At 36.1% G+C, this 270,135-nt stretch overlaps 9 protein-coding genes, 1 non-coding gene and 1 pseudogene across 15 annotated transcripts; 5 read left to right on the top strand and 6 right to left on the bottom strand.

The window, feature by feature from the left end:
- Positions 1–14,774: 14,774 nt before the first annotated feature.
- Positions 14,775–24,111, bottom strand: LOC128227162 (synaptotagmin-1-like). Its single transcript, XM_052937420.1, has 5 exons — positions 24,011–24,111; positions 20,451–20,582; positions 18,227–19,071; positions 17,817–17,958; positions 14,775–16,389 (listed from the first exon to the last, which is right to left on the bottom strand). Exons 2-5 carry the CDS (start codon positions 20,554–20,556, stop codon positions 16,034–16,036), a joined length of 1,449 nt encoding a protein of 482 aa, XP_052793380.1. The 5' UTR covers positions 20,557–20,582; positions 24,011–24,111; the 3' UTR covers positions 14,775–16,033.
- Positions 24,112–24,747: 636 nt separating this feature from the next.
- Positions 24,748–31,931, top strand: LOC128226260 (uncharacterized; annotated as a pseudogene).
- A 6-nt stretch (positions 31,932–31,937) lies between these two features.
- On the top strand, positions 31,938–32,912 carry LOC128226261 (uncharacterized protein K02A2.6-like). Its single transcript, XM_052936144.1, has one exon. It carries the CDS (start codon positions 31,938–31,940, stop codon positions 32,910–32,912), a length of 975 nt encoding a protein of 324 aa, XP_052792104.1.
- A 12,115-nt stretch (positions 32,913–45,027) lies between these two features.
- On the bottom strand, positions 45,028–46,812 carry LOC128226262 (mucin-6-like). The gene has a single exon (XM_052936145.1). It carries the CDS (start codon positions 46,810–46,812, stop codon positions 45,028–45,030), a length of 1,785 nt encoding a protein of 594 aa, XP_052792105.1.
- A 1,209-nt stretch (positions 46,813–48,021) lies between these two features.
- On the bottom strand, positions 48,022–50,433 carry LOC128226263 (homeobox protein 2-like). The gene has a single exon (XM_052936146.1). The coding sequence runs from the start codon at positions 50,431–50,433 to the stop codon at positions 48,022–48,024; it is 2,412 nt and encodes an 803-aa protein (XP_052792106.1).
- Positions 50,434–59,840: 9,407 nt separating this feature from the next.
- LOC128227163 (F-box only protein 22-like) lies at positions 59,841–66,629 on the top strand. Its single transcript, XM_052937421.1, has 5 exons — positions 59,841–59,974; positions 61,008–61,122; positions 61,324–61,531; positions 61,755–62,040; positions 62,398–66,629. The coding sequence occupies exons 1-5, from the start codon at positions 59,850–59,852 to the stop codon at positions 62,807–62,809; spliced, it is 1,146 nt and encodes a 381-aa protein (XP_052793381.1). The 5' UTR covers positions 59,841–59,849; the 3' UTR covers positions 62,810–66,629.
- A 12,988-nt stretch (positions 66,630–79,617) lies between these two features.
- Positions 79,618–85,538, top strand: LOC128227164 (transcriptional regulator ATRX-like). Its single transcript, XM_052937422.1, has 4 exons — positions 79,618–79,743; positions 82,307–82,461; positions 84,098–84,257; positions 84,421–85,538. The coding sequence occupies exons 1-4, from the start codon at positions 79,636–79,638 to the stop codon at positions 85,063–85,065; spliced, it is 1,068 nt and encodes a 355-aa protein (XP_052793382.1). The 5' UTR covers positions 79,618–79,635; the 3' UTR covers positions 85,066–85,538.
- Positions 85,539–96,212: 10,674 nt separating this feature from the next.
- On the top strand, positions 96,213–214,355 carry LOC128227159 (ADAMTS-like protein 1). Of its 5 annotated transcripts, none has more exons than XM_052937413.1 (16): positions 96,213–96,340; positions 204,303–204,464; positions 204,736–204,969; positions 205,177–205,359; positions 205,809–205,948; positions 206,235–206,436; positions 206,579–206,738; positions 207,196–207,262; positions 209,704–209,816; positions 210,071–210,193; positions 210,716–210,845; positions 211,092–211,296; positions 211,491–212,345; positions 212,569–212,760; positions 213,249–213,396; positions 213,622–214,355. In XM_052937413.1, exons 1-16 carry the CDS (start codon positions 96,284–96,286, stop codon positions 213,741–213,743), a joined length of 3,093 nt encoding a protein of 1,030 aa, XP_052793373.1. In that variant the 5' UTR covers positions 96,213–96,283; the 3' UTR covers positions 213,744–214,355. The 5 variants fall into 5 exon arrangements, with proteins under 5 accessions (XP_052793373.1, XP_052793374.1, XP_052793372.1 ...); XM_052937414.1 differs by lacking the exon at positions 96,213–96,340 and adding an exon at positions 139,901–140,106; XM_052937412.1 differs by lacking the exon at positions 96,213–96,340 and adding an exon at positions 165,780–166,011.
- Trnag-ucc (transfer RNA glycine (anticodon UCC)) lies at positions 208,719–208,790 on the bottom strand. The gene has a single exon. It is a non-coding gene; the product is annotated as a tRNA-Gly (tRNA).
- Positions 214,356–215,636: 1,281 nt separating the features above from the next.
- LOC128227161 (sodium/glucose cotransporter 4-like) lies at positions 215,637–225,836 on the bottom strand. Of its 2 annotated transcripts, none has more exons than XM_052937417.1 (16): positions 225,497–225,836; positions 225,048–225,198; positions 224,415–224,486; positions 224,051–224,155; positions 223,560–223,619; positions 223,330–223,434; positions 222,910–223,015; positions 222,490–222,570; positions 222,146–222,351; positions 221,775–221,910; positions 221,404–221,511; positions 217,325–217,475; positions 216,922–217,090; positions 216,520–216,735; positions 216,158–216,290; positions 215,637–215,932 (listed from the first exon to the last, which is right to left on the bottom strand). In XM_052937417.1, the coding sequence occupies exons 2-16, from the start codon at positions 225,159–225,161 to the stop codon at positions 215,724–215,726; spliced, it is 1,971 nt and encodes a 656-aa protein (XP_052793377.1). In that variant the 5' UTR covers positions 225,162–225,198; positions 225,497–225,836; the 3' UTR covers positions 215,637–215,723. The 2 variants fall into 2 exon arrangements, with proteins under 2 accessions (XP_052793377.1, XP_052793378.1); XM_052937418.1 differs by having other exon boundaries at positions 225,048–225,209.
- A 6,257-nt stretch (positions 225,837–232,093) lies between these two features.
- On the bottom strand, positions 232,094–263,744 carry LOC128228817 (cysteine sulfinic acid decarboxylase-like). Its single transcript, XM_052940316.1, has 9 exons — positions 263,419–263,744; positions 261,253–261,602; positions 260,976–261,109; positions 253,120–253,210; positions 234,918–235,143; positions 234,598–234,732; positions 234,260–234,441; positions 233,022–233,300; positions 232,094–232,889 (listed from the first exon to the last, which is right to left on the bottom strand). The coding sequence occupies exons 2-9, from the start codon at positions 261,567–261,569 to the stop codon at positions 232,574–232,576; spliced, it is 1,680 nt and encodes a 559-aa protein (XP_052796276.1). The 5' UTR covers positions 261,570–261,602; positions 263,419–263,744; the 3' UTR covers positions 232,094–232,573.
- Between the last annotated feature and the right edge of the window lie 6,391 nt (positions 263,745–270,135).

Raw genomic sequence — 270,135 nt, forward strand, 5'->3', positions numbered from 1 at the left:
GAGGACTGGTCTGTGAATTTTGAAAACTATCATAGTGATATGCAATAACAATCGGTGATAAACAGATGGATGAGTACATGACGTTGGATTGATTACATGGTTGCATGTTTATACGAGTGGAATTTGTATTGCGTAATTTTAAGTCAACGGATGATGCAACAGCCTCTTCCATATTGTAGTATTGCTTTAATAGTATGCATCATTCAAAGCTAACTACTAGCACCTTTTTCAATGTTTCGCGTCATTAAAATCAGTCTCGGCACGCACTGTACCTTTCTCTGAGCACTTTCAATGTTTGAATGTTCTTACAGCACATGAGCGAGCTTGAAAAAACGATTTCAAAGATATAAATACCGCCCTTTTGACCCCAAAACACACTACGAGCAATCTGGAACTCAAACGACGAAATATCAGATGCTGTAAACGCTATTATAAACACAGTGATATTATAAGTTACAATCACTGACGTTTGTGAAGCGGAAGCAATAACCTATAATTTGAATCGACACGACCTGGAAATATTCTTGAAATCCTGCTTTAATTTGTTTTACCAATATCCACATACATGTATAGACTGTTCGATATTAAACGCCCACAGTTACAGATGACATCGGTGATAACATTTAAAAAAATCTCAGCAAAAATGATCGTTCCATGTTATCATTGTCCCACATTTTCTAAACTCTAAATGTACGAATGATATTCCATAATTGCAAAAAGTTATCGTTTCAAGAAATCATTGCCCAACATTCTCTAAACTTATATTAATGCACGAATAATATTATGACCGTGTAAAAGTGTTTATATGTCTCAAGTTATTTGTCTGGCTTGGACAGACTGGAAAAAAGTATTTTAAAGCTAAATCCAGTTTATTATGATGGCATTAATAAGAAGAATGTGTCTGCATTCTGCAATTCAGGGTGCTCATAAAAAGAAAACACATTAAGTCGATTGAAATTGCATCACAAGAAACAAATGTATTTAGCAGTTCAACACAACTCATTGAATGATTAAAAAAAGAAACTTACATGATTTATATATAGTTCATCAAATCACCAAACATATTCATGAAATGAATGTCATTTATGATTGAAAACTATTCGTAAGGAGACAATTTATTGACATCAGTATTGTATAGGTTTCAATGTTGGATCATGGAGGGTTTCGTGATCAAAATGGACCAGCGAACAATATTTTTGTAAAATAAAACTATAAAATATCTTTGATAAAAACAACTTTATAAACAAACATTTGTATAAACTAATTAAAGAAAAGAGAGACATCAATATAGATTATGTCTAAAAGCGTTATTACAAATCTTGGAATATTTAATGGGTATTCAATAACTTGTCCGAAAACTAGCACATGTAGTCTCTTAACTCATAACTCACCACATCAAACCTTAAGTTTATAATTGTTAATTTTACTGCACGTACGATCTGTATGCCACAAAGAGTGGCATATAGCCATCTGATCGTCTGTCCGTCCTTCGGCTCGGGGTTCTTAAACTTTGTAAGCAGGTTGGTCATGACCAGAAGATAAAGCCTTTCGAATTTAAGGTCAGTCGATGTAGAGGTGACCTTAAGAAAAACCTTCAGGTGTAAATAGGTTTCCGATCAATATATGAAGAACGCTAAGGCCCATGGTCCTTAAACTTTCTTGGTAGTTTGGAAATGACCATGTTATGATCTTTATTGATTTTGGGTGGGTCAAAGGTCAAGACCATGGTGACCTTTAATTGAAAACCGGCGTACATCTAATATCTGAAGAACGCTTTGGCTCAGGAATCGCACACTTGGTAGTGTGATTTGTCACCCCAGCAGATAAACCATATTCAGTCAGTGGATCAAAGGTCAACTTGGTGGTGACCTTAAGCTGAAAATCGGTTTCCGATCAATATTTGAAGAACGCTATGGCCCAGGGACGTCGAACTTGTAAGCAGGTTGGTCATGACCAGCAGATGAGGTTTGTGTGTCAAAGGTCAAGGTCGTTGTTACCGTAAGTTGAAAACGCATTTACCTATTAATTATCCAAAAATGCTTCTCTAGAACTTGGTAAAGGTCCCTCAGAAACATGAACAGCACCCTAACGTTTTTGACATCAGTTGGTCAAAGGTCAAAGTCGTGGTGACCTTGAGCTGAAAATCCGAATTCGTTCAATTACAGGAGAATACTTCTATCCATGTAACTCAAATTTGGTATGCTGGTGACCTGCAACTGCTTCATTTGTGTCATGTTCCAAAAACATTCGCGGTGTCTTTGCCGCTTTGAATCAAAATTAGTGTGGTATAAATTTTGAATAAATGTGAAGGATTTTACATGAGTTCCCATTTAAAGCTGCACTCTCACAGATTTACCGTTTTGACAAAAAAAATTTGTGTGTTGGAATGAGCAAATTTTTGCGTAAATATCTGCAAACTACTGATATAAAACTGCTGACAACAGACCATGCAGATCGCAGATTTTCATATTTCTGCTCGAAAATTAATGTTTAATGGCTTAAACCGTTACTAAGGCCACACCAAATTAATGTTTAGTTCCTCGGATTTTTGCAAAAAAAATTTGGAGCGAGCGAGCGAAAAAAATAAATATTTTTTTTTTTGCCAATTTACATAAAAACCGAAGCGAGCGAAGAGCGAAAAATATATTTTTCCTTAGGCCACTCCTTTTTTATTTTTTGGTTTACAAGAATTTTTGGAAAAAATGTCCACCGGGTGGTCGAAAAAAAAAGGAAAAAAATCACAAAACATACTCTTAAAGGGTGAAAATCAGAGAACAACATAAAAACGTTGAAAATTTATATCATTTACTTGACATTTAAAAATTTTAAACTGCTATTAATGCATGTTTTAATACACTCAAAGATTCAAAGTTCTAATTAAACAGTTTAAATCTTACATACTGTGTTATGTTACTATAAAACATCTATGAAATTGACTATAAAACATGTTTGCATGTATTAACTACACTTTTTATCAAAGATACATTGAATATCACTCAGCAAGACATTTGTTTAGCTTTAAGGGTATGCTAAAGCAAAAGTGAATGCAAAACACTTAAAAACTGAAACATATTAAATTGAAAAAAAGGGAAGGCGAACTTTACGCAAAAAAATACAAAAAATGCACTGTTATAAAACAATCTATTACATTTTCTAAACATTGTTTCAGTTATTTCAATATTGGAAAATGTCAATAAAGTGAAATAATTACCAATTTTGAAAATAAGGAAGTAACATTTTATGAAGACATTTGAGCTTTAATATTGTGAAAACAATTCCTGAAAAACTAAAAACCAAACTAGACCTAGAATTGAGTTTTAATAACCTTTACCATGCGGGGTTCTAGTTGTGTGTAACCAGATCCATGCTAAGTCCGAATATATACCATGGGATGTTCACCAAATCCATTTCAAATTCAAATCTTGCAGCAAATTACCACATCAGTACATAAAAATCACATAGCAAATTAATAAATCTAGCATGTGACTTAACTTTATGTACCAATGATAGTAACAGAGAAATCCATGATTATGTATCGGATATTTTCATCTTTTCCCAACTCCGCCATTTTGTGTATACATGCGTTCACAGGGATCTATACTTCATGCTTGTTTATTTTTCATTTTAAAGAGAATTCCTTGGTCACAACAACAAATCTCATTTATAGTGAAATATCAAGTTCATTACAAATTGAAATGGACTTATTCAAAATAGTTTCCGTGTTGTTTTATGTAAATGTTTTGCACACAACTCCTGGCATTAGTAAATGTCATTGACACTTGTGTTCAACTCTTTCATTGTTTTGACTCTACTATAAACCCAAACATGAATAAACACAAGCTTTACATTGACTCAATGACAAGTATTTCCAAACCTTTTTGTGATTTAAAATCCATAAACACCACCGACCGAACTTGTGAAACTAGGTCACCGGTGTCAACTTAGATATTTTACTTTCGATTTCACCACTCACACTTAGTGCACTGTTATTTGAAATTTAACCATGAAATGTTATAAAATGTTCTTATCACACATAATTTACAGATATTTGTGTCTACTAATTCGATGGTAGCCGCTGACACTTATTTTTTATCTATAAACAACAATATTTTCATGGCCTAATTTGGCGGGGAAAAACAACAATCACGTGACGGTGATTGTTTGTGTCGGCTGTTCAATTTACCAATGTTTATTGCTATTGTTATTTTAAAAACTCCTGCATATTTTAATTAATTATTTCATACAAAGAATGACTGCTGGAGTAAATTAATGTGTTATAATATAAATGGAAAAATGTTAACTATTATAAAAAGTATGTATAGTGGTAACAAATCTTGTATTTCTGTTCATAATAAGATGTCAAACTTTTTTCCCTGTGCTAGAGGTGTACGCCAAGTCGAAAATCTTTCACCGATACTTTGTTCTCTGTTTTTAAATGATTTAGAGAATTACTTATTGACAAAAAAATGATATAAGTCTAGTCTTAGCTGATGTCAATTTCGACATATATATAAAACTGATTGTTATATTATATGCTGATGATACAGTACTTTTTGCAAACACAGAGGAGGATCTGACTTCAGTGCTTAATTCTTTTAACGAATATTGCACACAATGGAAATTAGATATAAATTTTGACAAAACTAAGATAATGGTATTTGGAGATCGTTTCCGTAGAAAAAGAAACTTTATCATAAATAACCACCAAATCGAGGTGGTGGATACATTTAAATATTTTGGAATTATTTTCTCTAAAAACAGACAGTTTACATCTGCTAAAAAACATATAGCTGAACAGGCAAGGAAAGGCTTATTTAGTCTATACAGAAAAATAAGAAATCTAGATTTATCTATGGATTGCCAACTTAAACTGTTCGACTCAACTATTCTCCCAATTCTTACTTATGGATGCGAACTTTGGGGGTATTCAGACGTTAACCTGTTAGAAAAATGCATACAGATTTTATGAAAAATATATTACATGTTAAACGTAGTACTCCTCATATTATGCTATATGGAGACCTTGGGAGATATCCCATTTCTATTGTTATCAAGAAACGAATTATTGGCTTTTGGTATAATATGATATCAAATACTGATAAACATTCTTCGTTGTTTTATAAATTCATGTACTCAGACTATGTTCATAATTCTAAAATTTATAATTGGTTAACATGTGTGAAGTCTATTCTAGATGAATGTGGTTTAAGCTATGTATGGATAAACCAAATTTTTGATGGTGCTAGACATATGTTGTTAAAGAAAATAGAATCAAGTCTTCAAAATCAGTACTCACAAATATGGCATAGCAAGGTCTTTGATTCCAGTAAATGCCTTAATTACCGTTTGTACAAACACGAACATAAATATGAACAGTATTTTGATAAATTGTCACCCTACCTTGTACAACAACTAGTTAATTTTAGAATGTGTAACAACCATCTTCCTATTGAAAAACTTAGATGGGCAAATGTCCAACGTAACGATAGGATTTGCAATGTTTGTAATTCTGGAGAGGTCGGAGACGAATTTCATTACTTATTCAAATGTAGTTTTTTTAATCAATTACGAAAAAAACAAATTCCAGAGCGATTCCAAAGAAACACAAATTGTCTTAATTTTGAATCTCTTATGAATGAAAACAATGAACAAACACTTCGTCAATTAGGCAATTTTTTGGCTATTATATTAAATCATTTTAAAAACCCACCAGGCATTCCAAACACACAAAACGTAAGATAATCATAGAAGCATGTTTTTCCCTTTTTTCATAAATGTGTAGCCACTTTTCCGCATTATTTCTTCCTTCTGATAGTAACAACCCACAGCCTGGTTATTGTAGTTATTAATATACTGTTGTATAACCTTTTATCACATGTATGTATGTGCTAAGTGTATCAATAAACTTGTAAAACTTGTAAACTTGCTATCGTCAATTCCGCCTTTGCCACCGGCGCTGCCATAACAGTTGACTGGCTCAGATGCTATAACTATAAATTGGCGAATACGGCTACAGAACAACAAACCAGTCGAGATCTACTGCATTCGTACTCTTATATGTTCGTTTTTCTTTCGTTTCGCACCAAAATCAATACGGTCGGGAAAATAATTTTGAAATAAAAAGTGAAATTCATTTTTATTTTTTTTGTACTTTTCGGAAAATTAGACCCGCCGGTTTTGTAAACCAATTTATATAAAAGTAGTGGCCTTATATTAATTATAAATAAGAAAGATTGTTCAAAATAATTGCCCTTAAACCCATTTTAATGCCATCTTGAACAAAACCTCTAATGGACATTGGGAACATGTCGGAATACATACTATTTATTCATCAGTGTTTAGTACAAACATTATATGGATAAATCTAATTTCTTATATAATTAAAACGTACTTTAATATGACGATCATTCATAATAATAAATAACCTTGCTTTTAGTAAAAAATTTGAAACGATTTATATAAATCTACCTGAATCAGTTAAAAATCATATGCAACTGTATTTAGACATAACTTAGGATTGATTTGGGATTTGTAAAAAATGATCACTTACACAGGCATCATCAAACATCAGACTCCATATAACATAGACTAAATTTTGTTTTTATTATCACAGGAAATGCAATGACATGTGTTTATTAAAACAAAAAGAACAAGGGCATTTTTCAGAGTAATTTTTTTATTATTTAGATGTTTTTTATGCACCAGCCAATTGTATATGCCCCCCCCACCCCAAGTGCGGAATAGCCGGGACTTCCGGTCTCTCAAAACCCGGGTAAAATATCCAACCTGCAGGGACACACTGCTGGTAAAATCCCTGTCAAATGACCCCGCAACCCCGAATACCTATGTGGGGCCCATTCCCGACTATTTTCAAAATGAAGACAAAACCACATTCACTAGGCACTGCGGGACCACCTGAAAGGTAAAAACACAGCCCATTGCCTCTGCTGTCCCCGGTATACCCCTGGAACAAGGGCGAGGGGTGGGCGGGGCATTGGTTACAATTGACAAGTGCATTACAATCCCGGATTATGCTGCAAATAAAAACAAAATACAAGGTGATAAACTTAGGCTTACTTATGTTGAGGTATATCCAGACCAGTGTTTTTATCGCTATTTGTGAAAAGACATTTGTTCAAAAATGTTGTTTTGTCAGAATTTGATCAAAAATGAGCTTGATACATCAATTTGGACCAAACAATGACTCATGTTCCAGTTAAGTTGACCTGTCCGATTTCCATTCAAAACGAGTCACTAATTACGCAATATAATTGCTACCAGTCTTAGATTCACATGCTTTATTACATAATGATTGCTTTAAATAATGATCCTATAGTGCATGAGACGATCAACAATGACTTCAAGCATGCTCAAAACATATTTATTGTCAAAAATAAGATTTAATTTCCAAACTTCGAGCCACATTGTTTATACCGGAAGCCACCATTTTGATTGAATTTATTGAAACCCATGCGTTTAGCGATATACAGTATAAATAAACTACGCATCGGTAACTTCCCTTTACAAAAACACGAAAACTAGCGTAGGAAAATTACACTTGATTATTTTTAGCCTTTTAATAAATTATTACCTGAAAAAAACAAATGGAGGTGCGGGCGCACAAAAAAAATAAATATTTTTTTTACATTTTCAAAAAAATAGGAGCGGTAAATCCGCGGAACGAAATATCAATTTGGTGTGGCCTAACGGTTTAAGAAAAATGCATTAAACATCATTGTTTTAACTTAAATATAAAAATCTGCGATCTTATGTTTAGTCAGCAGTCTTATATAACTCGTTTCCATGGAGTTTCGCAAAAATTGGCTCGTTCCAAGACAAAAAATAAAAAAGTTGTCAAAACGTTCCATCTGTGAGAGTGCAGCTTTAATACATAAAAATACGAAACGAGTAGATATATACATATAAACGAGATTTAAACTTTTCCATAACTAGTTTCATGAACATAATTTTCACAACCATAACGTCGTTTCGCCGTTCTTATTTCAAACGTTTTTACTATTTTTGAGACGAATGTACTAATCCATGTTGACATGTGATGAATATAAACTTACATAAATTGCCATGTTATCATACAACATGGTATGAAAATCGTGACAGAAAAATTGTTAAGCCCGCCAAAGGCTCGTTTTATGTAAAAAAATAAACCTGCCTCATATTTCGTTAGTATACAATAGCTCCTCATGTGAGATTATACTATTTCACATGACAACTAATGTAAGATTAGTGTGTTTTTTTACACATTTCGTAGAAATGTAGTATCCGGAAGAATTTAAAACAAAATATATTTCAGATCGTTTATTATTCCGTTTACATGTAAAAAAATAGATACAGAGTTGATATTCACAGACCAGTAATAAATTATAAATCCAGTGATTTTTTTCACTTTTTTGTGAAACAGCCCATGCCTTTTCTTTTGTGAAATTTTAGCGCGTTAAAGTTCAAAATTGTGAAAAATTAACAAAACATTAAAATCCTAATTCTGAAATACAATAGTGTTATACTCGTACATACAGCCTGATTTAGTGTCTGTACAGTATAGACATTAAAATGAAAATAGACAACAATGAAACTGAGATCATTGCATATCTATTAAATGCAAAGAGTTACAGATAAATCTGTTTAAAGGCGGAAAATATTGTTGGTGTACCGGCAGCGTGGATCTGTTATATTTTTTTTCTAATAATACTTGCCATTTCTTGACATTTTGCCGATAAATCTCAAATTGTTTACAAATTTTGCTGTGTCATTTTGCTCCGCATGACCGAGCGCTTTACGGCCAGCGCTTTACTTAGGAGCGTGCGTCTTCTTGATCGGGTATCGATAAAAGCCGTCATTCGGTATTCTATGTGTAAATATTTCCACTAAAATCTTCAAAGTTTTACACAACTTTTACGAGTTTTTACGCCGATTTAATAGAAAAACACTTTGTTCACAAGTAGCTCTTGGGAATTGTGAATTTTTCTTCATATTTTTGTGAATTTAGCGTTTTTTGGCGATTGTGAAAAGGCCGATATTCGGCGTCAAATTGTTAGTAAAAAAATCACTGAAATCACAATCACTTGACTATATAGGCCGATACTTTTAACGAAATTTTATATCTGTTAAATGTCATTATGTTGACGTCACACCCTATAAGTACTATGACGTCAACATTTTGTTATACATGTCCGGGATGGGTTTTTGTTTTCAGTTTAAAACCCTTTTCAGGGTTTTTTCCAATGAATTCAAGAGGAAATATCACGTTTTCATCTTGTGATTTCCTTAATCATGAAAAACAGAAATAAACATTCGTCTTGCTGGAATATTAGCAATAAAATTAAGCAATTTAATTGTTTACAATCATGCGGATTGGTATTGTTATATTACATTCATAATGTATGTTACATATGAAATACGGATATGTACATATACATATTATATTTAACTGGAGATAAGGTTTATGATGTGCAAATAAAACAACATCACGTGATACAATTCTATCTTTGATTTGACATTCTACATAGAATAGACACACAAAAACATACAATTCCATCTTTGATTTGACATTATACATAAAATAGACACACAAAAACATACAATTCCATCTTTGATTTGACATTATACATAAAATAGACACACAAAAAACGCCACGTGATACAATTCTATCTTTGATTTGACATACTACATAGAATAGACACACAAAAACGTCACCTGATACAATTCCATCTTTGATTTGACATCCTACATAAAATAGAGACACACAAACGTCCCTGAGATACAATTCCATCTTCGATTTGACATTCTACATAACATAGACACACACAAAACGTCACGTGATACAATTGCATCTTAGATTTGACATTCTACATAAAATAGACACACAAAAAAACGTCATGACATTCTACATAACATAAAATAGACACACAAAAAAGTCACGTGATACAATTCCATCCTCGATTTGACGTTCTTTTTAAAGTACTTAGACACTTTTATTACATTCTTTTCCGTGGTTTATGGGGATTAATATGTGAAAATAAAATTTCACGTCGCTGTTTCAAACAGTGAAAATATGTATTTGATATTTTTCAATAATTTCGAAATATAGCCCGTCCAGAACAATGAATGGTCTGTTCGATTACAAACATCAGTGCGCACAGGGCTGGGACACACTATCGACGATTTCATTTCCGAAAAGACGCTACATGTACATGCGCATTCAGTTTTGCGCGTACTTAAAAATATAAAGCAATTAAATGTCTTTTGATACTAAATTATGTAATAATAATGAAACTAAGAATGTGTCTATATGAGACAGATACCCGCATATGTCGCTTTTGTCACAAAAGCAAGGGCAATGATTGTGTCCATTCTTCATAAATGTGCATCAGAATTACACAATTTGCACAACCTAATAACATCAAATGCCTCCCTGAATATATGAATAACACTTTTGTTATGAGAGACACAAGTTCAAGAAGTCCAAAAAGTCAAATGTTTACTTATTCAAGGGCCATAACTCTGGATATACCATATGTAGTGGCAAACAACACCCAAGGTGCACAACTTTATCACCAGAACAACATTCCCCCATGTTACATGACTCTATGTGAAATAGTTTTGGAGTTTTGAATGGCACAAGTCCAGAAATACTTTTTTGCTACTTCAAGGGCCCTAACTCTGGTTTTACTAAGTGCAGCGGGAAACAAAACCCCTTGTGTACAACTTCACCACACCAACACAACAATATTTCCCTAAGATGTAATTACTCTTGGTCATATGGCTTTGGAGTTTTGAGTGAAACAGGTCCAGAAATGCTGATTCGAGGGCCATAACTCTGGTTTTACTAAGTGCAGCAAGAAACGAAATCACTGGTGTAATTTAAACGTTATCACCTGAATAATATTCCACCAAGGTTGACAATAGGTGAAATAGATCGGAGGTTTTGAGCAACACAGTGTCGTATCATACCCATTACTCCCATCATAAATATGCGGACTAAGTAATGCCCTACTTATCCTTACAAACAAGTAGGGCTGTAACGATTCATCGGTGCATCGTGAAATCGCGATTCGGTACCCGACGATATACTGTATCGTATCGCATTGTAAAAAATCGTGTGTATCGCGTATCGTTAGATTCGATATCTCGACTTAAGGTTTGTATGCTTAAAACACTTTCCAAACATCTTTGCACGATCCGGTCAATTTGTTAACTTCCATTTTTAACTGTCAAAAAAGTGAAAGCCACTTCAGCCGCATTTTCGTAAACATCAGGTAGAGCTAGCAAAATACGTGTCAACTAGTTATATTACTTATCTACACCGTGTTTATTTTTTCAAACTAAAATGAAAAATGAAAATAAAATTATTAAAAAAAATGCAATTTTATTTTATTTTTTAAATTTGATTTACAGAAGATAAGAAAAAAACGGGAATCTGCGAGCTATCTGTATGCGAAAATGCGACTGAAGTGGCTTTCGCTGTTTTGACAGTTTTCAGTCGTCTGCAAAGTCAAGAATGGCGGAAGGAAATACTACCGGTAGTAAAGAGTAACCCTATAGAAAAGCGCAGGCAAAATATAAGTCCAAAGCTTGGGAGAACTTTGGTTTTGCAAAGTCAGACAAAAAACTAGTTATTTGTAAATTAGGTCTGGCCGAATTAAATTATAATGGAAACACAACCACGCATCTTCGCCGATGCAAAATAATAAAAACATTAAAAGTATAGTTTTGGTACAAAATAGGCAAACATTAAAGTCCTACATAAAAATATATATAAGCGTATCGTGATATATCGTGAATCGCGTACTCCGTATCGTGATACGTATCGTATCGTGAGTTGAGTGGCGATACACAGCCCTACCAACAAGTGCTACCTTACAAATTATCTTCTATAAGGAATGAAGGAATTAGTACCTAATATATACCCATTCGTGTGTGCGTCCGCACGCACGGACGGACTAACGCATGCACTGACGGACAAGAGCAAATCTATACCCCCACCCACAAAGTGGGAGCATTTGATAAGTGTTTATTTCAGTGTAAGATCGCAATATACTACACCTGGTGAAAACCGGCCGCTTAATTATACAACAATCTGACGTCTACAGCGCCATGCCAAAGGTGAGTGGTCTTTTTAATGGCTGCTATGTGCCGTTGAACGAAGCGCTATTTCAACCGCTGATCTCTTCAGTAATGTTACGTAGTATCTAACCTATAATCAAGCGAAATAATTATAGTAACCAAAATAATTTCAGAATGAAGTCCACTTCTACTGTTTGTTTACATTCAAATTGTACATGTCGTAAACATTGATATGTATGAAAAATAACTGACAAAGCGCAAAAAGCAACTTATTATTTAACTGATCTAATCTTGCTGCAGGGTGGCTGAGGTTTCTAAAGTTATTTGAAGAAATTAATTGATATTTTCCCTGTTTCTGAAAATATTCTTTAACATGACACTATCGAAAACCACAGTGATTTGGTGGGAATGAGCTCCTGCTTTGGTGTCATTTGACCTGTTCAAAATTTAGTGACATTTAACCTAATTTTTTTTAATTTTTTTCTTCAGATTCATCAAAGTGTTCACTCCTACCAACTATCAAGCATAAAATAACTATGAATTGCTGCACTTTAACAAAGTCAGAAAATCTCGAAATGCCTAAATAGAGGAAATTGAAACAACTTCAGTTTCATCGAAATGTGATGAGTACGAAAAACATGCCCCAAAAAGCACCCAAACGAAAAGTTACAACAAAAACATGCAGCCAACATGCAGATAAACCTTCAATCTTTCAATTGCAACCAGTATTCTCACCTGATTATGCATCTAGTTGACGAAATTTTGTTCAAGTTTCTGAAAGTATCCCAAAAAATCGCAACACAAGGTCCACAACTTTAAAAAAAAAAGTCTATTTTTTATAATATTGTATTTAATAATACAATCAACCTTATTCCTATTTCATTCATAACCTTTCAATTATACACGAACACAAAAGCCTTTACTTGTGAAATGTTTTTAAATTAAAAAAATATAAAATACATTACTTTATTTCTTCTTCATAGCCGAATTTGGGGAAGAAGTAATAGTGTAATGTAGTCACAACATGTATGCTATTTTTTTTTAAATTGAGATAAGAAAAGATTTGAAAGATTGAAGGTTTATCTGCATGTTAGCTGCATGTTTTTGTTGCAACTTTTCGTTTGGGTGCTTTTCTTGGCATATTTTTCGTACCCATCACATTTCGATGAAATTGAAGTTGTTTCACTTTCCTCTATTTAGGCATTTCGAGATTTTCTGACTTTGTTAAAGTGCAGCAATTCATAGTTATTTTATGCTTGATAGTTGGTAGGAGTGAACACTTTGATGAATCTAAAGAAAAAAAATACATTTTAGGTTAAATGTCACTAAATTTTGAACAGGTCAAATGACACCAAAGCAGGAGCTCATTCCCACTAAATCACTGTGTCGAAAACAAGTCGGAAGGCTTAAATTTGTCAAGATTTCCCAGAAGCCAAATCAGTCACCAATATCAAACTCCTGGTCTTGGGATGCATTTGTAACTAAAGTTTTGGCATAATTGAATTGGTTGGTGGAAATATAAAAGGTATTAACGATATCCAGCCGCATTAATAGTATATTTGGCATATTATGATAGCCTAACCGTAACATATTAATTCATATTACTTGGACAATATGTGGATCTTCCAAGTATATAAAAAATCCTTCCGAAAGTCACGAGAATCGAACACCAATAACTTTTAAACGTTGCTCACGTGCTATTCTGGTTAGCAAAATTCCAATTAGTATTTGGTTGCTTGTAAAACATAAGTATAATTTATTTTTTTACCTTATTGATCAGTGCCACCACAGACTTGAAAACCCATGGGCAGCATGGTTTAAAATACATATGAACTACAATGTGTATGCAAACAGTTTATTTTACTATTTATTGTTGTATTCGACATCTGTTAATCAAGATCCAGACAGCATGACTAACATTTTAGAAGTTTTTCAGTTATTTTAATGACAGTAAGAACTTCCATTACGTTCCACTTGTTGTTTGTTTTATTAACGAGCTGCCATTAAAAACGTTCACCCTCTTGACGCGGCTGTAGAATCTGCACATGTGGTGCACGCACTAATAATTACATCAGATGGGAAAGTGTCATTCCGAATACTGCATGTATTTGTCTAAAACATTATCGGCACATTGTAATATTTCTTTACTTTTATTAATATAACAATTTATACATTTCAAAAGTAACAATATATAAACAAACTGTATAAAACATCAGCAAAATTTCAAAAATAATGTCAGTAGACAACAACATATATATAATTCAATAATACAATTTTGATAATGAATTAATATAACTGAAACTGGTTATATTAAAGTGTTAGTGTAATAGACTATAGAACCAGAGGCCCGTTTCAGAAAGGAGCTTAGTCTTATCTTTAACAATCTTAAATTTGTATAAATGGCACATATGGAACATCACATATGGCAACACATTGATTTTAAATCCTTTACGTTGTGTTCATTTTTTAACACTGGCTGAATTCACTCAGATATGTAGCAGAAACTATGACACTAAGATAATTTCAACCTACGATTGAATTCGACTAAAATCTTTTTGAAAAGGCCCCAGAAGTGGAGGGAAGTGCACAATTTCGAGTACACTGTAGATTTTTTTTTATTACGAATCATATTTCTTTATCAAAATAGAATAATTAATTTTATTATATTGATAGAAAAACGATGTTTCCCAATTTAGAGCATATAGGAATAAACCAGTCACAGCATACCAAGAATAACGAAGAATCAGTCTTTAATTATACGTAATTTGAACTCGACTTTGTCTTTGTTCTTGATATGCTAAGCTCTTAGAAAGTAAATGGGTAAAGTTATATGAGCCGCGTCGCGCGATTTTGGGCCTTCGGACATATATTTGCTATTACAATGTTTTAAGGTATTTGAATGAAATTATATTTCAGGAAGATATTCTGAAAATGTCATGATGATATCACTTAAATTGCGTAAGATACGTGCTTATAAGTAAGACCATGTATTGCACATTTTGAATACTAAATTTGACGTCATTCAAATGACGTCGTTACGAAAGCACATTATTCAAATGACGTTCAAAATTAACGTATCAATATCACATTTAGCTTATAATTTAAATTCTTTTCTTATCATAGAATCTTCAATGACCATAAATTAAGATAAAAATAATGAATCAGTTTTGTATTTTTAGTACATTTGGCAGTTTTAAACACAGCTATTAATGCAGGCAAAATATGTTGGGATGAAATCCATGGTTGCTGTGGAAACATGAGTAAACCAATGGTCATAAATTGTGGAGAAAATGACGCACCAATGACAAACCTTAAAAAGAAAGAAGTTTGGAAGAAATTGATTAACATAGAAAAATCATTATATTTGGCATTTTATTAATGATTATTTCATTTATAATATTTATGTACGAAAGCCCAAAATCGCGCGATGCGGCTCATATTGCATCGACTATTGCTTAAAGATAAGGAAGGGTGATGTATGTCTGTTGGCGACAGAAGAAAACATAACTAATAGGTATGCTTATTTATACATATGTTGGTTCTGGAATACAATGTGGCATCATTATGTTGGTTATAAAAATAATATAATATGTCAGCACATTGCGGGATTGCGGTTACGACATCTCTTATCCAACTAAGTACCCCGGGTAAGTATCGATACCCAAGGTATATTTCCGACCTATTTCTTTGGAAAATACTCCATTCTCGCTTGAACACTAAAGCTTCTCTACATCACATGATCAGTATGCCATAAATAATCAATCGTAATTCATAATAAGAGACACCAAACAAATAACTGGTATAATAATGTACAAGTATCTCAATATTTACACAAAAGTCTTAAAATAATAAATACAAATATACCATATGTACGACGATAGAGCTTTTTTAGCACATTTTGAAACGTCAGCATTCATTGCTCTTTACGTGTCCATGAAACACACAAGTGGTTTCACCACTCTGGACTTGGACTGTCAAATGAACACTGAGCAGTAGTTTTCCCCAGGACGGGGGCTATGGAATGCCACTTGGCAGTCTCCAGGGGCCGGGGAGACATTATCTCCTTCCAGTGACTTCGCCCACTCCGGCAGCCATTTTCTCCAATAGCTACGTGACCAATCACAGCGTCTTTCGTATGTAATTTCTTGCGCATGATAACAAAGTCTAAACTGTAAACTGTTTCCGGCGAATCGCTTAAGTCAAATAAAAAAGGCTGATTCCAAATCGGGTTGTACCCATTTGAAGTTTTTGTTTCTTTCGTTTTTACCACTTGGTCGTTCTTTTGTAGATTGATAATGACATAATGCCCTGGAAAAAGTATAATCATATAAAACATTATGCATTAGAAAAGACGAAATTGCAACTTATATGACAAATCGGCCACACGTGTAAGTCAGGTTGAAATAATTCTGAGAAGTTATTGCTATTTATTTTCATATATTGTAAAAGAGAATAAGCAAATATTTTGTCACCATGTTCTACCAATTACAACAGATATGGCTGCAAATCTTATATCAGTAACGAGGAGATAATATGTGACCTGTGGAATTAGATACGTGTTGTTGCGAGCGTAAGTCTGATTATTGCTAACCACAATCATAAGCAGATATATACGAAGGTGTTAGCTTCTTGTTTCTTATAACGATGAAATAATGATTCAGGTATAGCGCTCATTGTCTGCCAATTTGTTTCAAATTATATTAATAATGCAAAATATATGGGCTCAAACATGATTGGGACATTTATTGATTTTTTTTCTTTATATCAAGATTTTCTGCACAATCAATGGCATTTTTATGGTGGCATAAAACTGCCGTAAGTTTACCTGTAAACGTCCGCGAATTGTTTCGTGTTAACCACTTAATTTTCGATAATTATCCAGATATCTAGTTAATATTCGCGAAACCTTTTCGGTAAGTTAATATCGTAAGACTAAAAATTGGCTTGAAAGTGCCCAGAACTGCCACCTGTTACCTTTTTTAGCTGTAAAACATTAACAGGTTAACTAGTTATGGTTTGCGAATTCCACTTAATAAGTAATATAATAATTGGTTCTGGGCACTTTCAAGCCCTTTGTATTCTTATGATATTCATCTTACCAAAAACGTTTCGCCAATATTAACTAGATAGAATTCGCGAACGCTATCAATAACGGCAGTAATATGTCACCAAACATTTTGAACAGGACCATCCTTATATTCCTGAATCCTAGTTATTCTCGTAGCTTGGTGTTAAAACGGCCTCAACATCAATGTGGTACAATAGATTGCTATTATAGAGCATCATTAATCTAAATTTGGTAATAGACTCGAGTGTCCGTATTCGGACTACACCAGGAACGATTACATCAGTACTTGATGGAGTTTAGCGATCCTAAATGAAATGCCATGTTGGAGATGGCGGCATAAGGAGTGCAATATGAATTACCATTTGTTATTTTTCAATGCTAAACCATACTGTTTGTTTTGAATATGGATGGTAATAAACAGCATTTGCATTGTCGTATGTGATTCAAATAATATCCCAAATATTGATAGCGTGTGCTTAAGTCAGATTGAGACGTGTAAGCTGCCATATGCCAAATAATGCATTGAAATAATCTAGTGTTTTATAACTATTTATGTCAAAACATGTTTGAACAAATAAATTTGTATACATATTCTAGTAATGCCCCCCCCCCCTTTTAGTTTGTAAAAACTATGTAATTACTTTTAAGACAAAATTGCTTGTCTTACCCGGGTCTCCTATGAGTTTGTCCGACTTGGGTAGGTTTGTTGCCTTCCTCACCATAACCTTGATGCGCGTGGCGCCCGCTTTGTACTCAAGACACACGAATAAAGAGCCCAGCTCCTCCAGTAGGTATTTGTCCGGGGTGCCCTGGAAGGGGGTAGGGCATGGAGGTTAGCAGTGACAAGTGATACCGGCGTTGTACAAGTAATGTCTAGTTTGCGATTTACATTTAATTTACCTCATTTGTACTTAGAATTCGATTTCCCACATGGAAGCATCATTTACAAATGAAAACTTGTAGTTGAACATTATTAGATTTAGGATATATACGAACCTCTGTTAGCCTCGAAAAAACTTTTTAGCTCCCGTGGTAAACTATAAGCACTTATAGACATATGCTAGTCACGTGACTTACCTTTCTTTGTTTGGAGCCGAGCGGCATTGCCGTGAAGTTGAGCGTTTCGCTGGTTGCCCAGTCATAGTCGCAGCATTTCATGTTCATCTCGCCAAGGAAATCCTCCTTGCTTGAGCGCGATTTCTTGCGGTACTGGAGCAGAAATCGCATAGTGGATTTCTCTACTTCCGCCACGGTCAGGTCGTCAATCAGGAAGTTCTCGTTAAACGTTACCTCCCTGGCGCCGGTCACCGTCCTGCTGTGCATTCCGTCCACGTTCCGCGGGAACAGGTAAACGACCACAGACACCTCGTAGCCGTAACACTTCTGAGGCAGGTCGGCGATTGACAGCAGTTTCATTCTCAACTGGCGGGATTTGGAATCGTACTTCAGTGTGAATGAGATTGATGGGCCTTTCTCTGGCTCACTTTCGCACTTAGAAGTGAGTACCGGATTTGACATAGATTTTTTCAGGACTTTTTTCTTTATTCCCATCGACGTCGATCCCATGTCAACGCTATGGACTTTGGTCAGTTTCTCGCCTCCAATGTCACTTGATTTTCTAGAGGTCCGACTGTCCCTTCCGGTTTCAAGGTAACGTCCACTTCCCCCGAGTTCCTGTTGGTACTCCGTTACGATATCGAACGTATTGTACGTCGAATGATACGCAGACGGTTCGCTGAGCTGTCGGCGGGTGTCGACAATGGCGACGGGGGACGGTCGTCGAAGGGTGGTAAATATGTTGTCGTAGCGTGCCGCTAGGCTAGTGCGTTTTCGTCGCCGGTGTCGCAATTTGCGCAGACAAAGCAGAAGGACGACCGTAACGATAACGAGCACTACCGCCACAACACCAACGATAATGAGCACTGAAAATTATAGAGGAGGCGAAATGATGAGATGCAGCAAGACAGTGATATTGACAAAAACAAGCGATTACATACGTTATATATAGAGAAGTTTAATGAAACGAGTGTTCCCGTGAAAGGACTCTTATTTTATTGTATACGCATATATGCATAGTAAAAGCTAAATATGTTCAATGATACATTTTGCCTTGATGTTGTCTATAGACTATAATGTTCTTAAATGCACTTAAACAGACATCCAAAGAATGGGCGACTCTGTGTTGTCATGAGCAAAAACAGTATCTTGCTTCCAGAAAAATAACTTGTATTCAAATGACAATGAAAACAATATAAATTTCCAGTAGGAAAATAATTAGATTTTTTCCATCAATGAATTTTATAACAGGCTTCGCTAGTGTCTCAAAAACACTTGATTTTCATTCTGATTAGAATTTATCTACTTCTTTATGACATAAGTAGGCGTTTTTCTGATTTATCGCCATGGCGGAGCTTTATTTAATTCTTACACCGCACCTGCAAAACCTTTGATTAAAATAATATTTGTATTAAACGTATTGGTGCTTTAGGTGTAGCATCAGATAATTGTCCAATCATGTGGCTATATTTCCAAACAAATATATTCGCTATTCAACGGTAATATCAAAAACAGAAGCTGAACTAAAAAATGCCACTCCTCTGCCTATGTAAAATTAATTATCTTGATCAGGCATAAAAACAAAATTGTTTGGTTAGGGTGTCATTTTCATCGTTTGGGAATGGTGTTAAAGTTATCTTCTGTATAAGCATTTAAGGTTTTAAACAACATATTGAAAAGCAATTTAAAAAAAAAGATTTTTTTTTTTTCATTTTTTTTTCAAACTGACTATAAAAATGGTAGGGTCGGCGCATTTTCCGTAGGTTGGGTCGGGTAACCCGAACCAAATGTATTTTTTTAGGCCTCAACATCAAAATCGGGTAGAACCCACATCGTTCTACTGCAACTACTACAACCATCGGTCATGTTTCTGAGAACAGCATGACTACAACATGACAGGTTACGTCATGAACCCGCATCAACGTGTGGCCCATGCATTTGTACCGTTTCTGTATGCGTAATCACAACCTACTGAATCTGTTTTACAACATATATATATATATGAGTTTTATTGATACGAAAAAAGAGAGTTTTTCATAACACTTTCATTATTACACATAAGTTTAAGTTTTCTCCCTCATTAATAAAGTGCTAAAGCACAACGAGCGAATGGAGGTCAAACACTAACATAAATAAGTTGTTAGATGTTCAAGCACAAACTTAATAATAAATTCATGTTTCACTGAAGTCGATCTATTCAACGTTAAAATACAAGTATTGCGTATGAAACGGTTATATAACCTACCAGATGTCAGTTCATCGGAGGTGTCCGCGGCCTCAACCGGAGACTCTGCCGTAGGCGCGGCCGATGCATCCGCTTCTGGTCGTGTTAGGATCATGTTCTCCGGCATGGGGGATTTAATCAACACGTTGTAAGCTGCAGAGAAAATACACTTCTAGATTAATAAATAAAACTGGAATCCCGCGACCTGTCTGGAGCGTCCATCATAGATGTAGGTCGCTAAGACAATGTAATCCATAGGCTATGTGACTGCCATGATTCGCACAGCTGGCATAATGCTTTTAAGATATATTGGTAAATTGAAACAATTGTTTTATAATGTAAGTCTTTAAAGGAAAGCAGCTAGCTATTCGATTTTATTGATCCCGCATCAGCAGTTTGTAAACTTGCTAAACATACTTATTAACTAAACCGATATTTCCTCCTGCAGTGCTTATTATTCTTATACTGCAAATACAGCAAACTCAAAAATTCGCGATCTGTCATCAAATCTGGCTAATGCATAACCTCGAGGCAAATAAAGCTTTCAATGCTGTCAGAGAGACACGCAGCAGACTGTTCTGAGAATGCGGGGGAGGGGAAATTAAGGTTGCGACTCTTTCCGTCGGAAGAGCTTAGGCCAGAACAACCATTACGCGCGATGTAATTTGAAACATCACATAGAGGTTACGATTACATTGGTTCAAATATGGAAACTTATTACGTTTTTCGGAGAAGAATGTTGTTTAGTCTGATACAGTATAATGATCGACACTCCAGGATCTGCGTTTGGGTTTGGATTTGGTGATGCAGCCCGGTTACAGAGCGCCTGATATTTAAGTAGTGCGATGCCTTGGCCCCCGGCATCTGTGCCAGTTCAAGGTGACCCGGGCCACCTTCCCCCGTGTTGCCACAAATCAACAATGTCAAGATCTATTGCGCCATTCATTTTTATTTCAGATCGGAGAACTCTGTAATAGCTTAAAAATAACCTTCGCCCACTGCTTCTACATGATATATGACACGATTGTTATTCCCAAGATAGCAAACGTGATTAACTACGCTTTTATTATATGGGTAATCAGGTTCAAGAAGGGAAGTATTTTAACCAGAAAAAAACAACACATTTTATTTACCATCTTTAGACATACGACTATGTTTACAACAAATTACATTTTTGCTCTTGATTAGAATCTGGTGAACAGACAACGAGATGTAAACAGACAGGTATACAAATGCATTCCTGTTTACATATACAAAGGTCTATAGACATTTATGTTCAGTCGGGAAATGCACATGCTCCCGTGTTTTTAACGAGTCCACTAACACGTATATCTTGTCATTGTATTGCAGTAATAGACTGCCTATCACCGACGATCAGTAAAGATAAAAACCCCTTTGGACAAAATCTTCAACACAATATCTGCATCTAGGCAGAATGAAGATGATTATAGTGACTTGATTTTTGGAAATAAAATGTTATGTTGGTGGAATGATGGACAATGACTTCGAGCATGGTCGCAACACATTTATTGTCAATAATAACATTTAATTTCCAAAATGCAAGTCACTGTGGTGATGCTAACGTTATTATTTCAACTTCTTCACATATATTGTATATATACAGTACACGATGAAATGATAATGACGCAGATGGTGGAAATACATTTAAACGTCGACGCTAATTCATGTCTCCATTACCATGTTGCAAATTACTAATGGTGCTTATGATGCTAGCACCGTATTATATTGCGTATATTAACATTAGACCTACTCTTTTCACATTTTGCAATCACAGTTCGGCAGTATGACGTTAAGCACCCTGATATTGGACATTGACTGATGGTAATCGATGTTTCGAATAACCGCTGTACCTTTTCACATACGTTAAACAGATTTCACACCCTTATTTTTACCTGAACTGCTTTATAAATCATACTAAGAACAACAAAATCAAACAAGCAGAGACAAATGTAAATGTAAGGATTGGTTTGAATTCTTTGTGCATTCAAAAAATATAAACACTTTGCAAATTTCCCAAGAAGCGCGCTTTATGGATTTGCAAGATCGCGCCAGGCGTTATACTCCATACACGCACAAAATAGGAATCAATCTTTAAATTTATTTTGCAAATAGTACATCCTAAGATGGTTTGGTCATTAGACTATCAAATGTTAAGTATAGACTAGGGATTAGATAATACAGAGAATATCGATACTGTATCGGTATTTGCCGTTACCGATACGTATCGATTCACGAGCCCGGCTTATCGTTACGAGTTGGTCAAATGTCGTAACGAACTGGCCCGATACAGGCCCGCTTTCCGGTAAGAAATTTATACTTATCCGCTATTGTTTATAAAACGATTGGTTTATTCACCGATTTCTTTCTAGTTACTAAAAGTATATAATTTCCCAGTGACGTCATCCGAAGACACACAGGCGACAATTTTGCCCTACATTTGCACGACCAGCGAACCGTTACCCTTTTCAACCGTTTCATAGTAATGTCGAAAAAGATGAACTTTTCGTCACCATGAGAACTTTAAGAATGAAATACGTCTTATATAATTATTTAAGATGAAAATATATTACGGTAAGAATTTTTTCTCTGACTGGTAACATTATTTTCACAATATTGCCAGAAAATATATTTGGGCATACGAGTATATATTATATTTATTATATACTCTGGTTTCTCTAGTAATGTTTTTATTATACTTGAATGCTAAACTCTGTATCGTATCGGCATGTAGTTGTATCGCTACGTATCGTATCGGCATGTAGTTGTATCGCTACGTATCGTATCGGCATGTAGTTGTATCGCTACGTATCGTATCGGCATGTAGTTGTATCGCTAAGTATCGTATCGGCATGTAGTTGTATCGCTACGTATCGTATCGGCATGTAGTTGTATCGCTACGTATCGTATCGCATCGCGTCTTATCCCTAGTTTCAACATGACATGTCAACATAGATTTCCACTCGTTTAAAAAGGACAAACGTTTATATGTAAAGAGACAATCATTTGTATAAGATTGGTTCGAATGAAAAGTTATTTGCGTTTCTTTGAAAACAGTGGCATGTGCGCAGACACGCATTATAGTTACAGTAGGAGAACTATATTCACAATATGGGGGAGGGGAGCTGTTGAAACTGTTTGTATATGCCAAAAACAAAATTAACAAAAGTATAAGCGATATTATTATGGCGCCTTTTTAACAGCGTGGTTTATGGCCAAAACATTTTTTATAAAGGATAATAAAAAATAAAGTCGAATGAATTAAACATGATTTTGATTAAATCAAAAAACAAACATCACCCTATATTGTGCGCCTTTAAATAATTGCTGTACTTTGTAAATTCAAAATAGGAAATAAATATTATTTGAGCTACAGTAAATGTGTATGTGATATCTTCGCGTCAACTTGAAATACTGTCAACTTTGTAGCACGATAAATTAAAACGATATTTTACAATATCATTTAAATATTTTGTTTCAACAATTTAACATACTACATATTTTATGTATCGCGTTCAAATACAACACCTTAATGTTTCAAAGTATTAAAAGCGTCAACTTACGAATGTCGGCATCTGTTATGTTACGTTTTATATAGGAAGTTGTCGAGTGTTCTGCTATGTGTCCATGGATAGTTTTGGACACCGGGGTACTGGCGTGTCCTGAATAGGCAACGCCCTGAAGTCGGTTCAACAAGCCAATCATGGTGTGTAAATCCAAGAAATCACAGAGTCGCAAAACTCAAAAGTCCGAGTCAAAAGCAGTCAAGAAACTTTATGAATATTAATCATTGTTTTGACTTCTGTAGGTTCTGTTCCAATAGTTTCGGTTTTCAAGCATTCATTCAACTGCCATGCTGTCGTCTGCCGCGAGACTTATATAGATAGTTACCCATAATACATCGCTTTCACAGAGCACTTATTTAAACACAATGTTGTGTTCCAATAAAACGCTCGCTCGTCTACGATTAACCAATATCTATCTGGAAGTGACAAATACCTATAATGATCCATGTAATGCCTGTTATATGACTGCAATGTGCGATAAGCATATACATACAATTGTTCATAAGGATACGACTGACCATTATTTTTGCCGATGAGACGAAAACCCGAAACACTATTTCGCCGAATAAAGGGTCAAATGACAGATCAAGGTCACATTTGAACATATCAAAACAGAACGTACTATAAATAATGAGTAATGTGGACTTGCAAAACAGATATGGAACCATACAATAGCGTTACATAACACAAACATACATGTACAAGTGTAGTTTCGTGATCAAAAGACATGAGACATGAAGAAAAAACACCTTGTCGATTATCACATGATCTACGACACTAAAGGAGTGAAACAAGAGGAGTGTTCGTTAAAGCTGCACTCTCACAGATTGAACGTTTTGACAACTATTTTCATTTTTTGTCTTAGAACGAGCCAACTTTTGCGAAAATCCATGGAAACTTGTTACATATGACTGCTGACAAAAACTTAGATCGCAGATTTTTATATTTATGTTCAAAAATTGATGTTTATGCATTTTTCTTAAACCGTTAGTAACGGTTATTTAAGTCATAAAACATTAATTTTCGAACGGAAATATGAAAAACTACGATCTGTTTTTGTCAGCAATCTTAAATCGTTGGTTTGCAGATATTTACGCAAAAATTTGCTCTTTCAAAGAAAAAAAATAAAAAAAGTTGTAAATAAGTATATCTGTGAGAATGTAGCTTTAAGCTTTATCTCATATATATATATATATATATATATATATATATATATATATATATATATATATATATATATATATATATATATATATATATATATATACACGTTAGACAAGAGGGCACAAATGTGCCATGAACGAAGCCAACAATATAAGGGCTTTTTCGAAGAGACTCGGCCTAGTGAACTTTTACACAGCATGTGGAAGGCCTAATTATATACGCCTTTTAGTTTCTGACAAGCCTTTTTCATTTTCTAGCATATAAAGTAATGCCAGTTCACGATATCATTAACTTGGTAGAAGTTCAGGAAATATGCTACATACCTCGATGTTGTGCCGTTCTGATCAAGAATATTTTAAAAGTATGCAAATACTTCACATTTCGACATTTAAGAGAAGACTCCACAAGGACTACAATTAGTTTGAATTGAGGGGTGAACTCATCGATGGGAGGCGACGAATGATCGGACGACGCACTGGCTATCGAGACGAACCGGACTGGCAATGCGCACAATACGTTTGCTTTAGAATAAAAAAACGTTGAGCTCCAAGTCAGGTGACATTATAATTTCATTCAAACACAGCGGATTGATTGACATAGAGGGATTAACAGTCGTCGTGCCGTCAGTGTTGGGATCGGCATTCGCATCTCCGTTTAATTAAATTAATCATCCAGGTTTGTCTGAGACAATTTGGTTAACTTGTGAAATCTATTGACGGAGTGGTGCGAAAAGAACGGTATGATGTCTTGTTTAATTCACAGGCAAGTCATAAATGCTGGTGTGGTCACTGATAATTACGCCTACAGTGATTTATATTCTTTAATTCGTTATGACCGTAATAGCCATAACATATTTTATGTACAATACTCCTACAGACATCATGCAGTTATGCCGACAAAGCAGGCTTTGTCACGTATTATAAATCGTAAATAGTTAATTAAAATAAGTGCATGGCCACTAAACGTCAATGTCACTTAACAGTGGTGCAAAGAAAATGAGCTGTCGACACGTACGTGGTGCAGCAGTGCCCTGTGTTTACTTCTACAAACGGGAATGTGATTTATATTTTATTTGATAATTTTATACAACGGACATATTTCGAAAATCGGAGAATGTTGTACCGTGTAAGAACATTTTTACTGCAGGCTGACTACAATTAAGTCTCAACATTGTGCGAATTGGTGTTCCATGAGCTTTTCTCCTGAGTAGGATCTGTGCATATTTTGAGATCTGCTAGCATTTCAAGTACACATCGTTGCTTACACACACTGTTACAGCAATGTAGCGTATGCAAATATAACTGTTATGTTGAGTACTTACACTGGAACACAAAAAACAACAACAAAATCTACTTCTTAAAAAGGAAATACATGTATGCACGTATAATCATAACAGTGGTGGTGTTGTTGCTCTAGTGTTTGCGCTGTCGAGTAGTGGTAGCGCAGTTGAGTATGTTTTGCGCCCGACATAAAGATTTTGAATTATAACATATATCTTAATTTGCGAGAATAGTGTTCATTGGAGCTGTATGTCTTGGAGAAAGTCATGCACCGATTTATGCCCGTATCTAGTTATGATTTGCGCTTTCCACTTAATTAGTACCATAATAAATGGTGAACTAGATAGGATTCGTGTTACCTCTTATCTATAAATGCACTTTTTGGCTTCTTGCAGGAACTGGTTATCTAGTTATGGTATCCAAAACCTGTTTACTTCTTGAAATTCATTATTTTTTGTATATTTTTGTTTCGTTACATATCAAAATAATCGGCAATGTCTGTAAACGGAAGTGATGGTCTAATTTCCAACGCTTGGTGTGAGATGGCGTCCATAAAGGCCACGATAAAATTTCAGTTCAGTAAATTGTTATGTTTAAATATGGCATTGAAGATGAATATCCCCATAGGTATTACTTCTGAAAAACTTAAGATATACCTATAACATTGACTACTTCAAGGTACCTGTCATGGTCATTTCAAGATCAGGGTATGAAAACTACCTCTTTTTCAATATCCTTTTTTTTTAAGTTGACTGATCTATTTGGACTTTCTTTCAGACTCATATGATACCAAAATGGTATGCTAAAATTTCAAATACAACAAATTATAAAAGCTACTACACTCCTATTTCAGCTAATACGTTGGAAGTTATCAACTTTAAACACGTTCTTGATTCTTATTTTTTAAAGAATAAAAACAAACGTTAATACGTGCAGTTTAAATGTTTTCTGACAGGATGACATTTTTTATTTCTCTTAAATTACTGCAACATAATATCGCTTAGTGAAAAAGAGTTGTATTAAATACAGATATTGATATCTTACGTGAATAATATAAGCTTCATCATTATGTCTAAAGTTCTTTTCAACACAAACTATTTTATTTTAAATAAAGATCAGTGTTATCAATTATCATATAAACGCGTACTTTAACCAGCCCAACTGCGTTAATATCCCCGATAATGACATTTATCATGCAATTCAGTACTTATATTCAAAGCAAGAGTTCATTTTTTTACATTCAATAATTGTTAAAAAAATACATTTTATTTAAGAAAAGCTTACAATGATTCTTCTACTTACACTTTCTAACATGTTACGCATTTCAAAAATCTAAAAGTCCAAATCATTTGAATATCAAAATGCAAATATTTTTATGACCAATATCGTCATTACTAATGGCTTCGTTTTATGTGAAAAATTCATGATACTTATTAACATCACAAATAAGTGTTAATTATATTTCATCTTCATCATATATTAAAATCAAAATCTTCTTGGGCACATCCAATGGTAAACAAGCTACGTATGAAATATTTTTCAGGGGTTTAATGTAAGCCCATTCAGCCGGAAGTATCAACTTTTAAGGCCATCTTGTGTTTTTACAACATATTGTGTTAATTTTCCAAACAAATTTACCAAACAACCCAATAAATATCTTTCCCCAGGTCGAAACAGTTATTAAAAAGTCAAAACGAGTTTCTATAAGTCCACTGAATTCGTCAAACCAAATAAGGGCGCGATTTCAAATTGTCTCTTGAAGACACAATATGTCTCCAGCAGCCCTCTGTATCCTAATTGTTGTAACAAGCCGACTCATTATCAAACAAGCCCAAGACGGAATGTTTTAAAGTTCACTGTGTGTTAAAAAACCGTTAATAAAGGGAGCTCTATCAAACGTTTTGTAATACTTGAGACCATTTAGTGTAAAGAAATACATGTAAAGTCAATTCAGTGTACTGTAAATCCAAATTCTGCTGCAATGAAGTTTATCTAGTGTTAAACACACCACAGTAGGGTTCTTCTACATTTAACTCAATTCAAAATAATCTCAAATGCAGCTTCATTAAAGTCCATCATAAGTCAAGTAAACACAAAAGCAGTATAACAATGGGCATTCTTAACAACAGAAGGTTTCTACACAAGCCCTTCCAGGGCAGACCAGTCCTTTTGTGGCTACAGTAAAGCATATGCATAGATAAACAAACTTTAAAGGGTCTAAACCTAAGTCAGTCCAGTTCTCTATCATTTTCATTATGACTGCAATAAAGCGCATTCAGAGCCAAACAAACGCATGTGTAGCTCTAATTTAGCCTACTCAGTGCTTAACTGACCACATTTGGCAACCATACTGCCCGTTTAAAAGCAAACAAGCTTATTTGCAGCTGTCATATTTAACGTTTTCAGTGCCTAATACACCACATGTTGGCAACCCAACACAGCCCATTCACAGCCCCCAAAAAACATGTGCTTCTCACATGAGGACTTTTCAGTGCCAAATACTACACATTTGGGTAACCATGAAGCCCATTCAAAGCCAACCTGACCCATGTGCAGCTCTATCATTAAAACTAGTACTTAATGCCATGTGGTGGTCATATTCGATTTGGCGGACATATTGTATATATTCTGAGAGGGTCCTTACGCTAACCATAACAGGATAGTTTACTTTATCATGTTAAAGATTTCATAAAAAAAGTAGGCTGATGTAAAGGAATATATTTAATTTACATTTATTTCATTCCAAATTAGATACTAATTGGTATTAGCATAATAAAGAAAATTATACAGGAATTCACAAATTTGGTTGGCGTTTTCGTACTTTGACCTTTAAATGGCCTTGACCTTGAGGTAGTTAATGCAACATGTTAACTTAATGTACATTGGAAACATGAGCACTATTCACTGAAATACACTTCTCTATTTATTTAAATGTGTGGCATTTTTAGAGATAGAAAATAGGTTACGCAAAATTAAGATCAAAACTTTTGCAATACTGCAACACCTAAAATGTTTTGTAATAAGCATCAATGAAAATATAGGGTTCTTGGTTTTTAAAATCGATATATTAATCTTTTTCAGGGAAATTATAGTTGCCAGGGCAAAGATGTTTATGACATTTTTACAACACTTCCAGACGTCGAGGAAACGTTTGACGCTGCCAAGCAAGCACTAACCCAGTATTTTGCACCCAAGAAAAGTATTGAGTTCGAAGTGTACAAGTTTCGACAGGCAAAGAAAGAACCTCACGAAAACTTGGACAGTTTCCACACACGACTCAGAAAGCTTGGAGAACACTGCGAGTTTGCAAATACAGACAAGGAAATTAAGTCACAAATCATACAAGGCTGTACGTCAACAAGACTAAGGCGCAAAGCGCTCAGATCAGAAATATCTTTAGACGAAATAATCAAAGAAGCGCGATCTCTAGAACTATCTGACAAAAACGCAAGCGAGATAGAACAATCAGCCAACCACAACAACAGTTACAACACCTGTGCAATCAGGCAAAAGCGAAAACCAAACCATCGTCAACAACGACAGTCTACCAACACTTACCTTCAGTCACAACAGAAAACACGAAGCTGCAGAAACTGTGGTAAGGAGTATCCGCACATGAATGGCCAATGTCCCGCTGCCGGCAAAATATGTAATTTTTGCAAGAACATGAATCATTTTGAGATTGTTTGTTGTTCAAAGCACAAACAGTCAAAGCCAGTGCATACATTGGGTACCGATAATTGTTCAGACAGTGAAATTTCGGACAATGGTAAAAGCAGTAACGAATTTGCATTTGGACTTGTAATAAATTCAAACAAGCCAGACATATCCTACAAGCGACCTACAATCAAAGTCAAAGTCGAAGGTCATGCCCTAAAAATGCTCGTAGACACAGGGTCATCGATAAATGTCATTGATGAAAAAGCATACAACGCCATGAAACCGAAGCCAAAATTAAACAAAACGGATACGAAAGTATACGCATACGGTTCAATTGAAGCTGTCAAAATTATGGGCCAGTTTCAAGCAATGATAGAAACCAAAGACAAGTTTACGACAGCCATGATATACGTAACGAAAGGAAACAGTGGAAATCTGTTATCATACTCTACATCAGTGTCACTGCAAGTCGTTCCAGAAATATATTCAATGACATGAAAAAGTGAAATATGCGATAAATTCCCGAAGGTATTCACAGGAATTGGGAAATTGAAAGACACACAAATTGAGTTATTTGTAGACAATACAGTTCAACCCGTTGTGCAACCACATAGAAGAATACCATTTCACCTTCGAAAACAGGTGGAAATTGAACTCAAAAGGCTCGAAGACATGGATATAAACGAAAAGGTAGATGGACCAACAGACTGGGTATCACCGATTGTCGTAGCACCGAAACCGAAGAGCAAAAACAATGAAATACGTATCTGTGTAGACATGCGCCTTCCTAACGAAGCCATTAAAAGGACTCGACACATTATACCGACAATAGACGATCTTATTGTGGACTTCAAAATGGTTCAAAAATATTCTCAAAATTGAATTTAAATCAGGGATACCATCAACTTGAAATCTCAAAGAAAACACGCAACATAACCACATTCACTACACATGTTGGTCTAAGACGTTACAAAAGACTAAACTTTGGATTAACATGTGCATCAGAAGTTTTCCAAAATGCAATACGGACCTCACTTGAAGGACTTGAAGGTATACAAAACATCAACGATGACATAATCGTGTATGGCAATTCGCAGGAGCAACACGACAGTAGACTGGCAGCCGCCCTACGACGTCTACAGGAAAAAGGCCTCACACTGAACAAACAGAAATGTGAATTCAACAAGAAAACGCTTGAATTCTTCGGCTATATTTTCAGTGAAAACGGATTTTCTGCTGACAAAAAAAAGTGTGAAATAATCAAAAACACACCTGCTCCACAAAACGCATCAGAAGTACGAAGCTTCCTCGCAATGACAAACTATGTCTCCAGATTCATACCAAACTACTCCACAACGACAGAACCTTTGCGAATGCTCGTGAAGAAAGATGTCAAATTCGTTTGGGAAGAAAGACAGCAAAATGCTTTTGATAAACTCAAATCGGATCTAAGCAGTGAAACTGTAATGACATATTTCGATCCAAAATTGACAACACAAATTGTTGCAGATGCAAGCCCCGTAGGCATAGCAGCAATCATGCTGCAAGGAGGGAAAGTAGTAAGCTATGCAAGCAAATCATTAACAGATACCGAGAAAAGGTACTCTCAGACCGAGAAAGAAAACTTAGCTATCGTATGGGCAATTGAACACTGGCATATATACCTCTTTAGACACAAATTCACCGTCATAACAGACGCAAAAGCGCTTGAACACATATACAAAAACCCGAAGTCCAAGCCGCCAGCCAGACTGGAACGGTGGCGAATGAAAATGCAAGCCTATGATTTTGATGTCATATACAAGCCAGGTTAATCAAACATGTCAGACTACCTAAGTAGGCACCCTGATGTCACAAAGACGCAAGCAGGCGACGCAGGAAAAATCGCAGAAGAATACCTGTCATTCATTACATACCATGATGTTCCAAAAGCGATGACGTTGCATGACATAATCAATGAGACAAGCAGTGACAACGACCTTCAACAAGTGATGCAAAACGTCAGACAATTCTCGTGGAAATCAAATTACAAAACAAATACGGTACTAGATACCCTTGCACGTGTGAAAAATGAACTGACAGTTGTGACGTTCAAAAACGGCGAAGTTCTCTTGCATAGAAATAGAATCGTGTTACCTAAACAGTTGCAACAGAAGGCTATTTCAATAGCACACGAAGGACACCCAGGAATAGTTAGGACAAAACAACTATTGCGCGAAAAGGTGTACTTTCCAAAAATGGACAAAATGGTTGAGGACTTGTGTAACAGTTGTATTCCCTGTCTCGCAGCAACTGATAAAAACTCCAGGGAACCACTTCAAATGACTGAAATGCCAAAACAGGCATGGGATTCAGTGAGCATGGATTTCTGTGGACCATTTCCTGATGGAAAATATCTTCTTGTTCTGATTGATGACTTTTCAAGATTCCCAATTGTTGAAATAATAACATCTCTTAATGCAAAATCAGTTATTGAGAAGCTTGACAAAATATTCTCAGAATATGGAATACCTGAAATACTGAGAACTGACAATGGACCGCCGATGAATAGTGCAGACTTTCAAAACTTTTCAAAACAATTTGGTTTCAAACACAGAAAAATTACCCCTATCTGGCCTCAAGCAAACGAAGAATGCGAGCGTTTCATGAAAACAATAGGAAAAGTAATTATTGCAGCAAAAACTCAAAAAGCAGATTGGCGCACAGACATGTATGCATTCGTACGCAACTATAGAGCTACAAAACATGCGACTACAAAATACAGTCCAGCAGAAGTCTCTTGGAAGACAGATTAGAATAAAATTACCATTTGCACCATCGAAACCTTCAAAGAAAAATGTGCAAGTCAAAGCTCGTGAAAATGACGCATATCAAAAAGCTAAAATGAAATCGTACGCGGATGCAAAACGGCATGCAAAGCCGGCAACATTTGACGTTGGCGACTCTGTACTTGTCAAACAACACAAAACAAACAAGTGCTCCACACTTTTCGACAGTCAGCCATATAAAATTACAAAGATAAACGGTTCGATGATAACAGCGAAAAGAGGAGACAAGTCAATCACCCGCAATTCGTCCTTTTTCAAGCTGATAAGGCTACAAGACTCCGACAGCGAGGACGACTTCGACGACTTCTACCGTCCTGGCACTGTACGTACGGACGAACAAGAGCCTTCACAACCGAGATGTTCATCGCGAAATCGAAACCCCCCAGAACGTTTCCAAGACTTTGTGCAAAAGTGATTTATTGTGAAAAGGGCACAATAATCCCTTTATGGATTTAGATTAATTTACCAATATGTTTGCGCATTCTTTGTATGTTTAAGAAATGGAATATTTGTTTACTATGTTTATACTTGTGTACATATCATTTTAATTCAGGACATTTCGATGCTATTGCAAATTTCTTTATATGTGACCAGTCTAAATTTATTGAACAGATTCAACTTTCTATCGAAAACTGAGTTACCTAAAATTCTTTGGAATTTACAATCCTCCCAGAGACGTGCTATTAATCTCAGAAAACGACCAGTGTAATAACAAACAGACAATTTGTTTTCAAAAACTTTGTGGTGAATCAAACAATTAGTGCTCGCCGATGCCATAAATCTGACACCGTTGGACATTAGCTCTATCTGCCACAATTCGTAAACTGCCAGAACATTAACTACTCTCCTAATGAATTGACTATCATGTGGTTAAACAAATTTAATGATTGAAATTGTTTTAATATTAAACTAATCTTTGGCAGATGCTGAAAGTTTAAATCTGAGAAAAGATGGGACGTAATGTTGTGAGCATAGAAGTAGCAGTATAAATTGCTGTTTCCAGTCATGAAATTATTAAAAAAAAATGTCACGTCTTTAATGTATTCCTCTGAACTAACAACCAAACTGATATGCTCTCCTTAACATGCGTTCGACATGGATCCCTCTGATAACCAATTAAATATAACCTTTTTGTGACACTGAAGTGATTAGAAAACATATTTGTCAATTTATCGTGTCACAGAACTGGGAGCGGTTCCATTGATAATACGTTCATTCATTATTCTGAGTAATGCTCTAATAATTGTCGGAAAGTGGAGTCTATAGCCATAAATGGATATACTATATTCGTTTAGGCCATTTTTAGAAAATGATTAACTGAATTGATTATCCGATTTAATTTTCGAATAGAAACTAGCAGAGCCATGCGATTTCAGGATAAACGGTTTCCGATTCTCAGACGAATTCCCGGTATGATTTGAGGAAGTGAGTTGTCTTGTAACGTCTATGAATGGCGGAGACACCGAGGACAGTTTCATTATAGAATCCGTGTGCAGCATGTTCTCATCGGATTCTTTTTTGCATGGGTCCGTCATTATTTACTGCAGGATAAAAGCAGCTTGACGATAACTCCAAGCCTGTGATGCATTTTGGAGTTAATAACCATAGAACGAAAAAATAAGATCTTTCGATATTTTTTGAAATAAACTTACGAATGAATTCCAATTCCAAGAATAGCGTCTGGTGCTACTTAGCGAATGACTTAAACATTATATTGATTTCCATCTACGCTCTCCGTCAGATTTGCGGGAAACAACAAAAACAACGTATTTTGTTTCAAGATCTTCTTATTTATATCACACTCGGTACAAATTCAAAGCAGTTTTGGTTTAATGAGAATTGGAATATTCGGATGTCAGTGATTTTAATGATCAAACGTGTTATTTTAAAGTTTGTAAAGGTCTGCACGTACACATTGCTTGCATCATGACTTGGTCATTAATATTTGAAGAGTATTCGAATGCCAAAAGTAACGTGCGTTCATTAACTTGGTAGAAGTTCAGTAAATATGCTACAAACCTCGATGTTGTGCCGTTCTGATCACGACTATATTAATAGTATACAAATACTTATCACATTTCGATATTTTATAGAAGACTCCACAAGGACTATAATTCGTTTAAATTGAGGGGTGAACTCATGGAGGGGAGTTGACAAGCGTCGAATGATCGGACGACGGACTGGCTGTTGAGACGAAACAGACTGACAATGCGCACACTACATTTTCTTTAGAATAAAAAAACAAGACCTGTCACAGAGACAGCGCGCTCGACTATTCCGCCGGTTTTTGGTGTATGGATTGAAAAGTTTTGGCAAAACATGCATGGATCACTGTTAGATTAGATTTCAATGCAATACATGATGTGCTGAGATATTTACATAAATTGAATTGGAAGATATTTGAGATGGTATGCAAACTTTAACGTAAATTCTAAGTCGAAAAAGGGGCATAATTTTGTCAAAATGCTTGATAGAGTTACCTCCTCCTGTGTATAGGTTGGGGGCATGATGGTGAACAAGCGTGCAAAGTTTCAAAGCCATATGTCAATGGACTTTGAAAATATTTGAGGTGGTACGCAAAATTTAACGTAAATTCTAAGTCGAAAAAGGGGCATAATTTTGTCAAAATGCTTGATAGAGTTACCTCCTCCTGTGTATAGGTTAGGGGCATGATGGTGAACAAGTGTGCAAAGTTTCAAAGCCATATGTCCATGGACTTTGAAAATATTTGAGGTGGTACGCAAACTTAAACGTAAGTGGTTACGCCGACGCCGACGCCGACGCTCGGGTGACTAGGATAGCTCTCCTTATTCTTCGAATAGTCGAGCTAAAAACGTTGAGCTCAAAGTCAGCTGACATTATCATTTCATTCAAACACAGCGGATTGACTGACAAAGAGGGAATAACAGTCGTCGTACCGTCAGTGTTGGGATCGGCATTCGCATCTCCGTTTAATTACATGTAAATTAATCATCCAGGTTTGTCTGAGACAATTTGATTAACTTGTGAAAACCATCGACGGTGTGGTGCGAAAAGAACAGTATGATGTCTTGTTTAATTGACAGACAAGTCATAAATGCTGGTGTGGTCACTGATAATTACGCCTACAGTGATTTATATTCTTTAATTCGTTATGACCGTAATAGTCAAAACTTGTGTTATGTACACCACTCCCACAGACATCATGCAATCTTGCCGACAAAGCAGGCTATGCCACATAATATTATTATAAATAGTTAATCAAAACAAATGGACCGTTACCGAATGCTGGTAAACAAATGGACCGTTACCGAATGCTGGTAAACAAATGGACCGTTACCGAATGCTGGTAAACAAATGGACCGTTACCGAATGCTGGTAAACAAATGGACCGTTACCGAATGCTGGTAAACAAATGGACCGTTACCGAATGCTGGTAAACAAATGGACCGTTACCGAATGCTGGTAAACAACTGATGTCAACACAACATTGGCAGTATAAATTGCTGTTTCCAGTCATGAAATTATTAAAAAAAAAATGTCACGTTTTTAAATGTATTTCTCTGAACTAACAACCAAACTGATATGCTCTCCTTAACATGCGTTCGACATAGATCCCTCTGATAACCAATTAAATATAACCTTTTTGTGACACTGAAGTGACTGGAAAACATATTTGTCAATTTATCGTGTCACAGGACTGGGAGCGGTTTCATTGATAATACGTTCATTCATTATTCTGAGTAATGCTCTAATAATTGTCGGAAAGTGGAGTCTATAGCCAGAAATGGATATACTACATTCGTTTAGGCCATTTTTAGAAAATGATTAACTGAATTGATTATCCGATTAATCTGCAAATCAAAACTAGCAGAGCCATGCGATTTCAGGATAAACGGTTTCCGATTCTCAGACGAGTTCCCGGTATGATTTGAGGAAGTGAGTTGTCTTGTAATGTCTATGAATGGCGGAGACACCGAGGACAGTTTCATCAAAGAATCCGTGAGCAGCAAGTTCTCATCGGATTCTTTTTTGCATGGGTCCGTCATTATTTACTGCAGGATCAAAGCAGCTTGACGATAACTCCAAGCCTGTGATGCATTTGGAGATTATAACTCTAGAACGAAAAAATAAGATCTTAAGATATATTTTGAAATAAACTAACGAATGAATACCAATCCCTAGAATAGTGTCTGATGCTACTTAGCGAATGACTTATACATTATATTGATTTACATCTACGCTCTCCGTAAGATTTGCGGGAAACAACAGAAACAACGCATTTTGATTCAGGAACTTCCTATTTAAATCACACTCGGTACACATTCAAAGCAGTTTTGGTTTAATGATGATATTTTAACATGACAGTAGTCAGTATCTGCGCAATATGCGCAGTATATAATTTCAGCAAACCCATCAATACAAGGCAGTGTCATTTCAACATGTTCAGCCAAATTACATGCTCGAAAAGATTAGTTGGAATATTCGGATGTCAGTAAGCGTAATGATCAAACGTGTTGTTTTAAAGTTTGTAAAGGCCAGCACGTACACACAGCTCGCATCATGGCTTTATCCTCAATTATTTGAAGAGTATTTTAACCCCAAAAGTCACGTGCGTTTTAGGTGACTGAAACTTATGCCCAGTCACACTGAGAGTATCCCTTGGGATAATTAATTTAAATGTTAGCTATTGTCTCACTTGAGATTAATTTAAAATATGCAGCACATGGCATGGAACAAGGGAAACAAAACATTATATCTGTTTAACTTTCCGTTTCTATCATCCGTATTTCAGTTAGCAGCTCTAACTTTAGTGCATTGACGGGTACCCAGGTATCCGCCGGCCGGGTACGTTCTAGCCCGTACTCGGGTACGTTCTGGCCTGTACTCGGGTACGTTTTGGCCTGTACTCGGGTACTATTTTAGAACGCAGTACCCGTTCAATACAGCAAGTAAAACAAATAAGGTGTTTCCTATCCACGTTCTTTTTTCATAATTGACGTTCACCATGTTTTGTTACTGAGCTCACGTGAACAGTGATGTCATTTCGTCTATTCATATGACAGGCGATGACAAACCTCATTAACTGTACAAGTGTTTGTTTCAGACGACATGCGTAATATTATAAAATTATGTTGTGTTTATTCTGTGGCATGGTGTGTTTATACGGGCACCCGCGGGTATTTGAACCCGGGTACGTTTTTGTATCTGTCCATGACCTATTGACTTCAAGCAGTTGTAAGTACTGTTAAACGTGATAAGTTGACTGAACTATTGCAGGGCAATTTACAGCGCAAATACATTCCAAAATAATCGGAAAGTGAATGCAGCTTGGTGGTTTTGAGTTTATATATTCTTGCACTCGGACACGGCCCTTTCTAAGAGTGTAAGTCACATTAAGCATTTTGCGAGCATTGTGCACATACAGAATGTAACCATGTTAAGAGCTAGCTTGTACCAGAATATAGCACTGTCACACGGTATCACTATTTAACGCCCCTCCCGAAAGACGATAAATATTTTAAGTGGTGAGCAGGGGAATCAAATCTGCGGCCCCTGGATTTACAGCCAAGTGTGTTACCACTAGACTACGGATCCGCCACATTGCAGATTCGTTATTGCGTCGCTTATATACCCGACAGTCGGTTAGGATTTTAGGAATAAGGCGTATTACCAAATAAATCTAGCTTACGAATTCATAACTTCATAACGTCAAAACAACAACATAAAATGACAATAAAAGCTTGAACTAACATTCATGATTTGAAAACGCAATAATGTATCACGATGCGCTATGCAGCTTCGATGGTAAACAATGTTGCAACGATAATAGTTAATTGGTAACCTTAGGAATAACTGAAATCGGTCAATTATGTTAAAACTTAAAGAGGTATAGTTAATGACTGCTGTTGAAAATGGTTTATAAACTTCATTAACATTTAGTAAATGAATCGTTCTGAAAGCGCTTGAATATTTTGACTATTCCACGTCGATTCCTTACACATAAACCAAGCTCTCAACATGGTGTCAGCGCGTGGAAACAAGAAGAAGACGTAGCTGGCTTCTGTAGTGTATAAGCGGACTCTGGGCACCGATATAACAGTAATATAGCCCATCCAATGCAACATTTTCTCGTACCCTTAACTGTTCAAACCAGATTTAGACCCATAACACCTGTTAATTGGTAACGGTCAAATACTTTACCATAGCTTAATCAATATTTTAAGGTCGGAGCGACAAATTTAAATGTACAAAGTTATACGGGAAAAAAAAAGAAAAGTACAGCAACCCGACACAAAATAAAGTCTTGGAGGCGCATAAATTTTGAAGACGATTCAAGACGAACTTCCTCCATCCGAAAGTTTCTTAACGGAACTATGAAAACGTTAAGATTCCGACAACTTTCAAGATCATTCTGACAGCAAAATAAGGGTCAATATTGTATTTAGTTAAAAAATCAGAAACTGCTCTTGAGGAGAGATAACCCTAATCTAAAGAAATGCATACAAATTTGACGTACTCACGCACAATCCAGCAAACATGATCACGGATAGGAACGCCTAGTGCACGAAATAGAAGATATCAAAGAAATACCACAATGATAAGCCGGCAAGGTCACAAACTAAAGATGTTGGTGCCAGATCAGAATGAAATGTTTTACCACAGAGTAGAAGATGTTGGTGCTAGATCAGAATGAAATGTTTTACCACAGAGTAGAAGATGTTGGTGCCAGATCAGAATGAAATGTTTTACCACAGAGTAGAAGATGTTGGTGCCAGATCAGAATGAAATGTTTTACCACAGAGTAGAAGATGTTGGTGTCAGATCAGAATGAAATGTTTTACCACATAGTAGAAGATGTTGGTGCTAGATCAGAATGAAATGTTTTACCACAGAGTAGAAGATGTTGGTGCCAGATCAGAATGAAATGTTTTACCACAGAGTAGAATATGTTGGTGCCAGATCAGAATGAAATGTTTTACCACAGAGTAGAAGATGTTGGTGCCAGATCAGAATGAAATGTTTTACCACAGAGTAGAATATGTTGGTGCCAGATCAGAATGAAATGTTTTACCACAGAGTAGAAGAACTAACCATACAGACAAGAACATATGCATTTTTTGCCTCATATTGAAAAATATCTTTGGCTGAGGTTTCTTAATCGGAGAGTGAAGATGAATTTTCGCTACAAACATGTCACGGTGGCATGAAAGCACAAGTGAAAGTTAGAATGATTGTGAATGATTTTGAAACCGACTTTTAAATAGACACTAGTGCAGACCTCAACCCAATTAACCGCAAATCTATTCGTAAAAGTCAGAGGAAAAATAAAATGACAAAATGTGCAACAAATCCATAGTAAATTTCTTAGGTCAGACAACACTGAAGGTTAAAATTCATTGCACGGGAGAAAAAAAATGCAGTGAACTGCTGGTCCTGCTGAATTTGAATGGTTGCTAGGATTGCAGACAATTCCAAAACTGAGCTTTGTGAAAATAAATTCTGACAATGTTATTTGAAAGGTTTAAAGGGATCTTGGAGATCTGGGTGAGGATATCCTAACAGTAGACGAATTAGCGATCACTAAGCTGAGCCAGCTACAAACATTCAAATTGCGATGAAGTCAAATGTGAAATTGATCGTTTGGTTGAAAGAGACATATTAGAACAAGTCACATTGGTGAGTCAGATGGCCGTTGCGATATACAATAATTCTTTTATATAGATCAGTAGTCGCGACACGTATACACTACAGATATTTGGTGACATTATGCAGGAACTACACTTCGCAAAGATTCCAATACACTATTTTCCATGATAGTACCGGTTGGAAAGAATATATGGAAAAGGTTTGAATTGAACGTTTCTTGTGAAATAATTCAGAAAACGTTTTGTGAAGCCCCGAATGGACTTGAAGGCGTTTGCATAATACCATATGACATTATCGCTGTCGGATGTGGTGAAAGTGAAACTGAAGTGGTAGAACAATAATTTTCAGAATCTTGACGAAATATGTGCACTATTTGATGAACAGAATATCTTGATAAATGAGGACAATGAAGACATGTAAAAAGAAATAACGTGTTATATTCATAAGATAACTGATAAGAGTATTTTACCTGATGACAAAAGATTAAACCGATAATGAAAATGAAAACCAGAACATGATACACATGTATATGTATATGAAAACATATGTACAGTCTTGTTCAAGACATGGTGAGATTTTTGCCGAATCGTCTAAAACTCTGGGTAACTTAGAAATTACTCAATAAATGAAGTTGATTTCGTTTGGAATGAGCAGTGTGTTGTGGAATTCCAAAGTATCAAAGAATAAGTGACAAAAGCTTCAGTATTAGTTTTCTTTGACTCCAATAAAGATCGTTTTCTCCTACCTGCCTTATATGCACTGATATATTTTATCAGTACACCTACGGCAGAAAACTAAACGTCGAGCATGATCACAACACATACTGATGAAACGCCGGAGCGACTGCAGGATATCATGATGAAACTGTTAAGATAAGATACAGCTATCGTGTTCACATATGTGAAAGGAACTGGTCCTGTATGATGCGAAACAAAATATATTCAAGTGTATGGAAAGCTTAAGAAACAATTCAGGAGATTCGGGATCCTCAGAGAAAAAGTAAATGATGGCAAATACACCACCACCTCGCAAAACAATCAAAATTCAAACGGAAAAGCGGACACCGGCTTAAAAATGAGGATCAAATGTGTCGAAGCAGAAACTGATCCTTATGAAGCACAATTAGAACTTGGTTACACTCCAAAACGTTTCAGCCTTTATGAAATGATGTTATGTCCTCTGTTTCCCAGCAAAGACCAAAACATAGTTACTAGAAACCTGAGGCGAATCGCAATTCTTCGGATAAGAACCCAAAGAATCTTCAAAATCTTAAAAAGGGAGACAATTTGTACATAAGACACAATAACAAATGGATGCCTGGTTTAGAACAGGAATGGGTTACTGAAAGGAACTTCGTAGTTGAGAGCAATGATAACACTGTAATGTGTACAGGAAACCGGGACCACATGTGAGAAATAGAAGAAGACGTCCAAGCTCGAGACATGTCACCACCTCCAAATTGGGACATTCAAAAGGAACTAACCATTCATACTGAAAATACAACAAATCCAGAAATAAGAGAAAGAAAAAAAATACGAAAATGAACCTAAGACCAAGAAGAAAAATCAAACCTCCGGAATATTTGAAAGACTATGTTAGACATTAATTTAGGTTAATGTCGTAAAAATGAAAGTGACTAAAACTGTGATGGATAAAAGTAAAACCATTGATATAAGTATGTATGAAAGACCTTGGCTGTGTATTTATTAGGTCAGAAACTTATATTGTATTGCATTGTTATGAATTGTTTTGTACTTAACTGTACTGTACTGTAGTGTACTGTACTTTACTGTACTGTACTGTACTGTATTATATTGTTTTGTTTTGTACTGTACTGTACTGTACTGTACTGTACCAGCATACAAATGTTAAAAGGTATTTAATCATTTTAAATCATAAGAACACAAAAGCTGCTTTTGATTACAATAAATCTTTAAAAGATCAAGACAATAGTTATCTGCCCCTTTTGACCAAAGATCCGGATTATAATACAGAAAAAGAGCTATCGTGTTCAAGTATAAATAATTTATTAATGTTGAATGAAAGAGGAGAAACAGGTGCTCTTTTTACAAATAACTTAACATTGTTGACACTGTATTGAAAAAAAGGACATTTTCCAGTGTATGTATTGGGAAACAAGCCTATAGAAGTCTGTAAATTGTTTGTTTGTATCCAATGTACGAGGAAGCTTAAATGAAATGTTTTTCTACTGAATTTTGTGATCAGGTTTGATGGTCAACGTTATGTTTTCTTGTGATTAAAGTTTGTGTATTGGATTGATCTACAGCGAACAGCTCCTTGTTTTTCAATTGGGACTGTTTTGAAGTTAAAAGCAATGTGAGTGTCCATATGAAACATATAGTAGAAATAAATGTGGTCTTAGACTAAAAAGGATGTTGGTAATGGTTTATAACCTTGATTACCCTTAGATGTGTGTAACGTTGTATGCGTCTGGTTTTGCCGAGTAAATGAATCCTTCTGAAAACGTCTTGACTATTTTGAGATATATCCCAAATTAACCAAGCTTTTATAGAATAACATGAACTGGTTTTACTGCAATAAAATGCAAGCAAGCCCTGACAAATTTCAAGCAATTGCAGTTAGAAATACAACCATTCAAATTGGAGACAGCGCTATTCCATGTGATGAAACTGTCAACGCGCTCTAAGATTGGAATGAAATGGTTATAAAATATCCTAATGAAGACCTTTTAGAGAGAATTGCCAACATTACGAAGACGAGTCAGAAACATAGCCATGGAAACTTTTGAAATCGTGATCTTGATTACTACAAAAATGTTGATTTCAAACTCATTGTTTTAGTCATAATATAATACTTTATACCGTCGTTATAAGTATGCACGTGTTTGTGATTTATGTTTGGATTATTCATGTCAGCTTTACTATTCATTCTATTTTGTATACGTAGTCATTATACATATGTTTTGTCTGGCCGACTTTAAATAAAACGTATCTATCTTATGTATAAACTTATCATAAAAGGTTTTTATTTTCTTCAACCATGGCTAACATGAGAACACAAATTATTGATTATTATTTTATTTTCATTTAACATGCTTACGTTATCATTTTGTGCAAAATATTTATTACATGGCCATTGTTTCACCTGGCTGACTGAGATAAAGCGTTACACCGGAGATAGAAGAAACGAAAAGGGTATGATACATCGGCGCTCATAATGGGCAGGGGTGGTTTTCAATACAGTTCTTAATTGAATCTAAGAACGATGTAACTAATCGGATTTCTCGATATAAATAACGGACCTTTACAGTGAATGGAGTCAATGATTCTTTACCATAAAATTGACTTAAGTATATATTGAATACCAACCCTGGCCTTGTTTTAACGGCATTGGCGTTAGAGAATAAATATATATTGTTGGCCAGGAGAAACTATTCATATTTCTTAATCTTCTGTTCTTCTCAATACTAAATTGAATAACGTTAAATGTTAAATATTTGCGCGGTAGTTTGAAAGACCGGAAAAGATACAGTGTATATTTTTATATCTACAGGACATGCATTTCCCTGTTATAACTCAATATTTTTTTGCCACTAAAGTGTTATGTGTATTATGTTTATATTTTATTTTTATTGCCTTTGCGGGATAACAAATCATCAAAGATATTGTATATCGATCCCGATTTTCGTTCAGCCCCAGCCGAAAATGTTGATAGCTTTTAGTGTGTATAAAATATAGAATATGGGAGGACGGAGAATAAAGTCTTGTGTAAGTTAGGGAGTTGGGCCAGAACCGGCTTGTTCACGACATCAACTTGCATGTCATGGGAAATTTATCATTGGAAAATAAAGTTGTCTTATCAGACGCAGAGTAAATTTATTTCGTTCTGTTAGTGCACAATTGATGGTGATTTGCATTTAATGGTTCCTATAAATATTATTACAATGCCTATCGTCAAATATAAGATAATACGCTGACCTTTTATATGAAGACTTTAGTGGGAAAGATTGCTTGCACACAGTTGTGAAAATTAAAGACCGTCTGTACGTTTCAGGAAATCTAAGTTATGCGCGTTCTTCTCGTGTCGTTGCGAAAGATATGGCAGTTTTGATTTTGGAAAAAGTAAAATGATGGTGCAGTTAGAAATGCCAACATATTTATGCATAAACTTACAATACTGATGTTACATGGTAAATCATAAGAGTACAATATTCAAGATTTCGTGGACATACATTAAATAAAAAGTCACCAATATTTGGCAAAATAAAAAGGTTAATCATTCTGTGTCGCTAAAATCCCTTATTCAACGCTCTCAAGTGATGGACACGAGACAGGAGCTATGTTTATTTAGGCTCAGGCTGTCAAAAAAAGCTACCGATAAGAGATATAGAATTGTGAAACTGCTGTTAAATCCAATTTAGTCCGTACTTGTGTTGTGTGGAATGTTGGTATACTAGTGTATTGACATGTTATTATGCTGAAGTGTCGACATGTTGGTATGCTGGTGTGTCGACATGTTGGTATGCTGGTGTGTTGACACGTTGTTTTGCAGGTGTGTTGGTGTGCTTGCATGTTGTTGTGCAGGTGTGTTGGTGAGATGGCATGTTGTTTTGCAGGTGTGCTGGTGTGTTGGCATGTTGTTGTACAGGTGTGTTGGTGTGTTGGCATGTTGTTGTGCAGGTGTGTTGCTGTGTCGCCATGTTGTTATGCTGGTTTGTTGGTGTGTTGGCATGTTGTTGTGCAGGTGTGATGGTATGTTGGCATGTTGTTGTACAGGTGTTATGGCATGTTGTTTTGCAGGTATGTTGGTGTATGGGCATGTTGTTGTGCAGGTGTGTTGGCATGTTGTTGTGCAGGTGTGATGGTATGTTGGATGTTGTTGTGCAGGTGTGTTGGTGTGTTGGCATGTTGTTGTGCTGGTGTGTTGGTGTGTTGGCATGTTGTTGTACAGGTGTGTTTGCATGTTGTTTTGCAGGTTTGCTGGTGTGTTGGCATGTTGTTGTACAGGTGTGTTGGCGTGTTGGCATGTTGTTGTTCAGGTGTGTTGACATGTTGTTCTGCAGGTGTGTTGGTGTGTGGGCATGTTGTTGTACAGGCGTGTTGGTGTGTTGGCATGTTGTTGTGCAGGTGTGATGGTGTGTAGGCATGTTGTTGTGCAGGTGTGTTGGTGTGATGGCATGTTGCTGTGCAGGTATGTTGATGTGTTGGCATGTTGTTGTGCAGGTGTGTTGTTGTGCAGTTGTGTTGGTGTGCTGGTGTGTTGTTGTGCTGGTGTGTTGGTGAGATGGCATGTTGTTGTACGGGTGTGTTGGTGTGTTGGCATGTTGTTGTGTTGTTGTGTTGGTGTGTTGGTGAGATGGCATGTTGTTGTGCTGGTGTGATGGCATGTTGTTGTGCTGGTGTGTTGGTGAGATGGCATGTTGTTGTGCTGGTGTGTTGGTGTGTTGGCATGTTGATGTGCTGGTGTGTTGGCATGTTGTTGTTCTGGTGTGTTTGTGTTGACATGTTGTTGTGCTGGTGTGTTGGTGTGTTGACATGTTGTTCTGCAGGTGTACTGGTGTGTTGACAAGTTGTTGTGCGTGTGTGTTGGTGTGTTGGCATGTTGTTGTGCTGGTGTTTCGACAAGTTGTTGTGCTTTGTGTTGGTGTGTTGGCATGTTGTTGTGCTGGTGTGTTGGTGAGATGGCATGTTGTTGTGCTGGTGTGTTGGTGTGTTGGCATGTTGATGTGCTGGTGTGTTGGCATGTTGTTGTTCTGGTGTGTTTGTGTTGACATGTTGTTGTGCTGGTGTGTTGGTGTGTTGACATGTTGTTCTGCAGGTGTACTGGTGTGTTGACAAGTTGTTGTGCGTGTGTGTTGGTGTGTTGGCATGTTGTTGTGCTGGTGTTTCGACAAGTTGTTGTGCTTTGTGTTGGTGTGTTGGCATGTTGTTGTGCTGGTGTGTTGGTGTGTTGGCATGTTGTTGTGCTGGTGTGTTGGTGTGTTGGTGTGTTGGCATGTTGTTGTGCTGGTGTGTTGGTGTGTTGGCATGTTGTTGTGTGCTGGTGTGTTGGTGTGTTGGCATGTTATTGTGTGCTGGTGTGTTGGTGTGTTGGCATGTTGTTGTGCTGGTGTGTTGGTGTGTTGGCATGTTGTTGTGCTGGTTTGTTGGTGTATCGATATGTTGTTATGCTGGTGTGTTGGTGTAATGATATGTTTTTGTGCTTGTGTGTTGGTGAGATGGTATGTTGTTGTGCTGGTGTGTTGGTGTGTTGGCATGTTGTTGTGCTGGTGTGTTGGTGTGTTGGCATGTTGTTGTGCTGGTGTGTTGGTGTGTTGGCATGTTGTTGTGTGCTGGTGTGTTGGTGTGTTGGCATATTGTTGTGCTGGTGTGTTGGTGTGTTGGCATGTTGTTGTGCTGGTTTGTTGGTGTATCGATATTTTGTTGTGCTGGTGTGTTGGTGTAATGATATGTTATTGTGTGTTGGTGAGATGGCATGTTGTTGTGCTGGTGTGCTGATGTTTTTACATGTTGTTGTGTGCTGGTGTGTTCGTGTGTTGGCATGTTGTTGTGCTGGTGTGTTGGCATGTTGTTGTGTTGGTGTGTTTGTGTTTTGGCAAGTTGTTGTGTGCTGGTATGTTGGTGTGTTGGCATGTTGTTGTGCTGGTGTGTTGGTATGTTGGCATGTTATTGTGTTGGTGTGTTGGTGTGTTGACATGTTGTTGTGTGCTGGTGTGTTGGTGTGTTGGCATGTTATTGTGCTGGTGTGTTGGTGTGTTGACAAATTGTTGTGCTGGTGTATTGGTGAGATGGTATGTTGTTGTACTGGTGTGATGGTGTGTTGGCATGTTGGTGTGTTGTTGTGTTGGTGTGTTGGTGAGATGGCATGTTGTTGTGCAGGTGTGTTGGTGTGTTGGCATGTTGTTGTGCCGGTGTGTTGGTGTGTTGGTGAGACGGCATGTTGTTGTGCTGGTGTGTTGGTTTGTTGGCATGTTATTGTGCAGGTCGGTTGGTGTGTTGCCATGTTGTTGTGCTGGTGTGTTGGTGTGTTGGTGAGATGGCATGTTGTTGTGCTGGTGTGTTGGTATGTTGGCAAGTTGTTGAAGAGGTGTGTTGGTGTGTTGACAAGTTGTTCAGTTAGTGTGTTGGCATGTTGTTATGCTGGTGTGTTGGTGAGATGACATGTTGTTATGTTGGTGTGTTGGCAAGTTGTTGTGCAGGTGTGTTGGTGTGTTGGCATGTTGTTGTGTAGTTGTGCTGGTGTGTTGACAAGTTGTTGTGCAGGTTTGTTGGTGTGTTGACAAGTTGTTGTGCAGGTGTGTTGGTGTGTTGACAAGTTGTTGTGCTGGTGTGTTGGTGTGTTGACAAGTTGTTGTGCAGATGTGTTGGTGTGTTGGCATGTTGATGTGCTGGTGTGTTGGTGTGTTGGTGTGTTGAAAAGTTGTTGTGTTGGTGTGTTGGCATGTTGTTGTGCAGGTGTGCTGGTGTTATGGCATGTTGTTGTGCAGGTGTGTTGGTGTGTTGGCATGTTGTTGTTCTGGTGTGTTGGTGTGTTGGCAAGTTGTTGTGTTGTTGTGCTGGTGTGTTGGTGAGATGGCATGTTGTTGTGCAGGTGTGTTGGTGAGATGGCATGTTGTTGTGCCGGTGTGTTGGTGAGATGGCATGTTGTTGTGTTGGTGTGTTTGTGAGATGGCATGTTGTTGTGCTGGTGTGTTGGTGTGTTTGTGAGATGGCATGTTGTTGTGCAGGTGTGTTGGTGTGTTGTAAAGTTGTTGTGTTGTTGTGTTGGTGTAATGGCATGTTGTTGTGCTGGTGTGTTGGTGAGATGGCATGTTTTTGTGCTGGTGTGTTTGGCATGCTGTTTTGCCGGTGTGTTGGTGTATTGGAAAGTTGTTGTGTTGATGTGATGGTGTGATGGCATGTTGTTGTGCTGATGTGTTGGTGTTTCGGCATGTTGTTGTGCTGGTGTGTTGGTGTGTTGGAAAGTTGTTGTGTTGGTGTGTTGGTGTGTTGGTGTGTTGGTGTGATGGCATGTTGTTGTGCTGGTGTGTTGGTGTGATGGCATGTTTTAATGCTGGTGTGTTGGTGTATTGACATGTTGTTGTGCTGGTGTGTTTGGTGTATTGGCATGTTGTTGTGCTGGTGTGTTGATGTGTTGACATGTTGTTTTGCTGGTGTGTTGATGTGTTGATGAGATGGCATGTTGTTGTGCTAGTGTGTTGGTGTATTGGTGTGATGGCATGTTGTTGTGCCTGTGTGATGGTGTGATGGCATGTTGTTGTGCTGGTGTGTTGGTGAGATGGCATGTTGTTCTGCTGGTGTGTTGGTGTGTTGGAAAGTTGTTGTGTTGGTGTGTTGGTGTGATGGCATGTTGTTGTGCTGGTGTGTTGGTGTGATGGCATGTTATTGTGCTGGTGTGTTGGTGTATTGACATGTTGTTGTGCTGGTGTGTTTGGTGTATGGCATGTTGTTGTGCTGGTGTGTTTGGTGTATTGGCATGTTGTTGTGCTGGTGTGTTGGTGTGTTGATGAGATGGCATGTTGTTGTGCTGGTGTGTTGACATGTTGTTGTGCTGGTGTGTTGGTGTGTTGACATGTTGTTGTGTTGGTGTGTTGGTGAGATGGCATGTTGTTTTGCTGGTGTGTTGGTGTGTTGACATGTTGTTGTGCTGGTGTGTTGATGTATTGACAAGTTGTTGTGCTGGTGTGTTGGTGTGTTGGTATGTTGTTGTGCTGGTGAGTTGGTGTATTGGCATGTTGCTGTGCTGGTGTGTTGGTGTGTTGGTGGGATGGCATGTTGTTGTGCTGGTGTGTTGGTGTATTGGTGTATTGGCATGTTGTTGTGCTGGTGTGTTGGTGTGTTGGTGGGATGGCATGTTGTTGTGCTGGTGTGTTGGTGTATTGGTGTATTGGCATGTTGTTGTGCTGGTGTGTTGGTGTATTGGCATGTTGTTGTGCTGGTGTGTTGGTGTGTTGGTGTATTGGCATGTTGTTGTGCTGGTGTGTTGACATGTTGTTGTGCTGTTGTGTTGGTGTATTGACATGTTGTTGTGCTGGTGTATTGGGTGTTGACATGTTGTTGTTCTGGTATGTTGGTGAGATGGCATGTTGTTGTTCTGGTGTGTTGGTGTGTTGGTGAGATGGCATGTTGTTGTGCTGGTATGTTGGTGTGTAGGCATTTTGGCCAGATTTTAGGTTGGCGTGCGTTGGCATTTTGGCATATTTGCTGTGCTGGCGTGTTAGTATGCTGGCATATTGGCGTGCTGGTGTGCATGTTGGCGAGTAGGTGTATTGGCATGCTCGCATATTGGCGTGTTGCTGTTGTGGCATTTGACGTGTTTGTGTATTGGCGTGATGGTCGACTTGCGTTCTCTCGTGTTGCATGCTGGCGTGTTGGCATGTTGGCGTTCTTGTGTGTTGGTGTGCTTGTGTGTTGGCATGTTGGCGTTCTGGTGTGTTGGTGTGCTTGTGTGTTGGCATGTTGGCGTTCTGGTATGTTGGCATGTTGGTGTTCTGGTATGTTGGTGTGCTTGTGTGTTGGCATGATGGTAGCATTACGTTCTCTCGCGTTGCATGTTGGAGTGTTGGCATGTTGGCGTGTTGGCGTGTTGGCGTGTTTGCGTTCTGGTGTGTTGGTGTGCTTGTGTGTTGGCATGTTTGCCTTCCGGTGTGCTGGCATGTTGGCGTTCTGGTGTGCTTGTGTGTTGGCATGTTTGCCTTCCGGTGTACTGGCATGTTGGCGTTCTGGTGTGCTTGTGTGCTGGCATGTTGGCGTTCTGGTGTGTTTTGGTGTGCTTGTGTGTTGGCATGTTTGCTTTTCGGTGTGTTGGCATGTTGGCGTGCTGGGGTGTTGGCGTGCTGGCGCGTTTGCAGAATATTGGTGTGTTGGCATGTTGTCATGTTGACGTGCTGGTGTGTTGGCGTTCTGGTGTTTGGCGTGATTAGGTGTGGGTATGTTGATGTCCTGATATGATGGCATAATCGCATGTTGACGTGCTGGTTTGTTTGCATGTTGACGTGCTGGTTTGTTTGCATGTTGACGTGCTGGTTTGTTTGCATGTTGACGTGCTAGTTTGTTGGCATGTTAGCGTCCAGGCGTGCTGGTGTATAGGTATGTTGGCATGTTTGCGTGTTGGCGCGCTGATGTAATTGTATTGTCGGCATGCTTGTCTGTTGGCGTGCTGGTATGTTAGCATGTTAGTGGGTTGGCGTGTTGGCGTGTTGTTGAATTGGCATATAGACATGTGTGCATGTTGGCGTGCTAGTGTATTGGTATGTTTGCATGTTTGCCTGTTGGCGTGCAGGTAATATGTTGGTGTGTTGGCGTGCTGGTGTGTTCTCATGTTGGCGTGTTGGTGTGTTGGTTTGTTAGCATGTTGGCGTGTTGGCGTGCTGATGTATTGGTATGTTGGCATGTTTGCGTGTTGGCATGCTGGCGTTTTGTTACGTTGGCATGTTTGCGTGTTTGCGTCCAGGCGTGCTGATGTATTGGTATGTTGGCATGTTAGCGTCCAGGCGTGCTGATGTATTGGTATGTTGACATGTTAGTGTCCAGGCGTGCTGGTGTATTGTTACGTTGTCATGTTAGCGTCCAGGCGTGCTGGTGTATTGTTACGTTGACATGTTAGCGTCCAGGCGTGCTGGTGTATTGTTACGTTGGCATGTTAGCGTCCAGGCGTGCTGGTGTATTGGTATGTTGGCATGTAAGCGTCCAGGCGTGCTGGTGTATTGTTACGTTGGCATGTTAGCGTCCAGGCGTGCTGATGTATTGGTATGTTGGCATGTTAGCGTCCAGGCGTGCTGATGTATTGGTATGTTGGCATGTTAGCGTCCAGGCGTGCTGGTGTATTGGTATGTTGGGATGTTAGCGTCCAGGCGTGCTGGTGTATTGGTATGTTGGCATGTTAGCGTCCAGGCGTACTGATGTATTGGTATATTGGCATGTTAGTGTCCATGCGTGCTGGTGTATTGGTATGTTGGCATGTTAGCGTCCAGGCGTGCTGGTGTATTGGTATGTTGGCATGTTAGTGTCCATGCGTGCTGGTGTAGTGTTACGTTGGCATGTTAGCGTCCAGGCGTGCTGGTGTATTGTTACGTTGGCATGTTAGCGTCCAGGCGTGCTGGTGCATTGTTACGTTGGCATGTTAGCGTCCAGGCGTGCTGGTGTATTGGTATGTTGGCATGTTAGCGTCCAGGCGTGCTGATGTATTGGTATGTTGGCATGTTAGTGTCCAGGCGTGCTGATGTATTGGTATGTTGGCATGTTAGCGTCCAGGCGTGCTGATGTATTGGTATGTTGGCATGTTAGTGTCCAGGCGTGCTGGTGTATTGTTACGTTGGCATGTTTGCGTCCAGGCGTGCTGGTGTACTGGTATGTTCGCATGTTGGCGTCTAGACGTGCTGATGTATTGGTATGTTCGTATGTTGGCGTCCAGGCGTGCTGATGTATTGGTATGTTGGCATTTTAGCGTCCAGGCGTGCTGATGTATTGGTATGTTGGCTTGCTAGCGTCCAGGCGTGCTGGTGTATTGTTACGTTGGCATGTTTGCGTCCAGGCGTGCTGGTGTATTGGTATGTTCGCATGTTGGCGTCCAGGCGTGCCGACGTATTGGTATATTGGCATGTTAGCGTCCAGGCGTGCTGATGTATTGGTATGTTGGCATGTTAGCGTCCAGGCGTGCTGGTGTATTGGTATATTGGCATGTTAGCGTCCAGGCGTGCTGGTGTATTGGTATGTTCGCATGTTGGCGTCCAGGCGTGCTGGTGTATTGGTATATTGGCATGTTAGCGTCCAGGCGTGCTGGTGTATTGGTTTGTTGGCATGTTAGTGTCCAGGCGTGCTGGTGTATTGGTATATTGGCATGTTAGCGTCCAGGCGTGCTGATGTATTGGTTTGTTAGCTTGCTTGCGTGTTGGTGTGCTGGTGTGTTGGCATAGTTGGCGTTTGCATGTGTAAGCTCACTGGCGCGTCACCTTTTTGACTCATTACGAGTTTTACTTATATGTTCATATTATTACGTATTGCAAAATTATATTAATTTTAGTGAAGGAGGAAATAACATGTATTAATGAGAATGTAACATGACTTACCTTACGTAGTACAACTTGATTCAGTAGTGTTCGTGTGCAGTCATGGTATGGTTTATTTCTGCATTATTTTTGCACGTTTCAAAATCATCCAACTTTGATAATAAATGTTAACATATTGGTTTTTCGATCTGTCCTACCACCATCATGATCGGTGTTTAGGGATAAACATCTGACCCAAGGCTAACAAGTTAATCAAAAGATTATTTTCACACGTGCTGAAAGTCTTAATGAACAAAGGGCACTACAGTGATTACTATAATTTACCTATTGGTGTGTGACTAAACTTATGTCAGTTCAGAATATTGTTAGTAGTTACTAAGTATTAATCAGCGGCGAGACTCGTTGGAACTGCATTGCGCACGTGTCTGTTAAACAATGGCTTGACGTAAAACATATACAATGTGTTATGATACAAGTATATATTAATGAAGACAAATTAAATAGATTCAATTTGAAACAAAGACGTGATATAATAGGGCTAGTTTTATACGAAACCGGGTGATCCTTATCCCCACATCAATATTGAGACCTTTGTCCTGATACTCACAACAATGCATTAAGATAATATATATGTCCCTTTCCCAACAAAAATGTAGAGTGTCTGTTTTCCATACCCTCACACGAATATAGTGTGACTTTTGTCCCTATCCTTACAACAATGTAGTTTGACCTTTGTCCATATCCTCACACCAATATAGTGTGAACTTTGTCCCTATCCTCACAACAATGTAGTGTGAACTTTGTCCCTATCCTCACAACAATGTAGTGTGAACTTTCTCCCTACCCTCACAACAATGAAGTGTGACCTTTGTCCCTATCCTCATAACGATGTAATTTGACCTTTGTCCCTATCCTCACAACAATATATTGTGACCATTGACCCTATTCTCACAACAATGAAGCGTGAACTTAGCCCCTATCCTCGCAACAATGTAGTGTGACCTTTGTCCCTATCCTCACAACAATGTAGTGTGACCTTTGTCCCTATCCTCACAACAATGAAGTATGACCTTTGCCCCATATCCTCACAACAATGTAGAGTGACCTTTGTCCCTATCCTCACAACAACGAAGTGTGACCTTTGCCCCTATCCTTTCAACAATGTAGTTTAACCTTTCTCCCTTTCCTCATAACAGTGTAGTCTGACATTTGTCCCTATCCTCATAACATTGTAGAATGACCTTTACCCATACCCTCACAACAATGTAATGTGACCTTTTTCTCTATCCTCACAACAATGTAGTGTGACCTTTACCCTTATCCTCATAACAATGTAGTGTGACCTATGTCCCTATCTTTATAATAATGTAGTTTGACCTTTGTCCCTTTCCTCACAACAAAGTAGTTTAACCTTTGTCCATATTCTCACAACAATGAAGAGTGACCTTTGCCCCTATCCTCACAACAAAATAGTTTAACCTTTGTCCCTATCCTCACAACTATGAAGAGTGACCCTAACCCCTATCCTCACAACAAAGTGGTTTAACCTTTGTCCCTATCCTCACAACAATGAAGAGTGTCCTTTTTCACTATCCTCATAACGATGTATTGTGACCTTTACCCCTATCCGCATAACAATGTAGTGTGACCTTTGTCCCTATCCTCCCAACAATGAAGCGCGACCTTTGCCCCATATCCTCACAACAATGGAGCGTGTCTTTGTCCGTATCCTCACATCAATGAAGCGTGCCCTATTGATGATTGTTTCTGTTTTGAAAATACATTTGCATTTTTAACCAGGAAGTAAAGTTATTCTTCTATTTATTCCATCTTTCAATGGTTTCATTGAAAGTCAAAAGTTCTAAATGAACTAAAGTATTTTTTGGCACAAAATCCCATTCATATCGTCAATTGGCGCTTTGTTGCGAGCAGAAATTGAGCGAAACTTATAAAACCTTACTACGAAATACTTGATGAACTCCTTAATCTACTTAAACATGTAGTAAAGTATGTGTGCTTTGCAGTAACAAAATATCGTATATGTGTACTTTTTACGATGTACGGCGACCAGGGTTTTTAATACAGCCTGTAGGAAGAAGCATCATGATTGAATATAATAAGTCATTAATGAATAACGTCAGCATTACTTTACTACTCACGATTGGAAATAAAACTTATTCGGTCGCGTCTGCCCTGCCTCATTAACTCATTAAGTTGTTACTTCTGAACGCATGTAATATTTGATAAGTGTTCAATCAACGCGCATAAATAGCTTCGGTTCGTCACGATTTGATTCCGCGGATGTTCCGTTAATCGATTATACGGTATGAAAATGTAATGAACGGATGCTTTCACAATAAATTATTGTCCTTGTTGTATTTTGATAACATGAGACAAGGTGAACCATATCCGACACGTTGATCAAATATAGCCTCACTAATATTCATGCAGCTGGTTTGCAATTGTTATAGGCAATGCAAACTTGTTTTGTGTTTGAGGTGGGGAGGTTAATGGCATATAGATCGGAAGAAAATCAACAATAATAAAAAATGAGCCAAATTAAATAATAATAATTGCTAGTTCATTAAAACGGCATAAGTCATGCGTGACCGGATGAATGGAACTCTGGTGGTTGCTTTCGTGAGAACCTTTCTAAATGTGTAAATTAGAATCCGCCAGGCGATCCTATGGGCAGAGACATGAAAGTAAACAGTATTTATTGAGTATAGGTTTGATTTTTTTAGTTATTTCTTCGTGGATAGGTAACCGTAGGGAGTTTAGAACATACAATCAAATTGACTTATTTAAAACATATATCAACTCGTACATTGGCCGCTTTGCCGATACTCATACCAAAAGTTCAGAGTGTCGCAAACATTTAGTAGCATAGATAAGATGATATATGCGCCATATTCAGAGCGGAAATGCATTGTTTCCATATTTTAGTTAACATTATTTTGGGCCACGCAATATGTGTATACCACGTGACACATGATGCCAAACGCATCTAGTACCGTAACATCTTATACCATGAACTCCTAGCTAACTTTTGTTGTTCGTTCCTTCACTAATTTTATCAAAGGCTGTCGCAGTCTACGCCGCTCAAAATACCAGTTCTCCGAGAAGTCAAGTGTTGGTCTATCATTTTAAGGACCGCAAACTCCGAAGAAATCACATCTGTTCATGTCCGCTTTAATCCATTTGTGTGTCAATGCATATTCAGCAGAATGATTTGTTAGTGGTTCGGCTATTTCTGCGCTTTAATTTTGCATCCCGGCGTTTTATTTCTAGCAGATTATATCTATATTAAGATAGCTATATATTTATCATATTAGTTCGGGTCAAAATAGATTCTAGACCAAGAATTTCTAGAAATGATTACCGACCGCCAGTGTCCTGTCTTCTAATTGATAGCTCTGCAGAGTATGTTATTCTAGACTGGAGTGATCCTGAATCACCCTTATTTCATATTGTGTAAGTTTGATATTACTATTATGAAATAAGAACCAAACTGATTGTATGAATATAAAACTAGTTGTATCCATCGCGTTGTTAATGCTTCAAATACTATGATTTGCCTGCTATACAACAACAAAGTGTCTATTAATTTTATGAATAAAATATGTATGGCCTTTTTATTTTTCTAATAAGATGAAATTAATGAATTAATGTTATTTATGTTAAATGTAAGTGTTTTTTGTAGAAATAGTGCAGTTATAAATGATTCAAACTCGTGTTGTAGCCGAACAACTTTATTTTACCAAACGTATGCATAACTCACTACCGTGGCTATCAGGGAAGGTGTTCTAAAATAGATCGAAGGCCGAATGTCTAAAACTTTGCCAGGAATACACCAGAACGAAGCTTGTATGCAAATGAATGAAAATAGCTTAAACAGGAAAAAACAATTATATTCTCGTTCTCAGAACATACGACTTCAGATAATCTAAAAATAATTTCTACAGACATTAACTGACCACATGTTTGTCCTCACAGCGGGAAAACGACCATCTGATGTTCTCTGCATTTTGTAATGGGTTATTTTTAATTGTAATTGTTTGTAAAATAAAATGATTTTTTTTTAACAAAACGTGTATTTTCATGGAAGGAAATGATACAAATGATGTATTGTGTTTTCTTGTTGCATGGTACATAATCAAATGATCGAAGAGGCTTGACTTGTAACCTTAACTACACAGGGGGATTGGGGATTACGGTGATATAAGTGACTTTTACATCGACAAAATGACACCAGACGCCATAAAGTAGATATATGTGTTGCCTCTCCTAATGTGGGCACTAGCACTGTTCGGCCTCGGCACAGTTTTCACTTTCATCTCTGTAAACATATGCAAGAATTAATTATTGATAACAGTGAAGGGAAAATGAAAATAACTTGAATTGCTTAATCACACACAAGTCACTTTTTAAATGTATACAGACACTGAAGTTATCCTCCTGTACCCGTCAACCATTCCCATAAAACATTCCCAATAAAGATAGCAACATCCGCAGACAGCCTTTTAGCGCACTCGCGCTTTGATTCAATATTTGTCATTAACTAGCGTTTTTGAAGCAGTTTGACCAATGCATTAAAGCGGTGTGTTTTGTAACGTAGAACTGGATACATTAGAAGAAGGCGTTTATGCTAAGGACGGCAGGTTTCAGTTATACAGTTTGCAGTTGTATTTAAATGTATGTTAACGATACATTATATAACTATTTTAATTGCCTATTTTCAACGACATTGACAACAGGTGTTGGACCAACTGAGTAGTTTTGAGGCCCATATATTTTTACTTACATTTATAGTTTCGGATCAGTTTGTAACAATGACGAGTGGCTATGTTGTTTCTGTCAGTAATCTATCGCGAGAAAGAACTATGCAATTTTGGGAGTGATGATATCTTTCATCGAGAGGCAAAATGGCATTAATTAATTCAGACAATCTAATAATAATGTTGAACATGGTGAAGTAAACGAATATCTTTCAAAGCCCCAATGTCAATATTAACGATAAAAAAATCAAACAACGACGTCGGAAACAGAAACATCGCATACTTTGTTTGAAAACCATGCACGCCAAAAGACAGCATATATAACTGGGTTAACTATTAAATCGTAAAGAAAGTAAATATACGTAAATACATCAATATTTGTGCTTAATTCATTCTTTTATGGGCTCTTTCCCTGAATATTGCTATGCGTGCTCCAAAGCGGTTTTAATAGATTGCCATTACGATCAGTAAACGTTCAGTAAATCTCCCCGCTAGCAGTGTATGTGCTTCGATGTGAACAGGGATTCAAAGCAAAAGAAGTTGCAACTTAAAATCATCAAACGTGAGCATCTGTCAGCATTCATACGGGACTTTGTCGTAAATGTTACAAATTTGCAACACATTCGAACACACATGCTCCGTAAAAAAACGAGATAGGAAGTGTTAAACAATCTTGCCTTTTATTCTGGAGTCGAAACAAGTCAGCAACTGGTCTGTTAGTTTGTTATTGCCACGCGCTTTCATAACGCATATGTCCGCTAAGCATCGTTTCTCGGATTTAGTTTTTCCATAAGCATATATCCATATCAGTATTATATTTAATTAAGTTTACGTGACAAAGATTTAACATTGGTTAATTGGTTTTAAAGTTATTTCACTGATAAATTTAGTTTTTAAACGACTTCATTTTGAAGAACTCTTAAAATTATTTTAGTTAGGTTGCCATTTCCTTTAAAGGTTTATCATGCTCCGCCGACGAACAAATTTCGGACAGCAACATTTAACTGTACATAGAGCAATGCATAAACAATGGTTTCACGTGCACTTCGAAAATGTTTTGCATTATACCGTGTAGATTAAGTGTATTCTCTTATTCTCTTATTGGTATGTTCGGATAAGTGTAAGTATGAGTTCTCGTAAACGGTGAAAGACCATTAAAGTCGGTAACCCCAACAGCTGCAATATATGCCGATAAGCCAAACTTTGAAGCTGATAAACTCTATTTCAAAAAGCGTTTAGTATTGTAACGTGTGAGGCCAAAGACCTTACAGATCCCTTCAGAGAAAAGCATCTTTACATTGTCCATGGATTTTCGCAAAAATTAGCTTGTTCCAAGACAAAAAAAAAAAACCAAAAAAAAAAAAAACCGTCAAAACGTTCAATCTGTGAGAGTGAAGACTTAATTAACATTTCGAGTGTGTTAATATTGGAGCAAAAGCCTGATGAAAAAGTTTAGGCTAGAGGTCAAAAGGTAAATCAAGGTTATCCATTATTTTGTATAGGGTACAAGGCCCTTTCATGTCTGTCTTCCGCTAAGTGCTCCTTAGCTTTGTTAAATTTACTAGTTGGGCTAATACCATGTAAATACTGATATTTGTCGACAATTTCAAGTTCCTCGTAATTTAATGTAATTAATAGTATCTCCAAGACGTCCTTTTTGCACTGAAAACCATTACCTTTATTGTATTTACTTGTAGCTTCCAAGTTTGACAATAGTCACTAAAATCTGTTGAGCATTTCTTTAATTCAGTACGTTGCGGTTCGACTTCGTCAGCGTACAATAAAACTATTTTAAAGTAATTAGTTAAGTTAACCACCGAATACAAAGTAACTCAACAGTTACACCTTTATTTTCCATGTTCAAAAAGTCATACATTGCTATTCATCAGATGTTTGATAATGAGAAATTGTATGTGGTATGCATGGCATCATCGATCTGGTGTACGAAAATGAGTCATATCAATCATTAGAGTAGTTAGAAAAGAGTATCGGTGAGTGAAACGTCTTGATTCTACGGTGTACTGAGACAACCCTCGTACAAGTAGTGAATAGTTATAAGCTTTTAAAAAAGTCATGGTTCATTCATTAATGAGAACAATTAAAAGTAACCTTATGTTTTACAAGTCGCATCCAATATGGTTTACCTGTCTATAGTTATGCGTGTAAAGAGCACGCTTCATTTGGCCTGAGACCCAAAAATTTAAAATGCAAATCAAACGTCATACACTTATTAGTTCTGGCTTCCATAACTTTAATGTTGATATTTATTTTTTTGATGTTTACAACACATTAAACATCCAAAAAGGTAATATATCACGTGTTCGCTGAAGTTCTTTAGTTATACACTCATAAGTAGTAATGTAAAAAAATCAAATTTGCTTTAATGATATTCATCTTTATAACAGCATTTACCCATGATATTTATGATCACTTGGGCTTGCTTGGAAGGGGAAATCACTGCGTATGTTTGAAATTGATCAATCGCAGAGTGGTATGTAACCAAAGAAAATGGCTACCAAAACGAAAGCGGAAGCGTTAAATGAACATTGTTCTCATGTTTTATCGTCAGTATATCCCGTTGTTGAATTGATTCTCAGCTATTTGCCATATAGAGAGTTAGAGTCGTTATCGAGGTAAATACAATCGGCCTGCTGTTGTGCTTATTCACTAATGACTTAGAGATAATTATGTAAATATAGACCTTTTCAACGGTTACATTAAACTATTACTAGTTGGAGAGAAGTAGCCGGCAGTTTTTGCATGTTTTTGAAGATTTTCTCGGTAGATCGAAATGTTACGGAAATAATACTTACATTTTATTAAACAAGGGGTCAGGGTCTACTTACTTTACAATATTAAAATTTGTGTCATCACAAAGCGCGTGCCTAATTGGCCCCACAAAGGGGGTAATCAATTAGTGCCTATTTACGGATTATGAGAAGCAGTACCCGGCAGTTTTATTTCAGTACCGCTCCTTGACTATAAAACCGATATTTATCGGCTTATTTAGTATAATTTCCCCATGGGGCGCCTCTATTGAACAGGGAAGTAATACTGGTAACCAAGCGCTGGGGTAGTCTCGCTATAACAACACGTCTAAAACCACACCATGGATACATAAAATTTTGAATACGTCTCAATATTGTTTGAAAGCGATTGACGGGCAATATGAAAATATCATTTCAACAGGCTTTTTTATAAATACATTTTGCTGTGATTCATCGACGAATAATCGTTCATAACCAACACTTGACTGTCGGTAAATGCTAGTGCTATAATTAGATATGCAAATTTATTCAATTGCGCATGCGCAGTAACATTCACATGAGCATCCCCCACGAGAAAGTTGGCGAACTTCTTGACATTTCCAATACTTTTTGTAAATAAAATGTTTAAACGTATGCTTTGTGTTGGATTCGATGCAAATGGTGTTGCTTGGATACGGTTCTTTTTTACCATTCTCACCTTTTTTAAGAAGATTTAAAAAAAACACAAATAAAAAGCGATTGCTGGCTACTGCTTTCCGCCGGCTACTGCTCTCCAACCAGTATATTGATGGCGTATTGATGAAGCTATAAGATTGTGTCCTTTTTATGTAAGCATCATCTTATACGATTTCAAAATTAATCTACATGAAATCGTTTGATGAATTACTTGATGTTTCAGAGTCTGTCAACTTTGGCATGGCATTGTTCGCAAGCTCAGAGAGAAAAGAAGTACGATGTCATTTGCTGCATTTGATGGTGATGATCTTGTTCAGGGCACCAAGTCCTTTCTTAACGTAAGTTAATTGACATTAGTATACTGTTTCGTTTCTTCTTATAATTAAGTTTCTTCATTGTGAAACAAATTTATTAAATATTTTCAATTCTTGGAAGTCCGAAGGAGTTAAAACTTTAATTTAAATACATACTCTTACATCTAGTATTATATATTTTGGTCATGTATATATATGTAGCTCACTATTTTATGTTATGTGCAGGATATGTATACAGAGCCAGGAACAGTATTTCTGTTTCACTGCAATATTTTGAATGAGCTGCTTGAGACGCTGATACTGAATGCTGAAGATGATGCTGGGGCTGACATTATCTCAGACGAGGAAAAAGATAAAAGTTATGGGGAATTTGTTCGGAGTTTACTACCTTGCAACTGTAACCTTGTTGCTCTTGAAGCTGGAGGAATTGTTGGTTAGTATCAAATCAAACCTTGTGTAAAAAGAAATCCAATAAGAGTTCACAGTTATAAAATCATATTGCGACACAGTCTTTCAACAAAAAATTAGTGAAAATATATACAATTTTGATATGCTTTATTATAAACAAGACCTAAAACTCAACATTGACAACTTGTATTTTGGTACAAATGTCTGAATGTTAGAAAATATCAATGCTATGTGATCGTGATTTTCAGGAACATCTTCAGATCTGAAAGAAATAAACGAAATGGAAGGTGAAGGTGCTGTATCTTTCTTATGTTTGCCCAAATACAACACACAGAGCAAACTTGAAATTGTAACAATAAGTGACTCTGTTGACCTAAATCTAGTTGAAAAATCATATAACAATCATCAGCTGAAAGCGTGCTTGGTGTTTGATGTGGATCCAAAGTTCCTGCCGAAAAGATTTGGCTATACACTTCTAGATGAATATGCAGTGCTGATTGCTGGTGCATATGTAGATAATGTTTGCACCATGACGTAAGAATTTTCTCTGACTTTTAAAGATACATATGTTTAGACAAAATATACATGCAGATATGTCCAGAGTTTCTATTAATTTGCAGATTAAGGAGTGTGTCTTTTGTAAAATAAATCAAACCTATTGATGGAAATGATGCATTCCGATTTTGTACTATTCATATGTTACATTTCGACTTGGAAAATTCAAACTTTGTAATCCTACTTAAAACTCGATACAGTTAAAGGGAAGTAACTTCTTTGAACCAAGTTAACATCATGTCACATAAGTTAATGTTTGTACTCTTTTAATGTTTTGTTTGATGACCTTCTTAAAAGTGAGATAATTCTATTCATATTCTTTCGCTATGTTTTCAGGGATGAATTCTTGAACATGGAGCTTGTTTCCTTCTACGGCAACGATGTGAAGGTTGCTTCAGTTATTTTGCCCCCTCCCAAAAGTGGATGTAACAATTTGAAAGAGAAAACAGAGGCAGCAGTTGTGAAATTGAAAAAATACAACCTACCTGAGAAGAACAGTTTTGCCTTCATGCTGGCATGCATAGGCAGGGGTGAGGGCATGTATGGGGAGAGGAATGTTGAGTCCTCTTTATTCCACAAACATTTTCCCAACACGCCACTGGTAGGACTGTTTGGGAATGGTGAAATCGGCTGCGACTTCTATGATTGTGCTTCAGCTTCAGGATGTGACATGAAAAGACGAAAGAGCGAATTGCCTAAGCTGTTCCATTCATATACTACAATACTGGTGCTTGTAGCCTTGACTTAAACATGTTTTTTCTGTCTGTTATATACATGTACATTTTGACGACATGAACAGCTTTGCTTTCAGATGATATCTTAATAAAAATACTTACTGGAAAGCAATAATCGACACATTTCATATATTATTATTTTTAAATATCTCTATTTAACAGTGCCGATCAGTACCAATGCCAGCCCATCGTTTTGTTCAGTGGTTACGTCCGCCTTTTTGTCATGCTATTTCGGTAGCCGTTTTGTGAATACTGACACAACTGTAAGAGTTTCAATAGTAGACTATTTGCTTTTATAAAAAGCTAAAGCTTGACGGACATATTAAACCACCATGAGAGTGTTTGTTCCACTTATGACCAATTTGTGCTTGCAGCTCAAAGGTTCAGTTACTCCAAAAGCAATACTTGTGTTGATAACTTCACAGCGTTGATGTACACTATGTGAATGTGCTATATATGTATACATCTGTGAAGACAAAAGACAGAGGTCCGTGTAGACCAAGTTACTTTTTCATGGCAATAATTTGTGCTACAACAATTTTTAAGCTCACCTTAGCCATAGGCTGAGGGTGAGCTATTAGGATCGATGATTGTCCGTCGTCCGTCCACACTTAGTTTGTTAACACTCTAGGGGTCACATTTTTGCCTCATTTGTCACGAAACTTGATCAGGATGTTTCCCAGTAATTACTAGGATGAGTTTGAATATGTGTCATCTGGGGTCAAACACTAGGTCACAGAGCCCAAATATGGAAAAACCTTGTTAAAGGCCTAGCTTAAGGAATGTTTGGCATGATAATCCCCTGCTGTGCATATCCTTATAATTCCACTGGTGTTACAGTGGGGGCCAATTTCCTGTGTATTCGTTTATTGGCTCAGGGCCATTTAGGGTCCATTTCTATCTCAAAATATCCCAAACTTCACAGCAGGATACTCAGATCGGTGATTCGATGAGACAAATAGGCTTTAAAATTAAGATCAATTAACAGAGGTTTTTTTTTGTGTTTTTTTGTTGGGGCGTAACTATATTTTGTTGGGGCTATAACTTTCACTTATAGAAGGCTTAAACTAGGCCTTTAACACTCAAGAGATAACATTTTCAGCCCAAATATCCTGGAAATATCTCAGAAAGGTTGTTTTGACGATTTCTAGCTCAAGTTCGAATATTGGTCATCTGGGGTCAAAAACTAGGTCACAGACCCCAAATATGGAAAAGACCTTGTTAACACTCTAGAGGTAACATTTTCAGCCCAAATATCCTGGAAATTTGTCAGAAAGGTTGTTTTGATGATGTCTAGCTCAAGTTTGAATATGTGTAATCTGGGGTAAAAAACTAGGTCACAGAGCCCAAATATGGAAATACCGTGTTAACACTTTAGAGGTAACATTTTCAGCCCAAATATTCTGGAAATTTGTCAGAAAGGTTGTTTTGATAGTTTTTAAGTCAAGTTCGAATATGGGTCATCTGTTTTTTTATTGTTATTAACCAGGTTTTCACATAGTGAAACCTGGTTATTAGAATGGCAAACGTTGTTGTTCGGGCGGGCGGGTTTACGGCTGGGCGGCGTCAAACTCACCTATGAAACTGAATAACTTAAGTAAGGGTTGACATATCTTGACCAAACTTGGTCTATAGAAAGAGTTTGTGGGTACCTTTCATGGGATTGCGTTTGGGGTCCCTAGGGTCAAGGTCACTGTTACTAAAAATAGAAAAACGGTTGAAACTGAATAACTTTAGTAAGGGATGACAAATCTTGACTAAACTTGGTATAGAAAGAGTTTATGGAGAATTTTCATGTGATTGCGTTTGGGGTCCCTAGGGTCAAGGTCAAGGTCACTGTTACTAAAAATAGAAAAACGGTTGAAACTGAATAACTTTAGTTAGGGATGACATATGTTGACTAAACTTGGTCAATAGGAAGAGTTTATGGAGACCTTTCATGGGAATACGTTTTGGGTCCCTAGGGTCAAGGTCACTGTTACTAAAAATAGAAAAACGGTTGAAACTGAATAACTTAAGTAAGGGTTGATATATCTTGACCAAACTTGGTCTATAGAAAGAGTTTATGAGTACCTTTCATGCGATTGCGTTTGGGGTCCCTAGGGTCAAGGTCAAGGTCACTGTTACTAAAAATAGAAAAAGGTTGAAACTGAATAACTTTAGTTAGTGATGACATATCTTGACTAAACTTGGTCTAAAGGAAGAGTTTATGGAGACCTTTCATGGGATTACGTTTAGGGTCCCTAGGGTCAAGGTCACTGTTACTAAAAATAGAAAAAACGGTTGAAACTGAATAACTTTAGTTCGGGATGACATATCTTGACTAAACTTGGTCTATATGAAGAGTTTATGGAGACCTTTCATGGGATTGAGTCTGGGGTCCCTAGGTTCAAGGTCAAGGTGACTGTTTCTAAAAATAGAAAAACAGTTGAAACTGAATAACTTTAGTAAGGGTTGACATATCTTGACCAAACTTGGTCTATAGAAAGAGTTTATGGGTACCTTTCATGGGATAGCATTTGATGTCCCTAGGGTGAAGGTCAAGGTCAATGTTACTAAAAATAGAAAAATGGTTGAAACTGAATAACTTTAGTTAGGGTTGACATATCTTGACCAAACTTGGTCTATAGGAAGAGTTTATGTATACCTTTCATGAAATTACATTTGGGGTTCCCAGGGTCAAGGTCACTGTAACTTAAAATAGAAAAATGGTTCAAACTGAATATCTTTAGTTAGGGTTGACATATCTTGACCAAACTTCTTAGAGTGGAAAAGTGTATGGATAGTTTCATGGGATTGCATTTTGGGGTCCCTAGATTCAAGGTCAAGGTCACTGTTACTAAAAATAGAAAAACAGTTTAGTCAGGGTCTACATATCTTGACCAAACTAGATATAAAGGAAGAGTTTATGGATACCTTTCATGGGATTGCGTTTGGGGTCTCTAGATTCAAGGTCAGGGTCACTGTTACTAAAAATAGAAAAAATGGTTGAAACTGAATAACTTAATTTAGGGTTGACATATCCTGACACAACTTGGTATAAAGGAAGAGTTTATGGATACCTTTCAATGGATTGCATTTGGGGTCCCTAGGGTCAAGGTCAAAAATAGAAAAACAGACACAGGCTGAAGTTCTTCTGTCAATCATTAAAACCTGGTTTCGTCGCATTGCGGCGTTTCTGGTTTATTGTCTTAAAATCGTTGAAGGTACCAACTTCAAACTTCATGAACTTATTCACAGTAAATTGTGATTTTTTTGTGACGAGTTATATAAAATCCAACTAAAATATTGTAAGAGTTATTGCCCTTTGTATCTTTTTAAACAAATACATATTTGTCTTGTGGACATAAAATAGTTCCACCTATGGTGTATGGAAGGGCAGACTGGCACCATCCAGTATGTAGTCTGATCAATTACTTTTTAACCCTTTGTCCAATCATAACCAAATTTGGTCTGAATGTGTATGAACATGTTTGATAATTAAAAAAAATGCTTTAGTTACCCGAGAGTTATTGCGCTTTAATCATAGAAATTACCTTAAATTGTTCTTGTCCAATCAATTACTTTTTAAGCATTTGTCCAATCATCACAAAATTTGTCTAGAATGTGAATGGGCATAATACATCAGGGAAGCCAAATCCCTGTTATTGCCCTTTAATTATCAACAAGTCTATAGCACCAAGTTTTACTGAGGTGAGCGATATAGGACCATCTTGCCCTCTTGTTTACTATTAATATATGTGATTTCAGTCAAACAGTTTAGACTTGTAGAGCATCATAGGAGTGTTTTGATACCTCATTGACATGCCAGCAAATAAACCGTTGTTAGCAATACGTCATGTCTCTACCTTGTTACTATGAACTGTTTTTTAAGGGTTCATAACACATAACTTGACTATGTCATTATAAAATACCTAGCAAATACTCATATGACAGTTCCAAAATAAAGAGAGCATGTTCCCTGGCAATAAACGACATAGCGCTGACGCTATCAAACACAAAGTCGTTTTAATAAGCATCATTTTAAATACTTTCTTGTAAAAAATAAGCTATACAAAAATAAACTCAGAAAATGCGTCTACGATAGTACATGCAAACTCGATGTTTAATGCAATGTTTTTAAGAATTTTAACTTATAGATTAATATAGTGTTGACCATGGCTTTTGGTTGATGATAGCCCTTATGGGAGGAATAATTGCCCGAGGTCATTTATTTTTCACTGGGGCAATTGCAGAAAATAACACTTCTACAAAAGTACATTCAAACTGAATGTTTATTGTATTCTGTTTAGAATGGTTACATATATATAAACCTCACACTCGAACAAAATTATGTTCGGTCAATTTTTCGTGCATACACAACCGTAAGTAAATATGTCGCTTAGCATTGTTAACAATGAGAAACATGTCGTCTTCATGTACATAAGTGGTTATTTTGAGTGCGATTTAGGCTGTAGGACGTGCGGGACACATGGTACGAATTAAAAGATCACTTTATTTATAAAGGCTCATAAGATTTCAACGTAAATGTGAATTTGAAAGCAAGCCGAAGAATCTTAACTTTTTGTAAGGAACCGATGGAAATAGATATTTAAAGATAACTAAGCAGAAAAACGGAAATTTGTTTACGAAAAGTCCCTGTCTTACTTTACGAACTACAAATAGCCATAACCTCCTCAGCCAATATCGGGTTTCATTTACAATGCAATTATTTTTACACTAGCAATACACTTGCGAGATAAAAGCAATGTTCATATACCCTAGTACAGTATATGTTTGTCATTTTCTGTTCTGAAACTGGCGTGTTGTATCAAAAATTCATCAAACTACATTACCCATTGTTAGGTAATGACAGGCACTTATCAGATAGAGTTTTGGGCCACTCAAAATATTGTTTGGATTCGATTTTTATTGCCTATGAAAAGAATTGCGAAAAAGCAAAATATCGCTTGTCGCGCATTCTGCCTCCCGACGCTTTCAGCACTGTCATTTATGTATTGCGTTTTGTAATTGAACTTGAATGTCTTTTTCATAAATACGCATCTTCTGCTAACAGATTGGAAACGTTTTTAAAAATTAAGACCTTCCGTTTTTACCGTACAATATTAAGTTTTGTCTAAAAAGTTGCGTTTCAAAGTTAATTTTTACACACGGGTAAAATAACACAACATTGATAACAAAAAGTGAACATTTGGAAGTCCATTAACGGTATCTGGAACAAGCGCACGAGTTTTTTCTTTCTCCTATCCCACAATTGTAAACCAATGGAACCCCAATTGTTTATACCCGTCTGAGAAGTAAATACGCCAGGCGTATACTTCCATAGAGTTATGTTGTGCAATGTGTTTGCTCTTTAAGCGGCATAGACTGCCTTTTGTTTAATTTAAAACGGTGAAGAATAATTAAGGTCATCTTTGCTTGAATTCTTCAATCGAAGCTAGATGTTGCCTACCAACGTAGCATTTATGGCGTTATTTATCGCGTGGTATACACACACTGTTGAGAGTTTAGCATATTTTCATCAACCATACGCAGAGTCATGTGAACAGGGGTTTGACACTTTTGGCCATAGCGAACTGTTTTCACTGTTTATATGGGATTGGGATACATGTTGCATATCACCATACAGTGTCTATCCAAGGCCTACTCGTAATGAAATTGGCATTAGAATTAATAATGGGCATGGTTCCTGAACATATTAAGCAATGACCTTGTGGCAAATCAGAATTAAGTCCCTTGTAAAAATCATCAATCCTATAGTATTGTTTATATTTTAATGTCCGTATTAATCAGTAAATGCCAAGCTGTTTTAAGCCAGCGAGTGGTAGTTATCTCAGCAGTGATAGCTTTTGTTTTTCTCAAATGATACACGGGAAAAATCAAACACAAACGAAATAAGAAAACAACTTTTGTACAGAGCAGATAGTATATTTAGACTCGTTTCCACATACATTAACACAACATGGTGAATAATTAACACATTATACAAAACATGAAGTAGCAATATATAGTATAAGAAATATAATCAAAGTTTTATAGGTGGAGATGAACATAAACAACGTTAAACTTCCACAATTAATATTGTTCGCATTAAACACAAAAAGACAATGTTAAACTTTCACATTTCATATTGATCGCCTTAAACACAAAAGACAATGTTAAAATTTTGATTTAATATTGTTGGCCTTAAACACAAAAATTGTTAAACTTCCACATTTAATATTGTTCGCCTTAGAACAAAGACAACGTTAAACTACGACATTTAATATTGTTCGCCTTAGAACAAAGACAACGTTAAACTACGACATTTAATATTGTTCGCCTTAAAACAAAGACAACGTTAAACTACGACATTTAATATTGTTCGCCTTAAACACAAAAACAAAGACAATGTTTAACTTCCACATTTGATATATTTTGCCTTAAACAAAGACAACGTTTATCTTCCCTATCTACAAAGTTATATACCTTAAACAAAAAGCTTCTTTTACAAAAAAATAAATAAATAGTTTTTATAGGTTCTTGTCTGTTTAAGTTCAATTGTATACATGCTTAAATGAAAAATGTATATTATGGCGATCATCATACGCAATATAAATAAACGGTTGCCAGTGTCAAAGTAATACTTCATTAATGACAGTGGCGTTGCTACATATAGGCCTTGTAGGCCTAAGTCTACAACATTTTTTTAAAAATGACCAAGTTTAAGTTACCCATTAATGAAATTTAAACTAATAGCTACTCCAACACTTTGAACAAAAGTTTGTGGGTTTTTTTTCAACCGAAGCAATTTTGATGTTTATTTAATCTTCATGCAGGGTTTATTGCTTGATTTTATTGTTATCATTGCAAATATAATGAAGAGTGTGTTATGTGCATATAAAAGTTCCCAAACTCACATATAACCTTTGGGCATACGCGTTTTTTAGGCCTATCTACACCCCTAACTGCTATGCTTTAATGTCAAGGGCAACTCATTATACTTTTTTAAATGTGAAATTTATTATTATCTTTTAATATAACAAAATAGTAACAAGCATTAATCATGTTCTGACGCTTGTCTGAATCATTCAGGGACCATATTAATATTTTACAATTAAGAGTTTTTGCACAACATATTAAACACAACGAAGGGTAGATGGCAAAAAAACATACTGTAGATGTTGCAAGAAATAAAATGGTTACGTTTTTACAGATAGTACTTGAACGATAATCGACCATAATTGATCCGTACAAGGTTATTTTTATCAATTAAAGAATCGTTTACGTTCTGTCCAGAGTATATCAAGGAATAAGTAATGGGATCGTGTTACTACAGTGTTCTTGTACATCAGCACAAAACAATATGGTAACATCATACATGCCAGAACTTCAAACCTTTTCAAAGGCTGAATACTACACACTCAGGTCAGCTACAAGACATGGCCTATAGATATGCAGTTCTAAGTACCCTCACACAAGCCATGATTTTACATATTTATTTGGAACAGTACATGTCACTTGTTGTGAAAAGATTCAGTGTTTGTGTTGAAATAGGTTGCACTATTCAATACATTGAGACAACTCATTATCTTGATATGTTCATTCTATGTCTAAAGATTTGTGCAAACATGTTATATAACTCATAATTCATTTTTAAACTGTATGCGTTTTTTTTAAATGAGTCATTGTATTGATGTGATAACTGTTTATAATTTATTTAAATCGGTTTAAGCGTGGCAGCTATGATGAAAAAAATTCTATATAGTGACTGGAAGTAGTTCTAAGTGTGGAGCACATGTTGCGACATGTTTTGAAGGTCATGGGTTACTCTTAAAATATATATATCTAATGGATTCCAAAGTCTGCCCATTTCGAAATTTGATTTCAAGAACTATGTTGCATTGCAGTTGAATATAGTTGTCATGGTCATTTTATGTCGTCTTCGTAGCATGGAAGGAAGAAAGGGGTCATGCTGTACGGGGTCGTCGTCGTTCGCGTCGTTCTCAGCGATGTCACACTTTCATGTCCGCTCTTTACCATAAACATTTGTTATCCAATCCAACTCTATTAACATTGCGTTTTCGAATATTATATTGACTGAGATTGATCTACAGCCATATCACAGTATCAACTCCATTGGTATGACCATTGAAGTGTCAACAGTCATTACTATCTGGACAAAATCGATCAATGGCTATATCGCATTAATAACTGTGGAGTTTTGGCCCTAAATTGTAAAAAATGACCAATTTACTGCTGTCTTACCTATCATACTGAAACATTTCTATTCCAATCTTACATGTTTTCCTCGAACTATTATTGGAATAGATTTAAACTTTGATTTCAATATTTTTTATCTTATTTTTAGCCCATATTATAAAAAGTATTTAATTCATATGAAATTATCTGCTTTCGCTATGGCGCGTAGTTTATACTCGACAATATTGGCGCACGCGACAGGCGACATAATTACTCTATTCGCGGAATTTTAGTCTTTTAAAAATTGTTTGTTAAACATTTGACTGTTAATAATCTTAAAGGTAAGAGTAAGCAATATTTAGTGTTTATGGTTCTCACACCTTTTTCCACCTCTGAGCAATGGATAGGATCAACCTCAGTTCTAGAAGTGAACATCCTGCTCACTTGATAGTGTCGACATGACAGACTCATTAGTTCCATGATTTCCATTATTAGAACGAATATGAGGTGATGTGGCTTTTCTGTCGCTTTGAGGTTTGTTTGGTACGTGTCTTTTTCGTACAAAAGATAGCATAATATATATTCCTTGGCCAGCATTAAATATAATGAACAAATAAGAAAACAAGTCGACATTCAAAAACTGATAAAGAAATCCAAATATCCAGGTACAACCAGTGATTGTAGATAACTTGACAAATATCTTCATATTATTTCTTTCATTGTTGCTGCTTTTGCTCATATTTGGTAGTCTACAAACTTTGATGACAACATATGAAAACATTGTGAAGTTAGCTAAAACAATAACTCCGACCGGAATACCAACGAAATAGAAAATCATTTGCGCATTTGCAATATAACATGGCTCTCCACCGTATCCAACATCACCGGTTGTGGTATACGATACAACTATGACAGCGCCAACCAGAATACCAGACATACATTCAGCAAATGCAAGGTATCTAAAGAAGGTACCGCTGTTCCTATTTGAAGAAACTGTGAGGATTGATGAAAATACCCGCATCATATGAAATGTGCAAATGAACATCCAAAAGAAACCAGACAAGAGAGAGAAGTGAAGGACTGCGCCTAGGAGAGAACACAACCAGGCTGGGGTGATTGTCACAAAACTAAATAAGAGTGATAACACTGATGAAACAAACAAGCTGGACACAAGGGAGATATTGTTAAAGCCCGGAACATTGTGAAGGTTCGAAGATCTCATATACGTTATGAAAGTTACTAATAGACAAATAATGGATGCCGAAAGAAATATTACACTTAAGTAAACATTAACACGGGTTGTTTTAGAAGCATCCTCATGGTCGGCCTTGTATTGTATAGAATCATTAGTGTAACTTGTGAGCTTTGCCATGCTTTCCTCGTATACATTTCTGCAAATGTAAGCATCTGAGTCATTTTTGGAAAGAATAAAAGAAGAAAATGTTACATTTTCATCATTGAATGAAATCGCCAAAACCTTATGTTCCAAAGCAAATACAAGCTCCGGCTTCGATATCGGCAGCTTCAGGCGAGCGCAGAATGGTGTTGGTGTGATTTCAAGAACTGTCTTACAGTTGTCATTGGTGAGTAAATTCATTGGTAGCTTTCCATTTCCAGTGTAGTCATCAAAACCGTTTGCCAACAAATCAATTATTTCTAAATTATCAACAAATGCCATAAGATCCCCGAAGAGAACTCCGCCTGTATTTGCAAATATTTCTCTGCGTTCATTGAACACTTCTTGGTCTAATTCTCTGTTAAACGAAACAAAATGACCAAAGTTAAGCTTGTCTATAACAAATGCCACATCTTTAACCAACAACGTTACGTCAGAAGTATTTGCCTCCAAACTCAAATCAAGAGCAATATATTCAATTGTGTTCTCGAAAGAAATTCCGGCAAGTATGTCATGAACGGCACTTTCAATTCCTTGCTTTAATCGAATGTAAGACCTTTCCTCGCAAATAGTTACACTGTGGTAAGTTAGCAATACTTGTGTTGATATGTAGAAACGAAACATGTTCATGGTGTGCTCTATTCCCCTCGCTAATATTTGTTTTCCAATCTCCGTCGGATATAACATGAGCGTCATTCCAAGGTTCATCTTAATTTGCTCCTCAGTTTGCGGAATCTGCAGGAGGTTACATTGACCTTCACCCGCCAAAACAAATCCAGACGGACAGTGTAGCTCGCGGCATCTTCTCTGTAACAAAGTAGATTTGAGGTTAGGTTTTTCAAACGTTTCGTTAAAATTTAAATATCCTGTTGCAAATTAACAGGCTTGCACTAACGTCTGTGTAGTTACGGAACATACAACCGGAAGATGTTGAGTTTACACGAGCGCTTTAGTGCAAGTGTATAATTTAATGTTCACCACATCTGCAAGTTGCTTATGTGCAGATATCTTCAAGTTCAATGCCCTTATGTACTATTTAACCAAATGCACAAAGTAAACACTAGCATTTAAAAGTGGTTTACTTTGCAAATACATTTAGTAAGCTCCAGTACATGTACACAGAGACCCCTCACACTTGCAAGTTTGGGGCTGGCTTGGTGTTTAGAAGCACTGGCGGATCCGGGTGTACTTTTTATTTAAATATAGGAGAAAACAGTAATAAAATACACCCAAAAATGCACCATTTTGGACTACATTTCCCGTTAAAACCCCATGACTACACTTTAAATCAAATAAATTCACTTCTCAGGGACGGACGCATGTCTGAAGGTTACGCTTTTAAGTTACGCCCCCTCTAAGGTCAAATCCTGGATCCGCCCATGAGAAGTGCTTTATAATTGTATACATGTGAGAGCTAGGCTTAAGGAACTTTGCAAAAAAAGAAATTCCCGAAACAAGAACAGACATCAAGATGTTGTGTGTTTAGAATAATAAAATGAGTTTAAAAATATCGAACAAATATGCCAGAGGCACCAGTATTACTTTTATTTTGCATAAGTCATTTTAAAGAAATTCACTAGACAAGGTCTACACAACATTTAGGCGTGTTAAGTCTCTATAATTTAGCAGCTCTTTTGCTTTAAAATCTGTAAAAATATTTAAACTATTTTTTTTCCTTTTATCAGTACATAAATTAAAAAAGACCTTTTTCTAAAATGAAGCAAGAGATGGCTGTTTAAGTATCTATGAAGTAAGTGAATAAAATGAAAACATGCAAACACATGATTCAAAGCTTCATTTAATAATATTCTGAGTTGATAATGACACACACACACACACACACACACACACACACACACACACGAAAAAACGCACTTTGTTTGGGCGATCGCTTCCTTTTTTGCCTGTACCTCGACTATTTTAAAAAACAAACAAACTCGTAAATGATTTAAAAGAAATATAATGGCCTTAACATGTGACTTGCATAGCATTGACTATAATTGTAAATTAAAATCACATACCAGGAATTTATCAGCATATTCCGTTCGAAGGCAAATTAAGTCTGCTACCTCATTTTCATGGTTTTCTACTTGCGAGTGTTCCAGGTCGTTGAAGTCCAAGAGGGCAACATAAGAAAACGGTAATTTGAAAAGAGGCGAATTGCAAGTGTAGACCCCATGAATTTCATCGGTTTGGATCCCATTACAAAGCGCACAATGTACGTTTTTATATTGATAATTATACACTGAAGAGTATGACAAACAAGCCTTTTCCAGATCTGTGTCGTATTTGCCCCAGTTTCCAGTGACGTTGCAACGGTTTATAATTTTTGAACATTTTTCTACTTCAAAATATAAAGAAGGTGGATTAAATATAACGTTACAGTATCGTGTTTTAGTCAAAACATGTGGTATTTCCTCATATGCACCGATAAAAGCTGTTCTTCCTTGTGTACATGACACGGTAACATTCCAAGGAACCAACTTGATGTCATCAGCATTGTTACAAATACTGCAATACCTGTTTTTAAACGTGTTACCATCTATGTCAGAATACGGCATGAAATACCTCATGCTTTCTTTAAAATCGAAGTCCGAGTAGTCTCTTTCGCATTTTAACCGGATTTCATCATCGCCTACAAATTGCGCCGGGCATCTAGAAATCATATTGAAAGAATGCAGACTATTGCATGCCGACTCGAGTGGTGATAAATACTGAGGTAACTGGCATTCCCAAACGTCGTGTTTTATTTGCTGGACCTCGTCATCACTCAATGACCTTGGTGGCTTGTCAGGACAACATTCCCGTCCACAGTCGTCGTCACACCGACAATGAGCGCAACAGGGTATATCCTCCGTAGGTGCTAATGCAGGAGAGTAGCACAAGTCTGTATATGGGCAGTAGTTTTGAAACTGGCCAGCCATATCAGTTGGTTGGTTCAGCCCTGTAGTAGTTGGCTGGCTTAGTGAGACCAAATTAAGTGCACTATAACATGCCATACTGATTAATACACTGAATAAGAATGCCATTTTTTAAAAATATTTAATGACATTTTAAAAATATCACAAGTGAGATTTTTCATCCCATCGAATGGCGTGCTGCTTATGTACCCTTTTTATCCGAACTATCTGGCAACGGTCACGTCCGCATTGCAATTCAAAGTTGACGTAATTCCGGCCCTAAAACATTATTTACAGTACACATCACTCCAGAGGGTTATGATACAGCGTGTTTAATGGAGCTGTGTCCCAAGGTGATCGTATCTCGTGTTTCGTGGATGAAAACAGCAGTTCAACGGTGATGAATGCTGATGATTTTTTCTCCTCTTTAAATGGGTGATTATGCCATTGTCAACGGTTTATAAGAGAGCTTAATTGTATTGGAAAATGTAAATGATTGATAGTAGATTATTATGCTGATAATGGAAACGTGTCGTTTTATTATTTTCTATAAACATCACTATTTGCCGATGACCGGTAGTGTGTCTGCCTGTCTATTGTTAATACAGTCGGTTTTATGAAATTACAAAATGTGATAGCGACTATATTAATTTTTTATTGTCAGATTGGAAAGCCCTTGAGAATGATGGAATACCTTTTAATAACGCGTTAAAAATGCTTTACAAAAACATAAAAAATGTTTTAAGGAAGTATTGATAGATTAGACCAACGACAAACATCATTTGTAAAATACCATGACACCAAAGAGAAAGGCATATAGAAAAGGATGATTGATGATAGTTGTCCAGTGATTGATGGCAACATTACTAACGACTTCGGTCCATATTTACTGACGTCAAATGCCCGTATCTTGGGGTATAATGTTTCATTATATACCTATCATAATTCACACACAATTCATATCGGCCGTATTGCATTAATGCGTATGTTACCATATATAGTAATACATTTGTGCAGAGTTCTCGCGATTATATGCATGATTCGGCGATTATCAGTTTTGCGGCCCGGGCCGATTATCGATTATCATTTTGCGACCCGTAGAACGTTCGCGCGTGAATTCAATTTTCGTCTTAAATCAAGTTTGGCGACTGTGAAATCATGTATTAACTACATAATAACAATTTATTGATCTGCTTAAACAGATAAATCATTAAAATCCTAAAGGAAGGCAAAATCGAAAGCAGTTGAGAAAAATATGTTAGTGATTGATAACTAGTGTGGACTATTATTATTTAGCATTGACATTTTAAAAAACAAACAAAGGAAGCGGCCAAATTACTTGAAAATCAACAAAGATAATCAAATAACTTGTATTACTGATGTCAACATGTAGGTACATAAGTTGTCCGGTTAGCACAGTCCAGTAGCACTCGCTTCTCATGTATGCGGCCCGGGTTCGATTCCACCGGCCTGGACGCATGTGAGTTTGGTTTGTGGTCACCAAGCCGGACAAGTGGGTTTCCTCCGGGTACGCCGGTTTCCCCCACAACACAAGACCAAACTCTCGCGCAACATCGTACCAACGAGAGTGATTAATATAAGTTTCAATAGCTTTTTCCACAATCGTTGTAAAATAAATACGTTTAAACTAAGTACAAACAGCCGTTCTACTACTATGTTTTCATGTTTAATAAATTGTGTCATTTTAATATATTGTTTCTAAAAGAAGTGCGTGATGATCCATATTAAAATGCTATGAAGCATGTAGCTAATACCATGTGTTTCTTAAATGGTTTATATTTTAGTGTTTGGGGCTTCAAAAAAGAGATAAGGGTTTTGCAATTTGATTCACTTTTCAAAAAATGAAATAAATCAAGATTTCCACGTGTCAAATGTTAGAATTGATTTTCATATTTATCTTATATCGCTTTGACCCCCTCTTCTACGGATACACACCATACTGCGTTTGCCATTGACTGAACAGACCTTATATTGACGTCAAAAAAAACCATTATTCCATTCCTGATTGAGAACGTTTGCTTTACCATGCATGTTGTTAATGCCATCTTTTGACCTCACCGTTGGACCAAGCTCGTTCCAAAAGTGATCAATAATGGTTTCATATCTGGTATGAGAGTCGGCGAAGGAACACAAGCAATTCGATGGCGTGGTAGCATAACTTGTCCAACGTTATGTCCTATGCCTCTTAAAAGCTGGTAAGGTTTCAAGGATGTCGCAAAACGATACATTTACTAATACCGTCACCACGTGCTGTATAAGAGGCCGTTTGAAAACAACGTTGCAGGTGCGTCAACGTTTTTAAACGGTCCGTTCCTGCGTTCGTTAAACGTGGTCGTCGGGACGTTTAAAAGTTCTACTGACTTCAGTTAGGCATTCACCCCGAATAAGCATCAACAATGCTTGAATTTGGTGATATTCAGTAAATCTTGGCATTTCAATCTAACGCAGATTTGAAATAGGATGTGATCTTACCTTTATTAATGACGCAACGAAAGTGACCAAATAAGTTGTGGTTCTCCCACGGGCTACGCGTGCAAATCGTAATTTCATAATCGCTATACCATCGTGTTTCTCCAATTCAAACGCATATTTAATACACTATAGCGATAAGAAAAACTACATATAATTAGTACACCCAATTTTAGACCGATCACTGTTTTTAAATCGGGGATATTTAAAAATAAACAGTACACACTTTCTTTTGTAACCGAGTAAATAATACACGAGTTGTTAGTATCAGGATTTGGTCCGGAATGTCTCATTTCGACACTCGTGGAATTTTGCAAATTTTGAATTCACCCGGATACAGCCTCGTGAAGTCCGAATTTGAAAAAAAAAATCCACTCGAGTCGAATACAACCTCCCGGATGAAAACGCAGTACTAGTAACCCTACATTATTACCCCCAGCTCATCCTTACTAATATCATCGGGCCAGATTCATTAACGTCCTATTGCCATTTTAACTAACGTCTTTGGGACATATTCACTTACGTCCTTGGGCAAGGCTCCCTTATGCCCTGGACACGTATTCGCTAGAACCATTGATCAAATTCACTAACGTGCTGAACCAGTTTAACTAACGATCTTACGTCATATTCACTAACGTCATGGACATATATCCACTAACGTTCTTGAGCCATTACTCCAGTAACTCAGATGCTCCAAGACCTGAAGCTCCCATCCGTGCACAACCAAAGGAAGGCGAATCGGTTGATCTTCTCCTAGAAGGTGGCTGGTGCCACTCCTGCCGTGCCATCTTTATTCAAATCATGTCCGCCAAAATGAACGGAAAGTTACCACTATGACACCCAAAGACTACCGCTCAGATAACATTACAGAAAAACAAATGGAAGTGCTTAATGTGCCAGTTAGACATAAGACACAAACATTAAATGAAATCCTGGTAGGAAAAGTGCGCCCGTAGTGGGGCTCGCACCCACGACCACCAGAACCATAGCACGGCGCTCCAACCGACTTAGCTAACCGGACGTCTGGATCTTACCGACACACTCTACTCTCCTCCTCCCATTTACATGTTAGGCCGACGTAGTCACTCCTGTCGTTTACCGGTGCCACCATTAAAGTATACTTGGGATGACAGGTGCCCCCGGTGTGGGGATAGAACCCACGACTGCCGGAACACTAGCACGGTGCTCCAACCGATTTAGCTAACCGGACGTCTGGATCTTACCGACACACTCTACACTCCTCCTCCCATTTACATGTTAGGCCGATGTAGTCACTCCTGTCGTTTACCGCTGCCACCATTAAAGTATACTTGGGATGACAAGTGCCCCCGGTGTGGGGCTCGAACCCACGACTGCCGGAACACTAGCACGGTGCTCTAACCAACTGAGCTAACCGGACGGGTGGTTCCAAACCACGCACACTACACATTTATTTTCCCCAAATACTACAATATACTGGAATTAACTTGAAGATAATGTCATTTGTGCTACTACAATCGATAGCTTCAGAACAGCTGTGCTCCACTGGGATTAAACTCACACTCACTCTGGTGTTGCTTTGCGTTTAAGGCTCTGCAATGTACCTATCCAGATTCATATCTAGATCCAGATCCGTGCAACATTAATTTTTATAAACTGATTAACCGTAAAACTTTAAATCCTTATCCTTGTATACATGCCTAATTTACTGAACAATATTACAAACACACTAAATGTCATACATTAACAAATTATAAAATATTTTAAAATAAAATTACTATACTGTAGTACTGTTACGTGTACTGTAGTTGTAATTTACGCCGTTCTCCGATGCGCAAGGGGGATCACTGTGCTGGAGCAACCAGAAAGTTATCATAGTAGCATGTAACCTAAAATGGAGGAATCTGACGAAGAACTCCGCTTTTCGAAAAGAAAGTTGCATTCGTCAGGTGCAATTTCATCGAGTGAGGAAGATACGTGCATATGTAACAATCCAAAATCGGTACTGTACTTTACCGTTGATGTTAGATTTGAATGCTATTTTTGAAAGGGACAAACTAGATATAAAAGGTTTACATGTCAGTAGGTACTGAAGTGTTCTAATCCCGCCTCATCCTGCCCACAGGGGTTTCTCTCGATTTTATTTACTTTACAGTATATAAATAATATATTGACAATATATAATAAAAAAACGTGACAAACCCCTGTAATCCTGCCCCTAACTTGATTCAGCCTCATTTTTGCAACAACTGCAACTGCACATTTCATTAAGGGAACTTAAAGCTGCACTCTCACAGATTTATCATTTTTTCAACTTTTTTTATTTATTGTCTTTGTATGAGCAAATTTTTGCATAATTATCTGCAAACCAGTGATAAAAGACTGCCGACAAAAAATTAGATCGCAGGTTTTCATATATCGGTTCAAAAATTAATGTTTTATGGCTAAAAGCGTTACAGTGTTTAAGAAAAATGCAAAAACCATCATTTTTTTTAACTTAAATATAAAAATCTGCGATCAAATGTTTTGTCAGCAGTCTCATATTACTGGTTTACATGCATTTTCGCATAAATTGGCTTGTTCAAAAAATAAAATAGTTGTCAAAACGTTCAATCTGTGAGAGTGCAGCTTTAAATATTTTGTTGCAAATAATAAATGTGAAACAGTGTTCATGTACAATCCGGACTGTCTGCTTTGGTCGTTAGCGGTCCAAAGAAACCGAACATGTTGCAGACAAGCAAAGTACAAATGTATTTTCTGTGAAAGGGCCGTAATTGATGTTAGAAAAACTCTTGGCCCAATCCCTAAAAAAGTGCAAGTTCTTTTTATATGAATGTGCACAGGCTTTGTTACATTGCACTGTTTCTGTTTCTTTGTTGTTTTCTTCATCATATATCATTATGTAACATACACATGCCATATTTCTGAGAGGCTTCCCAGGGGATTTGGTCTGAATTCCAGGGGATTTTGATATTACACAAGGGGATTTTTACGGAGCGAAAATTTGCACAATATCTACATTTATGATTTAAGAATAAATACAGAAACACACTCTAATTTCAATAATTTTTGGACTTAGTCATCATGGTCCTTCATGGAATTTCACACTCATAACATTATAGATTCTTTCCACTGACGCTGTTTTAAATTCCAGGGGATATGGATCCCCCAGCGGGGGACCAGGGGATGGGTCGGAATTCCGGGGGATTTTTCCCCCCGTCGGGGGATATGGCATGTATGATGTAATAAAATATGTTTTAATTAAATTAAGTACAAATAGTAATGAAATGGATTGAAAATGAACAAGTATTGGGTATGCAAGAGGGAAGGGATGGTTACAATCTCATGAAATGCACAGAAAAAGTATAGCACAATGATTTTTAATTCTTTAAAGAGACTCGCTCACATGGTTTGCTGACATTTTTTTAAACTTGGTTCAAATAAAGTTATTTTAATTTTCTTTGATGAACATAAACTTAGAAGCAATTGGAAGAGAACTTTTTGAAAAGCAATTTGTTTATCGAAGCTTTAAGTCATTCAATTTTCAATAGCATTTTTATGCTTTTAAGCAAAATAGGGACTTTTCTGTCATATATTGTTAATTTGTTGTATAAGAATAGAGCTCTTACCATAAATTTAAGTCATATTGTGTGCTTGGCGCATGTTTTTTTGAGAACATTGCATGCTAAAAAATTATTTAGCCCCATTCAGCAAAAATTTTAAAATCTGTTTGAGTCAATAACATCAGAAACTGGCCAATTTGCGATGAGTATCCACTACAGCATATCTGTTTAAATTCCTTGGTGTGTAAACCAATAAAGTGGTACTGAACACAGGGTTTCAATATATCAATACAAAAGTTTCAGCAAGAATAAGAAAGTTTCAATCTGTTATCAAGATAGGGGAAGTGAACCTAAATTATTTGTCAGTGTAAGGGGGTAAATGCATGACATCAGCAGGCTAAGCAGGTGTGCATCAAACAATTGGTGTAGGGTAATGTTTTTAATAGGAACCAATTGCATTGTTTTAGATTTGCCTATTTGAAGCTGCTAAATCAGAAAATAGTCCGATGGAAACACCCCTTTGTGTGTCTAAAAGTACATTTATGGTATTTTTAAGTTTTGATGATGTTATATATCATTGTTACAAGCATTTTGTTCACATTTCAAAAGAAACTTCAGTGAGTCCCTGACTGAATTTTTGACGGTGTTCCATCATGACTTTTAGAAGTATTTGAGTGCCATCAGTGACATGAGTGGGAAACAAAAAGATGAGGTTGCTACATATTCCTAGCTGTTACCAAAGAGACCCCAATTGTTTGGTGAAAAGCACAGACACACACGAGACACTTTTAACCAGTACTGGGTACTCCAAATTTCCCAATAATACTCTCAAATACCGAGCACCAGAGGCAGCTAATGTTACAATTTTTTAACGCCTTTTGTTTACACGGTCAAGAACTGAAGCCAGTACCTTATACAGATACTCAACCTTTAGTCTGTCGTGGTTGTTTTAGTAGTAATTTGAGTTTTACTAACATTTATAGGAGCTGATTTTCCTTGTAGGTAAGCAGAAGTTCTGAGAGGCTCCAGAAAAAGAGGCAGAGACTGTTTAACAAGCCTACCAGAGCGGAAGTGTGGGCAAATATAACTCCCTCAAAGTCACCAAGCAGATATGAGAATTTGAAACCTAGAAAAATAGTGAATAACTTCACAAAGGAGTAAGTTTTTAGCTCAACTATTCAAAGAAAAATGAGGTTTTACTACTCGGGTCAGCGTTTGCGTCGGCTCCTGTCTAAAGTTTTAGGGCAAGTTGGCATTTTCACTTCACAACTCCAATACCCTTCTAGCCGGGCTTCATTTAATTCACTTACTACTTTACACAGTTGTTAAGGACCATCATACAATGAGGCCACATACCTCCATATTATCCTTAATACAAATTATGGCCACTGATTGACTTACATATATATGTAGGAACTTAAGTTAAAGACTTATAGCACATTTTGTCAGGTTAAAGTTTTAGGGCAAGTTGGGATTTTTTCTAATAACTTCTATACCCTTCATTCAATTGACTAAATACTTTACACAAATATTGATGACCATTTTACAATTAGGTAACATAACACCATTTCATCCTAAATACAAAATATAGCCCATGATTGACTTAGAAACATAGGTTAAAGTTGTAGGGCAAGTTTGGATTGTCACTAATTACTTCTATACCTTTCATCCAATTGACTTAATACTTCACAAAGTTGTTTATGGCCATCTACATAACTCCATATTACCCCTAAATACAAATTATGGCCCTGGATTTCCATTTTTTCCTTTTGTTTTATTGCTTTTGACAGGCACATTTTTATATAATATTTTTAACCAAAGTGAAGCCTGGTTATTAAAGTGATGTATGCCGATGTTGGGGCGGGCTGGCATGAGGAAGGTATCAAACTCACTTATGGTATAAAATAATTTTAGTTAGATTTGGTAAAGGGTGACCAAACTTCGTATGTAGGAAGAGTCTATGAAGACCTTTCATGGGATTGCATTTGGAGTCACTAGAGTCAAAGTCAAGGTGACTGTTTCTGAAAATAAAAAAAGTGGTTGGAAGTGAATAACTTAGTTAGGGTTGACATATTGCAACCAAACTTGGGATTATGTATAGGGCTTCGAGAGTCATGGTCAAGGTCAAAGTCACTAAAACTCAAATAGAAAAATTGGTAGGACTGAATAACTTCAGTTAGGATTGACATATTTGGACCAAACTTGGTATTTTGGTAGAGATTATGGAGACCTTTCATGGGATGACATTTGTAGCCCCTAGGTCAAGGTCACTGTTACTAAAATATATATAACCATTTGATACTGAATAACTTTAGTAAGGGTTGACATAATGTGACCAAATTTTGTATGTAGGAAACGTTTATGGAGGACTTCCATGGAGTTTGCATTTGGAGCCCCTACGGTCAAGGTCAAGGTCACTGTAAATGAAATAGAAAACCCCCCAGACTAAACTGAGTCTCACAAACAGACTGAAGTCATTTTGTCAATCATCGAAAACCTGGTTTTGTTGCATTGTGGCATTTCTTGTTTACTTTCTTTATTTTTTTATTGCTTTTGATATGCACATATTACATCATTATTGTATTCATTTCTTATAGTTGAGTGGCTGTCCATCGACAGCTCTTGTTAGTTGTTATATTGATCTAATAAAAGCTTTACATATAAGTAAATCTATATCGAGCACAGTACTTGTAAAAAGAAAATGATATGTAATATTATGGTTTTAAACTTTTTACAGTCCCAAACTAAAGTAATTAATCTTAAGGATTTTATTACATACAATGCTGTTTTCAGAAATAACAGATACAATTATGATCCACTAGAGACAAGTGGGGAAGAGTCATTGGATGACTTCATTGTGGATGATGTAGAAGATTTCAAATCAGAATCCAGCTCAGATGGTGGAGATTCAAGTTCAGTAACTACCCGCATAAAATCACACAAAACACAGCCGGTAAATTCTTGAATAATACAATTATTTTGAAATGATTTGAATATAGTGTAAAGCCTCTATCACTGCAACTTACTGAAGTTCTTGGAATAAAAGTAGTCTAAAGCACTAGTGAGTAGTGAATAAATTGGTTATTTTATTACTCATTACAAGAATATTCTTTCAGTCTACTCCAAGGATAATAGGCAGAAGGAAACGTCTCATCACTGAAACAGACTCTGATGACTCAGAGGAAGAGAAAGAGTCTACTGAATCCACTGAAGGTAATAAAAGCTTGAACAAATTAAATGAAGAAAAGGTTAATGAAGGGTATGAAGCTGCCAAGGTTGATCCTGATGAGCAACAATTACATTCAGAAGGTGGAGAAAGACTGAATTTTGAAAATGTTACAGGAAATGAACTTACACCAGATTTGACAACAGTCAATGATGATGATGATGATGATAGTGACGAAGAAATTATAAGCCCTCAAAAGATACACTCTAAATTAAATGTACTAGAAAGTGAAAGTGATGCTACAGACAATGAAGCTGATGATTTATGGCAAGTAACCAAAGAAGGAGCATCTCAAGCATTTGACATTTCATCTGATCACACTGCAAATACAAGTTCTTCCCCCGAGATTAGTAATGACAATTCAAGTTCTGAGCAGGAAACTGAGTCTGAATCAAGTGAAGAGGAAGAGGGACAATCAGGAAGAGTTAGGATTCAAAAATTGAAGAAGAAACGGGAAAGAGACAGATTATTCGAACAGTTTAGGAAAGAGAGGGATAGAAAAATAGCAAAAGAAACTAAGACTGATAGTAAATAAAAAATAAATAATATTGTCCTACATAAATACATGGACAATACATAGCAGGCGTACAGTTTGTATCTTATCTGTATTTTGTAAGCTCATATGAGCACTAGTAACTATGGAAGCTGCTTTTTCATCTGCTCGCCGCGGATCCTGGTCCGAACGATTGTGTTGATAATATTGTTGTTTATTTGAATAGGAGTTATCTTGGATAAAAAAGAAGGTAGATGCTCAGCCAAAATGCAGTGTTTTTGGGTGAGCGATAAAGGCCCTTCACCACCCTCTTGATTGTAAAATAATTTACATATCCGTTCATTGTCCTGTTTTATTTGTATCTAATGTGCAACAATTTCATGGTCTTTACGTTACGAAGAACATTTACCTAAATTTATTGTTAATATCATATTTTTAAAGTTGATCTATGATTTATTATTATTGTTGTCCATATTATTACTTTATGCTATTAGAGAATAAATATATACAAATTTTTATGCATTCATACTTGGCCGTGATTTTTATTCTGTAATTCATTATGTGTCTCATATTATACACAACTTTATATGCATTTACATTTGTAGATGAAAATCCTGTTTTGCCTGAAAAGACGACTTATAGATTTTTAGCTCGACTATTTGAAGAATAGGTGGGCTATACTACTCGCCCCAGCATCGGCGTCCGGTTTAAGTTTTAGGGCAAGTTGAGATTTTCACTTATAAGTCCAATACCTTTCATTCAATTGAGTTAATACTTCACACAGTTGTTCAGGGCCATCACATGATGAGGTTAGATAATTCCATATTATTCTTTACACAGATTATGGCCCCTGATTGACTATGAAACTTAGGTTAGTTTTAGGGCAGGTTGGGATATATTTATAAATAACTTCTATACCCTTTGTTCAATTGACTCAATACTTCACACAGTTGTTCAGGACCATCACACAATGAGGTTACATAACTCCATATTATCCTTAATACAAGTTATGGCCCCTGATTGACTTATGTTAAAGTTGTAGGGCAGGTAAAAGTTTTAGGGCAAGTTGGGATTTTCACTTAAAACTCCAATACCATTCGTTCAATTGACTTAATACTTCACACTGTTGTTCAGAGCCATGATATAATGAGGTTAGATAACTCCATATTATATTTTATACAAATTATGGTTCCTGATTGACTATGTAACTTAGGTTAAAGTTTTAGGGCAGGTTGGGATATTTATTAATAACTTCTATACCCTTCATTCAATTGACTTAATACTTCACACAATTGTTCAGGACCTTCAGGACCATCACCCAATGAGGTTACATAACTCCATATCCTTAATACAAGTTATGGCCCCTGATCAGACTTAGGTTAAAGTTTTAGGCAAGTGAAAGTTAAGGGCAAGGTGGGATTTTAATAAAAAAACTTCTATACCTTTCATTCAATGCACTTAATAAAATTCAAAATTATTTACGACCATCTTACAACAAGAAACATAACTCCATTTTAACCCTAAATACAAATTATGTCCCTTGAATATATTTATATTTATTTTTTAAATTTATTTTGACAGGCACATTTTTACATTCTTAACCAGTGTTTTACAAAGGGAAAACAAGGAGGGCTATTTTATATGGCCCTTATTTTTTATTTTATTTTTTTATTTTAATTTCTTTTGAAAGGCATATTTGTATATTCTTTACCACATTTTCATAATGGGAAATCAAGTATTTGAATGACTTGCGTCATTTTTCAGGTGGTGGGAGGGCAGCATCAAAGTCACCTTATGTATTGAATAATTTTAGTTAGGTTTGACATAAATAGACCAAACTTGGTAATACTACATTGTTATTGTATTCACTTATAAGTCAAAGCAGCGAAGTCGAGCGCGCTGTCTTACGACAGCTCTTGTTGATTTGGCGCCCGTTTACGTTACAAAAACAGATTATATCATATGCGGATAATTACTGAATTATTTATGGTCCAATTATGATGAAACGTTGTGATAAGTGTTTTTGAGCATTATTTCTAGGTCAAATTCGATCGTAAGGTACAGCGCCATGCCAAAACCGAGCGAACAGTTTTAAGAACAGCTTATTAATAAAACAAACAACAAATTAAACTTAATGGAAATTCTAACGTATACCATAACTAAAGAGTGGCCAATAATTTAGTTACGCTGTCTGTATGGATCGGCAGATATAGTATAAAACAATAAGAGTAAACAGCACCTGCATAATGTAAATAGGTTTTTGAAACCAAGCTTGTCTGTGGTGGTTGTTAAGACAGTAAGGTTAGATTTAACTTTGGTTTATTTGCAAGCAACCACATCGAAAATTGGCGTATACATGTATGCCAGAATAGCGCATTAATAATGTAAAATTATTTCCAGGCGTTTGATTCTCATTTGACAGAGTGCCTTTTATTCTTAGAAGATCCAAATATGCTCCATGAAATGTTGATTTAGATGTGAATGGACTTTATATATTAAACACTGCTCACACTTCTATCAACCAATTCCAAAATATCCAAACCTGAGTAATAAATGCATCTCCAGACCAGCTGGTTGTTCTTAGAAGATCCAAATATGTTCCATGAAATGTTGATTTAGATGTCAATGGCCTTTATATATTAAACACTGCTCACACTTCTATCAACCAATTCCAAAATATCCAAACCTGAGTAACAAATGCATGCTCAGACTACAGGGAAATCATGCAAACTTAGCCTTTTGTTTATTATGGTGCCATGATTCCAAAATCTATTCAAAAACACGGAAAGAGTAGATTTACTATTTCAAAACCTTTGGAAACCTCAACCGCCCTCTAGCCATCTTTAATGATTAAAAGATAGCTGCTTTTCGCCTTTTGATATTTATTTTCTCTACTTACCCATGTTTACAGCATGACCAATTTAAATGTTAACTAAAATACAAATTGACATCATTTTTTAAATATTTAGATTATTAGAGTGATTTCACTTAATATTGTTATTTTAGGAAACATAACTTAAACTGAAGAGAAAGGCGTTTGAAATAGCGTGACGTTCAACTATTGAAAAAAATCATTTTTGGCATGGCGCAGTAAATCGGCCAAGTAAGACCAGAGATATGTCCCATTTACAGTTAAAATATAAAGATTATTTGTTGATTTCAGTGTAAGATCGTATTTTTTTCACGAGTGTCATGGGATATCATAAGCAAATCCACTTGTGAAAATATGTTTTCAGTAACTCGTATTTCAATCATATTTTATTAAATTATTTATTTTCTAAGAATTGTAGAGCAGCCTGATGAGGAGGTCAGTGTTATACAATATGCATTTCATTGAAATTATTCTTGTCTCAGCCAAAACTTTCTATTATCGGGAATTTTATCAAACTTCACTGAACTGTAGCGCACCATAGGATAGTGTGTTGCACGTCACACTTTGAGGTCTATGTTACATAGTATTAAATTCGTAGCAATACTTCGTTCCTCTGCCATAGCTTTGTTATTTACCATGGAAATTATATCCAACAACTGAAGCACATGACTTTGTGCTCTCATCTTAAAGATCAATGTCTTATTTGGAGGTCAGTGGTGTACAATAAGGTTTTTTATTAGACTGGATGACTTATGGGTGATAATTGCTGTGAATTGATTTATATTGATAATGATTTGATCTACAGATTTTGATTAAAGGAACCGTCAGAATGCTTCGAATATTTTAATTAAACCTTCATATGCACAATATCATGGGTTTATTTCATGTCTCAGTTTTGCTTGTTTTGTCCAAGGTTTGTTATACTATTAATTTATTTTTAAGAATGTTATATTATATTGTAATATTAAAATGCATCTGAATCTAATTGAGAAAAGGCAAGACTTTGACTCTTCCTTTGGGATTATGCAATGCTCCAACTACATTTCATTGATTTTTAATTTATATAAACTAAAAACAGTACAAGAAAATATCATAACCAGGAGGACTGAAATCTGTGATCTTACATGCATGTAATCGTAACATGCATCGTTTATACAAACGGTTAACATATCGTGGTGACCTCTTCAAGTGCTGCGGAGAAACGTCTCAATTGCAACACACAGATGAAATTTACAGATTTCTATGCCTGGTGCTGTCATAGTTTTGATACAGCAATTTGGATACAGTCATGAAAGATGCAAAGTCCACGGGGTGTAATGAATTTTACCAATTTTAAATTCACCCTTCTTAAGAATCCACAAGAATGTATAAAATGGGATTTATCTAGAAACATACCATAGTTATTGCATCTCCAAAAAAATAAATCAACTGAGTGTCACGATTGAGACAAGTGCAAAAATACAGTTATGCGTGGTGTCTGCGTCCTGTTTAATAGCACTGAAACATCGAGGTATTTGTGATACTGGCACTGTAATGGGAACGCTGATTTCTGCAGAAAAAATAACTTCCGTGACAAAGCAAACTTTATAAAATGTTTTGTGCCTTACAGAATCGAAGAATAGCCAATAATTCTCAGCATGTTTCTTACCTTTCGTTTTAATTGTATTTTACAAGAACATATACCAGAAAAAAATGTAATGGTTGTAATGGCATGGAACAAAAGCAAATATTAGTATAAAGAACAACACTACTATCCAATCATCAAATCAAACATCCAAACAGTCAATATGTAACTCCTTGAGCAAACAAAACATTTTAATGAAATACTGACCTAGGTTTCAAAGTACAGAGACTGACTCAATTATGAAACAAAATTGCAATTACTAAGTATTTCATTAATATTTGCTTTTGTTCCATGCCGTTACAACCATTTTTTCTGGTATAACACTGGTTCAATACAACATGAATGCGCGTCGCACCACTATTTGAACAAATGGAAACATAACGTATAAACTGTTCTTGTCGTCTATTTCTCACAACCATTTCGTTAAGTTAGCTTTTTGTTTTGTTGAGCTGAAATTGTGTGATGCTGTGATAAGAATATAATTACAATATGCCAATATTACCCAATGAACACTAGCATCTCATGGTGCAATCTCAGGGTGCAGCGTTTACAACGTTGCTGGCACGTTGTCCGCCCAATTGAATCACTCACTGTAGTTATTGATATTAATGGTGTGGTGAGTAAACATGCTCATGATGCATTGCTACATCAAAACACTTGGGATTGTGCAAGGAACTTCACCATAAAAGCGTTTTTATAATAAGAGTGAATTGCGAGAGCGATAACGCATTTATAATATACTAAGTAGTTTGTTTGATTTTTTTTGTTAGGCGAATCAGTGTTGCAATTATTCATTTCAAGCCCTGTTATGTTCTGAAATAACGTTTACGCTACTTGCTTGTTATCAGTAAGATCTTTTTAATATAAAATTAACCTGTAAAAATGCAATTGTAGTATTGATAATAATTTGATATGCAGATTATGAATGAGGGAACAGTCAGAATGCTTCAAAGATATTAATGAAACCTTTCTTAATTTGCACAGTACAATGGGTTTAAATCATAACTCAGTTTTGCTTGTTAAGTTCCAGTTTTAATGTACGATTAAATGTTTGTGCTTTTAATACTTATGTGAAAAACTACAGAAACAAGTTCGGTAACAAAAAGTTTAAACATAAACCCGGTTTAATGGCACTGGGTAAACGACAAAGACATAGAACACAAAAACAAAAAATCATTTTAAGTTTCTAATTGTTACATTCAAATGCATCTAAATCTAAGAGAAAAAGACAAGGCGTTGCCTCTTCCTTTTGGGTTATGCAATGCTCCAACTACATTTCATTGATTTATGGCGGAGTTGTCTTATTTTGCTTTTCCTTCATATAGTAGATAATTATTAGTTTGTTAGAGGTAAAATAATTCATCCCTCTGGCGTGCACGTGTGTTTGCATTTTCTATCCGTTTCGGGAAAGCATAACTGCATACCATTAAATTTGGGAAATTTTATAATTCGTAACTGTGTTTTGTATATTTCGCCAAAACGCACATGCTTCCTTGTTTTCCTACGCCATAACTCCCTGTAATCTTAAATAGTTCCAAAGAACCATATTTTTGTATAAAAATCTAGTTTGAATAATTTCATAATGTTTTTTTTTGCCCCCGAAGGTGGGCATATTAAAATCGCACCGTCCGTCCGTCCGTATGTCCGGCTCAATAACTCGTGTCCAGGCTGTAACTTTCTCTTGTATGGACAGATTTTAAAATAACTTGCCACATGTGTTCGACATACCAAGACGACGTGTCGTGTGCAAGACCCGTGTCCCTTCCTCTAAGGTCAAGGTCACACTTAGTGTTTATTCACAATGGAATGCTGCATATAAGTACATAGAGTATAGGTTGTCGTGTCTGGGCTGTAACTTTCTCTTGTATGGACAAATTGTAAAATAACTTGCCACATGCGTTCGACATACCAAGAAGACGTTTCGCGTGCAAGGCCCGTGTCCATACCTCTAAGTTGAACAAGCGCCGTAGCCACACTGAGGCACACCGAGGCAGCTGCCTCGGTTAAAATTTGCAGAGCAAAAATTGAAAAATATACATAAAAAGGCAATGAAAAATAATAAAATGTGCATCTGAATTCGAGACACCACTACAATATAACAGAACTATGTACAATTAATTATGCAAACTGTTGTAGCAACAGGCAAGTTGAGGCACCATCCTCGCTGTTATTGAGCTCTGTCAGGTCGGACTCTGTTCAATGTATAAAACTGTACGGCAGTGATTTTTGCTCGCGCACTATTGTTCAAACGATTCCGCATAAAATTAAGCCTACAATGGTGGACATTGCTACATGTATACAGGGCAAGAATCGGTTGTTTCTCGATCGCTTCTTGGTTTCTGATGGACCTGGACACATTTGGAGTGGTATGCTCCTCTTCATTGCGAAGATTGACGGTCAATCTACGTAAGGGTTACAAAATCATTAATTTACGACTTACACACAGTGATACTAAGGTCTGGCAAAGATTCATTGTGAAGAACTGTATTTAACTAGCATGACCTATAAATAAAACGTTTTTATTATAAAAACTAGTCGTTGTGATGCAACAATTAAAGTCGAAAGCAGACAGTACCGGTATTTATCACTTCATGTCGTAACTACTTTGCATGCTCCAGTGTTTTATTCCATACTCTTTACAGGTGTTTGTCCGGATTTAGCAATTTTGGTTTCACGTCAAAGACAGTTGTCGTATAAAGAGATATTTAACATTCTTAACTTCAATGTTATTAAACTATCCAAGTTGTCTGCAATTAAACAGAGAAGGTTCAGCATTTATTGGGAGATGCAGTTTTACTGGCTACGGTATTCCGGTAGCGAAGATGGTGCTTATTGTACACCTTGTTTTGTGTTTGCACAAACAGATGTTAGACACACAGAATTTACTTGTACACCATTTAAAAACATTGGACAAATGATGTTGGGGCTAAATGGGTATCTTACCAAGTCACAACTGTTCTAAAACACATTGATGCGGTAACCGCTAATGTGATGTTTATAAACAGTTTATACAGGAAAAACGGAATCAATAAATGTGTCGCTGAGCACAGCTTATTCCGATGAAATAATCGAAATCAGACATGTTCTTATGGCCATAATTGAAGTTATTATAAAACTTTAATCACAATTAATTCCTCTTAGAGGGAGGTGGTTTAAAGATTAAAACCGCGAGGATAGCAATTCTAAATTCTTTATGGACTGGATAAGCGCATATGATGAAAAACGTTCCAACCAAATAAATATTGTAGTGCCAGGGGAACCACGGATCGTTGGTAGACGAAACTACAGGACAAATTCCGGTAAATAAATCAGTGTTGGACCATTATAAGCATAATCACTTCTATCCTTTTTATACCACGTAATTCAACACCTTACTTCTCGTTTTCCTGAACAATTGGAAGACGTTTAATATGTAAAACATGACCACCTTACGTGTAGCATTGAAGACAAAAGCAAACAAACATTTTCAAACGACATTCCTGTGACAAGCAAATTTGCAACCGAATATGTCAGATGGAGACACTCAAATAAAATCATTAAAAAACCTGTCTCTCAAAGAGGGATTTGAAATGTGTGACAAAAACTATTTCCCAACATCAATGCAATTTTTCAGTTAATTTTAAGTTTACCTGTGGGTTCCTGTTTGAACGCAGTTTCAGTGTTTTAAGCAGACTCAAATCATGGACACGATCAACCATGATAGTCACTCGACTCGATGGGTTGGCTTTAATGTTTATTTATAAAAACATTCCAATAGACCGCACGGATATTTTGCGATTGTGGGATTCTCCCGACAATAGAAGAATTATTTGCAAAGTGCCAATATGATTTGTTTTATGGCCGAAGTGTCGCCCAGGACCACGGGCCTATTAACCATAAGTCCGTACCAGGACGCACTACTCAGCATAGCAATCAAGACTGGCTACGGCGCTGTCAATCATACAAAAATCATATAATATAAGGAACATTTTGGTAAAATAATTGACTGAAACTGAACAGAAAACATCCCAGAGTACACCACAGATGATCTAGGAACCAACACATTTTCGGACCCCCCCCCCCCCCCCCCCCAATATTTCTGCTTCGGTTAAAATATGCCTCTAGCTACGGCACTGACAATTCAAGGTCACACTTAGTGTTTATTCACAATGGAATGCTGCATATAAGGACACAGAGTATAGGTTGTCGTGTCCGGGCTGTAACTTTCTCTTGTATGGACAGATTTTTGAATGACTTGCCACATGTATTTGACATACCAAGACGACGTGTCGCGTGCAAGACCCGTGTCCCTACCTCTCAGGTCAAGGTCACACTTAGGTGTTTATTCACACTGGAATGCTGCATATAAGGACATAGAGTATAGGTTGTCGTGTCTGGGCTGTAACTTTTTCTTGTATGGACAGATTTTAAAATAACTTGCCACATGTGTTCGACATACCAAGACGACGTGTCGCGTGCAAGACCCGTGCCCCTACCTCTAAGGTGTTAGGCGTAATACCCCGTTTTTATTAAGTTCCAAAAAGTGTTGAAAGGTTGAAGTCAATAGCTTTAAAAGTTGAGGGTACAGTTGACCTAGACATTAAACGAGCACACGACACTGGACAAGTGACACAAACGTATAAACACCATATTCATATATACAAACACTACAAACAGACTACACACGCATCAAAATAACCCACACTCGGGGGCATATTTTTTTATTTCATTTATCGGTTTATGATGGATTCTTATATACAGTTCATCAAACACACAACATGATCGGTTTCGTTAACTGTATTGGATATAGTTTTCATTACGTAGTGTTTTCAAATATGTAAATATAAATACATGACCATAATGGATGTACAATGTATTTAAAGTGTTCAGCTTTCGTACAATTTTGTCTCTCAGAGCATATTAAATAAAATGAATTTGGCTTCCAAAACAACACTTTGGATCGAAATATTTCATCCTTCTTTACTTTGACTTACCTTGCTCTGCTTGTAGCATCAGGTCAAGAAAATATTGCGTCGTCTCCAGTCTTATTACTTAAAAACATACATTGTTTATTTAAATAAAGATTCAGCTATGTTTACAAAACTGCGCCCTTTTCTCTTCTATTTTTAAACAGCAAGTGTTCTATGAAATGACTCCATTCAAAAAAAATCATCTGCTTGAATTCTATAATCAGGCTGCCGATATTTTTGTCTACGCGTGTTATTTCTTTTAATTACGCACCAGTCAATTGTAACCACGCACCCCTCCCCCCCGCCCCCCCCCCCAGGTCCGGGGGTATACCGGGAAAATGGGCCGTGTTTTTACCTTTCATGTGGCCCCGCAGTGCCGGGTGAATGCGGTGGTTTTGTCTTCGCGCAAAATATAGCGGGGAATTTGCCTTACCTAGGCTCCCTGGGGTGCGGGGGCATTTGGCGGGGATTTGACAATCAGTTTGTTCCCGCAGGGCGGAGATTTTACCCGGGGTTGGCTGGACCGAAAGTCAAAGTCCCCGCTATTCCCCGGACCTGAGGGGGGGGGGGCGTGGTTACAATTGACTGGGACTGGTGCATTACGTGTTGTATCGTCAGTTTAGACCTATATGCACCTTACCGTTGTACCATGAACGACCCATTTCTGGTTGAAAACCATCATGGAAAATTAAAATTTGTTTAGTAGAATGTGACTTTATCGTCTTTCTTATTTCGTAAATACGAACTTTTATCTATTATTGTTTGTACTTTTGATGAGTTGAATGGTCAATGAAATTTTTATTTCATAGTGGACAAGACATTTAATATTAACGAGAATATGTTGTTTATGTTATATGGCTATACATGTGGCAACATTTAATACCGAAAGTGTAGCGGTTTCAACTGTATCATTCACAGTGTTAATTATTTGCAAGAATTAAAAAATAGTAAAATCAACCTTTATTTAATAAATAAATAAATACATAGTAAGTAAGAGTAGATAATGGCATGTTTTTTTCATACATGTCACTTAAATGAAAGGCATCCAGCCGAGTTGATCGTGATTATTAACCTTGCCTCCTGAAGTCGCGTGTAAGCCATTATATCATCCGACCTTGTAACATTCAAATTCAGTTGTTGTAACTGCCACTTAACGTTTGCGCTGTTATTACCTACATTCTCGCCACTATATCAATACATCAAGCTTTGTTAGCGGTAGCTCTTTCATCCCCTATGTTCATAGCAATATCAAACCTTGAGCTTTCGCTTCTTTGTTTACTTATTCTCTATCACCCCTTAAACACTGAGTTTGGACCTGACGAATTCCAATATTGTCATTCGGAAAACCTGGGCTATTTTCCATTAAAAAAAACCTCGGATGTATATGGACGGTTTACATTGTCCGGAATGGTTTAACTATGCTGCAAGTAGATCGAGAGGTAATTGTAATAGTAAGAGCAGTTAAACATAACAAATCTTAATCTTATTTTTTTAAGCAATAATACACTTTTCGAGCAATTAATTTAAACGCAGTAATATAAAGTACACATTAAAGCACTACAATTAATTATTACTATTATTTAAGATTATACAAACTTCTATTGATGTACCGGCATGCGTCGAGGTTGTTTTTGGTTGAAAATGGCCGAGGAGTTCCGAATGTCAACATTGTTTTTTTTTCTCTTTCTTATGAGCGAACTTCAGCTGAAGTAGCGGGACGGAAGATTGTTGTGCAATGTGCAGTGTATGGACTTTCTCTGGCGGACAGCAAATGCACGAGACAATTAAGTTGTAAAATATCACGCTTATAACAAGATGATGTTAATGAAAACGATCCTACTCATGTTGCCATGGCTACGTTATGGACACAAGGTATGTAATATAATCGTTCAATACATTTGACTAAATTTATCAGCACACATATTATTATGAATATTAGAATTCAGCATTGTTCCGCCGCGTGTCTCTCTGTTAAATTGTATTATTGTCTGGGAATGGACGCATTGAAATAAGAAGGGAACGTGTTGTTTTTGCTGGTGCATCCCAACACCCCTGGATTTGCTCGTGATTACTATTAATCATATGTATAAATTGTCGAAAACACATTTGAAACTAAGTATTACTGTAACATACTTTGCTCATAAATCTACAAATTGTATTGGACATGTGTGCATCCATTATTCTTGTATACAAACACCAAAACGCTGTCTTGTCTCCTGTAACGATTGTAACTGACATATTAAAGACGTATTCATGCACCAGTTTGCATGATGATACACCTACAATAATTCAACATGATCCTGACAATAGTTTACAATGTCAAAACATCTGATAGTGTTAGATATGGAAGCTGTTGCCAACATTCAACAACCACGAATGTTCTTTTTAATGTTAACATTTCGCAACAACTTTGTGAACGAAATTTAGGTACGCTTAAATGTTGTTTTAAAACAAACAAAATGTTCACAGGTACAATTGAGGAGTTGAACATTTTGAATGTACTTTGACATTGACACGAAGCATTTTTTGATTGACAGAGGTGTGTAGTTGTTGTTCTTCTTAAACTAGTAATGTTAACCAAGGTAAATAATATTAAGCTTTGAGCTGCAAATGATAGAAAAAACGTGAAGTCTGCAAAAAACTTTAAATACGCTTGATTACGTGCAAAGAACTATAGCTCTTCGTGTCGTGCGACATCGTCGTGGTGGTCGTTATTGTTGGAGTACACTTATTTGCTGCAAAGCTTCTTTTTTTAAAGTGTAAATACATTTTTTTCTCAAAAATACGTAATTTATTATACTGGATAGAGTTGTTTACATTGATAAACGTCACTATAATTTAAACAGAACATTGTAAGAAACCTTTTATCTGACAAGAATCTGATAACGCCATGAGAAATGGCTTCTTAGGAAGTAGTCGAGACTTATGTTTCATACAATATGGGTAATAAACACATCGCTCCTTTAATTGTACGTGTTTACACGACGAAAATAGTCATAAATTTAATTTAAACTCGTTATCTCCTGAAATGTTTTCTGTTTAACGTAGTTTATATATCGAATCAGTTTTGATTAATCTCCATTTCCGAGTTTAAACAATATTGATTTCAAAAAATGATTTACACTTACTGTTACAAGCGTTAGCAAACTCACGTATGAGTATCGGTATATATATTACAAAAATGAAAACAATGCAGATGAAAGTTTTAGATTGTTCAATAACACGCTTCTGTTTCTGTTCAAGCAGCTTGTGATAGTGAAATAGCAACGTTTGGTGTATACCTAAAAAGAAACGAGTCAGTTCGGGATAAATTGCACATGCTTTAAATCTCTCGGTTTGTCGGAAGTAGTTGTGGCCATGTTTGAAGATGGTATATTTAATCTGATTCGTGTATTCTTCGATCTAAAATGATGGGGGGGGGGGGGGGGGTGATGAATATTCCAAGGGTTGTAGGCAGAACGTTTATCAGACATATTAAATCGAAGATCGTGGTAATGAAGACAAGAGAGAAATGTCGGTGTGTGTCTTTGATTTCACTACACTGACACAACTATCAATCTGTCTATTATATTTTTGGAAAGCAAGTGTTTATTGAGATTGCTACTTAAATTATTGTTTATTTTAGCATTGAAACTCTTTTAAATGACCAACTTACATGTATGCACCATCTAAAACAAGACCTACGAGTGCATGACAATTGAAGACATCGCAATGTTTGTAGAATCGACTTAATGGATTTCAATGATTATTTGCTTTGCTGTTTCAAACACGTCAATGCTTAATACCAACAATTTATATAATAATAATGTTTAAGGACTTAAATTTGTGATCTAAAATGTAAACCGTAACATGCAACTTTTAAAGAAACGGTGAACATGTCGTGTTGACCTCTTCAAGTGCTGCGGAGAAATGGTTCCATTGCAAAATCCAGTCTAAATTTACAAAATCATGACATTACGACTGCAGACAAGTATGCGTTTAGATGCATTTTGTGGCGTTTCTATGTCTAGTGAAGTCATGGTTATAATACTGCAATTTAAATATAATCATGAAAGATGCAAACCAATGTTGTTATAGCCCATAGCATACATTACCATTTTAACACTCAAATCAAAACGATTAAGTGAATTTTACAAATTTTAATTCACACTTTTAAATAAATTTCAAGAATGTGTAAAATATAATTGATCTAGAAACATACCATAATTATTGCACCTCCAAAAAACTAAATCAACTGTGTGTGATTATGCGTTGTGTTTCTGTGTCTACTTGTATAGCACTTCGACGTCGAAGGTATACGTGTAACTGGCATTGTAATGGAAACGATGAGTTCAGCAGAAAATACTTCTGTGACAAAGTCAAAGTTATAAAACATTTTGTGTTTTACCTAATCGAAAAATTGCCAATAATTCTCATCATTTTTATACCGTTCTTTTTAATTGTATTAATGAAATCATTGCAATTTTGTCTCTTTACTTTCAAACCTAGGTCAGTATTTTTTTCGAATGATTCGTGTGTTCAAGGAGTGACATATTGATTCTTTGTTTTTTTATCCATATGCTTACTTAAATCACATGGCATTCCTTGTGTAATTCATAACTTATTTTCTTGTATTACAGCATGTTTCACTTGTTCTTGTTGTTAATTACATCAACCATTTCGTAAAGTTGGCTATTCTTTTTGGTAATATGGACATATTCAGTCACTCGGATTAAACCGCTATCATCCATTTTTGGCAAGTATTTAAGAAAAAAGGAAAACACAATCTGAATACATTTCTGAAATCGTTTTCAAACATTGTTTGATGTTGTAATAAAAACAGAATTAAAATATTCTTATCCAGTGAATATTAAGGTTTTAGGGTGCTATCTCAGAAAGCAGCGTTTACAACGTTGCTGGCACGTTGTCCGCCCAATTGCATCACTCACTGTAGTTATGGATATTAATGGTTTGTTGAGTAAACATGCTCAGAATATATAGCTTCATCAAAACACCTGGGATTATGCAAAGCACTTCACCATTAAATCGTTTTGATAATTGAAAGTGAATGGCGACAGCGATAACGCATTTATACCATAATTTGTTCGAATGTTTTCTTAGCAGTGTTGCAAGCATTCATTTTAAGCCCTGAAAGTATTGTATGGATCTTTTAATACCAAAATATTTTTTTTTAATTGTTATGAACGTCTGTAATCTGTACGCTACATTTACATCTCCTAGCTACATAAACGTTGATCATATATGATGTCCTAGCTTAACTCTACATTAAAAAGATATCGAAACTGAGGTTGAATCAATGCTTATATTTTCTGTGTTCACTTGATGCATTCCAAATCGGTCTCATAATTGCAAATCATTTTAACAAGCCCTGCCTGGAACGACCTTTTCTAGATTTATGCACTCTTATTGGTAATATATCAACATTATGCACGAGCATTATTGTTGCACACATCAACGGGTAATGACGCGTCTAAAGGTTGGAATTATTTTACAAAGGTTGGCGTTTTGTTGATCCAAACGGAAGAAGCTCTTAGTCAGGCACTTACATACATTACTCGATATATTTAACTTTACATTCAAAGCTTTTGGAATATATAAACTATACGCCAACTATTTCTCGGTACACTTTAGCACAGTAACCACTTCTCTCGCTGCCATAGAAACACTTTTTACATGCATTCCTTAGCTTAATTACTGCTGTCCGGTTAGCGCAGTGGTTAATGCATTCGCATTTCGCCTAAGCGACCCGGGTTTGATTCCCGGCTTGGGCACAGTAGTTTGATTTGTGGCCACCAAGTCGGACAAGTGGGTTTCCTTCGGGTACTCCGGTTTTCCCTACAACATAAGAGTCCACACTCTCGCGCAACATCGTGCCAACGAGAGTGATTAATATAAGTTGAAAAAGCTTGTTTCACAATCAATGTAAAATAAATAAGTTTAAACTAAACTAAATACTATCAGCCGTGGTATTAGTACCGCAACAAATCCGATCACTGTAATAAGTCTCCTAAAGCAATCATCACCTCGAGTTCATGCCCAATGCGACTCTTTGTTTTGGGGTTTATCGTTTAAAAGTTAACAATAGTCCTATAATTTGAAAACTATCATCGTGAAACTTAAAGAAAAAAAGAACTGACAGATGTATTTAATGATGTTCGCTATTTCTACTCCCGAAATGTGTTAATGTTTTCATTGTACAGCTATTTTAAGTATAACTGAACTACTAAATTATTAATGTCGCCACGGCCGAGACAAGGATGGGTGCACAGTACAACATACAAATGTAGCAGTAAAAGGAACCTAATTGTTTTTACCTTTATCATAATTATGCAGTTTCATTAAGGTTCTTTTTGGATATTAATATTGCGGCTTCCATACTTTTACATCGTGAAAATTAATTCCGAGAGATACATATCAATTATCAATCAAAACGTGTTGATATATTTAATTTGAATGTATGTTTCATTGCAAAATCTAATGAAAACAGATTTTGATAGCAGAACGAACAAGGCAGAGTTATATTAAAACCTGTACGATCATTGAACAAATTCTAGTTTTATTGACAAATTAGGGTGTTTATCTCATTGAAAAACATGCATGTTTTATGTATCCAATTAATTTCAAGAAAATGTTGAAACACAATTTGTTCAATTCAACAGTAGTTACTAACGTTAAGTAAACAAACTGCAAAAAGGCACTTCAAAACATCGACGTTAAAGCATTTGGTACCAGTAGCGCCCTTGCTTATTGGGACACATGTTGGGGGAAAGGTGAGTTTGTGCGCGCTCCAACTTCGGTAATCACCAGTTCTAGTTAACTTGTGTTTTGCTGACCATTCAAAGTCGGTAACCCCATTATTTATTGATGATGCTATCTAATTCAGTGTTTTGAGCCCTAGCCTCAATTGTGCCTCTAGAAAAGGTTTTCACTTAAACGTGTGTGACTACTAGTCTTGTACCTGTAGTTGTTATTGTATTTTTTTAAACAGACACGCACTTCGGTGTTATAGCAGAAGTTTTGCAACGTGAATGAAAGCAAAATTGTTTCAATACTACTTCACAAAACCGTCATGTTTTAACTGTGATTTATATTGTTTACTTTCTTCGTGAACACCACAAAAGGTCCCAATCCAATTATTCTTCAATGCATACCTTTGTATGATGCTACTTCAGCTTCAAGCATTTTTTCTAGGCAGTTATAAACATCAAAACCAAATGTTTATGACTGTTTTATGCAACTTGCTCAATCCACGCCATTACAAAGACTTAATCAGTAAACAATTTTGACACATAACGTGCATTGTCTTTACACAATTTTCAGAATTGAAAAGTATATATAAACAGGAAGAGAAACATTAGCTGCGATAAAAACACATCCTGATTATAAAACATCTTATGCTGATTAACAATGAACAGTTCAGAAGAAATCCGCTTTTATGAGATCTTAAAAAACGCATTTAGTCAAAGTCGTGGTAACCATGAAATAAAAAGCTAGCATATAAAAGATAACACTTTATCAACGCAATTACTGATGGGATATTTAGTGAAGAGGTTGCTGTGCTATAAAACTCTTTTTCTGGTGACCATATTTTTAAAACATGTTTATTATATTTGGTGCAATTTATATTTGCATTGACAGTGAAGAGCTTTTGTTATCTTGAATTGTTTATCGGTTGAGTAAATTCTGTATTCATAATGTATTTGGCAAAGTATTTTAATTTATATTCGTTACACATGTTCTAATCTGTCGGAACATGATCTTTTCTGTCCTCGATATTAATCATTTTCAAAACAACCACTGCAATGATATAATGTTCAAAAGGATTAAAACTTATACAAGATTACTTCTAAAAGAAAACCATATTGTTCTTGTATAAACTACAGGTTATCATTTTTTTATAAAGGAGTATCCGATGTCATTTCTAATAAATGTCATCTCAAGCAAAATGCATATATATTCTAGGGTGTACACTTTTGTTGGCACAATTAACTCGTCAGCTGTCCATCCAGTGATTATACTTGAGGTTTTCGATATCAACGGGGTGGTGAATTAACATGCTCTCAATACCTGTGCCAAAACACCTGGAAATATGTGAGGCACTTCACCATTAAATCTGCTTAATGGAAGTGAGTTCCTATCACAATCCACACAATCGTGATAGAATTGTACCCATACCATAATCTATAACACCAAGTAACAACAACCTATAACTCAGTACTCATCCTAAACCTTGCTAACAATAAGATCAGATGGTGTTAATACCTTTATGATGTTGTTTTGCCTTTACGCGCACTAAAGATGAGTTGAAACCACTGCTTGTCACCAAAAGGTGGCAAAAAAGTCAGCTTTCTTTCTTGATAAAACCGACTACCTTACCGTGGAGACCAATCCTTAAAAAAAATAAAACCATTTTGAAACATCTAGGGGACAACAAATTTTAGGTACAATATATATTGGTCGAAAAGTGTTCAAAATATAGTGGAAAATTAGCAATCGATTCGTTATGCGGTTTTACTAGTATGCACGGAAAGCTGTCTTTCCCTCGGTGATGTACTATCAAACGTTCTTTTACTAGTTTTTTAACCCAAAAAACCATTCCATCTGAACCTCGGCGATAACGACCTGATCCTGGTGACCTTTATTCGAATACTTACACGGTGTAATAAATCTGTATTGCTGTCACCGTAATACAGTCTCCGAGTTAATACGTCAGTGTGTGTGATTTGAATTCTCGAAGGTTCGAATCACGATCATGTGTGCGCGTGTGTGTACGTCTGTGTGTGTGTTTTTTATTTTATAGACGGCAACTCCAAATTCGGCATCAGCTTCTTATCTACCCGCTCAGTAACTTATTTCCCGTCCAGCTCACTGAGGCAATCGCTAGTTGTCGATCTTGCCTTATACATGCATTATACAGCCGTTCTTTATACCAGTATGGACAATGATTGTCCATTGTCTAAGGTTGCACGGAGGAATTGCCGAGGTGTGTTTTAAAAACATTTATTTGCTGGATATGCAGTGTCACCCATGTCTCGTCGACATATACAAACTGCAGCCCCCTGTTCTTCATCTCGTTTTGTTTGGTAAAAAGATACTCGTTGGGCAACAATATCTGGTCCTTCGGTAGACCTTTCAATGGTCTCTTGCCTTTTACCATTGATACACTAACTCTTTACTATCCTTCTGAGTGTTTCAACACTTCCGGGAAACTGCACGTCGAAAGTTAGGACGGTGTGTACGCTTTTCAATGTCGGTGGCTGCTTTCTTATCTTGTAGAATTTGGTGATTTTATTGCGAATGACGGACATGTTAAAGCTGGTCACAGACTTATATAGAGTCCTCTCCGTTCTCTTGAGTGAGAGTAATATCCAATTCTCCTTCTTCTCTTGTCTGATTCTCAATGTGATGTTTCGGTTTCCGATGTTCTTGATACATATGCGTCTGTTTTCTGATAATTAAAAAAAAACATTCAGAAGTGGTTTGAACTAGTGGTTTTAACTATGTCATGCCGGGCCAAGTACGTACAAAGCCAGTTCAGATCCGTTAAAAGGGACCCATTATCGACATCGATTTCGGAATAGTATCTGTCTAGTTTTAAAGCACTTAAACATCAAGGGATACGTGCTACTAGCATTGTAATGGAAACGATGAGCTCAGCAAAAAAAAACTTCCAAAGTTATAAAACGTTTTGTGTTATCCAAAATCGAAGAAATGCTAATAATTCGAAGCATGTTTATATCTTTCTTTTTAGTTGTATAAATAAAATCATTGCAATTCTGTTTCATGTTTGAACCAGGGGTGCGTTTCAATAAAGATTTTTTATCGTAAATTGAAATTATCTTAGTGTCATAGTTTCATTATTTTGTTACATATTTGAGTGAATTGAACTCGAGTCAGCATTGAAAATGAACACCAAATTGAGTAAATAAAAATAATTGATGTACAAATATTGTTAATCTTTATACAGGTTTAAGATAATTGAAGTTACGACTAAAATCCTTTATTTAAACAGCCCCCAGTCTCGTTACTTTCAAATTTAGGTCAGGGTTTCATTAAAATGTTTTGTGTGTTCAATAATTACATATTGACTCTTTGATCTTTTGATTTGATGTTGAGATAGTAATGTTGTTCTTGATATTTAAAATTTTGTTATCACATGATTTTCTTTGTGTAATACAACCATTACGTATATTCTGGTATAACACTAGTGTATAACTTGAATTCGCGTCAGTTCGCCTACTTAATCATCCATATTCTTGCCACCACTTTTCGAACAAAGAATACATTCTGTTTAAATTATTCTTGTCGTTTATTTCTAACAACCATTTTGTTTTGTTGAACTAAAATTGTGTGATGTTGTGTTAAAAATAGAATTACAATATGCTTACCCAATGAACACTAACATCTAACGTGCAATCTCAGGGTACAGTGTGTACAACGTTGCTGGCACGTTGTCCGCCAAATTGAAGCACTCACTGTAGTTGATATTACTGGTTTGGTGAGTAAAAATGCTCATAATATATAGCTACATCAAAACACTGGGAGCATGCAAGTCACTTCACCAAAAATCGTTTTGATAATTGAGAGTGAATGACGAGAGCGATAACGCTTATTTACCATGATTTGTTTGAATTTTGTCAGAAGAATCACTTTGCAAGTATTCATTTCAATAATACAATGAAAATCCAGTTTCCGCTTCAACCTTGTTAACTGTAAGATAAACATGGGGATAAAACCTTCATAACAGTATTTTTCGATATTTTTAAAATATAATTAAACCATTAAAACATAATTTATAAAAAATACAATATTAAGAAAAATATTAAAAACTATATAAACTGGTTTGATAAAAGATGCATAAGAATATGTCAAACCACATCTTTTAATAGATGTCGGTTTAAAATGAAATTAAAACATTCGTAAAGACAAATACAAAAGTATGCAAACAAATGCATATTCACATATTAACAAAAATGAAAGTGGATTAACCTCCGTTCAAGCTGCTGGCGCAAAAGAAGCGATTGGTGTTGTACAATTGGCACTAAAGAAAACAAAATACTTATTGAGAAACTTTTTATCAGACAATTATTACAGTCGATAGATGTCTACTAAGGCGAGAGCTATGGTAGAATAGATTAAGCGCGCAGATTTCAACTTACTAAATGTATTATACAAGACAAAATATTATAATCTCCACCTCGCCAGTACTTATTAAAATATATAATCTGAAGCTGTTATGAACTTTTACGCTACATTTACATCTCCTAGCCACATAAACGTTGAACATATAGGATTTCCTAGCTTAACTCTACATAAAAAGGTACGCAACCAAGTTTAAATCAATGCTTATATTTTTTTATTTCACTTTATGCATTCCAAATCGGTCCCATAATTGCTAAACCATTTGTACATACCTAGTCTGGAACGACCTTTTCTATATGCTCACTTATTGGTATTTATTATTTAATCAACATTATGCACGAGCATTATGGTTGCAAACATCAACGGGTAATGAGGCATCTAAAGGCTGGGATTATTTTACAGAGGTTGGCGTATTGTTGATGCCGTCGGAAGAAGCTTTAAGTAAGGCACTTAGCATACATTATTCGATATATTTTTACTTCACATTCAAAGCTTTTGGCAGATATTAAGTATACACAAACCATTTCTCGATACAATTTAGAGCAGTAACCACTTGTCTCGAATATACTTTGTGTTAAACTTCTTAAGATATTTTAAACGCTGTCATAGAAACACTTTACACATGCATTCCTTAGCTTAAATAACATCAGCCGTGATATTCCAAGTGTTGATAAGTACCTAAACAAATAGGATCAGTGTAATTCGTCTCCTAAAGCAATTATCACCAAGAGTTCATGTCCAATGGGACTATTTGTTTTGGGGTTTATCGTTTAAAGTTAACAATTATCATATAGTTTTAAAACAATCATCGTGAAATGACACTAATATAACACACATGACCAATACAAACAGGACTGAATGATGTATTTAATTATGTTCGCTATTTCCAGTCCCAAAAACTGTCGATTTGTTCATTGTACAGATATTTTGAGTACAACTGAACTTCTAAATCATTATGGTCATCACGACCAAGACATGGATGGATCCTAACATAACAGGAACCTAATTGTATTTATCTTCAACATACATAGTTTGACTCTTAGTTCTCTTAGGATTTCATATAGCGACCTCTATATTTCTGGATTGTGATAATTAATACCGGAAGACACATCAATTATCAATGAAAACTTTTTGCTTTTTCCAATATGAATATTTTTCATTGCAAAATTAAATGATAACTTTTCTGACTTTGATAGCAGAACGAACAAAGCAGAGTTATACTTTGATTTTAACCGGTAAGATCATTGAACAAATTCTGCCTTTACTCACAAATTCGGGCGTTTATCTCATTGAAAAAAGGATATATTATGTATCCACTTAGTTTTAAGACATGTTGAGATATAACTTGTTCATTTCAACAGAAGTGTTTAACGTTAAGTGAACAACCTGAAAAAAATAAACACTTAAAAACACTTCGATGTTAAAGCATTTGGTAGCAGTAGCTTTCTTTGCTTTTTGGACACATGTTAGGATTAAGGAGAGTTTTTGCGCGCTCCAACTAAGTTCCAGAGAACTTTTTGTTTCACTGACCATTCCAAGGCGGTAAATCCTTTTTGATAAAGCTATGTTGATGCATGTGTGGGCAGTTTGTGTTGTGTTAATTTTTTCCCCCTAGTTCTGTGTCTTTTGAGCCCTAACCTTGTGCCTCTAAACAGGGTTTTCACTTAAATTCGTGACTACTGGTTTTGTCCCTTCTGGTGTCACTGTATTATTCAAACAAAGACGCATACAGAGACATAGCAGAAGTTTTGCACCCTGAATGAAAGGAAAATTATTATCAATTAGACTTTACAGAACTGTCATGGTTTTAAAGGGGCTGTTTCACGTATGATAAAATAGCGAAAAAAAGAAGAAAATTGTCGAAAACTGACATTAACTTGGCATCGATGTGTACAATGTATTGAAATTTACTAACTGAAGTACCACAATTTATTAAAGTTATGCATTTATTTCGTATTTTTCCATTAAAAAAGATTACTGGGAATGTCTACCAGGTAGAATTCATTCCTTATGCGTGATTGACTAGTCGGTGTTATCAAGTGATATAACCGAGGTAGGTGTATAACTTAATTATGTCACCCGATTAGAGTAAGCCTTCGTAGCTCAGTGAGTACGACGCTGTACAGCAATTTTGGGGACACTGGTTCGAACCCGGTCTCCGACACAATATTTACATTTTGGTACTTTTTTATAATTATGATATCAAAGCGTAACACATTATATTAGATAATTATCCTGAGATTCGTTACAGAAAAAAATAATTTTGGTGCCAATCTGGTTTACAGTCCCTTTAACCTTGAATTATACACTTTACTTTACTCGTAAAAACTACCAAAGGTCCAAATCCAATTATTCCTCAATGCATTCCGTTGTATAATGCTAATTCAGCTTCAAGCATTTTATTCAAGGCAGTTGTAAACATTGAAACCAGGTGTTTATAACTGTTTTATACAACTGGCTCAATCCACGCCATTACAAAGAGTTAATCAGTAAACAATTTTGACTGTACATTGTCCTTACACAACTTTAAGGATTCTATGAAACAAATATTCTATGTAAACAGGAAGGGAAGCATTAGCTGCGAAAAAATCCTATTCATAAACCATCGTATGTAGATTAACAATGAATAGCTGAAAAGAAATCTGCTGTTGAACTTAATGTTCATAAACCAACTTATGTAGATTAACAATGAATAGCTGAAAAGGAATCTGCTGTTGAACTTCATGTTCATAAACCAACTTATGTAGATAAACAATGAATAGCTTAGAAGAAATCTGCTGTTGTATTAATATCTTACTTCATGTTCTATATGAGATTGTCGTGTAAGCTTCGTGTCTATATCGTGTGAACGAGCAATAAAAAGCTACATAAATGATTACATTTTATCAATTAATGGTGGGATATTAAGAGAGGGCATTTGCTAGCCTATAATCTCTCATGTGTACCCTCTCTTGTGACCATGATTTCAAAACATGTTTATTATATTTAGTGCAATTCATATTTGCATTAACATTGATTTATTTTCTGGAATTGTTTTATAAATACAGTATCCATAATGTATTCGGCAAAGTCAAATAATCTTTATTCTTTACATACTTTGTCGACACATGATTTTTTTTTGTCCTCGATACTTATCATTTTCGAAACAACTCAGCAATGATTGCACAAATTTTCCTCTGTATTTTTCATTGGATTATTAGTATATAATGTTTTAAAGGATTAAATAATATAAGTTTTCAGTCTGCTCTTAAAATTAAAATAAACAAAATATGTTCTAAGATGTTTTGTATTATTTTTCTGTCGTAGATCGCTATTTATGTTCTTGCATAAACTACATGTGATCATTCTGTAAAGGAGTATTTGATGTCATGTCTAATGAATACCAGCTCAAGCTGAAGGCATAAATATTTTAGGGTGTACAATTGTGGCACAATTAACTCGTCAGCTGTTAATCCAGTGATTATTATTGTTGTTTTCGATATGAACGGGGTTGGTGAATTAACATGCTCTCAATATCTGTGCCAAAACACCTGGGAAAATGTAAGGCGTTTCACCATTAAATCATTCTGCTAATTAGAAGTGACTTACTATCACAGTCTACACATTTATTTAAGAATCGAATCCATACCATAACCTATCAAACCATGTAACAACATACGATAACTCGGTACTGCTCCTGAACCTTGTTATAGAATAAGATTAGATTGAGATAAAACTTCCAAAGATGTATCTTGCCTATCAAAATGTTTTTCAAAAATATGATAAACAGCAATAAAGAAACATGTATCTTAATATAAAGCATGTGTTCTAAATGTGATAGATTCGAAGGTACACCTTCTGCTGTTAAATTAAAAAACAACAGTTAAATCTTTGGTTTTGGTCAATTTGAGCCAAAATTTATATAAATTGGTCAATATTCAGCCAATGATTGTTTTGCTATGATTAATAAATTTTATAAAAATGTATTATATTTTACTTAACACTTTTACGTTAGGTATGTTCTACTCTATGCCATTAATTTCTCAGTACACCTTACTCTTGTTAGCATGCACTGTCTTCCCTGGAATAATCTTTTTGCCGAACTACTTGAAACATAGATCATTTCATAACAATACTTGTAGAAACTCGTAACCGTTTTCTAGTCAGATATTTCTTAGATATCGGTCATCCATCCACAGTACTCGGATAACTCAATTTAGATTGTATGCATAAAGAAACCATATGTTAGAGCAAATTAGTTGAAATCACTGATTGTCACCAAAAGGTGGCAAAATGGTAGACTCTTCTTTTCTCGACGAAACTGACCGCCTCATTGTGGAAACCAATCCTCAATTAAAATAAAACAAAACATTTAGAGACATCTAGGAGATCACAAAAAACCTCTGAGCGACCTTGGCGAAACCTTTAAATTTTAGGCTAGAACCACCTTCGATCAACCGAGTATTTTAGGTGCAATATATAGGTCGAAAAGTGTTAAGATTATGATGAATCATACCTGCGGGTTATATTAGGTAAAACGTGATATTCACATCATTGACCTTGACTTTATTATTTTAACACTTAGTAAATATTGATTTGAATTATCGAAGTTTCGAATATCGATCATGTGTGCGTGTTTATCATTTTATTTTATTTTATTTGGCTGTTTATTGTGTGTTCGTATGCGCGCGCGTGTTTGTGTATGTGGGTTTCCGTTTGTTCGTGTGTGTGTGTGTGTGTGTGTGTGTGTGTGTGTGTGTGCGTGCGTACGTGCGTGTGTTTGTTAATTGTAATGTTAATCACCAGTGAATCCATCTGGTCATTCACAACATGATCGTCCGTCATACAATGTCAAAATGCTTCGAAGCATGATCCCAAGCTCGGGGCAATCTTTCGCGGTCGATCAAGCGCATCGTTTGTAGTTTGTAGCTTTAAGGACTTCATCATATCTGCAATGAAATAAACTATGCTTACAAACACTGGCATGTTTGTCATTTTAATAATTATACAAGATCATTAACCGGTTAATACAAATCTTCTTTTAAACGAAATGTGACTTTTTCAGGCCCACAATGGCTTTCACCTGGCTCTATACGAACTCAATGGCATTGAAGTCGTGATATGGAGGTAGCTGTAACGCCAGCTTATCAGTCGGTCTAAGCCATACTCAGGGAGAGTGGCTTGTTTACCATGGCCAACTGCAACAGTTTACGACGAAGCATGTTGTCCGTTAACATAATATTTTGCTTCCGCCACAAATCTTGAAAAACAGGAAAAAATGGTTATCCATGTAAATAATGGTGGAATAAAATTATGCAATGTATCGGAAGGAAATGCATATACACCCGGTGTGATTCAACATTGCTGAATAAGCTCCGTTAAGCCATGTCTCGTCGACATATACGAACTGCAGTCCTCCACCTCCATTTTCTTTGATAAAAAGATAATTGTTGGTCGACAATGCTTTGTCGTTCTCTTTAAACCTTTCAATGGTCTCTAGTCTTTTCCCAGAGATACCCCAGCTGCATTACTATCTTTCTGAGTGTTTCAACACTTCCGGGAAACTGCACGACGGAAGGTAGGACGGTGAGCACGCTTTTCGATGTCGTTAGCTGCTATCTTATCTTGTTGAACGCGGTGTTTTATTTCGAATGGTGGACATGTCAAAGCTGTCCACATACTTGTATGGAATCCTCTCTGTTCTATTGGTTTAATTGAATGAGAGTAGTATCCAATTTTCCTTCTCTCATCTGATTCTTATTATGGTGCTTTGGCCAACGCCGGTCGCTTTCGGTATTTTGGAAACATAGGAATCTGCTTTCAGATAATTTTAATAAGTGTTGTGACCTATTTATTTTCATTTAAAGCAAAGTCAGCGAATTATTTCCTTGTCTGATATACCTGACCGATACCCTAGACTAACGTGCGTTCCTTATTTGATTACGAACTATTTACAGAAAGCGTGAATATTGCGGATTTTATGCTGATTTTCCTTCTTTAAAAATTAAAAAGAAATGTTATATACTTAGTAGTATTTGAGCTTCGAACCCCGGTACATCTGAATGTAGGTGAGTGACTTTTACCGTTGTACTACTCGGGCAAGTACGTACAGAGCCAGTTATATATCCGTTAAAGGTTGAAACCGTAATTGACATCGATTTTGGAAAATAAACGAAAGTATCCGATATCGTACTATTAACTCACGAAAGTGAATTATAACGATGCAATCATTGTAAAATATATTCATGGATAAAGGTCAGGATCAGGTTGATGTTGTCGAACAATACCACGTGTAAAGGATAGTATAAACTTTCGGATTTTTTCTGCAATATTAATAGTTACATATTCTGCCAACCATGTTGCCAGTTTTTTTCAAATTCATTAGTGCGAACCGGTCCGGAACACGACATTATTTGTTGCTCGAATATCACTGGTAGTAGTGTCTTTAAAGCCTATATTCTGTTGCCGTCATCGTTAGTTGTCACATATCTGCTAAAGGTCCGTTTGACATAACACCAAAAAGTATTACAGTGGGTTCACACGTTCTTTCTGTCGGCAGAAAAGCATAGTTGATTAAAGTACCAGTTTAGTGCTTTAAAATGATGACTAGATTTTAAATGTTTTTTTTTTATAGTTTTAAGTGTTGGTATTGATTATGTGTAACTGAAATAAAATATGTACATTTGAATGATATAGTGTATGTGTTTAGCCAGTCATATTTTTGTGTCTGTGCAGGATTCATTTCTATGGTGCACCAGTATGCATCCGCGCAGATGTTGAAAATGATTTTCGAGCATTCACCTCTGCAACAGAACTGCAGCAAATTGTATAAAATAGGGACAAGTTGTCCACAGAATATATTTTGACCAATATGTATACTAAAATGATTTAATTAAGTAAAAGTAAGTTTGGGATAAGCATTGGCCAATCAATTATGTTTTGGGAGATAACTTTAATCAAACCAAAAAAAATCACTGCTGAAGTTGACACATTTGATTTTGATAGCAGAATGAACAATACAGAGTTTTACTGCGCATATGATTTGGTCCTTGAGTGGGTTCTGGTATAAGTTATAAAGTACAGGTGTTTATATCATGACCGTAATTTGTTTTTATAATGGAGGTATTGTGTACCCAATTATTTTCTTGAAATATTGACAAACAACTTGTTTATTTCAACGTAATAAGAAAAACTTGCAACGAGGGAAATACTCAATTAACAACAAGGACGAAAAACAATATTTTTTAGCAAACATCTGCACGTGTTCATATACTCTTGTAACTTTACATGAAGAAACATTTAAAGTTGATGCAAAAACAATTTTGTTTTTAATTTTAAAGGTATTTCTGTGTAAAAATCATTTGACTTTTATGGTCAAATTATTTCTTATAAATTCACAAATCATTTGCCTATTTTGTTTTTAATCTTTAAAGTCAATTGAATTAAACATGATATTGCATAGATATGAATTTTGTTTTTTGTATCAACCTAGTGTGCGCATTTAAAATATGTTGTATTTACTAGCTTAGAGGAATACTTTTTTCAATGTGGTTAAAATTGAATTTAATAAAGCTGATAATAGTTTACAATCATTAACTTATTAAATGTGAAATAAACTCTCATATTGACTAAAAATCGTTATTGACCGAGGCGATAACCGAGTTCAATATTGAGTTTGCGGTCAATATTAAATGCATATTTCACAACTCAAAAGTAAATAACTGTTTCATTATATGATACATCATGATATATTATGACTTCATATGATAATCTGTTTTCGGTCTATATATAGACATGTCAATATGGAAATAGTGCAATGTGTTTCATTTTGTCGTAATACCTTGAAACTTGGTCAACGTTTCTAGGACAATTGTTCAAAGGACACGTCTTCATTACGTTTAATTTCATACAATATTGAAGCAACAACCTTAGAAATGATATCTAAATACACATATATGTGACTGATTCATGACACACGTATGCGTATGTTTTTGGTACAAAATGATTTAGTCAGCACCCTTTAATGCCTGTTATCAGGCTTCAGTTTCTCGAAATATCTTAAGCAGGTTGAAGTATCTTGTTTCATTAACTCAAATTAGTTGCTTTAATTTGACTTAGTTAATCTAAACATAGTTCATCGTGAACATCTTTGAAATAATTTCCTTTAAAAGTCTCAAAAATCTTAATTGAATTCAATTCAATATCTTTATTTCCTCCTTAAATGAGATATGCAATATATATGTGCATGATATGCGTCATGTCCTCTTAAACATATCAAAATAATAATATGACTATGTTACAAGTCTAAAGTATATGATGAAACATATTTGAATACTCGAATAAATATGACACAATTGAGAAGAATACACCAACTAAATAGCAAGCTTGCATAACAACCATAACAACCATGTAACTAAGAGAATATGCATTCTTTTTAAGACTTTGATATTAATTGAAACGTTAACAACAAAAAGCCGTATTTGCATCATGTTCCATAAATGGATAGATTGGTGCTCCAATTAGTCTCAATGTAAACATAGTTCCATTCAACTCCGACAATTGAGGAACAATATCTGTATCGAGGCCGGACACCTTACACAATAATTTCGTCCGTTCGAGTAGATTGTTCGGGAAGTTTGAATCATGCCCCAGTTTCACAGAACACTTAAAATTACTTAATGAGTAACTCATCTCATTTGCCTCTCAACATCCTAGCTTAATTCATCAGTGTAAATGTTTTGTATCTGTTAGAATAATATTGCAATGTAAGATTCAAATGATATTCATTTTCGATAAAAATGTAAAGCTTACGTTGACTGTTTTAGAGCAAGAAAGGTGCAATAGCAAGAAAGGTGCAATAGCAAGTCGACTCAACTTTTTTGAATATTGTATGACCGTCGAAAGAAACGCAAAAAATGTGATGAAATATTAAGAAATATAGTTTTATCAGCATTTGCAATTTCTTTCTATTTACAATGTACTCAGGATTTAAAAAAGCATACACATTTCAGTAAGAACTTGAGAAATTGGTGCTTGGTTCACAAAGCGACTTGTTCGCTCCAACAAATGACGAGGAGTTTGCTGTTTCATTTCTTCATTATGTTACTTGCTTATCTTACTCTTAATCACCTTATTAATAAGCATTTAAAGTTTGTTATTTAAATGAAGAGTTGGCGCTTTGGGTTAAGTGCTAGCTGCGTTCTTGGCGCCTCGTATATATTTCAGGCAACAAGTTCAATTGCGTAAGGATTAGAAAGGAAATTAAAAAATAAATATTCAAAAGAACCAGCGTATATACTTATTATTCTGAAATAAGGCCTTTCTGTTGGAATTTGCCGATATACATACCGTTATACATTTATCTATCAATCGTAACAATTTCCCTCACCTTCTTGAACTCCTGAAAAAAACTATTAACAAGTTGCTGATGTTTTTGTCTGCACATGTTATTTCTAATTATGTATTTCATCCCAGGAGTGTATATCGTCAGCTAACATCTATATGTGTCTTATCTTTGTACTTTGAACACCCAATTACTGGTGGCACGAGTTCTTGATATCGTAAGTTTGTTTACCAAGAGTTTACGTGCGAACATGTGTTTTAATCGTCTTTTTTCTAGTATAAAGTATTTCTTCTTTGTGTTATGAAATTCATTTTATATTATTTTTTATTATTTCTAGATAAGAACATGAAAGTTGGTAATTAATAAAACAAACTGTGCAATTGTGTGTACGTGTGCGTCCGTGCGTGTTCGACAAGAAAGTTGAAACCATTGACATGAACATATTTTTCGTAACACAAGAATCCTGAGGACCAAAATAGGGGTTATTCTAATCAGATCAATATATTATTATATGAGACAATATGTTAAATGTGTGTATACCACGTGATAAAATGCGTCATGAATGCTCCGTCGGAAGACAATATTTTAAATTGAGTTGACATATGTAACACGCATTCATGCAACAGTTCGCATGATGATACAATTAAAATAAATGATCCTTACAATAGTTTTCAATGTCGAAACATCTGATAGTGTTAGATAAGGGAAATAGTGTTAGATAAGGGGGAAGTTATCAATACTCAACAACCAAGAACGTTAAGTTTAATGTTTAAATTTAGCAACAGTTGCTCTAACAAAATCAAGGTATGCTTAATGTCAGTTTAAACCAAAACAAAATGTCCACTTACACCATTGAAAGTTGGACGCTGTGAATGTACATCATTTTTTTATAAAAAAATATAAGTAAGAGATTTAATTTAAGGATCGGTCTTCGTCCGGCGTCCGTCCGAACGTCTGTCAACAATTAAAAATTCACGGGCAGGGCAAGCGTGAAAATACAACAACACGTTGAAATATACCAACAACAACAACATCAAAATGACCTGTTTCCTGTTTTGCTTTTAAAGCATCTTCTCTGAAACTACTGAGTCATTGAAACTACAGGAATTTCCTTGGCTAACCATCTACAAAAAATCACCAAGACGTCTCGTTTTACCTGCAACAACAACAACAACATTAAATGGTCGACGTTCTGTAAATATATATAATTATATATACTTTAGTAAATTCTGCGCCACTTTTCAACTGGATATTTATAGTTCAATTAATCTCATAGCTAAACTTTACACCAAAAGCAAGGGAAGCAAACCTATCAGCATCGTGTAGGTCAATTATCTGGAACATTACTGATATATTTAGACTTTGGAATTATTAATTTTAGTTACAAGGAAATATATTTTATACTTTATGAACACAGATATTTTAATAAGTCATTTCTAAAGTAAATTTTGCTTCTTTTAAAGACTCATATGATAATAATTTCTATAAGGCTTTTAATATATTGAACTACACCATTGTACTACTGTAACACTAACAGTACGTTTAAAACGTAGATAATACGGGACTAATGGGGTATTTATAATTATGTACATTAGCGGTTTTTTTTCTTCACATATCTCAGTTGAGCGATTCAGGGCAACCATGGCCCTCTTGTGAATGTTTTCTATTAAAGACTTTTAGGGTGAATTAATGTGTATTTAAATCATTAAATTTTCATATTGATAAACAGAATAAGAATAAATTAAGAAGCATTGTTGAGAAAATGCCATTTTTTCTTTTCCAATTATAACAAATTTTAAGGTTTTTAAAAAGGACGAAGGAAATTGATAATTACCGTTTCGTTCATTGCTATGAATATTGTTATATAATAGTAGTATTACATATATATTACGAATAGATACTGTTGAATCGGCTGTACCTACCATTGTCATTTGATAATGAACAAGGACAGTCCCTATCAAAGCGAGACTCATATTTTCATACTTTGTATTTGTCTTGTTTTCGCCAGAATGTATTAACCCGTCGGTGTTATATAGGTGTTTCCCAGAAACACCTGAGATGGGAAACACCTGAGATTGCTTCATAAACTTGTAAAATTAATCAAAAGTGATTTAATATAAGGCATTGGGGTACAAATGTTGTTTAAAAAACTGTTGTGTTTTGCTTCACGTGACGCAAACTGCAAATACAGGCGTACTATTATGTGTATCAAAATAAAGCTCGTTTTGCCGGGCTATTTCGCGGTCGTTTTTGTTACTGTTGGCTTCCACATATTTGTTTCGAAGCTTTTTTTCTAAGTACACTTTTTCAAAAGATAAGCAAATCATTTTACTGGATGAAGTTGATTTCATGGATAATCATCGCTATAATTGAATCAGATCACTATAAGAATTCATTTATCTGACAAGAATCTGATAAAGCCATGAGAAATGGCTTCTGAGGATATGTTGGGACTTAATGTTAAACGCAACATTATAAAGTGTTTTTTTGTTGCAAAATGAATAATCAGCACATCGCTTCTATTATCTTGACATATTTACACCATAAAAAGAGTCCTATTTGACTGTTTTTAGCTGTGATATTATCCGTTTGACGTTAATTTATATATCTAATCTGCTTTAACCTTGGTTTGAACAAAGTGATTTCAAAGAATTATTCAAAATGAATACAATACCAAACGGAATGAGACCATAGCCACTGCTTATTAGTATACCTCACGTGACCTGTCCATGTTAAATACAAATAAACACGACATTAGCCAATTCGTACTCGGCGAAATGTTATCCTTTGACATCACGCTTTTCAACCGGATATGGATATCATTATGTTACTCCCGCTAGGGGACACTTAAATTGACACTTAGAAAATAAATAAATCCAGTCGACCATTTGCAAATACAATAGATCGAGTCGACTTTTTGCATAAAATAAACTTTAGGACCGACTTCCCTACTTCCTCGTACAAAAACAATGAGTCCTTGCACAATTGCAGATGTAACCGGTGTAAAGAACAGTTGTTTGTTATAATGAAATAACGCTTGGTTGACATAAATGTTCTCGTGTTAACAGTGTATGCTATCACCCTCCATGGCATCTGATATTCATAGAATGCTACGGAGTCTGAGGTAGACATATTATAAATATTATGAAATTTAATACAATGATGAAGATGAACGCTTGAGGCTTGGTCATTTTTCGCTTCTGTTTCAATTCAAGCTCTTTGAGATATATGTGATGTATGGTGAATGCCTTAAAAGATTCAAAATACTTATTGGAATAAGTCTAATAAAGCATTTGCGATTTAATAGACAAACATAAAATGAAACGGTTAAAGAGGAGAAGAGTATGTTGAACTGAAGGGAAAAGTAAAACAAATAAATGTAGGTGTAAGGTCGGAAAATGTAGAGAAAAGATAGAAACGACTCAGATCTGTAACAGTTGCGCATGATCTAAATATCTCGGTTAGGCGGATTAAGTTGTGACCATGTTTGAAGATGATTAAATTCATCTGATCTGTGCATCACTTCGATCCGAAAATAAGGGTGATTTATAGTCAAGGGTCTATTGTCAAATTTGTTGATTGGGCATATTAAGTCGAATTTCTTGGTATAGTAGACACGAGATGAAGAAGCTGGGTGTGTCATCGTTTTTACTACACTGGCAATACTATCCAAATGTTTAAAATAATTTTGGAAAACAGAGGTTCATTATGACTATCAATCATTGCAACACTTTAAAATGACATACTTATGTACCACGTACTTGAAGAGTGCCTTTCTGTACATTATTTAGAACCATTTCAGACTGCATAACAACAGCTGTTGGAATCGACTTTAGGTTATCTCAATGATAATAAGACCTAATACCAACATTTTAAATTAGAATCATGTATAATATTATTCCAACTTCAATAATACTGTAATGATTACATAAATGCATTGTTAAATTATTTTGAAGAATTATTTTGAAAAGAATAAAACAACTGTTTCTGTCGTTGAATTTGAGGCATTTTAAAAAGGAGGAAAAGGAATAAAACTAAAAATAAAGATGCACTCTTACTCCCAAATAAGATTTACCATTATTAATAATATTGTTTAAATATTCCAAAAAGGATGAATAAATGTCGAAAACAATGATTCTTATGAAGGATACCGATTTAAAGTTGAAAGAAATGAGCATAAATCACTGTAGTTCTACCTTATGAGACTATATTAGACCACAGTGAATCTTTAAGCATTCGCCAATCATTTAATAATTTTGCACTTTCTGCTATTAAATACACGGTTACAATATTGTTATCAGTAATTATTTGTTTACATAAATGCATTATGTAGTAAGAAGTTGAAGGTTTATCAGTGAAATTGGATGTTTGTTTTACATGTTTATGTATTGATTTTGAATAAGAGTGTCATTTTAAAGAAAGTATGTTTACTAGGAGAAATAAACTCTGTGATATATAAACCGTAACACTAAACTTTTATAGAAACGATGATTATGTCATGGTGACCACTTAAAATGTTGGCGAGAAACGATTCAAGTGCAGCACACCAATTAGATTCACAAAATTATGACAATATGACTGCATACAAGCAATTTCCCTTAAATTTTCTGAAATTATGCGTTTAGATGCATTTTGTGACATTTTTGTGTCTAGTGCTGTCATGGTTATAATACAACCATTTGGATACAATCATGAAATAAGCAAACCAGTGTAAAAGCCTATAGCATACAAAACCATGTCAACGATGACCTGTCATTAAGTTCACGTCATTGAATGACATTTACCAAATTTCAATTTAACCTTTTTAATAAATCACATAAATGTGTTAAATATAATTGTTCTTGAAACATACCATAATGTTTGCACCCACGCAGAGAAATCAACTGTATGTAACGATTGAGACAAGTCCAGAAGTACAATTATGCTTTGTGTCTGTGTCTAGTTTTATAGCACTTAAACATCGAGATATGCCTGTTTGTGAATAAAAACGATGAATTCTGTAGAAAACAATTTCACTGACAATTGTGTTTAACAAACTCGAAGAATTGCAAATAGTTCACGGCACGATTATACCTTTCCTTTCAGTTGTATTAATGAAAGCATTGCTATTTTGTTTCATTTATGAGCCAGCCTCTTTACTTTCAACTACTCTTGTCATTGCACAACTATTTGAAGAAATGAATAAAGTATGTTTAAATTGTTCTTGATATTAATTGCTAACAGACATTTCGTAAAGTTGGCTATTCGTTTTGCTAAACTAGACATTTTCAGACACTCATTATCCGTTTTTGTCAATTATAGTGCTTTACGGAATTTGGACCCCGTTCTATCTTAGCCTTTTATTGCATTCAAACTTAACACTAGCATTGTCGAGTTCATAACAAAAGAAGAAGAAAAAACAAATACAAATCTGAAACCAAAGTGTGATGCTCTGCTAAGAATAGAATAACAATATGCTTATCCAGTTAACACTTATGTATCAATGTGCAATTTCAGGATAAACTGTGTACAACAATGCTGGCACGTTGTCCGCCCAATTGAATCACTCACTGTGGTTTTTGATATTAATGGGTTGGTGAGTAAACATTCTCATAAAAGCAACAGAAAACACCTGGGAGTATACAATACAATTCACCATTGAATATTTTTGATAATTGAAAGTGAATGACGATAGCGTTGTTTTTGGAAAGACAGAAACAAAAGTATGCATCCAAGACTAACGCATATTCTCATATAAACAAAAGTGAAACTATTCAAGCCCGCTTAATGATATTGATATAGACCGAAATAAAAAGTCTGAACTTGAACTTGATTCACCTGCTTGTTTAGGGTCCGTTCAACCTGCTGGCGAAAATGAAACGATTGGGGTAAAAAGAATTGAAATTAATGAATGCAAAATACTTATTTCAAAGGATGTATTTATATTGAAGTCGATAGTGAGATATTAAGGCAAGAAGCTATTTAGGAGAAGATTAAGCAGAAAGAAGAAAAGCAAAAAGGGGAAAGGTAGAATACTCTTCGATCATATATGAATATAAATATATTGTATTATTTATTTTACTATCCCACCAAGATATCAAATTACTTTTTTATTATTTTGCAGAAATATGCTTTGTTGTTGATCATATAAGAATCTCAAAGCATTCATGATCCTTGACATTGAATTTGGAGTAATCTAAACAAGGTTCTATACAATGTCATGTATCTCAAACCTTGATAGAAGATCACAGTCTGAAAGGTTTCACAAATCAAGAGCAAAATCACAATACTCGTACAATCTAATAAACCTGATATCTTCCAGCAGTTGCATTATATACTAAGTACATCAATAAACTAAGTATTGTACAAGACAAATTACGACTGGAATTGATTTAAACAGCAACTTTAAAGAGCTTCTCGACATTATCTCCACCTCGCCAGTGATATATTGTTAGATAATCGTAGGCCGATAAAAACGTTCTTTAACTGTACGCTACATTTACATCTCCTAGCCACATAGATGTTGAACATCAAAGAAATCGCAACCAAGTTTAAATCAATGCTTACATTTTCTGATTTATCTTTAGAACGACCATTTCAAGATGCACTCTTACTCCTAGATAAGATGTGCCACTATTAATAACATTGTTTTAATATCCCCAAAAGGATGAATAGATGTCAAAAACAATGGTTTTTATTTAGGATACCGAGTTTGATTTGAAAAAATGGGCATAAAACTTGGTATTTCTACCTTATGATACTACAGTAGACCACAGTAAATCTTTTAGCATTCAACAATCATGTAATATTTTTAAGCTTTCAGCTTTTAAATACACGGTTACAATCTTGTTATCAGTAATTAATATTTTCCATCAATGCATTATTTAATAAGTAGTCAACCGTCTATGAGTTAAAACTGATGTTTGTTATACATGATTGTGTATGTATTGATTTTGAATAAGAGTGTCACTTTTAAGATTTCCGCACACTTATCGGTAACATATCATCATTATGCAGGAGAGATGTTGATGCCACCGGAATTTAGCAGAGAACTATACATGAATTATTCGATGTATTTCACTGCACACTCAAATCGTTTGGCAGATACTTATTATACGGAAATCATTCCTAGATACACACACACAGTTACCATTCCCTCGAATCAACTTTGTGTCAAACATAACTGTGAGATAAGATATATTCCGAACACGGAGTGTAGCATTGCTTAGACTATTAGACTTAATAGTCTAACAGCATACTAACAGCATACATTTGGTCTTACTGTTTAGACAATTACCATACACAATAGTAACATGTATATTATGGCTCGTCATCCGGCTATTGTCTAGTTTTGCCTTGTTCGACTAAGAAAGAAAAACGAGCGTGTCGCTTTCCTAAATGGTAAGTTTTACTTTGGATGATTGTTTTGGATTCTGTCTGTGAAGGAAACACATATCAAAAGGAATTTGTACTATTTTCGAAAAAGACAAATATGCATCAGTTTGTATCCGCCCAAAGTTTGAAATAGCTTAGCATCTTCGCAACTGTTCAGAAATTTGACTTTGATAGCAGAACGAACAAAGCAGTGTTATACTTCAATCAGTATAATCATTGAATGAGTTCCTGTTTTATTTATAAATGCTGGTGCTACAGATGTATTATGTATCCAATTAGTTTCAAGAAATGTTGAGATATAACTTGTTCATTTCAACAGTTCGTATAAACGTTTAGTGTTGAAGCAAAAAGCAATTAATCACTTCAAAACACTTTGATACCATTAGCTGAGGCTCGTTACTACCATAGAAGAGCAAGGTTGAGGTTGTGTGCGCTTTATCTACAAGTAGTTTAAGTTTTAGTGAACATGTGTTTTAATGACCGTTCCAAGGCGGTCACCTCATCCTTCATCTATAAAGCTATTTTAATACAAATTCGTTTGTGTGTTGCGTTTACATGTTGCGTCTCTCGTTCAGTGTCTTATGAGCCCTAACAGGGTTTTGCCTATAAATATTAGACTACTAGGCTTACCCACCTTTATCTTAATATTCAAACAGACAGACAAAAACTAGTAGAAGCAGAAGTTTTGCCACGTGAATTAAAGGAAAAATGTTTTCAATACGGCTTTACAAAGCCGTCCTGTGTTTATTTAAATATTTCTCAAGGCATTCCGTTGTATAATGCTGATTCAGACTCAGGCATTTTTCTAGGCAGTTGTAAACAGTTAACCCAAGTGTTTATGGCTGTTTTATGCAACTGGCTCAATCCACGCCATTACAAAGACTTGATCAGTAAACAGTTTTGACATATAACGTAAATTGTGTTAATACACTTTACACAAAATTCTATTGAACGAATATCCCATACAAACAGGAAGAGAATCGTTGGCTGCGAAAAAAGTACACCCTGCGAATGAAACATCTAATGTGGATAAACAATGAATAGGTGAGCTGAAATCTGCTATCGTAGTAATACCTTACTTTATGTTCCTTTCCAGATGGACTTGTGCGCTTCTTGTTAATATCGTGTGAACGTGCATTAGAAAGCTAGTATATAAATGGTGGCTAATTCAATTACATTTCATCGACGCAATAACTGAGAAAAATATTTAATGTGGACGTTGTCTGTTTTATAAAGCTCTTATGTTTACCTTATTTTAGGCTCTTGCGACCATAGTTTTATAATATTTTTTATTTTATTTAGTGCAATTAATATATGCATTAAAAGTGAATTGTTATATTCCTAGAATTGTTTATCAGTTGTATAAATACAGTATTCATAATTTATTCGGCAATGTACTAATTTTTTGAATTTATATTCTTTTGTTCACTACATTGTGCTACTACATTTTCCAAACGACCACAGCATTGATTGTGAAAATTTCCTGGTACTTTTCAATGGAATTTTAAGATTTAATGTTCAAAAGGATTAAAACTAATACAATATCTCTCCTAAAGGACACCATTGATGTACATAAACGCTTTGGTTTATTTTGAAGTCAAGTATTCCTTTTTTGTATTTGTATAAACAACATACTTATAAAAACAATATCACTGTGTGATCATTTTGTTGTTATTTCTGATTAATACCAGCTCAAGCAAAATGCACATTTATACCAGGGTGTACAATTGTGTTGGCACAATAAACTCATCAGCTGTCCACTCAGTTATTATTATTGTGGGTGGCCACCAACATGCTCTCAATACCTACGCCAAAACACCTGGGATTATGTGAGGCACTTCTCCATTAAAGCATGCTGCTAATTGGAGGTGAATATTACTACTACAATCTATACATTCATACCAGAATTACATTCCCACCATAATCTGTAAAACCCAGTAATAACAAGCTATAACTTAGTACTCCCTCTGAGCCATGTTAAAGAATACATAAAATGGTGATAAATCTTTTCAAAGAAGTATCGTGCCTCAAATATATGATAAACTGTCAAAGCGTGTCCACCAACCTCGAGATCTTTTGTTATTTTTGACTATTTAGCAACCATTGAAAAAATTCACAGCAGCCATAACAATTATTAATTATCAACTGTGTTTCTTAGAATTATGTAGCATTGATTTAAACTAATATATTTATTCTAAATGTAAGTATTTAGATATAAATACGATAATTATTAAGCGCTACTGATGTCACGCTTTTCCCATAAATCTCAGGTGATAGGTGGCGCTATTTTTTAGCGCCAATTTCATTGTTTAGTGCGGCGCCAGCCGAGCGGTCCATAGATTTGTTGACAATTTCAATACAATTCCATTGTGTCTTATAACTTCATATTTTCACTGATGTTGTTTAGTAAAGTTTCTTTTTTTGTGTTTGACATGTTTGTTCACTGTTTTATTTGATGTTAATTTATATGTGTTTCATTGTTTTGTTATTTCACATGCATATTATATGCCTTGATGAATAAAACTTAAACTTGAACTTGAACTTGGTTATTGTTTATAGTTTAAATTGAAATCCTGACTACTGCAGCTTATCGTATAACACTTTAGTTTAATATTTGATTTGACTTAAAGTGCCATTAAACCGGGTTTATGTTTAATCTTTTGGCTACTGCGCTTGTTTCTGTAGTTTTCTATATACATATTAATCCAAAATGTGTATTTATTGGTCAGTAATTATTCTATTTTGTAAATAATAAAATAGTTTTCGTAATGATTTTTATTTGACTTTACACCTGCAACTAACTTTTTTGCAATCTTCTCAGATATGTTCTAATCATGCCATTAATTTCTCAGTAAACTTTTCATTTGTAATCACTGTCTTATCTGGAAACATCTTGGTTTAGAACAACTTGAATCATAAACCATTTATACCGATGATTGTCGAGTCTTCAAACTGTTTCGGATTCAGATATGTGTTAGATATCGGCAATTATACTACTGACCAGTACTCTGATAATCAAATTTAGATTGAATGCATACACAAAGCACATGTTAGAGCTAATTTGTAGTTAACGCCCAAGTCACACCACCATTGAGAACGCGATGCGACCTCTTTGCGACTGATTTCATTAACGACATACTGCTTACATAAGTCATATTTGGAATTAGAATATGATCGCTCGCCAATCATTCAACATTAACTGGCAAGGTATCGGTAAATCTTCACTGCAGACACGGTTATAGGCTTGAAACTTGTTGGACTGGTCGGTGACTAGTTGTCGATCGATCACCTATCAAAACATTAAATAATTTTATTGCAAAGTGTAAGGATGTTAACGGAGGAGCAATCGACATTTGCTGCCCATGCAAAACCTAAATGAAAAAGCTGAAGTTGCCCCTATGACGATGTACATCTGTACATTTATTTTGTCTTTAGCCTTTATTCACAATAAAGATGAGTGGAAACGATCCAGTAATGCATTCTGTTTAAGTATTTTATAAATGGGGCATATTGCAAACTTAACGGCGAATGATCGGCGCACGCTCCGAAATCACTCTTAAACCGTTCTGAAGGCAGTCGCCGATGTAGCGCAAAACGGTCACCACCCCACGTGTCACTGATTAATCATTAAGTTATAAAATAGTCAACACCCGAGTCTTGGCAAAACTGACCGCCTCACCGCGGAAACAAATCTACTATTAAAAAACCCACATGGAGACAAATAAAACCTCCGAGCGTCCAAATCGTTCTGAAATCATGTAGCTACCTTGTCAAAACATTTCAGAGGCCTATGAAAGCACTTTGCGACTGTCAATTTCTTTCGTCGCGAAGAAATCGCCGCGCAATGTTGGTGTGAACGGCGAGTCATCGATGTTGAGAGTATATAGTGTTAGTGCCGCAATACCTAGTGATAAAATACGGTTAAAATGTGCTTGGTCTACAATTGCAGAAATCGCAGCGTTACAAAGAAACCAGTGTATGTTCCCACCACTTAAAAGATTCTGCGAAGAGAACTGTAATTCCAACAATAAATATCCCAGATTGATATGTATGTTCTCTTATTTAACTAAGTAGCGTATACTTTCACGAGTGTCAAAGAAAAAAAATGTACAGTTTTTCTGTGATCACGAGTGGAATAAAATATGATCCTACACTGAAATAAAAAAGATCTGTTTCTTTTATGCTTATTTCCCGAGATTATATAATTTTAATTTATTTTCTTAATTACCCCTTTTTTTGAAAAGGGTATTATTAACGCCGCTACCCTTGGGGCGCCCCTCATGCAAAATTATAGCTGTCAATTTTCTATTTCCGGTTTGTTGAGAACGAGTTCTCTGATATTCTTTTTTATAGTTTATTATTCGCTCGTTTTTTAGTGCAAAGAGTTTATGAACAGTTATCAATGAATTTTTATAAGTGCATCCATATTCCAAACAATAACGAAAACACTTTTTTATGCGTGGTATGAATACATAATCAAATTACTACGTCGTCATTTATTGAATGAAAATTTGAAAGGTCAAATGTGTAAGTTAAACAATTGCGGATAATTATTGGATATAAAACATTTTCCTTAGTTTAAGGGTGTGTTTCATGATAAATGGCTGTTCAGTCATCTTACTGTCAGAGACCAGTCTGTTTTGCCTGAAGACTGGTCGATTTCCAGGTAATGATGAGGACCACGCTTGTCTTTTGACAAATTTTGAGGTGTGGGTGGGGTAAAAAAAAAAAAGTTAATCTGTAAATTTTTGTGTGAAATTTCCGGGAAGTTCGTATTACTTATTACAACTTATTACAACGTCAAACGGTTCAAAATATATTTGAACGATGATATAACATTATATTTATGTTTAAACAGTTGTTTTCGTCTGTAATTTAATTATAATTGTTATTGTCCGTACATGACGGAAGTCTATGGTGCACCAGTATGCATCCGCCAAGAAGCTGGAAATGATTTTTGAGCATTCGCCTCTGCAACAGAACAGATAGTGACACATTTCAATTTGAAAAGCAGAATCAACTCTTAAGAGTTGCATTTTGGATTTATTCATTGAAAGGGTTCTGGTTTAATTCATAAAAGCGGGTGTTTATCTCATTGACGTGATTTGTTCAAACAATGGAAGTATTGTATACCCAATTAGCTTCATGAGATATTGATTAGCAACTTATTTACTTCAACTGCAATGAACAAACTTAAAACAAGGCAAATAGTCAACTTAAAATAAATATGCAAAACATTGAGTTCTAGCAAAATACATCTGAGTCGTTTTATCCTAAGGGGTGATTAAATAAACAAAGTTCCGAGCTATTCTCAACAATACATGATACAAACAAACGTATTTTTACTCTCAAGTTTCATTTACTTTAAACGTTAACCCTTAGACTAAATATATACACCTCCCTCATCAGAAAGGAAATACTGAAACACTTTTCAATGAATGCTGCTTATTCAGCTTCAATGTTCGTGCTCTGCGGTTGTTGACATTAAACCTTAATGTGTGGTGCATTTCTGTTCAACTGCTCCTCAATCGGCGCCATCACAAAGACTTAACCACACATTACGTTAATTTTATTCTTACAGACCTACTTCAATTTTCAGAATTACTTTTAACGAAGATTCAATGTAAACACGCAGTTATATACGTTTAAAGTGAAAAGGTTACTATTATAAAATGTATTGTATATACATGTAGAATATAAAAATAAAACGATGACAAAATATGTTGTTGTTTAATATATTTGCATGTGTACTTATAGTTTATACTCTTGTAACTTCGCGCAGAAAAACATTTAAAATATATTGTATTTACTAGCTTAGTAGAATACCTTGCTTTTTGTCAATGGGGGTTAACGTTGAATCTGATAAGGCTGATAATAAAACTTGTTAAATTAATGTTCATATAAACAGAGTGCGGTTTTTTTTCTTGTTTGTATTTTGTTGATTTTCTGGTTGGCTTTTACATACCAGATATCTGTAAGTGTGTGGCGTCTTGTCTTATCCCTGCGCTGTGAGACACTTTCGTCGGACACAAGAGTTTTGTCTTTTCCCTGCGCTGTGAGACACTTTCGTCGGACACAAGAGTTTTGTCTTATCCCTGCGCTGTGAGGCACTTTCGTCGGACACAAGAGTTTTGTCTTATCCTTGCGCTGTGAGACACTTTCGCCGGACACAAGAGTTTTGTCTTATCCCTGAGCTATGAGACACTTTCGTCGGACACAAGAGTTTTGTCTTATCCTTGCGCTGTGAGACACTTTCGTCGGACACAAGAGTTTTGTCTTTTTCCTTACAAACAGTATACTTATTAATTTATTATAACATATTTACACCCTCAGTATTAAGTGTTATCAGGTAATTACTTATAAGATACTGTCCAATGCATAGATCTGAAGCAAATTACTACGTGCACAAGAACAGACAGATATCCCCAATTGTACAACTTTGTTCACGCAATAAAAACATCAGCTGTCCACTTTGTTAAATCACTCACTGTTTTTTTTGTGTTTTTGTTGGGTAAACATGCTCATAATAGCTGCTTCAAAACACCTTGGTATATGTGATGTACTTAATCATTTATCCGTGTTCTTAATTGAAAGTAAAAGACGACTGCGATCGACACATACATACTAGAATTTGTTTTAACAGGTTATTGTGTTTCATGACAATGTGTTCGCCTCGCTTCAACTTGTTGGAGAATATGATAAAGTAAAAATAAATTGTTCACTGAAATATGTAGTTTTCATTCGTTAAATAAGTAAAATCAGAAATGCCGGCAATCAATGCCTCCGTCACCGTTTTTTTTTCAGATGTTGACTAACAATACTCTGACACTTAAAACTTTAATATAACACAAGCTGTTATAATGAATCAAATAAAATAATGAAATGTGATTAATTTTGTCATCGTATCTCGAAACTTGATAGCTATAATTGATGAACCAAACGAATTTAGGGCAATAGTTCAAAGGACACGTCTTCATTACGCGAACGTTAAATGTTAATGTTAAACATTACTGAAGCAATTATTTTAAACATAATACCTAAATACGCAAACATTTGACTATTCCATGACACACGTATGAGAATGATTTTGGGACAATAGGCATGTTCGTGAAGTTGGCAGACTGGCAGCCCAGCAGCCCAGCAGCGTGAAGTCAGCAGCCCAGCAGACTGGCAGCCCAGCAGCGTGAAGTCAGCAGCCCAGCAGACTGACAGCCTAGCAGCGTGAAGTCAGCAGCCCAGCAGCCCAGCAGCTTGAAGCCAGCAGCCCGGCAGACTGGCAGCCCAGCAGCGTGAAGTCAGCAGCCCAGCAGACTGACAGCCTAGCAGCGTGAAGTCAGCGGCCCAGCAGCCCAGCAGCCCAGCAGCGTGAAGTCAGCAGCCCTGCAGACTGGCAGCCTAGCAGCGTTAAGTCAGCAGCCCAGCAGACTGACAGCCTAGCAGCGTGAAGTCAGCAGCCTAGCAGACTAGCAGCATAGCACCGTGAGTTAGCAGTCTTGAAAACTGACGGCCTGAAGTCAAAAACTAAGCAGCTGGGCAGATTAGCAGCTATGCTAAGACGAACTCGTGTGAAGTTTCCCGTCGGTTTTCAGTTTTCAAAGCCAAAAAAAAATGCAGAAAAAAATGAAAAAAATCATTCACTGGTTTGCAAAACACACCTTAAAATGAAGCAAAAATACTAAAATGAATCATTTAAAAACATGTACACTATTCCTTTTTTGTGAACTAAAGAAATCACTTTACTCCACTTTTTGATTTCATGCCTCTGACAGCCCCGGGCAGCCCAAGGCGTTTTATAATATTTTTACTCGTGCTGGATACATGGCTTCTAGTATATGAAAAATGAAAAAAAAAAACATTCACAATAATTCGTTTGCAAAATACTCTTTAAATGACGCACAATACTAAAATGAATACTTTTTCAACATTTACACTATTCTTTGAGTGTGAACTTAAAACATCACTTTACGCCACTTTTCTATTTTAGTTTTCTGGCAGCCCCGAGCAGCCCCGGGCAGCCCCGGGCAGCCCCGGGCGTTTTATGTATTAAACTTGGAATCATCCGAACGTTACACATAGTTAAAGCCTTGTACCCGGCCCGTGTAAAAATATCGTTATACGCTTCAGGCTGCCTGGGGCTGCTGGGGGCTGCCAGAAAACTAAAGTCGAAAAGTGGAGAAAAGTGATGTTTTTAGTTCACACAAAAAATAGTGTAAATGTTGAAAAAGTATTCATTTTAGTATTTTGCGTCAATTAAAGAGTGCTTTGCAAACGAACTATTGTGAATGATTTTTTTTTTCGGCTTTGAAAACATGAATTTCTGAATTTTCCGTGTTGTTAGAAAAGACAATATTCAGCATATAACGCTCTGATGCGTAGTTTGGTAAGGGGAAACTAAATTACAGCTTAAATGGCAAAATGAAGTGTTTTGAATTTGAAGACGCGCTTTTTTCTTACAAAAACGACGGGATACTTCGCACGATTTCGTCTTAGCAGAGCGATAAAAATCGAGTGAAATTCTAGCAAGATTACGTTAAATAATAAGTGTTCTGTAATATTTAACATCTTATCTTTGCTTTAAAGTCATTAAACTTGGAATCATCCGAACGTTACACATAGTTAAAGCCTTGTATCCAGCCCGTGTAAAAATATCATTATACGCTTCAGGCTGCCCGGGGGTGCTGGGGGCTGCCAGAAAACTAAAGTCGAAAAGTGGAGTGAAGTGAATTTTTTGGTTCTCACAAAACAATAGTGTAAATGTTGAAAAAGTATTCATTTTAGTATTTTTTGCGTCATTGAAAGAGTGCTTTGCAAACGAACTATTGTGAATGATTTTTTTTTTCATTTTTACTGCTTTGAAAACAAGAATTTCTGAATTTTCCGTGTTGTTAGAAAAGACAATATTCAGCATATAACGCCCTGATGCGAAGTGTGGTAAGGGGAAACTTAATTACAGCTTAAATAGCAAAATGACGTGTTTTGAATTTGAAGACGCGCTTTTTTCTTACAAAAACGACGGGAAACTTCGCACGATTTCGTCTAAGCAGAGCGATAAAAATCTAGTGAAATTCTAGCAAGATTACGTTAAATAATTAGTGTTCTGTAACATTTTACATCTTACTTTGCTTTAAAGTCATTAAACTTGGAATCATCCGAACGTTACACATAGTTAAAGCCTTGTATCCAGCCCGTATAAAAATAGCGTTATACGCTTCAGGCTGCCCGGGGCTGCTGGGGGCTGCCAGAAAACTAAAATAGAAAAGTGGAGGTAAGTGATGTTTTTAGTTCACACAAAAAGAATAGTGTGAATGTTGAAAATGTATTCATTTTAGTATTTTGCGTCATTTATAGAGTATTTTGCAAACGAATTATTGTGTATGATTTTTTTTTTCTTTTTTTTTTTTGGCTTTGAAAACATGAATTTCTGAATATTCCGTGTTGTTAGGTCATTATACTTGTTATCATTCGAACGTTTCATATACTAGAAGACATGTATGCAGCCCGAGTAAAAATACCATAAAATGCCCAGGGCTGCCTGGGGCTGCCCGGGGCTGCTCGGGGCTGCCAGAAAAACAGAAAAGTGGAGTAAAATGATTTTTTAGTTCACACAAAAAGAATTGTGTGAATGTTGAAAATGTATTCATTTTAGTATTTTGCGTCATTTATAGAGTATTTTGCAAACGAACTATTGTGAATGATTTTTTTCATTGTTTTTCGGCTTTGAAAACATGAATTTTCCGTGTTGTTAAGTCATTAAACTTGTTATCATTCGAGCGTTTCATATACTAGAAGCCATGTATACAGCCCGCGTAAAAATACCATAAAACGCATGGGGCTGCCCGGGGCTGTCAGAAGCGTGAAATCGAAAAGTCGATTTCTTTAGTTCACAAAAAGGGAATAGTGTAAATGTTTTTAACTTATTCAATTTAATTTGCTTCATTTTAAGGTTTGTTTTGCAAACCAACTATTGTGAAGATTTTTTTCATTTTTTTATGGTTTTTTTTGTCTTTGTAAACTGAAAACCGACTGGAAACTTCACACGAGTTCGTCTTAGCATAGCTGCTAATCTGCCCAGCTGCTTCAGCTGTTGACTTCACGCCGTCAGGCTTCTAGACTGCTAACTCAAGCTGCTATGCTGCTGGGCTGCTGACTTCACGCTGCTAGGCTGTCAGTCTGCTGGACTGCTGACTTCACGCTGCTAGGCTGTCAGTCTGCTGGGCTGCTGACTTCACGCTGCTAGGCTTCCAGTCTGCTGGGCTGCTGACTTCACGCTGCTGGGCTGCTGGGCTGCTGACTTCACGCTGCTAGGCTGTCAGTCTGCTGGGCTGCTGAGTTTAAGCTGCTGGGCTGCTGGGTTGCTGACTTCACGCTGCTAGGCTGTCAGTCTGCTGGGCTGCTGACTTCACGCTGCTAGGCTGTCAGTCTGCTGGGCTGCTGACTTCACGCTGCTGGGCTGCTGGGCTGCCAACTTCACGAACATACAATAGGCTTTAGTCAAAATAATTAGTATCAGGCCCCAAATGTCTTGAAATATCTTTATAAGCATACAAATAATAATATTATCTCATAGATTGACCATATTTGGTCAAGAGGTTGAGAAAAGGGTTGTTTTAGAACGGGTAATGCACTTTTGTTATTACTCTTTTTCTAGTGAACTCATCTTTGTAAACATTATTATTGACCGCATAAAGGAAATTAACACACAGAAGTTGGTAAAAATATGAAGATACATTTTCATATCAAATTATGCAATTTCTTTCTATTCACAATATACTCAAGATTTAAATAGCGTACTCAGATCATTAAAAACCGGAAAATGTTAGAAAAACCGGTGCCTAGTCTACAAAGTGACTCGTATGCACCATCTGCTTCCTATTCTTCTTTAGGTAGTTTATTTGACTCTTCATCGTATTCGGTAAAAATTGTTTGTTTAACTGAAGAGTTAGCTGTCTAGATTGAATGCATCTTTATTGGCGCTTTGTTTATCTTTCATTTTAAATGGAAAGTGTATTCTCATTTTGAAAATAAATTTAACAAAATTGAAAATAGTCAAATAAACCAACGTACGGAATGTTTTCTGAAACAAGGCCTTTCTGTTTTGAATTTTGCAATATAAACATATCGGTACACAAATTATTTTATCACTCGTTACAATTTACCCCCAATGTCTTGTATATTTATGTCCAAACCGGAACTCCTAAAAATCAAGAAACAAGTTAATGATAATTCGTGTCTGTGCATGTTATTTGTAATAATAACGTGTTTCATCAGAGGCCTTACAGCTATGTGTGTTTTATCTTCATACCTTGAACGCTCCCTTCATGGTGGCACGTATCATGGAAATCGTAAAATTGTTTATGAAGAGTTCATGTGTGAAAATCATGTTGCAATTGTCTATCTTCAGGAATAAAACATGATATTTGTGTTACGAAACGCATCTTTTGATGATTATTAGACATGCAGTAATTGGATGTGAACATTTTAAACAACTAGTGCAATTGTGTACGTGTGAGCGTGTGTGTGCGTGGGTGGATATTGAGGACCAATATATCCGTATAATGTTGTTTCATCATCATCATGATGAAGGTTTTCATTTTATCTCCATTCCTTGTTCCAAAAAGCAGCAGTCAAATTTTAAAACATTTTAATCACAAAATGACTCGTAAATATCAAATTGTGTGTATTAAGGTACACTACCTAAGATAGACAACATATTGCCTTTATTTTGTTTGTTTTCTATGTTTCAGCCAACAATTCTCAGAATTCTTTGTAGTTCAGTAGCCTGTGGTTTTGAACCACTATCTTCGAGAGTACAAATGTAACACGACAGTAGATACTTTCCCATGGACACCAAAGAAAATAGTCGGAATAAACGCCAGTTGGAAGGCTTTGGTAACGGTTACATTAAAACAAAAATACGCAGTAACACGTTTACTTTAATTATTACATTTTGTAAGATCAAACGAAAACTAGTGGACCACCCAGCCTTTGGTATCGCTTAAAATATAAGATATTGATGCAGCGAAACGGTCTGCTTATGAATATGTAACTCTTCGGAGTTTTTTGCCTTTGCAAATATGTTTAGAAGTTTAGAATTTTCCTACCTTAACTATTCAATATGTTTTGTTACATTGTTTTCTGTAATTTTGTGTTGTTTCGATACCTTTGATATGATCATTTCTGATACTTGAACAACAGTTGAAATATAAAAACGGCCATAAAGGACAGGTCATCTGGAACCCAAATCCATTAACTGGATTATTATCAAATTAAAATAAGATTATTTCGTGTGACAGGCGAATAGTAAATTCTATAAGGAAATGTATTGTAATGTCTAGGCAACGCCTATTGACGCCTAATATGCCTGGCTATTTTAAATGGATAATTTCAGGATCCAATACGAATTAAATGTCAAAAAGGTTTTAACACAATCATCCCTCATTGCATTTGCATTTTGCATATTATACAATTACAGGGATAAAAATAAAATTGAGCTCTATATTAGCCATTACGTTGTTTAAAAACAAATCACCTGTTCCGAGCTAAAATTTAGCTTATGTGTCGCAAATTGGTTTCGTTTATTTTCTGTTAAACTATTGTTTATAAAATAAAGTGATCAACAAATAGCATGCATACCCATATTTATCAATGCATTACCAAGTACGAACATTCATTAATTCAATCAACCAATTCAACATTGAAACTATAACAGTCATACTGTCGTGTTTGCATATTAGTTCTATGTGATATGACATTAATTGAGTAATAACTCAATGGAAACAACAACGACAAACCAAGCAGCTAAACATAGTTTGTTGCGATTGAGTGAAATGACAACACTATAAAGTTCCATAACCACACAAAGAAGACACAAACAATGCAACACATAAAACTCACATCCACACTATAAAGGAATGTTTGAAATACCACATTCCAACAGCATTCTTGGACGGATACAGGAGTTGACGTTAGAGGGAGCGCACGTAAGAGGCACACCTTGAGGCGAGTGCTCACATCCACAGGAATCCCGTTAATATGCTCTACACATGTCAAAGACGGTTTGGGGGTCCCCCGCACGAATAACGTGGTTAAGTTAAATCTAAAACTGTGCATTATTGGGTAATTTATCTTCAATTACTCCCCATGTATCACCAGTGGTATTGTTGATAGTGTTGTTTATTAACAAGTATTCTTAAAAGAGTATAACTCCTAATTACTAAATTATAAGTATCAGCAGAATAATAACACGTTAAACTTACATCCGCATCCAACCGAATTGATTGTGATTTGCCTCATAAAATCGCGTGTGAGCCATGTATCATCCGACCCGTTTTGTAAGATTCAAAGGTTTACGCTTTCATTATCTTCATAATCGCTGGTATTGTTATGCCTAACGAAGCTTCTTTCATCCCTTGTATCGAGGGCAAAGTCAAGCGTTGATTGTTTTGCTTCGTACCTTACAACAGCAGAGGTCATTTTTCTCTAGAATCCGTTCAACACCGGACTGTTTAACTTCATCTTTAGTTTTCTACAAAGTACGGTATTCAGTGAAATGCAGATGAATTGTGCGGGATTTTGAGTTGTTGTGCAATGTGCGCATATTTATATCATACACCTTTTAATATTTTTGGTGTGTTAACATGACCGAAGTTGGTGCATTAAAACACGTTGGAATATGTATTGCACTTCGTCATTGAATCGCTTTTCAGGAACAACTGCTTTCAACACATTCATTCCTGAATTCGAATTTCATATCAAACTCTGTAATATGTGTGCTTTTCGCCTCAACTTATGATAAGGCAGAAATAAAATATCAATTGATCGTTTTATTAGGAATACATTTATTAAAATCAGGGAAGCCGACAACCACAGGACCTCCGTCATCTGTTTTTAGATATTGACTAACAATACCGTGTAGCTTGATATTTTAGTAGAACACACGTCGCCCTTCATCGGCCAACACAATAAATGATACAGAAAAGAAAAGAATAAAAAGAATGAAATGTGATCAATTGTGCCAAAATATCTCGAAAAGTGATAGCTAGGATTGATGAACCTAGCGATTTCGGGCAATGGTTCATATGACACGTCTTCATTACGATAACGCTCAATGATATACAACATTGAAGCAATAAGTCTAGAAATCATTTATAAACAAATATGTGACTAGTTCATGACACACATCTTTGCGTATGATTCTGGAATAAAAAGCAAATATGTGACAAGTTCATGACACGCGTCTTAGTATGATTCAGGCATTAAAAGCAAATATGTGACAAGTTCATGACACACGTCTGAGTATGATTCAGGCATTAAAAGCAAATATGTGACAAGTTCATGACACACGTCTGAGTATGATTCAGGCATTAAAAGCAAATATGTGACAAGTTCATGACACACGTCTGAGTATGATTCAGGCATTAAAAGCAAATATGTGACAAGTTCATGACACACGTCTGAGTATGATTCTGGAATTAAAAGCAAATATGTGACAAGTTCATGACACACGTCTGAGTATGATTCAGGCATTAAAAGCAAATATGTGACAAGTTCATGACACACGTCTGAGTATGATTCTGGAATTAAAAGCAAATATGTGACAAGTTCATGACACACGTCTGAGTATGATTCTGGATTTAAAAGCAAATATGTGACAAGTTCATGACACACGTCTGAGTATGATTCTGGAATAAAAAGCAAATATGTGACAAGTTCATGACACACGTCTGAGTATGATTCTGGAATTAAAAGCAAATATGTGACAAGTTCATGACACACGTCTGAGTATGATTCTGGAATTAAAAGCAAATATGTGACAAGTTCATGACACACGTCTGAGTATGATTCTGGAATTAAAAGCAAATATGTGACAAGTTCATGACACACGTCTGAGTATGATTCAGGCATTAAAAGCAAATATGTGACAAGTTCATGACACACGTCTGAGTATGATTCTGGAATTAAAAGCAAATATGTGACAAGTTCATGACACACGTCTGAGTATGATTCTGGAATTAAAAGCAAATATGTGACAAGTTCATGACACACGTCTGAGTATGATTCTGGAATAAAAAGCAAATATGTGACAAGTTCATGACACACGTCTGAGTATGATTCAGGAATTAAAAGCAAATATGTGACAAGTTCATGACACACGTCTGAGTATGATTCAGGAATTAAAAGCAAATATGTGATAAGTTCATGACGCATGTATATATACATGAGTATGGTTCTTTGATGATATGCAAATATGTAACGAGTTCATCACACATGTCAGAGTATGATTTAGGGACAGTAGGGTTTAGTCAACACTCGTTTATTATAATCAGACCGATTTCTCGAAATATCTCAATAAGCGTTACAGGTTTAAGAGTTTTGTTACATTAACTGAAATTAGTTGCTTAAATTTGATTTTATAAACCTTAACAAAGTGCATCATGATTGCTTATGGAAAATAAATACTTAAGATGTCTCATACATCTTTAAAATGAGAATATTACACAAATAAGTAACAGAACAAATATAGTGAGCTTACCTTGGTCCTGCTAAAGACTTACGGGACTGAAGATTGTTCGGAATGTTTGGTCGAGGCCCAAGTTTCTCAAAAATACTTAAGTGTTACCCAAAAACCTAGCCAATTTTTTACCACTTAGCAGTCCTTCATGGTTCAAAAAACTAAAGTGCATTATGGTCTGTAATAATAATCTTTTGTCATAGATCATAATGATACAGGTTTTATTTGTCAATAAAGTTGAGAGAAAAAAATAGAGCAAGAAAAGTTTTGTGAGAATATTAAATGTGCCATTGCCTTGTCTACAAAGTGACTCTTATGCACAAACAAATGACGATGACTTTGCTGTGATTCAGGTCGTCATTATGTAACTTGTATAGCTAACTTTTACTCTTTTTTAGCATTAATACGTAGTTTGTTATTCAAATGAAGAGTTGCTCTCTCGTTTGAGTGTTCTCTATTGGCGCCTAGGGTATATTTTATTTTCAACATTTTTGTATAGGTTAGAAATGAAAAACAAATATGTAAAAGAGCCAACGTATGAACGTATAATTTTGAAATCTACATTTCGTTATAGAATGGTCTATCACTCGTAATAGTTCCCCCAAAGTTCTTGTATATTTCTAATATTTTCAACCGGAAATTCTGAAAATGTATAAACAAGTTGCTGATGTTTTTGTCTGCGCATGTTATTTCTTCTAATTACGTATTTTATCGGAGATCTTTGTATTGCCCGCTTAAGCTATATGTGTCTTATCTTTATACTCTGAGCGCCCCATTTATACTGATGCCACGAATCATGGAAATCGTTTCTTTACCAAGAGTTTATGAGTGAAAATAATGCTGTAATCGTCTTTCTTCTGATTTAAAAGCGTCGTGTTTGTTTTGTGAAATGCTTATTATGATATAAAAGGGGGGAACCATTTTGAATAATTTTGTTTCGTGCGTTCGTGCGTATGAGCGTGACTCAAATGATAGGATTATTGCCAAGAAAGTAGAAACCATTGACAAATATTTTATATTTTTCACACCCTGAAGAGCAATGTGTTTTATTTAGTACAATGTATGATTTATTTTCATCATGAAGGCTTATGTTTTATCTCCATTCCCTATTTCAAAAAAGTAGCCTTCGTTTTTTAAAACATTTCTATTACAACACGCTTCCGAAGTGTAAATATCAAATTGTGTGTTTTAAGGTAAACTGCTATACATATAGAATCATACTGGCAATTGTTTGTTTCAGTTTTTGTTTCAATCAACAATGCTGAGCACTATTTGTAGTTTAGTAGCCTGTTCGTAAGTATTCAAGATCTTAAAGAGTACAAATTCGACATGACAGTTCATACTTACCAATTTGACACCAAAGAAAATAGTCGGAATAAACGCCAGTTGGAAGGCTTTCGTAGCAGTAATATTAAAACAAAAATACCCACTTGTTTACTTTAGTTATTACATTTCGTAAGATCAAACGAAAACTAGTGGACCACCCAGCCTTTGGTATCTCCTAAAATATAAGATATGCAAGATGCAGCGCAACGGTCTGCTGTTGAATACGTAACTCTTCGGAGTATTTTTGGAAGATATGCTTAGAAATTTATAACTTTCTTATTTTAACTATTCAATATAGTTAATCCTACTTATAAGTATATATTTGTTTTAATTTGTTGTTTCGTTTTTTAAATAGGCTCATTTTCCCCCATCTGTAAAGACATTATTAATAGTGTTCTTAATTACCAACTATTGAAGAAAGTATGCTTTTACTCTTTATGGCTCATTCATAAGTAACAGCAGAATAACACGATAAACTAGCCTCAGCATCTAACCGATTTGATTTTTATTTACAAAGTTAACCCTTGCCTCAAAATGTCGCGTGTAAGCCATAGATCATCCGACCTTGTAACATTCAAAGGGGCTTGTTGTAACTGACACGTTCAGTTTACGCTGTAATTGCCTACATTATCGTCAAGATAACGAAGCTTCTTTCATCGCTTGTATCGAGGGCAAAGTCAAGCGTTCAGTTTTTTGCTTTATACTTCGCTGCATCAAAAGTCTTTATTCTCTAGAGTCCGTTTAATAACACAGGACCTCGTTTATTTGTAAAGAACGGTATTCAGTGAAATGCAGCTGAATTATGTGGGACGATAAACTGTTGTGTAATGTGCGATACATGGACTTCCTCTGGCGAGCAGCAAATGCACGAGAACATTTAATTGTTAAATCGTCGTTGAAATCAAAATGATTTTTCTCAAAACGACCCTACCCATATTGGTGTGGCTTTGTTATGGACCCAAGGTATGTCATATAGACAGTTGTTGGTACTCTAGATTGTTTTAGTGTGTTTCACGAGATAACGATGTATTTGTTTTTGTCGGGAGTCGTCTGTGACTTTCTGGACACAGGCGATAACCGGAAGTGACATACAACATTCGCATTTATGATTCAGCACGCATGACTCGATACCTAGACTATAATTAAGCACGAACCTGACATCTCTTCTACGATGTAGGTTTACGTATTGAACAAATGATCAATATAATGTTCTTTAACATGTAAACATTAAGAAAATGTTCAGCTAGCAATCAAGAGGTATGCGTCGCTTTTACGACGAAACAAAATGTCTACCGGTAACGTAAATTGACGCTGAAAGGAAGAAAGTTGTTCTACAAAATGTTTGAATGTGACAGTGTCAGTACACACACTTTCGCATTTCATTATTATAGAACTCTGTAAGTGGTTTTTTTTTCTGAGAGTATAAACAATTTTTAAGGTTTTCGCTAGAAATAGTAATACACTGCTGGCAAACCATGATTGTCTGCTTGAAGTCTGGGTTTCCAATAGAGTGCAGATAGAAATCGTGTGGTATTGATGAGTTCCCCCATTCCCTTCAGAAAATAGTACTATGTATGCTCGTTTCAACACAGTTTTATAATAATTATACTATATCTCTGAATTCAAGGGATAATAGTTTCCATTGTACATCATTTTTGGAATCAGCCAAATTCATTTCAAGTTCTGTTATAAGTATATGCATGTGCAGTATTATCAGACATTACTTCGTTAGCGATAATTGCTGTTGATCGAAAATATCTACCTATTCTCAGAACCACCTGGTAGTGTCTCATAAAACCGTAACGGTAATCAACAGTGAACAATAACAACAAAACGGAGTGCAGGCGTAAGGCAGAAAGTGACGTTTTTGTCTGACAAGGAAGACTCCGTCAAACGTTGCACATTGTTGTGTGAGACGTGTGCCTCAAAATATGGCATATTGTGACATCCGACGTCGTCGTCTTCTTAATTGCTGTCACAAATTTACTTCTTTCGAAGATTTTTTTTTCAAATCTAAAAAGTGATTTAAACATTCATGTTGAATCAATTTTAACCTAGTTAAACGTCATTTGATATTTAGATCATTGTCAATATGATATGAGTTCAACTCTGTAAAAACGTTAATACCATCTCAGTATCTGCAAATACTCTTCTCATATACGCACTGTTTTGTGGCTTTCATGTACATGTGTTTATAAAATTATTAGGGTTTCTTCCCTCTAAATAGGAATAGTTTGACACTTTATTTTGCACAAATTTTCAGTTATTTACCAACGTGTTTTAATGGCATAACTCTGATTTGTATTGATGTATTTATTTTGTTTTAACAACCCGAATATATATGAAAGCAGACATCGTCACTGTATCTTCTCTCTTTGTAACATTTTAAGGTGAACAATATCGCTACCATAATGGTTACCTGGTTACGAACAATGATTGTGGTTTACATCAATTAAACCATAACAACTTTTCACCAGACGGGAATAAAGCCGTATCGTGTTCCAAGACTTAATCATCATATACATATAAATATATAATCAGAAATGCTATACATTTCTCCAATTGTTTTTTCAAACATTTCCAATGATAACAGATCTCGAAATGACAGATATCGCCGGGTGTACAACTGTAATGCACAATAAATCCATCAGCTGTCCTCCCATGCGGCGTTGAATCACTCCCTGTGACTGGGCTGGTGAACTAACATGCACACAGGAGATGCATCGTGACACCAGGCATGTCGACAGTAAACTGTTATGTTAATTGTATGTGAGTAACGGTTATGATCTACTCATTCATACTGGAATTTGAGTTAATGTTTTCTTAGAAGTTTCAGTGTTCCGAAATTTCACGTCAAGCCCTGTGATATTAGATATTACTCAGAATGTTTTCCGCCTCAGCCTTGTAAAAGAATAAGATTAGAACGAGATAAAACGTTCATTCAAGAATATAATATATCAAAAAGTATATAATACACCGTCTCAGTAAAATTTCATCAGAATATTCCCACCCATCTGTAATTATAGATGATAGCTGGTTAAAAAACATTTAAGCTGGTATAAACATGCCTTCAAAGAGCGATTATTTGTATTACAATATCAACATTTATTTAAAAGGAGCACATGTAATTAAACTGTGGTCAATGAAAGCTTTGAGAACAAGAATTAAATGAGGAGTCACAGACATCCTTATTCAAACATCTGACCGTTACATGGTCGGTTACTCTGAACTGGATGTACGTTGGGATAATGTCAGATGTACCGAAACCTTCCATATTTCAATGACACATGGTAACCTCTGGCTTTAACCCCTGTATAGTAGAATACATAATTTATTACCCCTTATGGCACATATCATCACTGCCAATGAACACCTTTTAACAAACTGAGATTTATGTTTTTATACACTGGATTTAATTTGTGTTCCGAATGATATTTTTTTTCTCAAAAATGTATTTCATATTTTATTAAGTGTGCTATAGAGCTGAAAAAGTCCACAAATTTGCTTAACATATTGTTTGGAATTCATCTATGTCTCGTATAATAGTTTGCTTCACGTCAAGATATAATTGCCATGCATGTTAAAGACATCGTATTTGGATAAGGTAGACGATGTATTCCGATCATTTACCAAACTAATCAAGGCGTATTCGAAATAATTATGATTGTGTGTGTTTCTTCCTCTCAAATGGGAAATGTTTGCGAGAAATAAATAATGCGTTTATTCATAAAAAAATCTGAATCAAACCTCAGACGTTTTGTGTTGACCAGCAATAACTGTGTTTAAAAAAATAATCTGTTTCTGATTTTGTTTTATGCATTACAAATCTCTGACATAATCCCACAACCAATCTCTGTAACGACCAAGTCTAGTGTTTGCCCAGTCATGTGAATAATGTTATTCATATCATGGTACACTCTACCACGATAATCACTTTCCTGGAATCATAATGGTGATAGATTTCTGGTGATGGTACAGTTCTGCCGTAGATATACGTGTATTCAGGCAACAGCTGACATTTCAACGGGGATTTATCTGATCACTAATCCACAATGTCAGTATTAGGTGTTTAATCGTCAATTAAAATGTCGAGTAGTTTTACTTTTAATATCTTTTTATATATATACCATCACATGAACTCTTGCATGTAGAACAAGAGAAGCTATGTTAGTTAATACTAAACTTGCTCGATTTTAAAGATAGATCAAAGCTGATATGAATAACTTTCGAGTCGTTTCCTGGGCAGACACCAGAACTGTGGCCTTTTTGAGAGGCCATGAGAAAGAACCCCTGGCGGGGCTCGAACCTATAACCTCTTGCGTCTCAATGTTATATCTTGCAGGAATGCTTTTATTCGAGACAAGCTAAGGTTGCATTAGTTGTTATTTTGCTGTGCGACTTTTATCCTACAATAAATGTAAAAGGAATTCGTTCTAGCCGATTTCTTACGGTAAGCAGTTTTAAAAATGTACTCCGGTGTGTTTCCATCCAGATTTCTAAGATGTCTTCGGGAACAGAATTGATGTTGTGCACTTGACTTTTATATTATCATGAACAACGCAACGTTAGGATTTTACTTTTATTGACCGATAGAAACTACAAGGAAAAGTTCGGTACAAGGATCCCTTTTCAAACAATTGAAACTACACGGACAATGCCATAATCAAAATCCTGTATAAACAGTGGAAACTACAGGGACAAGCCCAGTAACAGGATCCTGTATAAACATTGGAAACTACAGGGACAGGCCCGTAACAGGATCCTGTATAAACAGAATACACTACTGGAAAAAACCTAGTACAAGGATCCTGTTTTAACAATACAAACTACAAGACAAGCCCATAATCAGGATCCTGTATAGACAATTGAAACTACAGGGACAAGCCCAGTACCAGAATCCTGTATTAACTGAAGAAACTACTTGGATAAGCCCAGTACCAGGATCCTGTATTAACTGAAGAAACTACTTGGATAAGCCCAGTACCAGGATCCTGTATTAACTGAAGAAACTACTTGGACAAGCCCAGTACCAGAATCCTGTATTAACTGAAGAAACTACTTGGACAAGCCCAGTACCAGGATCCTGTATTAACTGAAGAAACTACTTGGATAAGCCCAGAACCAGAATCCTGTATTAACTGAAGAAACTACTTGGATAAGCCCAGAACCAGAATCCTGTATTAACTGAAGAAACTACTTGGATAAGCCCAGAACCAGGATCCTGTATTAACTGAAGAAACTACTTGGACAAGCCCAGTACCAGGATCCTGTATTAACTGAAGAAACTACTTGGACAAGCCCAGAACCAGAATCCTGTATTAACTGAAGAAACTACTTGGATAACCCCAGAACCAGAATCCTGTATTAACTAAAGAAACTACTTGGATAAGCCCAGAACCAGGATCCTGTATTAACTAAAGAAACTACTTGGATAAGCCCAGAACCAGAATCCTGTATTAACTGAAGAAACTACTTGGATAAGCCCAGAACCAGAATCCTGTATTAACTGAAGAAACTACTTGGATAAGCCCAGAACCAGAATCCTGTATTAACTGAAAGAACTACTTGGATAAGCCCAGTACCAGAATCCTGTATTAACTGAAGAAACTACTTGGACAAGCCCAGTACCAGGATCCTGTATTAACTGAAGAAACTACAGGGACAAGCCCAGAATCAGGATCCTGTATTAACTGAATAAACTACTTGGGTAAGCCCAGTACCAGAATCCTGTATTAGCTGAAGAAACTACTTGGATAAGCCCAGTACCAGAATCCTGTATTAACTGAAGAAACTACTTGGATAAGCCCAGAACCAGGATCCTGTATTAACTGAAGAAACTACTTGGACAAGCCCAGTACCAGGATCCTGTATTAACTGAAGAAACTACTTGGATAAGCCCAGAACCAGAATCCTGTATTAACTGAAGAAACTACTTGGATAAGCCCAGTACCAGAATCCTGTATTAACTGAAGAAACTACTTGGATAAGCCCAGTACCAGGATCCTGTATTAACTGAAGAAACTACAGGGACAAGTCCAGTACCAGGATCCTGTATTAACTGAAGAAACTACTTGGGTAAGCCCAGTACCAGAATCCTGTATTAACTGAAGAAACTACTTGGATAAGCCCAGTACCAGTATCCTGTATTAACTGAAGAAACTACTTGGACAAGCCCAGTACAAGGACCCTGTATTACCTGAAGAAACTTCTTGGATAAGCCCAGAACCAGGACCCTGTATTAACTGAAGAAACTACTTGGATAAGCCCTGTACCAGAATCCTGTATTAACTGAAGAAACTACTTGGACAAGCCCAGTACCAGAATCCTGTATTAACTGAAGAAACTACTTGGATAAGCCCAGTACCAGAATCCTGTATTAACTGAAGAAACTACTTGGATAAGCCCAGTACCAGAATCCTGTATGAAATGAAGAAACTACTTGGATAAGCCCAGTACCAGAATCCTGTATTAACTGAAGAAACTACTTGGATAAGCCCAGAACCAGGACCCTGTATTAACTGAAGAAACTACTTGGGTACGCCCAGTAACAGAATTCTGTATTAACTGAAGAAACTACTTGGACAAGCCCAGTACCAGGACCCTGTATTAACTGAAGAAACTACAGGGACAAGCCCAGTACCAGGATCCTGTATTAACTGAATAAACTACTTGGGTAAGCCCAGTACCAGAATCCTGTATTAACTGAAGAAACTACTTGGATAAGCCCAGAACCAGGACCCTGTATTAACTGAAGAAACTACTTGGGTACGCCCAGTAACAGAATTCTGTATTAACTGAAGAAACTACTTGGACAAGCCCAGTACCAGGACCCTGTATTAACTGAAGAAACTACAGGGACAAGCCCAGTACCAGGATCCTGTATTAACTGAATAAACTACTTGGGTAAGCCCAGTTCCAGAATCCTGTATTAACTGAAGAAACTACTTGGATAAGCCCAGAACCAGGATCCTGTATTAACTGAAGAAACTACTTGGACAAGCCCAGTACCAGGATCCTGTATTAACTAAAGAAACTACTTGGATAAGCCCAGAACCAGAATCCTGTATTAACTGAAGAAACTACTTGGATAAGCCCAGAACCAGAATCCTGTATTAACTGAAGAAACTACTTGGATAAGCCCAGTACCAGGATCCTGTATTAACTGAAGAAACTACAGGGACAAGTCCAGTACCAGGATCCTGTATTAACTGAATAAACTACTTGGGTAAGCCCAGTACCAGGATCCTGTATTAACTGAAGAAACTACTTGGATAAGCCCAGTACCAGAATCCTGTATTAACTGAAGAAACTACTTGGGTACGCCCAGTACCAGGACCCTGTATTACCTGAAGAAACTACTTGAATAAGCCCAGTACCAGGACCCTGTATTAACTAAAGAAACTACTTGGATAAGCCCTGTACCAGAATCCTGTATTAACTGAAGAAACTACTTGGACAAGCCCAGTACCAGAATCCTGTATTAACTGAAGAAACTACTTGGATAAGCCCAGTACCAGAATCCTGTATTAACTGAAGAAACTACTTGGATAAGCCCAGTACCAGAATCCTGTATGAAATGAAGAAACTACTTGGATAAGCCCAGTACCAGAATCCTGTATTAACTGAAGAAACTACTTGGATAAGCCCAGAACCAGGACCCTGTATTAACTGAAGAAATTACTTGGGTACGCCCAGTAACAGAATTCTGTATTAACTGAAGAAACTACTTGGACAAGCCCAGTACCAGGACCCTGTATTAACTGAAGAAACTACTTGGGTAAGCCCAGTACCAGAATCCTGTATTAACTGAAGAAACTTCTTGGATAAGCCCAGTACCAGGATCCTGTTTGAACAATGAAACGTTCGAGACAAGCCCATAATAAGGATTCTGAATAAACAATGGAAACTATAGAGACAAACCCAGTATCAGGATCCTGTATAAACTGAAGAAACACTTGGTAAAGCACAGTACCAGGATCCTGTATTCACTGAAGAAACTACTTGGACAAGCCCTGTACCAGGATCCTGTTTAAACAATGGAAGCTTCAGGGACAAGCCCAGTATCAAGATCATGTGCAAACAATGGAACCTACAGGGGCAAACCAATTATCAGAATCCTGTATAAACAATGGAAGCTAAAGGGACAAGCCCATTATCAGGATCCTGTATAAACAATGCAAGCTACAGGGACAAGTCAATTATCAGAAACCTATATAATCAATGCAAGCTACAGGGACAAGCCCAATACCAGGAAACTGTATAAACAATGAAAGAAACAGGGACAAGCCCAGTATCAGGATCATGTATAAACAATGCAAGCTACAGGGACAAGCCCATTACCAAGATCCTGTATAAACAATGTAAGATACAGGGACTAGCCCAGTATCAGGATCCTGTTTAAACAATGGCAGCTACAGGAACAAGCCCATTATCAGGATACTGTTTAAACAGTGGAAGCAACAGGGACAAGCCCAATACCAGGATCCTGTATAAACAATGGAAGCTACAGTGAAAAGCCCAGTATCAGGATCCTGTATTAATAATGGAAGCTACAGGGACAAGCCCATTATCAGGATCCTATATTAACAATGGAAGCTACAGGGACAAGCCCAGTATCAGGATCCTGTATAAACAATGGCAGCTATAAGGACAAGCCCAGTATCAGGATCCTGTATAAACAATGGAAGCTACAGTGAAAAGCCCAGTATCAGGATCCTGTATTAATAATGGAAGCTACAGGGACAAGCCCATTATCAGGATCCTATATTCCTAAATTAACAATGGAAGCTACAGGGACAAGCCCAGTATCAGGATCCTGTATAAACAATGGCAGCTATAAGGACAAGCCCAGTATCAGGATCCTGTATAAACAATGGAAGCTATAGGGACAAGCCCAGTATCAGGATCCTGTATAAACAATGGAGGCTACAGGGACAAGCCCAGTATCAGGATCCTGTATAAACAATGGAAGCTACAGGGACAAGCCCAGTATCAGGATCCTGTATAAACAATGGAAGCTACAGGAACAAGCCCAGTATCAGGATACTGTTTAAACAATGGAAGCTACAGTGAAAAGCCCAGTATCAGGATCCTGTATTAATAATGGAAGCTACAGGGACAAGCCCATTATCAGGATCCTATATTCCTAAATTAACAATGGAAGCTACAGGGACAAGCCCAGTATCAGGATCCTGTATAAACAATGGCAGCTATAAGGACAAGCCCAGTATCAGGATCCTGTATAAACAATGGAAGCTATAGGGACAAGCCCAGTATCAGGATCCTGTATAAACAATGGAGGCTACAGGGACAAGCCCAGTATCAGGATCCTGTATAAACAATGGAAGCTACAGGGACAAGCCCAGTATCAGGATCCTGTATAAACAATGGAGGCTACAGGGACAAGCCCAGTATCAGGATCCTGTATAAACAATGGAGGCTACAGGGACAAGCCCAGTATCAGGATCCTGTATAAACAATGGAAGCTACAGGGACAAGCCCAGTACCAGGATCCTGTATAAACAATGGAAGCTACAGGGACAAGCCCAGTATCAGGATCCTGTATAAACAATGGCAGCTATAAGGACAAGCCCAGTATCAGGATCCTGTATAAACAATGGAAGCTACAGGGACAAGCCCAGTATCAGGATCCTGTATAAACAATGGAAGCTACAGGGACAAGCCCAGTATCAGGATCCTGTATAAACAATGGAAGCTACAGGGACAAGCCCAGTATCAGGATCCTGTATAAACAATGGAAGCTACAGGGACAAGCCCATTATCAGGATACTGTTTAAACAGTGGAAGCTACAGGGACAAGCCCAGTATCAGGATCCTGTATAAACAATGGAAGCTACAGGGACAAGCCCATTATCAGGATCCTGTATAAACAATGGAAGCTATAAGGACAAGCCCAGTATCAGGATCCTGTATAAACAATGGAAGCTACAGGGACAAGCCCAGTATCAGGATCCTGTATAAACAATGGCAGCTATAAGGACAAGCCCAGTATCAGGATCCTGTATAAACAATGGAAGCTACAGGGACAAGCCCAGTATCAGGATCCTGTATAAACAATGGAAGCTACAGGGACAAGCCCAGTATCAGGATCCTGTATAAACAATGGAAGCTACAGGGACAAGCCCAGTATCAGGATCCTGTATAAACAATCAAAACTACAGGGACAAGCCCAGTGTCAAGATCCTGTGTAAACAATGAACGCTACAGGGACAAGCCCAGTATCAAAATCCTGTATAAACAATGGAAGATACAAGAACAAGCCCTGTCTCAGGATCGTGTATTAAGAACGGAATCTACAGGGATAAGCGCAGTATCAGAATCCTAAATTTTCAGAATAAACTACTGAGAAAACCCCAGTACGAGGATCATATATTAACAATGGAAACTACAGGGACAAGCCCTGTCTCAAAATCCTGTATAAACAATGTAAGATACAGGGACAAGCAAAGTATCAGGATCCTGTATAAACAATGGAAGCTACAGGGACAAGCCCATAATAAGGATCCTGTATAAACAATGGAAGCTACAGAGACAAGCCCAGTATCAGGATCCTGTATAAAAATATGGAAGCTACAGGGACAAGCCCAGTAACATAATCCTGTGAAAACAATGAAAACTACAGGGACAAGCCCAGTATCAGGATCCTGTATAAACAGTGGAAGCTACAGGGACAAGCCCAGTATCAGGATCCTGTATAAACAATGGAAGCTACAGGGACAAGCCCAGTATCAGGATCCTGTATAAACAATGGAAGCTACAGGGACAAGCCCAGTATCAGGATCCTGTATAAACAATGGAAGCTACAGGGACAATCCAAGCATCAGGATCCTGTATAAACAATGGAAGCTACAGGGACAAGCCCAGTATCAGGATCCTGTATAAACAATGGAAGCTACAGGGACAATCCAAGCATCAGGATCCTGTATAAACAATGGAAGCTACAGGGACAAGCCCAGTAACATAATCCTGTATAAACAATGGAAGCTACAGGGACAAGCCCAGTATCAGGATCCTGTATGAACAATGGAAGCTACAGGGACAAGCCCAGTATCAGGATCCTGTATAAACAATGGAAGCTACAGGGACAATCCAAGCATCAGGATCCTGTATAAACAATGGAAGCTACAGGGACAAGCCCAGTATCAGGATCCTGTATAAACAATGGAAGCTACAGGGACAATCCAAGCATCAGGATCCTGTATAAACAATGGAAGCTACAGGGACAAGCCCAGTATCAGGATCCTGTATAAACAATGGAAGCTACAGGGACAATCCAAGCATCAGGATCCTGTATAAACAATGGAAGCTACAGGGACAATCCAAGCATCAGGATCCTGTATAAACAATGGAAGCTACAGGGACAATCCAAGCATCAGGATCCTGTATAAACAGTGGAAGCTACAGGGACAAGCCCAGTATCAGGATCCTGTATAAACAATGGAAGCTACAGGGACAATCCAAGCATCAGGATCCTGTATAAACAATGGAAGCTACAGGAACAAGCCCAGTATCAGGATCCTGTATAAACAATGGAAGCTACAGGGACAGCCCAGTATCAGGATCCTGTATAAACAATGGAAGCTACAGGGACAAGCCCAGTATCAGGATCCTGTATAAACAATGGAAGCTACAGGGACAAGCCCAGTAACATAATCCTGTATAAACAATGGAAGCTACAGGGACAATCCAAGCATCAGGATCCTGTATAAACAATGGAAGCTACAGGGACAAGCCCAGTATCAGGATCCTGTATAAACAATGGAAGCTACAGGGACAAGCCCAGTATCAGGATCCTGTATAAACAATGGAAGCTATAGGGACAAGCCCAGTATCAGGATCCTGTATAAACAATGGAGGCTACAGGGACAAGCCCAGTATCAGGATCCTGTATAAACAGTGGAAGCTACAGGGACAAACCAAGTATCAGGATCCTGATTAACAATGAAAACTAAAGGGACAAGCCCATTATCAGGATCCTGTATAAATAATGGAAGCTACAGGGACAAGCCCATTATCAAGATCCTGTATAAACAAAGAATACTAAAGGGACAAGCCCAATACCAGGATCCTGTATAAACAATGAAAGATACAGGGACAAGCCCATTATCAGGATCCTGTATAAATAATGGAAGATACAGGGACAAGCCCAGTATCAGGATCCTGTATAAACAATGCAAGCTACAGGGACAAGCCCAGTACCAGGATCCTGTATAAACAATGGAAGCTACAGAGACAATCCCAATATCAGGATCCTGTATAAACAATGGAATCTACAGGAACAAGCCCATTATCAGGATACTGTTTAAACAATGAAAGCTACAGTGAAAAGCCCAGTATCAGGATACTGTATTAACAATGAAAGCTACAGGGACAAGCCCAGTACCAGGATCCTGTATACACAATGTAAGCTACAGGGACAAGCCCAGTATCAGGATCCTGTATAAACAATGGAAGCTACAGGGACAAGCCCAGTATCAGGATCCTGTATAAACAATGGAAGCTACAGGGACAAGCCCATTAACAGGATCCTGTATAAACAATGGAAGCTACAGGCGCAAGCCCAGTATCAGGATCCTGTGTAAACAATGGAAGCTACAGGGACAAGCCCAGTATCAGGATCCTGTATAAACAATGGAAGCTACAGGGACAAGCCCATTATCAGGATCCTGTATAAACAATGGAAGCTACAGGGACAAGCCCAGTATCAGGATCCTGTGTAAACAATGGAAGCTACAGAGACAAGCCCAGTATCAGATTCCTGTGTAAACAATGGAAGCTACAGGGACAAGCCCATTAACAGGATCCTGTATAAACAATGGAAGCTACAGGGACAAGCCCAGTATCAGGATCCTGTATAAACAATGGAAGATACAAGAACAAGCCCTGTCTCAGGATCGTGTAATAAGAACGGAATCTACAGGGATAAGCGCAGTATCAGAATCCTAAATTTTCAGAATAAACTACTGAGAAAACCCCAGTACGAGGATCATATATTAACAATGGAAACTACAGTGACAAGCCCTGTCTCAAAATCCTGTATAAACAATGTAAGATACAGGGACAAGCAAAGTATCAGGATCCTGTATAAACAATGGAAGCTAAAGGGACAAGCCCATAATAAGGATCCTGTATAAACAATGGAAGCTACAGAGACAAGCCCAGTATCAGGATCCTTTATAAAAATATGGAAGCTACAGGGACAAGCCCAGTAACATAATCCTGTATAAACAGTGGAAGCTACAGGGACAAGCCCAGTATCAGGATCCTGTATAAACAATGGAAGCTACAGGGACAAGCCCAGTATCAGGATCCTGTATAAACAATGGAAGCTACAGGGACAATCCAAGCATCAGGATCCTGTATAAACAATGGAAACTACAGGGACAAGCCCAGTATCAGGATCCTGTATAAACAATGGAAGCTACAGGGACAAGCCCAGTATCAGGATCCTGTATAAACAATGGAAGCTACAGGGACAAGCCCAGTATCAGGATCCTGTATTAACAATGGAAGCTACAGGGACAAGCTCATTATCAGGATCCTGTATAAACAATGGGAGCTACAGGGACAAGCCCAGTATCAGGATCCTGTATAAACAATGGAAGCTACAGGGACAAGCCCAGTATCAGGATCCTGTATAAACAATCAAAACTACAGGGACAAGCCCAGTATCAGGATCCTGTATAAACAATCAAAACTACAGGGACAAGCCCAGTATCATGATCCTGTATAAACAATGAAAACTACAGGGATAAGCCCATTATCAGGATCCTGTATAAACAATGGGAGCTACAGAGACAAGCCAAGTATCAAGATCCTGTATAAAAATGGAAGCTACAGGGACAAGCCCATTATGAGGATCCTGTATAAAGAAAGAAAACTACAGGGACAAGCCAAGTATCAGGATCCTGTTTTAAGAATGAAAACTACAGGGATAAGCCCATTATCAGGATCCTGTGTAAACAATGAAAACTACAGGGACAATCCAAGTATCAGGATCCTGTATTAACAATGGAAACTACAGAGACGAGCCCAGAATCAGGATCCTGTATTAACAATGGAAACTACCGGGACAAGCCAAGTATCAGGATCCTGTTCTAACAATGGACACTACAGAGACGAGCCCAGTATCAGGATCCTGTATAAACAATGGAAGCTATAGGGACAAGCCCAGAATCAGGATCCTGTATAAACAATGGAAGCTACAGGGACAAACCAAGTATCAGGATCCTGATTAACAATGAAAACTAAAGGGACAAGCCCATTATCAGGATCCTGTATAAATAATGGAAGCTACAGGGACAAGCCCATTATCAAGATCCTGTATAAACAAAGAATACTACAGGGACAAGCCCAATACCAGGATCCTGTATAAACAATGAAAGATACAGGGACAAGCCAAGTATCAGGATCCTGTATAAATAATGGAAGATACAGGGACAAGCCCAGTATCAGGATCCTGTATTAACAATGGAAACTACAGAGACAAGCCCAGTATAAGGATCCTGTATAAACAATGGAAGCTACAGAGACAATCCCAATATCAGGATCCTGTATAAACAATGGAATCTACAGGAACAAGCCCATTATCAGGATACTGTTTAAACAATGAAAGCTACAATGAAAAGCCCAGTATCAGGATACTGTATTAACAATGAAAGCTACAGGGACAAGCCCAGTATCAGGATCCTGTATAAACAATGGAAGCTACAGGGGAAAGCCTAGTATCAGGATACTGTATAAACAATGAAAGCTACAGGGAAAAGCCCAGTACCAGGATCCTGTATACACAATGTAAGCTACAGGGACAAGCCCAGTATCAGGATCCTGTGTAAACAATGGAAGCTACAGGGACAAGCCCATTAACAGGATCCTGTATAAACAATGGAAGCTACAGGGACAAGCCCAGTACCAGGATCCTGTATAAACAGTGGAAACTACAGGGACAAGCCCAGTATCAGGATCCTGTATAAACAGTGGAAGCTACAGGGACAAGCCCATTATCAGGATCCTGTATAAACAATCAAAACTACAGGGACAAGCCCAGTATCAGGAAACAATGGAAGATACAAGGACAAGCCCTGTCTCAGGATCGTGTATTAAGAACGGAATCTACAGGGATAAGCGCAGTATCAGGATCCTAAATTTGCAGAATAAACTACTGAGAAAACCCCAGTACGAGGATCATATATTAACAATGGAAATTACAGGGACAAGCCCTGTCTCAAAATCCTGTATAAACAATGTAAGATACAGGGACAAGCCCAGTATCAGGATCCTGTATAAACAATGGAAGCTACAGGGACAAGCCCATTAACAGGATCCTGTATAAACAATGGAAGCTACAGGCGCAAGCCCAGTATCAGGATCCTGTGTAAACAATGGAAGCTACAGGGACAAGCCCAGTATCAGGATCCTGTATAAACAATGGAAGCTACAGGGACAAGCCCATTAACAGGATCCTGTATAAACAATGGAAGCTACAGGGACAAGCCCAGTATCAGGATCCTGTGTAAACAATGGAAGCTACAGAGACAAGCCCAGTATCAGATTCCTGTGTAAACAATGGAAGCTACAGGGACAAGCCCATTAACAGGATCCTGTATAAACAATGGAAGCTACAGGGACAAGCCCAGTATCAGGATCCTGTATAAACAATGGAAGATACAAGAACAAGCCCTGTCTCAGGATCGTGTAATAAGAACGGAATCTACAGGGATAAGCGCAGTATCAAAATCCTAAATTTTCAGAATAAACTACTGAGAAAACCCCAGTACGAGGATCATATATTAACAATGGAAACTACAGTGACAAGCCCTGTCTCAAAATCCTGTATAAACAATGTAAGATACAGGGACAAGCAAAGTATCAGGATCCTGTATAAACAATGGAAGCTAAAGGGACAAGCCCATAATAAGGATCCTGTATAAACAATGGAAGCTACAGAGACAAGCCCAGTATCAGGATCCTTTATAAAAATATGGAAGCTACAGGGACAAGCCCAGTAACATAATCCTGTATAAACAGTGGAAGCTACAGGGACAAGCCCAGTATCAGGATCCTGTATAAACAATGGAAGCTACAGGGACAAGCCCAGTATCAGGATCCTGTATAAACAATGGAAGCTACAGGGACAATCCAAGCATCAGGATCCTGTATAAACAATGGAAACTACAGGGACAAGCCCAGTATCAGGATCCTGTATTAACAATGGAAGCTACAGGGACAAGCCCAGTATCAGGATCCTGTATAAACAATGGAAGCTACAGGGACAAGCCCAGTATCAGGATCCTGTATTAACAATGGAAGCTACAGGGACAAGCCCATTATCAGAATCCTGTATAAACAATGGGAGCTACAGGGACAAGCCCAGTATCAGGATCCTGTATAAACAGTGGAAGCAACAGGGACAAACCCAGTATCAGGATCCTGTATAAACAATCAAAACTACAGGGACAAGCCCAGTATCAGGATCCTGTATAAACAATCAAAACTACAGGGACAAGCCCAGTATCAGGATCCTGTATTAACAATGGAAGCTACAGGGACAAGCTCATTATCAGAATCCTGTATAAACAATGGGAGCTACAGAGACAAGCCAAGTATCAAGATCCTGTATAAAAATGGAAGCTACAGGGACAAGCCCATTATGAGGATCCTGTATAAAGAAAGAAAACTACAGGGACAAGCCAAGTATCAGGATCCTGTTTTAAGAATGAAAACTACAGGGATAAGCCCATTATCAGGATCCTGTATAAACAATGAAAACTACAGGGACAATCCAAGTATCAGGATCCTTTTTTAACAATGGAAACTACAGAGACGAGTCCAGAATCAGGATCCTGTATTAACAATGGAAACTACCGGGACAAGCCAAGTATCAGGATCCTGTATTAACAATGGAAACTACAGAGACGAGCCCAGTATCAGGATCCTGTATAAACAATGGAAGCTATAGGGACAAGCCCAGAATCAGGATCCTGTATAAACAATGGAAGCTACAGGGACAAACCAAGTATCAGGATCCTGATTAACAATGAAAACTAAAGGGACAAGCCCATTATCAGGATCCTGTATAAATAATGGAAGCTACAGGGACAAGCCCATTATCAAGATCCTGTATAAACAAAGAATACTACAGGGACAAGCCCAATACCAGGATCCTGTATAAACAATGAAAGATACAGGGACAAGCCCATTATCAGGATCCTGTATAAATAATGGAAGATACAGGGACAAGCCCAGTATCAGGATCCTGTATAAACAATGCAAGCTACAGAGACAAGCCCAGTATAAGGATCCTGTATAAACAATGGAAGCTACAGAGACAATCCCAATATCAGGATCCTGTATAAACAATGGAATCTACAGGAACAAGCCCATTATCAGGATACTGTTTAAACAATGAAAGCTACAATGAAAAGCCCAGTATCAGGATACTGTATTAACAATGAAAGCTACAGGGACAAGCCCAGTATCAGGATCCTGTATAAACAATGGAAGCTACAGGGGAAAGCCTAGTATCAGGATACTGTATAAACAATGAAAGCTACAGGGAAAAGCCCAGTACCAGGATCCTGTATACACAATGTAAGCTACAGGGACAAGCCCAGTATCAGGATCCTGTGTAAACAATGGAAGCTACAGGGACAAGCCCATTAACAGGATCCTGTATAAACAATGGAAGCTACAGGGACAAGCCCAGTACCAGGATCCTGTATAAACAGTGGAAGCTACAAGGACAAGCCCAGTATCAGGATCCTGTATAAACAGTGGAAGCTACAGGGACAAGCCCATTATCAGGATCCTGTATAAACAATCAAAACTACAGGGACAAGCCCAGTATCAGGAAACAATGGAAGATACAAGGACAAGCCCTGTCTCAGGATCGTGTATTAAGAACGGAATCTACAGGGATAAGCGCAGTATCAGGATCCTAAATTTGCAGAATAAACTACTGAGAAAACCCCAGTACGAGGATCATATATTAACAATGGAAATTACAGGGACAAGCCCTGTCTCAAAATCCTGTATAAACAATGTAAGATACAGGGACAAGCCCAGTATCAGGATCCTGTATAAACAATGGAAGCTACAGGGACAAGCCCATTATAAGGATCCTGTATAAACAATGGAAGCTACAGAGACAAGCCCAGTATCAGGATCCTGTATAAAAAAATGGAAGCTACAGGGACAAGCCCAGTAACATAATCCTGTGAAAACAATGAAAACTACAGGGACAAGCCAAGTATCAGGATCCTGTATAAACAATGGAAGCTACAGGGACAAGCCCAGTATCAGGATCCTGTATAAACAACGAAAACTACAGGGACAAGCCCAGTATCAGGATCCTGTATAAACAATGAAAACTACAGGGACAACCCAAGTATCAGGATCCTGTATTAACAATGGAAGCTACAGGGACAAGCCCATTATCAGGATCCTGTATAAACAATGGGAGCTACAGAGACAAGCCCAGTATCAGGATCCTGTATAAACAATGGAAGCTACCGGACAAGCCAAGTATCAAGATCCTGTATAAATAATGGAAGCTACAGGGACAAGCCCATTATCAGGATCCTGTATAAACAAAGAAAACTACAGGGACAAGCCAAGTATCAGGATCCTGTTTTAACAATGAAAACTACAGGGATAAGCCCATTATCAGGATCCTGTGTAAACAATGAAAACTACAGGGACAATCCAAGTATCAGGATCCTGTATTAACAATGGAAACTACAGAGACCAGCCCAGAATCAGGATCCTGTATTAACAATGGAAACTACAGGGACAAGCCAAGTATCAGGATCCTGTGTAAACAACGAACGCTACAGGGACAAGCCCAGTATCAAAATCCTGTATAAACAATGGAAGATACAAGGACAAGCCCTGTCTCAGGATCGTGTATTAAGAACGGAATCTACAGGGATAAGCGCAGTATCAGGATCCTAAATTTGCAGAATAAACTACTGAGAAAACCCCAGTACGAGGATCATATATTAACAATGGAAATTACAGGGACAAGCCCTGTCTCAAAATCCTGTATAAACAATGTAAGATACAGGGACAAGCCCAGTATCAGGATCCTGTATAAACAATGGAAGCTACAGGGACAAGCCCATTATAAGGATCCTGTATAAACAATGGAAGCTACAGAGACAAGCCCAGTATCAGGATCCTGTATAAAAAAATGGAAGCTACAGGGACAAGCCCAGTAATATAATCCTGTGAAAACAATGAAAACTACAGGGACAAGCCAAGTATCAGGATCCTGTATAAACAATGGAAGCTACAGGGACAAGCCCAGTATCAGGATCCTGTATAAACAATGGAAGCTACAGGGACAAGCCCAGTATCAGGATCCTGTATAAACAACGAAAACTACAGGGACAAGCCCAGTATCAGATTCCTGTATAAACAATGAAAACTACAGGGACAACCCAAGTATCAGGATCCAGTATTAACAATGAAAGCTACAGGGACAAGCCCATTATCAGGATCCTGTATAAACAATGGGAGCTACAGAGACAAGCCCAGTATCAGGATCCTGTATAAACAATGGGAGCTACAGAGACAAGCCCAGTATCAGGATCCTGTATAAACAATGGGAGCTACAGAGACAAGCCCAGTATCAGGATCCTGTATAAACAATGGGAGCTACAGAGACAAGCCCAGTATAAGGATCCTGTATAAACAATGGGAGCTACAGAGACAAGCCCAGTATCAGGATCCTGTATAAACAATGGAAGCTACCGGACAAGCCAAGTATCAAGATCCTGTATAAATAATAGAAGTTACAGGGACAAGCCCATTATCAGGATCCTGTATAAACAAAGAAAACTACAGGGACAAGCCAAGTATCAGGATCCTGTTTTAACAATGAAAACTACAGGGATAAGCCCATTATCAGGATCCTGTGTAAACAATGAAAACTACAGGGACAAGCCAAGTATCAAGATCCTGTATTAACAATGGAAACTACAGAGACCAGCCCAGAATCAGGATCCTGTATTAACAATGGAAACTACAGAGACAAGCCCAGTATCAGGATCCTGTATAAACAATGGAAGCTACAGGGACAAGCCAAGTATCAGGATCCTGTATTAACAACGGAAACTACAGGGACGAGCCCAGTATCAGAATCCTGTATTAACAATGGAAGGTTTAGGGACAAGCCAAGTATCAGGATCCTGTTTAAACAATAACCGCAAGGACAAGTCCAGTCTCAGACAAATTTCTGTTCTGGTCATAAAATGTAAGTTCATTAAATGAGTTCTGATTTTGTCTACAATTAATTCCAACAAATATCGACAAATGATTAAGCTTGTATTTGAACTATTTACGTGAAATTAACGAATTGCAAAACAGCAAATAATCAAAATGCAAAAGCGAGTTCTAACATAATTGCATTTAAAGCATTGGTTCTTTGTAGCAATTTTAGAGCACAGTCAAAGTTAAAAAAAGAAAGAAGAAGAAACCCTTGCTTGAATTATAAAGTAAATAGTTTCCTCAAAAAAAAAGAAGAAAATACTGATTCATCACAATTGTAATTGAATCATTCTTCAATGCATTCCGTTGTATTCTGCCATTTCAGCTGTTTCTAGGTAGTTGAAACATTGAAACCTTAATGTTTATGACTGGTTATTGCAACTTGCTAAATCAACGCCATTACAAAGACTTGATCAGTAAACAATTTTGACATAATGCGTAAATGTTCCTTCTTATAAACAAAATACACTTCAGAATTCCATTCAATGAAAAAACAGGCAGAACAACGTTAACTTTGAACAGAAAAACATGTTGCTCAAAACTATAATGAAGTAGGGATTATTAACGAGGATATATATTTATTTATATTATTATATATAAATTCTCGATATCTACTTTTCACTTTGTTCATGCGTCATGAATGGATTACTTGAGAACGAAAAATATGCAAGTCCTGTTCTGTGTATTTCTTGTTGATACATTTTTATCGTGCCATCATATATGTTTTTAATTTAAGAGCAATTTCGTTAATGCGCAAAAATGATATATAAATACACCTTTATGATCAATTTGACACATACATAATTGTCGTCAATCACAGTTTGGCCCAAACAATACATTATAAATACATTCAATGCTTGGCAATAGTACCAAGAAGGTAAGAGTTAATAAACGTCTGCCCGAAACTTTTGACAGCCTTATCGGTTGAGCCCACAGGGGGCATTACAACTTAAATTTTAATAAACCATAAGTGTCACGAGCTAAAAATGACCGGAATTACCAATCACACTAATTGAAGTGATACAAGGAGCCCTTTTCGAATGAAACTCTTTTCTCTTTACGTGCACATGCACGTGTTGACCGCCGATACACGGGAGACAACTTTTCTGACATTGAACAGTACTAAGTACTGCACATTCCCAAGTACTACCCTCTAAGGCCGAGCGCCATGTAATGGAGCTACTGCTACCGATTGTGTACGTTTTTCGTGTGGCGATCGTCAAATAAACCTGCATAATTCAATAGTATACAAAGTTCCTAAATCATTTTCCATAGAGCGTAAAGATGTTTACTATAAAAACGCCGTATGGATGCTTTTAAATGTTGTAAAATCTTGTTTTCAAAAGAGATAACAGTCAGTAGTGTACCATAAAATCATATAAAACAGATCTCTTTGATTAATTGATTTTAAACTCATTTACTCGAATAAACAAAAATGCTCGCTATTTCTGGAATTGTTTTCCCAAGTTTTACAAGTTTTCAAGTAGTATTTATACTCGTGGTCCACATGGGCATGGCAGATAACAAAACGTATGGCAGACGATAAAACAGAAAGTAATAAAGCATGGTTCTCTTAAACATATTTACAGCAAACAAACAAAACATAAAACATATACAGCTTCATCAAGATGATACTTAAAGTGACATAGAATGTCATAGGAAGACAATAAAATATTTACAGATTAAAATCAATATATAGAACAACAATGACATAGAATATAGATGGAAGACTATCAATTAACATTCAGCATTATGGTTTAAGCAAACAGAGTAAGCTTTATCAACATATTTTATCAGTAATACGCTTACAAAATCTGCAGTTCAAAGTGTTTGGACAACGATAAGGTTATGACTAACATAATAATTATGTACGTTTGTTTAATTATAAAAACATTGCTAATAAAAAAGGAAGTGAAACTCATTACATAATTCTTGCCTCGTACACAATGCACACAGTGTATTTTCTCTCGACACCATAATAACGACACGTTTCTATTGGTAGATTAAACTTCAGACATAAACATTAATCAAGAAGAGTATAGCAAAGTGTTTTTGTAAACATCTCTATAATTAAAACACTTTCGACATTCATAAACATTACTAGTTCAAGTTCAAATATACCGATCATGCAATAATGATTTCACTTTATTCATAAAATAATTAAAAGAATGTATATTCTGCATTTTCCAATGCTATGAACAACAAATATTATTTAAAATGTTCTTTACCTTGGCAAACCATTCACAATGTAAAATATTTTTACTGTACATTCAACACAGTTACATGATATAAAATTATTCTTATTTTGTCTTGTTTACCATTGACAAGTGTACCCAAGAAATTTATTTTAATTTTGAAATTAATCTTATTTCAAGATGACTGAATCCCAATGTATCCATGGAGGGAGTAGATTTTTTTAATTCTAACATCATACTTGTACTCGCATTGTCCCAAACCTCAGAACCATATAATAAAACAGGACTTATCACACAATCGAACAACTGCATTATATATCATAGAAGTAAACAAAGTTTCTAAACTTTAGTCATGGAACTAAAAATAGTTTCAAAGTAAAAACAAAAAATGCTTACTAAAAGCATATAAGCATAGTTCATAAAGGTGAGCATATTACATATTATATAGCAAAAGCGAATAACTACATTTCCAGTAAATGCAATCACAAACATGACAGATATCTCCCGGTTTACAACATTAGCTCCCCACCCAGTTGAATCACTCACAGTAGTTATTGATATTAACGGGGTTGGTGAGTTAACAGATATTAACGGGGTTGGTGAGTTAACATATATTAACGGGGTTGGTGAGTTAACAGATATTAACGGGGTTGGTGAGTTAACAGATATTAACGGGGTTGGTGAGTTAACATATATTAACGGGGTTGGTGAGTTAACATATATTAACGGGGTTGGTGAGTTAACAGATATTAACGGGGTTGGTGAGTTAACAGATATTAACGGGGTTGGTGAGTTAACAGATATTAACGGGGTTGGTGAGTTAACATATATTAACGGGGTTGGTGAGTTAACATATATTAACGGGGTTGGTGAGTTAACATATATTAACGGGGTTGGTGAGTTAACATATATTAACGGGGTTGGTGAGTTAACATATATTAACGGGGTTGGTGAGTTAACATATATTAACGGGGTTGGTGAGTTACCAGATAACTGAAAGATTACAATCTTCATTTTCCTATCAGAATTTGTTTGAATGCTTTCTTAGGAGAAGGTTTCATGTCAAGTCATGTATGTCATATCTAGGTATAACTCAGACGGTTCTCTGCCTCGACCTTCTTAAAGAGTTAGATAAGATGGAAATACAGCTTTTGAATAAATGTGTATAGCCTTTAAAATATTGTTTTTGCTCAATATTATATAATAAATACAAAAACTTAAATGAAGTTCTGTATTGCGTCATTTGGTTCATTATTTTTAGATAGCAGTAATCAGCAAGCAAATATCTTTCAAATTGTACAAAAAAATATATAGCGTTCTTGCATCAACTGAATAAAACTTCACGGTTAATGGAGCTGTCAGAGATTTAGCTCATTCGTGGGTCGATTTCCTGAAATTGTCTTTATAAAATCAAAGTTAATAGTAATCACAAGCACAATAATGACTCATGCGTTTAATGCTTTACAAATAGCTCTACCTTTTTTCAAAAGCGTTGTCTGGAACGACCTTAGCCAGACTGTTGCACATTTAGAGGCAGTAAACGAGCATTATTATTGTAGGAAACAACGGATAATGGTACACTAAGCGTTCATGATCATTTTCGAATAGAAAGTGTAAGCATTTTTGCTTGCATTTAGTAGGCGCATCATATAAATATTTCTTTATATCAAAGTTAACTCTTGAAACGAGTTAAATCGTTTTAGATATTTTCCAAAGCTATATTGGGAACCCATTCCTCGGTACACTGATCCATTTTTATTATTTTGCTGCAGTCCACTTTGTGCAAAAATTATTCCATTGTTACTCCTAGCACGTCATTATTCACACACATCCCATCCGACATGGTTTTCAAACTACGTATAATTAAGAACAATGATATAACATTCTTTATGATCGCCTAATTCAGATAGTTATCGTATTGTCTGTTAAATGCGTTCCATTGTCAATGAATAATAATAAAAGCTGAGAGTGAGCTAGTGGTATAGGTTTACACTTCTCATCCAAGAGATTGTGCACTAGATCCTCATCAGGGGTACTTTTCAAGGAAACGAATTCACACGTTATTATTGTCAGCTTTCGTCTCAATCGAGCTGCAGTAAATAAGTATAGACAAAACAATGTGTGGATTACGCCTGCAGAAATAAGCCAAAACTCAACTCAATTGAACTTTATTTCCTACTTTGCAGACGGTAGATATTTACATGGTGATGGTGAGTTGGGAATATGAACAACGATAGTTAACGAGTATTTAAAAACAAATGGTAAATGATTAAAACGAAATATGCATGTAATTAAGACTAAAAGTGATGTCAAAAAGACAACGTCAATGGCTTCATGTTTAAAAAAATGATAGTTTCAACGCATATGTAATCTGTATATGTGATCCTCTGTGACTGTTATCCCTCAGGCAGAGCGCCTCCAAACAGTATCATTGTTCAAACTTTAGCATCAGCGGTTGTCCTGTAGATTCCATTGTAGTATATTATTAGACTTCAGCAAGGTGGGTATTATTTCCGAAACTACAGCCCCTTTGATTTATGTTTGGCTGGTGTAATTATGGTATTGTACTGTATAGGCACTGTATTAACCGTGGCCAACGACTAAAACCTGTGATAATCGTTTGATGTTTTATTCACGTTATTCAAGGAATATAAACATACAATAATTGAAACTGCGAGTGATTGTTATAGTTTTTAAATGATCCAATTTAAGTGTTATATTTCAGATTGATAGGACGATTGTTTACTTTGATTAACAAAACGGATAATGTTACGACGTTTTACAATTGTCCTCGATGTTGAAACATCTTGGCCAAATAATTGTCCTTTTGTCAAGCTTGTTGTATCACAATTCGTCAAGTGATTGCTCCATATCTAAGTGAGTTATCGTCAAAGTATCTGGTTATAATACATGTAGAACATTTAGTATTTCCGAGGCTCATTAGAACACCATCAAGGCTACTATAATGTTTAACATTTTACAAAATATACATATTCCAGTACGTATACATCTTTACTTGTTTAAATATACAAACATTTACACATAATGTATTTCAATTTATCCAGTTTTAACACTGATGCATGATACAGATCTTAGTGGGGTGTTTGTTTACAAAGCACATAAGAATACATTGTTTTGCATAGCATTTATGTACATAAATTATAATGCCAAGTCTAATGACATTTTGACCAATAGAAGAACATCGTCTATCAATCCACTTGTACATTCATAAATGATTGAAGTAAGAAATAAATCGGTTACTGTTTTTACACCCAAATACCAACGTTTTTTTCCTAGAAGCAAACCATTCAGCATCCTGCAGTTGTCCATACACTACTCTGCGATATATCGAGTGCAATGTGTTCTGGCAAATATTATTTTCCCGTAACATCACCTGTATATTCAGTTTATAATGTATTTTGATGAAATATATATGTTAACATATACTTATAACGATATATTATAATACCTTGGACATTCTTTTAATTTACCATAATTTGTCAGTGCAGAAGGTGTATTCTAGATAAACTGTGAAGCGTTTCGCAGCACAACGAACATGTAACAGTTGATGGGTATCAGATTTTTTTTTGATTTTATTGAATGCGTTCACGTGTGCTTTGATCATTTCTATGATTTGTACCAACAAAGTCAAATGAGATATCAGATCAATTTTAATATTTTTTTATAATGGTATACTATTTGTTTATATCATACGTCAAAATTGCAAAATAATGGACTGCAAGGACCAATACAGGCAAACACAATGGCACTTACAGGTCACAATCGACAAAGAAACTTTTGGATTACCGCATTATATAATGTGTTTGTTTTTTTAAAAGATATATAAAAGATCTAAACAATAAATTACTCTTTTTTATAGCTTAAGAAAGAAATTAATGTTCATCCGATTTTGTATGTGTCTATAAGCCATAGATCACCCGACCTTGTATCATTCAAAGGGGCTTCTTGTAACTGACACGTTAAATCTCCGCTGTAATACCTACATAATCGTCAAGATAATCAGCTTTGTCGGAGAAGCTTCTTTCATCCCTTTATTCATGGCAAATTCGAGCTATGTTTTTTTTGCTTTCTTAGTTTACTGAATCACTATATCAGACGCCCTTACTCTCTCTAGAGTCCGCTAAACTCTTACGCTGGGCCTGGTTAGTTTCAACCTACGGATTTTCTATAAAGACCGGTATTCAGTGAAATGCAGCTGAATTATGTGGGATGGTAGATTATTGTGCAATGTGCAATGTATGGACTTTCTCTGGTGGACAGCAAATGCACGAGACCATTTCGTTGTTAAATTAACGCTGATAGCAATATGTTGTTTCTGAAAACGATCCTACTTATATTGGCATGGCTTTTTTCTGGATACAAGGTAATATAGTTTTAAGTATGTCGGTACATTTGATTATTTTGGTATTTATTGATTATATATATTAACAACACATTTTGAACGCTACATTTTAATAAATAAAAAAAACTTATTCTATGAAATGAATGATGTTTCATGCCTAGTTTTTTTTTATTTATCGTATTAGAGATACTGCGTTAATGCTTTCATATAATGAAATATATAATAAACTTATAATTAATTAAATCATGATCCACGTGAGAAAACCTCTGGTAGTTATATATAACAGTTGACAACATTACATGTTAGCATTTAATAACAGTTTTACTTACACACTTTTACTCTGTTATAATTTAAAGTCAAACACATTTACCTAAAATAAAACGATTTATTAGATGAAATTATGTTAAGTAGCTTCCGGAAAATGAAGAAAACTCTTTTAAATTGTTTCCAGATACACGGAATTCCTGGAATTGAATTTTTCATAATATAAATGAATTTAAAAAAAAAATGAAAGTGAAGTTGCATCAAACTCAAGTGTTTCAAATATGTGAAAGTGTGCAGGATTCAAGCAGATGATTATTTCATATCAGAGTAAACAAGTTATGCAAATCTAATTAACGGAATTTGGACTACAAAATGAGATAGAAAATGAATAATTTCTCCAATGTTTTCACGCTTAATCTATTTCATTTAATTTTCCTTGATGAACAGTAGAGAACATAATTTTAGTTAAGTTCAGACAATTAACATTTTTGCAGGATAAGAGCATATCAATATTTTATATAAGCGTAAACAAGTAATACCAATTTAATAATCGAATTTTTGACTGATTACTTTAAAATAACTACAAAAATGAGACAGACAAGTAGGCAATAAATAATTTCTCTTATGTTTTGAAACATAATCAGTTTAATTCCATTTCCTTGATGAACAGAAGATATCACAATATTACTTTAGTTCAAACATTTAACAGAATTATAATGCGCAATGAAATAGGTCAAAGTGATTTTTTTTAGTGACAAGAAATGATACGTTTTTATATAAACATGGCGATCGTTGAGTTAATAAATAAATTGGTATGTGCTTCATTGTGTTGGCCAATGACAATCGAGTATATTTCAAATTTTCTGTCCATTATTTGTACGCAGATTAATTCTGCCAGTTTCAATACTTAATCTATGAGGCGATCATCTCCTAAACTTCTCAATATTAACACATTCTAAATAAAACTGAGAATCTATTCAAAACCAAACAAAAGAATATGTCTTAAAAGACTCATTGAGTGTATAAAGGACATTCTTAACAAAATTATCTGCTAGTCTTTGTTTACAACAAAGGAAAATTTAGGGTACCAAACATGATAGTAACCAATAAACTTTGAAGGAAATTTGCTTGCTTGTTATTTTTAAAGGATATAAGTTTTTAAAGAATATGAATATATTGATGTTCCGTAAAACAAATTACTTCAAAGCAGGACTTAATCATAGTAGAAATGTTCTAAACGTCAAATAATAAGATAAGGGAGTCACGTCTTTGCTAGAATAAATTCCTTTTGTGTTCCGTTTTTTACTGATACTGTATATATTTGATAAGTATTCTTTATAAATGAGTTTTTCTTATAGAGCCCAATACGTCAGAACCAGACAGCAAAATTGGTTTAATACTTTTATCAAAGAGTTAAAAATTTTGTTTAGGAGTAATATTAACAAATTTTCTTAAATCGGTTCTTGAACTGTATATTGTCCTTTTACGCTTGGCCAGCTACTGTTTTTGTGGCATGCATTAAGGATCCTCCTGTTGTAAAACTATTCCTAAGTAAAATTATGCACAATTTCAATGGTGGTATTATCAAATAAAACCTGTAACACCCTATGCACTCGTCCGCCTTTTTATTTAAAGTGAGTTTTAGATTCCATTGTTTACAGTTCTTGCATAGTTTATCAAGTTTAAATTGAAGTTCCTCCGCAGAATTGGCAAAATTTACATATCGTCCGCATTCAATTAGTCTTCTTAAGAAAACAATATCGGCCAATTACATGTCTGAACCCTTGATGACTTTCGAATATTGTAGTTTTCGGTTTTCGTCATTTTGAAGCTTACCTATTGTATATGCACTATTGTATTGACTTCATAACATTCAAAGTCTTCTGAGAGTACCAAGTTTATATATCTAAAACCAAAGGGACTACGTCTAGCCACAAGGACTCTGGAACTTCCTCCTAAACCACTGTATTATGCATGCACTTTACTCACTATCATCTCAGTTTCAACTGATTCTAAACATTCTAAAATATCATCATACACAAATATTGCGAAACAGTTCAAAGGTTGCCATGGAACAATACCCTAAAGCCTTTCCTCTAAAGCTTTAGTTATATTAAAGCTGATTCTCTCAAGCAATTTTACCCGTTTGATGTTAATAGTTACGTCTGATCAGTTTGAACCTAGTTCAACTTCATTTAATAACTAGTTTATCATTCATTTGTATAATACTTCGATAAGTTTTCCACGGCTAGTTTGCACATTTAAAAGTTTTGATTTGATAATAGTAAGACTTGGATAGATATTGACCAACAATAAACAAATTAGTTACCCTTGACCAAACCAAAGATTTTACCAGTATATGCAATAGACTGACATTCATTTAGTGCAATAGTGTATGGATTATAGTGGTGTTATACGTTGAACAGCCAATGGTGTAATGACAACAAAATAATAAAGTAGATGACCGCATTATCGTTAAATTCAAATGTCCATGACTAGTGAACTAAAAGTCTGATACTGGACCATGCTTTTTCAGTCTGGAGAGCAGATTTGGTAAATCATGGTGACCAGTATGAGGTGTCGAATATGTCACTCATTTTACGAGATGATGGCAAAAAGCAGAAATTGACCAACACGTTTTAAATGACGTTTATGACATTGTCGTTATACTATATTGTCGGAATTCAACCAAAAGCACATTTATGCAATATAACAAAACGATAACAAGACTATCTTGTCCTCAAGTACAGAAAATTATGAGCTGGCTTGATGAATGACAAAGGCAATTGTCATAATTCACTTGACATAATTGAAAGAATTACGTGCAAATGAATATGTAAGGGGAAACAGATTTGCCTTATGCCTTTGGAATGTTGGAATTCATGGCAAAATTTGTCCTGTAACTTTGTAGACAACACGTCTTCGTAGATTTATGAACTTGAGAAAGTATTGCACACCAATTGCCGAAAAAGGTCAAAATCGGTAATGTATGCATTCTGAGAGTATCATGAAAAGATAAAGAAAAGTCACTGAGTTTCAAACCGATGAAACAAATGATCAAAATTAAACTTCTTAAACGACTGAATTTGTGTTGACTATGGGTGATGTCATTAATAAATCATATTTGTATCATAATAATATACAACTAGACATATTTGAAAAAAATAATTCCGGTTGCCCTGTTGTTTCATTTTATGTAGTCTAGAGTAAATGCTAGTTTTTGTGTTTATAACTTTTCAGAGGACTATGATTTAGAAGTAGTATTAGCCTGTCTTTGACTTTTATGAAAACCCTCGTTATATGTCTCTCATGGAATGCATCAACAAGTTGATACGGTATTTTGTGTCCGTTGCTGTGTTAATCTGAACTATAAGGCTTTCCTTATTTTAACTCTTCATTGCCCACTGAACAACACTATCATGACAGAACTTCTCACAAAAATGCAAATCGCGGTATTCATAAAATTGTTTCAGGAACCATTTTCAATACACGATTTTATTTTTTCACGAGCCAATCAATGTTACTTCCATAAATAATTTCACAGAATTAAAGATGGACAGGATGTACAATTATTTGACATGATAAATACATCAGTTGTCCACCCATTGCAGAACACATAAAACACTAAGAAAAGGAATGTTGATATATTTCTGCAACCTCTGCAAGATTGTTTATTGTTGTGTTAAGAAAAGAATAACAGTATGCCTTTCCAATGAACACTTATATATCAGGGTGCAATCTCAGGCTAGTTTTATATCAATGGATGTAGCGAGTAAACATGTCCATAGAAGCAGCAACAAAACACAACGCCTGGCAAGGCATTTCACTTTTCAATCATTTTGTAAATTGCAGAATAAGGTCCACATATCCACACCAGAAAAATGTGTTAATGCATATGTGATAAGTATCAGCTTGCCAAGGTTTCCTGTCAAGCTCTGTCATATCAATATGTTTATCAGTAGGTTTTCCGTCTGAACATTGTTAAAGAGTAAGATAAGAGGTAGATCATTGCGATAAATTTCATGAGGGTATTTTGAATTTCAAATTGTTTCATAGTTTATATCTTAAAAACTGTCTCAATAAAACATCACCAGAGTTCGTGCTGGCAACCACCTCTTTTTACTTATCGATATTAAACTTCGACATTTTACTATTTTTATATCGACATCGTAAAGCAAAGTTTAACCTAGAGAATGCTAAGCATAAAAAAAAGAAGGATAAACAGGAAATATATATAAATTCAATTTATTCATAAATGCCTGTCACATCATTAAACCTCGAAAATGCCCGATGTCCTTACACAATTAATAGTTAATTACAAACAAAAACACGCAGACTTATATGTTTTACTTTCATATTACGGTGTTGTCTAATGTATGAATAAGTTACAAATCGCGTTTATTATCGCTGTACCGATTTTGTTACCACTGCCTTGAACGACACCGAGGCCACATTTTGAATGAATATTACGAATTTAATGGGTGCATCTGAGCGATACGATAATTTTATAATTGATGAAAGAAGCAATGTTAGTGATGCGTTTAGTTCACAACATCACATACATCTTTATTATTTTCATTTTTATTAACTCTTAAAGCTTACCTGGAACATATTTTCCTTACCATAATTACTGCATAAGTGTTAGTAACCGGTTGATCGGTACATCCTACAACAGTTGTCTCTTTCCTGGCATCACCTTGGTGTCAGGCGTTAATTGAGAAATTATAAACGATGCCATAGTTGCATTTAACACCTGCATTCTACAACCTAAGAATGAGATGGGGTAATTCAGCTGTGTATAACTGCTTCAATAAATATCAGTATCAAAGCACCTAGGTGTTGGATTAATGAGTTTTATGGTCAATTAAAACATATGCCAAACGGTAACAAGCAACGAGAACCGTATGACTTGGATAAAAAATAATTAACTGACAGAACTAGATGTTAGTTGTTATAGCATACCATTCGTTTAAGTTCAATGAGCGCAAAGTAATGAAGGTGGACCATTGTGCCCAATCTTTGATCGTGGTCCGTCCATAACAATGGCGTTAATTATATAAATCTGATAACAATTGGTTCAACAATAACAAAATGATATAAATACGGAGATACATAATTATATGTATCAGCGTATATAATATTGTTCATGTTTACAGAGGTACAGTTGCTTCTATTGATCCCGAACGTTAACTGACTCCAATAACTTGACAAGAAAGACTTAAGAAATGGAATCAAAAATATTTAACAAACACTTTTACTTTCTTTTTCTTACTACACCTTTGACGGCTTCGAACCATTTGACATGGAATAGGGGCATTTTAGCTCGAAACGTAAACTCCAATCATTTTATCATGCATGCTATCTACTCATTATCTGAAACAGTTCGAAGGGTGCCATGTGAACAATATTCTAACACCTTTCCATTACATCGTTCGATGTTTGTGTTTATGTCAGACTAGTTTGAACCTAGTGAAATTTAATTTCATGTCCTGTTCTTTATTCATTCTCTGTTAGAAGGTTAACAAACATAAATAAAATTATGAAGCCTAATGTTGTTGTTGAATCGTTCATATCAATTAATTTGAAGATTTGTTTTAACCAAGTGGTAAAATAAGTTTATAAAGCAGTTTGACATATTCCGGTGACCACGATGTGATGTCAACGGGGCGATTAACTTATGACATACATCTTTACAAGATAATGACGATATGTCTGCAGAAACTGACAAGCAATCCTCCTAAATTGCTTTTACGATTAGATGCAATTTATGACATTATAATGTAATGTCGTGGTTATATAGCCAATAGAAAAGGTATATGTACTTTTCGTTTGCCTAGACTTTCGGAATGTTGGACTTTGTGTCAAAATGTGTCCCTTAAATGACATAATGTGTTGTTGACAAGACTCGAACATGTATACTTATGCAGGAAGCATCGGACATTAACAACCGATTGCATGCGTGTTCATTCTAGGAGTATCCTGATAAATAGATCAAAAACGTTTCTATGAATTATAAGAATAACCTTTGATTCTGAATAGCGTGAAAATATCCAGAATTTAACGACATGTGTCACTTATGATTGATTTGGTGTTGGCTGTGATGGTGTTCAATGTCATTTATATATCATGTCTGTGTAATTTGATTGTGATGCCATACGACTAGACATCTGCTTTCACCTTTTATTCCATGGAGATTGTATGGTACTTTTTGGTTCGGAAATGATATTTGTCCCGGACTTGTGGGCCGCCTCTCGTTATGTTTATTGGGTATTAAATTTAAGTAGTAATTTCCTTGGAACGCAAGAATACCTCGCTAAACTAAACTTGTTTGACACTTTATTACCTTCTTAACAACAATCCAATCACAGAACCCCCATCCATTAAAAAACTATAAATTATTCTTGAAGCCATTTTCAAGACATAGGTTTTTTTGTTGTTTTTTCTTGTTTTGTATGAGCAAAAATCTTTGCATGCATTATACATACATCAGTTGTCAACCGACTTGTTTTTAATAATATTCATACAGTTGGTGAGTAAACAACAGAACGCCTGTGAATTTGCAAGCATTTCGAAATTAAACTATTTTGTGTATTGAAAGATGACGAATAAGATCTACAGATCCACATCGGAACATGTCATAATGTTTGTTCTTGAGGAGAATCAGCGTCGCAGGGTTTTACCTCAAGCCCTGTCGTATTGAGATGTATCTCAGGGTTTCACCTCAAGCCCTGTCATATTGAGATGTATCTCAGGGTTTCACCTCAAGCCCTGTCATATTGAGATGTATCTCAGGGTTTCACCTCAAGCCCTGTCATATTGAGATGTATCTCAGGGTTTCACCTCAAGCCCTGTCATATTGAGATGTATCTCAGGGTTTCCGCTCAACCTTGTTAAAGTCTGTAGGATAGGATGGAGATCAATGTGATAACTTTCATCAAGATATTTTGCATTTCAAAATGCTCTTAATTTATATCTGATAATCTTTTTCAATTAAACGGCACTCGAAATTATACTGGCAACCATCAATACGATATTGTAAAACAGTTTAACTGTAATAAAACATACATTTTATTTCTGTGAATTCCATTTGATGCAAGAAGACGATTTATACGATAGAGAATATAAATATAATGGAGCCGGTGCGTTCAAATTCAAGAAGAAAAATGTGTATTTTCAAATATTTTCTTTAGTTACCATTAACAAATATGCTGTACACGGAATGCGCGTTATTAAAACTTAAATCGGTAGTTTTTGCGTTGCTGTTTATTGTGTCATAACATTCTGAAAGTCGAAAAAGATTCTTGGCTGTCAGTTCGTGAATTGCCCTCCTTAAAGTTATCAAGTTATTCGAGTTATTCGAATTTCAGGACCTAACGACGCCATTCTCGGCAACAGAAAGGTACATATTGAAAGGTTTAATTAACGCACATGACGTGAACATCATGGTTTTTTTTTAAAAAGGGCAATAAATAGGGGGTTTTTTAAAAAGGAATCAAATGAATATTAAATTAATTATGAAAATTAAGAAAACCACAGGGTTTAAGTAATATGAAGAACATTTAATGTTAAAATCTTAATTAAAGATGGGCGTTTCGTCGAGCTGAGCAAGCGAGTTTTTCTTGGTCAAATGTCTTGGATTGTAACCAGTTTTCAGTAGGCGGGGATGGCGTCATGTCTGTTAAGTTGTGAAACTACAAATCTTAACGATTATAAAGGCTGAATAATACGTTATAATCAAAATCATTATTCTGTCTTATAAGGTATTATATATCAAATATTAAATGTTTCTTTATTGTACTAGAAACATTGTGCTCTTAAACCAAGAAAAATTTAACGTTTTGGATGGTACAAAGTTTTAAATAAATACATACATGATCATGTAGGGTACTTCTTATAAAGGATTACTGTTTCAGAAAATAATTATGTTTTTGGCAATGTGCGAATTTGCAGCGTATGCAATATACATATAATTGTACAAATCCTGCCACATTCCTAAGGCAAAGACTCACACTGGAACATTGTCGATGTCTTCAAACAATTTTTACAATCCAAAAGTAAGTCCATAGCTATCAAACCCAACGGCTTTTCTTGAATTTTATGAGTTTCTTTAATCAATTACATACTCACTGTACGTACCATTCGTAACCTCTGTCTGGAATAACTCAGGTTATTAATCAGCATTATACATGCGTACTGTAAGTGTTCAAAGCAACGGATACTTGTGTATCTTAACGTTGTGAATATTTTAAAATGAATGACATAAGCAACATTGTAAATTCTACCGGAAAAAAGCATTTAGTTGGACACATAACATACATCTAAATTCGTTTTATTTTACTCTTCTCCTGATGCTTACTTTGAGTATGAATGTTGGCAGATATTTCCCAATCCATAACCACTTGATAATTATAGGTAACACATTTTGCCTTACTCTCTGCCACACTTATCTCTTCTCTTGGTGTCAATCGTCTGGAGGTATTATAAGCGATGCCATAGTTACACTTCACACCTGCGATCTACATGAAATGCACCAGATTGGGTAATCCAGCGGAAATAATTTTATTTTCGAAAAAATAAAAATCATCTCGTAAACCGATAGTCAATCACTTTGGCATATACGATGATTAGGTGACCCTTTGCAGAATGGAACTTGATCCGCCCAAAACATCATTTCCCTATATTATAGAAAAAAGATGTGTTTTTGTTGTCTACGAAAGCTTTGAAATTTGGACTTCTTGATCAACTTTTGTAAGCTACAATAATGAAATATATACCATATATACAGTTTTGCAAACAAATGCCCTTCTTTTTCTTGGATTACATTGACGTGACAATTATAGCTACTTTCTATAAATGTAGTGAAAACATTTGGACCATGTGTACAGTTTTGTATCCGGTATCAATATTTGATTTGAATGTCCTTACCATCACCGTTTGAGCTACTTTATAAGCATCAGCATTGACATTTGGACAATGTGTACAGTTTTGCATAAAACACAACTCGATCTTGTCCTTGGAGGGACACTTGTAAGGTCATTTTACCTACTTTCTTAAGTGAGGCAAAATCAATGGAGATTTCGACTCGATGAACTTGATCATGGCATTTTGAAATTCTTATCTTGAAGTTACGGCAATGAAGAGCAATGCAATTTCAAGGTCTGTCCACATGTATTAAAATACATTATCATACTTTCACAAGATGCTTATAGCCGAAATGTAACGTTCTCAAATAATGTTTTCATTCATTTCTTGATCACCTTGTTCTCCAAATGCAGTGTTCATCAAACTTCTTAATACTAGCTTACATACTAAGCGTCGACGTACCGGGTTGCGCGGTGTCAGGTTGTTACATGATAAGGCAACTGCACATCGCCCTGTACTGGTAACGAGATGTCCCCATTTCTCATAAGTTATTGAGCGTAGAAAGCTTAGTGAAAGCTTATTTAATTAAAACAATTTTCTTACTTAATCTTCATTATACCAAAAAAATCTAGTTAAGCGTGATCGTCATAAAAATGATTTCTTTTTCAAATCCAAAAATTCTGAATGAAGATGTTACACAAATTGTACAAATTATACCAAAACAAATGTAGTGATCTTAGCTTTATGCTTTTTTTAAGGGTCTTCAGATTTTTCAAGAAATCAGGGCCTGTATCATGTTACGTGTGCCGCTCCTTGCGATATATATTTGAACCTATGTGCTGAACATAAGCGTTTGGTAGAGCATGTCATGTTCAATTAAAATTCAAACGTTGAGCCGGTTTACATCCGCCCCGATTATAGCCATGATTTTGCAGCATTTCTCCTCTGCCTCAGAAATGATGTTATATACAAAAAAAATATCTCATAACATTGATTATTTCCAACAACGGAGGCATTGTGTATCCAATTAGTTTGTATAAATATTGGTATGAAATAAAGTTGTTCATTTCAGCATTGCACAAGCATCTAACCGATACGCAAAGGCGAGTTCAAACAGAATAATCGTACCACATCACAGGACGACCGGCAGCTTTTATGTTCACGAAGCCTCTTAAAATACTGTATATATTTTTTTCATAAAATTATAAATACTGATTGTTTCAGTTTCACTAATTATTCAATGCATTATTGTATGTAGTGCTTATAAAGCTTCCAGCATGTAAACATTAAAACACAAATGTTTCTTGCTGTTTTATGCAACTTCTTCTCGATCGACGTCATAACAAAGACGTGACCAGTAAACGTGTTGACATATTACGTAAATTTCTTCCTTACAAACATACTCCTGCTAGCGAAAAACGTGCTCAATCAGCTAAACGAGACACGCTCACATTGGAATTCTGCACCAATATTGAGGTCATGATATATCGCATTAACTAACTAAAGCAGTCAGACTCAACTTGTTTTTGTTTTTATAAATTGTTAAAATTCCAAGCGAATGTCCCAACATTGCCTGTATACAATTGCATACATGCAATCAGTTCTTCCTAGGTTAATTATTGGACAGTGATCGCAATGTGGTTGCTTTATGTACCAACATGACTTCATGATCAGTCGTATTGTTTTGTCCGTATCTTATGGATGTATGGTATTGGTCGTGTTGACCTGTTTGGATAGGTTTGGCTTGCCCCTTTCTGACTTAAACGGGCATCAAACGTGGAACATCTCAGGACGGAAACAGTTTGAAACCACTTCACTGCGAAACCATAAATTATTTCCATGATTCATATGCAAAATATCTCCGCGAAACACCGGTCTTTAACAAAAATCACAAATTCCGTACTAATGTTTATCATTACTTTGCTGATAAAATAATACAGATTTATTTTATCTATAATTCTGGGTAAAGATATAACAATTTTGTCATTTATAGTTGTGATAGTACAAAGAAAATGTCTTTGAAGTCGTAAAATAGTACGTGCTGACAAGCAATACATTTATGTTTACAAGGGTTTTTGATAAACGTTAATATTTCTGGGAAATGTTTGATATATTTCATAACGACTGACGAAGTGAGCACGATAACATTATTAGCGGTATCATTTCTTTTAATTTATGAAGAACAAATCCTAAAAGAATGGGATCAGCCCTTGTTGCAATCATAACTTTCTTACTTCTATAATCTTAGATAGAATAATGTTCATTGAGAAGTGAGATGATGGTAGATCCACCACTGCCTGCTTACATTCGTTCAAGTAATGGTAGCGCCACCACTTCTTGCTTACATTCGTTCAGGGAGAGGTGAGATATTGGAAGAGCCACCACTGCTTGCTTACATTCGTTCAGAGAGAGGAGTGAAAATTCGGTAGCGCCACCACTGCTTGCTTACATTCGTTCAGAGAAAGGTGGTGAGATGTTGGTAGCGCCACCACTGCTTGCTTACATTCGTTCAGAGAGAGGTGAAATGTTGGTAGCGCCACCACTGCTTGCTTACATTCGTTCAGAGAGAGGAGTGAAATGATGGTAGCGACACCACTGCTTGCTTACATTCGTTCAGAGAGAGGTGAAATGTTGGTAGCGCCACCACTGCTGGCTTACATTCGTTCAAAGAGAGGTGAAATGTTGGTAGCGCCACTACTGCTTGCTTACATTCGTCCAGAGAAAGGTGAAATGTTAGTTGCGCCACCACTGCTTGTTACGTTCGTTCAGAGAGAGAGAAGTGAAATGTTGGTAGCGCCACCCCTGCTTGCTTACATTCGTTCAGAGAGTGGAGTGAAATGTTGGTAGCGCCACCCCTGCTTGCTTACATTCGTTCAGAGAGAGGTGAAATGTTGGTAGCGCCACCACTGCTTGCTTACATTCGTTCAGAGAGAGGTGAAATGTTGGTAGCGCCACCACTGCTTGCTTACATTCGTTCAGAGAGAGGAGTGAAATGTTGGTATCGTCACCACTGTTTGCTTACATTCGTTCAGAGAGGAGTGAAATGTTGGTAGCGCCACCACTGCTTGCTTACATTTGTTCAGAGAGACTTGAAATGTTGGTAGCGCCACAATTGCTTGCTTACATTCGTTCAGAGAGAAGTGAAATGTTGGTAGCGCCACCACTGCTTGCTTAAATTCGTTCAGAGAAAGGTCAGATTTTGGTAGACCCACCGCTGCTTACTTACATTTGTCCAAAGAGAGGTGAAATGTAAGTAGCGCCACCACTGCTTGCTTACATTCGTTCAGGGAGAGGTGAAATGTTGGTAGCGCCACTATTGCTTGCTTACATCCATACTGAGAGAGAAGTGAGATGTTGGTAGCGCTACTACTGCTTGCTTATAATCTCGATCTTGTTGAGGAACATTAAACATTATTCTCACTGTTTAAACTCCCCGAAGGTGAGCATAGTAGAATCTAGTGATGAAACGATAATCGAGTACAATCGATTAATCGACGCTGACAATGCTATGTCGGCGACAATCGATGGTGGTTGTCCAAAATCGATGTCGTTAATGCTACTTTCGTAATCTACGTTTTTTTCTTGTGTTTAATGTCAAGTAAATGCCAATATTTGTTTCCGGTAAATTCTCGTTGAAGTCATTTTAACCATGGGAGGTCACGCTCTTGCGGTGAATATAAACACTTTTTGCGTAAAATGTCTCCCATAATTAGTAATGGTTTTTAATTGTTTATAGATTTCATAAAACCTTCTTCAATAACCTGTCTCTGTGGTGTAGTGGGTTCGGTCTTACTGGTTATCCCGGCTCGATGCATTCTGCCTTTAGTATCGTTTGTAATTCATTAATTTTTTTTTTTTGTGAAAGTTTTATGAAATTAAGAGTTTCTAATGAAATGTTCAATATAACAGTTTGTTGAATGTTAAGCTGGTTCACAAATATTTAATATATGCTTTTACATGGATAATATGCTAAGATAACTTACTTGATGCGGTGTGCAATTAATGTGCAATTATTAGTATTTGTTGTGTTATGTTTTTTTCGTTGAGTAATAGAAGACAGAAAAAGGTTATGGAAATTTACTTACTGTTGCAAATGGCATGACTATGGCATTACACATACTGATCTCAGGTTTAACAATTCAAATGATCATGATGATACGATGTATATGAATATATTACTTACTGATATTATGAACTTTCGATTATTGTCCGATAGTAATTCGAAATGCTTGGTCCGATTCGATTCGATTATCGAGAGCAAATGGAGTCCGATTTTCAAACACTAGTAGAATCACACCATACGTCCACCCGCCCGTCCGTTCGTGCGCCCGGCTCGTTTTTTTCGTGTGCGGGCATGAACTTGCCCTTGTGTGGATATATTTTATAATAACTTGACAAATGGGTTCGACATACCAAGACGTTGTTTTACATGCAAGACCCGTGTCCTTTCCTCTTAGGTCAAGTTCACACTTAGTGGTTGTTTTCTATGAAATGCTGCATAGAAGGACATATTAATATGAATATATTTATGTGAATTACTGGTACAAGGTTCATTATCCACAACATGTTTTTCCTTTTATGAAAACACACAGTAGTGGCCCTTCGTTGCTATTATAAAACTATTGAGTCGTGTCTTGTCAGCGACTACGGTACACAATAACGAAAAGATTAAACGTTCAATACGAAATGACTTGTCTCCCTTTGTTGCGCTTATGAGTTATCAAATTCGTTAAAGCTGCCCTCTCACATATTAAACGTTTTGACAACTTTTTTATTTTTGTCTTGTAACGAGCCAACTTTTGCAAAAATCCATGGAAACCAGTTATATGAGTCTGCCGACAAAATATTAGGTCGCGATTTTTCTACTGAAGTTCAAAAATTGATGTTTTATGCATTTTTCTTAAACCGTTAGTAACGGTTTAAGCCATAAAACATTAATTTTCGAACGGAAATATGAAAATCTGTGATCTGATTTTTTGTCAGCAATTTTTTATTATTGGTTTGCAGATATTTACGTAAAAATTTGCTCTTTCAAAGACAAAAAATAAAAAAGTTGTAAAAATCGTATATCTGTGATTATTAAATAAAGTAGTATTTCCAAAGAAACTGTAATAAAAGTTGTGCTGTTGTTTTTGTTGTTGTTTTTGTTATTTTATAAATTAAAATATCATATTAGAAAACATGAGATTTCTAAAAATAATACTTTCTCATTTAATGAATGTCATACTATTTAAAATGAACACACCCGTTGATAATATATTATTGCGCACAGTAGTCATAAGATGGCTCAGGGAGGGCACAATTTGATAAGCACATAGAGAGCTGACTTTTTACCTTCTGTACCCTGTGCATAGGAGTGAAGAGGCGTTTAACCATCAGTTAAATAGTCTAAATGTGAGAAATAATTAAGTTTGGTACTTAAAGACCGGAAAAGCTAAACGATGCATGTCATATTTAGACAGATCTACTTTTGTTTCAGAGTGTCTCTTAGAAAGAGTTTAAGTAAGACAAGAATAACTTCAAACTGAAAAAAAAATCCATGTTTGTTCACAACGAACAGTCACTTGATACACATACATGGAATTCTTGACCTGCTTTTAAACAGGTCTTGATTTTTCGGAACAGATGGAATCTTTACATCCGTCACGCGACCCATTCACTTTCACTGTAGCGTCACTAACTGGCACAAATTGGCTCGTCTAATGTGCGTCATGCTTATTTCATAGGAGCTAATCAGGTGAACAAATTGTTGTTAATTGTGCTTGGCGTGATACCCTTCATGTTGGTGACATATAAAGGCTGTAGGTCTTGATCTTATTTATACTCGGTGATGCCTTCTTACATCAGTGCATTTATGTTTTGTGGATTGATTTTTCCCATTACTCTTTTTTACAGTAGTCACACGTCTTTTGAAACGTATAAGTACGCCTAAACTTTTCTTTAAATCATAAAATAACTGCTGAACGCATCCTATAGCGTTTTTGTTTTCAACATTTGCAAAGATCGAGGCCACAGATACCCGGATAACTATTGTAATCAACGCCATAGATGCCCGGATAACTAGTAAAATCAAGGCCATAGATTCTCGGATAACTAGTAAAATCAATGCCATAAATGTACGGATAACCGGTAAAACCAAGGTCATAAATGCCCAGATAACTTGTTAAATTTAGCCATAGATGTCCGGATGACTAGTAATATCAAGGCCATAGATGACCGGATAACTAGTATAATCAAGGCCATAGATGCCCGGATAACTAGTTTAACCAAGGCCGTAAATGCCCGGATAACTAATAAAATCAAGGCTATAGATGTCTGGATAACTAGTAAAATCAAGGCAATAGATGTCTGGATAACTAGTAAAATCAAGGCAATAGAAGCCCGGATAACTAGTAAAATTGAGGCCATAGATACCCGGATAACTGCTATAATCAAGGCCATAGATACCCGGATAACTAGTAAAATCAAGGCAATAGAAGCCCGGATAACTAATAAAATCAAGGCTATAGATGTCTGGATAACTAGTAAAATCAAGGCAATAGAAGCCCGGATAACTAGTAAAATTGAGGCCATAGATACCCGGATAACTAATAAAATCAAGGCTATAGATGTCTGGATAACTAATAAAATCAAGGCAATAGAAGCCCGGATAACTAGTAAAATCAAGGCAATAGAAGCCCGGATAACTAATAAAATCAAGGCAATAGATGTCTGGATAACTAATAAAATCAAGGCAATAGAAGCCCGGATAACTAGTAAAATTGAGGCCATAGATACCCGGATAACTAATAAAATCAAGGCTATAGATGTCTGGATAACTAATAAAATCAAGGCAATAGAAGCCCGGATAACTAGTAAAATCAAGGCAATAGAAGCCCGGATAACTAATAAAATCAAGGCAATAGATGTCTGGATAACTAATAAAATCAAGGCAATAGAAGCCCGGATAACTAGTAAAATTGAGGCCATAGATACCCGGATAACTGCTATAATCAAGGCCATAGATACCCGGATAACCAGTATAATCAAGCACATAGATGCCCGGATAACTAATAAAATCAAGGCCATAGATGCCCGGATAACTAGTAAAATCAAGGCCATAGATGCCCGGATAACTAATTTAATCAAGGCAATAGATGCCTGGGTAACTAGTAAAGTCAAGGCCATAGATGCCCGGATAACTAGTCAAATCAAGGCCGTATATGCCAGGATATCCAGTATTAACAAGACTATCGATGCCCGGATAACTAGTCAAATCAAGGCCATAGATTCCCGGATTACTAGTATAATGAAGGCCACAGATGCCCGGATAAGTAGTAAAATCAAGGCCATAGAAGCCCGGGTAACTAGTAAAATTGATGCCATAGATACCCGGATAACTACTATAATCAAGGCCATAGCTGCCCGGATAACCAGTATAATCAAGCCCATAAATGTCCGGATAACTAGTTTAAGCAAGACAATAGATGCCCGGATAACTAGCAAAATCATGGTCATAGATGCCCGGATAACTACTATAATCAAGGTCATAGATGCCTGGATAACTACTATAATCAAGGTCATAGATGCCTGGATAATTAGAAAATTGAAGATCACATATTCCCGGTTAACTTGTATAATCAAGGCCATAGATATGCGGATAACTAGTAAAATAAAGGCCATAGATATGCGGATAACTAGTATTATCAAGGCCATAGTTGTCCGGATAATTTGTTTAATCAAGGCCATAGATTTCCGGATAACTAGTGAAATCAAGGCAATACATGCCCGGTTAACTAGTATAATCAAGGCAATAGATGGCCGTATCACTTGTATAATCAAGGCAATAGATTGCCGTATCATTTGTATTGTCATGAGCATAGATGCCCGGAGAGCTAATATAATCAAGGCCAAAGATGCTCAGATAACTAGTATAATCAAGGCCATAGATGCCCGGATAACTAATATAATCAAGGCCATAGAAGCCCGGATAACTAGTAAAATTAAGGCCATAGATGCCCGGACAACTAGTATTAGCAAGGCCATAGATGCCCGGATATCTACTATAATCAAGGCCATAGATGACCGGATAACCAGTATAATCAAGGCCATAGATGACCGGATAACCAGTATAATCAAGGCCATAGATGACCGGATAACCAGTATAATCAAGGCCATAGATGCCCGGATAACTAGTATTAGTAAGGCCATAGATGCCCGGAAAACTAATTGAATTAAGGCCATAGATGCCCGGATAACTAGTAAAATCATGGCAATAGATGCCCGGATAATTAATAAAATCAAGGTCATAGAGGCCCGGATAACTAGTAAAATTGAGGCCATAGATGCCCGGATAACTAGTATTAGCAAGGTCATAGATACCCGGATAACTTCTATAATCAAGACCATATATGCCCGGATAACCAGTATAATCAAGGCCATATATGCCCGGATAACCAGTATAATCAAGGCCATAGATGCCCGGATAACTTGTATTAGCAAGGCCATAGATGCCCGGATAACTAATAAAATCAAGGCCATAGATGCCCGGATAACTAGGAAAATCAGGGACATAGATTCCCGGATAACTAGTAAAATTAAGGCCAGTATAATCAAGGTCATAGATGCCCGGGTAACTAGTATAATCAAGGCCATAGATGCCCGGATAACTTGTTTAATCAAGGCCATAGATGTCCGGAAAACTAGTATAATCAAGGCCATAGATTGCCGGAAAACTGATCAACAAGGCTTAAGATGCTCGGATTACTAGCATAATCAATGTCATAGATGCCCGGATTACCAGTAAAATCATGGCCATATATGTCCGGGTAAGTATAAAAATCAAGGTCATAGATAACCGGGTAACTAGAAAAATCAAGGCCATAGATGTCCGGATAATTTGTAAAATCAAGGCCATAGATGCCCGGATAACTACTAAAATCAAGGCCAAAGATGCCCGGATAACTAATACAATCAAGGCCATAGATGCCTGGATAACTAATACAATCAAGGCCATAGATGCCCGGATAACTAATACAATCAAGGCCATAGATGCCCGGATAACTAATACAATCAAGGCCATAAATGCCCGGATAACTAATACAATCAAGGCCATAGATGCCCGGATAACTAATACAATCAAGGCCATAGATGCCCGGATAACTAATACAATCAAGGCCATAGATGCCTGGATAACTAATACAATCAAGGCCATAGATGCCTGGATAACTACTAAAATCAAGGCCAAAGATGCCCGGATAACTAATACAATCAAGGCCATAGATGCCCGGCTTACTTGTAAAATCAAGGCCGTAGATGTCCGGATAACTTGTAAAATCAAGGCCATAGATGCCCGGATAACTAGTAAAATCAAGGCCAAAGATGACCGGATAACTAATAAAATCAAGGCCATAGATGACCGGATAACTAGTAAAATCAAGGCCAAAGATGACCGGATAACTAATAAAATCAAGGCCATAGATGCCCGGATAACTAATACAATCAAGGCCATAGATGCCCGGATAACTAATACAATCAAGGCCATAGATGCCCGGATAACTAATACAATCAAGGCCATAGATGCCTGGATAACTAATACAATCAAGGCCATAGATGCCTGGATAACTACTAAAATCAAGGCCAAAGATGCCCGGATAACTAATACAATCAAGGCCATAGATGCCCGGCTTACTTGTAAAATCAAGGCCGTAGATGTCCGGATAACTTGTAAAATCAAGGCCATAGATGCCCGGATAACTAGTAAAATCAAGGCCAAAGATGACCGGATAACTAATAAAATCAAGGCCATAGATGCCCGGATAACTAGTAAAATCAAGGCCAAAGATGACCGGATAACTAATAAAATCAAGGCCATAGATGCCCGGCTAACTAGTTTAATCAAGGCCATAGATGCCCGGCTAACTAGTTTAATCAAGGCCATAGATTCCCGGATAACTAGTATAATATAGGCCATAGATGTTCTGGAAAATACAAAGTTTAAAATGTATTTGCATTTTAATTACAGTAATGCACTTTATAATTATGGCTTTAGCCATTCAAAATATTACATGTTACTGTGAGGCTGTTTCAAGGTTTCATTAAATAGCGAAAACGAGCGTTCAAATAAATCACCTTACGGTATTAAACGTACGATAATGTAGGCGTGTATTGGGTGCCCGGTGACCCCACATTATGGTGGTATCAAAGGATTTGAAAGAGAAGACTACGGAAAAGATATAGCACAAAACATATTAAAGACAGGCAATGTTGGCCTTAAAAGATTACAATTACGTTATTCAGCGTCTAATTTTAGTTGGAATAAAGAACAAATATATCATCTGCAATATCTAAATCTATGGTGATTGCTCGGTCATATATTTGTATGTAATAGTACTCAGGAAGCAATATCCTTTCCAGTGCTTCCGATATATTATGACCAAGCATCACAATCTAACATCGCGGCTAATGGCGAGATAGAACAAAAAGCTAGCATGTACATCGTACGCCTTAAGCAATGCCGCCATTTTCCATGAAGTAAATTAAAATGGATATCTATGAATCTAGTCTGTTGGTCTGAAAACTTATCTTGACCAAGTTTGAAGTGTTATCCACCTGTTTATTCCAATTTAATTTGCGAGTTTCATCTTTCGTTTGTTTAATGATAGTATGGCTCCAAATGTGTGTCAAGGGCTTTATGTGATGGTCCCCTAATACTTTATACAGTAAATTAGAAATTTGGAACCGTTTATCAATCCGACCTGTACTGTAAACACCTTTCATATTATCACCATGAATTCATCGTTTAGATTACATACGCCGAATGATTTAACTAATTCGTCTGAAAATAATATAAAGTCTAATGAAAGATCTTTTTCTCAAAATGACTGCCGAAATTTCAAATCTCGCTAGTTTATGATGACAAATTATGTTTCAGATTGTTGACAAGTTCAATAGGGTGATTTATTTAACGATATTATCTTAATACAATTTAGTTGTAAAACTCTTAAATCGTATTTTGCAATGGCAGGTTAACACTTCATGCTAAAATGAATAAATCTAAAATCAACTTTATCTGAGTGAATCTAAACGTATTATTTCCAAATTTCGTTAATATAAAGCTGGATATTTTTGTTCATTTGCGGTTTTGTTAATCAAGAGAGCTTCGATACTGTGATAGCTTGTTGTTCTGCTTCTGCGACTTGTCATCAACTCTTTGACCATTTTGAACCAAGTTCTTCAGGAATGATCCTTTGGTGGTCCTCAATGAGGTTTACTTGTATTTTATGTAGCACTGTGGTAAGCATGTCGATGGAAAAGAAACCATTTGAAACGAGTTCTTGTCTAAAAAGCAACTGTATGAAATGGACCGAGGCCGAACATTTACGAAATGGTCAAAGATTATACATATCTGCAAGAGGACGCAACTATTGCTTTTGCGAAACTTAAAAAATATAATTTAAATATTTTCACCGAAATGTGCCACCTGTAAAAGGTGATCAAGCCGTCGCGATTCGCCTTTCTCAATGCCTTTAACTTCTCAAATATCCATTGAATGCAGTTTTTACAAATTTCCATTTTATTCAGGAGTTAATTGCATTTATAGTGTATGCATGTGTTGGATAAACCAAAGAGACAATTGACAACATTATAACAAGACAATCTAACGGATTAATCAAATATTAGACAAAAATAATGATTCAAGAAAAGTGATCAATATCATATAAGAAAGGTCCATGTATTTAAAAAAGGCGATTGCAATTAATAGTTGAGATAAATTAATGAATGTAAGAGTTCGGCAGGGGGACACCCGGGGATTGAATGTATTCGATGTACAAATACTATGTCATTTTTTATGGAACCATTGGCAATAATGTTAAAGATGAACTCTTACACCCAAATAAGAAATACCACAATTAATACATTTTTGTTTACCGAAAAGGATGAAATAAATATCGAAATCAATGGTTCTTATGAAGGATACCGTGTTGAATTTGAAAGACAGGTGCACGTTATCACTGTTATATTTTAGCACTCACCAGTCATTTAATATTTGTGCGTTTTCAGCTATTATATACATGGTTACAATCTTGTTATCAATAAATAATACTTTGAATTCCATAAATGCATTATTCAGTAAGTAGTTAAAGGTTTATCACTCTAAAGTTATGTTTTTTAATAAATGTGCATATATTGATTTGAAATATGAGTGTCACTGTATGTCACAAGTGTGGATGTCTCATGACGACATACTCTGTTGGTATCATTTGAAATGATAGTGCTTGCTGTTAGCTATTTTTAAAGATAGTTGACTGAAAATACGTAGCAAAATAGTTTTTGCCGTTTGTATTTTTGTTTATTAAAAACTAATTTTAGTTGTAATTCGATATTAAATGGCTAATTTTGCAATACTCCTATCATTTATGTATTTTGGTACCAAATAAAAAATATATAGGGCAAGTATACGTGAAAATTGTACCCCAAATTGTGTTAAATCAACATTTTTGTTGTGTTTCGAAACATTGAAAATTTGATTGTTACATTTCACCGAGTGAACAACAAAAGTAATATTTTACAAGTAGCTTTGCCACGAGTGAAATATTTACTTTTGGTTTTCACAGAGTGATATTTTGCAGTCTTACACTAAAACGGACATTATTCCCCCGTGATATTTCAATAAACCACCGGAAAGCATAAAATAAATACAAATTTTTCCATGTACGTGAAGTTAGCGGCCTAGCGGCCTAGCGGCGTGAAGTTAGCGGCCTAGCGGCGTGAGGTTAGCGGCCTGGCAGCCTGGCGGCATAGCGGCGTGAAGTTGGCGGCCTAGCGGCCTGGCGGCCTAATTATTTTTTCTATATCCAAGCAATTGTTAATGCGTTTTTTTTTAACAATGATATAGTTTTTTTATTCATATAGTTACATAGCGACCTTAAATTGTTTTCTATTCAGAACTTTTTTTCTTTACCTTTTATTCTAAAACAATTTTATATTAACTGTTATATGCACAAATTATCACTCTGAAGCGTTTTTTAATTATTCTCCAAAAAATTCGATCGTCGAGCACTTCAGCGGCCTAGCGGCCTAGCGGCGTGAAGTTAGCGGCCTGGCGGCCTAGCGGCCATGGTTTCCTATTTCAAAGCATGTATACATGCATTTTCTTCTAAAACAATGACATATTATGTGTTTGAATGCACAAATTAACACAAATGAAGCAATTAGCGATAATCAACATATTTTTTTCAAAAAAGTCGATTAAGCAGTCAGCTAATTCAAAGCATTAAACATGCCTGTTCTTTTAAAACAATGATATATTTACTGTTTTTTGAACAAATTATCACTCTGAAGCGTTTTTCGACTGTTTTTTTTCCAAAAAAGTCGATCGAGCGCTTCAGCGGCCTAGCGGCGTGAAGTTGGCGGCCTGGCGGCCTAGCGGCCTAAAATGGTTTTCTATTTCAAAGCATGTATACATGCATTTTCTTCTAAAAACAGTTAATATGTCATTGTTTTAGGAGAAAATGCATGTATACATGCTTTGAAAAAGGATTCAAATTTAGGCCGCTAGGCCGCTAATTTCACGCCGCTAGGGCGCTAGGCCGCTGAAGTGCTTGATCGACTTTTTTGAAAAAAAAAGTTAAAAATGCTTCAGAGTGATAACTTGTGCATAAAACAGTTAATTTATAATTGTTTTAAATTAAAACGTAAAGAAAAATGTTCTGAATAGAAAACAATTTAAGGCCGCTATGAAACTGTATGAATAAAAAACTTTGATTTATCATTGTTTTAAAAAAAGGCATTAACAATTGCTTGGAAATAGAGAAAAAAATAGGCCGCCAGGCCGCTAGGCCGCCAACTTCACGCCGCTAGGCCGCCAGGGTGCTAACTTCACGCCGCTAGGCCGCTAGGCCGCTAGGCCGCTAGGCCGCTAGGCCGCTAACTTCACGTACATAATCTTTCCAACAAATCTAATTTCAACAATTTTGCTGATTTCTGTCATAAGCAACAGCGAACGATGACTTTTAAATGTCAACTTGGCATTTAGATTAGTCTAAAATAGAGTTTATTTGCAAATTGTCCATCAGTTAACAAACAATTGTTATTTCAAAGCTTAGCCAATATTGAATAAAGTTATAGAAGCAAATTAACCAAACATAAATTAAAATAGAAACGCAATCCCACCACCTTGTTGTAATCTTGAAAAGACACAGATATTTGATAAACACGCGGGAGATATTAGTCGGTAAAGATAACTTGTCCAAAACTATTTACATCGCATGCATACTTACATGAATTTTGTAACCTTTTGAAGTCCTTATTAAATGGCTTTTGTACTTTTAATTTATCAAACCAATGATTAAGCTTTGTGAATTAAGGCAGAGTAAAACTGGTTTTAACCTGCAGTAGATTCACTATTTGAGGTGTGTAAGGTACGAAATGCCGTTAGGGCCATCGCCTATGAATGTGTTGATCTGAAACGCGATACTCGATAGTACGATGATGAAAACCCGAAAAAACGAAACTACGATGGTGAAAACGCGACAATACGATGATCAAAACGCGACAGTACGATAACGAAAACGCGATTACACGATGATGATAAACTATCGTGTTTTCTGATACCGAGAAAACACGATAGTTTATCATCATCGTATTATCGACTGGTTGGTTTTATTGCATAAAGACAATTCATAATTTTATCTTTATTTTGTCAATCGTTGTTTAAACTTTTAATGAACAGTATTTCTGATCAATTCAAAATGCGTGATAAAAGCTTCAGTTGAAGACATGATTCAATGACTTAATACAAGCACCCCTGAAATCGACATTTTTATGCGCACCGGAAGGCGATAGTACGATGATGAAAACGCGACAGTACGACGATGAAAACACGACAGTACAATGATGAAAACGCAATAGTACGATGGTGAAAACGCGATAGTACGATGATGAAAACACGACAGTACGGTGGTGAAAACACGATAGTACGATTATGAAAACGCGAAAGTACGATCATGAAAACGCGATAGTACGATGATGAAAACACGACAGTACAATGGTGAAAACGCGATAGTACCATGGTGAAAACGCGATAGTACGATGATGAAGACACGACAGTACGATGATGAAAACGCGATAGTACGATCATGAAAACGCGATAGTACAATGATGAAAACACGACAGCACGTCGACAGTATGATGATGAAAACGCGATAGAACGATTATGAAAACACGACAGTACGATGGTGAAAACGCGAAAATACGTTGATGAAAACACGACAGTACGATGATGAAAACGCGATAGTACAATGATAAAAACACGACATTATGATGATGAAAATGCGAAAGTACGACGATGAAAACACGACAATACGATGATGAAAACGCGATAGTACGATGGTGAAAATGCGACAGTACGATGACGGAAACACGACTGTACGATGATGAAAAACACGATAGTACGTGGATGAAAACGCGATAGTACGATGGTGAAAACACGACAGTGCGATGATGAAAACGCGATAGTACTATGGTGAAAATGCAACAGTACGATGATGAAAACGCGATAGTACGATGGTGAAAAGCGATAGTACGATGATGAAAACGCGATAGTACGATGATGAAAACGCGATAGTACGATGGTGAAAATGCGACAGTACGATGGTGAAAGCACGACAGTACGATGATGAAAACACGATATTACGATGATGAAAACGCGACAGTACGATAGAACGATGATGAAAACGCGTAATCACGATATTACGATGTTGAAAATGCGAAAGTATGATGGTGAAAACACGATGGTTTATCGCATTGTCATCATCGTACTGTCGTATTATCGCGTTTTTGTTATCGTACTGTCGCCTTTATTCATCATACTGTCGCGTTTTCACCATCGTAGTTTCGTGATTTCGCGTTTTCATCATCGTACTATCGAGTATCGCGTTTCAGATCAACACATTCATAGGCGATGGCCCTAACGGCATTCCGTAGTGAAGTTGGCGCGTAGCTCGTAGATCGTACATCAACATTAAAATAATTGAATTGGTCGATCTGGATCGTAGATCGTACATCGACAATGCCACTATTGTTATTATTGCCATCTGCTGAGGTAATATCAGCTTGATAGCTCTACGTCTGTGGGTGGACGATAAATAACAGCTTGTTTCAGAAATGCATTGTAAAATCGCGATTTTTTTGCGGTTATGTCGAATAGGAAAAAGTGGGGGAAAAGTGTTATACATTTCATTTTCAAATCTTCATTTACGGTGTTATTTATGTTCATTTAACGACTGCACAATGGGAAAGCGTACCAGGCAGTGTGTGATGGTGCATGATTGTGAAATAAATCAGAAGTGTTATAAATCGATGTTCAAAAAATAACAAGCTATTCGTGTTTCAATTATTGTAAACGTAAAACTATAATTTAATATATGTCGGTATACATGTTCTCAAGCAAACATCAACGTATTAGTCATTTGGGTTTACATATAAATGAATGAATTTAGTCTAAGATTATTGCACAGAAGTACACGTGAAAAAATCACAATCAAAGAGGCGATTGGTATTCATTATAAAAAGTCGTTTATGTCGCTAAAATGCAATACCAACTGTTTTAAGGCACACAAAACAAAGCAAAATGACACAAGTTCTACACAAGACAAGCCCCTGGCATAACCCACGTAAAACATAGAGATACAAGTTGGAGTTACCGCCTTAAGCGAGGTTTGAGAGGTAGACATTACTCTTAGTTCTAGATAATATATTTATGATGGCTTTTCGATTATAAATGCTTGGAAAATGAGGGTGATAGAAGATGAGTGGCACAGTTGTGTGCCATTCTCCCAATAGAATGTAGGTTCGAGCATAAACAGGGGCATGCTTTCTTGTTACCTCGGGATACTAGGTCCGTTACTACATGGTCGGTTTAAACCACAGTCGTTATGATGTGTATAGTTGGAACTCATCTTCTTGTGGCCTGTATAAGATTCATATTTTAAAATGGATTTCAACCTATGTTCGAAGGACGATACATGTTTGCATCAACATACACTGAACCGAACTCCTAACACATCACTTTATATTTTGAATATATTGCCAAAAGCTTATTAAGTATTGTGGCTTGGTAGTTTCTTAACATAATAACTCAGAGAGTGTACACCATTTGGCATTAGAACTGCACTCGTGCCTCAAATGGAACCGTGGCCTGTATTGCATTAGAGAAACCATTTATAAATGCTGCACCTTCAAGTATGTGCGTACTTACTAGAGAGTAATGGTACAATAAACCGAGATGACAAGTCCGAATGACATTTGGAGAATAACTGTAGCATATTCTGGTAGACAAGGGTTTTAGTAGGGTATATCGGTTTCCAAGAGTGTGTTCACATTTAGAATCTAAGAAAATGATCTGTTTTAAGGCCTGTATTAAAATTCCCATCTTAGCAGAAAATAAATAATGACGGTTAGAAATCAGTTCTAGAAGCTCGTTTTTATTCCTCATTGAGGAACCAGTTGAGTAGGCTGCACCTGGAATTTTACATTGACATAATTATTTATAAGCAATCTTGGTGGGGTTACCTGCTCTGTCGATACAAAGGGTTTCATTATCGTTTAGATCCTCGCCTATAGTGTCTCTAAAAAGGAATTATTTTTTAGTTGTTGTTAAACTGGTGTTTTCCCTGTAGTTTCACACAGGGATCCACGTATGTGTGAGTACTAACTTCTACCAACATGCTGCCCTTGCATGGTTGAATAAATACCTAATAAGCCATGCCAACTGTAGCAAAAGTGCTGTGTGCTTTAAAATCGTGAGTCGGATGTTTTGAGCCTACTCAATTGTAAATTCCACGTATTCTTGACATATCTTCATACTACTTTTGCGTGTCACGGTGGTATTAAAAGCTGAATAATTGCGAGCAATTTTTCACCTCATAGTGTTCAGTTTCAGGTTGGTCGAATATGACCTTTCAATCATTGAGACCAATTATCGACACATGATATACAATGGTTCTGATCTTTTTCGTTTCAAATATTAAGTAAAATGGTTATATATGTCACACTTGGGCATGGGACGAGGTTGAGAAAATATTATGTAGTATGTATGCAAAAGATCATAAAAAGCCCACATTGTTTTTCATTGCACAAGAACCAAATGATTTTATAACGCTTAAATACTATGTGTTAAAATGCGTTTTCGTCAGAATTATCAAATTGAAGGCTGACGTCAGATTCAAGCGTAGCGCATTTATATATAGGCGGGGAATTGTTGAGAAGCTTCATATGTAACGATATGAAACATTTTGCTCAGCTTGATGACAGTTTCTTGTCAATATTTTTATATATACATTTGGTGTGTTGCACAGTATACAGTTAATGTATTATGTGAGGGGTTTTCGAATTCGGAGATTCTGTGGCAATTGTTCACTCGTTAAAGCGCCAAATGGGCTAAAGATCGCTTTTCTGTAGTACAGATTTCTTTGTAATTTAGTAGGGTTACTGTCAGTGGGTACTTTTAAATTACACTCATTAGATGATGTCACAGCTCTGGCAGATTCGGTATCCCTTTGTTCATTAATTCATGATCTGCCTTCTATTTTAAATTTACGTTGTCTTGTCTGAAAATCTGGAAGTTCTAAACATAAAGCGGTTCAACCTCTAACATATCACACTGTATTTTAGGTCGACCGTATGACATCTAGAACAGTTAAGATTCTTATCGAACCGAATAATTAAGTTATATCCTATACTTTGCATTATATTCCACATATCACATGCCGTAATCAAAATCATATTCTGAGCACTCCACTATAAATTGCTAGAATGCCAATAAATGTCAAATTCAATAAAGATCTTAAACTACTGTATGAAAGTATATTCTGGTAAACTTATGTGCCCCTTATTTAACTTGCGGCCCTAAAATCTCATTTCAAATATACACGTAATCCCAGTTGCTCTAAAATACTTAAGTTCTTACACAACTGAGACCACGACTATCTTAATCCTGTGTATATTGGTAATAGAATGAAAATAAATTCTGGATCTTTTATGTTTTGCTTTGTTCTTGTTTCTGAATATTTCAAACAAATTGTGTGCGTAAAATTCCTTTTTAATGTCATTATGCAAGAAAAAATGAATACACTAAATAGCAATTGAGTTATTACTCGAGTATATTTCTTGCTCTAAAACAACTTGTATCAACCTTTTTTAACCAAAAATCAACACATTCTCATATGATTTTATCTGATTCTAACAGAGAAATGTGTACCATACGCAAAAGGTTTTCAGTAACAACGTTCTACATCAATTCGTTGAGTTAAAATATTGGCGTTAGTTGATATCAAAAGTATGATACATTCAATTAGAAAACACATACTTAACAACATAGCAAAAGCTTATTATATATTGTTTGCAGTTAACGATATTTGAAACTTTCAAGAACAGGCAATACTTCTAACAATAACAAAAATTATTTTAAATTCTTTATAATTCATGACATACATATCGTGTTTCAACAATTGGTAGAAATCACTAATTGAACTTCTGTTTGTTATATATTTGCGGCTTAATTGATTTCAATTTTTAGCATTGTGTCTGTTAGTTTAGGAATGTGCGTTTGACAGACGCCGATTGGAAGAACCTCGGATTACATTTCAGTGTACGTAGACCCCTTGTAAGCCTAATGTGTTGTTATTAACAAAATAATAATTGCGGTGATTATTATCGTAATCAAAAGTAAATATCTTACCAAAGTGTTGAGATAAAAGTAAATCGTCATATTTACTCAAAGAAACTTAAATCGAACGAAAACTTTTAGTGAACCAGAAAAAATAAAACCTATCCTGTGCAATCAACGCGAAATTGCAAGATAATTTTATCATAACATAAATATAATACACTTGCTGTAAAAATATTTTTGAATTACTGAGGATTAACTTACTTTTTTAAAGCACTTTTGAAGAAAATGTTACGGCTTGTCCTTTTCGCTAAATGCCACTAAAGTATTTATGTGTACACAAACATGACACTTATAAAGTGAACTAAATCGGATGAAACAATAAAATGGTCGCTTATTTCCTGTTTACCCATTGGTTGTTTCGACACTCAATAATAAGCATTTCCGGTCAAAACAAGCGGCCATCCATGTCATTTAACCAACGACTTCCCATATCAATAAACCAACGACCATCCACGCCATTTAACCAATAGCTATCAATGTCATTTCACCAACATCAAACCAACGACCATCCATGTCATTTAACCAACAACTATCCGTGCAATTTAACCAACGACCATCTATGTCATTGATCCAACGACCATCCATGGCAGTTAACCAACGACCATCAATGCAATTTAACCAACGACCATCCATGTCATTCAACCAACGACCATTCATGGCATTCAACCAACGACCATCAATGCCATTTAACGAACGACCAATTATTCAATCAAATATTATCAATGGCATTAAACCAACGACCATCCATAACATTAAACCAATGACTGTTTATTTAACCAATGACTATCAATGGCATTAAACAACGACCATCAATAACATTTAACCAATGACAATACATGCTTTTTAATTAACGATCATTAATGCCATTTAACCAACGAACGCCCATGCCGTTTAACCAACGACCATCAATATCATAAATCAACGACCATCCCTTTAACCAATGACCATCAATGTCATTTAACTAGCAACCATCAATGTCATTTAACTAGCAACCATCCATGCCATTTAATTAGCAACCATCCATGTCATTTAACCAACAACTATCCATGCCATTTTACCAAAAACTATCCATGCCATTTTACAAACGACCATCAATGTCATTTAACCAACGACCATCAATGTCATTCAACCAACGATACCGTCTAACCAACGACCAACCATGTCATGAAAAAACAACCATCAATGACATTTAACTAACGATCCCGTCTTACTAACAGTCATCCATGCTATTAAACCAACGACTGTTCATTTAACCAACGACCATCACTGGCATTTAACCAACGACCATTCAAAACATTTAGCCAATGACAAAACATGTTTTTAACTAACGATCACCCATGCCATTTAACCAACGAACACCCATGCCATTTAACTAAGGATCACTCATGCCATTTAACTAAGGATCACCCATGCCATTTAACTAAGGATCACCCATGCCATTAAACCAACGATCACCCATGCCATTTAACTAACGATCACCCATGCCATTTAACCAACGATCACCCATGCCATTTAACTAACGATCACCCATGCCATTTAACTAACGATCACCCATGCCATTTAACCAACGAACACCCATGCCATTTAACTAACGATCACCCATGCCATTTAACTAACGATCACCCATGCCATTTAACCAACGAACACCCATGCCATTTAACTAAGGATCACCCGTGCCATTTAACCAACGATCACCCATGCCATTTAACTAAGGATCACCCATGCCATTTAACCAACGAACGCCCATGCCATTTAACTAACGATCACCCATGCCATTTAACCAACGATCACTTATGCCATTTAACTAAGGATCACCCATGCCATTTAACCAACGATCACCCATGCCATTTAACTAAGGATCACCCATGCCATTTAACCAACGATCACCCATGCCATTTAACCAACGAACACCCATGCCATTTAACTAAGGATCACCCATGCCATTTAACCAACGATCACCCATGCCATTTAACTAACGATCACCCATGCCATTTAACCAACGAACACCCATGCCATTTTACCAACGAACACTCATGTCATTTAACTAACGAACACCCATGTCATTTAACCAATGATAAAAGATGTTAATTATCTAACGACCAATCATTCCATTAACTAGCGATCATCCACGTCGTTTAACACCGAAACAATTATATTTAAATCCATAGAATCCTAAAAGTCTCAGACTAAAACCATCGTTATATAGGTCTTGTATCGTTTTTAAAAAATAATGGTTCAATATTTGAATACAATATGGTACATATATAGGGAGTAGGTATATTTCAGTATTGTTTAACCTACTCATTTAAAATAAAACAAATCAAACATGGTCAAAACACATGCCGTCCATCTCATATGTAGTTATAACCATTCTTTACTTTTCTTCATAGATGTCTAAAACAAATTCGAAACAATAATTTATATGAAGTGAAATTGACAATATTTGTAATTGTTAAACTTTTCAAACGGGTTTTCGGGATTGGTTGACATTATGTACACATACTGGCTGGGCTGTGAAGTGACTCTGATAAAGCTCTGTCGATATCTTGACTTTCATTGAGACATTGTGGCTATACTGAGCCTCGCACCTCTACTGCCAATTTCGCGTTTTATTGTTTTTAAACTGATGGGGTGGTAAAGAGTAGCTTGTGCATTTAAATAGGTGACGCGTCTTAATTGTTATTTTTTAAGAGATTTCAATGCTATTATGCGGTTTCGTACGTGACATAGCAATAACTTTCATGGATTAAGCTGTATGTGAAACAGCGTGAGTGATGCTTTAAATTGAGTGAATATGGTATAATGAATTTATAAGGTACAGTGTACGTGTAAGATGATTTTAAATGGTGCGCTTATAAGCAATGGTACCATATCATGTGTTCATCTCTCTGAAGCGGATGCTAAAGCTGGACTGAAATTAAAATGATATAATATAAGTATGGAATAAACTGGACTTCATCATGAAACGTTGGATTTTGATATCGGTGATACTGGTGAGTTAGTTTTTCCAAGAGTTACTGTTAAATATTGCATTTCGGACGTTATTAAATTTTAAGTTTGTATGGAAATATGTGTGTTAAAACACACCTTCTCAGAAGAATTTCCTTTGCGTATATCATAATAATTTAACACCAATACATTATGACTCTCGTGGGAATAACAATAAGCCCTCATCTTTATGTACAAACGAGCTTTGACGTTTTTACTTACACATATATATTAATGGATAGTGTCTTAGATATAATGTCTGGTGGACGGCGGGACCTCCAAGCTGGTTGATATTAGTTGTGAATGGGCTGGTTGGTGCACACCAGTCTTTGATGAATGAACCACACACTAATGGTGAATAATTGATTTCAATAACATTTTAACAAGTGCCTAATAAGGCTTATCGAATTACACTGAGTGTATTACAAATCACATAATTCATGCTTTACAATAACGTGGTGGATTATCCCTCACAGGAAGTTAATGCGATAGGTACGCCCGAGTCACTGAAGTTCACTATGAAACGGAATATGTAACACGAGGCTTCAGGGTACAAGGCACGGCAATTAGCAACTACATGCTAATGTTTCATGGTAGGACAAGAATGACGATGCAGAGTGCTGGGTTTCAACTAGGGAACATTTAAGACGCTCTTGAAGTAGAGCACATTGTTCATATTGTGCAAGCAATCATGACTTGACCTGATCATTCTGCGATTTCTTTCCATACGCTCAATTCCGTGGTAATTCATTTTAAATTCCGTACGGTACTGCAATTCCCATTCTATTTCATTTTGTCGTTTTCCTTTACATAACATGGTTTGAACATTGGATTTGCTTTCGTTTCCTGAAAAAACGGGACTTAAAATTTAAGAAATAAAAGATGAAATGGAAAGTTAATACACTTTTGAAATATGAGGAATTACAGTTGAAGTAATTTCTTTAGCGTCCTTTATATATTAAAGGAAATAATAAATGTATTGCTTGATTTGATAATTAATGACCTGACATAATATTAACGGGAACAATTCGCTCGCTACTGGTACGACACATTTCAATTTTAGCTAAGTAGTTTTATCATGAGTAACGTTAATTACATCATTATAAATGATACATCAAATAAAATGTGAAACGGTTATGAAAATTGAAATTAGATGTTGTATTATATCAATTTAAGCTAAACGTGTTTGTACACATAAATAGTTTTGATGGTGACATTTTATTAATTTAATTTTATCAGCAAACAGACGAGGCCTGTTCGGCCTAACGGTCGGTCGGCTGCTCCGACTTTGAGTCACTTGATTATTATCGTCTGCTCTTATCACGCGCCGACGTTCGTTTCCCTACTAAATTTCATGTATCAAATCCTTATGCATCCATTATCAAATATGAAAATAATAGCTCACCATAACTGTTCACAAATGAAGTATGACTATCAAAATGTTTAACAACTAAATACCAACTTTTTAATATGATCAAAATGTTCTCATTTACAATTTATTTCTGAGATACTAATCAAGCCGTACATATACCATTGCATCAATGAAAGGAATCTAAAACATCAGAATGAACGCCTAATTTAAGAAAAATAAAGATGACTTTTGCTCCTTGGGAAAAAATAAATCATACAAAAATCAACGATTTTGTTTAGTCATGTATGGGGAAAATTGCTGGTTCGGATGGTATGAAACTCAGATATACATTTAATTGTAATTTTATTTCTTTATTTTATTTCGGTTTTCCATTTTCAAACACCTGTTTGCTGAACGTTGTTAAAGTTATGTGGCGTTTACGGCGTTTTCTACAATATTATAAACAACTTATGATAAAATTATACTTTTTTTATAGTTGGTATCATTTATCGACCCCTTGACCATTTTTAATGCGGCCTTGGAAGATCGCCCGATTTTTCCCTTTCAAGAGGATCTGCGTGTTCTTTAAAATCAGTAAGCAAACATTCGTAAGTAGGCATTTGAGACGATTAATGAAAGGAAATGCAGTTCCCATTCAGCCTTGATTTTTGTAGCTTTATCGGCAATTGTGATAACAACAAATTGAACCCACTCGTTTGACCGTGTTTGGACGGGAGCAAACACTGTGGGAACGTTTATAATGAGGTCGAGGAGAAGGGCAGACACGAAACTGCAGTAATGGTACACTTCCTGTCCGGGAAATACATCGTAAAGACATGTGTAAGAACACACCGACTTGCGCGTGTTAACCGGTCAGTGCTCGGGTCAGCTGTTGTCCAGTGCACGGTAGGATGGTCCGAATTGTACCATGCGACGCTCCATAGTCCTGTAACAATTGTGACAACTAAAACAATTTTATCAACTAGGGGTTGTCATTAAAAAGTATTCTTCGTGTGTCCGGGTTTATACTCTTCGAATTTCCGGGTTTATATTCTTAGAATTTCCGGGTTATTATCAAATCCTTTTCTCATTCATATATTTCCCATTAAAGCCCTGAAAGTTGAGAGATATTCATTTAAAAATCAAGTGTGATGCAAGTAGTTTGCTATAATTAGAGCTCGCGCTTTGGTGAGGGGTTGAACCGTTTGAAAGGTTCGTAAATATTTCATAATACAAATTGGCCTGTCATGTTTCAAATAATTACAATCAAGTAATTGAATGTCTGACATTTGTTAATAAGATGTAATAGGGGTTAATTGAAATTTATGCTTCCCTTCAATTTAAGATTATATTCGAAAAGATAAAACACTTTTACATAATAAATCTGAGGCGTTGTGTTGTACAAATGACAAATACTTGATTCATGATGGTTTCTTTGTTAGTATGCGACATAGTTAAATTGCGTCTCAAATGAACAAAAACTAATGCATAGATTAAATATTAAATAGTTCACTGTTGGCCACTTAGCTATGCCTTTTTTCTTTAAAAAAACAGGGAAGGTGTGCAATTTATTCGTCTTTTCATTAAAAAAATACGTTAGACCTCCATCATCTTTTAATTATTAATAGTTTGAATGTATATGAATGGCAGAAGGTGTAAATGGGTCAAAGGCACTCAAACAAATGGTAACATTCAGTAAAATGAGGCGGAATTTGTATTTTATTTGTAAAAATGGAAATCCCTGAGTTTGTAAATGTCCACTGTAGATCTCTGTAGCATTCTCTACATTTCTGTAAGTCATGTTCGGTTTCAACTAATAAACTGAATAAAATATATGCTGCATTTTATTCGAAATATCTTGTTCTTGTAATAACTTACGTTTTTAAGTAGTGTTAGATATATGTGAAAAGTAATAGTTTACTAAACCTGTGCCCGGCTTATGCCGAATTAATTGTTTGGGAAATCTAAATATATATTAAAGTTCATGTCGGCAAACGGGGTCATTCATTCGCGTGTTTTTATGTATATTATTTAATTATTAAACAAATATAGAAACAAAAAGGTGAACACTAATGCGGTTCCAAGGCTGTGATCTCCTTGTTATCCTGGCTATAAATGTCTCATAGACATAGTGACTTAAGTATGTAGGAGTGCGTAAGAGTACTTGACAGGGCAATCCGTCCACTTGTGCTGACATCTCATAACAGCTGTAAATCTAAAAGCAACTTCATTGAAATGTTTTGTATCAGCCCTACATGGGTGGATCCAGCATTTGACGTCTGGGGTTGGGCTGCCGCAGCCTCCTCCGTTCGGAACTGAAGCACAGTTATATGATTTCAATGTATTATGTATAACTTCCTCCACACTTTCAACGTAACGACTATAAGGGCGCATTGTACCTGACCATCTACTTCACAGATCACATTCTTTACACCTGTAAAGAGTAGGATCCTATTTTTCACAGGTGTGTAGAATGGAATATTGTTTTTCGGACTACACAGTCACATATGTCACATTTCTTGTGAAATTTATAATCGATGCAGATTTTTGGTGTGACATGCAATTGCATTCAACACATTTGCATATCATTGTGCATTTTTACCAAAAATGAGCATTTTTACATCTGAATCGCATTTTTCACATATTGCGGGGTTATGAATTGCAAATTGTTTTTGACGTAGTCGTGTGCTATTACATGTGTACGTTCCTTTCCATATAAACTGAACTAAGCGAAAACAGCTTGTATAACAAATGGAAAATAAAAGTATTCTCATCCATAACAAGAAATAAGGATGCCGCAAATTAACACAATATTACAGCACAATTACTAACAAGATCACGCGTTAAGATATTTTAAATATGCCCTGTACTGTATACATAAGCTATGCCCTGTACTGTATACATAAGCTATGTAGGTCTGGCCATATTTAACTGAGATAAGTTTCTTCACATCAGTTAATAATAAGCTCTGTGAAGATGGCGATCTCTTTTTTTCACACAACATCCACATATGTCACAGTTTCTGTCATTTTATCCTTGTCAACCTCCTTTTTGGACATACAGATAAGTCACGTTTGAAAATGTGACATACATGATCCTATTCTTCACACAGGTCTGTGAACAATACGAGCATACAGCGCACCATGCATTAACGTGGTGTTTGTGAATAAATATTTGCGAATCGTGCATTTTGTCTATCTATTGCGTATTTGCAAACCGTACATTTGGAACTTTGGGACAGTTTAGGAATGAGTACCGCCTCAGACCGTTGGCTACTTTCAATAATTCTGAATGGTTTGTGATTTCAAAAAATGGACTGAATATGCTGGATCTACTTGATCTACTTGTTTTGTTTATATTTTCACCGCACATTGTACTCCTACACCGGATGTGGTCGCTTTAACGAATATACAGCGGTTACGTTCAACAAATTTTATTTTAAACGTAACTTTTCCTGACGTTGTTTAATGTTTAGTACACGAGCGGAACTTCTCCCCATATACAGTGTTGGAGTCATGAAGCACTAGAAAGCAGTGTTATTTCGCGAAATATATAAGAAATGTATTTAGTGGTATTTGACACACACAACAGTGTGCCTGAACATAGTATGAATACATACGACTTCTTTCTTCTTCTCCTATATATTCTGTTGTAAACACATCTACAACAACAGCACTATCTATAACAGCAGCATTGCCATTGTTAATAATACTTTAATCTTCATATTAATCATTTGCGTTGTTTTAAGCTACTTGAAAAAGATAGAGGTTAAATGAATTATAGAAACTGTCAGATGTGCAAGGAAGTTTTTTTTTCTGACACTTGATTATGCACGAGTCAATTGTAACCACGCCCGACCCCAGGTTCGGGGAATAGCGGGGACTTTGACTTTCAGTCCAGCTGATCCCAGTTATAATTCCCGCCCTGCGGGTACAAACTGCAGGTAAAACCCTCGCCAGATGCCCCCGCAGCCCGGTGACATCCTAGGTAAGGCACATTCCCCGCTATTTTCGGCGCGAAAACAAAACCACCGCATTCACTGGCACTGCGGTACCACCTGGAAGGTAAAAACACGACCCCTTTCCCCCGCTACCCCCGGTATACCTCCGGACCTGGTGGGGGGGTACAATTGAGTAGTGCATGATAAGCTCATGAATGCTGAGTACTTGATTGTGTGTAGTTTCGAATATACTTGAGTAGCAAGGTATGAATGGAAATAGTAATCTGATAAGGACGTCGGACATGATCGAATAAATGCTGGAGTGCACATATAAATCTGGCGCCAATTGACTTTTGCCAGGATTATCTCGATTAAATTTCGTCAAACAAAATTTCAAGTGTATAGATTTGATAACTTTAATGCTGGCACGTATTATGTATTTTATTTTCCGTGACACTAGGGCAAGATAAAGTTACTGCAAATATTGAGTGGAATGTAGCGAGGTCATAAAGATCTAACACTTGGTCGAATATCATCCACTAGCTTTAATAATGAAATGAAAAAGCAAACCTGTTAAAATTTGCGATTACGAAATTAAAGAGACATCACAATTATGAGTAATCCCGAAATTGTTCTCTTACACAGAGTGACACTGTGATTTTAATAGCAAAGGAAACATAAAATCGGAGAGTAATTTTTCATTTTATTGTACGATCTTGAGATTTTTACCAACAATATAACAATAGCGCATTTTCAAATGTGATTTTCATTGTCAATATAAAACTAATCAAAGTAATAAATCTAAGGACAGTGAAGTTTCCCGTTATTTCATCTCTCACCCTCTCTCTGAAATACCAACCATTAAAACGATGTTGACCTTTACAATACACGCAAAAAAGCATTCTACTGCAAAGACATGCATTATATAAATACATAGATGTGAGATAAGTATGAAGTAGAGCTGGTGTTTATAGACCATAAACATTTGTTTGTCATATCAATTTTGAAGCGAAGGTTTCCTCGAACCTTAACATCATTGACATGATGATGGAAAATGACATTGAGATTTCTTTAGGTATAACACCAATATCCTTACAGAGAATCGCATAGAAATAGAAATATATAGATTTTGTATAGAAAATTTAAAGTCCACTTTTAATACACCGTTGAACACTATTTTCGATCTATCATTGCAGGTACTCGCTGTAAACACATCCGCGGAGTGGTCGGGTTGGGGCTCGTACGGGGACTGTTCGAGGCCATGCGGGGGCGGCCTCTCCAACCGGACGCGCACCTGCCTCGGAGCTTCACATACGTGCAACGGGACCAACATCCGCTATAAAGTCTGCAACTCACAGGTTAGTGTTTTATCAATGTGGAGGAGTAAGTAGGTAAAATAAAAATACTTTGTCTTTCGAACATACAGAATAGGCAAGACACTGAGGTCTGAATCAATAAACGTGCGTCGGCCAGGAATGGAATCCGGATCGACATCTTGTTATATAACTATGCTAACCCTTACACCACCGACGCTGTTGTTACTATACATGTATATAAAACATTCACAACGACCAACTGACTCGAAACAATGCATGCCAATTAATCATTTTACAACCTCCTTCTCTCTAGCCCTGTGACGTGAATGGCACGAAGATCCGGGCGGTGCAATGCCGTTCCTACAACAACGTTTCTCTGAAGGACAACCTCTACCACTGGGAGCCACACTATGACCCCCGGGCGCCCTGCAGCCTTCTCTGCCGTACCGTCGAGACTGGATTTGTCCTTAAGATGCAGACGCACGTGCTCAATGGGACTTCCTGTGGGGAACATCTGGCGGGCGTCTGCATTGCCGGAAAGTGTAAAGTGAGATAGTTTTACCTATTATTATTATTATATATGTTTCTTTATCTTATATTAAAACTGCACTCTCACAGATTGACCGATAAGACATTTTTTGTCTCAGAATCTGCCGGTTTTGACAATTCACTGCTCTCAATTCAGTCATACAGGATATTAGTTTCATGTGTGTTGTCATGAAATGGTCTCATGCAAATTCAAACAAAATTACAGAGAGTTGGTTGTGACAACATTGTCGGATCTACGAGGAAATTAGACAGTTGCGGTGTATGTGGAGGGGACGGCTCCTCGTGCAAACTGCCGCGTGATGACATTCAGCGGCACGATCACCGTAAACAAGGCGACAAGGGGTCGCACTGGGTGATCCGTTGGGACACGTGCTCTAAAACATGCGGGGTGAGTTTGTATGTATGTGTCCGTGTATGCAGAGGAATATCAATCAAATCGCATAATGTAGTGAACCTAAACGTGTCATGACATCTATGGAATTTTAATGTATAGCCTAGATTAGCAAACATAATCATAATGGTCAATAAATATGTTCTTATCTAATCCATTCTATTTCTAAAATGACCGTGTTATGTTTGTCCAGCACTTAAAAGGGCAATGCCTCCCCTCACCTTACATGAACCCACCGTTCATTTTGGCGTTCAACAATATACTGTGAAGACAACTCGGATTAAATTCTCATTTAATATGATTACAATGCAAATAAAATTATGATTAACGTCATGTTTCAAGAACCGATATGAGTCACATGATTGTTCCTTATGCTATTGTTCGGTTCCACCTATTTATACGCATTTTGAAGTAACTGTTTCACTGGTTGTTACATTTACTACTAGCAGGGGGTGCAGACCGCCACTTTAGCCTGTGTTGACGGCTCCACAGACGCCGTTGTACCAGAAGCTCTGTGCTCCCAGCAGCAGCGCCCCGAGACGCCTCCCATTCGCACATGCGCAGACAACAGATCATGCACGTTCAGGTAACATTTTGGCCATATATCATTTGTTTGCTTAAAAGCACGTGACGCCTACGAAAAGCAGGGTCAACTTATACAAAGGCGTTCTGATGCAGATGGGAAAAGTGTTATTCATGTTGTTCATTGTAAATTTCGCAAATAACATAAGTTTATTTTTCCTGCATGGATACTCTTCTTCCAATGCATCCTCAGGGAGTCTTGTACCATAAGTTGTTTTATGTGTAGTTTACTGAGCTCGTACTCGATCGCATTATTACCTTTTCTTATTCCATCCTCAACTGTTTTATAGATGGCACACGTTCAAGTGGGGGTCTTGCAGTCGCACATGCGGGGACGGGTTCATGTATCGCCGTGTCAGCTGCCTTAAACAACTCGACACGGGTGAACGGAAAGACGTGCCGGACAGGAAGTGCACAGAAGTCAAACCAAACGTGAAAGCCCCGTGCAATATGGCGGACTGTCCGGAATGGCTTACAGAACATTGGTCGCCGGTATGTCATTTTCTTAAAGAATTTAAAAAAGTTAATTTGAAAATGTCATTGTTAATATATCCATCTATGTATCTGTATGTGTAAGAACTGTAATATGTTCCATAAAAACCTTGCTTTAGATCTAGTTGAACTTGAACTGCAGTGTTCAGTGACCTGCGGGTATGGTGAACAGAAGAGGAAAGTCGTCTGCCGAGCTAAGTCAGCCGACAGCTGTGTAAGCGTTCATAAACCAGAAATGATACAGAAATGCTACTCCGGCGTCTCTTGTGAGGAGGATGACTTGGCCAGCTTTCAGCAGGATGGTAAGCACTAATAGGTTGTTTGGTTATGTAGATCTTCTGTATAATATACGAAGCAAACGCGTATTATCCGAAAGGTTAAAACGCTACATTCATTCTATGTAATCCCAAATATCGGAAGAGGCCACAGTCGCTAACCACTTGAAAACATGATAGTACCATTAATGTTGTGGGTTTTTATTTAATTTTCTCAAATGCACATGTAGTTCATGCGTGTATTAATAAAACTTACTAAAACTGTCAAGGGAAATAAATCGTGAGAAAATAGTTCAGATTTCTATTTTTGTTGGATGTCATTTATAGAAAGGGTGGGAAATGTAAGTGAGTAAATATTGGAGTTTAAAAGAAAGCGATGTGGTTGTATTTTATTTTCTAGAATTAATATTATTGTCTATCAAATTATTTCATTAATGTTGACATATCGAATGTATTAATCTAGAATTGTACATTATGTTTCCAGAATCGTCTGTGACTCGCCACGATTTCTTTGACGATGAAAGGTTGCAGGAGTTGTTCCTCTTTCCACAGTAAGTGGACTAACAGTTGTATACGAGTTTAACATACTGAAAAATGCTGATCATTTCTTGTCAGTTGCTAAATGCATAGGCGTTTTTTCAAATTTCTGTTACCAAAAGCGTATTATTAGTATGACCGCGGGAGCGGTTATATTAGATATCACATCTAGCAAAGCTAAGCATTGTTCAGGAACGAGCTCAAGTATGCCACTTAACGGTTACACTCACGTACGTCACTTTACCTTAAAACTCGCGTACGCCACCTTACCCTACGCCTAAGTACGCCATTTTACTCTACGCCTAAGTACGACACATTACCCTCAAGCTCAAGTACACCTCTTTACGATAAAGCCCAGGAAAGCCAATTTACCCTTAAGCTCAAGTGCGCCACTTCGCGATGAAGCTCAATGACACCACTTTACATTAAAGCTCAGGAGAGCCAACTTACCCTTACGCTAAAGTACGCCACTTTGCGATAAAGCTCAATGACACCATTTAACATTAAAGCTCAAGAACGCCAATTTACCCTAAGCTCAAGTACGCTACTTTACCCTAAAGCTAAAGTACGCCACTTAATCTTAAAACTCACATGCGCCACTTACACTACCTACTTTGCCATGGGTACACCACATTACCCTAAAGCTCAAGTACGCCACATTACCCTAAAGCTCAAGTACGCCACATTACTCTAAAGCTCAAGTACGCTACTTTACCCTAAAGCTAAAGTACGCCACTTAATCTTAAAACTCACATGCGCCACTTACACTACCTACTTTGCCATGGGTACACCACATTACCCTAAAGCTCAAGTACGCCACATTACCCTAAAGCTCAAGTACGCCACATTACTCTAAAGCTCAAGTACGCCACATTACTCTAAAGCTCAAGTACGCCACATTACCTTAAAGCTTAAGTACGCCACATTACTCTAAAGCTCAAGTACGCCACATTACCTTAAAGCTCAAGTACGCCACTTTACAGTAAGGCTTATGTACGCAACTTTACAATTAACCTCATGTACGCCACCTCACCATTAAAGCTACACTCTCACAAATTTACCGTTTTGACAACTTTTTTATATTTTGTCTTGGAATGCGCCAATTTTTGCCTTAATATCTGCAAACTAGTGATATAAGACTGCTGACAAAAGATCAGATCGTAGATTTTCATATTTCTGTTCAAAAATTGATGTTTCATGGCCTAAAGCGTTACTAACGGTTAAAGAAAAATGCATAAAACATTATTTTTAACCTAAATATGAAAATCTTCGATCTGATTTTTTTGTCAGCAATCGTAGATAACTGGTTTCCATGCACTTTCGCATAAATTGGTTCGTTCCAAGACAAACAAAAAAACAAAAAACAAGTTGTCAAAACCTTCAATCTGTGAGAGTGCAGCCAAATGATACTCATTGCTACTTTCTTTGTAGTGAATATTTGATTTAAAAAGTACGTTTAAGTAAAACAACTGCGTCGGCCGGGAATCGAACCCGGATCGACTGCTTGGAAGGCAACCATGCTAACCTTTACACCACCGACGCGTCAGGCTTTACGTGTAAGTTATCATAACTTTATTTTCGAACCAAGTAATTATTGGCATGTCAACTACAGAAGATGACAAACAAATAATTCGATTGACATCAAATACAATTTAAAGTAGCCTATAAATTAAGATTTTAATTTCTTAAATGTATGTTTCATGACTTAGGACTGTCATAAATTTATTGTTAAGTATGATGCATTTGACACTTAATGATACGCATGGTTTATATTGCTAGATCGTTTACATTTAATTTGATAAGGCGACTAATCATCCGCGCTTACAGATGTTATGTATCAAAGGAATAATTCATATATTAAAATTGTATATGCTAGGACATTTGAATAAAACGATCCTACTTCTTCCTCATGTCAGTTCATAATCAAATTAATTATTTTAATTTTCTCATGTAAAGCAATGAAATATTAATATTGCACGGCTAAGCCGATATGCTTTGTTCATAAACAAAAGACTATAAAATGCATCATTTAATATTCACATGGAGGTCGGCCTTGATTTTAATTTAATATTCAGATTCTTCTAACTAACCCAGCATTAAACATTTTTAGAGTGACTAAAATTGCGTGTAACATTCATGTTGTAATTATAGATATAAGTACCTTGGCCCAAAGATGGATGAATCTCAATCTCTGTCATTTTACACAAATAGAGTTCTAGATATACTTCAAAGTCACACCAGTTTTATATCCTTATCCGGCCCAATGAATCATTTTCCATACACAATTATTCACTTTCCTTGACCTGGTTCCTAATTTTGAATGAATGAAAATATAGCTGGCGCGATTGACCATAAAAATTGCCAAGGTAAAGAGGAAAATGATGCCATTTCTTTAACATATGATATAGAAATCATGAGAGTACTTGCAATGTACGTGAATACCTCCCTATGTTAGGTACCAGGTATCCGGATGGGGGTCGTGCAGCGTAACATGTGGAGTCGGCTACCGTCATAGGAACGTCACGTGCATCAAAGGCGGTCACATGGTCCCGCTCACAGATTGTGAAGGTGCGTTTGATCTTGTAATCATAAATTCTCAGCAAATTCCGTATCGTACCGTCATTAAACACGTGTGTAGTTAAATTGCAGCTAGCAGATCCGATACAAACTGCATACTCAAAAATATATCTTCACTTAAGCATCTTAAACAAATCAGGATTCGAACATTTTTTTATATGGTATGGTTGCCTTTTGATAACTACCTACTAGTGTAGATTAGCTAGTTTCGACCTTATCACCAAGCATGTAGACATCCATTTCAGGAATCGAGCCCCACAGCAAGCGGGAATGTCACAACCAGCAGTGCCCAATCTCCGTTGCAACGGCGACCACGTTTGCATGGAAACATGGAAACTTCAAACCTTGCAGCCAGTCGTGTGGCAGAGGTAATGAAATGTGTGTGTTGTTAAATACATGATGGGTGAGAGGTCTAGTGGTATAGTTGTCTTCACTACATGAAATGGGCCAATTATTCAGAACTTTGTTAAGTTAACAACCTTGTTAACGTCATCGTTGTTAACTTTCAAACCGTTACTGCTCTGGATGTTTGACTTTGTTCACTTGTTATCTGCTATATTTCTAACAAGATTTGAGAGTACTGTTTTACCTGTACTTGTTTATATATAAGTATTTGAGCACATCATCAAATATTTCACGTTTATATGAAAACAACGTTGTCGCTTATCCGTGACGTTGTTAACCTTCTGAAATTCAAAACAATCGATCCAATGAATAATAAATGAAGCAGAGGGAATAAGTATGTTTAGAGTGTAAACTTTAAACATGCGACATGACCATGCCAAATAATATACGTTTGTCTGTGCATTTATAGTTAACATTTCCAAGGGTACCGGTGTAATTGTGGCGTAAATGTGCCGCGTCTATCATTGTGTTTACTATTTCTGTAGGAACTCAGACGAGTATCGTGGAGTGTGTGGATACGCGCAGTGACAGCACGGTTATCGACTTCCTGTGTGACGGCCAACAGAAACCGGAACCTACCACCCGCCATTGCAACCGTGTGCAGTGCCCGCCGGCGTCAGTATTTTCAGATTGGCTTTTGATATATATTTTCTATAATTATACAGATGTGCAGCTTTTAAACTTGACTTTGCACTTAAAATAACTATGTGCGAATTATTCTCCAGTTTTGTTAATGGCGTCGATCTTAAAGGAAATGAAATCAAGAAATGCGCTGACAGATGAATGTTTGCCTTGTTGTATTAATACTGGTGTAAGTACTATTCAACTGTTGTCTTCTAATTCTTATTTGTTTATAAATAGCTGGAAAGTTAGCGAGTATGGTGAGTGTTCAGTGCCGTGCGGCGGCGGGAGACAGTCACGTGAAGTGGATTGCGTGCAGACGACGGCGTACGGTGGAATCCAGGCGCTCCCCCGGTATCGCTGCCCCGACCCCGTTCCTCTCGCCGAGCGGTCGTGCAACCTGCAGTTCTGTCAAGCCGAGTGGAACACCGGAAAATGGGGAGAGGTGACACAGCCGATATTCAAGTCTTGCATAATTCTGCATACTCTTAATAAAAACGTTGGCTTCGATGTTTTATCATTTAATATTTTCATAGAATAAAACTATACTTAATACATAAATTATTGAAAAGAACAGTCGACTGTAAACTGTATTACAATGCAATTGGCACGCAATATATGCATTGAAACTGTTTCCAGTGTTCGGTTACGTGCGGCCTAGGGGTGGAGGGTCGGTCAGTCTTCTGCGTGAAGCTGGTCAAGGCGGACCTCCAGGTGAACGTCTCAGATGCGGAGTGCTTCGGTCCCCGTCCCCCAAGCACGCGCCAGTGTTTCTATGGGGAATGTTACGAGCTTCAACAGTTGCCACGCATCCAGGAGCAGAAGGGAACGTTTATTCAGATTAAACGATCAAAGCGGATAAGGCTGTTTGTGGGAGAAGATGCCACTCTGTTGCCTAATCAGGCTGTTAAAATTAAGTGCCCAGTTAAAAACTTCCAAAAGAAACTTATTTTCTGGACTAAAAACCATAGACTTATTCCATTGGTTGGTCGTGTGCGAGTCTCATCCAATGGGGCTCTCAGAATCACACGAGCAAGTCCAACAACTGATTCGGGGACGTACACGTGCAGTGCGGGCACCCTGCACGCAAACATTCACGTGGCCTTTCAGTCTAAAAAGGAAGCAAAACAGAAGGCAGCTGAAATTTTAGACTCAATTTTTGTTGAAAATTTTAACGAGAGTTTTATTAACAGACCACAATCAGATAGTAACTTTAAAATGAAAAATACCAAGTTTTTCCACGTGAATTCTGTAGAAGGCAGCAGTGAATACGATTATTCCAGTTTTACATTTACCAAGTGGTCTGAGTGCTCAGCTAAGTGTGGGTTGGGTACGCAGACGAGAATTGTGACTTGTAATCACGTGACCGACAAATACATTCGGCTGCCGTCGGACGAAGAGTGCCTTAAAAAGGGCCTAAGCAAGCCATTGTCGGTCCAGAAGTGTGTGATAGAGGCCGAGTGTCCGAAATGGCTATTATCTGACTGGACTGAGGTACGTACTTATAAAAAACTATAATACTAAATGAGAACTTCAGAACATCTTACGAAAAACTGGGCAAAACCATTGTACGTATTCCAGCTATCTGATGTTTCAATGCCGTCCAATTTTATTAATATATATATATATTACAAAAATGGAAACGTATTCATAAATGTTGTTGCCATCAAACGTCTTATGATATTCTTCATTGACACATTAAACTCCATCTTTACAGTGTTCAGTGGATAACTGCCGAAGGGAGGGCTACTCGGCTCGCCGGCGCTCCGTCTGGTGCCGCTACGGGAACGGCTCCATGGCGCCGGATATCCGGTGTGTGAATGGAGGCGCCGGGAGCCGTCCGTCTACCAAGGAGCACTGCAAGAATTCCAACTGCACGGCTGTTTGGAAGACCTCCGACTGGTCTGAGGTAGGCGAGTTTGTGAACACGATAAGGGAATCTTTGGCTATTTTAAAGCAGTTTAGACCAATCGTGGACTATAATTATAGTGATTTTATAAACTCTAAATGTCAAAAGGGGAGGTTAGCAGAGTTGAAAATTGACTTCTTTGCGATTCCTCATTGGATTCTTACTAGAACTAGAACAGTTGATACGGTAGTACAAAAAAGATGATCATTTCATTTAAACTTTGATATAAAAGCAGAAAATATAACTGTAAATGATAAGAAAATTGTTTAAAATAACTACAAATATTTCTATATTAACATGTTCTTTACCTCAATAATTTTACAATAACCGTGTTATAGTTACAGGAAGGTACTTACTCAAAAAATGTGAACGTTATTGTTAAGGTTTGTTATTTCTGTTTTATTCAAGAAGTTTAATGTTTGTGAAAGTTTCGTCAAGTTATTTCTGACCTTATAACATAATATATTTGTGAGAAAAAAATGTTCCAGTGTTCCGGGCGGTGCGGCTCGGCTGGTCAGAAGTATCGGACGTTGCGCTGTGAGTGGGCCACCACCGGAAGCCCCGCCAACTTCGCGTGTCAACATAAACCACGCCCCACTGTCTCCAAAGACTGCAAGCTTAGCCCATGCCCTAAAGGTAAGCAACTCAAAGTTATGTGGTGGGAAAAACAACCATGCTAAACATAACGAAAACAAGGTTTATAATGTTATATGCAAATTAATCAATATTGCTTTTTTGCTATTCCGAATCCAGAGATACTTGTAATAGGACTATGTAGCCTATTAAACCTTAATCGACTCGAGGATTAGTCTGTGAAATTATAGATCGTCAACCATAATGTTACATTATCTATGCTTGTAGGTCCCTGTACAGACAACACAAATCACTGTCAGCGAATCGTTCGTCTGAACATGTGCCGCTATACCGTCTTCCGGCGGATGTGCTGTCACTCGTGCAAGAACGCAATCTACACGTTGCCATAAGATTACATGACTGGTACGTGACGTACCAGTTGGACATGACATAAATGTTTTATACCGTGTTACGCGATGTACGCCAAGTGGGCGCATCTGTTGACAGCATTAGGGGAAGGTTGAAGATGGAAGTTGTAAAAAGGGAGCTGCCTTATATAGCAAGAGGAGTGTGCGAAACTGTTGTGAAGAGTTCTTTTATGATTCCTACATCTTCTACACTGTTGTCTGTGATCCAGCATTATTCATTGGTGCCTTTTACATGTGCTTTTTTAATTCTCATTAAGTTTTCAATTTTAAGATGTTTTGTCGTCTGTTTCGGGCATAAACTTGTGTCTGGGAAAAACTTACCATGTGTTCTTCTTCTTTATTTAGAAGCTTTGCTGCTTGAGATATGAAATTACATTGTGTTGAACTTGGCAAAACTTGATATGTGTATGTAAAAGTCATAGCAAAAGTTTGTACCATGACTGTTGTGGGACTACTAACTGACTTATGTTAAAATCATGCATTTATTTATTTCGCATTTCACTGCATTTTGTTAGTTCTGTTTGTCTGCATGTTTTCAGTATGCATTTGTTTTTAAAAATGAACTATTTTTTAATAAAAGAAGAAAATATACGATCAATAGTTTATGTTGAGTTTTTACACATACATTTTACTACAACATCATATTCATCATATTGGTATAGACTTAAAGCTGCACTCTCATAGATTGAACGTTTTGACATCTTTTTTATTTTTTTGCCTTCGAACGAGCCATTTTTTTTCGAAAATCCATGGTGATCCAAATCCAAAACAGTAATATAAGAGTGGTGACAAAAAATTAGATCACAGATTTTTATTAAAAAATTCATGTTTTATGCATTTAAACCGTTAACCATAAAACATTAATTTTCGAACGGAATTATGAAAATCTAACATCAGACTTTTTGTCAGAAGTCTTATATCATTAGTTTGCAGTTATCTACGCAAAAAAAGCCCTTTCCAAGACGAAAAAAAAAAGTTGTAAAAGTGGTAAATCTGTGAGAGTCCAGCTTTAAAGGCTTCAAATGATCTTTATTTTATGTTGCAAATAAAAAAATAACTTTGTGGTCAACAACTTTGAACAACAATCCGTTGTGTTTACATCTTCGGACACAATTTAATTGTTGTTTGTAAAACAATGCAAAATCAAAAGATCGAGAAGTGTTAATGGGTCTTGTTGAACTAGAGGGTATTTTAAGCCCAAAATACCGATATATCTTGCGTTTTCTGCGATCAGTTCTAATAGTTTCGTGTATGGTTTTTATCTTAATTTTGGTATTTTTTGATGATGTCATAAAAAAATCATCGGCCGTACACTCTCTGAATAGTTAAAGATATATATTCAGGAGCTTAAGTTCATTTAATCGAGTGTAGCTTATTGATGTTAAAAACTTGTTCTTCTTTGGTACTTTTGCGTCAAATTGTCTCATTTTTACCGACAAAAAGCAACAGCATTTTCGTGAAAAAGCGTTTCACGTAAGGAAATGGAGTTAATATAATAATGGTCCACGATAAGCGAGAGGAGAATTTGCTGATAACAATAAATACAGATGGGCTATGATAGGAAAAACTCCCATAAAGGAACACTATCAACAAAATGAAAATTATATGAGATATAGAAAGTTTACTTGCTTTTGTCGTTGAGTGTAGGTTACCGAATATTTCAAAAATCCTTGTTTCCATGAACAAAGGCAAGACTTGTACCAGGATAACTTTGATTATTCTTAAAATTAGTAAATTGTTGATAAACAATATACTATTGTTATCAAACTTGTTTACACGAAGTACAAGGCATGATGTATGAAAAATTGGAACATACACAATTAAATTTCATATCTTGCTTTCCGGTAACACGCCATATGAATGAAAACACACGAGTACCCTAAACTCTTTATACATATACCGATATATAATATATTCCACATCTCAGAACAGTTCAGCTAACAGGTGTAAGTCATACAGTCGTTACGAGTAGAATCCCCAAAGGAACATTCCAATGACCATAAGGAGCAGGGCGTTCGAGTTGACAACCCATTTCCACGTCGGGTGTTCCTCGATTGACGTCAGCAGACGCTGGTGCTCGCGCTTCTCCTCCTCCGATACGGTCTGCTGCGCGTGCGGGGACTCGTACCCACATATTACGTACAAGATACGTCGCCACCGAGGCAGTTCCACTGTGAAAAAAATGACAGACGTACGCACATACACATTCACTCAAATGCATTTTCCCCAAAAAATATCAATATTTAAATTTTCAAATGAAACATTTCATCACGCTTAATTTCCCTTTAAAATAGAGCATGAGCATATTGACTGGTATGAAGAAAAAGTTCATTGAAATAAGTGTTCAAACCTGAATACATATTTGATTGGCAGCCACCTCAGCGGTGTTTTCTTACCCTGTGGATGTTGCTGCTGGTCTTCGAGGTGGTGGGCACGCGCCAGGTCTGCCTTCTGCGAGAACGCCAACTCTTCCGGAAACGGCTCTCGGTCGGCTGTGCTATACCGCGTCCACCACGTCAACCGCAACAACTACATGAAGACAAACCCATCAAAGTGTAACAAAGATGAGGAAAACATCTGCTGATGATCATTTAGTGTTGGACACCCAATACTGGGTGTTTTAGATGACGTAATTAATCGTTAATTGCTTTTGCATACATTATTTTTTCATTCTTTAATAAACAGATCAAAGCAATAAGATATCAGTTATACATCATTTTAAAATATAGCAATATTTAAACCGCAATGTTGTCCATACATGTTTTCCATCGATGGGTTCACTTATAAGTGAAACAATCATCGTTGTGGCCAAGCTGATGAAAAAGAGGATGATTGTGAAATGAAGGAAGTGGATCTGAGAGATGAAAGCCGGCCGTGTGTCCTTCTCCCCACATCCAGGACTGCTGTATCCAAAATCCAGTCCCATCCGAATTATGCCCACTACCATTCCAACCATTAGTCCCCAAAAGGCACCCTGAAATAATACACATATAGATTTTTTTCCAGCTGCTGGGATAATAACAAAGATTGCAAATGACAGTTCAGGCCTTGGGTACCTAAAGATTTATCGTGTAAGCTTCACCTTATAAAAACGACTTTTGATTAATACGAACAAACTGAAATTAAGTATGCCATGGCAGAAAATAAGACAGCAAGCGACCTTCTCGTTGGTCCGCTTCCAGAGAATGGCGAGCAGGTAGAGGGAGAGCACGGGCGGCACGAGGTAGCCGGTCACGGACTGGATGTAGTTGAAGAGCTGGCCACCCTGGGACGCCTGTAGCACCGGGATCCACACCACACTCACACCCACCAGGACCAACACAAACACCCTGGGGTAGAGAATATAATATTAAAAACGGATATGTTTGTCCAGTTGTAATTGCCCACCATCATTTGTAAATACATTCGTTTGGGTTTGTTTCTGTCTTTTTTGCACGTGCATTTTTCCGTTAGTTGGCATGTTGTTTTTTCCAGATCTCTGAAAAAATGATCTTTAAAGCATGAAACAAATAAACAAATATTTAAGGAAAATATTTAACAACGACACCAAATAGTGTTCTTACCTGCCCACGACCAGGAGTTCCCCGTCTGAGGCCCCCGGACGAATGCGGTGCCAAATGTCCATGGTGAAGATTGTAGATGAGGAGTTGAACACGGACGTCAGGGACGACATTAGCGCCGCCATCATCGCCGCCAACATCAGACCCTTCAAACCTGCCGGGGCAATATAAACAATGCATTTTGGCAGCAACGACTACGTGTATGAAGATGGGATGGTGGTAGAGGATGAGTGACACAAGGACGAGTGAGAAGACATGAGCTTCTCAATTTGGGGGCCATCTCTTTCCGCTTCAACCTGGGGAGTGTGGGAAGTTATATGTTTACAAGGACAATGACAATGTTAGTGTGTTAGTGTTGAGTTTTTGGTCAGGATGTATTCATTCATTTTTTAAGAAACGAGTTGTTAGTTAAGATCGTGTTTTATTTTTATAATTCGTTTAACTGTATTAATTCTGGTGTTGAATGGTTGTATTCCAACTTACTAAGCACACGCATTTGTTCGTCTTTGATAACGAAATATAACTGAATTTCAAAGTGTTTAACAGAAATTGCTTATATTTAAAACACAAAAAAGAAACATATTATATGATATAGGGTTGTCACATTTACCGAACTTGCCATATTTGAAAGGGGAATTAAACGTGCGATACGTGTGCACGTTTGCCACAAACAGAGCGAACTTAATGGTTGATTTTGGAAATGTCTTAATTTCATCCACCATGACGTTGGTAGATATGGAGCAGAATGTGGATGTTGTGTCGACTAGGTGAATATTTTGCCCAGGTTTCATGAATATCCTTCCAGGGATTTAGGATATATGGAGCCGACATGAAATCTATTACACCTTGCCAGCATGACATTCAATGTTTGAATGTCCAAATTGTGCCAGCTAATATCATTCCAGAACGAAATTCTTCTTTTTTTTTTAAATTAACAGTGCCAATGTCGTGCGAACATGACATTCAAATTTTGAATATCCACAATCCATTGTCGTGCCAACAGATATTCATTTTTGAATGTTCACTGTCGTACCAGGTTTACGAATGTCCAATGGCATGCCAGCACCACAATTATTTTTTTGAACCTCCAAAGTCCAGTGTCGTACCAGAACGCAAATCATTTTTGAAAGTCCAATGTCCAATTTAGTGCCAGCACGACATTCCTTTTTTGAAATGTCATATGTTTCATTAACTTCATACAACCAGAAAGAGTCCTGCTGTTAACGTCCTACTGGCTATGCTTGATGCATGGACGACAGGAAGTGGTAAGAAGATGGTGCATCTCATAAGAGGTCTTTGCGTCGGTTATAGTTTGTAGATACTACAGTCATTAAGTGTAACGATAGTGTATCAAAATCGCAATAACGTAAATTTACGATAATGGCAGATCGTAAAATCTACCTGAAACGCACCCCAGTACGCCACATCCACGACATCGTAAATAAAATCTATTGACCTAATTTCCAAACGAAACATCGCTCAACAAACCATCTGTTCGTTTACCTGGTCGCATCGATGTTTGTCTGGGTTCTCGTAACGATTGTAAGGACATTGTCGTGCGAAGGTTGTTCCTGCATGTTGTAAACCAATGCTCGAATATCACCACGTGACTCTCATATTAAACGCTTAAGTGGACCACTTATATACGAGCTTCGGTTCCGCATGTTCTTGCAACAAAAAAGGTCCATTTGTTTTCCAGTTCTTGTGGCTAAAGAGGTAACTATGCGTATTGAAATATATACTATTATATAAATTAGTTACTGCGCGTCTTCCGTTATAGTGCCAATGAGTGGAATATGGATGTAAACAGTGAGAACGGTTTCTTATTTTTCATTTTTAGAGGTTTATACGAGTAAATTTGAAAAATTGGAGAATGTAGTTCCACATAGGAATGGCCATGAGTTGTTCTAAATGTAAAAGTTCTGAATAAAATATAATATCTGAATGTGTGTGAAGTTGGCTCAGCCATCGGCAATCGACAATCGACATTCGATATTATATAGCAAATCTTCAATGTCGAGCTGCAATGTCGAGCTGGACAGAATTCTAGCTCGACATTCGATATTATATAGCAAATTTTCAATGTCGAGCTGCAATGTCGAGCTGGACGGAATTCTACTAGCTCGCCATTTGATATTATATAGGAAATATTCAATGTCGCGATGAATTGTCGAGCTGGACTGAATTCTAGCTCGACATTCGATATAATATAGCAAATCTTCAATGTCAAGCTGCAATGTCAAGCTGGACGGAATTCTAGCTCGACATTTGATATTATATAGCAGATTTCAATGTCGACCTGGAATTTCGAGCTAGAATTCCGTCCAGCTAAACATTGCAGCTCGACATTGAATATTTCCTATATAATATCGAATGTCGAGCTAGAATTTCGTCCAGCTCGACATTGCAGCTCGATATTGAAGATTTGCTATATAATATCGAATGTCGATTGTCGATTGCCGATGGCTGAGCCAACTTCACACACATAATATATATCTGATCGTCTAGAACTTCCATAACTTGCTAGGCGTTAGTGTTGACAACGTTAAAATCTGGATTTTCGTGAGAATTGTTCTCGTACCTTAGGTTTAAGTATTTTCTTTACATGTGTGTGACTTCATTATTGACAAAAGGTTGCCGCGTTAAAAAATTTAGAACTTTATTTGTTATACTTACTGCACTATGCTCGATTTTCTGAACGTTGTGGTGCCAATGAATAGGTTGTGGTGCTCATGAATAGTAATTTAGTAGGAAACGAATTGTGAAAAAACTGAGGCAATTTCATAACATGAATTTTAACGATTAACTGAATTAATATCATCTTCGGTCTTTTTAAAGTATGACCTACTACCACACAGCTTCGCGGACTTTAAGGTTCATTTGGTGTCTAATAAATTAATACTTGATTGCAAATGGTCGTCGTAATTCTAATTCTGTATTTCCAGGTATTATTAGGCAAAAATCTAATGATTGTGTTTACATATTTTCAGATAGGTGTCTTTAAAGGGAAAGGAAGCGGGACTATTCATGTCGAGAAAAAAAATACTCCGTAGCTCCAAATTTGCAAGAAAAAGTATTTTACAGTCATCCATCTAAATAAACAAGCACTCCTTTGCCATCTCAGAAAAAAAGATTCTCCTCTGTAGTTAATAAAGTATTTTCATTGGTATGACGGAAGGGTATCGAAACCAGAAGCATAACAAAGGTCAAAAAGCACCGGTCAGGAGCTTCCCCGGAGGCAGTGTTATCGATTAATGACTTTACAACTTTTTTATATGACCAAACTGATCGCGGACTATTTGTGCTTACATTTTCTATCTGAAATTGGATTATTATTTAAATGCCAATTTTTGGTTACAATTTTACTTTCTGTACCAAAAAAACATTAATCAAGCTTAAAAATGGCTCGACTTCCACATAATAGAATTATAAGATTATTTGTAAATGAACATTACAGGTATGTGAACTTAAAGGAATTATCGACATCAATAGTAACTGACTAACTGTTATGCTTAGTTATGATGCCCACATACACTGTCACAAACGTTCACCTTGATTGAGTGCACAAGAAATATTCCAACTATATTTTAATACTAAACCGGCATAATTTAAATCACGACCAAACATGACCGAGACATTCGACCAACAACCATTGTTACCATGTTGCATCCTGGTTAAATAATAAATATTTAATGATTATTGTATATATATGTATGTATTTAAGTTATTATTCAAATAAATTTTACACTGGCAAAACTCCTGTAGTATTAGGTGATTCATTTGACAATTGAACTTTGAACCACAACATTCAACATGATGGGATAATACCATGCAGGAAAACCGTGAAAAAACTTCTGCAGTTTAAAGTAAAATGGGGAATAACTCTCGTGTTACATGGGTGGTCAATATCGCGAGTCATCGTGTCATAGTAGCGCTGAATGAAGAGAGTAACAACTGTTCTTCATAAACAATATTAAAGTAGTTACTTTCATGATTCAAAGAAAATACGTAAGTAACCAACAACATAAAAAACAAATATAACACGCAGCCATGCATGGTGTCAATGATGCCATGCGACCTACCTTTAGGCATGAGCTCCACGACCAGTTTTGGGTAGGCGATGTTGGTACATCCGGCCGGATTGTCGCACACCGCGTTGCACACATCCGGGTCCACGCACGCTACCTGGTCTGTAAACACATGGACAGGGGATTAATTGATGATCAGAATATGCGTTACTTTGGTATTTATTCTTCACATCAAAAATCGGCACATATAAAAGTTTTTAAGTCTTTGTGAAGTAAGAAAATATTTTAATGTATGATATCTCTTTGTATCTAGTAGTATTTCTAAATATGGTAATTATTGCTGACTTTCAATTGCTAAGAAGTCTATATTTAGCATCCATCAGTCATAGCAATCTCAATGCTCCATATGCCGGGGCATGTTTTACCTGTGAAGAGGACTCTGCTTATCATGCCCGGGAACACGGTGGTGAACAGGGGCAGTATCTTCAGGTACGCCGCCAGAATCGAGCCGCCCTTCACATGGTGCATGTTCTTAGCCGCCAGCGATCGCTGTACCAACACCTGAGTAAACAGAAACAAAAAGATATAACAAACGAGGCTAACACAGTATTTCAACCAAGTAACTGAAGGAGGTTTTGCCACGAAGCAGTTAAAAGTAAACTGGTATGTCGCCAACGCATGCAGACAACGTTGTAATGTATTTAGACGTCAACAACGTAACTGAATACTCATACGTGCAGCCGTTACTTATCAACAATATAAATAATAAAATATAGAAGAAAACCCCTTCGCTGACCTGGTCCGAGCAGAAGTACCATGTAGAGAGAATGGTTATGCCGAATATATTGCCTGGCCAGGGAAGGTCGGCCGCGGAGGCGTCCCGCAGCAGGTGGAACGCATTATCCGCTGGGACGCCGCAATCCGACCCGTTCACCAGGGGGGTCGGGATAGACAAGGGGTACTCCTTGTACAGCCGATTCATTCCGCCAACCTTTGCGAAACCTGCGGGGGATACAAAATGTTGCCGAATGCTACTGTCTAAGCACGCCATTTTTACGTTAAAGGCGCTTCAATCCAAAGTTAAAACACAGTTTTACATCGTCTGTTGAAAAGAATTGTAGTGTTCACTATGCGACTTACTGATGGCCATGAGGATAATGGCGCCGACACACATGATGACAGTCTGCAATGTGTCCGTGTAGATCACGGCCTTCAACCCGCCTAAAAGAGTTAGTGATGCAGTGCCGTGGCAATATTGCGTCAATACGTAAAGTTGTGACATTGGATAAAAGATATTTCGAAATGGTTATTTTAAGTTTAAATGACCGTAGATTTATTTTGCACTTTTCTTGCAGATAAATATTTCTTCCAAACAGGATCTCGATATGCTAATCGGATTCAGAACCGTACCAGCAATTAAATGATGGACAGAGTGTATTACACTGACAAATGGATAAGTAACGACCTGCTTTTGTAGTCAGAACTTTGATAGTAACAAGAAAAAAACAGCCCAGTTTGGGTAAAAACTTCATGCAAAGCCTCATTCTCCGTATATCTCACCTGAGACTGTGTAAATGGCGGTGATTGCGAGAAGCGCTATAATACCAACGTACATGTTCCAACCAACAGACTGCTGGATGAAGATTCCGCCCGCATAGATGTCCGCCTGCAAATATAGGTCATACGCGACATGTTTATAAGTGACGTCGGTTAATGGCGAAGATCCAACGTGCGGGAGATGACTTTAGCTTTGTGTGTGGACGCTGACATAAACCAGTACCGTTGTCCACAGCAAAACGGTGTATAAAGAGGGTGTTATGAACGAAGACCGGAGGTCATAGCTTGCGTCTTTTCTAAAGTAAGTAATGCTTATACCTGGTATATATGTGCTCTAGAACATCGACCGTTAAGTATATAAAGACTATTTGAGTCATTCGAATGACCAGAACACATTTAATAGATGCGAATAAAAATGCTGACCGAGATTTTCGTGAATACGTAGATGAGGAGGGAGAGTACGGACATGTACACCTGGAGACGCTGGCCGCCAAACCGCTTCTTTAGGTACTCTGGTAGCGTGTATACCTACAAGAGAAAGAGAGAGTGATAGCATTGCAGGTTAGACTTGAAGAACTATCACTATCTGCGCACTAGTAATTGTTTTGTTTTGTTTTTAACTTCGACGTCAAGAATTTCAAAAGTGGACTTACCCCACTAGCAATGTACACGGGCACAAACAGCCATGCGAGAAGCAGCAGACAAAACAGGCCCTGAAAAACGACACACAAGTCTTAACACATGAGACCCTTGACCGTGTTGTTAAACCCTTGGCTGGACGTGTCTCCGAAATGCGGCCACTTCATGCGGATATTAGATGCCTTTTAAATCTCTAGAAATGCTGCTAGTGAATCACGACTCGACGATGAAATTCAATATTTTCCCACCAAGCAGCCAGGAATGAATGATTTCTAGAAATGTATGAATTGTTTGTAAACATATTTTTTGACATAAATGCGGACTATAATGAAGAACGCAAAACTGTTAAAGTAATATTCAAATTCATTCAGGTATAATGGTATGCGGTGCATAAACATTATTATAATGAACCAATGCAAACGACCAGACATTTTGTCATTTCAAATGCAGACCGTTTGCTTTTCATCTTCATTTCAAGTGAATGTGAATATCATACACATCTTACATTAAGTTCGTAGCTGGCGACGGCGATACCGGAAGCCGCTCCTGTGCCGGCAAGACCGACAAAACTTCCGCTTCCGATGTTACTAGAGAATAGAGAAGCCCCGATCTGAATAGAAAAATTCTTGATTACAGTTATACCGGGACACATTTAGTTATAATTTGCATCATTTTCCATGAAGGACATTGAGTAGTTTAACTACTTAAACATAAAAAACGCGACACTTGATTATTTTTGCCCTTTCACAATCATAATTTGAGCGTCTGCTTGCTAAAGTGGATTAGATTAATTCATTTTGTTGTTTTCCAGGAGGACTGACAAGCGTATTGATATATTTATGTAAGAGTAACAGGTCCGGCAAACGTACTGCAAACCAAAGCATGTCCCTTCCCGCGAGGAAGTATCCCTTCACACTGGAACGCTGGGTCCGCCATGTTGCCTACAAGAAAAAGTCATATTTAGTATAACATTGTATATTAGTTTAATAGGTTAATCTAAACTATTGGTGCCAACCGTTAAATTATACACAGAGCTATCACTTAGGTATGCTTCCGTTCAATCTCGTTTGCATTTAATACCGATGTGCGATCCGACTAGCAATATATTCATATATACGTATACTTGTTAGCCTCTTCATCGGTGGTAACAGTGTACGATTAGACTTCTTCTTTATCTCCCTACGTATAAAAGGTTTCTTGTTTGTTAAGTAAAAACTAGCCTTGGACGATAAAACTGTATCAAATAAGTGTATGGTAAACAATTTGATGATATTGTAAATAAGGCTTCAACCATGGAATTTGGTACAGATATAGATAAAAGGAAACCACACAAGTAATATACGTTTTAAGTATCAATCCTAGAAACTAGAGCATGCCATTTATTTAAAACTACTTTTAAAAGAAAAGGACTTGGATAGCAAAGCGTGTATATTAAGGACACACAAATTTTTACATAATACTACATCCTATGGTCACAACGCCATTCTACAAGTATTACTTACCCACAATCCCACAGCGAGGCAGAACGCGAGGTAAATGACGATGATGATGACGTCAGCTGTTCCAACACCGGTGTTCTTGAACGCGCTCGTCACGTTCGTCAAGTCCGCCGCCATGTTGAGATTACCTGCTACTCCTTATGGTCGGCGTGCACTTTACATAAACTAACAGCTTTTAGTCGCATTTTGGTTCAATTTCAAGGAATTTCACTTTTGTTAACCATACAATTTGGTATTATTCAATAGCAGTTTTCGCACGTGGAAAAACGAGTATGTATTATTTCTGACCAAGCTTGAATTTCTTGTAACAACAGAGTACCAGTTATTAAATGCAAATAACAGCTAATGTATGCTTATGTGTCTATGATGCAAATGGTATAACGATCACTAACCTATTATAGAGTTACAGTATGATAGAGTGCATTTCTTTAAGCAACTATAAATATACTCACGTGGATTTTGCGTTTAAACAATCCAAACGTTCAAGTCAACCTGCATGTCCATGTGTAATCCTTGGACGGTGATCGGTAGCTCAACTCACAAATGCAAATTTATTCACTGTTTGAATATTAACTTTGGCCGTTTTGCTGATGACTGATTATTTACAAAACTTTATTTACCAGTAATTGAATCGCTTGTCTTTCACTTCAGCCTTATCTGCAGCTCCATTCAGCTGTATACGACACCGTCAGTTTCAATATTTGATTACGAATATGTTTTTCAAATCACTGTATATACGTCCACAATTTCTTATATACACGTTCATGCCAATTTTTGAACCTTAATCATAGAAGTTAAAATTATTGTAATCCGTCATATATGTCATTGGTTTATTTTGGCTGTAATACTTATATCAGATAACCGAATTTTGGATAGAGGTTAAATTAAAAAATAAAATAAGTTCAATGATTGCAACGACCATTTCCGGATCAAGCTTTATCAGTAGAACTCGATTAAGCTCATACCAATTTACGTTTAATGCAGGCTCACGCGGACGGTCAACCAAGAAATTGAAACGTTCAAATATTTGAGACAATCTTAATTACATTCATTAAAATTGACTCCTCCACACCGCCATCAATTGATGTTAAAAATTCAGGCTCAGGCAGACGGCCAACCAGGAAACGTATATTTAACGTTAAAGATAATCTCAATTGCATTTATTAAGATTGACTACACCACCATTGATGTTTTTCATTAAATTAACACTTGTATGTCCATAAAGAATTTCTTGCGGTGCCATGAAATTATGATAAATGTCAGTGCGGTTCCATTTTCAAACAAGTCATTCACAGACAAGAAGTTGAGTAGTTAAACTAAACTGGCGAGGAACAATCGGTTTCTCAAAAGCAATATTGTCCTTTGTGGCGCATCCCTACAACTGATCCTGACAGGCTACTTTTTGCATTGATATGATTTGTTGGGACTCCGGCTCGCCTCGCTCCAGGGATGAATAGTATTTAAGAAATGTTTTGTTTTTTTGAAGTAAAATTTTCGTGAAACTTCTTTCAATTTAATGTTGTTGTTGTTGTTGTTTTTGCATCTCATTATAGAAGATTTATTGATTTCAAGTATAGAAACATACTTTTATTTTTCATAAAAAGATTCAAATGAAAATAAATGACTGTATTGTTTTAAGAATTTGAAAGGAAGCGTAAAGCTTATTAAAATCATCATTTTTGGCATAAAACATTTCTGTTTATTACCTGGTATAAAGAAAAACTACGTATCATCAATATTTATTAAAGAAGATTTTATCCTTTGAATGATTTCTATATTTCAAAACTAATATACTTTCCTTAGAAACTCCACTTGACGATTATCTTTCATTTCGTTTCTTAGCCATTTTTCGCATCAAATTCCTTTTAAGATAATCTTATATTTTATTGAATTAAAAACTTATTAACTTCTGATCTGCTTATATCTAAATTTGCCATAGTTTAGCCAAGGTCTCGACTGTGACACACCCTATTGGTGGGTATAGGAAAAATGTGCAAGCCCATTTCCAGAAAGTACCAGAAATGAAAATACATTGACTTTGCAAGTGAGATATCGTCGCCTTAGTGCAATAACTCAATAACTGCATATAGAAATAGAAGCAGGTATTGTGTTCTTGCACTAAGGTGACGAATGATGTTTCTGCATCGAACGTATCTGGTAAATTTAAAGATAACTCAAAAAGATGACGAGCCAAACCCGAACAATCGTTATTTTACTATTTCATGCAGCTAACATTAAACAAAGAGGCGATGTTTGTACGAGACGATACATTCATTCTTTATCTATAGACTGATCACTCGACTGTATCAGCCTCGAGTACTGTTTTTAAAAATTCCTTATAAAACAGATACGAATAGGGTCTCACAACTAATAAACAGAACGTTAAAGAACAGAACTATATTTGACGTGTACCAACCTAGTACATAGTCACAGCATTAACATGAGTTCTAAACGCCTCATACTACAGAACAGATGTAGATTCATTGTATTTAATTACTAATTAAAAATACATTAATTGTCTCCAGTAATTGCACATAGATAGAAACTATGAGGATGAGCTGTCATGGACTAATTACCATTATTAAGTAGTTGGATTTACAAATACTGGCTTGGATAACACAATGATACTTGTATTTATTCTGGTGTCATTCAAGTCATGTTAGAAGCAAAAGCCAGTGTGGCGACGGTAAACTTTGCCTACTGTCTTTTTACGTGGAGCATTTTATGGGAAACGATGCATGGGTACACACACGAACATTACAAGTTGCCTTATACTTTATACGTTTTCACCAATAGCGACTATTCCTTCGAAGACAAAGCCTTTGTCATAGCATGTGGAGCCCCATCCGGAAGAAGTTTACGGGTCTACTCTCGGGGTTGTACATGCCAATCATGGAGCCCGCCATTATAAAGAGTCCATTGACTGTTACGGGTCATATATTATGTGATTTCCGATAATGACAAATATTGACTTGACTTCACTTGTTCTTGCCGGACGTTTTAGGTTCGTCGAATAAAATCGGCTGAGTGTGGCAGTATCAAATATTGTGCACATAGAGTCAAGCAGACCAGAGCAGCCAGTGCCGTCTGGACAGAGAACTGGATATCAGCGGTCAAAATCAGCTATACACGTGATAACAAACCCAATTTCGGCTCAATGTGTACGTTGACAATTAAGCAAGTTGATGGACTCAATAATATAGTTTTGATTTATAAATTACTAATACGATATATATGATATAACAAACCAATATAAGGCAATCACTGTCCTGCCTTTATTTTTCTGGACACGGTGCATATCCATACCGGTACCCTCTTTGCGAAATCTACTGAAACGGTACCCTCTTTGCATATGCCCCGGTCAGTCTCTGCTGAAAACAAATCGGCGATGGACAACAAGCCATTAAATGTTCATTCAACTGATGGAAGGAGGTATGTCATGTGCAAAAGAAGTATACCATGGAACACTAGAATGTTAAAGCTATTTCTATTTTAGTAATGTGCCCATTTTTCAATTACTGCAACTCCACAATAAGCTACACAATATTGATATGTTATGCCTCGTCCAACGCCTCTGCATGTTCTGCGGGCTCAAATGAACCACTGGTTTGATTATGTACACCCCATACATATTACATGCATTTCAAAGGCCATGACAAAAATGTATGTGTTAATAAATTGCATTTGTGACAAGTAATGTTAAGAGTAATATTCCAAGGTAGTATATACTTTAAATTACCGCCTCGATATCTCATTCAAGGTTTGACAGGTCCCGGGTTCTATCCCCGTCCGCGTCATACCAGAAAATGTTAAAAATTGGTACCAGAAGCTGCTTTAAAATACCACCAGACGTTAGTTCTGGGATTTTGGGATTGCTCAGTACTGGTGCATTAATACAATTGACAGATGATTATGCACCTTAACCACTGCATGGTTAAGAAAGTTATTTGATGCATTCAAGTTTAATTTAGCACAAAAAAAAATGTTCTTTGTAACATTTGCAAGCGTTTTAAATGAAAATCATATTAAACCCATCAAACAGCCAAGGGACCAATCAAAATCGAATAGCATCAGCCATGTGAGTGGGATTGTAGTGCATCTGTATCTTGGAGAGAAACTACAAAAAAAACTATTTACATGTAAATAAGTCTCTCTAGAGTAGCAATACGCCCATTTCACTAACCGTAACCTGAATACACGTGTTTATATTTACCAGTGCCCCAAGCAATAAAAGCATCGTCAGTTCGTGTAAATAACTGCACGGTATGTCGCTAAATGATTTTGAGCAATTTATTACACGTGACCAACATCGTTGCAGTCTAACAAAAACAAGTTACCTCCACATTTGGTCCTCCTGGACATTTCAAAACATGCTTAAGCATGATCGAGCTTTGTTGGCCAGCGAAACAAAGTTTCTCTTTCCCTACCTCATACAATATTTACCAAGATAGACCATCACGGGATACATACTATGTACAAACTGTCCATAAACAGTAAAACCGAGATCGTTCGAAAAGGCGGTCGTTCGAGAACTGGCGATCGATCGAGGTCCTAACTTAGTCCCGATAAATTTTCCTTCTATTTTCATATAAAATATAATGACGATGGATCGAAACATAAATAAGTCGAGAACTCGAGAACCAATGGGTCGTTCGAAACATCGGATCACTCGTAGTTTTAGCACGGGCCCCGGCGTCCTCGAGCGATAGCAGTTTTACTATATGCATTTCACAAACTCTGATCCCTGGTAATATTCTCCTGTTAAGAGGGACATTAAACGGGGTCCCGTGTGACATTGCTATACACTGGTAAACTGCATGGTCCGGTGTAAAGACGATGATCGATTTATTAACAATGTAATAAACAGAAAGCTTGGCTTTCGTGCATGAAACACAGAGTTGTAACCCCCATTTAGCGTCGCTCGAACAACGCGATGTTTTCATAGGTTATTTAACTGAGCGTTGATTGATTGAAAACCAAGCACTTTGATAGATCGCAATCAGCATTCTGATAAGTCAAAACTAATCTTATATAAATAACTATAATAATATCAAAGACGATTCTAGCTTGCGATATTCATCATGTACACTGCTGTAGTAAATTTCGACACATTTGCATTTCCTTATATTAAGTAAACTTAAGCCTATAAAAAGAAACTGTTTTGCTCATTTATCGTTTTTTCGGCCGCATTTGACTCTCTCTGATTAACAGCGTGGCATCAGCTAACTCTATTTAGTCATTCTAAAATGCCGCCCAGGCTTCTTTATTAATGATGTTTAGCCTGGTCTCCTATGTTCCCAAGTTTTTGAAGAGTCTGTCGGGCAGAACATCTTTCTCCGATTTCTATTTTCTATTTACCTTAATGATTTAGACGAATTCTAGGGCTTTGGAAACTTGGATCAGTTGGAGCAACTTCATTGCTTATTGGTTTTTAAGGAATTTTAAGTTACTGGTGCTAACTCGTTTCATCCCATGACTCGAAGTTTCTTGACCTAGAAATACATGTTAAATAGTTATAAATCAGTTTGGGTCAATTACATCAAGTCAATACTTGATTGAACGGTTTATTCATACGTTTGGCTTAACCAAACACGAATACGTGCAAAACGTGTTAGTAAACTTATGAAATCTTGAAGACAAATTTCAGCATACTTGTTTTGAACAATTGAATATTTCGTCTAAGCGTAGCATGTATTCTCTGTTTAAGTCTGATGTAAATTTAAATATTACCTTAATATCTTACTAAAATCTTTACGTTTTACATTTTTGCATTTCCTCACTAGCAACCATAACTTTCCTGTCGAAGTTGGTTAATGGAGACAAAATGCTGAACCACACATGTCAATAGAAAGTGTATGTTTTGTAATCCAAACGATATTAGTGATGAACTGCACTATATACTTTAATGTATGTCAACTTTTAATCCTATCAGGAAAATACATGGATTGTCGTTATTACAAGACCTAATGTTCTGATCTTAGGTGAAGTTTAAATTGTAAGAACCCGGATACCTTAGGAAAAACAGATTTTTTTATTTAAATCTTAGTTAATCACTTTAAACGAATCTGACCATGTGTTAAATATTTGTGTTTTCTTTATCTCATTACTGTATCGACTATACTGTACCTTAATTAATTCAAAAAGTGATTTAGTTTTTAAAACAATAAAACTATTTGAACTAACCACATTCCCCTAACTAACTAATTACAATTGTTTTGTATACAGATAAATCCCAAAACTGTTGTGAAGCCGCCATTAACCCAACTCTGTATACCGTGTTCACATATAGTTATATTGAGTTTTCACATGTTTTTACTAAAACGTAAACTGTGATATAATACCAGCTATTAACTATAAAATAGCTGTTGTTATCGAGAAAAATCAACCCGTTTCATCACCTTTATGTTTACATTAGCAATACACATCTAATCATTCAACAGATCCGCTTGAGGGCGCCTTACAGTATTACGTAATCAAAGATTCCCGCGCCCGCCATTTCGTTAAAGCATTTCATTGGTTAAAACTTAAAAAGAGATTCAGCGCATGCGCTAAATCGAGCGCGCAACCCCACCGATTCACTTTCGTTCAGGCAGTCGAACCGAAAGGTCAGTTTTTAAGAGCTAGGTTTGCTATTTAAGAAAAAATCCCTCCCACCCACCCAATTGCCGTGCCTTTTGCTTCTTAGCTCTTGATTAGTTTAAAGTTATGTTCATAAATAGCGGCATGTGTGCATTTGTCTGCGCCCATTTTGCATATCTGTTTTCAGCAGAGCTAAAACATCCATGGTCGTATAAAGCCACCACGACGAATTTGAAAAGTCGCTGACCACTACGCAAACACAGGTGCATATTCTTCACGCGTGGGACCTAAACTCTCATCGGATGGACAACTCGTGAATTTACCAGCGGCGTGGCTCCTATTATAATCGTGATATTTTGTGTTTGTCATGTATATAATGCTTTATGAGTTGTGATTAGCGTTCGGCAGCACTTAAATTATGATATTTATTAAGCTATTGGAATTATATAAATACAGACAGTATACTTAAAGTTAAAATGCTAATTTGTGAGTTCCGGCCATAGTACACCTTGACGGAATTCACGTTCAAATACTTAAGTTTATTTCATAATCAAACTCGTAAAGCCCAGTGGGGGCTATTCAAAACTGCTGCTTTGCCCTTTGGGGTGGTCGCCAGTAATACGCCAAGTTGGCAGGTGACCAGATTGCTTCGTTCGCTGTTCATGCTTGTGAATTCGTGCTTGTGTAAATAACATGGAGCCTCGCCATTAAATCCAAACTTTAAATGTAAATAAAACAAAATAAAATTTTGACAAGTTATTTGCTCTGTTGTTTCATATAGCAAAAACGTATGGTTATGGTTGAACTTAGAGTAAGAGAAGCTAAGCGCTTCAATCGTTCTTGTAAGTTGAGGATTTATCGATAATAAAATAATATTGAGATGAGTTGAGTTGAGTTGAATAAATAGTCAAAAGCAATAGGAACATAACACAGAACGGACGTGGTGTTCTCTATAAGAGAGCGCCAAGGGCGGCTATTTCGTCAACGACAAAATCCATGTCAGAAAATGTAGTGTCTTTGTTCGTGCACACCATCCGGAAGAAGTTCACTCGGCTACCCTCGGGGTTGTACGTGATCATCATGGACCCCGCCTTCACCATGAGTTTCTTAATTGTGGCCGTGACTTTGCCTAGCGACTGCCACCATTCGGGAGTCTCCGGTATGTCACGCATGCTCGGTGGAATGTACCAGAAGCAAACGTTCGTGCACATGGGCTCCATAATGAGACGAAAGCCATCTGTCTGTTTAAGCTTTGTCGCTAGGTGCCTAAAAATAAATTGTATATTTAAATTATAGCGCCTAATATTAAATCAAGAAGAGGACAAAAACTCCGGTATGACTGAACTCATTGTTTCGTTAACGGATAGTTTCCCTTTGAATGCGGAAATGAGCTCTCACCTCGATAGCGCAAACATGTGGTCGACGTTTTTCTCCATTCCGACCTCTCCGACAGCCTTCCACGTGAGCCAGAGTTTAAAGACGTCGTTCTTCCGGCCACACTGCAGCGACATGTCCCCGGTGTCATAGCTGACGTCATAATGTTTATCTGACTGGAAGAGGTACTTGGCGCTGGCAGAGTGACAGGACATCAGGAGGCCCTTATGTTTGGTGAGAAACACGGAGCATTGCTGACCTACACCCATCTGTTTGTGTGCGTTCCACGTCAATGAGTCCGCTCTGAAACAGCGCCATCAGCAATGAATAATGTGCAATCAAGGCAAACCACCAGGTGACGTTTTAATTAGGATCTTATTTGATGTATGTTATAAATGATCTCAATATTTCGCTATTTTGCTACATATTTTTGTTAATTTAATTTTAGTTAGCATCAAAAAAGGGCAACAAGTATCAGAGGTTTGATAGTGATTAATCTAACCTCTAATTAAATCGCTGCAAAATCAAATACCGTTAATTTGGTAAAGTATTTTTAAAGCACTCTGTATTGATACGATTTGAGTTAATATCCAGCGATTTACCATTAACACGCGATGCATTCAGATACTTAAGTACATAAAGGACAGTATATCAATGATTTAAAATTTGAAAATATATAGTATTATATAAATAGAAAACGGCGAACATCTCTGATTGGTTGAATTTTTCGCTGTTTGCTGTCAGAATCGGGACGATTGAACTAGCGTGTTGTACGCTTAATATCATCGCCCTTGTGTACTAGTGTAATAATTAATGAGGCAGTTTCATTGTTACTGTAAGGTAATAGAATGGTAATAGATGCTTTCCAGTACACAAATATTCTGGCCATAGCCGGGTCTGCCTTTTCAGCACAAAAATAATTGACAGCAGTCAATACCACTCGACCATGAAGGCTACTAACACGATTTCATGGATTTGATCATTGGAATTTAAGAATATAAAATGATATAGAATATATATCTTCTCTATATATAACATATATAATATAACAATATAATAATACTAGCATGTGTAAAATAAAGAATATTAAATTGATACATGAGAATTCATTGGGTGAAGAGTTGTTTTCCCTACTTCATGCATAAACATTAAAACGAGTCAAATGTTCCATGGTATGTAAGAAGTATAACACAATTAAGAAGCATTGACTTTTAAATAGTTTCGTTTTATTATAACTTAAAAATAAAAAGTGGACAACACACTTCTCAATTCCTTCCATTAAGTGTCGGTGCGTTTTAGAGAGCAGAACGCTGCCGCCCCAGGCGCCGTCTACGTGCAACCAGATGCCGTACTTCTTACAGACCACGGAAATGTCGGCTATCGGGTCGTAGGCGCCGTACACAGTGGTTCCTGCCGTCGCAACCACCATAAATGGCTCCAAGCCCTGGTAAATAAGAGGAGGTCACAATATGCCTATGCTATTGTGCTTGTACATAAACAACGACTATTAGAGCAATAACATTTACATAAGTGAACAATTGAGGATAATGTTTTATTAAGATCAAATCAGTATAGGACAGATAAAGATCAAGACTGATACCTCAAGAACGGACTTTTCTATTTCCATTTCCAGTTTGCTCACAAGCATACGGCCTTTGTTGTCGCTGCCGACGGAAATGACATTGTCGGAGCCAATACCGAGGGCCGCCGCCGCCTTCTGGACAGAGTAGTGGCACTGTGGGAGAAAAACAACACAGGTCAATAGTAAGTCACAGTTGAGTTGGGCCAATGTACACATTTAATCGGTGAATTTAAAAGTATGGACTTAATAGATTAAATTGGTTTGCTCTTTTGTTGGTTGAAATACAAAAGCGAAGACAAGTATATCACTACTTTTGGTAACTGTCTCCTTTTATTTACCTGGTCACTTGCGAAAATGCAGATGGGTTTCTTGACGCTGAAAACGCCCTTGGTTTTGATCTGAGGTAACTTGTGGTGTCTTGCGATGTTTACAGCGTACATATTTGAGATGGAGCCACCGGGAGCGAAGATGGCGTCCCCACCCCGAAACCCAGCAAGTCCCAACATCTTGGTGTATATTTCCCGCTCCATTATCGTGAACACGGGAGCCACCTCGTACGTGTACCTGCAGAGCAAACCCCGACATTAGTAACTGATTAGCACTTGGTCCTACAGTGCAAAATAATTTCGGAAATAGCAGTGGAGCTCTGATGGGGTACTGTTTAAGATACCTAAGATAAGTCCCGTTATGACCAAATATATTTATATCTGTTTAAATGATGTGAATTTGCAATGAATTAGTTCAATGTTTTTTGCTGGATGGAATCCAATGATTTCTGAACCATAATTAAGAATGACCCAATGAGACTGTCAAAAAGATTAGTTTTTTTCTTTGATGTTAATGTCTTAGACTAGTTGATTATAAATGATAAATAAATTATGCAAGGCTTATGCGTTATGGTGCAAATTCCTACTATATTATGATTAATATTTGATAAAATATCGTTAACGAAGAATAAAAACATCAAACTTGAACTGGTGTCTCCCTGTTTCACGCCGATATTTCATGTAAAGAATGGAGATAGGTTTGTTTTATATCGTACACATGCCTTAACGGCACAATACATCGCCTTGATGGCCTTTACAAAACAGGTGCTTATATTTTCAGTTATTAACTTATAGAATAGATGTGATCTTGTGATTTTATCAAAACACTTCTCATAGTCAACAAAACAACAATACAGTTTCATATTTGAGGAAAGTTTTTTTGCTATAATTGAATGTAAAATATACACACAATCAATCGTAGACTTTCCTTTTTGAAATCCAAATTGATTTTCGATAATTTATACATAATTATATATAATTTATATATAATTTTTAACTACTCCACATTGTTAGTCTATTAAGTAATATTTGAGAATATATTTTCGAAAGAATATTAATGAGAGTTATTCCTCTATAATTCTTTGGTTCGTCTACATTTCCCCCCTTAAAAACAGGTACTATTATACCATCCCCAAAGGATCTGGGGTATTCTCCTGTAGAAAAGATGCGATTGAATAGTTTCGATAGAAATGGTGATATATCTGTAAATATAGTTTTATAAATTTCCACGACTATTCCATCCAAACCGCTACTTTTATTATTGTTTTGGAAAAAAAACAGCTACTTTAATTTCTGCCAATGTTATTTCTTTGTCAAGATACTCATCGCTAATGTTTGTTCTTAATTATTGGTTTTCATTATAGTCTGAAGTACTATATAATGTTTTGAAATGGTCATATAAGTCTGACGCATTTAAATTCTCAGATTTGAGTTGACTTTTTTTTATATTGGCTTTTAATTTTATTCCAAAATTCCTTGGGTTTTGATTTTCTCAGGTTTGCCAAAATTTCTTTTTCTTTTATATTAAATTTAGTCTTATGTTTTCTTTTCAACCTATTGTAGCAAGACTTTGCTTCAATGTATTCATGTCGTAAGTTGGCACATGTTTTATTACGAACAAATTTATTTCTAGCCTTTTTAAAATGAGCTCTAGCATTAAAACATTCTGCATTAAAGCACGGCTTTTTGTTTGGGTGTAATTTTCTTGTAGTTATATTATTTTGTTTTTTTTGGCAGACATACACGATGACGAATCTTGAATTATCTGTATGAACGAATTCGTTATACCGTCAATATTTATATTAGTGTTTAATTGTTCTACTAGTAAAGACAATTGATCACTTTTTAGTAACAAATTTCTTTTAAGTTTCTCATTTTTTGATGGATTCCATTTGATTTTATTATCATTATTAGTAATAATATTATCATTGGTATTATTTTTCTCAACCCGCTTATTAAAAGAGAAAACGATCCCTGAATGTTCGGAAAATTCGTTTGGATCAAGTATTTGAAAGTCCGAGACATGTATGATATCCTGAGGCTTAAGTATTAAATAATCCACTACGCTTGATCCATTCATTGAATGAAATGTATATTCGCCAACACCGTGATCGCTGTGCAGCCGACCATTACCAATAATATAAGATGTGGACTGACATAACTCGATCAGGCGTTTACCGTGTGTATCTAGCACGTGATCTTTTGAATCACGTGGTGAAATGTGAACATAATCTGACAGCTGATTATCATTGTCAATATACCTGTCAAATGTAAGGTAATCTATAACATTAAAATAGTAGAACTACTGAGAGATGACCGTTATTCAGAAAAAATCCCCGTTTATGTCCGCATACAACAGTTTTACCCATTGAAATGCCTTCGACATTTAATTATGCACTGGTGATCAAAGCTGTTAGAAGCTTTCTCGAAATCGAGTAGTCCCGATTTATTTGAGTTTTTCAAATAGTAAATAACCTCTTGTATAATTATCTATGTATCTTCCCTTTATAAATCCATTTTGATTTGGTGTTATCTTATCGATTTTTTGTAGGCCAGTAAGTGATTGGGATTTAAATGAATAGAAAATAGACTTTACGAATTCAATTTTTAAGATATCCCAGAGGCCACACCAAATTGATATTTCGTTCCGCGGATTTACCGCTCCTATTTTTTTGAAAATGTAAAAAAAAATATATTATTTTTTTTGTGCGCCCGCACCTATTTTGGTCGCCAAGCATATTTTTTTCAGGTAATAATTTATTAAAAGGCTAAAACTAATCAAGTATAATTTTTCTACGCTAGTTTTCGTGTTTTTGTAAAGGGAAGTTAACCGATGCGTAGTGTTTTTATACTGTATATCGATCGGTTTAGCATGGGTTTCAATAAATTCAATCAAAATGGCGGCTTCCGGTATAAACAATGTGGCTCGAAGTTTAGAAATTAAATCTTATTTTTGACAATAAAGATGTTTTGAGCATGCTTGAAGTCATTGTTGATCGTCTCATGCACTAAACGATCATTATTTAAAGCAATCATTATGCAATAAAGCATGTGTATCTGAGAGTGGTAGCGATTATATTGCGTAATTAGTGACTCGTTTTGAATGGAAATCGGACAAGTCAACTTAACTGGAACATAAATCATTGTTTGGTCCAAATTGATGTATCAAGCTCATTTTTTTATCAAATTCTGACTAAACAACAGTTTGGAACAGATATCTTTTCACAAATAGCGATATAAACACTGGTCTGGATATACCTCAACATAAGTAAGCCTAAGTTTATCACGTTATATTTTGTTTTTATTTGCAGCATAATCCGGGATTGTAATGCACTTGTCAATTGTAACCACTGCCTCGCCCAACCCTCGCCCTTGTTCTAGGGGTATAGTGGGGACAGCAGAGGCAATGGGCTGTGTTTTTACCTTTTAGGTGGCCTCGCAGTGCCTAGTGAATGTGGTTTTGTCTTCATACTGAAAAATGTCGGGAATGGGCCTCACATAGGTATTCGGGGTTTCGGGACCATTTGTTACCAGCAGTGTGTCCCTGCAGGTCGGGTATTTTACCCGGGTTTTGAGAGACCGGAAGTCAAAGTCCCCGCTATTCCGGACTGGGGGTTGCATATGATGTTAAACTGATTCAGACAGATTTATATAAGTCGTTTCAAACTTTTTACTAAAAGCAGGGTTATTTGTTATTATGAATGATCGTCATATTAAAGTACGTTTTAATTATATAAGAAATTAAATTTATCCATATAATGTTTGTACTAAACACGGATGAATAAATAGTGTGCATTCCGACATTATCCTAATGTCCATTAGAGGTTCAGTTCAAGATGGCATTACGGTATTAGCCATGTAATACAACTCGGGAAACATCGGGTAACATCGACATATATCGCCACTCGCCGTAAGAGATCGCGACGAACATCGGGCGTATTCGGCCTGTACCGGATGTTGCTATTTTTAGAAACAGAAGGTATTTCCCGGCTATTCATAGGTCAATAATGGAATTTCTACATCGTAGGATTTGGAAACATTGTGATGTTTTTCTCATGAATATACGTTTAAAATAAATAAACACTAAAAGTACACGCTGACAGTTAATTACGATACATCTAATAATTTGAGTCATTACAGTAAAACATGGATTATAAGTGAAACATACGGGTAAGAGAAGATTTTCTCTCGAAAAAACGAACTGTCAACAATCGGCATGGAACTGGGATATTCGTATCAAAGGGCTCAGAATGTAAGTATCCTTGAGCAGTTTTGTACGTTGATGTGTTCAAAAACGTTTGTTTTTTAATTTATCTTTGGAATTCTTAAATCATTTTTATTAGCTAAATGTTTAGACAGCATGTTCATATTTTACATGTACTTATGTACATGTTACATATTTTTATATGTACTTATGTACATAACTTATGTTTAAGATATGATATCAGTATGTAATTTTTAAATTGATTGTTTTATCTTAGAAAAATATAAGAATTAAAATTTTGTTTAAAAATGATGTGTTTTGGTACGTGACCTATTTCTAACATACCACAATACATGTACATACCCGTTATTTACAAAATGCATATTTTCAAAATTAACCTGTGAAAAAAAGTTGTATGTGGTTTGGGGCTTGAAGCCGCATCTGCTAGGACACTATTGACATTCATTGGCTTGGTGTAGGTCTCGATAAAACCCCATACTGTTGTGAATCATTATCAACCATATGCACAACAACTACACATTTGTGCCTACCAACCCTTACTCTTGGCTAAAACAGATATTAGTGCAGAATGTATAATACTTGTGCATTTGTATTTTACGGTGGTAGTTTCTGCTGGTTGATAATTAGAAGTCTAATTTCTTCCAGGCAGGAAAATGACTGAATATTACTTAGTCAACAACACTGGGTTATGAAGAATTCCAGTCTGCATAAAATACTATGTTGGATCCTTGAGAGCGGATTTGACAGCCATGTCCATCCTCAAGGCAGTCGCATCTGATCGAGATGATGTGAGTATTTCATATAAAACATATTTGACTTGGTTTTTGTTTTTATAAACCTACTGTATTCAATAATCAAGTGGTGGTGGTGGTGGTGGTGGTGGTGATGATGATAATGATGATGATGATGATGATGATGATGATGGTGATAATGATGATGATGATGATGATGAATTTTATTGATAAATTTAATAATTTTCTTTATATATATACATGTATATATCAGCTTGTTGTTGTTTTTTTCAAAATAATGTCGAGAAATATTAAACTGTTTATATTTTATTTTGTATATGTATTGCAGTATAATTATCTATACTAATTAGTTAGAAAGGCTTTAAAGTACAACTTTTTTCCTTTACAGCACTTAACATTCTTGATGGGTAAAGTACCTGAAGGTGCATGAAAACCAAATCAGCATTGACTCAGCATTGAGTAGTTATCATCTGTGCACACACTACAAGTACAAAGCATGGGAACCGACCAAACTTCAAATGTTGAAGAGTGAAGAATTATTGTGAAAAAAAATAATTGTTTGAATACCAATGACAAAATAAAACAGATATACATCAAATTACCTACAGAGATTGTTTACATGTTATAATATTAAAAAAAAACATTAGTTGAGAACTTTCACTCTGATATTTTTGGAGGGGCGAGCCCACTTATTGTTCTTGTTTCTTCACATATATTAGTTTAAAAGTACACTCATTTGTTTTAAACTCTGTATTCTGAGTTAGTATCATAAGTAAAATTCATTTATTTGAAAGAGTACATTTTATGAATAAGTCCAATTAAGCTTTATAAATTTTTAAAAGAAAAAGGTTGATTTTTAAGTATTTTATTAGCTATAAAAATGTATGGTAACATGACATTATGTATATTTTCTTCAAAACTGGACGGTAAACTATCATAAATTGTCTTTTAAATTGTTCAATAGACATCATAGATAATATCTAAAATGATTTCAGCAGCTTGCCTTATAGTTAACTATTTTTTATAAATTTTATAAAACTGCTATATATTTTCAAACATCGAAAAACTGCTCTTTTCCGAAGAATCATGAGATCAATCAAAATGATATTTTTCCATGTGTATCAATAATGTGTTCGTTTGAACTTAAGTTTTCTGTTTACCGAAGTTTATTTTACCAGAAACTGTTGTGTTTATTTCATAATCTCTGATAATGCGAAAAAAAAAAATATAGACAAAATATTTACTTGTCGCTCTTTGTAGCCCTTGGAGTTTGGGGGTGGGTGTAATGAAACATAAATAACTTTTTTAATTCACGGTAAAAAATCTTGGATAAAAGTCCCATAGTGTACCATGATTATAACTATGTTGTCGGTTAAAGCTTTTAAAAAAGTGTGTATTACGCGGTTAATACCTTAAAATGGATTTAAGGGCAATTATTTTGAACAATCTTTCTTATTTATATTGAATATAAGGAAAAATATATTTTTCGCTCTTCGCTCGCTTCGGTTTTTATGAAAACTGACAAAAAAATTTTTTTTTATTTTTTTCTCTCGCTCGCTCCAATTTTTTTGGCAAAAATCCGAGGAACTAAACATATTAATTTGGTGTGGCCACTGAGTGCTAAATAAATTCGACTCAAATCCATTAGATCCAGGAGTTTTATTTACACTCATTTCGCTTAAGGCATTTGTACATTCATGTTCACTTAAAAAACATTCACACTTTTTCCCCATAGTTAACTGTTGTCGCGGGAGCTTGAAATTTATATCTCTATATTGTTTGGGTTTTTTTGTTTGTTTTTAAGATTTTCTTAGAAACTTCTCTGTTCTCTTAAAATATAATTTATGTTCGTTACTACTGTATGATTTGATTTAAATTTAAATCTTGTTTTCTGTTCGTTATGACGTTTTTAAAGATAAGCAAAACAGTGACTGTTTTTCTCGTTAAATTCTACGTGTTGAGCTTTTGAACGCAATATCATTCCGTTGATTTTTGCTTACGTTGTGCATACTAAATTATAGAAACTTTCAACCGTGACTTTTGTGACACTCTTCTCTGGACAGTTTACTTGGTGTTTAAAGGTTTTAGGGGCTCCAATCGCGCCACAACTGGAAATATATCAACACGTCAATTTTTTTGAAATTATGTTTTAAATTTATCACACGCTGTTTAAACAGATACTTTTACTACCTATTCCTTAGTTAAATCCAAGCCTTACAATGTGCTGTTCGTCTAGGCTGGAACGACCATGCAAAATAGTGACATATTTCATATAAAACTGCTAAGCAATTTATGGATAATACTTATCAATTAATTCATGTTCATATTATCTTTCTAACATAAACAATATTATGTATGCCATAACTCGCTGCTGTAAATCTCTTGTATTACATTTCGACAAGATTTCTGCATCCAAGCGGCGGATCACATACGACCTTATTATCATGGAAGTCAAATAGACTAATTTTATTTGCATGTAGAATATAAGCTTTTTATTTATACTTAGATATGAAGCTATATCCTACAATATTTGAATAATATATTTTGACACCAATATGCTATTATTTTGAATTGTACCGTTATTGTATTATATATATATATGTTATAAATGATATGTCTAGCAATGTTTGTATATATTATGAATATCTCCAGCCATGGGGGAAATAAAGATGTTGAGTTGAGTTGAGTATACAGTTAGCCACAAAATTGTATGTAACAATCAGCATGATCCTTGTGGATGTATTAATCAACCGTGATTCAGTACGGTTACCCATTACCTTTACATAATATACCTAAATATTGACAACATTATTGTTATTTTAATAAACATTCTCACAATACTAATGTTAAAAATATAATAAATCTATTAATATAACTGTTATAATTGTCACTTGCCATGTTTTTGTTTCTATACATATTGTGACGACGAGCATTTTATGCTTAAGTCGAATAAGATTTCGAGCCAAATACCACAAATGTTGAAATTGAATATACGTTTGTAAGTCTGATAAGTATAATTCGACTATATTTGATATAACTCAAAAAATTCCTCCAACTAAGGGACCAGTTCATAAATTGCAGAACAATGCTTTCGATATTTTCCACGTTTCACGATAAAATGTGAAGTTCAATGTGTTTTATAAAAAAAATACACTTTAATTGATAATGAAACCTTAAATCAAAATAACCCTGATTATATTTTTTCTTTTCTTTTTAAACAAACTTTCCACCCAAATAGATGAAGGATACACAGTACTATTACAATATCCTTTATGTTTCTAAATCTCTTACGCAGTAATCTCCCTTGGCGAACAGCAAAAAAAGCGAGTTTTGAAAAATTAACATTTAGCTTAATTGTTTGTTTCGAAAATGTCATTCGAAAGAATGAATTCCAGATAATTCCCTCATAATGTATAGTATTTCTTATCCCCGTTCTATTTACTCATAAGAGTATAATGTGTTCACAAAAACAAATACAACATATAAAGCCCGGAATTCACATAACATGCCGGTACAAATGAAAGGTGAATTTCATGCTTTTGAAATTCATGTATTAGACCATTGACTCTATTGTTTCCGAAGTAACGTGTGTATATTTTTGGTATAATTTTGTTTGTGTGAGGATTAGCTTGGGAAAACCAGAATATTTATAATTCCGGGCTTAAACTATTGTTACAATATTATCAACCATAATGTCCTTCGGAAATATGTATACCCAACATGTCATCATTGAAATAATAACCCTTTTTTGGTTATCTACACGCAAGTTTTTCTTCTGATTTAATTGGGCCGACTTGATGCTATGTATCAATTTTTTCTTGCTTGTATCTGATAGTTTTTAGCAAAATTAACAAATTGCTTATACGAGAACAATTATTAAATGTCACAGCACAAAAGAACAACAACAAAAAAACGGTACTTTTTAACAAGTATACACTAGTTAATCGTCATTTCCTGTAGACGTAACGCGGCCTTTTTTAACACAGTAAATATTCGTGGGATTTTTTGACGATCATAATATGCAGAATTCAGTCCAGGGAAATTGCCTCCCAAACTCCTGAGTTTGACACCAGGGCCTATTAGTCCATGAAATTGAACCAGTCAATAAATTACCACTTAGCATTTCATCCTGCTGGGCTATTTACTGTGTGTATTCCCATATGTTTCTTGAACAGACCAATTCCAGTATGTTAGCATTGAGTTTGTCATGAATGAATTGCATGTATAATCAAAGCACTGATAGTGCTGAACGGCTTGAGCGAAGATTCCTTTTATGTGATAATAAGAAAAAACAACATGAATGATAGCATGGCACTCGCTCGCTCACTCTCACGCCTGCCCGTCCATCCATTCAACTTGCCGACACACCCGCCCATCCACTCACTCACTCACCACTCAAAACCCACTCACAACCCAACCCACGGGCATTATAGCAAAAGGTTATATTCAGATTCAACTTTTATACTAGTGTGTTATTCTATAATGCCTATCAACTACAATTTAAAGAGAATGGGAACACAATTGTAGTTTAAAAAATACTATTTCAATTCAGATCACAGCTTAAAAAAGAGAGTATAACAAATTATTTACAAATGTACATATTTAAACCAATTATCCATAACAGCACTATATGGAAATAAGAATCATTAGAATGTTCAGAAGTATATGACTTATACGCGCAAGGCTAGATATTGTTTGAACTTACACACAAAAAAACATACATGTACAGAGAAAAATGACCCAGCTTACCGAGAAGTTGGAGTATGAGCACCAATATACATACCTCTGCAAAATCTGAGTTATATATTAATGGATAATATAAAGGATAAATGTTCTTCCATCTTACATACAATGCTCCTTGGTATATTTATCTTGATTCACTTCTAGACCAGTGCAGGCAGAATGGAGAAACGCGCATTGAATTAATTATGGATTGTACATCTGAATGGCCTCCCCTGTAGTATCTTATGTATAGAATTTTTATGCAATTCAGTTACAATTAGCACAACACCCTCAAGTAGTTTTTCCTTTTATGGGAGTTTTCCCATTCATATCTGATTATATGTGTTTTACTGTTAATATTAGTGATGAAACGATAATCGAGTACAATCGATTAATCGACGCTGACAATGCTATGTCGGCGACAATCGATAGTGGTTGTCCAAAATCGATGTCGTTAATGCTACTTTCGTAATCTACGTTTTTTTTTCTTGTGTTTAATGTCCAGTAAATGTCAATATTTGTTTTCGGTAAATTCTCGTTGAAGTCATTTTAACCATGGGAGGTCACGCTCTTGCGGTGAATATAAACACTTTTGCGTAAAATGTCTCCCATAATTAGTAATTGTTTTTAATTGTTTATAGATTTCATAAAACCTTCTTCAATAACCTGTCTCTGTGGTGTAGTGGGTTCGGTCTTACTGGTTATCCCGGCTCGATGCATTCTGCTTTTAGTATCGTTTGTAATTCATTATTTTTTTTATTTTTTTTTGTGAAAGTTTTATGAAATTAAGAGTTTCTAATGAAATGTTCAATATAACAGTTTGTTGAATATTAAGCTGGTTCACAAATATTTAATATATGCTTTTACATGGATACTATGCTAAGATAACATACTTGATGCGGTGTGCATCATTTTGCAATTAATGTGCAATTATTAGTATTTGTTGTGTTATGTTTTTTCGTTGAGTAATAGAAGACAGAAAAAGGTTATGGAAATTTACTTACTTTGCAAATGGCATGACTATGGCATCACACATACTGATCTCAGGTTTAACAATTCAAATGATCATGATGATACGATGTATATGAATATATTGCTTACTGATATTATGAACTTTCGATTATTGTCCGATAGTAAATCGAAATATTTGGTCCGATTCGATTCGATTATCGAGAGCAAATGGAGTCCGATTTTCAAACACTAGTTAATATACGCAAAATATTACATTCTCGTACATGTACTTATTTTGTAAATCAAACATTATTTCAGGTATGTTTCAGAGACTGATTTCATTGAAATTTGGTACTTTCGAGTATGATTTTCAACTCCACATGGACTGAATTTTTGTGGTCAATTGCAAAAGTCTTGACCTTAAGCTAAAACGGCCTTGAAAATGAGGTACATGCTTGCGTACAAAAAGTATATACACAAACTCTTCTAGAGCATTTTACCACCTCATTCGTCAACACAAATTGGAGAATTAAAAGTTAAAACATGAACTCACAATGTTTTCTTTTCGGTTCTTGTGTTTGATATAGGGTGGAATATGCATTACTTTGCTGCATTTTTGTTATGCTTATTTTTGTAAGCACTTTTTTACAAACCAATACACCTGATTTGTTTACGTTATGGTCACAGAAAACAGTGTATTCATTATATTCCCTCTTCACAGTCAGGGGGGGGGGATTATTTAGGAATCGCTCACGTTATCACGCCCTCCATCCCGTTTTTGTCGATTATATATCTGTCTCATTCATATCCTGATTTTTGGCAGAAGTGAACGCCATAGCATGAGGATGTGTCGCGCTCAAGATCCGTGCCCCTAACTTCAAGATCAAAGTCACAGCAACCTTCTAAACTAAGTATGTGTCCGTCAGTCTGTCTCGTTTTTGTCATGTCCATATTCTGATGGTCGGATTTGAAAAACAAAATGTTTGGCAGAAGTGACCAGCATTGAATGAGGAAGTGTCGCCATTAAAACCCTACATTCGATGCCAAGGTCACAGCAACCGTCTGAACTTAGTATGCTTTGCTATAAAAGCCTTACTGATGTGGTGTTTTAGGCACTGAGAATGCTTAATGACGGCTGCACATGAGCTTGTTTGGGTTAAAATGGGCATTGTGGTTGCCAAAATGTGGTCAATGTAGCACTGAGTAGTCTTAACAAGAGCAGAGCTACACATGCGTTTGTTTGGCTTTGAATGTGCTTTATTGTAGGCATAATGAAAAAATAGAGAAATGGACTGGCTTACGTTAAGACCCTCTAAAGTATGTTTATCCATGATTATGCTTGACTGTATCCACAAAAGCAATCATAAGATCCTGGAAGGGTTCGTGAAGAAGCCTTCTATGGTTAAGAATACCGATTGTTATGCTGCTTTGGTGTTTGCTTGACACATGATGGACTTAAATGTATCTGCATTTGTGATTATTTTGAGTTTGATGTAAAAGAGCCATACTGTGGTTTGTTTGACACTAGATAAACTTCATTGCAGCAGAATTTAGATTTACAGGGCACTTAATTGAGCTCTGGCTTGACTTTTTTTAGAGCCCGTCTTGGGCTTGTTTGATCATGAGTCTGCTTGTCTGTAACCACAATAAGCATGCAGAGGGCCGCTGGAGACGTATTTTGTCTACAAGACACAATTGGAAGTTGCGTCCTAATGGGGTTTGAGAAATTCAGTGGACTTATAGAAACACGTTTTTGTGTCTAAATACTGTTTCGACCTGAAGAAAGATGTTTATTGAGTTGTTTGGTACTAGAATATTAACACATTAGGTTGGGGAAAAATGGACTTAAAAGGTGATACTTCCGGCTGAATGGGCTTACATGAGACTCATAAACATATTTCATATGTAGCTTGTTATGCACTGGATGCGCTTAAGTAGGGACATTGTATGGTTGACTTGACTTTTAATATTGGAAAAGGGATGAAATATATTTATGTTATGACTTCAAACAAAACGAAGATTTTAACAAAACAGCGCTGTCGATATAGATCATATTTGCATTTTCACATTCAAATGATTTTGAAATGCGTAGTATTGTATGTCCGTATGAAGTACATTATGAAACAATTATATCATCTAATCATTACGATATGTTGCGTTTTGATGCCAAGTAGGCAAATTTGCACCTGTGGTAATTTGGGACGCGTTTATATGGTAATTGATAACATTGACTTTTATTTAATAAAATGCCATTAGTTTGTGTTGAAAAGAAAATTAGATCAAATCAAATCAAATCAAATCTTTATTTCCTCCTATACAGAAGATATGCAAATATATTTACAACGTGTAAGGTGCTCTAACATTGAGCAATATAGAACAAGTTAACACAATAAGCAGGGAAAACGTATCTTACATAATTATATATAATATGTATACATTTAGTTACACATATGTACATTGGATGCTTTTGTTTTTAGGTTTTGTATTCTATTTTTTTTTCATCCTATAACGGGTCCACATTGTTATTTGAGCTAGCGATTTAATTAGTGATTATAAACATAGCTATGATGAGTATAATACTAGTAACAGGTATGTATAAGAAAACGATGCATGCATTGTATACAAGTATTGCTGTGTAATCACACTAACGAAACAGAACAAGAGGCTTTTACGGAACATGTTTCTATACTGTTCGGTTTAGCTGTGCACGTAGATAGGTTGAGGTACAAGTGATTATGATTATGGTTATAATCGGTAGTTGATTAGCAACCAAGCTCGGTTATTATGATAAGCGCTATTAAATGTCGCTTCAGCAAACTCTAGTCAAAGTATGCACTTATACACCGTAATGTATAATTGTATGTACATTGCAGAAGTAGAGCGTTGTTGTCCGTGTCTATAAAAGGTTCTAAAGGTGCTCCGAGAAGTCGCAGAGTCCATTGTATTTGTTCTAAGTTATTTAAGCTTTCATAGTCATGTTCATTCAAAATAGTATTCATTTGGGTAGTAAAGTCTTCTCTAATTGCTAATGTGTGGTAACACTCGCTTAATATATGTACAAGCTTTTCCTGAAAGGTTAAGTTACACTTAGCACACTGTCTGTTTCGTAAAATCGAAGGTCTGCACCACAATTTTGCTATACTCCTTGCTGTGTGACGAAAACTACTTTTTCTTGAAATAGTATACATAATAGCAGGTTGTAATTATGGATGAAGAATACGAAATAACATAAAATCGCAATCATTGGAAGTACGGATATCCCAGCATAACTTGCATTTAAGTATAACAGCATTGTTAACCATGCGTTTCCAAGTTTGTTTATCTGGGGTGGCTCTTTCTACGGAGAAGTAGCTATTTAGCACAAATTGCATGTTATATTTGGTCAGCAGCTTACATATATCTGGTATAAATCCTCGTTTAATTGAGTTGTTATCAAGAACGTAAGAAATATATTTTCTCACAAAAATTTGTTTGCTTATACATTTGTTTGGAAGCATTAACAACTTGTGTAAGAACATCAGTTTTCTTTTTTCGACGTAGGTATCTAACTTATTTAATCCTAGAATAGATTCCGACATATCCGATCTGGTAGAGATAGGCAGTCCTTGTATCTTTTTGGCTACGAAGTGTTGGAGACGGTTGATGGCTAAGGTGTCAACGTTAGTCATTGAGTTCCAGAGTTCGGAGCCGTATAGAGCAATTGGAATTACAATTTTTTTGTAAAGACTTGTGGATACTAAGGGGTTCACACCGAGAGGGTGGACACCCTGACCCACCATTGAAAAAAACGCATTTCTAGCTTTCTGTAAGCGTTCTGAAATGCGTGTACGTATTTTAAGGCTGCCCTCTTGGGAAATGCCTAGGTGCGTTATTGATGTAACCTGTTTTGTTTCTTGGTCCCCATAAATGATGCATACTTGTGGGACTCGGCGGGCTTGAGTAAATACGACTACGTTAGATTTATCGACATTGATATCAACGTGCCAACGTTTACAGTAACTATACACAATATCCACCATGCATTGCAGCTTATACGGAGATAACGAGATGAGAGAGATGTCGTCGGCAAATGTTGGGCTGCCGCAATTAACAGACATAAGCCGAGAGCCATGCTTACTTATCTCTAAGTTTTGTAATAGGCTATCGAGATAAACGAGATAGTAAAAACTGGACAAGACTCCACTTGACGCACGCCGCGGACTACGTCGAAGGCATCTGACATTAGGTCTTGACAAACACGTACGGTGCATTTGAGGGATTCATAGGAGGACTTGATGACCCTTAGTAGTTTACCATTAAGACCAAGTCGACCTAATTTGAGGAGTAATGCAGAGTGCCTCACTGTGTCAAAGGCGGCTTTCTGATCAAGACATGCAACATATGCATTGCTACCTTTGTCTATAGCATAGAAAATTGTTTCTTGGAGATTAAAGGATGTGGTCACACAACTGAGACCCTTTTGGAATCCGTTTTGTTGTGGGCTTGGGAAGGTGTTACTTGCTGACGACACATGAGAGTTGATCCGTTCGGCCATAACCTTTTCGAAAATTTTGCAAAAACAAGGGAGTAATGATATAGGTCTGTAGCTTGAAGGGTCACGTTTGTCTTTTCCTTTACCTTTATATACAGGGATGATAACGCTGGTTTTCCAATCTATTGGTATTTTCTCATGCATCAGGACTAAATTGAATAGTAGTGTAAGCGCTTTTGTGACAGCAAGTCCGCCGAATATGACATGTTCGTTCATTATTCCATCATGACCAGGGCTTTTTCTCTTCGCGAGGGATTTGATTATTTTGTTAACCTCATCTAAGCTAATTGGGGTGACGGTGTTGTTAGTGGTTTTACATGTAAGAAAACACTGAAGTTCGAACAAATCATCTTCTGATAGGATGTCATGCTCGTTTGGGTGACTAAAAACTTTTGAATAGTGGTTTTTAAATCCGTCAGTCACTCTGTCATCTTTATAACTCGTGTCGTCTATTTTCAACTCAGAGCAAGTCTCAAAAGATCGTTTGCTGTTTCGTTTTAGCAACTTCCAAAACATTCGATAGTCTACTTCAGCTGTTCTATTAAGTTCGTCATATAATTGGTTTTCATGGGACTCGCGACAATTCCGCTGTATTCTCCTGAAAGTGCGTTTGGCTTGTTTATAGTTTATGAATGAGTCTGACATTGTACTGCGGGGTCTGCCTTGAATTAACCATATATGCCGAGCGCATCGGGCCTGCGCATGCGCCGCTTTGACCTCTTCCGTCCAATACGGTTTGGCTTTTCGGTTAAACTTACTTACAGGAAGTTGTGAGACGGCCTGTTTTAAAGCATTGCAAAGCCATGAGTTAATAAAATCAGGGGAGCATCCATCGGTGTTTTCGTTCGTGATGCTATTTAGTTCGCTTCTTAGTTGGCTTTGGTAGTTCGATATGTGCCCCTGTGTGCATTTATTCCATGCTATACATGTTCTATGCACTGTGGGTTGTGCATTTCTCCCTAGGTCGAGGTTTATAGAAAATAATATTGGCGCATGATCTGAGGTAAGTATAATGATGAATCTAATTTTATTCACGTAAGATATCAATATCAATATTTATTACAACTCGTATTCACTAAGCGATATTATGTTGCAGTAATTTAAGAGAAATAAAAAATGTTATCCTGTCAGAAAACATTCAAACTGCACGTATTCACGATTTTTTTTTCATTCTTAAAATAATAAGAATCAAGAATGTGTTAACTTCCAAAGTATCAGCTGAAATAAGAGTGTGATAGCTTTTAAATAGTTTTAATGATAATTTAATGTATTTGAAATTTTAGGAATCCATTTTGACAGCATATGAGTCTCAAATAAAGTACAAATAGATAAATGAACTTAAAAAGAAGAAAATAATATTGAAAAATGTGGTATTTTTCATACTCTGGCCTTGAAATGATCATTCCATGTACCTTAAAGTATTCAATGTTGTATTTAAATTTTAATTGTCTTATTATAAAGAAATGCAATAAAATTAATTTTTCTACTTAAATTTTAATTGTTCTGAACGACAAAAACAAGTGAAAATACGATGTTCAGTTCGGTTCTCAGAAACATGAGGTGTTAATGAACACTAAACCTGAGTAACCTTTATCAAAATGATAAGTTTGTAGGGGGAAAACTCTGGACTGAATTGAGAGAAGTTCGTGAGTCAATCGCTATTTCTATCGATGACGCGAATTTGCCTTTTTCTTTGTATAGGCGAGCTGTTCATATTTATGGTAATAAACATGAATAATGCAACAATTTATGGATATCGAAATGGCAAACAACAAGTTCACTGAAGTAGCTGTCTAGATAGATTGGAAGTGTTTTCTGCTTCATGTTTATTCTCATGGTTCTTCGAATAACATGAGAACCATGTTTCTGAATATTTACATGCTTCTGAAGCGTGAGTAAAGTTAGATCATTTAATGTATTCAAAAGTTGACAGGTTTTATCATGGTTTTTTTGTCACGCTATTTTTAGCAACGCGAAAGTAGTTCCGAGATTACACATGATACGGAATCAGAAAACGACAGTATCATGATACGGATTTTTCAATACGGCTTTCTGTAGTTGGATATGGAAAAGGAATTTAATAGACATATGATAAAGAGAATAATTGTTTGTTTCAGTTTAAGATCGAAATATATTTCACCGAGTGAGCACCAAAAGCTGTATTTACTTTTGGTATTCACGAGGTGATAAATATTGCGAACTGAAACAATCAATGTTTCTTTTTATTATATGCCTTCAAAGGATATAACATGACATTTAATGGTAGGTGTTTTTTTCAGAAAGTCGTGCCAAAGTGTATGCGAACGAAGCGTCATTCGGAAATGACGTCATGGAAATTGTGTTGCAGCCCTGTGCGCAGTGAGGTTTGATTTGTGAGAGCAGGAACAGCGAAAAATATCAAAATGTTATTTAACTGATAAATGTTTATAAAACACTAAAATGCATATGATAAAACAATTTATTTATTTATGACTGTTCCACTTTATAATATTAAGAATGTAAGGACATCTTAGGCTAAATTTAGGTGGTGTCTGATCCCTTGTAACCTTAACATGTATATGTACAGGCAAAGTTTCATAATTCTAACCCAAAGAGCACTATTTGTGAAATTGTGTCAATTGTGTCACGATAGAAGTGAACTATCTGAATTATGTATTATACATATTTTATCTTTCATTATGCTAACTATTCGATATTCAGGCTTACTTTTACAATTTTAATATCCATAAAAATAATTTAACATTCTTGATGCAAATTTTCAAAATATGCAAAATAAAACAACAACACTTGTGGCAAGGTTTCATTGTTACCTAATACGTAGAAACGAGCAATAAGACATGTTGGTTTCAGATAAACATACGACTAAATGTGCAAATTATGATGTTTAGATATGGCATTATCACGGTGTTATACAGCATAGTTTAATTTTAGATGCAAAAAGCTCTCTATTTAATTTGGGGTGTATATTTGCATACAATATGGGGGATCATGGCACAATTCCATGGCCGAATGTGCAAGAAGTATAACACTTACATGCTGGAGTTGAGGACCTCGGCGCACCAAGCCCCGGCAATGGAATACTTGCTGAGTCCGCCATATAACTGGTTGAAAAACCGTGGATGGGCTGAAAACAATTAATTATATTATCGACTGACTGCTCTTTAGCTTTGCACTCCAGTATACACTGGTTTATCGAACTGGTTTCCGTTCGGTTTATTCAGCGATTGCTGGGCATTTAAATTGCGCTGCTAATAAAACTCTTTTTTTAGAATTACCAGTTCATGACAACCCGTTTATTGTCTTTATATACAAGAGGAACAATATCATTTTAAAAAATGGGTTAAACTGTAAACATTTTGAAAAATTGCCATTAAATTATGTTGTAAAATTATCTATATTGTCGTTCAAAAACGTTTAAAAGGTGTTGATTTTTCAGGTGAGTTTGAAGATCTTTTAAATCATTATATAAATGGTACATAATATTTATCAGTTTGGCTCTCCTTTCACAGATAATTTATGTTTAACAATACAATAGACAATGTTGACACTATTATACTCCTTTTGATCAATTTTGTAACCTACTACTATATATCTTATGTTCTTAATTTCTTTCTGTAATCCACATCTTTTAACAACATATGTTTAGCATTCCAAAAAGTGGTCACAACAGGACATTTAATAAAAAAGTGTGCTTAGTCTTCTACTTCCTTACAATGAATGCTTAAAGGACAGCCCTTCGACTCCCATGTAATTTTTTTTTGAATTCGTTGCTGCAAGATTATGCAATAACTTTATTTTAAACTGTTAAACTTTATTATCCACAACACAGTACCAAAAGTTTGAGCAATTATGCTCTTGTCGATCCCATGAATGAAGGTTTTTTGGTGTGTTTTTTATAAAAATGCTTAATACAGATTTGATAAATTTCTTATTCGTCATATCTTTGAACGGTTTGTTATGGAAACTTATTAGTAATTTTGTATTGGTGTTAGTATTTGTAGATACATCTGATGTAAGAGTTTCTTTTCACCTGTTAGGAACTGCTTGTTATAAGATATTTACTCCTGAAATTGTGTTGTTTAATTTTGATCCTATTAAGAATACAATTCGCGTTTTACATGCCCGAATTCGATAGAACATCGTTTATGTATTTTGGAATCAACCCAGTTCTTAAAAAAAACAAAGATCACAATCTAAACCAAAAGGCTGATGACGCATAAGATGGCTGTATGCTGTACCTACCCAGTGTAACAAAAACTTTTTAATAAAATTATTTCCCCATATTATTTCTTTTCAAATAGTGTAGAAGCTTTTGGGTGTTTTCGTTTGATTAACTGGAAGTTGTTTAAACTGAGCCATATTAATAACAAAAGCTTATAGAAGAGAGTTATTTTGTTTGCTTTGATATAGATTTAATGGAGTCTAAATTCAAATGGAATATAAGAAAATATTTCTAAATTGGTTTAATAGTCAGATTAATCAACCATTTTAATGTAATTGCTTTAGAATAATATTCAAATAATATTATTTTTGAAATTATACATTCATGGTTATCATTTCCAAAATATACTTCAAGTGACCTATCGTTTCTTGACGTAAACTCATTATTGTTATTTATATTATTAATTTCACTTCTTTTTGATAGGCCAATCCAAAGACGTCGTGTCTTTTCCCTATTTAATTGCAGTCGAGAATAGTGTTCAAACTGATCGAATACATCAAGAACGATTGGTATTTCATTGTGATTCTTTAAAAAACGAGTTATGTGATCTGTGAGTTGAGTAACTTTAAGATGTTTTCCTTGTATTTTATACCTATATAATTTCCACATATTCTTAACGGAGTTGATACAGCTACTGTAGTAAAAAGCAAAGTAGAAAGGTGACACCTTGCCGTATACCACGTTGTAGTGAGTTTTTGACCCATCCATTGTTTGCAATTTTGACATTATGTTACAATACAGCTTTCTCACCCAATAAAAAAGGAAGGTTTAAATCCATATTAATTCAAAATTTTAAACAGGAAAGGCCATTCAACTGTATCAAAAGCTTTTTTTAAAATCTAAAAATAGAATAGCATCTAAATCGATTAACTCCGTATAATCAATTATATCATCTATTTGCCTTATGTTAAAACATATATTCCTATTTTCAATGTATCCTTGTTGGTCTTGACTTATGATGCTTGTTAAAACAGATTGTAGTCGTTTTGCTAGAACTTTTGCTGCTAACTTATAATCAATATTTAAAAGAGAAATAGGTCGCCAGTTTTAAAGGTTTTCTGAAATAGGTCGCCAGTTTCCAAGATTTTCTGGGGCTCTTTTTTATATGATATCGAAATACACTTTGCCTTTGAGTAAAATGTAATTCACCTTTATCATGCGCCTGTGGCTTTATTTTTTAACTGTATCTGTGCGCCTGTGGCTTTATTTTTATATATTTCGTTGAGTTCTCCTTTAATTCGAATAATACGTGCGGAAATTTCAACGTCCAGATTTTTGTCATTTGATTCATATTTTAAGTTTTTTCTCATTCATTAAGACGGTTATTGAGAGTTAGTGATTCTTGTTTCGAAAATTCAACTATTTTGAAAATTGCCCATTTTATTTGAGGTTTCATGTATTGTTGAATGATTGTATCTAGAACAATGCTAATAATAGTTTTGTACTCATTATTTTCAATGAAAGAATTATTAAATTTCCAATACCAAGGACCACTTTGATTTGGTATTTTAATCTTAATTGAGATAGCCATGTGATCCGTTGTTTGTATGATGGCAGGTTGTATATCTGTGGTTAATATATGGGGTACAATTTTTTGTTCAATAAGCCAGAAGTCTGTTCTACTTTTGTCAATATCGTCATTTACGCCTCATAGTATATTGTTGTTTCTCTGGATTAAGTAATTTCCAAATATATCACGATTCTACAATATTGACCTTAGACGTTGTGACTTGCTTTTTAGATCGCTGGTGAACGTGTCATTATAATCCACCCAAATAATCTTAATCCCTGAACTATTTTCATAAAGGATATTTGATAATTTGGTTTAAAAGACATTTCTTTTTTATTATTTGAAGCATTTAAGTTCACTTTAGTGTAAGTATTATCAAATTTGTTTAAATTAAGTAAAATATATCTGCCTTGTATATCGCTTACAGTATTCAAAATACTTATTTGAAGTTTTTTCATCAATATTGAATAACCCTATCTATTCGATTCAGCATATCTATTTATTAAAGTCCAACCAATGAAATCATTAATTATTTTTTCGATATTATCAGTTAAATGTGTTTCTTTAATGACAAGGGCGCGTTCATTTATTACTATCCCTTAAACCTTGAACGTTTAGAGATATCAGATGAATAATGCTTTGAGTATGATTCATATTTTTATATAAAGATGATATGAGAAAAAAAGTAATCGTTCTTTGACATATTTCTGAACTAAAAAAAGAAAAAAGTAATATGATGTAAGCCCGAAGTACATTCTTATCGTAAACAAAGGCGAACAGATAAGAAGTGCAAAAAAGGTACCATACAAACAATTATTTCTAATACACAACAGAAACAAACAATACTTTAAGGCGAAGTAGTATTAGTATGCATAGAAATATTGCATTTAGACATCTATCAAAAAAGAGGAATTTATGTTTTTAATTAAAAAAAATGAATCGCGTACAATAAACAAATACGTATAACACGTTAACACAATGTATTGTTGTAGTGTTGTACAAATATAAATACATTGTATTAATATCAATAGTAATGTAACATATATAAATGCATGTGAATGCTTCAAGAGCCAAAATAGTTGCTGCTTTCGTTTGAATATTTTTCATTTAATGCGTATGACAACAGACAAGTACATGTACACGATAATAATGCTTTCTAAAAACATTATACTAATGACTTATAAACAGACATTGCTGTATATCCCATGTAGGAGGTATTTTTCGCATCAATAAACAATAGTGATGAAACGATAATCGAGTACAATCGATTAATCGTCGCTGGCAATGCTATATCGGCGACAATCGATAGTGGTTGTCCAAAATCGATGTCGCTAATGTTACTTCCGGTAACTACGTATTTTTTTGTTCTGTGGCAAAAGTCGAGTAAATGTAAATTTTTCTTTCAGGTAAATTCTCGTTGAGTTTATTTAAACAAGAGATGTCACTCTCTTATACAATTGATATGAATGTAAACACTTTTGCTTAAAAACTTAAAACCTCTTCCAAAATTACAAATTAATCTTAATTGTTTATATATTTCATAAAACATTCTTCAATAACCTGTCTCTATGATGTAGTGGATGAGATCTTTCCTGTAAATACCGGAGATCCCGGCTCGATGCATTCTGTTTTTGAAAACGTTTTTGGTTTGGTTTGTAATTAACTAAATTACTTTTTTTGTTGAAAGTTTTATGAAATTAAGATGTTCTAATGAAATGATGAATTTAACAGGTTCACAAAAAAATGATATGCGTTTACATGTATAAAAAATTAAGATACCTTACATGTTCCAGTGTGCATCATTTTGCAGTTAATGTTTTTTTCGTTGAGTTGTTTAAAGACAGAACGGGGTTATGGAAACTTACTTTCTGTTGCAAAAAGCATGCCTATAGCATCACACGTACTGAATCCAGGTTTAACCATACTCGTGATACTATGTATAAATAATGTATTCCTTACTGATATCATGAACTTTCGATTATTGTTCGATAGTAAATCGAAATGCCTGGTCCGATTCGATTCGATTATCGATAGCAAAAAGAGTCCGATTTTCAAACACTAATAAACAATCGCCCCAGTTAACAGACATAGACAGTCACGGAGTACAAGTAGACTTGATATAAAGTGGTTTTTAAAAAGTATTGAGCCGTACATTTGTACATGTGAAGTGCGATTAACAAAAAATAACCCAAACCAAACTAATGTACAGTAAATCATAATTTAGTGGTATTAAAGTGTCCGTAAAACAGAGCAGGAGTTGATATATATATAATAAAACATAATATAAACAAAGCTGTCGTTCATGTGGCATTAAAATACCATAAAAGATTTCAGCGGGCATTTTGAATATGAATAAAATATCAAATTATTTAACAAAGGTTAATATCTATATATGATTGTTTCAAATTTATATAACATCTGTAGAACACATACAACTACTTGGAAGGTATGTGTTTAGGTGTTACGATTTGGAATTTTCAATTAACATTCTTACACAGTGGTGGGTGCTGATATTGTCAGGACAGTAGCCGGTAAGAGATTTGGATGGTTTTTCTAACAAGCTAAATTAATTACAACAATTTAACCAACTACACATCACTGTACCGTGCTGTAATTCCCATATGCATAATGATACTTACATTTGTTTCTGTTAACAATTTAAACGCATATCCCTTAGTTATACCCTTGATAGAACTAACCATTTAACAGTGGTATGTCAACTAGAGGAACCGTGCGCGCGATGTACTGGCCATACAGCCGGTAAAACTTAGTTGATATTATCATTGTTATCAGTGCTCTTATCCGTCTTCGGTCTTACATTTTGTAATTGTATGCATGAATATTTTAAGACACGGATTTTGTAAATAATGCATCCAATATTGTACCTATTTGAAAAATATATGCTTTTATTTCCAGGTCACCATCTCTTTGTTGTTTTGATATGTTCTGTATGTTTGTTATTCATGTCTGAAAATAGCTCATTGAGTTTATGTTTCTTGTTGTCACATACCCAAATTTAAATAAAGATCCTTGTATCTCGTATCTTGTCTCGACTAAACTCTGCTAGAAAGGCATACAATAATGATGTAATTTGTGTCTTTCAAAGGCAATACTAAATAGACAGAGTGAAAAGTAAACAAAAACCACGACAAGAAATGCGACGAAACCATGTGTTCAATGATTGGCCATAGAACTTTAGCCTTCGTTGTGAGATTCAGTTTTATCTAGGGTTTTTTTTCTATTTTTATTAACAGTAACCTTGACCTTCACCCTAGGGACCCCTAAGTCAACCCCATGTTAATCCCCCCTATACATCCTTCACACCAAGTTTAGCCACAATATGTCAACTCTAAATAAAGTAATTCAGTGCCAAACGGTGTTCTATTTTTAGTAACAGTGGCCTTGACCTTGACCCTAAGGGTCCCAACGTATCCCCATGAACGGTCCCCATAAACTCCTTCTGTATACCAGTTTAATTTGCAATATGTCAACCATAACTAAAGTTACTCAGTATCAACTGTTTTTCTATGTTTAAGTAATTGTGGCCTTGACGCTAGGGGCCCCAAAAGCAATGTCATGAAAGGTCTCGAAAAACTTTTCCTATTTACCAAGTATGGTCACAATATGTCAATCCTAACTCAAGTTATTCCTTACTATCCATTTTTCTACTTTTAGTAACAGTAACCTTAACCTTGACCATGACTCTCAGAGCCCGAAACACAATCCCATGAAAGGTCACTAGAAACTCTTCTTCTATACCAAGTTTGGTTGCAACATGTCAATCCCAACTGAAGCTATTAAGGACCAGCCACTTTTCTTTTTTTAGTAACAGAGACCTTCATGTTGACTTAAGGGGACCAAAAACGCAATCCCATGAAGGGTATCCACAAACTCTTCCTATATACCAAGTTAGTCACCATTTGTCATACCTTATGCCTAAATGTATTCTATACCATAGGTGAGTTTGACGCCACACCAACAACGGTTTACATCATTCTAATAACTAAGTTTCATTTTGGTTAAAATGTATCAAAAGAGGCAATAAAAGGTCAATCAATAGTCATGATTTGTAAAAGAGTAAATATGGAGTTATGTTAACTAGTCCAGTCCATTGAATGAAGGGTATAGAAGTAATTTAATGTTTGGAGATACGTAACCTCATTGTGTGATGGTCCTGAATAACTGTGTGAAGTCTTAAGTGAATTGAATGAAGGGTATTGGATAAGAAGTGAAAATGCCAACTTGCACTGAAACTGACACGTTCCCTTTAGTGTTATCCTTTATCAATAACCGGATGCCGACGCTGATGCGGACCGCCGACGCCGGGCGAGTAGAAAAGCCCTTTGTATTATATATATATATATACTAGAATATGTTTAAGTTTATATAGATATAGATATATATATACAAATTTGGCAGTCTGAGCTCAGAGAGTCTAGCAGAACTCGAACTTACGTACATTTATCGTTATTTGAATTACAACCCTATTTGTGTAATGTAAATAAAACAAAATATAGATATGCATTGTCTAGGTTAAATCATATGTTGAGCATCGAATCAGGTAGATGACATAAACCAACCGCAACACCTTATAATGAAAGAACATGCCTATTTTGTAACACTCTTGAAGACGAATATCACTTTTTACTTGAATGTCAATTGTATGCTGAACTATGAAAAATGTATATCAAACCATATTACTTTAAAAGACGGAATATGTTTAAGTTTATTGAGTTGATAACCTCTCAAAAAGCTGTTGTTAATAGAAATTTGGCGATGTATGTGTATAAAGCGTTCGAATTACGAAAAACTTTTCATATGTATTATGAGTAGAAAACATATTCTCTTTTCGCTGTTAATACATCATGTCTTACGACCTATGACTTGTTTGTATAACAATGTACGTTTTATAACGTGTATACTCATGGACATATTGTCTAACGTATTATTCAATAAACTTAAACTTAAACTTAAACTTATGTATTCTACAAATAGTCGAGCTAAAATGACATAAAATAAAACAATCCGTATAATTATATGTTCCAGCATGTGCATTTGGTGTATGCATATTTTTGTTTATGCATCGCATTGTATACGATTTAGGAGGGGCATAAAAATATTTGGCAAAATGTGCTAAATAATACACATGGTGTTTACCGGTCTTCACGCTGTTCTTGATGACTTTCTCGGCAAAATCGATGAGTTTGTTCGCATCGCTGCCCTCCTGACCGATGCTAAGTTCCGTGAGACTCGCGCACAGCTCCTCCGGCGAAAGGAAGCTGCACACTGGCCTGAAACCGGTCATACTCACTTGAATGCAGAAGGCAATAAAAGCAGCATACAATTAGTATGTGAACCAAAACAAATGTAAAGCTACAGTAGAACCGTTTTTTTTTTATTTAAATTTTAAACCGCTGTTGCAACGTCTAGTTACCTGTTGTTACTCTGCGTCTCATCCACAATGGCCTCCCTGAAAATGAGGTCCACCATCTTATACAAGAAGTCAGTTTCCTTGGCGTCCGTGCTAAGGCTATCGGCAGACTGGGTGACAGTAGGTGTCATGTCCTGGACAACTCTCTCGCACTCGTCACTTGTAGACCTGCCAGCACACGAGCTGACGTCACTTTCATACTCTTGGCACGAATCCTCGTCCTTTTCGTTGTCGTTCACGTTTATGTCATTCACGACTTCATCGATGTCATCGTACGTTCTTGGAACCGTCGTCAAAGTGTTTACTTCCTCCGTAGCCATTTTCAAGTGAAGAAAAACAATTATGCTGTGCAGCTGAAATGAAAAATAACTATCAACAGACCGTGAACAACTTTTGCTCTAATTTTGCCTTCATGTACCAGTTATGTTATTGTAACTCCACTAAAAAGTAGAAAGTTAGTCGAAAGAATGGACGTGTAAGGGCAAATCGATGTGCTCCAAGTCTCTTTAAAGACAGGATGCATATAAGATTCACGTTTCACAGTTCTCACGAAGTAGTCTTTCAACATATCAACTTACATTGAATTAATAAGCTAAAATTTGTTTTGCTATTATTTTTTAGACATCCGATTCCTTAGCTTTCATCATATTACAATGCAGATCTGTTTTCGAAAATAAGGAATTTAAAAATATAGTTTGGTCCGTTTGGTCTCAGAGGGTAGGAAAAATCCATCGGCAAGGTAATGACACTTCGGGTTTGGCATGTGAAACTAAGTTTAAAGTAGTCCAGTAATAAAAAGTAATAAATTTGTTTCACATAAAATCAATCTGTTATCATCTGATTTATCCATATTGAAACTTCTTAGTGCTTCCAAATACTGGTTTCGTGCAACAATACAATCTTGGTCAAACCAGTTTTTATTACTATTTGTATACTTTGTAAAATATACCTCATCTTTATAAAAACATTCTTTAGAAAACAATGGGTCGGCTACATTCCGTATTGTGTTTGTAAACATAAGCAACATATTATTAACAGAGTCTTTGCTTGAGCAATCTGCACTATTAACAATGTTATTAAAAGGAGGTAAATTTGCAATAATCCCGGAGCGAAACTGCTCCTTAAAAGAGACATTCCATTTGTATTTAATCTCTCAGTAGTTTGTAGTAGCAGGTACTATATTATTACATAGTAATGAAATATTAAGCGGATTAATTGATTATATAGTAAAATCTTTAATCTGTGAAAAATTTCGCCCACTCGATAACAAATAATCAAAGAACAGCCGTTATGTGACATAAATGTATGTTGATTGATATTACCAATACGACCGTTTATAATGCAAAAATTTGACCCCTTACAAATATCAAACAGTTTTATCCCATGATTATTATGTGATCTGTCGATTGAGGCCCTGTCAGGAGTGCAATCAGATTCGTAGTCATGACTATCAATATAAGAGTTAAATTTATCATGAATAACATAGTCTTTTTTTATTTTCAACCCTACTATTCAAATCACCACATTGTCAAAAAAGTGTACAATTATGAAGCAATAAAATACGATTAAAGTAACCGCATGAGTGACTTATCTGTGATTATTATACAATAACTAGCAAGTTGAATATAATATATCGGATATCATGTAACATTTAAAACATTTGCTAACAAATGACTTAAATGTTAAATGATATCCGACAATTTAAAAAATATTGACTATCAATTGGCTGACACCAATTATGCGTGTTTTGTCTTCATGATATAGGAAGATTTAAAAAAAAATACAATATATATGCAAAAAGCTACAATGCTCAGTAGCAAAAACTTTAAACATAAACCCGGTTTAGTGGCAATGGGCAAACGCGAAAGACAAAGAACAAATAAAATCTGTTTTCACCATTTTTTACCCCTATGACCTCTTTCTTTTTTTATTCTTATTGCCTTCCCTCCTTACCACTGTATTTGTAATGGGTTCAGTTTAGAAAGCTTAAGCAACTTTAGGTCGAGTTTTGATTCCTAGCGATTTTTAATATATTTCATTTATAATCAATCAATACCGATTAATTCAATTAAGATCGAGTATTTCTGTTAAAACAATAATAACTTTACATATTTAGATGATATTAACTAGTTATCGTTATGATATGCAAAATACAAATATTGAACTTACCTTGTGCTTTTTTATCCAGAAGTATCTTGATTTCAAAATAAAACTAAGCCCCAATCTAAGCTCGTATTTAATCCGGCTGGTATTAAGCGGTCTTGCGCACTGGACACAGCCAATCACTATTGAATAAAGGCTTGCTTCCTTAATTTATCAGGACTCGTATTCATGTTTTTTTTCTTATATTGATCGACTTATACATGATAGCAATGGTTTTAGTTTTATTTGGAGAAATAATTTCCAAAAATACACTTCACATTTGAATAAAACTAATATCATAGCATTACCAACACGACTACAAATAGAAAATCGAGATATTTATTTGGTGTTCTCACAATTTACCCCATTTACTGTAGTTTCATAACATGTAGTGCAGATTTGACGATGAATACGAACATTATATCCGTATCGAGTATTTTGTCGGTCTACATGATATGGTACAGTCATGCACTTCCCTAGTTCGCTGTTCCCTCTGCACATGCACGCAGTAACTATGATAGACAACTAAGAGTGTGGCTGTCTTGAGGAAGTTGAAGTTAACATCATTAATCCGTATTACAGTCGATGTGCTATCAGCTATCAAATTGTATTGACAACTATTAAGTACACAATCAAAATATTTGTACGAACATTCAAATAACAAGAAACACCGCAATGCGACGAAACCAGGTTTTTAATGAATGACAGAAGAACTTCAGCCTGTGTCTGTTTTTCTATTTTTAGTAACAGTGACCTTGACCTTGACCCTAGGGACCCCAAACGCAATCCCATGAAAGGTATCCATAAACTCTTCATATAGACCAAGTTTGGTCAAGATATGTCAACCCTAACTAAAGTTATTCAGTTTCAGCCGTTTTTCAATTTTTAGCAACAGTGACCTTGACCTTGACCCTAGGGACCCAAACGCAATCCCATGAAAGGTACCCATAAACTCTTCCTATTGACCAAGTTAAGTCAAGATATGTCAACCCTAACTAAAGTTATTCAGTTTCAACCGTTTTTCTATTTTTAGTAACAGTGACCTTGACCTTGACCCTAGGGACCCCTAATTCAATCCCATGAAAGGTATCCATAAACTCTTTCTATACACCAAGTTTGGTCAAGATATGTCAACCCTTACTAAAGTTATTCAGTTTCAACCGTTTTTCTATTTTAAGTAACAGTGACCTTGACCCTAGGGACCCCAAACGCAATTCCATGAAAGGTATCCATAAACTCTTCCTATAGACCAAGTTTGGTCAAGATATGTCAACCCTAACTAAAGTTATTCAGTTTCAACCGTTTTTCTATTTTTAGCAACAGTGACCTTGACCTTGACCCTAGGGATTCCAAACGCAGTCCCATGAAAGTTCTCCATAAACTCTTCATATAGGCCAAGTATGGTCAAGATATGTCATCCCTTACTAAAGTTATTCAGTTTCAACCGTTTTTCTATTTTAAGTAACAGTGACCTTGACCCTAGGGACCCTAAATGCAATCCCATGAAAGGTACCCATAAACTCTTGCTATAGACCAAGTTTGGTCAAGATATGTCAACCCTTACTAAAGTTATTCAGTTTTATAGGTGAGTTTGACGCCGCCCGCCTGTCCGCCCGCCCGAACAACGACGTTCGTCATTCTAATAACCAGGTTTCACTATGTGAAAACCTGGTTAACAGGAGCTGTCACAGAGACAGCGCGCTCGACTATTCCGCCGCATTTCAGTGTAAGGATTGAAAAGTTTTGGCGAAACATGCATGGACTATTAGATTTCAATGCACTACACATGATGTGCTGAGATATTAACATAAATGTGGTTACATGGAAAATGTTAACCAGAATTTCTAAGTCTAATAATAAAGGGCCATTATTTGCAAAATACAGTTATCTAACTTGGTTGTTCAATTAGGTTGGGTGGTTGAATACTATTGTTGAAAGTCTCAATGCAATACATCAAGTAGTTGCTGAGATATTATTATATGTGTGCTAACATGCAAGACCTTAACCATAATATCTAAGTCGCATAATAAAAGGGCAGAAATTATATAATATGAAAGATAGAGTTATCTTACTTGATTAAATAAGAAGGTTAAATGGTTGGGAGCCTGTGTGTAAAGTTTCAATGCAATACATCATATATTCGCTGAGATATTGACTTAAAAGTGGTTACATGCAAAACCTTAACCATAATTCTATGTTGAATAAAAAAGGAGCCATCATTTGCATTAAATGCAAACTAAAGTTATCTAACTTGGTTAATTAGTCGAGTAATAAAGGCCTATTTTTTACGTTAAATTCAAATAAGTGTTATCTAACTTCATTAATTTAGTAGGTTAGTTGGGAATATATATCTTAAGTTTCAATGCAATTCAATTTTCAATTCAATTCAATATTCATTTATTTGTAATATAAGGCCTCCAGCCCAAAATACATTCAAACAAGATTTTTCTATAACAGTGATGCTATACAAAATGTTAAACAATAATATACACAAAATGAGAATATTAATACAAATGCAAACATAAAAAATATTATTATATAGTTGATCAGTTGTAACATAACCTACAATCTTTTTCTATAAATGTGAAGCTATGCGATAAATATATTGTTGAATAATGCATAAAATAAGGATAATAACACAAATCCAAAATTAATAATTATTGTATAGTTGATCAGTTACAACATGGTACATAACTTGATGCTTTTCACAAAATACATAATGAAAATATTAATACAAGTGCAAACAATAATTCGTATATAGATCTAGATCATCAGTTGCAACATAATACATATAAACTACACTCGCAATTTAGGTAGCATTAGCTCGACACGTACGTATATGCATGTATACATTGGGATAGTAAATTAAAACTTATGCATTTATACCAAGATACACATAACAATGAATTAAGAATTAAGATTTTTTCTTAATTCGAATCCCAGTTTAATAAATTTTGCTAAATTAAAGATGCTCTCTTTTCTTGTGTCCGCCATTATAGTTCTAAACCTTTCACGGCTATTTACAACTGTATTAACTTCATCGAAATTCAAATAATTGTCTCTTAGTTCACAATACTTAGGACAGTCAATTAAAAAGTGAACTTCGTTTTCAATCACGTATACGTTACGTTCGAGACAAAATGTACAGAATCTAAATTCTCGGTCGATATTAGAATGTCTTCCAGTCTCTATTTTTAAATCGTGACTACTGCACCGAATGTTTGCAAGGGCACGTTTACACATATATGGTAAATTTAATGACAAGTAACACTCGGGAGCCACAGTTGTTTTATAATGTTATAACACAATGCCTTCGGTGAACTGCTAATATATGCGTTGCCCACGTTGTACGTCCCTGCTCATCCAAGTTTCTAAGCATTGCGTAACACTGCTTCGGTAAACGTTCTTCCGACATAACTATTAGTTTGAGCCAATAGTTTACACAGCGTGTCATGTAGCTGACGTTTAGAGGGAGACGTCCACATTCACTGAGTGCGAAAAAGTCAGCTACGTTGCGATTTAAACACGATATCCTTTTACAAAATAACGTGTGCACTTTTTCAATCTGATTACATGTTTCATAGCCCCAGATTTCAGCTGAATACACGAGAATGGGTTTTACCATGGCGTCAAATAATTTGAATGCATCTGAAAGACTAAAATAGCCAAACTGCTTCTGGTACGTGTAAATCATATTAACAGCTTTAGTTGCGTGTAATGATAATACGTCTTTCGTCTTTGTCCATGATAGTTTAGGAGTAAAATAATCGATGCCGTTACCATTGTATGTCCACTTTTCATAATGTCTTTACGGTCCACCGTTTCTGAATACAATTATTTTAGATTTGTCAAGGTTAATCCTCATACCAGTTTCAGCGCAATAATAACTGATTTCATTAATCTGTCTCTGTAGCTTAATTACCGTATCAGCAAAACTCGAAACGTCGTCCGCAAACAAAAAACAATATAATTTTCTGCGTTTGAAAATTTGAATAAGAAGAAAATTATTTTCCTTGATTAGATGTAATGTCCAGTAGGTGGCGTGCAATGTATGCACGAGTAGTTTGGGCGGTAAATGGTCATTCAGCTTCGAGACGTTGACTGGACAAGACTAAGTTAATCCGATATTAGTCTTGCATACGTGTCGAACTGTGCGCGTTTTGTATATACATTGTTTTGAGTATGGAGGACTCTCCAAATATTCAAGTGCAATTAAATGCAATATTGTCGGAGTTGTCTAATTTAAAAAAGGATGTTCAAGGCAATTCATTGAGTGTGGCTACTGAAGTTAAAAAGTTAAAAACAGAAAAGGACCTTGTGTGGCGTTTCACTGGAAACAAACATCAGTATGATTTCAATAACGAAATAGCGGACATAGCTAAGCAGTGCGTTTGGGGTATAGAGAACGAGAAATTTGATTACGTAAAAGAACAATTGACTGAACTTTTGGAAAAAACTCACAAGAGAAATAAGATTGTGAGGATTGCGGATACCTCAACAGGGGGTTGGGAGACTGTAAGGCAGTATGAGACGAATCCAGTGGCCAGTGATTCGGACGATGAGTTGAGGATCCAGAAAGCAGAAAACAGGGCCCTCAAGAAGCAGAAGACTCGTCAACGAGGCGGCCTACGTCGCTCTTACGGTAACGCTGCTGTTTCGACTTGGAATCCCAGTTTTGCCGGTCCTAAGCCATACGGACCCTTTCCGAGTAACCGCGGGAGGTTTTTTCGAGGCCCCCACCATACAGCAGGTTTCACCTCAGCAACTTCCGGTAGTTTCCCGCCCGGATCCTGTTTCGCTTGTGGGGACCCCGACCACTTCCGGCGGAACTGTCCCAAGTATAGATCCGCTGCGTTCGCTTCAGCCGCCGGTGCCGGGAACCAGTCTGCCAACGGAACCGTTGGACGTTAAACCGGAAGTCGCACCGGAAATTCAGCATGACATGTTTGAAGATGAGTATTTTGACTATAGTAAATTGACTCATGATTTTTATGAATATGAGCAGGGACATAAAGGCATTATTGTAAGAGAAAGGTTAAAGAAACATATACAATTTTGGCAATCTATTGATGCAGGTGAATTTATTTTGGACGTTATCGAAAACGGCTATAAACTTCCTTTGTATTCAAATCCACCAAGGACATTTTGTAAAAATAACAAATCTGCTTTGTTAGAATCCGAATTTGTTTCAGAAGCTATTCAGGACTTGTTAGATCGAGAATTGATTTCAGTTTGTAAATATCCACCATATATTGACTTAAGGGAAGTAAATATACATTTGTGGAAGCAGTCCGTTAAATTTGAAGACATTAAAGTTGCATTGTTATTTTTCAAAGCTGGGTGTTATCAGAAAAAAATTGATTTGACGAGTGCCTATCATTTTGTTGATATTTTTGAGCCTCATACAGAATATTTAGGGGTTTCTTGGAAAACGCCAGAAGGAACGGATGTGTTTTATAGATTTCTAGTGCTACCATTTGGGATTTCAAGTGCATGTTATCTTTTTACTAAATTGACCAGACCTTTGTTGAAAAAATGGCGTGGAGAGGGGAAATTTGTTACACTGTTTTTAGATGATGGCTATGGAAGTTCACAAACATTTGACGGTGCAATGTCATTTGGTCAACAGCTTAAGTCTGATCTTTTACTGTCTGGTTTCGTTCCGAACGCAACGAAATGTATTTGGGTGCCTACGCAGGTTTTAGAGTTTTTAGGAGTCACGCTAGATTCGGGAAATGGGCTTATTTCTATTCCAGATCGTAGAATAAATAAATGTTTGGGTACAATATCAGAGATTTTTGATAATCTCAAAACTCACAGACATGTACATGTTAAGAAGGTTGCAAGTTGTGTAGGTCAGATTATTTCTATGAGAGTTGTTGTTGGACAAATTTCATTATCATGACTAGAAATTTGAGTATCGATATTCTTGTTGCACGCCACTGGGAACAGTATATCAAACTTTCGGATGAAAGTAAATCGCAATTAGAATTTTGGCGGGAAAATATGTCAAATTTAAGCACAAAGAGTATTGTTGAGTCTTTTAAGTGCTCAAAAATTGTGTATTCGGATGCTAGTTGTACAGGGTTTGCAGGGTATGCTGTAAGCACAAGAAACGGTGTATCACATGGTACGTGGACTACGGAAGAGAGTGTTAGGTCTTCTACTTGGCGAGAGTTAGCCGCTGTTTACAGGGTTTTACAGTCTTTAGTACATGTATTGGCAGGTCAGAGGGTAAAATGGTTTACAGACAACCAGGGAGTAAAAGCCATAGTAGCAAAGGGCTCGATGAAAGTTGATTTGCAGGTTTTAGCAATAGATATATTTCAGTTTTGTATTGCAAAATCTATTACTTTGGCATTGGAATGGATTCCAAGATCTAGCAATGAGATTGTAGATTACTTGTCAAAGATAGTAGACATGGATGATTGGGGTATTTCGAATGATATTTTTGAAATGATTCAAAAAAGATTTGGCAAATTGCAAATAGATTGGTTTGCCTCGGACTATAATGCAAAATTGCAAGTATTTTATTCGAGATTCTGGAACCCTACATGTGCAGGGGTTGATGCATTTTCAGAATTTTGGGGAGATCATGTTGGTCTATTTGTGCCCCCGATCACAATGATTACACATGTATTCAAGAAAATGTCATTTGATAGAGCATCAGGAGTTCTGATTGTTCCATGCTGGAAATCGGCATTGTTTTGGCCGTTTATTTGTCCGAATGGATCATTTGTAAGG

This window comes from Mya arenaria, chromosome 3, assembly GCF_026914265.1.
Source record: "Mya arenaria isolate MELC-2E11 chromosome 3, ASM2691426v1".
Lineage (NCBI taxonomy): Eukaryota > Metazoa > Mollusca > Bivalvia > Myida > Myidae > Mya > Mya arenaria.

Coding starts and splice junctions, on each gene's coding strand:
- LOC128227164 (XM_052937422.1), top strand. CDS start 79,636: ATGGAGGAATCTGACGAAGAACTCCGCTTTTCGAAAAGAAAGTTGCAT. Junction 82,462..84,097: donor GTGAATAACTTCACAAAGGA/GTAAGTTTTTAG, acceptor TGCTGTTTTCAG/AAATAACAGATACAATTATG. Junction 84,258..84,420: donor AATCACACAAAACACAGCCG/GTAAATTCTTGA, acceptor ATATTCTTTCAG/TCTACTCCAAGGATAATAGG.
- LOC128228817 (XM_052940316.1), bottom strand. CDS start 261,569: ATGGCTACGGAGGAAGTAAACACTTTGACGACGGTTCCAAGAACGTAC. Junction 261,110..261,252: donor GAGACGCAGAGTAACAACAG/GTAACTAGACGT, acceptor GACCGGTTTCAG/GCCAGTGTGCAGCTTCCTTT. Junction 235,144..253,119: donor GAGGTCCTCAACTCCAGCAT/GTAAGTGTTATA, acceptor TTTGCTCTGCAG/GTACACGTACGAGGTGGCTC.
- LOC128226261 (XM_052936144.1), top strand. CDS start 31,938: ATGTCAGACTACCTAAGTAGGCACCCTGATGTCACAAAGACGCAAGCA.
- LOC128227162 (XM_052937420.1), bottom strand. CDS start 20,556: ATGCCGGAGAACATGATCCTAACACGACCAGAAGCGGATGCATCGGCC. Junction 17,959..18,226: donor TCGGCTCCAAACAAAGAAAG/GTAAGTCACGTG, acceptor ACCCCCTTCCAG/GGCACCCCGGACAAATACCT. Junction 16,390..17,816: donor CAAACTCATAGGAGACCCGG/GTAAGACAAGCA, acceptor TACTTTTTCCAG/GGCATTATGTCATTATCAAT.
- LOC128226263 (XM_052936146.1), bottom strand. CDS start 50,433: ATGACAACATGCCAACACACCAATATTCTGCAAACGCGCCAGCACGCC.
- LOC128227161 (XM_052937417.1), bottom strand. CDS start 225,161: ATGGCGGCGGACTTGACGAACGTGACGAGCGCGTTCAAGAACACCGGT. Junction 223,435..223,559: donor CCGTGTACATTGCTAGTGGG/GTAAGTCCACTT, acceptor TTTCTCTTGTAG/GTATACACGCTACCAGAGTA. Junction 222,352..222,489: donor CATTATCCTCATGGCCATCA/GTAAGTCGCATA, acceptor TATCCCCCGCAG/GTTTCGCAAAGGTTGGCGGA.
- LOC128227159 (XM_052937413.1), top strand. CDS start 96,284: ATGATGTTAATGAAAACGATCCTACTCATGTTGCCATGGCTACGTTAT. Junction 205,360..205,808: donor CGTGCTCTAAAACATGCGGG/GTGAGTTTGTAT, acceptor ATTTACTACTAG/CAGGGGGTGCAGACCGCCAC. Junction 206,739..207,195: donor GGCCAGCTTTCAGCAGGATG/GTAAGCACTAAT, acceptor TTATGTTTCCAG/AATCGTCTGTGACTCGCCAC.
- LOC128226262 (XM_052936145.1), bottom strand. CDS start 46,812: ATGCCAACACACCAACACACCAGCACAACAACATACCATCTCACCAAC.
- LOC128227163 (XM_052937421.1), top strand. CDS start 59,850: ATGGCTACCAAAACGAAAGCGGAAGCGTTAAATGAACATTGTTCTCAT. Junction 61,123..61,323: donor GCACCAAGTCCTTTCTTAAC/GTAAGTTAATTG, acceptor TGTTATGTGCAG/GATATGTATACAGAGCCAGG. Junction 61,532..61,754: donor TGAAGCTGGAGGAATTGTTG/GTTAGTATCAAA, acceptor CGTGATTTTCAG/GAACATCTTCAGATCTGAAA.